The following is a 288,358-nucleotide window of genomic DNA, read 5'->3' as shown; positions in this document are numbered from 1 at the left end:
TTTTTCATTAAAATCTTATTAAGCACCATTGTAAAACATAACATGGCTGGAATGTCACAGTGACCAATCACCATTCAAGACCAGAACAGTCTGTTTTATAATTTCTGTCTAATTTCTGCAAATTTAGTCTATAATCTATGCTTACCTGAAACATTAACACCATTTTTCCTGCAAGCACTAGTAAATCATTCTGTATGTGCAAATTGTAAATGACCTACTTGACAATGAATGACATTCAACTAAAAGACTGTTCAAAAACTCAGAAGAAGAGCGCTATAGGCAACGGCACCTAAAGCCAGAGTTTATAAACTTCTGAGTGTAATATCACCAGAGACAGAATATTTATAGCAGAGTCTAAATCCTTTTGGACCAGAGAAGTAATTTTGTAATGTCACAACATATCAGATGATGAATGACTAGCCATTATGAGAGGTTATGATGTTTCTGAAGATGTCCTAGAGGTACAATAAAACCAGTATGACACACCGGTCCTAACACACATACATCAGCATGCACACATACATGCTCATATGGTAACAGATCAAAGTTATATGTTTAAAGCACATGTCTATTTGCTTTTGACTAATTACTGTAGATTGAATTACACAGCATGTCTGCATGAGAAACATACATCAAATAAATGTAACCTTTGTCAGTCTCTGTGCACTAAAATTAAATCATGTACAGTGAACAGGAATGAATAACTATGGAAACAGCATGGATTACATTAGTGACTAAGTGCTTTATGCTATTTCTATAACAGCAGTAACCAACTGGCTAATGAAAAAGGCATGTCATTGTCATTGATTCAGAATAAAAGTATTTCAATGGTTTTCATTAATGATTTCATGGCAACTTCATGACACCCTATAAAAAGAAACCTTAAGAGGTTAACCTAGGCTAAGTGTGTCAGCTAAACCATTTGAGTTTCAAGCATAAACAATGCACAGGGTTAAAATTATTGATCATATAATGCATGTCTGCATGTGAGACAGTCTAATTCCCTTTCTATTTAAATTGGGGTAGCGTTATAACTGGCAGCATTATTGTATTGACAGTTTTCCAATGATTAAAGCGCCTGTCGTCCATCAAACCCACCATCAACTAAAAGGAAGTGAGCTGTTCCCATTGAGCCATCACCACTTCGGGCCACAAGCTTGTAGACAACAGAGCCAGCACCAGTGTCAGGGCCCACAGCTGCCAGGTAGGGGTAGGGGAACATGGCCCACTGCAGATCTGACAGGTTGGATAGGGTCAGAGTCAGCCGGCACAGGTACCATTCGTCACCTAGAGAGAGAAACAGACAAATATGTTTTGAACGCATAAAGAAATGCATCACATATACATACGGATTTTGTGCATTCATTTTATGCATTACAATACAGAAAATATGATGTAATATGATAAATAAAATTCTTAAAGAAAATAAATAAAAATATTCTTAATTATTTGAAAATAATAAGAATAATAATAACAATTGAAGAGTTCAGATGCCAAAACCTCTAAGTCCGCCTGATATGTTTTCTTTTAAATGAGCATTTATATATATATATATATATATATATATATATATATATATATATATATATATATATATATATATATATATATATATATATATATATATATATATATATATATATATATATATATATATATATATATACACCAGGTTCCTATGTTTTGGTTCAGTAATTTCAATTTAATGGCAATGAAAAGGTTATTAGTCAGTTATTGAAATGCCTTATTTTCAAAAATGTCACTTTAGTCAATTTACTGGTATTTAACAAATTTCACTGACTTTTGCTGCAAAACCAGCATGTGCTTTTTTGCAAAAACCTCCAAAAAAAGTCCAGCTCTTCGGACAACAATACATAGTAAAACGTCAGATTCTGTCAGTTTTACAGCAGCAAAAGGAACTGTCATCCTGCCAAATTTGAAGCTCGGAAATTGAAAGCCAGCTCATACACACACCGTCATTCATCTTGAAATCATATGATATGACTCGCATCTTTTGATTGGTTTCTCTGGACTTTGTTGACAAAGGGAAGTGGCGTTTGAATTTCTGAATGGGCTGACGCTTGGATTTAGCGGATTTGAAGCTGAAGTATTTAATGAACGTATACTATTTGCAGAAAGCATTCGCTCAATATCATTCCCATTTTTGACAGAGGTGGCGTTTAGCGACTTTTGCATCTGAACTCTTCAATTATTACTATTTTTATTATGTAATTGTAAATCTTTTAGATTTTTCTGAAATGTAGTTCTGATACAGGTGAAAAACCGCCACAAAAACACAGCATTTATTCAACTGATGAGCAAGAACATGAGCAACCGATCCATCCAACAATAGGCCCTAATGAGAGAAATTCAAGGCCTGTCATCTTCTCTCTCATGATACTCTTCTTGTTTTATCCCTTTCATTGTTTTCTTTTTGAAGGATACTCATAATTCTGTTCATAATCTCTGTAATCTCAGCAAAAATCCAAAACACATCTACCAGGCCACAGTGTCGTGTTTATAGACATTTAAAGCACATCTTCTAATCACAATACTAGCAAAAAGAGCAGGAGGGATAGAGAGAGCCTTCAACCACCCTGAGTTCAGTGACGCCTCTCGGCTTCAGACTGTCATTCAGCCCGAGGATGCTCAGCTACAAGAGAGAAATGACATTTCTGTAGTACACGTCATCTCTGACTTCCCCTGTATGTCCTGAGGAAGTTTGCTGTCAGAGACATGAGCCGGCTCCCTCAGATGGCCTCGGAAGATCAGACGGAGAAAGAAGGGACTTAACAGAACAGAAATATCTTTTTTGGGATGTTTTTGTGTTCTCTTTTCTCTGTTGTTTGTTTGTTTCCAGACTTAAACCGTGTTGTTTTGGGCGTTTCATGCAAAAGTGAGACAGCAGTGAGAATGAGAAGAAACTTCACTTCTAAGCATCTTGTCAAGAGGGAACATACTACCGTTACACTCACTTCCTGTCTTTTCATAGCCACGCTTTGGAGTGTGTCAAAGCAAAAAAGATACAAGGGTCGGGGGTTTGGGTGTCTTGCCTCTATGTTTCCACGTTTCTATGTTGTGATCATCTACGGAGTCAGGATGTGAAGCGATTGTGGAAAGCTTGTGAAAATGGATGGACTGGAGGTCATGTTGAGCAGACAGTCAAATAGATAAAACCACATCAATGCCAGCAGAGCAAAAACACAAACCAACAAAACCCCACAGATCACTGCACATGTTAAAGTCAACAAAAAGTGGCATTCTCTATGCAAATACATGTAAATCCTGTCAATGTTGGTGCATTTCAAATAATCAAATTCTGTGTCTGTCCACTTGCCGCTGTGATTCACTGAAGTTGAGGATAATACAGATAAATTATCAGTGGTCTACATGACTGAACCTAGCAAGATGTATGCTAAATACATGCATAAATGTATCCAAATGAGGAGAGAATGGCTTTAGCAGCATGGCAAGAAACAGAATCATAATGTCTTACTGAATAATATTTTTATATTCCAGAAACTATATATTCTAAAGGATAATAATTAATGAATTGGCTAAATAAAAGAATAATATTATGTGTTAAATGTTTACATTTCTGACAAAAATGCCAACAAGACCAAAAAGATGAATCATGGATTGTCACGTTGTGTCACACTGCTCGCTTCCATTATAGACATAGTGTAAGAAATAAATAATTATTACTTTACGATCTATCTGTTTTCAAATCCACATCATTTGAATATCATGACATCGATGTCTGTCAAAAAATAACATGCACAATTCACGGTAGTATTTACAAGAAGCAGAGGTTTGGCGAGTCACACATTTGCAAACGTTTTGAATGTGTCATTGTTTCCCGAGAAGAGACTGAAAATGGCAGCCTGAATAGCTTCAACATGATGCCCGTCAGAGACAATAACATACCTAATACATAACGCACCTGAGTATAAATTTGTTCTTCACTCGCTGAAATTGAATCGGAATAATCAGGGAACAGAGTGAAAAACTTTACACTGCATGCTTAAAAAGAATAAAAGCCAATCCATTTGAAAAACTTTGTTCACCGTGTGTTGGTTTTGACAGACTGATTTTAATGTTTTCAATAATTTTCTATTCTTGAGTGATCTTTTTTTTTATTTTTTATTTTTATAATTTTGGCAATAGATGAACCATTAAATGAGTGATCCTGAGATGAGCCCTATAGTCATCCAATTTAATTTTCATGCTGATGTAATATATATTATAAACTTGACACGTGATTTTTAAAAATGTAGTTTGATCATCTTCTCAGTTGTTTAAAAGATTAAGGCTGTTATCAAAGTTTGATAAAATGTTTAATTTTCAAATAAAAGATACATTTTTACATAATTTGTTACATTTAATTACCCATTAGCAGATATGTGTGTATGTGTGTGTATATAAAATGTTGTATGTAATGTAAAATGAGAACACAAACAGATACTGTTTTTGTAGGAGTTCTCCGTCTCTAAAGATCCACATTCTTCATGTGGACACACAGACCTCAGAAGCGACCCTTCCTACCTCACACTGAGTTCTGTGTGCAGCCCACCACTGCAGTGGCCTAAAGGTCCAACAGATGTGGATCAAACCCCCAGCGGCCAACACCCACACCTGAGAGGCTAATGGGCCACAGGCTTAATCAACAAACCTCCAGCAGGGAGAGGGCAGTTCAAGGGACGCCTAAGGAACTCTGGCCAGGCTTTCTACAAAGGGATCTCTACCCTCTAACTCCTCCAAAACAGCTGTCACAGTATCACCACATCCTGAAGAAAGATAAACAACCCTTGGATGGGGAGAATGAGAGAAGGAGGAAAGTGAAGAGTAAAAAAAAGCCTTTTAGCTAGGATGGAAATAACGAGGCCAACTGGTAACGAAAGAAGGAGATTTTTCTATTTGTTTCATGACTGGGCATCTTGCTCTTTGTTTCATAAGAACACTATGGAATCCCATCTGGGATCTCTTTCTTGCTCCGTGCATAAAACACAATGAATCAATTGCTTGATCTTTTCGGCATCACAGTTTGCTAGTTCAGATAACGTGAGAAAAAAATCTGAGGAGAAAGAGCAAAGGCCTTTGTGCATTTTGTTTACGTCTCACTAATCCAAGCTAAGCCTGGATGGCAATGAAGCAAAGCACTGGATATAATATGCTCCGTGTATAAATAGCTGGTGAATTTCATCTAAGTCCACCCAAAGCTCTGTACTAATTTGAATATCAATACAGAAGATGTCACAAATTGTAATGTTAAAAAAAACAAGATGAAGAGTGGATAAAAAAGGGGGATTGAAATGGTGCGTGTGGTGTTTGTGTTGTGTTTTCGGTCTAATTTGGTGTACGGTAATTTGGCGAATGGATGTAACAGACTGAGCTGACTGAGGAAAATTAGATTCCATTCAAAAAGATTTAAACGGTCATCAGCCGCATCTAACATGTGCCGCTTTTCTTTTCTTAGCATGTTTGTCTGCATCTAAAAGAGCAACTCAAAGGCACTGGATGATTGGAAGAATGTGATGTGTTGCCTTTGAGAGGATATGGAGCGATGAATCAATGCTGATTCACCATAAGTGCAAGGCACAAACAACAGAGGAAAGTGCATTGCTTAGAGTTTGCTCTTCCATAATTTAAAAGATTAAATTCATGCTTTATTTATGTATATGCTTTAAGTTTCAAATTTTAGGATAATAAAGCTCAGATGATTTAGTTTTGGAAGAATTTAACTTTTATTGGGAGAAGAGGCAAAAATCTTAATTTGCTCTCAATTTAAAGAGATTAAGAGACCCAAAAATTAAAACTGTCATCGTTTACTCACCCTTATGTCATTCCAAACCTGTATGACCTTCTTTCTTCTTCAGAACAAATATAAATAAAATCATTAATAATTTGAAAGTCAATAAGGACTGGGGATGTCAAGTTAAAAAAATATGAAAAAAACACCATAAAATTCTTATCAAATTACCTGAAGATTGAAATTAAAGTAATTTATTAAATATTCATTGGAATTAATGAAAAAGTAGAGATGCATGAATTAAATGATTGAATGAATTGTTCTTCTGACTCATTTGAATCAGTTGATTCAGTCAGCAAAACCTATTTGATTCATTCACAAACTGGACTGATCCAGTTCTTGAGTTCAACTGACTGTTCAATGATCCAGTCGCAGTTAAAGTTGGCATAAAACAGAAATGGCAATAGTCTTTTCTTCTCTTTTTTGATATATGTCTGATTGAAGCTTCTCAACCATAAAAGGGCCGGGACTTGATTTTGTCCATGGGGAATTGACTGGATCGTTGGATCATTGTGGTTTGCTACTGCTACAATCTCATATGAATGACAAAGGGTGTGTCTCAATTAGCTCATTAGTTCAGTAGTCAGGGCACTGACCAGGGAGTCAGCCATTTTAAGGGCTGTCTCAATCGCAGAATCCTTCCAGGGCACTGAAACGTTCGCTCCATAAAAAGTTCCACAATGCACCATGAAAATCAGGGAGCATCGATGCTGACTATGCTCCCTTAACAGAAGTTCTGAAGCACGAAGTTTCACGTGAGCCAACTCACTACACATAACGAACGTTTATATTTCAGCATAAACATCGTAGACAGTAAATGAACATAATCTAGCTAACATTTGTAATTTATTTATGGCTGAAATGTTGCACGTATATGTAAGAAGCAAATAATTTTTATGTAATGTACTTTAAATAACATTACAAGTAATGTCAGAAAGATATCAGCTGTGCTGTTGTTCATAAATACCAGTAGTGATGTTGTACAATGAGGATGTTGTCACGTCGCCGGAAATAGAGTCATAAGTGTCCCAATGTGTGGTGAACCAGCATCCTTTACTGTCCTCACCACTGCCCGAATTCCTGTACATGATATACTGATTCACGAGCTCGGGAGCTAGATAGTCTAGCCCCTGAAACTGAGAAACATGTCATCAGAGAAGAGAAGACATGTCGTGAGATAAACAAGAATTGTCAACTTTGATTTCATGGTGATTTTAAAGGTGCCATCGAATTGAAAATTGAATTTACCTCAGCATAATTGAATAATAAGAGTTCAGTACGTGGAAATGACAGTGAGTCTCAAACACCATTGTTTCCTCCTTCTTATGTAAATCTAATTTGTTTAAAAGACCAAAGAAGAACATTCAAATCTCAGCATAACACCGACTGTTACGTTACAGTCAGGATTATTAATATGTACGCCCCCAATATTTGCATATGCCAGCTCATGTTCAATGCATTACACAAGGGCAAAACATCTGGATGAGCACAGCAGAATCAACAGACTAGGTAAGCAAGCAAGAACAATAGCAAAAAATGGCAGATGGAGCAATAATAACTGACATGATCCATGATATCATGATATTTTTAGTGATATTTGTAAATTGTCATTCTAAATATTTTGTTAGCATGTTGCAAATGTACTGTTAAATGTGCTTAAAGTTACCATCGTTTCTTACTGTATTCACGGAGACAAGAGCCGTCGCTATTTTCATTTTTTAAACACTTGCAGTCTGTATAATTCATAAACACAACTTCATTCTTTATAAATCTCTCCAACAGTGTAGCATTAGCCGTTAGCCACGGAGCATAGCCTCAAATTCATTCAGAATCAAATGTAAACATCAAAATAAATACCGTACTTACACGATTAGACATGCTGCATGACGAACACTTTGTAAAGATCCATTTTGAGGGTTATGTTAGCTGTGTGAACTGTGTTTATGCTGTTCAAGGCAAGCGCGAGCTCCGTGGGCGGAGAGCACGAGAATTTAAAGGGGCCACAGCATAAATCGGCTCATATTTAACAATGCCCCAAAATAGGCAGTTAAAAAAATTAATTAAAAAAAATCTATGGGGTATTTTGAGCTGAAACTTCACAGACACATTCAGGGGACACCTTAGACTTATATTACAGCTTAAAAAAAAAAAAACGGTCGATGGCACCTTTAAAATTTGTGCCATTACTGGTCTGTTTGGGATGGATTACATCAAGACCAAACCAACGACTCTGAGAAGGCAGAAAACACATCTCAGAAACCACCTAAACAGATGATCTGGAATTACACACAAACACACACACACACACACACAACATAAGGAAAGACTTGCAGGTGTCTTGGTGAATGACAGTGTAGGCCAAGTTGTCATGGTGACTGAGAAGGTGCAGGTGTCCCCCCTGAGTCAAGTCTCCGTTTTGCAGGGTTAAGTCTTTGTGACATCCAAACAGCACGCCGGTGAGCTCATGTAATTGCCTTGCCCTTGCTGGCCTGGCAGAAGCAGTTTTTGCGTTACGGTCTAAAAAGAGAGTTCTTTTCATGCTCAATTAAACAGTCAACGATGTATATCTCATTGTTGTTCTGATGACATGCTTTTCCAGGGATGTAATTAAGTTTTCAAATCAGGGCCTTTGTCTTTCTCTCTCTCTTTCTGTCACCCTCACTCATGAACCGCACACTGAAATTCCTCCGGGTGGGATGTCTCAAAGAGTGAGAGATATGCCAAAAAAAAACTGATTTTTAACCCTTACTTTGGGTTTCAATTGTAGCTATCTACACATATACATCAGCAGACACACACACAATATATATATTATATATATATATATATATATATATATATATATATATATATATATATATATATATATATATATATATATATATATATATATATATATATATATATAAAAAAATGAGAAAATGTTATTGTACAGAGGTTTCTTAAGAAAACTTGGTGCACTGTCTTATCAAACTGTCTCAAATTAGGTAATTGCTGCCATGGAATAAGAGTGTAGAGCTATAAAATGAATGGTGGCAGTTCAAAAGTTCAAAAGTAGATTTGGGAGGTTCCAAGGTTCATTCACTACTGTCAATCATCAATTTGAGCATATAAAAGCAACAGTTAATAAGCCATCCCACCGACAATTCTTCCAGCATCCCTCCACTTCCCTATCTCCTCCTCTCTTCCATTCTTTCTCTTTCTATGCAATGTTAGGAGGGTTTTCTCTGAGGTTGAGCCGAGTCTCCTTTGAGGACAGCAAGCCAAGTTTGTTTACTATTAACTACTTAGACTTGATGTTCAGGGAAAACACATTTATACCTCGTCTTAGAAGAGGTCTCAATGATATTAGTGAGGCATTTTGATCAGGGAAAAAACTCTAAGCACATAAATGTCTCATTTTGTCAAATCTCTAAGCTGTCTAAAACTCTTGAGATATTAAAGAGACCTCATTCATGATAAGCAAGAGAGTGATATCTCACACTGAGCAGGGTGAAAGGACTCTGATGAACCAAAACACACACACAAAGGGAAAGAGAGCATGATCGTTAGTGTAGGTGTGTAAGTGTGCATACTAATCTGTAGGCAGTGATAGAGGGCAGTGTGTGACACAGACAGGGCTTCATTATTGAAGTACTGTGTGTGTGTTTGTAGACTGTGGGGGCTGTTCTGACCCAGCCAAAGCACAAAAGCACAGCGCATACTAATTAATGATCTTGCATTGTGGCCCACATTTATTCATATCATACTACACACACACAGCAAAACAATTTCACCCTGACACTGTTGATAAAGCACATTACTGTATAATACACTTTAATTGATAGCAAACCGTAAATTTGTTCATTTTTTACACTACTGTTCAAAAGTTTGGGGTAAGTATGAATTTTCAATTCATTTTTTTGATTAATTGGTTTAACAAAGCAGAATTGAAATCTTTCCAAGCACTCTCGGGTACATATATATCTATATCTGTTTGGGAGTCACTGATTTATAATGTCAAAAGCATAGTAATACAAGTAATATTTTATCCACTTCTCTCTGAAACATGGGAGAAATCCACCACAAAGCCACTTTTAACATGCTGCTTCTCTCCTCCGCTCTCATTTAGACAAAATTGTTGAAAAAGAAACACACAATTCAGACACACGCTTCCACGCATCTTACACATTCACAAAGTTTCCTGCAGGTTAATTAAGCCCATTTTTCACCGCTGATGAGAGCATGCAGTGAGAGAGATGAGGGGAGGAACTAAACACATATAATTATGTTTCCTCTGTTCTGTTGATTTCAAACCGACATCTGTGTGGGATGTTCTTACACACACACACACACACACACACACACACACACACACACACACACACACACACACACACACACACACACACACGCGCACGCACACTCATTCACACTGTCCTTGTCTCTCACTGACAAATGCAACTGTTCTATTCTCTTCTATGTTATATCAAAGCTTGAGCATGTTGTATATTTCATACACTGTCATCTGAAATACAAGCAATACTGCACCAGGGGGGAAAAGGAAAACAGACTTTCAAAAAAAGAAGAGAGAGAGAGAGCAGTGGAACTCTTACAAAGAGGAGAAAAACCACTCAGATAAATGCAACACACAACTAAGAGATAGATCCTCCATCTTAGTGATGTATTTTCTCTTTCTCGATACCCTTTTTTCCTCTTGCTGTATATTTCCTTTTCATTTCAGTGGCTGAGATCTGATTGAAAGCCTCAAGGCTGTTTGTGGACACATCCTTACTCCACAGCAAAATACAACAGAAGCCGCCATGCAGGACAGCACAGCACTGACCTAAACCACAAATACATTCACAAACATATGTGCTGCCATAATCCAATCACAAACCCGGTCCTCCTTTTCTGTGGCAACTGAAACCATACTCTTAGAAATAAAGTCAGCACCTTTATGTATCTAGCCCTTTTTACAATACAGGTTGATTCAAAGCAGCTTTACATGGATACACAGAAAAATAATGATTCAATTATGCAAACAGAGTTAAATTCTGCTGAAGAAAAAGAAAAGAATGTTATTGTTCAGAGTTGATTCAGTTCCATTCAATAACTGTGTAAAGATCATCAAATATGAAATGAGTTCAATTCAGCTATAAAGCAGCGCTGTCATCGTCCAGCTCAGTTCAGTTCTCATCCAATAGTGTCAGTATAGTTAAATCAATAATATTGCTGAATATTACATGCCCCCAACTAAGTAAGCCAGAGGAGACAGTGGAACCCAAACAGAAATTGACTGAAATTGAGAAAAGAAAAAGCCTGGGAAGAAACCAGGCTCATTCGGGGCACCAGTTATCCTCTGGCCAAACGATCCAACATGGTGTGGTTATGATTCCAGGCTGCATCACAAGTCAGATTGTGGATTAGTATGATTCAGAATATTTCATCCAGTTTTTATCTGCTTGAAAATTGAGAAATTGTTCCGCAATGAGTAATTTTCATGAATTTTTGCATCAAGGTGATTCAGTTGGTTAAATGGCTCATTGGTGATAAATGGCTGACCAACTAAACTACACACTGGTGGAAACCTGACTGAGTTAGTAGACAATTTTAGTCAAGTCAACCCTTACAAAACATACTATATCACTGTATAGTTGGGGTTTGACATGTTGCCAGGTTTGCTGCTGGTGTAGCTAAACCCATTACTAGTCAATCAACTAAACCACATATCCATATCAGACCAGCTTGGACGAGCTAAGATGTTTGAAAACACAGCTGTAAGCTGGCATGACCTGGTTTTCCAACAGAGGGTCAAAGTGAAGTGATGTCTAATTTCATAATCTTGTTCTGTAAATGATTAAAGTGTGTCAGTAAGTCAGCTGGGATTAAGATGCTGTCTGACCACAGAGAAAAGGGAAATAAAGAGAGAGATATAGTAAAAGGCTTAAAAACATGGATAGAAAGAACCTCTCTCTGACCACTCGTGGGCGAATCAAAGCCCAGTCAGCACAACTCAATTAGAGGCTCTGCATGTGTGTGCAAGGGTTACGACTGCTGAGTCCTAAGGTGAGATAATGACCGCGATCAGCACCAACACACACCTCTCAAAGGAAGGCCTGCCAGTGCGGCACATGCTCTCTCACTCTCCTGGATGGAGTGGAGCCGTTATATCAAAGGACGTCTCATTACCTCTGATCTGCTCCAACTCAGACCTGGAGTCATTAAAGGGCGAGAGAACTCCTCTATGTCCTCTCACACATGCTCTATGGTAAGCCTGGGCAGAGTGAAACCAAAATGAGGAGAGGGCGAAAAGGCCCTGAGAGTAGGTGGCAAAGCAAGTTAACTTGTTGTGCTAACTGATCAGCACAGTCAAGTGTGCACTGTTCAACCTTGTCTGACATGTCCTTATGTGACACCTGCCATTCCACGTTTCACTGTAGGTTAAAGTAGTGGTTCTCAATTGTTTTTGGTGATACCTTCCTTTGATAAAAGAAAACATTAATGCCCACCACATCTTAAAAATTTTGAATAGTTTGTTGAATGTTGAAAAAAACATTTATATAATTTTGACCATATATGTATTCACAAATAATACAAATAATAAAAAAACTGGATCCTTTATTAGAAGTTAAAACAGTTATAACTGCTGTATAAACATTAGTTTTGGATTTTCTTGCTGTTTATATAACACAGTATATAATGTTCAACAAGACTGCATTTATTTGATCAAAAGTAAAGCAAAAACACTAATATTGTAAAATATTACTGCAATTTAAAATAACTAATTTCAATTTTAATATATTTGATAATGTAATTTTTTCCTGTGATGACATATTTGATATCAAAATATTTAGTAACACTTTAAAAGACAAGTATTATATATATATATATATATATATATATATATATATATATATATATATATATATATATATATTACATTTTTTAGTATTTCAAAAAACTATAAAAACTGCATGTTCTTCCAGTTTTCACTGTTTTGTTATACTTTGTCAGTAGGCTTACATTGCTCAATTATTTTCAGTGAACTTTTTTGTTGCCAAAATGCACAAAAATATTACACTGGGTAAACCCAGCCTGATCTGCCCGCGATTTGATTTCACCCGGCAACTCAGTCTGGAAACCTGTACATTCATTTCTACTGCTTCTGTTACACTTTTGTGGGAACCAATCACAGACTGGCTTATCCACCTTGCTCGCTATTGGCGGGTATAACACGATGACGATAGAGAAGCGACGGCAAGCACGACCGTCAATCCAATTCCTTTTAACCTCTCGACAATGCTGAATGACTTCTTTAGTTTAGCAAACAAATCGCTCGAGTGGGTGTAAATACCACTCACTTTCATGTTTTCGCTCAATGCCATTGCTGCTTCTGCAAACCGCTGATCAATGCTACAAACCAATACAAACTAAACCTGTCTGGAGTTTTCGCGTCGCTCTGCAAAGTACGTCACCCGGATCGTTGATCTGATTGGTTGAAGGACTATCCAATTGCGTGAATAATGCTGGTTGATCACGCCTCTTGTGCAGTAGAAAATACATACAGACTCCCCAGACCAATGTTCAATTTTAAATTCAATTTTAAATATAGCCATACAACAAAAATATTTAATTATATAAAAAAAGGTATACCATGGTTTACAATACACCAAAATAAATAAATAAGCAGTGACACTGCTTTAGGGGGTGCACTCCACACTCTGAAAACCACTGGGTTAAAGCGATACAGCAAGGGCATCTGTTTACCACAACGTACCATCAATATGTGATCAAAGGCCTGTGCCCTCCAACGAAAGGTTGTTTTCGTCTCAGGTTGTTCACACACATCATCTCACACATCAAGGTGGTTTGTTTCCCACATGGCATATAGAGGTGCTCTGCTGGATCTATGAGATACCTGATCCTGGATCCATCTTTCCACTCTCCCCTTTACTATGAGGAATAAAATCGATCGCTTGTGTTGTGAGGAGTGGACAAACCCCAAGCAGCGTCTTTCCCTTTGATGCTGCTGCTGAAACTTCGGTTTCATTTCGCCTCTGCAGAAACTCAATTACTTTGGTGGAGTCTGACAGGCTTTACTGAAGAGGGGACCATGGGAAACATTTTCAAATTGATGTCATAAGAACAGCAGGCACCCTTCCACCGTTGTGATCTGCTTGGTCTCTCCCACTCAATTCATCCAAAGTGACTTTACAGACTACGGCTTGCAAGTCTTCTGCTCCATTTGCTTTTTCTGCTCCTTCATCAGAATGGGCTGCACTGTGTTCAGTGGTGACCATGTGGGAAAAGTCATATTAAATGAGTCAATCTGTTCAGTACAAAGGCTGACTCTGCCCTGTCACTGCCGGGGTTTAGCAAGACACATCTCTTTCCATATGTTCTCAAAGCAAGCAAGATCCTCTTTACATGTTTCCTCTGAAAAGATATGGTCATATAATTATAATATCATAAAAAAGTTGATTTATTTCACTAATTCTATTCAAAAAGTGAAACTTGTATATTATATTCATTCATTACACACAGAATGATATATTTAAAATGTTTATTTCTTTTAATTTTGATGATTATAACTGAAAACTAAGGAAAATTCCAAATTCAGTATCTCAGAAAATTTTAATATTAATTAAGACCAATACAAAAAAAGGATTTTAAGAAATCTTGGCCAACTGAAAAGTATGAACATGAAAAGTATGAGCATGTACGGCACTCAATACTTAGTTGGGGCTCCTTTTGCCTGAATTACTGCAGCAATGCGGCGTGTCATGGAGTCGATCAGTCTGTGGCACTGCTCAGGTGTTGTGAGAGCCCAGGTTGCTCTGATAGTGGCCTTCAGCTCTTCTGCATTGTTGGGTCTGGCATATCGCATCTTCCTCTTCACAATACCCCATAGATTTTCTATAGGGTTAAGGTCAGGCGAGTTTGCTGGCCAATTAAGAACAGAGATACAATGGTCCTTAAACCAGGTACTGGTAGCTTTGGCACTGTGTGCAGGTGCCAAGTCCTGTTGGAAAATGAGATCTGCATCTCCATAAAGTTGGTCAGCAGCAGGAAGCTTCAAGTGCTCTAAAACTTCCTGGTATATGGCTGCGTTGACCTTGGACCTCAGAAAACACAGTGGACCAACACCGTCAGATGACATGGCACCCCAAACCATTACTGACTGTGGAAAATTTACACTGGACCTCAAGCAACGTGGATTGTGCGCCTCTCCTCTCTTCCTCCAGACTCTGGGACCCTGATTTCCAAAGGAAATGCAAAATTTACTTTCATCAGAGAACATAACTTTGGACCACTCAGCAGCAGTCCAGTCCAGTCCTTTTTGTCTTTAGACGCTTCTGACGCTGTCTGTTGTTCAAGAGTGGCTTGACACAAGGAATGCGACAGCTGAAACCCATGTCTTGCATATGTCTGTGCGTAGTGGTTCTTGAAGCACTGACTCCAGCTGCAGTCCACTCTTTGTGAATCTCCCCCACATTTTCGAATCGGTTTTGTTTCACAGTCCTCTCCAGGGTGCAGTTATCCCTATTGCTTGTACACTTTTTTCTACCACATCCATTCCCTTCACCTCTCTATTAATGTGCTTGGACACAGAGCTCTGTGAACAGCCAGCCTCTTTTGCAATGACCTTTTGTGTCTTTCCCTCCTTGTACAAGGTGTCAATGGTCGTCCTTTGGACAACTGTCAAGTCAGCAGTCTTCCCCATGATTGTGTAGCCTACAGAACTAGACTGAGAGACCATTTACAGGCCTTTGCAGGTGTTTTGAGTTAATTAGCTGATTAGAGTGTGGCACCAGGTGTCTTCAATATTGAACCTTTTCACAATATTCTAATTTTCTGACATACTGAATATGTGATTTTCCTTAGTTGTCAGTTATAATCATCAAAATTAAAATAAATAAATGTTTGAAATATATCAGTCTGTGTGTAATGAATGAATATAATATATATAATATATTATATATATTAATTATAATATAATATATTTTAATGGAATTAGTGAAATAAACTTTTTGATGATATTCTAATTATATGACCAGCACCTGTATTTGACTTGACTAATTGTATATATATATATATATATATATATATATATATATATATATATATATATATATATATATATATATATATATATGTATTTCATCAAAAAGCACCATACTAGCAATAAGAAATATGTCTCAGTAAGCTCCATGTGCAAGATGCTTTTAAATACTCCTGTGGGTACAACAGTCAGTACCAGCTTATTCAGACAAATAAATCAATCTGTTCTTCAGGGAGCTTAATTTCTTTTAATGTAAGACAGGTGTGATGGAAGGAAAGGCTCAGTCCATGCGGAGCACTTAAACGATAAATGGCAAAGAAAGATAAAACGAGCGGAAGAATGAGAAAAAAAACATGTTCTCGTCGAGCTTAATATTCCAAACCGCATGTAATAATACAGCTGTTTTTAAGCCTCATAAACCACCTCAAAGAAAGACATAAGAGAAATGGAGACAGAGAGAGTGTAGATTCAAGAAGTTAGCGTATAGTACTTCCCATTTTTCACATTACACCCTCAGGACACAATCTCAATAATTCACCAGTCCTCACATTTACAATAACGGGTCCCTGAATAAAGACTATTTTCAATGTGGTTTTCATCATCAAGCAAATGTCTCAGATCCACATTTCATAAGCTCTGTGGAAATCGACCAATCTAAAACATGGAAACTGTCACTTAAATTATGAATATCTGAGAACTTTTGTTCAGCATTAAAAAATAAAGCCCTGAAAAATTGATGTGAGGGCTCATATCATATTTATGATTTATGCCAGGAAATTTCTTTAAAAAAGCCACTGTGCTGCAGTGTGTGTGTGGTTTTATTATGTCGATATCATGAAGCTTGAAGAAGAAAGGGGAGCTTTTGTACAGGATGGGAACTGGATCTTCTTAGGTTTGGACTAAATGGACAATGAGGAACTCCCTGAACATCCCGTGGATTATGCAGGTCATTATCACTCAACAACTGATACATTTCTAAATGCAACAACAAAGTATGAATCAATATTAAAATTCTAGTTCAAAAACTAAAATCAATCGTTTTATATGCTACAAGTGACTTAAAATATTAGCCATCAAATATTATAATGTACAGTATGAAAAATGGATATTCATTTGGAAATTTGCTAATGATTACATTTAACAGTGCATGGAAACCAAGCTTCTGTAGTTAGAAGAGGTTGCATTTACATTACTTAGAGTCTGCAAGTCTTCAAGCAAACATCTCTGTCTGTCTCTCCATCTGTCTGTCCACCTCTCACTATGTTTGTGAGCAAAGACTCATAAAACTTCCAGCAGGGCTGTCGACCATTAGGCTCGGTCTCAGGATAAAGCTTGTTAACGGCTCCACGTTCTGCCGTGTTAAACACAGGCCACGCACAAAGCGTTCTGCGCAAGCACATGCAAATGCATGTTAAGTCATGCAAATGAGGAGCATAATTGCTGTTCTTTGTTGAAATGTGCATTTCAGGCCTCAACGTTTCCAAAGAGAACAACAGAAGAGAGAGAGAGAGAGACTGAAAAAGAGAGTGAGAAAGAGATTTGCTCTTCATTATTCATTAGCGAATCATATGTCTGGCTAGATTTATAATGCTCCAACATGAGAACAAACAAAGTGGATCCTTCCGTCATTCATGCATAGCGCACTACAAAAACAAAAAAACAAAACAAACAAAAAAAAAAATTAATGGAAAACATGTAAAGTGCAGGATTTGTGCCAAAACATCATTCCAATTTAACGATGGCAATTATAGACACACATAATGACCTAAAGCCCTCAGAAACCAAAGGAGGGCTTGTGTGCTCTTAAGAAAGCTAATTTCCTCAAGGCTGAATGTGCTTGTATTTGTCTTTAACCCCTGTTGATGCTACACTCTCTCCTTTGAATGGAGAAGTGCCATGCTGGAACGAGTCAGCGTACGCTGGTCTGGTTGAGCTTAGTGGCAAATCCTGAAAAACTTCCAGCCATTCATCCGGCCCCCAGAGTCCCCGCAGGGAAATCGTGGAGCTCCACCGCCAACATTCCCATGTCCCATTCAGGTGAAATACTCCCCTCCGTGTCTAGATTTTCCACTCAAGTGATTCTGTGAAGAAGTGGCACACAGAGCTGGACGGGACCTTGGCACACCCGCTGGCCTAGTCTACAAAAAGCAGACGCACACATGGGCACATGAATGCCAATGTTTTCAAACATTTGAAGATGAAGAGAAAGCAGATCTGTGCATATTAGGAGGAGATGAAAGGTACCTACAGCTGCGCCGCAAATTAGGCTCGGGGTTGCCCCTTCTGACCGTCTGATGGAGGATTTGCCCATGTACCAAAATACAAGTACACACAAGTACCCAACCAGTGTTGTTATTGTTAACTAAAACTATAAAAATAATTTTTTTGATAATTTAGAAGCTAAAATTAATTAAAATAAAATATGAATATTAGATTAAATACTTAAAAGATTTAGAAATGTTGCCTTGGCAGCTAACTGAAAAAAGTTTAAGTACTACAATTACTAAACCTGAAACTTAAATAAAAATAATAATTTTCGATATTTGAAATCTGAAAGCTGAAACAAATTAAGATTTATATTATAAAATATAAATATAAGATGAGAAACTAAAAGTTAAAAAAAACTTACATTACATTTCTAGTTTTTATGTTTAAAAATAGAAAATAAGCTAAACTTATAAATAAAAATAAATCAAAGATATACAGAAATATAAAAACTAATAAAAATAATAAAAGCAAATAACAAAATTAATAAAAATAAAAATAAAACTAAAAACATTTGATTCAAAATATTAATAAATACTATAATAGTTTATAAATAATACTAAAATAAGACTGTTCACATCCAACCCCCATGCCCACCCCAACTTAACTAAACATACAACGCGGCTCAATTTGCATCCCTGAAGAGCAAAGACATGGCTCGGTGATCAAAGCAGAAGATTTGTCTTTTTGTTTGCATAAATGGCTACGAAAATCAGCTAAATAAAGAACGCTAAGCCGGCTGTGGATTTGGGAATGGTGGCGATTTCAAAAAGTGAACAACTTGCGAAGAGAAGCCAAACAATGACTGTGAGAATCGATAAAACTGGCATTATCTCACTGAGCAGCCACAATGGCTTCTTTTCCTACAGAAGAACAGAATCATGGGAAAGTCGTCAAAGTCTACCTCAAATTTTGAGTTGGTTTCATTCTCTCTCCCTTGTTTCATTCTTTTATAAGTGCATGAAGTGTGACTTGAAGACTTCAGGGACTGTGGAGACTGGAGATTAGATGGTGGTGTTGAGTTTTCACTCTGGGATCTGAAGTATGATTATGGAAGCCTCCGTCTCTGCCTCCATCACCTCTTCTCTGTTCCCTATGCATCCCTGTCTTCTCTCACTCTGCCGTTTCTTTAGCACTCACTTCTTTTTAAATTCCTCTCACTTTGGCTCCAAGATATCTGACAAAAACTGCAGAGCTTTATGAAATTCAAGTCGTGGTGAGGCTCTAATCGAAAGCCCGAGTCTCCCTCCGCTTGTTTAAAGGATCTCACTGCTGGGAGGCAGCTAGATAAGAAGCAACCACTCAAACCAGCTCTCCAATCGGATTTCCAGTGATAAAGTTGTTTACTTCACTCCTCTGCTCTTTTCTCCTCTCACGCTCTGACTGAAGCTGTCTAGCTTCTGAGATGCTACAGGGAAACAGAGGGAGATGAAGTTTCGCTTAAAACAAAGACTTCAGAAAGTTGTCCACAGGCTAGACGATTGTCTGAAATGATAGATGGAGCAGAAAAGTTTCTCTCGAGAGGACAGATGGGTACTGGAGGTCCTGGTGTAGACATGGAGAAGGGGAGGAAAGGAAAGATGCGGCAAGCAAGACTCAAATTCACACGTCTTCACTTGTTGCCTTGACTTTTCATCAGCCTTCTTTCATTTCCAAATCTGTCCATCCCTACTCACCGACAAGATCAAAAGGACAACATGATATCAAATTTGACCCTATTTACTGTACTATCCTTATAAACATCTGCAGTGATAACTGTGCACGAAAAACTTTCTGTCTTTGCTGATGTAACCAAGCCTGTGGGGAAGGATTAAAAATGAAATTTACAAACAATACGATAACATATTTCAGGCCGATCAAATCGTACCCTTCACGCTTAGTATTCTGTTTTAACTTGAAGTATAAAACATAACAGAAGTTTAATGCATTGCAAATCCAGTTTCTCATCAGTAAAATGATTTTTCACATTTCCTCTGTTTATTTTTAAGCACCCAACTACGTAAAATATGCCAATACACACTCTGACTAATGTAAGTTGTAATTAAACCTTTATGTTCTATGCAATGTTCCAACACCTAGAGTCATTTGCAGTGTGCGGGTTACATAAACGTGGGTGATGAGCCAATTACAGTGTGTAATCTAACTAGAACCTGCTGCCATGTCGTGAGATCTCTCTCATCCAGCTCATAAGCTCATGACTGTGACTCAGCGTGCGCTAACACACACACACACACATACACACACTTTCATGCACACATACACATAAAAAACAGCAAGGAATACAATGTCACATCTTGAAATGAAACATAATCGTCTTCAACTGGGCATTTTTTGGTCCTCTCTTTAATACAATCTAATATAATATTAAATATAATTGAATAAATCTCTTTTGAAATGCACTTTTTAAACAAATTTGTCCAACATTAATGTTCAAAAGTCAACAAGTTACAGGAGAATGCTATAATTTTTGTTGAAACTCATGGAAATTTACATCATATCCAACATTATGCATTGTGTTTGATAGTGTTATGTTGTGGAAAAAAGATGACGATGATGGAAATTACAAACCCAATTCCAAAAAAGTTGGGACACTGTACAAATTGTGAATAAAAACAGAATGCAATGATGTGGAAGTTTCAAATTTCAATATTTCATTCAGAATACAACATAGATGACATATCAAATGTTTAAACTGAGAAAATGTATCATTTTAAGGGAAAAATAAGTTGATTTTAAATTTCATGGCATCAACACATCTCAAAAAAGTTGGGACAAGGCCATGTTTACCACTATGTGGCATCCCAACAATGTTCACAGACAATGTTTTCTGGAAGTATTCCTGAGCCCATGTTGTGATTTCCATTACAGTAGCATGTGATGCAGTGCCGTCTAAGGGCCTGAAGATCACAGGCATCCAGTATGGTTTTCCGGCCTTGACCCTTACGCACAGAGATTGTTCCAGGTTCTCTGAATGTTTGGATGATATTATGCACTGTGGATGATGATAACTTCAAACTCTTTGCAATTTTTCTCTGAGAAACTCCTTTGTGTTATTGCTCCACTATTTTTCGCCGCAGCATTGGGGGAATTGGTGATCCTCTGCCCATCTTGACTTCGGAGAGACACTGAGAGACACTGCCACGCTGAGAGGCTCTTTTTATACCCAATCATGTTGCCAATTGACATAATAAGTTGCAAATTGGTCCTCCGGCTGTTATTCATATGTACATTTAACTTTTCCGCCCTCTTATTGCTACCTGTCCCAACTTTTTTGGAATGTGTAGCTCTCATGAAATCCAAATTGAGCCAATATTTGGCATGACATTTCAAAATGTCTCACTTTCAACATTTGATATGTTATCTATATTCTACTGTGAATAAAATATAAGTTTATGAGATTTGTAAATTATTGCATTCCTTTTTTATTCACAATTTGTACAGTGTCCCAACTTTTTTGGAATCGGGTTTGTACATTTTGAACATTTTTGTAATAAATGGCCCGGCTCCTTTGTCTTCCTAGGGCTAATTTCATATGTATCCTTAATACATGCAATTAAATAATATTTTCACAGTTTTTGCATAACATAACAAAAATGCAGCTTGACTGGAAATGTCATAATAACATAATCTGCTTAGAAGTGATTTTGCCTTGCTTCCTTGCGTCTTTATTTTCTCATCTCAAGCAGGCTATGCACTGACATTGTCATCTATTTGGTAAACTCTTGGAAAAAAATATTAAAAAGTAAAAAAAATAAATATTTAATTATGTATATCTATGATGCAATACATGCAATTAGCCTTAACAATCAGTAGCAAGACAAAGCTTTATGTTATTCAAAATTTTATTCTATACAAAAGACATTTTATTCCAAAATGTTTAAAATCTAAACATAATATGCATCTGAAAAGCAGATGGCATGGTAAAAACTTTCCAAGACAGTTGCAATGTGACCTTCAAATAAAGTAAGAAGAAAAAAAGAATTTGATTAGCTTAAATAAATATCAACCCCTGGGACATAAATGTGCCTGAAGTTGAAGAAACACCCATTTAAAAAATATTTATGAATACTTCCAGAAGCAAGAATATAACGTTTATTTGAACAGGACATCAATGGGAGAAAGAAGATGAAGAAAGAGAGGAAGAGAAAGAGGAAGTGTGTTTGTGTCAATAATGAGAAGCAGAGAGACAGCAATTATGCTAATGAAGCTTCCTCCTGGAACTGACCACTTGCCGCATTAACGACAACATTACTAATGGGCGGCATTAATAAGATTCTATCCTACTGGGATCCAGGGTAAAAATCTCAATCCCCACGTGAATGGACATCGGTAGGGACAATGAAGTCACACATTTGTGTGGAGCTCAATGAATCATGTAGAGGAGTGCTATCACTCCACAGCATCTTTTTTTTAATGCACGTGTGCTTGCAGGCAAGTCGCCTTAAATAATGTGTCTACCTGTGTAGTCAACCTTATACCCATTTGTCTCTATTTGAATCTCATTTTCTCTTTTCCTCAAGGCCAGGGACTGCCATACAGTCCATTCAATGGTCTCAATTATAATATACAAAACTCATGTTTTCCAGAATGCAGAATGTATTGTCTAAACATTTGTAAAAATACATATTTTTTTAATCTTTCACTGACCTAATGGTCTGCATCTAAGTAGTACACTATAACACCATGTTGAGCGAACATCGATCTCTCACAGCCTTGTCTTCATTCACATCAAATCAAATATGGTGTCTACTCTGAAAAAGGCCTATTATAAGGTCTATTATCTCAAATATTGATGTCTAAATGTACTTGATTAAATTGGACTCCTAATGTATTCAACAGAAGCTGACTGCTTTCAAAAACATTCTACTGACAATGAAGGATTGGAGAGAAAGGGAATAAGAGAGAGAAACAAAGACTAATGCTCTAGAAGAGGTCTCCAGGTCCCTGCAACGAGACCATTAAAAGCTCTCTTAAGTTTTATAATTTGTCCTATTAATATTAAACACCTCCATCAAGGCCGTAAAAACTTAACAAAAAGCAACGTGATGATTAAGTGAACCTTCACTCACAACCTCTAAATTATCCCTGCAAAACTTTACCAGAAAAAAATCCTTTAAATTCAGGGCTGTCAAACATACGGCCCACAAACGTGTCCAATACGGCCTGGGGAATGAATTCAACAATAATAATAATAATAAAAAAATAGAGATGTATGGCACCAGCCATAAATCCCAACAGTTTTTAGTTTTATTTTTGCCAATCTCTATTCTGGACTTGAGGTTTATATAAATGTATCTCTGAAGAGAACTGACAGAAAAGTTAACCAACTAGCGGTAACCAAGGAAACGCTATATCGCTATATATTTTATTATTAAATAAAAGTATAATTAAATAAAAATGTAATAAAGTCTTTTCGTAAAAACAAATGCCGTTTTCAAAGAGCAGTGTCTTTTTCTAGTTTTCTTGCAAATTAATTTGTAGTTTGTTTGGTTAATATTAAATGTAACTATCAGCGCACTAAGGTTTAAAGAAGATAATTCGACCTGCACATGGTCACATTTTTTCTTGTCCGGCCTTCAACCTAAAATAAGTTTGACACCCCTGATATAGACAAAAATAATATCAGGGGAATGAATGAATGAATGAATTGATGAATGAATGGATGAATGGATGAATGAATGAATGAATTAACTCAATGTTGAACACCTGCAATACATACTCCTCCAGGAATGAGAATATATTTGCATAAATAAATAAATACATACACAGACAGCCTTGCAAAATCCTAATTAAAAGCATGCGAGTATTAGCATACTTCTGGTACTCCTTCATGGCTAAATTGTTTGCTCACAAATATTTTCGAAAGCTAATAGCAAATTGAACTGCTCAGTATTGCACACCTGCTCTGCATATTCCTCCAGAATGGGGAATATATTTGCCTATCGTTTTAAGAATAAATGTATTAGGCCTTTAACTTTTGCCAGAAAAAAACTCGCAGACGGCACACTTCATTTAACATGTATTAAAGGGGGGAGAGAGAGCAGCGTGTTATTTATCTTCATTCTACAGAGAGCGGGATTAGTCAGGATTGATGTGCGTTTGCCTTCGGGAGCACTGGCAGCACAACAAGCTTTGAATAATAGCAAAAACCAGCAGGAAGAGCGAGTGATTCACCAGCGAGTGGAGACCATGTGCTGGGGAGGGAGGGGAGACGGGATGTTTCTTTACGGAGCGAAATGCATCAAACTAAGGGGGAAGCTTTCACTTCAGCCCAGGGTCTGGGCCTGGGCCTGAGGAGGATTTCAGGAGGAGCCACTGGGCTTGCATCAGCCACTTCACCCCACGGACCAGCTCTGAAGAGCTAATTCTCCTCAACTCTGTCTCTTCCTTTCTCTGCTTATTCATCACACAGTATTGTGATTGGCAAGTGTGCTTTGCACCCCATCTGCCTTTGTTTCCTTTCATTAAACACACTCATCCTGCTTTTGCAGAGGCTGGTGGATTCAATAATGAATACGCCAAGTGTTTTTCTAGCATGATTGCAGGAGGGATCAATAGCGCTTCAGACATATAAAGTGGAGAGAGATTACAACCATTTTACCAGTCCCAAGTAACATCACCAATCAAGCTCCACGAATCTCACCATTTCCATCAAGGATATTTACTTGATTATGCTGTGCTAACGCTTATCATCATACTTTGAATCTGCCACTGTCAAACTCTTCTTATAAGTTCTCCAAAGCCATACTCACTCACTTTTTACACACTACATAATGTCCTCTGCAAAATACTTTGTAAATACCTTCTTTAAAATATATATATACTACCGTTCAAAAGTTTGGGTTCGGAATGTTTTTATAAAATTATGTTCATTATATATATATATATATATATATATATATATATATATATATATATATATATATATAAAAATCATTGTCATGAAAAGTAGGTTTAGCATGCCTATATCATTTCGCTGGCTCACCACAATCCTGTTATAGGCCTCTCTGATGACTTCAATTGGTTTTGCTTCCTTAATGCAGCTATCTGTCTCATTCTCTGTTCTACCAATTAAGCGAGGAGGCCCTTTGATCCGACCATTACCATGTGAAACAATTAGTCAGCACCTAGAAACAATTCAGGTGAGGATTGATCTGCCAGGCACAGCTACAACGTAGAAACAAGGTCTTTAATTCTTTTAATTAAACCGAGGGCAAAACCTTTTTTGTGTTCTCGTTATCGATATTGCAGAGTGTGGCGGTACTGGAACAAGGCTAAGTGAGGTTGACTCTAAACACCATCAGCATATTCCCTCACTGACACTGAGGTTACATACAGGTAATGACCCAAGGATGCACCAGAAATTAACAATTGGGGGGGGGAGATAGAGCTGGAGACAGAATACAGCTTACTACTCAGTGATAGCACTATGCCCTGCTACCCTGCATTAGTGCCTCTTTTAAAAAAAAAACAAGCTTAGCAGATTCAGCTGATAATGAGCTTAAATAACTTGTTAAACCATCTTATTATGATCAGTATAATGGAAGTTTTGGACACTTGTAATGTTTCTTTTGGCTGGTCAACTCACAGCTGACCTACCTGCAACATTAACAAGGTTAGGTAGCTTATGCCCAGGGTTGGGTATTTCTGATTCCAATTCCGATTCTTATTGATTACCAGTTTCGAATCCAATATGGTAAAAAAAAAAAAAAAAAAAAAATAGCAGCCTAAAGAACAACTAACTAATAAACTTGACTAACTAATATAAATTTCAGACATTAAAGACAAGTATACAGTCAGTAATACAGTAAGAAGAAATAAGCAAATTCAAAATTGAAATTAAATGTAAAATGTACATTTTCTTTTTATAAATAAAATACAAATTAGTCCTCAAAGTTACAAAAGTTTTCTTTTTCTTTTGTTCTTTGATTAACAGTAATGTCACAGACGGCAGCTGCTGTCACTTTAAGACCTAATGGATCTAATATAATGTTACACATGCATTTTCTTTCTCAACTGTTTACGCTCACTTAAGACATAACAGACTGTGTTTACAAGGATATTTTGACACAATTTTGTGTGTATTCTGTTCAAGCACAAAAAGATGTGAAACAGAACTTAATTCAGTATTAGTACACTATATGAGAGTCAGCTTTTTGTACACACACTCTGGATGTGCCCAGCACAGAAAACAGCGCACTAGTGCTGAACTGAGTTCTCTTTTTATGTATTCTTGCACTTGAATGGTTTAAAACCACATTAAATGTGGATGGATGGATGGATTTCTTTGAATTAAGTAACTTCCTCTTCCTGTTGATAGAATTCAAATTTCAATTCAGTATCCAGTCATTTCAATGGAAATCTATGTGAGAGCAAAAGATTTCCACATGGAGATTTCATGAAGCCTGCCACACAAACTTGCTGCATTGACCAACAGAAAGCTTTCTGGTTTGACAAAGGTGATATACTTTTCTACACTATACTGACAATGGACCTTTTTTGTCCATAAAATTTCGCCTTTTACAGTTTTCGTACCTTTACAGTTATCCACTGCAACTACAAATACCTTAGATGTCACAAACATTGACATGATGATACTGGCTTATTCTATACACCAACTGTGGGATTCCCATGGTACCTTCAAATGGGATTTGACACAATCATCCCCTCGTCTTGTCTTCAGCCTCACAGGGCATCATGGGGCAGCAATGGACACAGAGGACTGTCATGGTGCATTAGCATTCGTCTATGCCCTCCTGGCCTGGATTCGCCCCACTGCAGGAAGGTGAGGGGTTTTATGCTGCTCCTGTCAGTCTGTGGAGCCTCTCTGTCCTGTTCAGCCACAGCGGATCTCTCATCTCCTAGTCATGGATATTAACCTCTAGCTTCACGCCTGTTTCTCACCCTAAAGAGTGAGTGAAGTCCTGGGGCCAGAGGCTTTCAGTGCCTGGGCTCAGACAGTCAGAACAGTGATGCAGTGCAGAAAGAAGAAAAAAGAAAATAGGAAGCATAATGGAAGTGCCTGAGAACTCATGAGCAGTTATGAGGTGGACAGAAAGAGCTTAAGTCTGTTGCATCTGTAAACAGACATCATCTGCTTTATTTAATTTATCGAAAGCAGAACAGGAAAATGTGTTTTCAAATGACCCAATATGTTATAGGCATGTGAGTAATCCTGAATGAAAAACACTTTCGGTCCATCTGCTGTGATTCCAGACCAGCTGTGTGGCACACTGATGGGCAAGAGATTTTAAAGCAAATCCCAGAGGTGCCAGCCTCACCCTGGCAAACCGGATTACAGAGATTTGATTGGATTTGCCCTCATCCTGTTGAAACACCATTAATGCAACTCCAGATTTAATTCACCCCCTCTCAAATTAGACAAGGTTTTCATCTAAAGCCTTCCTGCTTCCTAAAAAGCCAAAACTGGATATCCAAAACAACAAACTGCTGCATTACTTGCAAGAATATATTAAAATGATTATCTCACTATGTGCTTTTCTCCTACTTTGACAGTTTGTTTACAGATATTCCACTGCTCGATATCATTCGGTTCCACGCGCATCAATGTCTGAAGCAGACAAGAATAGATTGGAATTGTCTGTCTCGAATACATTTTGCTGCCTATTTCAATAACAGCTCTCACTGATGGCTTTTTTTTCCTTCTCTCAGCTGAGTATTAGCTTAAAAAGATCAATTTAACAGTCACTTGAAAGAATATTTTATCTAATTTAAAGCAGATTGCAGGCCCATGCATAGCTGTGCTTATTGATCTGAGGAAAAAGAAAGTGGCGAGGTGGGAAGGGCAACAAAGACGCTCGTCTACACAGAACGTGACGTTGTGCTAATGCTTTTCCTCATAGTGTGTTCACACTACCTTGAAGGCGGTGCTGCGTTTATTCCTAGTGGCTATATATATTCAAGATTCTATAAAACACCAATTAAAAAAGTCATTTTAGCAGTTTTACAACACTGGTGCTATGAATGATAGTTATTTTAACATCCCAATTGGAAATGGTCATCAGCATTCACACATAATACAAACAACATCAAGTGTTTAAGGAGAGAGAGAAGGATGGAAGTAAAGAGGAACAATAGGAAAGCGAATACCAGGACCGAAGCCCATAATGAGACATGGCCGTTAACCTGATTACTGTTATCAGCAATAAGACTAATTATTTCCTCTACCTCTTAAACATACTGAGTTAATCCTGTTACAAGGCCTGGTATTTTGGGTCTCTGCTTAATTGGCACTAAAAGGGGGTTGTGGGGTGGGGGTGTTACCAAACAGCAGCTGTAATTATTTGGGACAGTATTTATTTATTTATTTTCCCCCTGGAGCAGATAGCGGAAGAGTGTAAGCTGCTTTCCTCCCTAATTTTCTGTATTAAATCAATTAAACATGCAATCATAAATCCTTGTGTTTCAATGACACATGCTGCTGTGGATAACAGGGGCTGCTGACTAGTGCTGGACATGTTTTCAGAGGAGAGAGAGAGACTAGATTCTGTTTGTTTGGGGGTTTTGGCTTTTTTTTTTTTTTTGGCAGTATGATTGAGTTCAAGCTTATAAATGGTTTACCAAATAGACTCTCTCTCTCTCTCTCTCTCAGTGGCAAGGTTTGCCAAAAAGAAGGAGTGAGGGGTGAATAAAAGAAAGACAAGAAGCTCTACATAGACAACATCCTATCTGAAACAGAACCTCAATCTAATTTGACACAGTCTTTATAAGCAGCCACCTCACGTGCAAGACATAAAGCAAGACTTGACTTATAATTGATTTTTCCTTTAGCATATTGCTAAAACAATGATGTGATACTATCATAAGCTTAAATATACATGACACTGATTAATATTAAATACAACAGTTAGAAATGTAAGTAGATTTAAAGGGTTAGTTCACCCAAAAATTTTATTTCTGTCATTAATTACTCACCCTCTTGTCATTCCAAATCCATCAGTAAGACCTTTGTTCCTCTTCGGAACACAAATTAAGATATTTTGATGAAATCTGAGAGGTTTTTTTTAATCCTCCATTGAAAGCAATGAAATTACCATATTCAATTTCCGAAAAAGTAGTAAAAACATTGTTAAAATAGTCAACGTGACTACAGTGGTTCAACCTTAATGTTATGAAGCGTCAAGAATATCTTTTTTTGCAGAAAAACAAAACAAAAATAACAACTTCATTCAACAAATTTGTCTCTCCTCAGTCATTCTGCTACACTATTTTCGTTGCAGCGTTTCTACGTCCAAACGACGACTCAGTATTGGCTGACGCCTGTTCACATGAGCAGCACGAGGCATGCATGTGATGCTGAAGCAGCAGCCGGCCAATAATGAGCCGGCTTTTGGACGTAAACACAGTAATGCAGCACTGCACCAACTGCGTAACAGACTGACAGAGAAGTAGCCTGACTTCGTCATACTCATATTCTAGGCAGAATGTGAGTCTGATACTGCTCCATTGCACTTGAATTATGGGGCGTGTCTTAACTGAACCAGTAAAAAAAAAAAAACTCTGCACTCAATTGGATAGACCTACAACCAATCAGAGCAATGCAGTAAGTGACGTATGTTGAACTTGTACTTAAACTTTTGCCGAATCCCGTTGGAAGGGCAGCAAACACATCTTTCCCATCAACAAATGCCTTGATTGCGGTTCTTTGTTCGTCTTTTAAAAATTAATGCGCTGTCGATTTCTTTTATTACAGACGTGATAGCGGAATCTAAACATCTTACTTCTCCAGCTGCAGTCATCAAAACCAATTCAACCCAAGCGCTCTTTGATGACGTGGGTGGTTACGTAACCACAGATAGCCTGTCCATCATCGATTAAAGCCCGCCCTGGCAATTTGATTGGTTTGGCCTTCTGGGAGCCGAGCATAATTCTTGGACGTAGAACATGGAAGCGCTGCAACGAAAAAAGCTTAGCAGAATGACTGGGGAGAGACAAATTTGTAGAATGAAGTCATTATTTTTGTTTTGTTTTTGCGCACAAAAAGTATTCTCGTCGCTTCATAACATTAGGATTGAACCACTGTAGTCACACTGACTATTTTAACGATGTCTTTACTACTTTTCTGGACATTGAATGTGGTAATTTCATTGCTTTCAACAAAGGATAAAAAAACCTCTCGGATTTCATCGAAATATCTTTATGTTCCGAATAAGGAACGAAGGTCTTACGGATATGGAACGACATGAGGGTGAGTACTTAATGATAAAAATTTCATTTTTGGGTGAACTAACCCTTCAAATGTTTTAAAAATATTTGAACTAATAGTTTTCAGTATTGAATAAAATGTAAGTATATATTTTTTATATTATAAATATATTTTTATATTATAAATTTCATGTCAAAGCATCTTGAATTTTTCATTAAGTTTGTCACAATGAGTTCTGGGATTGTGTGTGAAGAATACAGAGTGGATGACAATGACATGACCTCCAGTGACATGATATACAGAATCTAAAACTATTTTAGAAAGAATTTTTTTTTACACACCACTTCTATGAGATAATAAAATGGAATAATGAGTCACACTGCAGGACCATTTCAAATAAATTAAGGCTTAAAAATGCTGACCACTTACCCATATATACTTTCCCTAATACATTCAAATAAATTTTAACCTAAAATTTCAATGTTGATAAAAAATTTCAGTGCATTTGCAATACAATTATGCCAAATAATGTTTCTTAAAAGGCAGAATAACACGTGGAATAGCATACTTTATGATGCTTTAAAATGCTGTCTAGGTATGCAGCTTACCAGGTTTTGGAACAGACCCAGAGAGAGAGTGATTTGGAATGCTTGTTTGTTTTCCCAGCTCTCACTGGTGACAGCAGTGGCAGTCGCATCTCATTTTAATGAACCTCTCCGTTTTCTCAGAGGGTCAGTCCACTACACTACTGCACCTCACACTACAGCACACCTGGCTTTAACTTCTGGGCACACATACGCGCATATATTTTACCCAACTGACTGCCCTCTACCCTAAGGGCATGACTACGGCCTGATATCATACCCTTTCTTCTCAGGCTGGGCTTAAATAACAAACACAGATCTGAATGGCTTTTGATAATTAAAGCAAGGCTCTCTAATAAAGTTCACATGGCAGTTAATGTCCCCTCAGCGGGATGCAGGCGACGACCGTCTGTCCGCTCTACTGATGTGTGTGTTGGCGTGTGCATGTGTGTATGTGTAAGAGGATTGGATCAGACACTCTGTGGCCTTTGCTCACATTAGTTTGACTCTCAGATGTTAAAACAGAAGCCCAGCTGCATATCGGTAGACATGAGCTAGAGAGGAAGGTCAGCGAGACAGGTCAGAGCTGTGCAACTTCAGATGGATCAGTTTCAGGTTTTATTTCACTTATTTATTGCATGTTTTGGGGATTTTTGATTGACTAGTGTCCTAAATCTGTCTGGTGAAGATAGATGGCTGATCCTCCTGTATATTAGGATGCTAAACACATGTATGCATCTTCTTTCTCGCTCTGTCTCCTTGTCTTCTCCATGCTCTGGTTTAAGCAGAATGCTGCAGGGTTTTGTGTGTGTTCTGTGTTCAATCTGAGCTTAAGTAAACCTCTCTAACAGGCCAGATCATACTGAGGGAAATGGGTTAAATGCTGAAGTGTATAATCTTTTCGAAGTTAAAAATACTTTCTCCTAATCAAGATTAATTTGAAAAGACAACTATAAAGTATGTATCTGTAGGCGTTCACTGTGGCTTTGTATCAAAAAAATTCTCTGAGCAACCCAACCAGACTGACACAGTTACATTGGTCTGTTTGCCTGGCCAATTGCAGGTCAGGATGGTGTTTGGGAAACCTGTTTAAAAAAGATCATTATTTTTTTACCCTGAGGACCACTTATAATGTTAGCTATGTTTTTTCTAATTTTCTAAGCTAGCTCATTTTTTCCCCATTAATTTTCTCTGTAGGGATTTCTCAATGAAAAGATTGTTCAGTGAAGTGTTCTAAGCCATGAACTAAATAAACCAGCTCCAAGATAAATCACAACATTAGGGACCTTCATTTGAAGCAAAAAAAAAAAAAATGTATTTGAAAATCTGAGAAAAAGACATGCATGAAGCATTAAGACAAAGGTATGCAAAAAAATAGCTTATTATACACTTATTACAGACCTTGCTAGTACCAGGTTGATCAAACAAATACAGTCATGGTGAGCATAAAAGAACATTAAAAAAGACAAAAAATCCCATTCATTTTCTCCATAGAGCAATATATTAGCATTATGTATGTGAATGCTAATCTATGTCTACAACTTTGAAAGAATGTAAACTATTTATTAAAGCCATATTTGTTCATGTAGGGTAAATTTATAAAATGTATGGTATAACATAAAAATCTAAATTACAAAATAAATATAAATGTAAAGTTCTCTATGTTATATAAAAAAGATGTGTGGACCTGTGTGTGTGTGTGTGTGTGTGTGGTAATGTTCTCGTGTTTGCACTGTCACAACAGCACAAATATTCGATTCTGAGAATCTGATTGGGTGAGACAAGAGCAACATCATACCCAGAAGACATTTGACCTCTAACTCTCTCTGTCTCTTTCTTTCTTTTTCTCTTCACGCTCCAGCGTGTGTATAGGCCCTGCAGTGCATCATGGGAAGTGGCAGAAACAGCACAGAATCTGAAAGAGCCTGTTAGGCCTTTACATGTATGTGTGTAAAAAGGAGAGCTGCAAGTGTGTTCCTTCAAGGTCTGCATCAGTGTGTGCAAGTCTCTCTGGGCGGCACGACGGCCACGCCAGTTGGCCTCAAGTTCAGAGCGGATGGAAGGCTCTAGACGGCTCTACACTGAGAGATAAGCCACAGCTCAAAGAAAAGAGAGAACGGGGCCGCCATCTCCCCCTAAAACCACACACACCAACACATACTTCAAACATGCATTGTGCTTTCCTGCCTTCAGACATCAACCTAACACACACACTATAAACTTGGGCAAGAGTTGGGAGGAAGAGCCATGTGAGGGATAAATGGGATTATGATCAAAAACTGTTCCTGTGTCCACTGACATGGTCTTCATTTACCCTCACAGAGACTTCAGACATCTGCTACATACCTCCAACAACATGTTTACGTCACATATGTTTTCTTTAGTCAAGGCAGAATTGTCTACGATGGAAAAACAAACTTCAGTGGAAAATGTTCCTACCATTGTGAATTGAGGTTAATGTCACATGCTCAGAACATCCTGCTCACTTTGATCTTTCAGCATTCTGTCATGTGTCCCAGTTCACACACATTTTGACACCAACAGACACAATCACTCGCTCAGAACCACCCCACCTGGATGCTGAGAGATGCAAAGTAGCTATACACACCTGTACAAAACACCTGTTGATAATATCCAAAAGAATCTGGACTGTTAAGGCATGGACTGACCATCACTGACCCATTAAATCCTGCCACTGAACAGAACAAAACAGAAAATAGAATTGTGCATTTTCTGTAGAATAGTAATAGCATTTCTCTTCTCAACAAGTCACAGTACTTGCGGTGTCACACGTGCTAAATTTTACATTCTCTAGATTTAAAATCTAATCCCATTCACACATAAAAGCAGAGTAGAATTTAGATCACTATTCACAAACAATGCATTTCAACTCCCAGCTGGAACTGTTTCAGACCAGAGATGAGACACATCACGTTTTTTTTTTTTTTGTCTGAAAAAGGCGGCTTTGATTTCTCCACACTGTTCTGATGACAGCTCCAATCTCTGTTTGTTTAGCTCTCTGAACAAAGCCTGAGTGTCCTTCATCCTGGCTGCCAGCACCTGCGGTTTCTATGCTGCCTCTGTTTACTTATCCTGAGAAAATGGACCTCTCTGAATACCGCACACAAATTCCTATGATGCGTGTTCCCGATGACTGGCTTTTTTCAGATTGCCAAGATTGGTTGGGTTGTTGCAATACTCGGTTGAGAAGTTTAAGGTAGAGAGAAATAAAGATATAATTCATATTATATATCAAAAGAAACCGTGAAAGAAATTCATCTGTTTTATTGCGATCATAACAGACACTAACAATACCAGTAAAACAATGTATGGGGTCAGTGAGGTTTTTTTATTTATTTATTTTTTATTCAGCAAGGACACATTAAATTGATCAAAAGTGACAGTAAAGATTTATAAGTTTACAAAAGTTTTCTATTTCAAATAAACACTGTTCATTGAACTTTCTGAATAAAAAAATCCATTTTCCACAAATATTAAGCAGCAATGCTTTTAATATTTATATTAATAAGAAATGTTTTTGAGCACTAAATCAGCATAGAATGATTTCTGAAGGATCATGTGACACTGAAGACTGGAGTAATGGTGCTGAAAATTCAGCTTTGACATCACAGGAATAAATACTTTTTAAAATATATTAAAATTTCTTTTACTGTATTTTTGATTAAATAAATGCAGCCTTGGTGAGCATAAGAGACTTATTTTGAGAACATAAAAAAAAATCTCAAACAGTAGTGTATACTGAAGAATATAAAACAAATAAGAAATACATTAATTAAAATTGTATGATTATCACTGACAAAATGTAATCCTTCAGCTTTAAAGCAAAAGTAATGATTAAGAAAATTATTTTTGAGGCACTTGTTACAGCACTTATTATGACAATAAAACAGACCCATACACATAAGTGTCATGTCTGGCTGAGTTTGAAGAATTGTGCAAACATAGGCTGAGAAAGGGCTATTACTATCAACCATTGGCAAGGACAGAACAGACTGATTCTTTTTTCCTTTGTTCACCCTCTTTGTTCTCCTCATTTTAACAATGCATCCATATTTTAAGAGACAAGGTATGCAATGACATTAATAAATAAGCAGCTTGCCACTTTTGATGCCTGTTCACAGCCAACGTTTCTGTGTCCTTGCACCCTTGGAACAAATACCCACTTGTTCATAGCTTCTTTCCATTTCCGTTTTGATCTTGTCCCTGCTTCTCTTTCCATTTAAAAAAAAAAAAAAAAAGCTGACATGCTCAGTGGTTACATTCAGGTCGGCATAGCTGTCGCATCGCCTCAGTGTAACCCAGGTGATAACGCTACCACTGCTAGAGTCAGCAAGGCTAAAGCACATTAGCTCTTACGCTAGGTCACTGACTTGATGGGATGCCCCCCTGAGGGGTGACAGGTCAGGTGGAAGGAGAGCGACGCTGGGTACCGATCACCTGACAGCGGGGGCACAACGCTTCTCCCCAGTCTCACCCCTCCGGGGGTTTTCTTGTCTACCTGTCAGCGAAGATTTGGGCCTGTCACCTGCCATCTCACACCCAGTTTTATACACAGCCACTGTTGCACCCCGGGGGACATCGGCGCTTGTCGGTGCACCATGTAGTACCAGATAAAGGCCAAAACTTAATCAAAAAGGGCAGAGATTTTCAGACGTAAAGGGAAATCACCTATATCTATATTATTGGGGGAAAAACAGGAGGTGAATTTGCTTGTAAAGCACAGCCCTGCAGGAAATAGCTGACAGAGGGGAAAATACACAATTTAAATCTTTGAGAGAAAAGGAACGATAGGACGAAAGGATGCAACCGAATGTCAGTGTGAAATATGACATCAATTAGCACAGCGTGGCGCGTAATAGGAGTTGAAATGGCAAACTCTAAGAACAAGAGCGGCTTCAAAGAAGGACGATTATGATAAATGCTGTGGTCTTTAAAGTGCTGACGACATCAACAGTCAGGAAGAGAGGCTTTGGAAAGTTTGGTCCCAAAACCAGGGTTGCGTCCTAAATTGCATACTCTCTGAGAAGGTACTTCTTTTGAATAAGTAATTATTTCATGACAGTTAAAAAAGTATGTTCTATAGAGTATAAATGTGGATGAACATAATCCGGACGTACTACATTCATCATGTTGTCATTGTCCTGTGACCTACCAGTTTCAGTTGCATCGTTTCATTGCCTATCACAAATCCTCTCCTGTGGCCTCATGGGATAGCACTTCGGAATCGTATTGGAAATAATTTTGCCTACTGTTTTACATAATATAATATAGTAGTGAAGTATATGCGATTTCAGATGCAGCCCAAGCCTTTAAAACAACTTGTTTGGGATGTGCTGAAAGCAGACTCGCATCACTCAGCGCCACAGAGAATAGAGCTCATTCACACATACTCAGCCTGCCTCTAAAGTGCTTTGCTTTACAAGCAGGCGGGTGACCCTGTTGACCCTTGGCTCGGGTGCTGATATGGGGCCCTCTTTGAAGAACAAGCGCATGTCCCATCCCTCCTTTTTTCATTATCCTCCCGGTTTTAGCTCAGTCAAGTGCGGTACAACATGTAAAAAAAAAAAAAAAAAAAAAAAACACAACAAGAGTATGAGAAGCGGGGTGGAATGAGAGCGGCTGGCAACTCGGTGTAATTTAATGAAGCTGAGAGAGAATGTTTACTCCACTCGCTTGGAATGTCCTTTCACTGCTCTTTATAATTACAGATGAAATAAGCTGCCTCAAATAAGGAATTTCTTTTACTTCAGGGGTATTTTGCTATGCATTAAAAAAGGCGTTCTGCTGTATTATCTTGCAGAACGAAGAACGGAGAGAGAAAGATAATTGAGGAGGGCTCAGGGTTAGAGTGACAAGAGGCGAAAGCACATGAAAAATAGTGATTGAATGAAGAAGTAAATGAATGAGATGCTACTTTATGCCAATACATGCATGTGCTTTTCTTTGCATGAACAGTATATGTGTATTTATGACACTGTGGGCACATGAAGTCGCTGTAATGTGATCACTGTGTTCAGCAGTGAGAGAGACTCTGTATTTGGTCAGAGTGTCTCTCGCTCTCTCATCAAAGCAACGCAACCACCCAACACACATACTCAGACAAGCCACCGTGACCAATGCTTCCTTTAGGACAGGGCTATACCTTACACTCATACAACCCTACCAAATTCCCAAAACTTAAGACATACACAATCACATTCTCTTTTAGTATGCTGCTCATATTTCTATAAAAAATGCTGAAAAGACCAACATAATATTGTCATGCTCACATCCAGTGAAATGTCTGATGACAGATGAGGTCACCAAGTAGTCATTCTATGTTCATTAAATCTCATTGGCGTAACTTTGTTTTAAAAAGTGGGTGTGTTGGGGGAGGGGGTGGTGTTGCTAATACAAGGCTATATCAGAAATGTACAAATGCAATAAAAAAATAAATAACATTACAATGTCCAGAAATCAATTTCAATAGTATGTTGAGTTTAATGTATCGACCTAAAACTCATGTTTAAAGTGATAGTTTCATCCTTACATCTACATACAATATATTGTATACATACAATATAAATACAGTATATTATTAGTTGTGAGATTCTAAGAATAAATACATAGATCCGCAATTAATGCTTTTGTATCTTAATGGTTTGCTGGCAAAAACTTTACAAAATAATTGAGTTAATTGAGCTTTGCGTTGTGTATGTTTGCACATGACGTCACGGGGTGGTGCGAGATGCAGATGGAGGGCAGGAAGTCATATTCTATAAAATGCCTATGTTTTGCATTGTTTATGGTTGCTCTAATCAATCAAACCAAGAAATCACAAGGAGCCTTAATTGTGTACCAAAAGTTGTTCAACAGGGCGAGAAATGCAAGAAAAAATGCAAGAAATTGTCTGAAAAATGCAGGAAAATGTGGCTTGTAATCCTGTGTCTGCAGTCGGGAGGAGCCGAGTTGGATAATGCTTGTGTGTGCAGTGACCACTTTGTCAAAAGTTAATACAACTTACATATGCAACCACTAACAAAAAAGTAGTATGTCTCCATAGTTTTATATATGCTTTCATTTGTTTTCTGGAGTAGAAGGATGTCTGTGCTCGGTTGCATAAAGCACCTTATGTGTAATTTTCCTGACTATAACAAAGGTTTTGGAAAACTTCACCTTAAGTGTTACACAGAGCGAGCAGGTTCAATCCAAGTCTTCTTACGAGACATGATCGGCCACTTTATATGATAAACATTTTAATTTAAGCATTTTTTTCACATAAACATTGATCAAATTACATACTTAGCATACCCTGTATTAACAAATGACATGTCCATGGCAACAATAGAACTTTATAACGGCAAAACCTGGGTCGCTGTCATTAAACACTTAGCGGTTTCCCCTAAAGAAATGTTTAAGGGATTATATCAAAGACTTTATATATCATATAGGAAGTAAGCAATCCAAAACTCAACATATGCTGGTCTTTTCAGTCAGATTCTTACTCATTCTGAAGTAAAACTTTAGAATAAAACTCTCCATTTAAGTGCATGTCTCAATGTTTAACACCAAACCCAAAGGTAACAAGACAGGAAGCTGGCATGAAGTCTTCCATGAGGCCTGACACTACACTGAATGGAAGCATTAGGAGACACAGTGAGATGACGGAGCCTCCCAGGCCTGAACCTGTCTGAGTTGACTCGCTCGCTGAAGAGCAGATGAGAGATGGGAGCTGTCACAAGCTGACATGGGCAGCGTGTTGTTCGACGTGTTTTTAGGGAGGGGGGCGCTCCAGGGCTTTCGCTCTCTCTGCTGTGATGGGAATATTGGAGCGCTTTTTAGAAATATGGAGAAGGTTTTGATCTGCCAGCTCTTTGGGCCCTACACAAGTACTGTCTGACGAATCGTCCTGTGAAACGGAGACGTGTGAGCGAGTGCCCCTCAGTCTGTCATTGCTGGGGTTTAAAAGTACGCTCTGTCAGAACAAGAGAAAAGCCTATAAAAGTCTCTATAGCATGGAATATTGAGATGAGTGAAAGCAACACACACCCAACTTTCAACAATATGCATAATGCACAATACGCCACATGGGTCATGAACACAAAACCTGAAAAGTGTTGCTCACTCAGGGACATTAAAACAGGCTGAGTCCCATGTTCACTAAAATAACCAGTTGGTAACCGCTCTGACCAATTAATTCAGTGAAGGATCTGTTAAGACTAATTATCTTCTGAGTTTGTGAATCTTTTTGAATAATTCTGTTCATAAGGCTCATGTGGAAAGACAATCAAATTCAGTTTCTACTCAAGCAAATCTACAAAGTCACAATGTGAAAACAGCTTACAATAAGAACTAAAGTCATGGTGCAGTGGAAAGATAGCAGTCTGAAGGGTTTAAGAAGGTGAGCACAGTGGGAGTACTGGACTTCCTGGCCTGGCAGACTCTGGACGAACTCCATATAGCCCAGATGAAGGCAGCTGGATGCCCGGGCTGAGGCCCAGGGAGAGCTCGCTCCAGCTTCATCCTCTACCCATCACAGGGCTAGAGAATCCAGATGGACTCCGGCAAGGGAAATCAGTGCTTCATCTGCTTTGGACGCAACTAGAAAAACCTCTGTCGTAAACGGCGTCCCATGGGAAGACGACCATTGCAAAATCAAACAGTCGGTCCAAACTCTGGTTGCATTTCACTAGGACATTGAGGACATGCATTCTCTATAAAGTTTCACATAAAATGCTCTACATTTATGGAAAAAGCAAGGGCATGTTCACTTTTTTCTACCGAAGTGACATATTTACCAGAGTTTATGAGCAAGACAAAGTGAGGAGAGTGATGACTTCAATCAGAGTTAAAGTCTCTAGACTGCTAGACAAAGAGAGTGAGAACACGCAAGTGAACATCATGAGATTGTAAGGACTTATCAATACAGAAGATATGCTTTACAAAACAAACCTGAAGTAGTATTACTGACATTTTTTACGCAGGTGGAGCACCAGTAATAAGACAAACCACATTCTGTGCTGAGGGACCCAAGCTCTTTGGGAAATAAACAAACCGAGACATACAAAACACAAGTGGAGTGCACATCACAAAACGAGAGCCTGCAAGGTCCTTTACAACTCATGATGGCCCACATTCTTACACTTTCTGTTTAGCCTGCTGTGACAGATAGCTGGTTGATGAACTTATTTTTTTCCAGAATGCTATGTTTAATGAGCAAATAACTGACTGGTAATGACTTATTGTAAACTCAGGGTCTAAAATTAAATTCTGCCAGCCATAGATTTTTCAATATTTCATTAAGAGATATAGCTTTACGTATGACAAATAAATTATTTGGCTTTTTTTTATTTATTTTTTTTTCAAAGAGAGCATCATACAAGTCAGAGAATTATATAGACACATGCCCTCCCCAAAGAAAAAAAAAAGTACAATATAAAAATTCTAGCCAATATAAAAAGGCCAATAATTATTTTAATGGTATGGCGAATCTTATAAATCTATAAAACTTGCCCCTATTAGAGGGACAAACCGTGACAATCATTTGGAGTCATTGGAAAAACAGAGAATGGAAAATTGTCTTTTTGTCTACTTTGTTAAAATAGGATGATTAAAACACAAAACAAAAAAGCACAAAGTGCTCTCAAAGTAGGGCTGGACGATTATAACCTAAAATCAAAACCTTGATTAATTGAAAAATTTACTCGATTATGATTAATGAACAAATATTTTGTTTCTGTTTTTTTTTTTCATAGTTCGATTGCGTGTGTGAATTAGTCATACAATTAATTAGTCTATTAATGGTGAAGCTGTGGGTTGTAAATAGTTACTTCAAAAGTAGAAAAATATATCCTATATAGGGTTGGGCGATGTCCCCTAAATTGGCAGTTGACGATGTTTACAGTAAAACAACGTGATGGACGATGATATCGGATTTAAATTTTTCGTTATTATATAATTATTATTCATTATTTTACTTTATTACTTTATTTATCCCTTTGACGCGTACGATCACACCGGTGTGATTAGAACGTTCAGTGCAGTGCATCACATGATCAATTGCCAAATTGCACTTTTCATATATCACTAATATGCAGTGTTTTCAACCACATAATGTTTATTTTAGGTTTCGGATGTTTAAATACATATAAGATGTTGTGAATGCAACAGAACCTGCGGCACAAACTAACATGGTGACGCCCATAACGTGTATAGCTCAACTAATGCAATCATTATAAAGTTGTTTAAACAGCAAAACACATCCACTTTCACATATTTGACAATAGGAATATCAGATATTTCATGTTATAGTTAACAAATTAGTGAATACTTTGAATAAAAAAGGAAAACTGAAGCATACAGCACTGCAGTGTGTGACATGACAAGCAATGACGCGTCACCATGGAAACAATTAAGTGATACGTTCTAAATAACGGTCGCCTTGAAAAACTCACGCTGGGGGGTCAGCCAGAACATTTTAAACTTACGTGCGAAAGGGTTATTTTATTTCCCAACTAATGACTCACCCGGTCTTTCCAATAGGTTGCACGTGAGGGGAAAAAAAGGGGCGGAGCGGGGCGGGGGCGTGGCATCACGATGGTGTCTCTCCATCGTCCATCGGCACAACCCTAATCCTATAATAACTTTTGAGTTTCTAAGCTACTTTAGTGCTAAATCACAGGATACCGCTGACAACTAGTTTTAGTGTTCCTCTCAGTGCGCGCAATTTTTGAGCAGCTACTGTTTGTATGAGTGTTTGTGCCACAAAGTAGCTGCGCGAGCACAGTAGCTCGAAATAATGACACACATTCGATCGTCTACAATCGCTTGAATGTCCAATCTGGCAAACCTTAAAACATACAACTGACAAGTGAAGACTGTGTGTTGACTCAGCGTTCACCTCTGTGTTGCTTCCATGCCTGACTGGACGGGGCGGAGTCACGTGACTACACACACGCGCTAGTATGTTTTTAAGGGGGAAGTATTAACAGGACTAAAAAACCTAAATAACCGACATGGGAAAATTATGTCGGTTAGAGGTTCTGAACTTTGGTTCCGATTACTTTCCGATTAATCGTCCAGCCCTATCTTAAAGGGTTAAATCTTTGACATAATCTATCCCTTCATATTTGTACTAGATTATCTAAATCTTAAAATTAGCAACTTTAAACCATGCATTATGATGTAATTCCTACTGGACAGTGTAATCCTGTCTACAATGCTTTTACAGTTGTTTATTAAAGCATAATGGCTGAACAAATATCTTGCTAACTGTAATATAGCTGCACCTTAGCACCCCTCTGATCTGAAGAGATCTAGTTATTATCAAAGCAGTCTGGAAATAAAGAGAGAGAATAAACATGTGAGGTGATCTTTAGAGCTTTCTCACCCAACAAAGTGAAGAGTTGGACACGGTGGCTGTAGCATTCCTTGGTTCAAGAGTTCAACTGTGTAAAATTCAGTCCTGGGAACCTCCATCTCATGCTACAGTGGGCACAGTTGCAAAGTTCCCTAGCAATTTAATCCTGTCTTGCTGAACAGGAGGGTTTCGAAGATCAGCCAAGGTTGGAGGAACATGTCAAACATCATTCAACTTAAAGTTATGACTAAGAGGGACAAACCGTGACATAATCACTTGGTTCATGGGAGTCATGGGAAAAATCAGAGAATGGAAAATTGTCTTTTTGCCACTCTACTTGCTCACTGTGCTACCAATTTCTATAGTCCTTAACTAAGTGAGGCATTTGCTAACTGTGTAAGATGACACAGTCTTTTATGTGAGCCCTCGGAGGCCAGGTAGTATCTGCAGATTCTCCGTCTCTCTTGCTCTCTTTCTCTGTCAGGACTCTCCCAGCAGAAACACACCAGGCAGAAAACATCAAAGGAGTCCCTCACACTCGCTAGGAGCACAACTTCAAAGCTTGGACTTGTTACTCACTGCAAATATGTGTGTTCAGCTAAAGCTCACCCAAGATAACAGCCCCAAATACACTGTGGCAATTTCATACTGGATTCAGGCACCACTGCAACCTGAGAATTGACTTCTGTGGCATAATTAAAAGCGAGTGTTTGGGACGGGGGAGGAAATAGTTTCAAATATACAGTCTCCTTTGAGTTGTATCCTCATTGAAATGCACCTGGAGAACTTTGCATAACTGCTGAATGCTCCTGGAAATCTTTTTTGATTCAAGGGAGTCTTTGGCTCTGTGTGCAAAAAGGAATTGGACAGCTCTAAATTACATCTGTATATCAAGTGAGACAGACCACCTGAAACGCATTCCTCCAAAGTTTAATTAATACAATTAATTTGATTAAAATGACCATTCTGCTCAAAACATCATGTTTGCATTGATATTAAAATTTGGTTATATTATTTAACTATTTTTCCATCATATTCAGTATCATATACAGTCTCCCAGTGAATCATAACATGACAAAAAAATCTAAGGATGAATGATATTTAAATTTTAATTGGTTGATAACGATAAGCCTATAATTATTTTCACATAATGTCTGATATTATAAATCTATTCTACTTTGTTTAAAAAATAGAAAGAAAATAAGAAATTTTGAAAACTATAAAGAAAAAAATGTTTCAGCTACCTAAAATGCTCTTAAAGAATTTGTTTGCTTTAAAATGAAAATTACCCCAAAATTTACTCACCCTCAAGCCATCCTAGGTGTATATGACTTTCTTCTTTTTGATGAACACAATCTGGGTTATATTAATAAACATCACGTCAGTTACTATTTTTTGTAAGTTTAATAGAGAAGGCGTAGGAGAGGCGAGAGGCGTTGCACTTTCTTCATAATATGGAATGAATATGGAAGGCAGTCTGGCGGAAGCTAGATATTTTACTTTATAACTTGTTAAATATGGATATTCTTCTTACACAAATGCATCACTTAGCTTCAGAATGTCACAGACACGTCAGGTTCCACCTCACTCCCTTACCCGCGCACTCAATCACCGGAATTCTAATCACCGCCACCTGCAGCTCATCACCACAGTCATCAGCCTCACTATAAGAACCCCACACTCACACACACACATTGTCCGGTCTCGTTCGTGATACACCTCGTTGTTCACCTACCTCAAGGACTCTCAAAACGATACTTACCTGTCTACATCATCTCCTTCGTCTCCATTGTCTCCAGTACTCCTCGTGTCCCTACCTGCTTGTGTGTGTGAGTGTTCCAGTCACCCATCTCCAGCGTCTCCTTCCACCATCACCTGCAATACAAAGAATAAGGACAGTATTACCTCTCTTTCACCTCCAAGACCCTCATATTCACCAGTCACTTACCTGTTTGCTCTGCTGATTGTCTCAATAAACAACCCAACTGCTTTTATCTCTGCTTCCGGTGTCTCTGTTGTAACAGAAGACCGGACCATAACAGCCATACATCAGCATGAGCTACCCTGACCCATTTCAAGAGCTCGTGGACGCTTTGCGACGAGCACTCACCCCTCAACCACAGTCACCGTCGCCAGGACCCCTCACCGCTGCCACTTCCGCATCCACTGTCACTGCTGCTTCACCTGTTTACACCGCCAGTCCCATGGCCAAACCAGCGCCCTACTCAGGATCGGCGGAGGATTGCAGCGGATTCCTTCTTCAGTGCGAGTTGGTCCTGGAGATGCAGCCGCACCTCTATCCCACCGAAACGGCGAAGATAGCGTTCATAATCTCCCAACTGCAAGGTAAGGCCCTTCAATGGGCGGATTCCCTCTGGACTCAAAAAGGCTCAGTCGTTAAATCCTATCCAGCGTTCGTCTCCCACTTCAGAGAAGTCTTCGGAAGACCTTTGGCTGACTCTTCTACTGGTGAGAAACTGTACAATTTAAAACAAGGAAACCAGACTGTTAACGATTATGCCTTGCAGTTCAGAACGCTCGCCGCAACCAGCGGCTGGAATGAACAAGCCCTCATCACCACCTTTCGACAAGGTTTGGAGCCTAATGTGCGGTTGCATCTCGCTGCATACGAGGACTCCATGGGACTCGAACAATTCATCCAACTCGCCATCCGTGTGGGTTCTCGTATGCAGTCGTGTCTCCTTGAGCACCAGGGCCAACCACTGACCACCACCCTCCTCCGTCGGTCCGAACCCGTCAGCTCTCCAGAACCAGCCACCGAACCTATGCAAGTGGATAACTCACGTTTGTCTCCAGCAGAAAGGCGGAGAAGGCTGACCCTGAATCTTTGCTTGTACTGTGGATCCCCTGGGCATGTCATCTCCACATGCCCAACCCGTCCTCCTCGACCTGTGGTGAGTGCTATCATTCCTTCAATCCAAAAGATGAAACCACTCACTACTATCGTAAACCTTACTGCTGCTAATGCTTCCGTTCCAGTGGTGGCGCTCCTCGATTCAGGGTCAGCAGGAAACTTCATCTCCGGCGCCCTCTGTCGACACCTCGGGCTCAAGACCTCGCCTTCTCCGGTTAACTACCAGGTCCACTCCATCACGGGCAAACCCCTAAGCCGAAAGATGGTTCGTCGCGTCACTGGTCCTCTTCTACTGCAAGTGGGTATCTTCCACTCTGAGACCATCCATCTGCTGGTTCTGGAGGAATCCACCGCTGACGTGGTTCTAGGGCGCCCGTGGTTGGAACTCCACAATCCCACCATCTCCTGGCGCACGGGCGAAGTCCTGAAGTGGGGCGACCACTGCTTCTCCAGCTGTTTCCCAGAACTTCCTGTTCCAAGATCTCCTCTCTCCAAGAATATCTCCGTGAACGCTACCTCCATCGAAAGTCCTGTGGAAAAACGCTCCGTCGATGTTCCACCCGACTACGCCCCCTTCAGTGACGTCTTCTGCCCGCAACGCGCCTCCAAGCTTCCTCCACACCGGCCATGGGACTGCGCCATCGATCTGTTACCGGGTGAGCCAGTGCCTAGGGGACGCATTTACCCCCCTATCAGTACCGGAGGAGAAGGCCATGGAGGAATATATTAAAGAGGCCCTTAACCAAGGATACATCCGCCCGTCTACTTCCCCTGCTGCTTCAAGCTTCTTCTTCGTGGCCAAGAAGGACGGAGGCTTGCGGCCCTGTATCGATTATCGCTCATTAAACAAGATTACCGTGAAGTTCAGGTATCCACTTCCCCTCGTCCCAGCGGCCCTGGAACATCTCCGCGGTGCCACTGTGTTCACCAAGCTGGACCTCCGCAGCGCGTATAACCTCATCCGGATACGCGAGGGGGACGAGTGGAAGACCGCCTTCGTCACGCCCACCGGCCACTATGAATATCTTGTGATGCCGTATGGCCTGGTCAACGCCCCCTCCGTATTCCAGGATTTCATCCATGAGGTGCTCCGGGAGTTCCTCCACAAGTTCGTTCTGGTGTATATTGATGACATCCTCATCTACTCCCGGAGCTTGGCCGAACATCGCCACCACGTTGCGGAGGTCCTCAAGCGCTTACGGCAGTTCCAACTCTTTCTAAAAGCAGAGAAGTGTTCCTTCCATCAGTCCTCTGTCCACTTCCTGGGATATGTGATTGACCACAGTGGCATCAGGATGGACGAGGGGAAGGTGTCCGCCATCCAGAACTGGCCAACTCCCACTACCATTAAAGAACTCCAACGTTTCCTCGGCTTCTCCAATTTCTACCATCGCTTCATAAAGAACTACAGCACCATCGTCAGCCCACTCACCAACCTGCTCCGTAAACAGCCCAAGTCTCTGTCCTGGTCCCAACTTGCCACAGAAGCTTTTGAGACCCTCAAGAAGGCCTTCACCACCGCTCCTCTCGTCCACCCCAATCCAGAATTACCATTCGTCGTGGAGGTGGACGCCTCCACCACCGGAGTGGGAGCGGTCCTCTCACAGCAGCAGGGGAATCCAAGTAGGCTCCATCCATGCGCCTTCTTCTCCCGCAAGCTCAACCCGGCGGAGGTAAACTACGACATTGGGGACCGTGAACTCCTGGCTGTCAAGCTCGCCCTTGAGGAGTGGAGGCATTGGTTGGAGGGAGCTAACCACCCTTTCCAAGTTCTTACTGACCATAAAAACCTTGAGTATCTGAAAGCTGCCAAACGACTCAACCCACGTCAAGCCAGATGGGCAATGTTCTTCTCAAGATTTAATTTCACCATCTCATACCGCCCTGGATCAAAGAACCTCAAGGCCGATGCTCTCTCACGTCTCCACGCCCCCGAGGAGAAGAACGATGACCCTGAAACTATCCTGCCCGAGTCTCTCTTCATGAGCCCCATCGAATGGTCGGAAGAGACCTTACCCTCCACCAATGCCTCCTCACGCACTCCGCCGGGTTGTCCCCCAGGCTTGCGTTACATCACCAGGACACGACGCACTCCACTCCTGCACTCCGTACACTCTTCACTTGGCACTGGTCACCCGGGGGTCAATGAGACCCTCTCGCTGCTCAAACAGCGCTTCTGGTGGCCAAACATGGCCAGCGACGTCAGAAGGTACGTGCAGGGCTGCAGGGAGTGCGCCATCTCCAAGAGCCCACGCCATCTTCCAACCGGCAAGCTCAATCCTCTGCCCGTTCCTGAGAGACCCTGGTCACACCTGGGAGTAGACTTCATTACCGACCTCCCAGAATCTGATGGTCACACCTGTATTCTAGTAGTCGTAGACCGTTTCTCCAAAGCCTGCCGTCTGATCCCCCTGGAAGGTCTACCCACTGCCATGGCCACAGCGGAATTAATGTTCAACCATGTCTTCCGTCATTATAGAATCCCCGAAGACATAGTCTCTGATAGAGGACCCCAATTCATCTCTCGAGTCTGGAAGGCGTTCTTCTCCCTCCTGGGTGTGACCGTCAGCCTATCGTCTGGATACCATCCTCAGTCGAACGGGCAGACGGAACGGAAGATCCAGGAGATTGGGCGCTTCCTGCGTACCTTCTGTCATGGCCACCAGGACTCCTGGAACCAGTACCTGGGCTGGGCCGAGTACGCCCAGAACTCCCTCCGTCAAGCTACAACAGGATTAACACCTTTTCAATGCGTGCTCGGCTTCCAGCCCCCACTGTTCCCCTGGGACGGGGAACCCTCCAACGTGCCAGCGGTCGACTACTGGTTCCGGGAGAGCGAGAGGGTATGGGACTCAGCTCATCACCAGCTGCAGAGAGCCCTGCGCAGGCGCAGGATGACAGCCGACCTTCGGCGCTCCCACGCTCCTAACTACCAACCGGGGCAGAAGGTCTGGCTGTCCACCAGAGACATCAGGATGCGCCTGCCCTGCAAGAAGCTGAGTCCCCGCTTCATTGGCCCATTCACCATCCTCCGACAGATCAACCCCGTCACCTACCGGTTACAACTTCCTGCACAATATAAAAGAATTCATCCAACCTTCCATGTGTCACTCCTAAGACCTCACCACCCTTCTGTTCTTCCTTCCACAGAACCTGACGTGGCAGCCGTCGAGCCCCCCCTTCCACTCATCCTGGACGATGGAACTGCCTACGAGGTTCGAGAGATCCTGGACTCCCGGCGCCGTGGTGGTCTGTTAGAATATCTGGTGGATTGGGAAGGCTACGGTCCCGAAGAACGCTCATGGGTCCCTAAGAATGATATCCTTGATCCTACTCTGTTACAGACTTTCCACACCAACCACCCGGACAGACCTGCCCCACGACCTCGAGGACGACCACCACGACGTCGGGGTCCTCGGCCCTCAGGAGCGGGCCGTGGGAGGGGGGGTACTGTCACAGACACGTCAGGTTCCACCTCACTCCTTACCCGCGCACTCAATCACCGGAATTCTAATCACCGCCACCTGCAGCTCATCACCACAGTCATCAGCCTCACTATAAGAACCCCACACTCACACACACACATTGTCCGGTCTCGTTCGTGATACACCTCGTTGTTCACCTACCTCAAGGACTCTCAAAACGATACTTACCTGTCTACATCATCTCCTTCGTCTCCATTGTCTCCAGTACTCCTCGTGTCCCTACCTGCTTGTGTGTGTGAGTGTTCCAGTCACCCATCTCCAGCGTCTCCTTCCACCATCACCTGCAATACAAAGAATAAGGACAGTATTACCTCTCTTTCACCTCCAAGACCCTCATATTCACCAGTCACTTACCTGTTTGCTCTGCTGATTGTCTCAATAAACAACCCAACTGCTTTTATCTCTGCTTCCGGTGTCTCTGTTGTAACACAGAAAGCCTTTATTAACCCCCCGGAGCTGTGTGGAGTACATGTTTATGATGGATGCACTTTCTTCAGCTTCATACTTATTGATCCCGTTCACTGCCATTATAAAGATCGGATGTGTCAGGATATTTATTAATATAACTCAGATTGTGTTTATCAGAAAGAAGAAAGTCATACACACCTAGGATGGCTTGAGAGTGAGTAAATCTTGGGGTAATTTTCAATTTAAAGTGAACTAATCCTTTAAAGGGTCAAATCTTTGCTTCTAGTTTATCACTATCCTATAGTTTGTTCTAGATGATCTAAATCTTAACATTTGTGGAAACAATTAAATATTCATTATTGGACATTATATATTCAGTGACTGACACCGATAAAAAGGAAAAAAATTGCTGATTTTAAGCTGAATTATATAGAACAACAGAGTGGCGATTTTATCAACATTCAGTAAAACACTGACCTAGTAAGCAAAGTGTGGAGTCACAAAACTCTCCCCTCTATTAAATTTCATCATATGTGGTCACAGGAGACGTATTTAAAATGCATGTTAAAATAAACATGGAAGAACTTTCATAGCATATTTTTCTAAGTAAAACAGAATATTCAATGAGAAAAAAATATAGGGTGGGTCTTGATTTTATCCAGGCGGGAATTGACTGGATTGTGAAGCATGACAATGGAGCCGAAAAAGGAAGGTCGCAGAAACATAAATCATTCACAACATGACCAGGAATATGCATCAAAATAAATACAGTAGGGTCAATTTTGATTTCATGTTGGCATATACCAGATGTAAAAAGTGCAAAAAGGACACAAAAAGAAATACACTGAAATCAGTGCCATTCATCAGGCATCTGTATGCCGACTTTTCTCCTTGTCATGTCTTGGTAACACAGTAGTGTGAAAAGGTGTTTTGGCCTGAAAATAAGCATAGCAGATATTTCTGACTCCAGCACGCCAGCACTTCTTTGTTCCCTTTCTCTCGCTGATCCCAGAAAAAACAACAACACAGACATGTGACACACAGCACAATTTACACATCCACATCAGTGCACACAGCAGGGGCAAACACAGGCACACTGCTTAAACAGGGCAGCGCTTTTAACCCCTCTGGGTTCGTGTGTGTTTGTGGGTTGGAGAGGTGTGTGGTAGAAGACATATACATATGATTACACAGATGCTCCTCACATCACATACAAACATTACATACAGTGTGTGTGTGTGTGTGTGTGTGTGCTAATTGGGGAAAGGTTTCTCAAGTAGAGAGCTTTAACACCTTGCTGTGCTGGTTTTACAGTCTACCACCTCATTATAAAAACAATCGCAGCCTCGACGACCCACACTACGCACCACGATCGACACACTGTGAAATTTTTAGCTCTTTCCTCACCTTCTTAAAATACTCAAAACATTTAACTCTTAAACCATCCACACCTTTTAATGGCAGCTGACGTACTACACCCCAGAGAACAGAGGCGAGACATCCAAAAAAATCTCAGCTTCCGAGGATCCATTTTCTTTACTTTTTCTGTCGTCACAGATAAATAGATTACTGAAGTTAAGCATTTTCTCAAGTAAATGTGAGGGGTCCTTGCCCAGCATTACTATGAAGGTTGCTAAGGTGATCTGACTTTTTCATTCTCTGGGTGGTTGCTAGTTGTGATGAAAAAAAGTGATGAAAACAATATAATTTTGTTTGTTTTTGCAATTTTACTTCTACGAATCATGTATAATGGAAAAAAAGACCATGTAGTTAAAATCTTTCATTTTGCATAAAAGATAAGCCTGCTCATCATGCTCTTATAAATGATATATTAATCTACAGAATCTTTAATAATTCATTATTGTTTATAAGAGTAATGAAAGATCATTCTGCAAAGAGCACTTAATGTCTTGGCTTGCTACTGTCACAATCTTTTGGCAGTAAACTACACTGACTATGTTTCCTTGCAAAGTTAGTCAGTGGATGAGAGGAAATACAGAGAAATAAATGAGAAAAGAAAGATACCTGTAGTACATCTTGAAAATATGATTGACTCACCCAGAATTCAAAGCTAATGCACAATCGTAAACTATGCAAGTATGTAAAATTAATGTAAAAAGTGAAATAAAAATGCTAACTATATTTATTGGTGGAAGAATTTCTTATCAAGATTATTATTAATTATTATAAAAGCAATAAACCATTCAAAGCCATGCATTATCACAGCCTGAAGTGGCTTGTTGCTTTAATCTAACACTACTGTCTCACTGCCTAAAAAATAAAAGACTGCAGATAGTCACATCGCAGGATGTGCAATGTCAAGTAGGGATTGTGGTTGATCCATAAAGACCAGGCACCACCGTTCGAAATGCACATGATTCTCGGATGAATTGCAAAGTTTAACCATTGTAGAGTGAAAGTTTATCATTTGCACATATTTTAGGTCCTATCAGTTTAAACATTCATGGATTTTAATCCGTATAAAGCGCAAGAATGAAGGAAAACATGAAGGAAAACTTTAGAACTCTCACGGTTTCTGTGCACACACAGAGCCGCGCAAACAGCAAGCAAACATGGAATTCCACTCTCTTCCACATATAATTGTACTTGAACGGACACAAATACTCAAGATTTTGTCGAAATGCCCACTTTGATGGTTAACCTCATAAACAGAGCGGCATCAGCAATGGTAAGATCATTTAGTCTCACTACTTTTAATCAAGATTAGAGTGTCTTGAGCATCTGAGACTTTCAGTTTCATTTGTAGAAGTTTGCACGTTAGCTTGCTGAAGAGATATTCTATTCATCTGTGGCAATGAGCTATTTTATTTCAACCGTTACTCCTGATCGAAGGCTTCCATAAATATTTAGTTTATACGCTTCAACTAAGATTATTGGTGCAACGCAAAAATGTTTAGTAGTGCGTTAATTGTAACTTAGTGGTCATTTATGTCAAAACTAGGCTATGTTGTAACTGTGCAACCGGCACCAGGTTTAAAAATGCCCTGTAATTTATACAGAGACAACTATGCTGTGTTATTTTTCCTTTTATTATTCAATTTCTGTACCTGAATACTGTTAGACTTGCCTGAAAAACATAAATCACTTTTTATTTCATTTGTATCTTTGTTCTATTTTATTTCTCTATGCTTTTAAATGATTTATTATTTGCCCTCCAGATGCAGTCCCCTACAAAATCATCTCAATCATTCTAGAATGATTAATTCTTTCCAAATAGAGCTCAAGTCATCTGGTTAAATTGTTTTTATATAATAATATATATTGCAGAAAAACAAAATATCGCAATGTCAGGTTTTTTTTTCAAATATTACTGCAGAACTACTAAAAGAACTACAGATAAGGAAATGACCCCACAGCTTCTAAAGAGACATGTGTTTCAGATTTCCCCTGCAGGAAGGGTGACCCACTGCATCTCTGACACCCACAGTCCCCTTCCCTCCAGACGCTCGGAGCCAGAGGTCAGTAATGGGCAGCCTCCAAACAGACAGTGGACATGTGGAGAGCATCCAGCCAGTGTTTACAGATACTGCACTCTCTGCCCTTCATAGGATGCACAGACCTACTTCTATAAGTCTTGCATTTAATGCACTCCTCGAACTCAACAAATTATACAAAAATAAAATAAAATAAAATAAGCCAGTGAAAATATTGCAAGAACAAGTAAAAACTTCATAACTACTGTCTTGCTAAAAAAAGTTCTCTGTATGGCAAAGATTACAACAAAATGAATGCATAATAATTAAAAGATAAAAGTGAAATGCCAAAAATTCACATGCTCAACGTCTTCACTGACCGGCTATGAGTTCTATCTCCTGTGATTGCTTTCCTTCTCTCTCCCTCTCACTTTATCATGTCTACAAAAGAAAGCCTGCTGGTCTGGTCACAGAGTTAGAGAGTTTAGAGAAGCTGTGCTACGCTATTTAGCCTCTAGCTTGGACAGCACAAAAGGTAGATAGGTCACGGGAAACTCCTGTGAAGCTCAAGCGAGGACAGAACCTTTCCTGATATTCTAAGTAAGGGAGGAAGACGATTAAAACTTCACACAGTCTGCTCATTAAGGGGACCTTCTGTTTAACTGAGTTTCCTCTGCCTGTTCATAAATCAACAAACACTTCACAAGCTGCAGCTGAAGCCTTAATACCCTGTGTGGTGAACAGGCATCTTAAATAGCCTATAAGTCGCACACAAAACAGACCCCTGTAGTCACCTCCATTAATCTTTGAAATCGCATCTGCTCAGTGCAAAATATGTGCTTATGTTTCCAACGACAGGGTGGTGGTGCCCGACCTGAAACCAAGTTTTCAAAGCAACAAATCAGTCTAGTAAGATTGGTCCAATTTTATTTGCTATAATTTCTGACCAGGATGTTATATCATAAAGATTGCAATTAATTACTTTGGATGTTAAATACGTCTTTAGATCTTCTAAAAGAACCAGCACCTTTTTATTGGAAAAAAAGTGCCACAGAATCTGCTTACATAAAGCCACTTAAACTGAGACTGAATGCCGTTGGTCTTCAGTGCTTTTTTTTAACCAGTAAGCTGGAGTGTGTTGCGGTTATAAAAAATACATGAGATCAAACATTTAATAATTCATTCATTCTGCTAAGGTGCTGGACTGTAAAATGATGTAACAACAGCATCTAATAGAGAAATTAGGAAGCCAAAAGTAGCAAGACGGCATGATATAGTTAGGAAGAGCCTTTGGTTATGATTCTGTTGCACGATATTTGCCTGTGGATGCGGAAATGCCTTGTGGACGTGTTGCCCTCATTTCTGGAGGAGCTTTTGGTTCTGACTGTCGTTTGGACTCAGCATTGAATCTGACATGGCTCAGGGAAACACAATGCAGCTTTCATGTTTCCAATCACATCCTGGTTATGCAATCTGGCTCCGCGGGATGTGCCGGAGAACGAGTGCACATAAAATGTAAGCATGCTGACCGGACTGGCATAATGTTCTGGTTAGGGCAGCTCTTCCTGTCTGTGCTGGGCAGATTTTATGAGCTGATGGTAGCGGGATACTGTTGTTACCACTCCATTATGGAGAGATGATTGGAGAAACATCTGTTTTGTGAGGGAAACAGAGACTTCTTCCAAAGTGGCTTTAAAGTTTTAAGCTGTGTGGTTTGGTAAAAGTGCATAAAAGCACACAACCCCACGAGTAAAAGAAGTAAAAATATGATCAGCCAAATCACATCAAGAATCAGGCATATGGAGAGAAAACAAGGAAAAATAAAGTCTAGGAAAAAAAAAAGGTATTATAAACTGTCATTGTCAACAACCTAAAAAGAAATGAATATATGAAGCCAAAAGACAAGATGTTCTTTAAAACGGGGCCCTGGGGTTAACTGCCCTCCATTAAGTTTTCACCTGACGGGAATGTCAGTGGTAAATTACCCAAACCTGTCTTCCCACGCAATGAAGATGGTTTCAGTTTCCAAAAGCACTGACCTACTGAGCCTCAGAGCATGAAGTGTGGTGAAAAAGAGTAAGGTAGTCTCCCAGCTTTACCATGAGGACCAGAAACCTTCCCTCCACTTAGAGGTACGTATGTCCTTCATGACAGGGAAAAATAGACAACAACTGATGTCAATAGTAGTGTCTATAAGGTAAGTATTATTACTGCTATTGCTAGGGTTATGGTTTTAAATAAACTAAGTATTAAACCCTCAAAGAATAACTTGCACCGTGCAATTTGCATGTTTTTGTTTGCTTAGACTAACAGTTTTGAACTTGTGGACAATATATTAAAAATCTAGTTCCTTTTACTTTTCTTTCCTTGCCATTTTCCTTTCCACTAAGACCAGTTTGTAATAAAAAGAAAAGAAAACATTAACTGTTCAAGAACATTCATTGTTTTAATTGAAGCTTGAAATAAAATGCTTTGCTTTCTAAAATCACTCATTTGGGTGCTACTTTTGATGTTTTATGCTAAGATATTAAACCAGATATTAAACCTGTTCATTTATCTTCTTCTCAATCTGAAAAAAACAAAACAAAAAAACAAATCCCAGGAATAAATTCACTGCATCCAATCAATAAGTCAGCCCTTAAATCCTGCATGGGCCTTTATTTTTCCTCACAAAGTCATTTTAACTAAGATGTAGTCAACTCAATATCCATTAAACAAACCTGTCATGTGAAATTGAATAAATGATGCCTTTGAGAGTCACACCTCACCAAGTGAGCAATAGTTCTATACCCATGGGGCCGAGCGTCAGTGCTGTAGGGTATGTGTTTATTTCACAGACATCTCCGGGACAGACTCCAGTTAAACGCAATATCTTAAACTGTGTTTGTTTGTTGATTTTCTGCCGTGTACAGACCTAATAAATCATTGCGTATTTGCTTAATTGATTTCTGCATCTTTTAAATCTTTAAACGAGTCCCTCTTTCTGTCAGTTTATTTTCCCTCTTTGAAGCTGGCATTTCAAAAGAGGGAGCTGCAAAGCAATATCCAAATGATGATCCAGGACTGCGCCACGGTCCCGTATGAAATCAACAGTAACACGAGAGATTTTCGACTGCGTGCTTACATAATATTGATTTCCCATCATAGTTCATTGACTCATGAATGTTCCAACACATGTTGATGAGTTCGCCTCATCAAAATGATCCGTCTCCTCTGACAACCGGCAGGGCACCTACAGCTACACGCTCCCACTAGCTTTGCTCCAATGAGGTTCAACACAGGCCAGGAACAGCTGGTGTCGGACTCCTGGAGACTATGGAGTGTGCAAGCGTGTGGCGCAGGTGTTCCTCCAGTTGTGGGCTAAAAGCCTCGCAGGCCCAGGTGTTCATTCACAACATGCTGCATATTTGGGTCACAGTACTGGGACAGAAAGAAAGAGAGGAATACAGATCGGGATAATTCTTTGCCACCAGGTCTCAAGACCAAATGCAAGCCAAGCTTGAACATATTTAATGATCTAATTAAGTCTCAATGTACTTAAAGTGACAGTTCACCCAAAATTTTACATTCTGTCATCATTTATCCATCCATCTAATCTCCAAACCGCTTGTACTCTGTGAGGCTGTGGGTCTAATTAGTAACTCACCCTAATTTTATCCCAATTTTATTTTTGAGTGAGCTATACCTTTAACAATGTATGCAATGGGTCCTTTTTCCTTGGGTTGCATTCAGCTTGTGTTCTAGCGGTGACATCAGACAGTTGCCAAGATTCAGCAGACGCAGGCAAACCGTAGAAAGAAGAAAGAGAGGGAGAGAGAGAGAGACAGATGCTCGCCGCAAACAGAGTTCACATAATTACTGTGTGTCAGGGCTTTGGAGAGCTCTCATTTTCCACCGTACAAAGGAAGAGAATACAGGAAGAAAACATGCTGATCCCACAAACTGTATCGAAATGCTTGGCACACAAACCGGTCGGCGGATACAATTTTCATGTTAATGGCTCTAACTGTCAAATGACTTTAACAAAGTATCTGCGCTCCTTTCAAATCAACTTTATGCCAAGGAATAACGAAGATTGTTTCTAGACAGAGTGCAGGACTCATTGAGTCTCCAACATTTTTCTCAGCTGAACCCCTCTGAGTTGTTGTAAATGTTATAAATACCACCTAAAGCTCTAAATAAACTATATAAAGTTAACATTTCAATGAACATAATGAATGTCACAAGACCTTCACATTGTTATTGCAAATAATTTAAGCTAATTTAATCATTTTACTAAGATCAAAATAAATGCTCTATTAAAAATGTTAATTTTATACACGTTTATTAAGGTTTTATTTTTTATTTACTTTGGAATTTTATTTCACTTAATTCTTTAAAAAAAAAATATATATATATATATATATATCATTTTATATTACGATCTTACAAACCACCAGTTGAGAAACCATGGTTTAAATAAAAGTTTTTAAAAAACAAACAAAAAAACAAGCTGCACTATTCTCAGGTGGACAATCACAGTGGCAAACATCTCACCTTATTTTTTCAAAGGCTATTACACAAAGATAAGCACTGTGCAATTCTTTCCAGTGACTGCACTTTCCACACAAAAGGGAACAGTTCGTCCTCATTGATCTCTTAATGCAAGAGTGTTCAGCTAGATTGAAAGACGAATCAAAACCTCTCATTGGCAGAATGGGATTTTTTTTTATCTCTTTATTACTGATATCAGTTTAATCAGCCGAAACTCTGATCATCAACTTTGATACATACATTTACGACTGAAATCCCACAGCGGAAGGTTTCAATTGAATGCACTTGAAGAGCAATTTCTTTTGCCGTGAAAGTTAGGGATTTCTGAAAGGGAGGGAGGAAAGAGGAGTGACAGCATTCTTCTCCAGGAATTAAAATAAATCCAAGTCAGCATGACCAATTTAACAATTAAGATCAAAAACTGAGGCTGAAACGGAAGCCCCGTGTGGCTGAGGCTTGGTGCAGTTTACCACGGGGCGAGAGGACGGGGTTTCTGACGACCTTGCCCTAATTCTTCGTTAAAAAACACCATGGCTCTGGGCCACTCTACATATCCTGTCAATAAACTATTATGGCACAATGGACAGGCGGCCTGCCATTCTGGCATGAAGTTCAATTAACTGTGAGGACAGGGTACAGACACAGAGATCAAAACAGAAACAAACAACAAGCAGAGAAACTGAGCAATAGAGATAGACAGAGAAAGAAGTAGTTTGAAAGTATATCTATCATTCAGGATACCTAAAACTGGATATTTGCATGTATTTATCATATAATATACTATATAATATACTGTATATTATGATTAATACTATTATGATTCATTATAATATACTATATTTTTTTTTAAAACTAACATAAAATGATGTATATGTACAGTATATATATATATATATATATATATTTTTTTTTTTTTTTCTTTCAAATTCACAGAACTGATATATTTTAAGTAAACTGAACTATTTCATTGTTTTGAGTTTGATGAACTCATTTTTTTTAGTTTAGACAAACTTAAAGCTGCTGTCCGTAAGTTTTGCCTCTTTGTCGCCATCTCTGTTTGCAACCTGCAATTGCAGTCATATGCGGAATTATCATCTTTACGGGCATTGTGCATCAGCACGGCTCCTCGGCGCAGATGACCGCTGTCAGTCATCGCACCGCATACTGTACTTCGGAATCACAGATTGTAGTCTTGAAGTATGACCAATGTAGGAATTTTCATCAGAAAATGTCATCTGAACAAGTAAGTAACAAATCTGCCACTTTTGTTCTGACCAAATGAGGGGAAAAGCATTAGCCTACAATAAAATCGCACTGCCAATGGTGATTAAATTTTAATGATTGTTTAGCTCATATCGCATCAAACCATGCAAATTATTATTGTTACACTTTGTTCTCAAATTGTTAATGTTAACAACATAAGCACTGTGTGACTATGTTTTAAGAGTGTATTAGTGTTACCTGTAGATTTCAATTTCTGCAGCCACTCCCCAGTCCAAAGTCTTTTGCTTTTGACTATGGGTGAATCTCAAGTTGTCACTGATGATTGTCATTTGAATCTTTCTGTATTATAATTTCCCATCAAAATGATAAGTTCAATTATTTCAGCTGCTGTGGGAAAAGGCTATAAATAATCCACTTCCAGCAGCATCCTATATGCATAGTCTAGCTGGGACTCCTTCCTTTCTGTTTACAGATGTGATGCAAAGACAAATTGCTGCATGCTCAAATTTCCAGCAGAAATCCACCAGTATAATTTTATTTTAAAACATTATTACAAGCTTACTGTTGTGAATCGGCTAAGGTAAGGAGATAGTTTTGAAAACTGGCTTTTTTTTTTTTTTTTTTTTTTTAAGGTGGGAGATTCAGTAGCGAGATTTGGCAATTGTTTTGTTATGCTAATTTAAGAAGGTTTTATGTGTTTTTTTTTGGAGAGTTACCATCATGGTGACAAGTGGTGTATGCGGTTTGAGAACATGTATGTTAAATGTTTTATATTGCTGTACTCATTCAGCAAGTGTTATAACATGCTATTGTTAACATGCAAGCAAATTAGCAAGTTAGCATTTTTTTAAATAGCTTGTTATAGCTAGCTAAGTTTCCCCTAATTAAACTGTTTATGTTGAGATTACGAGATAATTTTAAAGGGGTGGTTCAATGGGATTTCACTTTTTTAACTTTAGTTAGTGTGTAATGTTGCTGCTTGAGCATAAACAGTATCTGCAAAGTTACAGCGCTGAAAGTTCAATGCAAATGGAGATATTGTCTTTTAAAGTTAAGGCAGTTTAATGCCTACAAAAATGACCGGTTTGGACTACAACGAGCTTCTTCCCAGGTAGGTGACATCATAAACTCTGCAAAACACTGCCCCGGGAATGCGCAACAAAGTGGGCGAGGCCATGTGGCGCAGCATGTGGAAGAGAAAGAGTTGTGTACACCGGACGCGAGGGTTCTATTATCAAAAGATAATAGAACCCATTATAATCTGTGATGTTTTCTACACTGGATGCGACGCTGAAGACAGCTTCCAGAATCTACACGAGTTCAATGCTGGATTTGAACAAAGGCTTTTACTGAAAGAAGCAGTTCCCACTTTAAAAGCTGAAGCTGCTGTTTATTGGCTTCAAACTGCAAGTACGTTTTATTGTTTGTACATGTCTTTTAAGCTTATACTTCTGTTGCTATTTTTGGTTGCATCAAGGATGTAAACAAAGAGCAACTGGTTTTTGCTTCGCTAGCCAGTTAGCTAAATTCTAGTGCATAACTGTTACTTCTCCAAAAAACGTCGACAAACAGTTGTTCATGCTATTTACCTTTACAAAAATGCTACTACTCAGTCATGTATTTGGCTACAGTAAAGCTTTAATCTGGATAAAACTGTATATTGAAAGCTAACAAACAGCAGTGACAGCATATCTAAACACTTGGACACAAATACAAAATGAAATACCATTCATAAACGTCCTTTAAAAGCCGCGGTTGCAGCTTGACCCTCTTCATATGGGTTTAATTCAGGCTCAATTTGATACAGCAATATAGACGCCATTATTTACATTTCCACTGAAGCGCTAACTACGAATGGTTAGGGGCATGGCGTTTCCGGATGCTTCAGCGAATCACGATACACTGAGCCAGCTACCAACCTGCTAACCAATCTGAGCACATTGCGTATTTCGGAGGGAGTGGTATCTTAGAAGCAGGAAGTTAAATGAGCCGTTCGAATGACAGTGGAAACAGAGGTGTAGAATAAAGGTAAAATATATGAAAAATACAGCGTTTTCAAAAAAACGAAGCATTAAGACATGTTAAACTATGCCCCCAAAACACAATCAAGCCTAGGCATGTGACGCTATCAAATTTTCATGTTGCGATTAATTGATGAAGCTTTATCACGGTATACGGTATTATCACAATATAATCACGATATTAAAATAAGTTGCAAAATAATTTTTGTCAGTTTAACAGGTTTAAGAACTCTTTTTGTAATAAAACAAAAACAACTGGCTGAAATTTTCAAACAGATTAAAATGCATAAGAATTAGGCTATAAAGAACAACAGATAACACTTTACTCTATTTAATGCATTAACTAAGATTTGAGCAATAGCTACATTTGTTACAGAAAGTATTATTTTTTGTTAATGTTAGTTTAGAAACACAACTGATCATTGTTAGTTTTATCTCAGGTCCATTAAATAAGTTATTTTGATTTTAGTAATGTTATTAAACAGTAACTAAGAAATTAACATTAATTAATAATAATTAATACTTCATAAGTATTTTTATTGTCATTTTAGTGATAATGAATTAACATGTTAACTAATGAAGCTGTATGTTTTCAAAGTTTTACTGAACAATAACAAATAATCAGAACATTTCTAATCATTAGGGCATGTTGTAGTCCAGATTAAAATATAAAAATGTTTAGGTTTGAAAATAAATATCCTTTTAAGTCTTTTTAAGTATTCAGTATTTGGTGCTGTGATGAACAACACTGAGATTACAAAAACACGAATGGCTGTTTGAAGCATTTTAAAAACGTCACTAGCGCAGTTACTTTGTTTGCACGGTTTCCGTGGTAACCGCTGCACTCCGCTGTTCCATCAGCGCCCTCTGCTGTCAGAGAGTAAACACGCACTTTCATTCAGCTCGTCTCCGCCATGTGCTTCTCGTGCACGATGGGATTGTTTACATATGAGCGTGTGTCCTTTTGATGCAGAATACAGCGGTGTTGTGCATTTTATACGACTGATGGGTAAAGTATTCTTAATTGCCTTATAAAAAATTAATAATTGGTAATAAATTATTATTTACGGTATTCTGAAGTGCCCACGATTACAATAATGTGCATATTCATTATCACGATTTATCGCATTACCGAATATCGGCACAAGTCTAATTAAGCCTAGAAAAAAACACTAAACCACCCCTTTAAGTTAAATGTATGAATTAGTTTATTCAAATATTTCAATTTAGTAACAATTCAAATTTATACAAAATAAAATTTGTACAAAATAAAATATGCCAGTTCTGCTTACCTAAACATTGAATTTCCTAACTTAAACATTTTGATGTAACCAATTTTTGAGTTTTGCCAACTTATTCGGGTTTACACTTGTAGCATGAATACCACCCATCCTTAACAAAAATACTCTTCTGTCCTCCAGCAGCAGACTTGACAATAACTGACGGTTTTGACTTTACTAACGGTGATCTCACATGTCAAAAATCCTATAAACATATGCATGCAACAGCAGCACACACTCAAAATACACATAAATCCTCCTTTCTCACCAGCCCTGTCTGCCCCTCAGTAACACTGATTCAAACGGACACAGACAGCTCTCCAGGGCTTCATTTACAACCAAAAAAGATCATTCTGTAAAGCTTTGGCTTCCACGCAATAGTATATCCTGCAGCGCTCTCTGAACTTCTCAGATTGAGCACATAAACGCGCTCACTCGCAACAGCATGAATTTAAAGGCACAATTAAAATCACTTCATCTCAAACAACCGCCCATCACCCCACGCACAATGTGTGATCTTCAAAATAACTCCACGCAGGGTGAAATCTCCTATGCACATTGCTATAATAGTCCTCTCTCTAGAGCAGGGGATCATGGTCAGGTCCTTAGGCTAACCACAGCAGATGGGGAAAGGACTAATTGTACAAACCCAAAGAAACGGGTGGTCTGAGATGCCTCTGAGCATTTGAATTCCTTCTGCCGGTTGAATGTGTCACTGAAGGGCACAGGGGACAAGAAGATGCGAGAAAGCAAACTTCTCCAGAAAGCAGAATTATGAGGTGATTGCTGAAATATTTAAAGAGTTACATTTAGTTAAAAGGTGTCTGGCAGAGAAGAAGAGTCATTGTTCTCTTGTGGATTTACTGTCAGTGCATAAGTGATGTAGAAGTAATTAATGGACCACTACAGATAAACAAACCTCCTCAAACTGACAGCATGCCTAAGTGAGCATCTCTCAGATGACTAATGAGTGACATCTCTAATCACCTGCCCGGGGCGGCCATCACAACCGTCTACAACGTTCCTATTTCCCATTCTAAATATCACATGTAATAACAGCAACACTCCATTTCCTCTTGTTTATTGTTCCAATACTTTGTCATGGGCTTATTACAGGAACAATCCCGCTGGAGTAACCTGGGGTTAAGTGCTTTGCAATGGTGATGGTTCATGGCTCAATTCTTGTGAGAAACAAATTAATTACCTGCCAGTTACTATATTATCAATTTTACTATATATTTTACATACACAAGTACCATTCAAAAATACATTCATTCATAGAGTGTTTTTTTTTTTCTTTCTTTTTTTCAGACTTTCCACCTGACCATAGAGCTTGAGCTAGGCTAGTGTGTGACAGAAGAGGCAATCCTCAGAACAAATCAAGTGCATGTAGGAGACAAAAGGGCAAGCTGCCCCTAATTACAACTAAAGTACACTCAACATTTCTGAGCTTGGAGGGAGAAGGACGGTTGGAATATAATGGATCTTGAGCCAAAGGGAAGCCACAAAACTCCACTGCCTCAGAGCTGTGAATATCACTGTGAAGCATGCAAGGTCACCGATCTATGCCCTTGCACTTTGCTGGCCCCTTTTACATTTGATTTATTGACATGCATGAGGTGACTGAGGGTGAAAATGTCCAATGGAAGCCGGATGGAAACTCCATGTACTGATGGTTGAGGTTCATTAATAATGCACAGTCATTAGTTACCAGCGTTCACACTGACTTGAAGTGGCAAAGTGGCCGAACAAGAGTTGCAGATTTCTGGCAGCATGAGAGAAACAATGAAGTGACTGGTGTAAAGGCTGACAGTAACCCGACATAGTTTGCTTGCAATAACGTATTTGATATTTTGGATACTATGGCACTTTGGATACTATGGCACAATGTCAGATGGATCAATCCATCTAAAGTCATCCAAAGGAGCTTGCTTGATCAGTTTTATTTTTTTTAAGTGATTAAAAAAGATAAACTTGAACCCTTCCCATTATAAATATACCCTAAAGTGGAAGTTAAGAGGAACTTTGGACTTCACAGTAAGTTCTAAAGAACAAAAATGTGCAAAATGTTAATATGTATCTTGTAGTGGTCCATGACACAAAGATGGCCACTGTGGTTAAACCAAGTAAAATGATAACAAAAAAAAAATTTGCAATAACTTGCTTGAAAAAAGTTATCTAATTATGTACATGCATTACAAAGTGTATCCGCAGGGCACTCAAAACACATCAGATGACTTCCGACTGCCACTTGTTGTCCTTTTTGAACATGCACCCAATTGTTCACCCTTGCTTCCTCTTTTAGACCCACCACTGCTCCAGACGAGCTCCTCAAGCAGACAATACAGTGTTCAAAGACAGATAAAGTTAGTCTTTGTAAGGATTTTTTAAACTTTCATGAGTGTATGGATTCTTTAAAGACTGGAAAAGAGAAAAATACATACAGCACGCAAACCATTATCAGTGTTTACCAAGCCAATGAAGGCACCACAGGGATGGTCTTTATGAAGATTAGAAAGCTGCCCCGCGGTCCCCACTGTGTGCGCTGCATAGTAATGCTAATGCTAATTGTGCGGGACAAACTGTTAAGCCTCTTTGCTCTATGACTGACTTCTTGATGAAATGGCAAGTGACATTGGGGTGAATCAACCATACTGGTGTCCCTCATCCAGTACTGCAGTTATACAAATGTGACAGTCCTATATTATAACAGATATGCTGAAGGAATATAACGTTCCTGTAGCCAAAGTCATGGGTTCGATCCCAAGTAGGGCTGGGCGATATGGCCAAAAAATATTATTACAATATTTTTTTTTCCATATCATATGTTATCGATATTTATCATGATATTCATTTAGGCTACCATTAATGGGCACATTTGTTAGACCTTGAGAATGAATGTAAACATGTAAACTAGTTTGTTCATATTTAAACTCCACAGAGTACCTATTAATTTAGGGCCCCATGAATATTAAAATGCAATCAAATGAAAATATAACATTTAATTTACAACAAAATCTTGCATTTTTATTTTTTCAAGTAAGATGCTGCACAATTTAACTGTATAAATGTAAAACATGGATGAAAAAAAATATCTTTGCTGTATATATTCCACAGAAATAATAATATTATTATTATTACTTTTGAGAAGTAGTATAGTGATATATTGCTGTCATAATTTCTTGAAGTTAAACCGAACTTCAGTTTTAATTTCAGTTTCAGTGTATTTGACGGTATTACATATAAGAAAACTGGACAGACAGATAAAAAGTTTAATGCAAACATACAAAAAAAAATCAAAAGAATCAAGATTCAGGAAAAATAGAATCACAGTATATCGATACAGGACAGCCTTCATTTTTACGTGCATGCTAATATCTTGAGAACAAATCTCAAATGAAAAAAAAAATGTCTGGCATAAATTGGGTCTGCATCTATCCAACTGTGCAGTTGTTACCTGGAGAAGCAACATTGTGAGTCAGATATCAAAGGCTACAGGGACTATGAGGGAGTATGTCTTCACTCTGTTAACAGATGGGACTTTCTCATCCAAACTTTGCACTTAAACGGGACAAAACAAACAGCCCCGTTCCAAAAGCACTCAAACGGACTGTGTTAGCATGAGGCTTCACAATGGATTCAAAAATAATTGTCTCCCAGAAGACCCTGCATTGGCTTGACTTCACCATACAAGCGTTTGGAGAGAGAAAGTCCTTCAAACTGCCTCCGAAAATGAGATACAAAGCTCTTCTACTGCCAACAGGACTGTGTTCCCATTGTGCTGAATTCTCACAGAAGATTGGAGAGGACACTCCACTGTGTTGTAGTGTTTTAAAGAGAGGGCTGTGTTGGAATGACAGAGAGGCTAAAACACAACATGTTCTGATGTTTGTAGACCAGACTAGGAGAGAAAATGCAGACCAGACAGTATTTTTGTCTGTGAAATGACAAAAAGGGACAGCTTGCCAAAACAAACATACAGCGCAACCAGTGTAGTACCAACCACGAACAAATGACTCTTATGAAATGTTTTTAGTGAATCAAAAACATGCAAATAGCTCAAAAAGATAAAATATCACTTTAATTCATTCTGAAACACTGCAAAATGGGCCGTATAACTAAAATATACCTAAATAAATCCTGTAAGAATTACAGGACATGACTTCCTTTGGAACCTTTGTTTTTAAGTGTGTAGTTTTTTTGTTTGTTTTTTTCTTCAGCAAAAATAACTATATTGTCATGCATATATATATGTAATCTTATAAATAAGACTATGGTCACACTGCCCACCCATAGTCTAGACATGTGCTAGGCAGACGATACACAGATTCTTAAGTGTAGGAAAAACCTCTTGTTTAATTTTAAAAAGCCACATCTGTTCTGTTCACTGTTGATGATAGAGATTTCTTCCAAGTTCTCATCCCAACTTAAATTATCCTGTAATTCTCCAATCAGGAGATGCAAGATCATTACAACAGACAGGACATTCCTTAAAGGACTACCATGGGATACTTTACAGAAATGTACATAATACATCTTATTTCTCTTTTCAAGGGAACACATTTTTTTCAGAGGAGCACTTACAGTAAACATGTCAAGAGGTATATTCATCTGATCTCTGAATTCACTTTGTCAAACAATCACTGAGATGACCTCAATCAGATTCACAAACAGCCCCAATGGCATATTCGGGTGATGGACTGGGACCTTTGCTTGCAAAAACAAACATTTATATCCCCCAACGTCAACTACCCATCTGCCCCAGCGAAGGTATTTGAGACCACATGTGCTGTGTGGTGACTTCCAGGTGAATAAATATCACTAATTACCCCAAACAAACAGTTGAATAAAGGTTTGCTTTTAGAGCTCTGATTAGCGAAATCAGACCTGCATGACCTCAACCACTTAAGCTAAACTCTCAGTCATAATTAGAAGACTTTCTCCATAACATTTATGTTCACTTGAACCCAGTTACTTGATGATCCCAAATGATCTCATTTGAGTTTAGCCAACATGTCGTTATGTATCAGTTTCACAATAATTCAAGCCGAGTTATCCGGCAAAGTGCATTACAAACCAATCACAAATTGCTCCTCTGCTCCAGTTTCTCAATTTCTTTCATGATTTCAGTACAATTTTTTCAAGAAAACATCTTAATGGGATCTGAACATACATCTGATGCTTGTGCTTCTCATTTAAACCTTGCCACATATTCTATTATTTGTTTACCTGAATACTAAATTGCAGTGGACAAACTGCTGTAGTCAAACTTAACCCCAAAATATACGCTCTGATTGAATTTATATCGTTTATGTGGCTTCAACATGTTGCTAGCAACACCATGTCATGGGTTTGATTCTCAATGCATGAACTGATAAAAAGTGCACCTTGAGTGCATTGTAAATTGCTTTAGATAAAAGCATCTTCCAAATGCATAAATGTATTTGAATATCAACAGCAGACATAACATTACAATAATATGCTGCATCTAATTAACTCATAAAAACTCATTGTTACTGGCACTGCATGCGCATTTCTCTGAATGTTGTACCCTATTATGTTTTGAATGTGTTTTTTTTTCTCACACATTAATGAAGCATACGTTTACAATTATCAGTACATGTCCCAAATGTCATAAAACTATAACATATCGATAACGTGCGGCATTGTGCGCTATGATTTTCGTTAAGATCTGTGAAGCGCAGTGAAAAAGGAAATAACCCCCTTAACGACAGAAAATATCCATGGTTCAGGACGATGCCCTCTACTTCATGCTTGTGCTCAGTTTACAGATCTATGCAAACTTAAAGGAACAGTTCACCTAAAATGCAAATTCTGTCATTAGGCTACTAATACAAAAGGATACGTTAGGTAGAAAGACAATCTCACTCAGTCACTATTCACTTTCAGTGTAAGAAATAGATGCAATGAAAGTGAATGGTGACTGAAGTCTCGAGTCATTTTGTGTGAAGAGAACGTCAGGTTTTGAACACCATTGTTGTGAGTGAATGATGACAGGATTTGCATATTTGGGTGCGGTATCCCTTTAAATAATACAAATTAATGCATAAAGTGTTTATTAAAAAAGGCTACATAAACATACCTCTCATGTTGTGGATTTTAACCATGACCTCGGCTGTTGACATCAAACGATGCGCTAAGTACACGCGCCCCGAGTCTCTTTCCATCTGGACCGCTGAGTGCCCGTCCGAAACCACCTCGAACCACTTCTTCTCGAACTTCTGGTCCGGTACCGTAAAGATCAAATCTCCGACTTTCACATCTTCAGAAACTGTAACGATGTAGGACACTGCTTCAGAAACGGCTCTTGGCTTCCTAACCCGACTTTTAACATCGGTAAGAATCTCTATCCTGTCAAATGTTACGTTAAATTGTCGTGTACTGTCGTTTTTATCAAGTATCTCGATTTTAACCGCCACTTCTTCTGCTGTTTTATTGCAGCGCGGCAAGCGCGCGATCAAACTATAGCTCGATTTGGATTTCCCGTCAAAAGTTTTGGTGGTTTTCAAAACGAATCCTGTGTTGTCCAGATATTCAAGTGAAAAATCCGACGAGTCCTCCCCTGTCAAAACTGTTTTAAGTCCAGCCAAGTTTAATTCTTTGCATTTGTCTTCCAGAGGAAAAAGAAACCCAGCGACAACAGTTCCAGGCGGTGCGTTTTCCTCAGTTTGTCCATAAAAGACAGTCGAATGCACAAAAGAAACGGCAATCAAAATAATTAAAAAACTTGCCATAGGAAATCTGAAAAAAGTGGGATTCCGTAAAAGCGCCCTCATTATTCCATCAATTCTGTCACTCTGTCCTTAAAATCTGAGTTTTATCCCTTATACATCAATAAAATGCTACAAATGTAGCCCAAGCCACCATTGAATAATATAAATTAGCTTTTTGCACACTATCTGCACTTTAAGTTTTCAATACGAGATGTCAATGTTTTGTGTGCGGCTCCTCGACCGGCATCATTCAACCATGCTCTCACTCATTCCCGCATCCACCGATACACAGCATCTCCATGTGGTACCCAAAGCCCCGCCTTCAAAATGTGAGCCAATCACAGTGACGGAGGGGTCGGGCTGGAAGTATAGACCCTCCCACTAAATTTTAATAGGTATGCAGCTTTCAACTGTCAAGTAACGATGCAGTTTAAATTGTTGAATAGACAATGGGTCTTCCTTTAAAATCATTTCAAACGGTTTTTACAGCGACATTACCTCTCAAAAGTTTGGGGTCTGTACAATTTTTTAAAAAAGAAATTAATACTTTTATTCAGCAACACTTTTAATAGATGAAAAGTGACAGTAAAGACCTTTGTTATAGACCTTTGATATAGTCGTTTCAAATAGGACTATTAGCCTGAATATGGTTCTTTTGAACTTTCTATTCATCAAAGAATCCTAAAAAAAAAAAGTCACGATTTCCACAAAAATACAACCGATTTTAACATTGATAATAAGAAATGTTTCTTGAGCACCAAATCAGCAGAAGGATCATGTGACTCTGAAGACTGGAGTAATGATGCTGAAAAATCAGCTTTATTTCACAGCAATGAATTACATCAATAAATATATTCAAATAGAAAATTTATTTTCAATTGAAATAATATTTCACAATATTACAGTTTTACTATATTTTTGGTCAAATTAAAGCAGTCTGTTTAGCATAAGAGACATCCTTCAAAAACATCTTACCAAAAAATCTTACTAACCCAACTAGGTATTTATATAAGATGTTACAGATAAAACGTACTGCCCTACAGGTGGGCAAAACATTGTAACCACACATTTTAATTGAATCATGATGAAATCACAGCAGTTGCATAAACACAGCCACTTAAAGGGTTAGTTCACCCAAAAATAAAAAAAATGACTGAGCCGGCATTCGGATGTAGAACCTGGAAGCGCTGAACATAAACAGCATATGAGAATGACACAGAAGAGAAGATATTGTTGAAAAAAAGTTATTTTTGTTACATTTTTGTGCACAAAAAGTATTCTCGTCGCTTCATAAAATTAATGTTGAACCACTGCAGTCACGTCGACTATTTTAACAATGTCTTTAGTTACTTTCTGGACCTTCAAAAGTGGTGGTCAAATTGCTGTCTGAAGAGCCAGAGAGCTGTTGGATTTCATCAAAAAATACCTTAATTTGTGTTCTGAAGATGAACAAAGGTCTTACGGGTGTGGAACGACACGAGGGTGAGTAATTAATGACAGAAATTTCATCTTTGGTTGAACTAACCCTTTAAGAACTAGTCTGACCAACTAGCAGTTAGCCAAGGCTTATTTTTTACTATCGGTTACTTTTCAGATTCAAATTAGACTGGCTTACAAAAAATTTAAAAATGCTATGACTAGCCTTAAAGGGTTAGTACACCCAAAAATGGAAATTCTGTCATTTAAAACTAAACGTTTTAAATATAACTTTAGTAGCTTTTTGGGTATTTGAAAGTTTAAATTAACTTGCATCAATGCAGGCCTTACTGAGTCATAGGATTTTATCAAATATATCTTAATTTGTGTTCCAAAGATGAACAAAGGTCTTACAGGTGTGGAAACGACATGAGGGAGAGTAAAAAAAAAAAAAAGACAGAATTTTTATTTTTGTGTGAACTAACCCTTTCAGAAAAAAATGTGATGACTTGCTTGTTAAACTAATCTAAGCAGTTTATGCACCTGGTCACTGCATGTCTCTCAGACTATCTGTTCTGATAGACGGGTTTAGCTCAACTATGCTCAGATTCAAAGACAATGGAGTGTGAAATTTGATATCAAATCAATCAAAATGTAATCAAAAAACTTGAAGCCATTTTTCTCAGTTTCACCGTTGGCATATTTACTGCGTTATGCCTTTGTTGGGTGGCATATTTCCTATGGCTGCTAAAACACTATTAGACAGAGGGTCAAGGTTTGGCTGGTTAGCTTCAGCCGCCTTGCTGGTAGATTCCATAACAACACCTCTCACTCAATGTCATCTGGCTGATGGATTCTGTTTGAGGCACAATGGACATGCACAGACAGGTAAGATCAAAACAAATCAGCCTGTGACATCAAACATCCTGGGACTGTTGGTGCTACAATGCCGAGCTAGAGAATATTTTATTCCGTATTAATCCGTATGTTAATAAATGAAGCTGCTTTGTATTGCAAACAAAACCTTTTTTTTTTGCCATGAGGTCAATTCACAAATGCACAGTCCTGATCATAATTATTTTCTTATTAAACCACATTTCATTTTTCCCTTTCATTCCTTTTCAGTTTGGTAATTAGCCCTAGTCTATAAGTGTTGGATATTCAGTGATGTTCCATCATAGAAACGAATAATGGGCACATACTGCACGTATTGTCTATATTGTCAAGGCAAGGAGATGAATAGGTTGGGCCCCATTCCAGTCTCTTTCTTTTGATGTGTAACAATGTTTTTCAAATCAAACCGCTTTTCAAATGGAAATGAAATTAACAGATATGAGTGCTATTATGGATTCTGTAGTGGGGGATTCATTACGGAGTATTTTTTTCCCCTCAGCTCTATGTGGTTCTACAACCATACTTTGGGCATCTGTAAAGGAGCACAAAGAAAATGATTCTCAGTTTTTCAGGGTTTTAAAATCATTCTCAGTTCATTGTCACTCTGCAGAAATAATAAAAAAAAAAAAACGTCATGGCTTTTCATTACTGAAAGGAATGCATTCAAAATTCTGTCATTATTTACTTATTATCTGTTGTTCCAAACTCGTATTATTCTGTGGAATACAAAAAGACAAGCTTTGGAGAATGTTTGTTCATCTAGGCTATGTAAAAGACTCTTATTGGCCGGTTCTTTTAGTGAATAGAAATCAGTGCAACCAGTGTAATCTGACTGATGAAGAAACCACTCTTTAAAAATGAATATTTCACCCCAAAATTAAAATTATCTCATAATTAATTCAGCCTCAAACCATATATATGACTTTCTTCTTTCAGCTGAAAACAATCTGAGTTATATTAAATAATATCCTGACTCTTCCCAGCTTTGTAATGACATTGAATAGTGCCAGAGTTTTTGAAGGTTCAAAAAGCGCATCCATCCATCATAAAAGCAATCCATACGACTCCAATGGGTTGACAAATGCCTTCTGAAGTGAAGCGATAGGTTTTTGTAAGAAAAATATATACCATATTTAAAACTTTATAAACTATCCACAAGTTTCCTATGCCCCATGAGGCCTTGCGTCAAACGTGGGAGCGTCTTCCGGTTCGAAGTAAACAAGCTGGACGTGACACTCATTCATTCAACAGTTGACAGTCATTCAAGATTTAACGATCCAAACTTGTGAACGTTTGTTTTTTACTTAAATATTTAAGATTCCGCCATCAATATTTGAACAATGTTTTACAATAAAAAAATGTTACAGTAATAGTAATGTATTAATTTATGTCAGGAGTGCACATCGATCATGCTAAATCTAACTGATATTTATACTGACATAAAAAGAAAACACAGACCTATTCAGTTGCGCCTGCTTCCATTTATTTGTGATCACAAGAAGGCAAAAAACAACTCCACTAAGGCTTTTAAATCCAAAGGCTTACACATTTAGAAATATATTGATAACGTACCCTATGTTTACGTCACTTTTCTGAGCATTTTAATTTATTTTCCTCTAAATTATGCGATGATTGCTATCTGAGGATGTTTGCGTGATCTCTCCGTCTATCTATCCTGATCCTTTCAGCCAGAGCAACAGAGGGAGCTCATGAGAAGACAACAGGAGTTATGAGTGAGTTAACCGTGAATCTGTGAGAGATATGCATTTGTCAGCAATCAACAGGCACAGGGAAGAGACAGATACAACATTAAACCAAATAAATACACGATAATAATCACATAAGAATTGTCTTCATTCCTCAAGCAGTCTATTATATTTTCCATAAACGTGTGTATTTATTATCGCAGTGGTTAACATAAGTAGCCTTTAGCATCGCATAGATGTCTGTGTAAACGCAACTGGCTCTGGCACGCACAACACGTCAGGAGTAAAATATCACATTTGGTGCTAGCATCAGTGACGGGAAGTACAGACAGCGGGTTGCTCAAGTATTGCAGGGTCAGGATGCTCTAGTCATGCAGCAGTACTTTTGTGGAGGGTCAGTAAAGTAAAGAGCAATTAAGGGCACAAAAACTGTAACTAATAATGAAGTAAACGGGGATGTTGTCCCTGAGCGCCGTAACGACATCTCTCATAAAGATTTCCAACTTTTTCAAAGTAAACAATGATCCAAAAAACACTTAGCCTCTTCACTAATTAGCACACAAAATACCATTGGTATGCTACTTCCGCCACCTCACCGGAAGTTGTACCCACGTTCTCTTTTACAGTAGCGCCCCGCGGAAACAGGTGGATAATCACTAGGCGTTTCTCAATGTCAAGGAAGGATCCTCGGAAGCCAGAATTTCGAGGATGCTACGTCATCGACATCTGTTGAAGGACTGTTCCAATGTCGAGGATCCTCAGAATTTCAAACAAGGACTGAGTCCTTCGTTCGAAAAAATATTGCATATACAGGAACGGATGCATATGTGTAGCCTTCGCGCTCTCAAATCACCCACAATCCTATGCGCACAGCTGATCTTGCTCAAAAAAATTTTAAAAAATGCTTTCAAATGTAAGTACATTTACATTACCAAACATTTGTAAATATGTCAGATAAATAAAGTTTAACGTTTAAATGCCAGTACAAATTACTACCGTATTGATTTTTATAAATTATACAAATACAAATTAGTTATTAATGGCTAACTGAACCGGACCGTCATTTAACAATTGTTAGCTTGGTTGCCGTCACCGGCATTTTTCAGCACTGAAACCGGACCTTTTCACTGACGTAATGACGTGCACTTGCTTGTCTGTTCCATTTACGAGTTCTCCGAATGCTAAAGAGGAGCCTCGCCTAGCCTCTGAAGGAAGTGACTTGGAAGGACTAGTCCTGCCAAGGAAGTATCCTTGACATTGAGAAATGCCTACTGGCTTCCAGCACCGGCATTCGAGCGTTCACGAGAAAGTTCCGGTGGAAGGGTGACCTCTGACCCAACGTAAAGTTCCTCTTATATCAAAATCCTCAGACATTTTTCTTCAATACTTCTCATTTTAGACTTCTAATTTGTGACTGCTGTTTTGGTTTGCTCTACCCTCTGCGCTACTGAGTTTGTCAATACTCACCTGATCTTGCGCTATGCCTACGTCATTCATTCATCAGGTCAGAGGTCACCCTTCTGCCAGAACTCGACTCTCTTGTGAACACGCGTACGGCCGTTGCCAGAGTTCTTCAAATGAATCATTAACAATACTCATTGGTTAAATAAATACTGAACTCCATAATTTGGGCCCTGTTGTTAATTTTTTAACAATGTACCACTTTAATAAAGTGCAAAAATGGTAAGCAAAATGGACAATATAACTGAAACAAATCCAAATGAATCAAACCGAAACAATATCTGAACTGAATCTGTGAAGAGCCTGTGAACCTTAATAGAGTCGAATCGGGAAATATGTATTGATTCCCAGCCCTACTCCTCTTCCAAACAATAACAGTGCTTTCATTTGGGTTTGAAATGATATGAAAAAGTGTAAACAATGACCAAACGTTGACCGCTGGGCAAAACATTTATTTAACATCTCTTGAGAGACTGGCCTTGTATGATAGTACAGTTCTGTGCAAGTGTCCATATTGTGTTCAGATGTGTGCTGAACCTTTGTCAACTGTGATGAATGAGCGCAGCGCCAAAGATGAGGCAAGGTGGAAAAACAAAAGATCCACACATGGGAATATTTATCCTCATTCCCATCAGCTCAACATGTGCTTCACCTTGTCATACCTCAACCAGAATCATTCCCACAATACCGAATATATACAAGATATGACATGACATAACCTCTCAGAAATATGTTAATATCACCTTGATTTCTCTCTTTGAAATTTCTTTGCACAATTTCAGGAGTAAGAACCATCTGAACGCTGCTGTGCGCTCGGAACGTTAGCTGAAAGATGTGTGCATGCTTTAAATGGATTAAAGCAATCACCTGCACATTTCTCTAAAGTCAAATAGACTTGTTTAAGCATGAAAGCCCCCGCAGCAGCCCGCCTCCTCCTCCTCACCTCTCTTTGAGAAGCATAACACAAATTACAGCAATTTACCCCAAGAGGCAGTGTGTGCGTGTGACAGCAGAATGGGTTTCGAGTTGACGGTGTCGAATGTCATGTCACAGCCACTCACGCCAGTCTTTCATCATATTTTGGCATGCCTCTCTGTGGAAAAAGTGACAGGAATGGAGAGGGAAAGACGGCAATCTCGCAAACCTTGAGTTTCTCCGTCAAAGGTCACCAGAACTGACAGGAATTCTCTCTCTTGCCATCACTGGCTCATTTCTTCCTCATTTCCATCTGTACTCTCTCTTTTTTCTCTTTCCATCCTTCGTGCACTCTCTCTTTAATCTGAGAACTTGACAGTCAAATGAATGCCAGGTGGATTTCTTTTGCCTCCGCCCCTGTTGTATCACAGACAGAGAAAGAATTATTCAACAGCTAGAGTAGCCCTGCTCGTCCATCTCCTCTCTGTGTGCACAGAATCGGTCTCTGTTCTCCTGTCTGGTGTATCAGATTGCTGACTGGTTCCTCATATGCTCACTGACAGAAAGGCAGGCGTGTGGGACGGTCCCCGTGCCCGTCCCCGCAACTCTAGTGATAACATCTTAAATCAGAGTCTGCAGAGCTGCTTCTCTCTGTCACATCGTCCTCCTACCAGCGCTTCTCTGTCATTTCCAAATCCATCTCCTGTCTTCTTTTCTTCCTCTGGCTTCATCCCATCATTATTGCATCTGTATTGTTCTCTCTTGTGCAAACGTGTGCTCATTACAACTTTCTACAGTTTTAGCCTAGTTGGCTCATATTGAGAAGCGTTCTTGAGCATTGTGTTCAAATTACACACAATATCCATATTAAAGGGTTAGTTTACCCAAAAATGAAATTTCTGTCATTAATTACTCACCCTCATGTCGTTCCACACCCGTAAGACCTTCGTTCATCTTCGGGAAACAAATTAAAATGTTCTGATGAAATCCGAGAGGTTTTCTTTTTTAAATTACCGTCATTCAAGGTCCAGAAAAGTAGTACAAACATGGTTAAAATAGTCCACGTGACTACAGTGGTTCAACCTCAGTATTGCGTGTGATGCTGATGCGGAAGCCGGCCAATACTGAGCTGGCATTCAGATGTAGAACCTGGAAGCGCTGCAACGGAAATAGCGTATGAGAATGACAGGGGTGAGACGAATTTGTTGAATAAAGTCGTTATTTTTGTTCTGTTTTTGCGCACAAAAAGTATTCTCATTGCTTCATAACATTAGGGTTGAACCGCTGTAGGCACGTTGACTATTTTAACAATGTCTTTATTACTTTTCTGGACCTTGAATAATGGTAATTTCATAGCTTTCAATGGAGGATAAAAAAAACCTCTCGGATTTCATCAAAATATCTTAATTTGTGTTCCAAAGATGAACGAATGCCTTATGGGTTTGGAATGACATGAGGGTGATTTATGACAGTAATTAATGACAGAAATTTCATTTTTGGGTGAACTAACCCTTTAGGAATGCACTAATATTAAAATTAAGGCCAGTAGGATAATCCAATGATTAGCATATATTTTATTTTAATAGCATAATACAATTTGGTCTAAATAAATTAAAATGAAACACTAAAAAGAATATTTTTAAAAGCTACAAGTGAATTTATGCATTACAACATTATAAAGTACAGTAAGAAAAAAGGATATTCATTTAAGATTTGTAATAAAGATTACATTTGACAGCGTTAATAAATTATTAGCACTAATAAATGGAGAAAAAAAAAAAGAATATTGGCTGAAAACACATATATTGTGCTTCCCTTCCAAAAAAAAATACCCTAATGTTTTCCCAGAGGAAAACTGGCAATCATTGATTCCCAGCTTAATATGCAGAGACATCAATAAGTAAGCACTCTGTAGGTCAATTCCCCAAAATATGTAAATGCAATGGCTTTGCAGAACTTTTAAATCATGGCTCTGTTTGGAGGCCTAGACTATTCATTGGGGGTGAAATTGCAATACAGTATATGCTATATATAAGCTATATGTTGCCTGCAAAAGAATTATATCAGGACACACTAATTTTGAATGGCTATTAGAGGAGAAAGATTTGGTTGGCCTCAATTTGTGTAGTTACAGCATGTATCAGCATGAGCTAACCAGCCAAATCTTGACCCCTTGGTTTGAGTATCTGAACTAGCCCAACTCAGCAACATTGGCTCCAAAAATGGTACAAGTTTGGGTCAAGACGATCAATGAAAGATGGGGAAAAGTTCAGAAACCTATTTGAAAATCATTATTTTGCTATCCAGAAATTATACAAAAGACCATATTTGCTCTACATTAACTGATTCTGTGATCTAATTTCTGATGTTCTTTCCTATGGCCCATTCAAGTCTTTCAGAGAGAAAATCTTACCTCAGAGATATGCTCTTTGACGTCTGGGACTCATATGTTTGTGTGAAAGATGATGCGTAGTTGAACATAAAGAGAGAAGCACGATAAAGAAAGAGCGACAGAAACAGAGGGAGAGAGAATGACACCGTTCTTCTCCTGTGACCTATGCAATTGCTAGAGTAGAGACAGCTCATCAATCTCCCATGGTTGAACATCACTCTCTGTCTCCCCCCCCAGCCCCCAATGGAGGGACAGCCTGTCTTGTCCTAATGCATGTGTCCTTACCTCTCAGCTTCTCTCAACAGATTTACACTCCAGCCCTCTGCCTGTGACAGCAGCTTTCCTTTCACTCCAATCACCATCACTTTGGACCAAACCAGGGGCGTTACTAGAATTCAACCTTAGAGGAGCAGAGTGCCTTATCTCTATACCCTCATCTGAGCTGTTGAGGTTGAGTGGAATATTTCTTGGTTTAATAGAGGTTATGCATTTAAATCTTGCTTGACTGGACTTTTTTTAAAAAAAATATATATATAAACCAATCACAAGTGCATCTATTTGTCAATAGTAAGCCCAAAAGGTATTCTTATTCTTATTCCTGAACAAAATATGTACTGTTTTACAAACTGACTTTGAATTAAGAGTGAAATAACTTCAGATATCTTACCAAACATGAAGAGAAGCAGTTTAAGCTGGTTCAATGTGGTCTTCAAGCCTGGCCAAGCTGGTGTTTATCTGCAAAGTGTACAAAGCACTCTTAAACCAGTCAACAAACCAATTTGATCAGGCTGAGAGACCAGCAAAAACAGCCTAGGCTGGGTTAAGCTATTGTTTTAAGCAGGGTAAGTTCTATTGATGGCCAGCAGATGTCGCTGTGCCGAGTCATGCGCAGGCTAATCGTGCCACCTGTACCCAGCATGTACCTCCATCTCTCTGGCTGCCAGCCACGTAAATCACTCAATCAGGCCTCCGGCAGCTCTGCCATCAGCGCCCTGCCTCACGTCTTATGGATAATCAGTGTTGTTTTTCTCTCTGTGCCACACGCACGCTGTTCTCAGTACAGCGCTTTACCCTCCCTGAACCGCCAAACCATTTCTCCACAGTGTCTCCTCCACTTAGAGAGCCAGCAATCTCCCCCCAAGTTCCTCTGATTGCAATCAATGAAAGCCCCTTCTAATTCTGTCCGCTCCATTTAGAAGCCCCCTTGAAACCAGTTAATGCTTAACCATTTGTGACAGAGTGTATCATCTGAGACAAATGATCATCTGTTGTACCTGTGGCGAATCCCAGGCAATTCCCCTCATCATGATTTTTACAGACTCTCAGCTAAAAGCGTCACTTAAAAAAACTGAGAATTTTCTCTATTGTTGGAACGAATGTGACAATTAGAATTGGGTGTATAAAAATACATTCATGTCTTATTCAAGTTTACAGAGATTTGAACACAAATTGCATAAATCTTTGTTCTTTGTTTTATATAATGCTATTAGTTACTTTTCTTTAGTGTGCTAGCATGATAAAAAATTAACTTTTATTCAGAGTATGTATTAAATTGATCAAAAGTGACAGTAAAGACATTTATAATGCTACAAAAGCTTTCTATTTCAAATGAATGTTGTTGTTTTTTTGTCTTTTGAATTTTCTACTAATCAAAAAATCTTTTAAAAAATGTATGACGGTTTCCACAAAAAAATGTTTTTAACACTGATAATAATAAGAAACCCTTAGAAAAATAAGTATACTTCAAGTTCATTGTATTCAGTATACTTAAAGTTCAAGTATATTTTTAAGCATACTTTATGTAGTAAGTATTCTAGTAGTATCCTTGTAAGTGTACTATTTCAATACTACTTGGGACTAAATTGACCCACTTTTTAAGTATATAACATTATACTTTTAAGTATATTTTTAGTGTGACATTAGTAATCTTTGAGTTATTTGAGTAAACTTTGACAATTAGTTTACAACTGCGTTTTTCATTGTTAGCCTACTGCCGCTATATTACAAGTGAACTTATAGGTATAATGACTTTTAGCACATTTTGAAGTATACTCTCAGTAAACTATAGTTTAGTAGTTTTATACTGCAAGTATATATGTAAGTTTTCTTCAAGTGAACTTAACCTATTTACACTGCAGTGGACTACACAAAATTTCACATAATTAGAATTAGGAACAAATCTGTTTTCTGAGACAATATGTAAAACTATGTGGGAAAAATAGTATTTAATAGTAGAGTTGCACAATTCTTGTTAAAATAATAATCACAATTTTTTGGTTTCAAATAGAGATGCGATTCTCCCGCGATTCTAAAAAGACAACTAAACAAAATAACAAAAAAAGTTCTGACAAAATATTAATTGGTGGAAAAAATATTTAACTTGAATCAATTAAAAAAAAAAAAAGAGTTTGAATGAATTCAATGACTCATTTATAAATACTTGTTTCATTACTGGATGAATTAGTGTTTTTGAACACATCTTTTGAATGAATGATTCAATGACAAATACATTTTTTAACAGTCACTTTTTTGCCACCCAGTGACAATGTAAGTATACTTTCTTGTTTAAAAAGTATACTAATTTCACACTTGAATAAGGCCTTCTCGCTTTCCAAAGTTGATTTTGTATAATTTTCAGGCCTTCCCACTCTATCCAGGCTCTCTCCAGCACTGCAAAGCTTTTCTAATATTAACGCAGATCCTAAAGATCTTCCCCAGTCATAACCCCTTCATTCCACTGATATTCTTCTGAACTTTTATCTTTTATATTGTGTCTCATCTCTCTTTCTGCAGTCTCTCTTCAAATCTCCTTCTTGCTCATTCTCTCTCCTCAACCGTCATACACATCCTAATGCTGATTGGCTACATGTTTGTTGTTGTTTGCTGGGGTGTTGGTCTGACTAACTTCCAAACAGTGTTTTTGAAATATCGCTTACACCACCTTTAACAACATTCACCATCTTTAATGATTTTTCTTCTTTTGCAATGTATTTTAGAATTGCCAAAATAGGGTAAATTAGCACACCTTCATGTCTGGAGGATGGCTATGATGTCTTAAAGATGCTAAGTCATTAAAAAAAACTACATCTAAAGAAAAGAATAGTACTTATGAAAAATCTGTTTAACATTCTTATCATCAGATAATAACTTTATCATATTGATAGCCAAACAAAAGCTGGTTTATTTTCCGAGTGGAACACCTTGTGGTGACGATATGTTGAGATCATGTGACCATCTTGGTATCCACCTTGTTTACTGAAAATATCACATTTAAAAATAATCAAAAAATGTGTGCACTTTTAAAATGCTAACTAGGTAGGCAGCCCACAAGGTTTTGAAACAGATTAATGAACCTAACACTCGTTTTTATGATATGAAGTAGAACTGATGTTATGGTGGGCATGTTCTTGCATGTAACCTAGATAATAGAAAAGGAAGAGTTGTGAAAAGAGCTACATTAGACAGTATTTGGGCACAATCTGATGTCCTATATTTCTTTTTATATCAGTCTGAAATACAACAGCAAAGAAAAAACTCCTGACAAATGCTATGACAACAGCAACCTGGAAAAAAAAAAAAGACACCTCAAAGGTCGGGGGCAAAAACAAAAACAGCTTGCTTTTTGTCTTGGAGGAATGGGCTAATTATAAGACCTCATCACTATGTGGGTTTAACAAAGCGCCACAGAGAGCCTGGAGTTGTGTACGCGGTTTGGTGTTCGCAGAATGTGGGTAGTCTCATTTTCCGTTCACAAACAAGCTGTCTCTGTGCATCCCTGTATGCCTGAATACACTCAGCGCGGCCGCATTGTTGCTGCGACATCCACAAACAAGCTTTTGTGTGACTCACTCGCTCCTCTCACACTTCTCAAGCAGACACGTGCTCTCTGCCCCTTTTTCAGGGCACCATTGTCTCCTCTTTGCATCTGCGACAAAAATGGAGCACCTGACTATTTTCAAACACGATTAAAGAGGGTTTTGTGTGCACTGTGGGTTTTGTACCCTGTATTTCTGTGTTACTTATGAGTCCACATCTTCCCATGATTCTAATATTGTTTGAAAAGACAACAAAAACTGAGTTCACAGTAGAGATGGCTGCAGAAAACACAGCAGGCACAAATAAAGGAGGCCACTGCAATAGAAGCACACTTATGCAGGAACATCAATAACAAGGTGTAATCTTGTAAGATACGAACACAAAGCAGCAAATACAAACATCCAACATGAGTGTTAATATTGCTGTGAAGAACTATTAAAGTGGTGATGCCTGTAGAGATACATGGACTATCCTGCAGAACACTGTGAATGGAATCTGATTAGTTGATCTCATCTCACAATGACCATCAATTAAAAGCTATGGTTGAGACATGGTTCTATAATCATTTTGAGTTAGATTTTGGGTTGATATTGGTGTTAGGATTTTATGGGTTCATTTTAAGGTTAAAAGAAGGGACAGGGTCAGAGATGAAGATAAAACATTTGAACATCTGAACAAATGACTGGTTGGACAGCCAGTTTACTTCATCAGTAAGGAATCGATCACTCAAAACTTAAAGCTGCTGTCTGCCCTCAGTTTTGCCTCATTGTCGCCATCTCTGTTTGAAACCTGCAATTGCAGTTATTTGCGGAATTATCATCTTTACATGGGTTGTGCCTCGGCACGGCTCCTCAGCGCGTGTGAATTTAATGTTTGCTGCCAGTCACCACATCGGTGTGGATACTGTACTTCGGAATCACGTCATGGAAGTATGACCAAAGTAAGAATTTTTACAGGAAAATGTTATCTGAACAAGTAAGTTACAAATCTGCCACTTTTGTTCTGACCAACTGAGAAAAAAAGCCTTACAATAAATTGCGCTGCCAATGGTGATTAAATCTAAAGATCGCTTAGCTCAGATCACGTCAAACCGTGCCATATAGCCAACTTGCTGGGACTCCTTCTTTCTCTTTACAGACATGACATGCTCTAATTTCCCGCGGGAACCCACAAGTACCAATTTCATTATAAAACATTATTACAAGCTTACCGTTTGGAATTGGGCTAAGGTAGGGAGATAGTTTTGAACAATGGCTGGTTATGTACTTGATCAAAAATTTATTTTGGATAAATTTGGATAGATGTAATTTTTAACCAAAAAAAAAAAAAAAAAGTTACAGACAGCAGCTTTAAGAAAATTACATTGTTTGCTCATTCTCATGTTGGTCCAAACCTGTATACTATTTTTTTTTTTTTTTTTTTACATAAAAGTAAAATTTTACTTAAAATGAAAGTTTGTATAAGCCACCATAAAATTACCACAAACGACATACATACAATGATATTCCAAGTCTCGTGCAGTCATACAATACACCAATTTGCATGAGGAACAAACCCAAATTTAGGATCAGATTTTTTAAAAATAAATTAATACTTTCATTCAGCAAGGACACATTAAAATGATCAAAAATGACAGTAAAGACATTTATAATGCTACAAACATTTAAAATAAATGTTGTTCTCTCAAACTTTCAATTGATCAAACAATACTGAAAAAAATGATTTTCATCATTGCTAATAATAAGAAATGTTTCTTGCGCACCAAATCAGCATATTAAGGCAGGAACACACCAAGCTGACGGTCGGCCGTCGGGCAGTTTTTCGTCGTCGGCCGACTACGTTTTTTCAGTGTGTTCCGCACCGTCGGCTGAAGTTGGTCCTCGTCTGCATTTTTTCAGCCGATTCGAAGGCTGCGTCCGAAAACCTAGGTAGCTGTCTTGCTGCCTCGCTATCTTATAAGAGAATGACTTGTATGGCAGCGTTTGTGCATGAAGGTACCTCACGAAATTGATTTCGGACAGACTTCTGAGGCAGTGTAACAGTTTAATTATCTACAGCAATAGAGCGCGAGCTTTGGTGAGAACTAAACAAATATTTAATTACTACAGTAGTAATTTCTCGATAGAAATGATATCAAAATTGAAATATGTTGATCAAAATCGTACATTTATACATAAACTGAGCAGCAAACGCAACCTTCGTATGCCATCTTTATTTTTCTAGCTCAACTGTCACAGAATGGAAAGCACAGGATTGTGGGATATCAAAGGCAGCTAAGGATACATCTGTGCTTCCTTCAAAAATCGATCTGAGGAAGGTATCTCATGAGAGAGGAAGTGAAGCTAACATTGGATTTGGACGTGCCTTGATGCCTTCTTACCTTGAAATGTGTCCTCGGAAGGCAGCATTTTTCAGTTTTCGGACGCAGCCGAAATGTTGAATTGGCGTTGGAGCTTGTTGGTCCGTCGGGCCATCTGATCATTCTGATTGGCTGTTCAGCTACTGCCGCCAGCTGGTTTGGTTCATCTCATGCAGGCGCAGAACTGACGTGCTGCTTGGCCATCGGCTGTTTAGCGTCGGTTTGGTGTGTCAGGGCAACTTTGGACACAGACGCTGCCGACGTGAGCAAACCCCGCAGTCTGCTTTCGTCGCCACTAGTTTGCCGGCATCAGCTTGGTGTGTTCTGGCCTTTAGAATGATTTCTGAAGGATCATGTGACACTGAATACTGGAGCAAATAAAAAAATAAATTACATTTTAAAATATATTAAAAACAGAAGTTATTTTAAACTGTAATACTATTTAACAATATTACTTTTTTTTACTGTATTTTTGATCAAATAAATAAAGCCTTACAGACATCGGTCAAAACAGTAAAAATAGCAATAAAAGATCTTATAAACCCAAACTTTTGAACTGTATGTATCAATCAAATCAAAATCAATCAATCAAAAACACTTTTTACAAAAATCTGTTGTTGTATGAAAAACAGCTACATTAAGACTCTTCTTTTGACAACAGGGTGAGTAAATGAGGGTGAATAACAACTATTTTCATTTTGGAGTGAACTATCCCTTCTAGAGAGAGTTGTCAGAACCCATGACAACCACATGTGACACTGACCTTTCTGGGAAAAAAGGGCCAACATCTGTAAACCTGCGAACCCTGGACAAACAAAGAACCCTCAGAGAGAGATTTCCAGAAAGCAAGGTTGACTTAGTTTTGTGGATAGGTTTTCGAGTTCTTTCTGCTGCACACTCACTGGTACTATATAAAGCCAGAAAAGACGGAGGAGGAAAAAAAAGGTTCCGATTCATAAGACAACCTGGCTTAACTAGTATTAAAGTTGACTTTGCTCCCTGTTTGTCAGTCAGAGTCCCGATGAGGGAGTCTGTGAGTAATCCAAGTAAATCACCTCTAGCCTGTGGTCAGCTCACTGAATAAATCCATCCAAATGCATGCCATTGGAAAGTAAACAAACAATAACAATTCTCCCTCTTTTCTATGTCTGCAAAGCCATCTTCAACTGACTCCTGGCACCCGGCAACTCCCTTGACTGACGTTTCTGTGGAGTTCCATTAAGGCCAATGAGATTAAATGGCTGAGGACCTGCGAGAGTGTTAGTGGAAAAACATGGTAGTGAAGGACAGAGATATTAAAGCTCCGTGCTGGCGCCTCGCTCATTGTGAGCAATTATTTCCAAGGCCTGCCATTATTTGGCCCTGAGGAAAAGAAAAACCTGGAGGAAGCAGGCTAATCAGGCTGCATTTGTGGCTGTCAGCGTGTACCTGCAACAGGAAGACAAGCGCAGCACTGGTGCTCAAAGAGAACATGTGGCCTTCTCCGGGTCTGATTGCTCTCAGATTGCCATGTGACAGTTTGGACAGAGGGCTGAGGGGGGCTTGTGTCTCTGTGCGGCCTAATGTGAAACATCAGCTGACACTCAAACTCAACCCACACACACACAAATGCTGCTTGGCTTACTGCAGTTCACTTCAGGTGGGGGTGTCTGTGACAAGCCTTCAGCTTGTTAGTCCAAAGTTGCATGACACGTCTGTTGGTCTACTGGCCTCTAGCGTGAACCTCCAGCCTTCTCATTAGGAAGAGAAGAGAAGAGAAGAGAAGAGAAGAGAAGAGAAGAGAAGAGAAGAGAAGAGAAGAGAAGAGAAGAGAAGAGAAGAGAAGAGAAGAGAAGAGAAGAGAAGAGAAGAGAAGAGGAGAGGAGAGGAGAGGAGAGGAGAGGAGAGGAGAGGAGAGGAGAGGAGATCTTTACATTAATAAGCAAAAAGTTTTGTTAATGTTTTTTGTTTCCACTGGGTCTTGGACTAATCCCTGTAAAATAATGCAGTAATGTGCTTCACTCAATAGCCCTTTTGTGCCCACTTAGGATTTATAAGGGCGAAAATAGTGCTAAAGTTAGAAAACGTAAAATTAGAGGCACTGAGTTGTCTGGCAGCGATAGTAGACTTGGGTCAGACGCCTGGGGAAACACAGCTGGCAGTGTTTAAATGTGGATGAATGAGAACGCTTTGACTTAAGTCACCCATCTTTCAGCACTTTGCATGAAGATGGTGTGATAGATGTCGAATATACCTATAGATGCCAGGTGAGCAATTGCAAATATCTCACGGCTGACTTTATGTACTCCAGGAAATTATGGAGAACACCAAAACAGCTCTGAATCTTTCTAGCACAGTTAACCTTCCACATACAAACCCTAAAACCCCAAGACTCATACATTCTCATAATGATTTTGCTATCTTCTCTTGTTCGCTCCTCCTGTCAACCTCAATAACCTCATCCCTGTATTCATCTTTATCTGCTATTACTTTAGACATCCTACCGAAATGGGATGAATCTAAAGGCAGGGGCGAGGAACGGCATCAGGGCCCACACCAGTTGCTAGGAAATCAGAACGCAATTGTGCTTCATAAGTGAAAGGTACATGTGGTGAAGAGTGACAATAGTGGCTGTGTAATCCCTTTATGAAAAGCAAATTGAAGTTCATGCTTGAATACAGCTTGCAAAATGGCCCGAATTCAAGACATCAAGTGCTGCAGGCGAACGTGGGGAGGGGTAATTTATGACAAGCAATTTTAAGGCACAATGCCGCGATGACCGCTCATCTGTAGAGACGTACGCGGTAGGCATATCTTTTTTAAGCTAGTCATTAAGGCTGACACCTAGAGACACAGAGTGAAGGGAAAAGGATTTCGGAATTATTAATTTATAACAGAGAGCCATCCAAGCCTTTTCATGTTTAATCGCTCGTTCCCTTAATAGGAATGTTTTATATTCCGTTTTACATGACAGCGTGTCATTGGGTAACAAAAGAAAACAACCAACCCCGGTGCTCTCAAGCAACACGATAAACGGAAAAACCAGGGAAAATTTATCACATCTGGTGCATGACTGATCTCTTCCATCACTGCCAGGATGAAGTCTCTCAGAGGGTCTCTAAATCCCAGGTTAAAAGACGGCCATTACACAGACATTAACTGCAATGTTTGACATTGTCAAAGTGTGTTTATGCAGGGCATATAACTGAAAGACACATAATGTGTCATGAGAAGCTGGCTTATTTCCAAGTCAAACATGCCATTGTATGTTAAGCACCCAAGATCTCCTCATCGAAACACAAAAGAGTCTCCATTCACTGAGAGTGGGGCACAAATTGGACAAAAACAGGCTATGAATTTTTAAAATGACAGCTTTGAGAAGAGTATGACTGGAATGGGGTGGGGTGGGGTGTAGATGTTAACGGTCACTATCTTGGTGAATAGAAATGACAGTTGAAGACAAAAGGCTCCTATACCTCCACCTCCCTGACTTAAACCCGCAGAATGATATGAGACACCACTGTTAACCTTTACTGGTTGTGGCAGAAAGCATGTGTGATCTTTGTACTGATGGGTAATTACTCACAGAATGGTCTCTGAGGGATTTCACATGTCCTGTGTGCGGAAGTACAGACATTCACCCAACGGTTCCTGATAATTGGACAACATATGGAGCCTTTTTATACCTTCGGTGAGATCAATGCAGTCACAGATTGCACCCTAATCACATGAAAACAGCACTGACCGCTTCACCTAAAGGGATAGTTCACCCAAATTTACTTAATATACTAAAAATTCTTAATCTTAAGAACATCTAAGTGTACTCAACTGTGCTATTTTGAGACACCATGAAATAAGAACTAAAATGTGCTTTTAATATACTATCTCTGTATTTAAAAAATATATTTAGTTACCTTTAATGTCAGTTTTGAACACACACACACACACATATATATATATATATGCGCTATCAAGGGGTGGGATGATGAATGTACTGTAAATGTTAAAACTTTAAAAAAAAAAAAAAAGCTCCCCCTAAGGTTTCCTTCAGTGAATCACACAGTCGTAAATACTCCAGGTGCAGCTCTGGACTACAACGACTACAACGCTCACCAGCGCAGTAGTTTTGCAAATACAGTACAAGAAAGAGGAGGTGGGTAATTTGCAAATACAGTACACTCGATGGAGGTGGGTAATTTTCGAAATTGTCTTATAAAGTCATAATATATACATTGTTTTTGAATTACCATAAAGCATTTTGTCACTCTCGCGTGAACGTGAACATGAGGCGAGATTGTGTCGGGTCGATGCAGCTCAACTTGCAAGTGCTGTATTCTGGCGTAGACGTGCCAGATGAGGTTAGTGCACGCCTCAAACACACCACTACAAGTCAATTAACCATCGTAAGGACTTAGAAAACTATTTATGAAGGTAAAAAAATTTACTTAGTTCTGCTTTAAGCCGCGGTCACACTAGACTTTGAACGTGCAACATTTTTTCGGATGCTGTAACGGTCGTGATATGACGTCACGGTCTACAGCGTCTTTTTTATAAACATGAATTCAACACATAACTTAAATACATTTAAAATGTAAAAATATAGAACCTACTCGACTTTACTGCAAAAATATAATTATTTTAATTCAGCCAAGAGGTCATGCCATGACAAATCAATCTTCTACTGGTCGCACGTGTTCACATGATGTAAATTCGCAGGTCAGAGTTCACCAAACTTGAACTTTGGAACACAGCGAAATGCGGAATTTTTGCACGAGCTTGGATTTCTGGTCTGATGCATTTTCATGCATTTGAATGGAAGTCAATGGAACGAAAAGGGCAGTGTGACCACACCTTTAAATGATTGTAAGATTATTTTAAGAAGTACTAAAGAAGAATTTTTAGTACAGGTGCTGGTCATATAATTAGAATATCGTGAAAAAGTTCATTTTTTTATTGTAAATTATTTTTAAAAAATGAAACTTTCATTTATACTAGATTCCCTACATGTAAAGTAAAACATTTCAAAAGGTTTTTTTTTTTTTTTTTTTTTTTAAATTTGTTGATTAGAGCGTACAGCTCATGAAAGTCCAAAATATATATATTAGAATATTTACATTTGAGTTTCATTAAATGACCATCCCTACAGTATAAATTCCGGGTATCTCTTGTTCTTTGAAACCACACTAATGGGGAAGACTGCTGACTTGGCAATGGTCCAGGAGACAATCATTGACAGCCTCCACAAAGAGAGTAAGTCACAGAAGGTCATTACTGAATGTTTGGCTGTTTACAGAGTGATGTATCAAAGCATATTAAATGCAAAGTTGACTAGAAGAAAGAAATTGGGTAGGCAAAGGTGCACAAGCAACAGGAATGACCACGATCTTGAGAATACTGTCAAGTAAAGCCGATTCAAACACTTGGGAGAGCTTCACAATGAGTCGAATGAAGCTGGAGTCAGCGCATCAAGAGTCACCACACTCAGACATCTTCAGGAAAAAGACTACCAAGCCACTTCTGAAACAGAAACAACATCAGAAGCATCTTACCTGGGCTAAGGAGAAAAAGAACTGGACAGTGAACAGTGGTCGAAAGTCCTCTTTTCAGATAAAAGTAAATTTTGCATTTCATGTTGAAATCATGGTCCCAGAGTCTGAAGGAAGACTGTAGAGGCACAGAATCCAAGCTGCTTGAAGTCTAGTGGGAAGTTTCTGAAGTTGTAATGATTTGGGGGGAGGGCCGTGACGTCTGCTGGTGTTGGTCCATTGTGTTTTATCAAGTGCAAAGTCAATGCAGCCATCTTCCAGGAGATTTTGGATCACTTTATGCTTCCATCTGCTGACAAGCTTTATGGAGATGCTGATTTCCTTTTCCAGCAGGACTTTAGCACCTGCCCACAGTGCAAAAACAACTTCCAAGTGGTTTGCTGACCATGATATTACTGTGCTTTATTGGCACCTGTATATTCAGTACAAAATTAGTGCACGAAAATAGAGCACTTTAAGTACATCATAGATTAAGTAAATTTTTTCACCTGGGACCTTCATGTTGTTCAAGCTTCCATGGAATACAAAAGAAGATATTTTCCACAATATCCAAGTTTCTCTCATCTGCACTATGCAAGGGAATGAAGCTTTTAAGTTGCAAAAATTATGAAAAGAACCATAAAAGTATTAGACTTTTTACTTCTGTTTGTCTCTTCGTCCTGCAGAATCTGCTTCACAATATCTACCCATCTCATTAGTAGGAGTCATGGACGCCAAAACAGAGCGCACCTTCATTGCCATTAAATCCAATGGTGTACAGTGATGCCTCATGGGAGAAATCATCAAGAGCTTTGAGCAGAAGGGCTTCCAGGAAGTTCCTTCAGGCATCTGAGGAGCTGTTGAATCAGCATTACATCAACCTGAAGGACTGGCGGTTCTACCCTGGACTCTTCAAGTACATGAACTCCTGGGCCAGTTCTTGTGATGGTATAGGAGGGTATGAATGTTGTGAAGACTGGAAATGTGATGCTCAGAGAGATTAATCCTGTAAACTCCAAAAACCAGGAAACATCAGGGGCGTTTTCTGCATTGAAGTGGGCAGGAACATCATCCATGGCAGAGACTCTGTGGCCAGCTCAAATAAAGAGATAAGCCTGTGGTTCAAGCCTGAGGAGCCAGTGGCCTACAAGAGCTGTTTGCAAGACTGGATCTATGAATAAGCCATCAGAACCATCAATCCCTGCCTTTCTCGCTGGACCAGTTATCCGTTAAGGACTTGAGGTTGGTTGTTTGGTCTCGTCTTTTCTGAAGCACTTGTTTGAACAAAACATGGAATCTCAAAAAAAAAAAAACAAAAAAAAAAAACTAGACTTTATACATAAGTATATTTTAAAAATGTAGATCAAGACCAAACTGGGTTTTGCACACCTTTGGGGTTTATGAGCTGATGAAAAGCATACAGTATAGAAATCCACATCTTTTGAAACCATGCAATGGATTTGTCTGAGGAAGAGAAAACGTTTTGAAGTCATGGAGTAGCTGTGAAAATTATTTTTGCCTTCAATTCAGACATGGCTACAGGAACGGACCATAGCTCTAAAATTAAATTGTGTTTCCCTAAAGACGCATCACACCAAGTTTGTCATCAATGACAACATGCGAGAAACAATTATGTTTGGTGCCACTGATTTGTCAAACCTGCCACATTGCATCAAGAAATACCATATTTAATAAATATAATTAGATTTCAGAGCTCTACTCATTTGTTGTGCAAAGCTATTGTATGGCATCAGAAGACTTAAAGGGATAGTTCACCCAAAAATGAAAATTCTGTCCTCATTTACTCACCCTCTCAAGTACTTCCAAACCTCTATAAATTTTTTTGTTCTGCTGAACACAAAAGAAGATATTTGGAAGAATGTTTGTAACCAAGCAGACTGTCTTTATAGAGCAGCTTTACAGCAGAATTGAACAATGTTTACAACATTGATCATTATTTTCCTGTTCATCACTATAAAGCTGCTTTGAAACAATCTATACTGTATAAAGTGCTATATAAATAAATGTACTTGATTAAAAGGGTTTTTGCACTGGACTACCTTGTTGTTTGTCTTTGTGACCTATTTCTTTGGTGACCTTTCTCTGATCCAGTGCATTTTCTGTCTCTCTTTCTTGTCTATCAGTCTCCTGCTTTCCACAGTCACCATACCAGTTCATGACCTGTGTCCTAAAGTAGACGGCGATACAACAATTAAAAAAAATTAAAATCAATTGACGGAGACAAACAGAACTTTTGCGGGACTTGTGTTTGCAAGTGTGAGGCATTACCTCAGCTCCACACAGTCCTAAATCCTCCATGCAAAGTGGCAGGTCATTGATATCAAGGTGACACCAGCCTTCACGAACACTCTCCTGATGTGATGGGAGGGACAGACAGGAAAGAAGCTCAGGGCCACTTTCTTTAAGCTCCATTAAGCTCAGCGGCAAATCATACCCTAATACCTGTTGTCACGACGGATTCACTGGAGTGAAAATGCTTTTCCAGGCCACCGGGTGAGACAGACACACACAGCACCCTCGATCACGTGCTGTTATTCACTTACTTAAATTTATAAGCAGGCGATACTACGTGACAGGCGTACAATCTCCCTGAGAAACCACAACACCTCTGATGCCTGAAGACATGATACTGACAGCAGTGGCATGTACTGGACTTCTGAAACAAGGAGGCGAATTTGGAACACAATTTCCCATTCTTATAGATAATCAACAATTAACCAGCATTATAATATTTATTAAGCAATTTCACACAAGCAAGAGTGCTGATGTTCTGAATGGACCCTTTTCACATTTCCAGGTTTGAAATGTAAAATTACAGAATAGCAAGTACATTTGCTCCACATAAAAAGTAAAAAAAGGGTTTTGGTTTGTCTAGGACTTTACCAAAGAGAAAGAAAATATAGAGAGATGGATTATAGAAGTGAGGGAGAGAAAGATGACAACTTTACAGTCATTCCCTAAGCAGCTAGAAACTCCATCGCATCAATGACTTTTTTTTTTTTGTAAATTAATGCCAGGGTAATACAAGGTATAGTGTTATAAATGTACATCACATAAAAAAAAAAGATTTATGATGTTAATTATTGTGAAAGTGCGACAATACATATCCTCCAATCATCATGCTTGCATGCGATATTGCTTTTATACAACAATTCAATAAACAAAAAGTTAGTTTGTTTATTTCTGCTCAGCCAACCAAAAAATATACCCAAAATCCAAAGTAGAATTTCAAGCAACAAAGAGTAGCGTCATTTCTGAATGAATCCCCATCTTTAAATGAATCGGTTGGGTCAAATGACTCACTCAATTAATGAAAACGTAGGTGAAATACAGCATGTGAAAAGAGCAGTATGTCCGAATTCACAAAAAGTATTCACAAAACAGTAGATAAAAGTATCCAGATGGCCTTCTACTTCCAGCAAGATTCTGAACTGCACATCTGATGATGATGAATAGTTTACTATCTCATGAATCCACAGGAGTGAAGGTGTGGATAGCAGTGAAGTAATGCAAATGATGCAGGTAGGTCAAATGGCAATGGCAACAAGACAAATGTACCATGTCTGGATTTATACTGTAAAGAACATATTTTTTAACAGTCACAAAAAAGTCACAAAAGTACCTATTAATAATAGGGTACACAATTTCAGTGCAGCTAATGAATTGTTTCATTCATGAATGAATCAGTGGTTTTAAACGAATCGGTTGAGTAAATAATCCAAAGAATCACTCATTAAGACTTGGTCTGTCTCCGAAAACTTGTTGCCTCGCTGCAGTTTTCACACGAAGGTACCTCACGAAACTGATTTCAGACAGACTTCTGAGGCAGCGTAACAGTTTAATGATCTACAGCAAAATACAGTGAGTTTTGGTGAGAACTAAACAAATATTTAATTACAACAGTAGTAATTTCTCGCTAGCAATGACATCAGAAGTGGAAAATGTTAGTCAAAAACATTTTTTTACTGACCAGAACATTTACAAACTGACCAGAAACCACAACTTTCAGACACCATCTTTCTTTTTCTAGCACAACTGTCACCAAATGGAATACATAGGATTGTGGGATATCAAAGGCAGTGAAGGATACATCTATGCTGCCTTTAAAGCTAATATTGGATTCGAATGTGCCTTGATGCCTTCCTTTCTTGGAATGCGTCTTTTGAAAGGCAGAATTTTTAAGTTGAATTGCTGCTGAATGAATCTTCAGCTGAGTAAATGGTTCAATGTTCATTAATGAAATTAATCAGTAAATGATTTAATGAGTCACTATTGTTCATACATAGTCACTTGTTGACATTTAACATTACTCAGGTCTTTTTTTTTTCTCCTTTGTTTCTTGCCAACATTATTATGTTATATGCCATCCAGTACAGTACAGATTGAATTATATTTTATGAAATTATATTTGTGGAGAGTCACCTCTGTTTCCTCTGTGTGTGTTCTATAGAGGCACAAAGCCACAAACTCTAAAGCACAAAAGCAGAAAGGCAGCTAAATAATGTCATTCTCATAGTGGCAATCTCATTGAATGGCTCAATGCGTTCAGCGGTCTTGCCAATCTTTTCAGTCTCAATGTTACAATGGCAACTCATTCTCCCAGCCCACTGTTTCTAAGCAACCGGACACAAAACCACCTCCCTCTTGATTTGAGAGATGCCACGGGCACTGGGACATGATTATCACTGCCTCTTATCTCACATCAAACCAATACCCAATTTCTGGGTGATTTCCACCAACCGGCCCAAATGTGAACGCTTACCATACCAAAAAAGTTGAGATAGTGTGAACTAAAAACTAAACAATGAATATCAAAATGTGCTTGGCTTAGTATTTGAAGTGGGGACTTGCTTGGCTGGTGTGCCCAGGGAGAGAAAGCAGAGGGAGAGCAAATGCATCTGCCACCAAAGTCAGAGAGTTTAGCATGATGCTACAGAGAGTCCATCACACTGCCAGTCTCTTTATCTGCCAATCGATCTTTCATCTCAGAGCAGGAGATGAAGGCTAGACCTGCTTTGAGAGAAGGGCACGCATTGCTCTCAATTAAATGTATGTGCAGGTAAGCATAAAGCTCACTAATAGAACTTCTTATATAGCTCACGCAGCATTGTCATATACTCTACAAGCCTCCAGCCTTTGAAAGTCCTCCAGCCCAGTGTTGTTATTGTCAAAGGGGTCCTTGATTATGATTTCACATTTTTAACTTTAGTTAGTGTGTAATGTTTCTGTTTGAGCATAAACAATGTCTGCAAAGTTAAGACGCTCAAAGTTCAAAGCAAAGGGACAAGGGAGATTTTCTTTTGCAGAAATCGCTTTTTAAGGACTACAACAAACAGCTGGTAGGGACTACAACAAGCTTTAAATAAATTTATCCACTAACCATTCAGAAACATCCAGATGCCTTATAAAACTTCTTTCCAAGTCTCTCCATCAGTGTCCGACTCCGGTTTGAACAATGTAAGGCTGAACACCGTTACTGACAATCGTCATTTTGGCTGCGTGAGATTCTCCTGCTTTGTTGTTGTTGAGCAACCAAAGCGCAAGCTGTATTAGCTCTGCCCTCTTCTGGAAAGCGGGCAGGAGCAGCAGCTCATTTGCATTTAAATGGACACACGCAAAAATGTGTTTTTGCTCAAAGCCAAATAGAGGCAAATTTGACAAGCTATAATAAACGATCTGTGCTGTATTTTGAGCTGAAGACACATTCTGGGGACACCAGAGACATATATTACATCTTATGAAAAGGAGCATAATAGGTCCCCTTTAACTAAAACTAACACTATTAAAAATCATTTTTGGTCATTTCAAATAATAATTTAAAATATGTTTTAACATTTTGAATTCTTAAAAACAAAAATTATAAATAACTGAAATGAAGTTAAAGTACTAAAATTACTAAAACTGAAATACAAAATAAATGAAAGCTATGACAAAAGCACATGACACTACTAAAACCTTAAATTAAAATGAAAACTGAAAATACAAAATAAAAGCTCATTTAAAATATTAATAAATACTATAATCATATATAAATAATTGTAAAATAAACCTCGGGCACTGAAACTTCAGATTTTACAACAGACAAACTCTCTGGATACCCTACTCAGAATTCAGCAGTGTGTCTGGGCCCCTGAATATGCTCTACAGCTAGTCTACAGAAGTGGTTCCTCTGTGGAAATGAAAAATTACCAAGATACTTCCAAAGAGTGAAACACACAAGCCCCATCATTATTCTAAAAGCAATTTAATTCTCGCTGAAGAATTATGAGGAATGAATTGGCAATTTAATCTGGTGCATTTCCATAAAACATGTATTCAATACAGTAGAACAAGATAAACAAAAAAATGAATGGTGGCTGATAATGGGGGAGCAGAGTAATAACCATTAGCTTGTTTTTAATGGGCCTTACTGAGACATACTCAATTCTAGAGAGAAAGAGAGGCAAAAAATAGCACTAATGAACATGTGCTTGAGACACTTTGTCCTCTGCAGATGAAACATTTTTGTGTGTTTTTCGCTCTCTCTTCACGCCATCTGTGTGTGTGTGCCAGGTTGCTCTACTATGGCCTCAGAGGTGGTTTTTAATGGCTTACGAAGTGTTACAATCTAAGATCAGAGCAATTTAACTTACTTGATGTTGAACCTGGAGACTACAACTCATCAGAGAATCTCCAAACATCTCCCAGTCCCAAAGGAACATTTTATTCTTCAGAAGTTGATCTTTCTTAGCACAGGAGAGTTAATGCTAATAATCAACTTCATCTCAGATGTTTAATATTACTTAAACATAGAAACAATGAGAAAACTGTTAACTACATATTGCAGTTGGCATATAAGATCCATTTCAAGTGATCTGATGACTTAGACCGTACTAAACAGAAGTGTAAACCTGGTCCAAAATATTCTTTGATCCAATTACTCAAACCACATTTGGAGAAGTGTTGTTATTATTAGGGCTTTTCACACTTGAAATAGTTAACCCTGGGTCATTCTAAACCCCTGGTAAATGAAATCCTGGGTTATCTTCATTCATGTTTCACACTGCTCATATTATACCCGGGGTTATCAGTTAATCCTGGGTATTCATAAGCTACCTTTTCACACTGTACATTCCTAAACCCCGGGATAAAGTCCTTATCTGTATATTTGAGGTGTCAGTGACTGGACAAATGCAGCACGTGACCTGTTTACATTAAACGTTTCCTAGAACCAGCTTTTACAAGATGTAATATAAGTCTAAGGTGTCCCCTGAATGTGTGTTTAGTATTTTGGTGAAGTTCCATCTCAAAATACCCCATAGATTTTTCTTATAAAGAATGACGTTGTGTTTATGAATTATACAGACTGCAAGTGTTTAAAAATGAAAATAGTGACAACTCTTGTCTCCGTGAATACAGTAAGAAATTATACTAACTTTAACCACATTTAACAGTACATTAGCAACATGCTAATGAAACATTTAGAAAGACAATTCACAAATATCACTAAAAATATCATGTAATCATGGATCATGTCAGTTATTATTGCTCCATCTGCCATTTTTCACTATTGTTCTTGCTTGCTTATCTAGTCTGTTGATTCAGCTGCGCACAGATCCAGACATTAATACTGGCTGCCCTTGTCTAATGCCTTGAACATGGGCTGGCATATGCAAATATTGGGGGCATACATATTAATGATCCCGACTGTTACGTAACAGTCGGTGTTATGTTGAGATTCACCTGTTTTTCGGAGGTCTTTTAAACAAATGAGATTTACATAAGGAGGAGGAAACAATGGAGTTTGAAACTCAATGTATGTCTTTTCCATGTACTGAACTCTTGTTCAACTATGCCAAGGTAAATTCAATTTTTGATTCTAGGACACCTTTAAGGCTCTAGCATTGCATGTCCTCATATTACACATTGCAGACTGCAATATCAGGTTTTTTTCTGAGTGAACTTTTCGAATTATAAAAGGTAAGAATGACGGTCTCTTCTTCACTCCAATTGTCGCATTTTCCATCACCGTTTGACATATGCTGAAATAACTGATTATACATCACGCTGTGTTTAGAACGACGATAACCCAGGGTTAAGGGCAGTGTGAAAACAAAGCCCATGTTAACTAAAACTAAAAATATTACAAATAATTTTAATTAATTTGAAATTAAGCTGAAATAAATAAAATATATAAATATTAAAGGGGCTCTAAGTGATGTCACACGTTTTTAGGCCAAAACATTTTTTGTCACATACAGCAAACATCTCCTCACTATCCGCTAGCTGCCTGTCCCCTGAACATACTGTAAAAAAACGCGGTCTCTGTAGTCGCCACAAGCTCGGAAAACGGCAACAAAAACTACCTGGTGCAGCCTGGACCACAAAACATAATAAACATGCTCCAGCCAATAACCGACAAGAATGATTTTAAATGCACGTTCATGACTGTTTCAGGAAGCACGGAGGGGAGAGGGAGGAGGAGGAGGAGGAGGAGGGAGGGTCTAGCTAGCCTCTGTTTTGTTTGACAACACTTTGAATGTCAACAGGAAGTTACTCCACCCAGGATCACTTAGAGCACCTTTAAGTAAAAATCTTAAACTTAAAAAAAAAGAAGAAAAAAAAAAAAGAGAGAGAATGCCACACTTGCCAGATTACTAAACTGAAAAAAATTAAAGCTATAGAAATATTTATGAATAGGACAATTTAAAAAAAAAAAAAAAAAAGGTCATTCAAAATACTAATAAATACTAAAATACTATAGAAATAATACTAAGGTAACACTGATTAGGAGTCGGTTTAAATGTATTTTAATGTCTTTTATAAATCTGAATATACAGGTTGAGCTAAGAAGCAGATTTCCTCCCCATTTCATCTCATTTATATAGTAAAAACAATGTTCATTGCAAGATTGAGAGAAAAAAAGGTCAAACAAAAAAGAGAGGAATAGAGTATAAGGCTCAAATGAAAAATCTAAAGCTTACTTTATGCTTACTGATGTCTTCTCATATTTTATTTGAGAAGAGCATTTTGATCTTCTGAATTTACTTTTCATGGTCTCATTTTATGTTTTCTTTATTTATTTTTGGTGGGTCTGATGTGGGCCTGAGAGGAAAGCATGTGTGTTTTTGTTTGTTTGTTTGCATGCATCTGTTTGGGCCACTAATGAGCGCCTTGTATGAATAATTATTTTTAATCAATACTTTCCCTCCATTTATATTGTATGATTGTTTAATTTTTGACTCTCTTTAGAATTTCTAATGGAAAAAAAAAAACTAAAACATAACAACAAAGCAATCCTCAGCCGGCAAGATCCTGATGTTAAGTTACGCAGTTTAAGTCAGCGGATAGTCGCGACTATCTCAGAATGCAATGCGACAAGCTTTAGCTTGGTAAAGAAATTTATGTTGTTCTCCTTTCTGTTGTTTTACTTTTGGACCTCACACTTGTTGAAGTGTATGTCTTATAATGTTGGGATGGGGATGGGGGGATGGGAGTGTAATTTAAGTTTTGGCATATGGTTGTTTTGTTCGTTTGTTTTCTGGCATATGGGTCATGTCCGTTCATCCACTGACTACAAACACAGGACAGGAATGTCAGTGTCAATCACTGTCTGACTAAATCTAAAGGTAAATACACACACCACAACTACACACGGCTCATCTGCCAGGTCATGAGAACCTGGTGTGATGTTGATATCCTCCAGAAAAGCAAAAAGGACAGATGTAATAAGAAACGACCTAGTCTGGCAATGACCTCCGCAATGGGCTGTTATCATCAGAGGGACGCCTGGCCTCACCACTAACCTTTAAACAAAGCACATCTCACATGCTCTTTCTTCAGCACAAATCTCCACTGACAGCTCAGCATGAGAGCTTCCCGTGAACACCAGCCCTGCTCTTCACACACTCGCTAACTTTGCCTGTCTGTGTACAGAGAACAAAAACTGAAAACATCTGTCAAGGAACGGCATCAAGGCCCACGTAGCGGAGATCCTCTTTCAGTGAGACAGATCCCTAAGTCTCAAACACACACACACACACACACACACACACACACACACACACACACAGTAATCTCATTATTACTGCAACTATCATCCTCTAGTTTGGGCAGTTTTTTAACTCTCCTCATTTCTCTTCTAACTCTTAAATCGAAGGAAATCCCAGACTGCTTTGCTGGGCCCGCCCCACATGGCAAGACTGGACTGGAGGAGCTTAGAGAGGCAGAGAGGATTTCAATACATGCACACACACACTGTATTCCCTCCAGCCGTTAAGTGGCGTCTCCACACTCTGGGGATAATCTGCGGGAGAGATGCTAAATCAGCTTCCCTTACACTGCCTCAGGACCTCAGATCCTCTTTGGTGTCTATGCCTTAAACTGTGTTCATAAAGCGCAATCTTACACACACTCAAGGGCCAGCAATGGAAGTCATACGAGATACGGGCATTAGGATAGTAGGCCATTTCTTAGAGTTTTCCAGTTCTAAAGGATAGTCATGTGACGCTAATACCACTCAGTAGTCATGCTTCTGAACTTATGAATAACTTGTGAGGAACTTCTAAGCATAATTTCTGCATGTTTCTGAAGCACAGTTGTCACTCACAACTACTTGATCAAATTTTATCACTTTTCACCAACCAGTTAAGTTGTGCAGTAAATGATGCAAAGCCACATAAAAGGTAACCTCATCTCGTATTAGACTAAAATCAAATCATTATACCATTAAAAGAATATAAATCTTTAGCAGTGCCCATTTACACTAAGTGCAAACAGTCAAATTGTTAGCAAAGTCCCTTTTCAATAGCTCCGCCCACCATTGCTTAGATATTTTACCATTATGGCATTTTTATTTACACTTTAAGTGAATAGCATCTATCCCTCTTTGTATTATGTGCAAACAAGATATTATTTGTTGTTGTTCAGCTGGATCCGGGAACACTTCCCATAACACCTGATGTACTCGCTACATCGTAAGAAGAATGACGTCTACTCTAATATTAGTCTCTCTCTGTTTATCCCAAGTTTTACCATAGTCTGCCAGATCCAGGCCGTATCCAGATGAGATAAAGGGGCAGTTCACCCAAAAATGAAAATTCTGTCATCATTTACTCATCCTTATGTTGTTCCAAACCTGTATGAGTTTCTTTCTTCTGTTGAACACAAAAGAATTTTCATTTTTGGGTGAACTTATCCCTTTAAATATAATATTATGCTGTAGAACAGTGGGGTTCAAATTCGGTCCTGGAGGGCTAATGTCCTGCAGAGTTTAGCTCCAACTTACCTCAACACACCTGTCTGGAAGTTTCTAGTTTACCTAGTAACATTAAGTATCTGGTTCATGTGTGTTTAATTGGGTTTGGAGCCAAACTCTGCAGGACAGCGGCCCTCCAGGACCGAGTTTGGTAACCCCTGCTGTAGAATAATGATTGTGTATGGGGATTCTTTAGTGTTTAAATGTTTTTTATTACTGAAAAGTCAAGGGACACACTTGTCACCATATTTTGAGAATAATTTATTTCTTTATTTAGTATTTTGGTAACACTTTATTTTAGGGTCTTTTAAATAGTGCTTATTAGCATACATATTAATACAATATTGGCTATTTATTAGTACTTATTAAGCACATATTAATGCATGACCTTATTCTACATTCTTAATCCTACCAATACCTAAACTTAACAACTACCTTACTAACTATTAATAGGCAGTAAATTAGGCATTTATTGAGGGAAAGTCGTAGTTAATAGTTTATATGTGTTCCCTATACTAAAGTGATACCAGTATTTTTTTTTTTTTTTAGTATTTTCATTTGGTCTGCTACATGTCCTGATCTTTAGGTTTTGTGTTGGGGATAAGTCAGCCATGCTTTGCAGTTACCCAGCATGCTTTGCAGTTAGGGTGAAATCCGTTTGATATGATTTCTCACTGTAGACTGTAAAAGTATGTGAAACGGATTTAGGGAGAATTCATTCTTCAGTGCAGGTTTACATTTCACTGTAATATTGCATGTTGTGTATGTGTGTTAACATCGTTGTGCTGTATAGAGTCGAGTGCTGCAGTAATGACATATTTTAGCCAGCTAATTAGCAAGTTAGCATCATTCTGGTTTCCTTGATTAAAACCAAATTGGATTTTTCCATTGGCTATGGGATTATTGTGAAAAAGCTCTGTAAACAACAAAGAACTATGCATTCTATATGCTTTGTTCATGATAACATTCACAAATGAATCCCTAAATACAATTGACAGAAGTAAAAGTCTAAATGTAGCCTACAACGTGCTATGCTAACTTGCTTCCGGGTTTTGGCTTCAAAAATAAGTAATTCCTGAAGCGCTCTATAGCCGAGATTAATTTATTTTGCAATAATGGCTGAGCGGCTGATTTCTTAATGATCTAATTATGGTTTTATCAAAGAATGACAATAAGAGAAAATTGCGCACTTGTCCGCTGTTCTCATATATATGCAGTCCTGTGTATGTGTGTGTGTGTCAGCAGGGAGCTGTACTGGTGCACATGAACTGTTGATGTGTCCAACTCAGGACTTTTAAAAATACTTAAGTGACTGGGAGCTAGCCAGCCTGCAGCTGTTCGCCCCATTTAGACACCACAGCCGTCCCACCTTAGCGATTAAATATAGCACATCTGCAGTGCCACTGAAAACTGCAGCCTCACTCAGTGATGGAGCAGATCCTCAGCACCAGTCATCTGGGGTGAGGAGTGATATTCTCCTCTATAGACACTAACGACAGTGGCAGGTGCCGCGAACATTGCCCATTTGGAGCTCCAAGCTTTGGAGGCCGATTCTGATGCGGGAGATAATGGGTAAATCTAACTTTAGCCTGGGAGTGAAAGCTGTGATGGTGTGTTTCACCTTGGTGCATGGACATAATGAGAGGAGTGGGGACAGAAGCAGGGGAGGGGGAAACTCTAATTCTCTAATGGCATCTTCTGCTCAGGAGAGAGAGATAGAGGCAGATGTGTTTTCAGCAATGCTATAAAAAAAATGCATTTTTATATGTTTCCAAAAGCAGCTGAGGTGCATAATAAGGAGCCGCGGTCTTAGATTGCTATGGCTGCCAGTATAAGCCCAGCTTTTAAAATGTGACCTTGCCTTCTAAGATGACAAAGGAAACTGAGGGTCCACACACACATTCATTATTCATGTGACCTCTTTTATTTTGGGCATTCTCTCCACATTTTAAACACCTCTGGATCTCATTTGGATGTTGGCAGCCGGTGAGGTTTCATCTCTCTGAGCTGCATCTTTAATATTATTCGCTGTTTTGTTTAGTTATCCATCTCTCGGCGGCACCCTCTTCTTCCTCATGCCTCCGTTCCGTTTAGTTTGAGGGGCTGAAGGCTGACGAGGCCTCTGGCGATGCATGGTGGATCTCCGTGCAAGCTGCTGATCATGGCTTCTCTTCACTGATCTCAATGATATTGCATAGGGTGCCCCCTCATGACATTATGAGCCTAGTAGTATGTTCTTTGTATAAAACTATTTTACTCTGTATAAGCTGCATCTAAGATATAAATCACTAACGTTACCGTTTAAATGTTTGGGGTAAATTGTTTTAAATGTTTTTGAAAGAAGTCTCAGCTCACCAAGGCTGCATTTATTTAATCAAAGATACAGTTAAAACAAAAAAAGTGAGATTTTGAAATATTGTGAAATATTTTAATAGGTTAATTGTAATTTACTCTTGTGATGGCAAATCTGAATTTTCAGCTGCCACGTTCACACAGCAGCAGAATACAGTTGTCAGTCCTGTATTTGAGTCCTTAATATGGTTACGTTCACACATAGTATGATTATTTACGGGAGTGACAACCGCATTTTATAACCGAACTCACACCCGTAAATTATCAGGACACACAACCACATTCTCTGAATATTCGCGCTGTGTGAACGAAACCGCACTGGACAACTGGTTGTCTGTCACCTCTTTTGTGTGTGGTTTTGCTTTTTGTAACTTACTGCGACAGAGATGTGAGCTGTGCGTCATCTGAAGGTGTTAGTCTCCACCGAAGCAGCTCCCGTTTTGGGTTTCTTTTCCAAATTCAAAAGCCGTGTCAAGGACGTGACGCGCATGTGCAACGGTTAAAGACTCCGGCTAGCGCGTGTTTACGTGCTGTTGGTTAATGAAGTTTTGATGGATGAACTCGTGGTTCAGTTGGTTTCTTGTCATGTGAAAAGTGATAATACTTTTCAGTTTATGGACGTTGCCATCTTTAATATTACGTTGATCACTGTCGTCATGCTTACTAGTAAGAGAATATGGCTTGACTCTCGTTGCACATTCATACAGACAGTGTTCCAGACGAACGAGATTATACGAGACATTTCATTTCAAGAGTCACACCTGTAAGTAAACGCAGTTGTCAATCCCAAAAATTGACAGTGTGAATGTGGCCAGCATCATTACTCCCGTCTCCAGTGTCAAACATTTCTTATTATCAATGCTGAACACGGTTGTGCTGCTTAATATTTTTGTGGAAACTGATACATTTTTGTCAGGATTCTTTGATGAATATAAAGTTCAAAAGAACAGCATTATTTTTAAATGGAAATCTTTTTTTCTAATTGGTTTTTTTTATTAGTATTATTTTTGTTACTGATTTTTTCCCCCACCATGGTTATACATAATTTATATTCTCTACATCTATTTTAGATTTAGATCTCATGTCTTCATTCTTTCTTCTTCATTCTCATGTCTTTCTTCATTTTATTCTATTTCTCTATATTGTGGTTTTGGAGATGTTGTTCCGACCGATTGTCTTCAGAAAATCTGGTCTAAACCACTCAATTTATATGGATTATTCTTCCGATCTCTTTATGAAGTTTTTGAAGCATCAAAGTGGTAGTTGCAAAGGCAGTCTATGGAAGGAAATCTGACAGCATGTCATCAAAAAGATCTTCATTTGTCTTCCAAAGATGAACGAAAGTCTTACGGGTGTGGAACGACATGAGGGTGAGTAATTAATGACAGAATTTTCATTTTGGGGTGAACTAACCCTTTAAATCAATCACCTTCATTGTATTAACTCAATTTTTTAATTTCAATGAACTCAAAATCTTAAGGCAACCAGGTAACTTACTTTTTTAAGTTAAACCAACAGTTCTTTTTTACAGTTTATATTTTTTTGTATTGTGACTACTTCATTACAGTTATGGTTTCGACAAACTGCTTTGTGAACCTTTGCAAAACTTGTTTCAAACCAGTGACTCATCAAACTGCCAAAGTAACTTGATTTCAGTAATCGAGGATTCATTATGTAGTAACGGTTTCGAAATTTCAATGTTTCGATGCTAGAGGCCGATTTCCGTGAACCCATGAATCAGTGTCTATATGGTTTTAACTGATCTCGGATTAGTTTTATAATGTGGAAATTTTAATGATACATTTGTATGATGCATACTTTAAAAAGTACAATAGTAGTTAATTGTTTCTTATTGGCCTGATAAGCCAGTGTCCGCCATTAAATACATATTATACAGAAACTTCATATTTAAAGCTACTTGATGATTTGTAGATTGCATTGATAGATTACACTTTCAAGAAAACATTTGCAATTTGTTTGTAGAAGGTGTTTTTATGCATATTTGGCTGTGTTTTCATTGCATTCATAAAGTTTGACCAGCAGGTGTCATGTTTCAAGCACTTCAAAACAGTCAGTCATTTTGAAAGAAAACTGTTTAAATGAACAAATATAACAGTTTTAGGACTATGCTGCTCAACAATGGTGTCACACATACACAACATGCAATATTACAGTGAACGTAATATTGTAAACGTACAATCAAATATACCCAACTAAATCAGTTTCATGCACTTTTGTAGTCTGAACAATCAGCTACAACAAGTAATCAGATCAAACTTGGTCTGATTTGACCCCAGCCACAAAGCATGTTGGGTAACCAGCAGTGCTATGTCATATTTAGACTTAAACCCCAAATCCTCGACTAGAGGAAGAAATTTTAGGATATGTACAATTTCTAAAAAGTCACTTTTTAACAAGCTTCATTAATATGTTCTAAGTAGGCCTGCTTCTTGGTTTAATCATCTAAATGACTAAAATATAATAAAATGTTATGAAATTCACAACATCTGTGTGCTTCATTTATGCATTATGAAGCAGGTGTCCTTTCAAGTGTAGTAAACATTGTTAATAGTAAGTGTAACTACTGGGATATAGACAGATAAACTGTATGCATTGCTCTCTACTAATAACTTCAGATATTTCAACCATTGGTCGAGAGCTGGCTCTGTCTAGATGAGCACAGAAAAGCAAGTTGAGATGTGAAACTTGCGGTCTGAACTCAAAAAAAAAAAAAAAAAAAATGATGAAATGATGAAACGGAGCAGTAATGATTTCACTATAATTCCTCTGCCCTTCACATTTTGCTACCAGTCTGACAAATCTGAGTGCAGAAATGAGGTGGGCCGCATTGACTATGCAGAGCTGATCAAAGACAATGTGTTGTTTTGAAAAAGCGAGAACAGAAGGAGTCGCAGCACAAAGGAGGATGAGAGAGTGTGGCAGAAGAGATGGGAAAAAGATAGGGTAGAGGCAAAGTTTTAATAATGCAGCCTCAATTCTGGTGTCCAATTAAGTATAAAATATTCAGTCGTGTGCAAGCTTCTTTGTGGCGTGGCGCAAATGACAGCGGACCGCAGCTGATGTGTAAGCCAGCGCGTGTGATGGGGGCGTGTGGAATGGCGGTCTCAATCAGCAGCAGTTAGACCATGGCAGTGATCACAGAACCGGGAGATGGATAAATCCTCTGGTGATGTCAACTCAACAATTTAGGCCTGTGACAGTCGCAGTCTGGGAAATTACCCAAAAATCTGAAGTCTCGTTGAAATGAAACGACAGATGATTTTATTCTGTCACGGTATATAAGGAGACAGATTTTCCATGGCAGTTCCTAGTTATTTGGCCTAGGAAAGTAACTTTAATTCAGTGGTTACTCTTCTGTCAGTTCAGTTCTGTCTAGTGATTCTACCAGCCTGAGGAAACTGCATGATTTTGAAAGAATGGTAAAGTTCAGACTGCTTTGAAACATACCATAAAACCCAGTGTGGAATAAAAAAATGCATAAAGGAATCTTAGGGCTTATTTAGTTTAATTCAAATTGGTTTGATTAATTTAAATGGCTCAAACTGGTTCAAAATTATTAATTTATAGTTTTCACACACTTATAGGAACGCCCACCTGGAGGGCAAAACCAGGCTTTCCTCCATTGCCCACCAGTGATTTTTACCAGGTTTGTACAAAGTACTAATTAAGTAAGACATAATAGTAAAAGACCAAATTCAAGATACACCTTATTGATGATGAAAACTATGTACACACAAATCAGAATGTAAATGGAATACAGTTTCTTGTTAATCTATGAATCAATAAAACGAAAACACAACCATTTAAAGGGTTAGTTCACCCAAAAATGAAAATAATGTAATTAATTACTCACCCTCACGCCGTTCTTCACCCATAAGACCTTCGTTAATCTTCGGAACACAAATTAAGATATTTTGGATATGACGAGATTTAGCACAGGCAAGTGACGTACACCATTTCACACAAAAACAATCAAGTCAGGTCTAAAATATAAACACTTAACATTGTGAATCAGGGTAAAACAAAAGCACATTTTGAAAGAAGGATTGATGTATTGACTCATTATTTAAATGTTAATTCTGAACAAAAAAGTTTCATAGTGCATGTGCTTTTGTAATTTTTTTATATTACTATTTAATTTTAATTCATTTTTATTTCCAGTTAGTAATTTTAGTGCTTCAACCTAAATGTATCTTAGTTAGTTGCCAAAGCAACATTTATAGTTTTCGTTTAATTCTTTTAATAATTTTCTTCCAATATTTATGCATTATTTTATTTATGCTTTATTTAAAGGGGTGGTTGATTATGATTTCACTTTTTAAACTTTAGTTAGTGTGTAATGTTGCTGATAGAGCATAAACAATGTCTGCAAAATTACAACGCTCATCGCTCAATGTTCAAAGCAAAGGGAGATATTTTCTTTTAAAGAATTCAGTTTAAAGGTGCAGTGTGTAAATTTTAGCGACATCTAGCGGTGAGGTTGTGAACTGCTTCATAAATGAGGGTCAATTCAACGCTGGATTTGCACAAAAGATTAACATGACGGCATATGACAGTTGATGAGTTGAATCAAAGCCACAGCAACTACATAAATTTATCCACTAAACCTCCAGTTGCATTCTATAAGTTGTAACTTCTTCCTGAGTCTCTCCATCAGTGTTCGACTTCGGTCTGAACAATGTAAGGCTTAACACAGTTACTGACAATCATCTTTTTGGCTGCGTGAGATTCTCCAGCTTTGTTGTTGAGCAACCAAAGCATGAGCTATTAAAGCTCCGCCCCTTTTCTGGAAAGTTGCTGGGAGCAGCATTTAAAGGGATGCACACAAAAACGTTGTGTTTTTGCTCACACCCAAATAGGGGTAAATTTGACAAACTATAATAAATGATCTGTGGGGTATTTTGAGCTGAAACTTCAGACACATTCTGGGGACACCAGAGACTTATATTACATCTTGTAAAAGGGGCATTATAGGTCCTCTTTAAATTAACAAAATGTTTTTAATAGTTTAAATTTTAGTTTACAATAATAACCTTGATCCAATGTTCAGTTCATGTTTAGCTTCATTTATTTATGATATGAACAAAGGAAACTACACGCAATCATCACTAAACACAATCCCCTTATGAAAAGATTCATAATCATTTGAAGGAAAACATTGTCTTTATGCTTCAGCTCCTTGTTAGCATTAAAGTCAAATAAAGGTGAGTTCAGTCACTCTCTCAGCAGCACCCATCAATGACATCATTCTTCACCGGGCACATTTTAGGGCCCCACCGCGGCACTGTGCCATTTTCTAAACATCATGAGCAGAGAGCAGAAGAGTGAGTTAGAGAGAGAGCGTGCAGTTTGCGGTGGATCAGCATTCTGCTCAAGCCGTCCGATTCACTGCGCCGGCCCCGTCTGCTGGCAGTGACAGATATTCTGCTTCTCGAGAGGGCCCGGTTCAATTTGCCCCGCTTGTTTTCAGTGTGCTCCTGCCTCATTGTTTCTGAACCCAGACAGAAGTGAGCAGTACAGAGTATACATTTTCACAGTCTGTTGGCCTGCTGCAAACACAGGTGGGACTCTCTCTGCTGAGGGGAGAAATGAGGATGGACAGAAGGAGAAAGGCTACATTCACACAGCAGCAGAATACGGTTGTCAGTCCCGTATTTCAGTCCTTAATATGGTTATGTTCACATTCAGTTATTTATGTGAGTGACAACCGCATTCTATAACCAAACTCACGTTGTGTGAACGGAACCAGGCTAGACTAGCTGTCCGTCACGTCATACAGCGCAAGAGAGCTGCTCTGCGGGTTTTCATGTGTGGTTTCTGTGACTTACAGTGAACTGTGTCATCTAAAGGTTTTAGATCCAGTCATTATTCTCCACTGGATCTGCTCCCGTCAGTTTTGTGCATACATACGACTCAAATATTACTTTGGTCACTGTTGCTATGGCTACTGGTAAGAGAATACGGGTTGACTCCCGTTGCACGTTCATACAGACTGTATTCGACCTGAGATGCTACTGTAAGTTGCAGTGTGAACGAGACATTTCGAGACTCACACATGTAAGTAAAAGTGGTTGTCAATCCCAAAAACTGATAGTGTGAATGTAGCCAAAAATGTTGAAAACAGATCAGGAAAGAATAGACAAGGACAAAATTTTAACAATAGTGACAATCAACAACTCCCAGCAGCATGCATTAAGGCATGAATAAATTATGCAGCTGAATTCTTCTATTATTTTGCTTTAATTCTTACTTTTTTGCTTTTATTTTTCTTGTGACTTTTTAGCCCAGGTGAAAAAAAGTACACTTCTGTAATGTACTTAGAGTGCTCTATTTTCATAAACTAATTTTGTATTCAAGAAGTACTAAAATCATTTTTAGTATATTAAGTGTACTCAACTGTGCTATTTTGAGACACCATGAAATATGAACTAAAATGTGATTTAATTTACTATCTCTGTATTAAAAAACTATGGGTTCAAGTGTACTATAAGTGGTAACTAATTTTTTTTTTAATACAGATTATATTAAAAGCACATTTTAGTTCATATTCATGGTATTTCAAAATAGCACAGTTGAGTACACTTAGATGTTCTTAAGATTATCTTAAGAAGTACTAAAGAAGAATTTTTAGTATATTAAGAACAAAATTTGTGTGTGAAAATAGAGAACTTTAAGAACATTTTAGAAATGTACTTTTTTTCACCTGGGAGTAGCTTGTTTTGTGATGTTCAGAGTTGAACCATTCATCTGAATATTTTGTTGATTGTCACCATTGTTGAGGTGTGTATCATGATTAGTTTTGATGTCTAAATGTGTCTTAATACCAATATTTTTTTTTTTAATTCTTTCACAAATATGTTGTAGCATCATTAAAATATGATTTTTTCCCCCTAACATTTGTTTCTTCTTCAGTCTATTCCTGTAACAAGTGCCTTAAGGTGCTAAAGAGGATGTTTTGTTTTATACATTTTTGCAATATTACTTGAAACGGTCTTTACTAACTGATAAAAGACTATTTATTAGGTGCACTGAAAGGAATAATATTAATATACATCATCTGTGCACGAGGTAGGGCCTTAAAAACATCAGCCAATCGTTTACACGATCATCTTGTAAACGATTGGCCCTCTGGCTTGTCAATCACTGCCATGAAGTTCCTTGTGAGAGACGTGTGCGGCTGTGCGCTCCAGTAACTTTCCACACTCCACAGGCGCCGCATACAATGTTTTTGTCAGGAGACAGGAGTAACAACTGCAGATTATGAGTTACATGCGGTGAGTCCGACATAATGAATCCACTAACACGACACAACGAATTCCGGTGGTAAACACTCGTGTTCCAATACTCGTGCACGAGTTTTGGGAGGCGTTCCCTCGAAAGGAGGTTCTTACGCATGCGCTCATTTCAAAAACTCAGTAACAGTCTTTGGTTTCTCAGTCGAAGAAAAAATCCTCTTTATCACCTTTAATAAAACACTATTGGAAATGTTGAAAGAAAATTAACTTCAAGAGCCCAACTAAAGCAAACAATAATCTGGTGACTTCAAATGAAACTCAATAACATTATCTGGAGCTTAACCCCTGTTCGTTCTCCATTGTAAACAACAATGGAGGACATACAGCAGCTTTGTTTAAGCAAAGGCTGAAGGTTGCAAGGATAAACACCAGAAAAAAAACACAGGGGCTGCATCCGAAAACCTAGGCAGCTGACTTGTTGCCTCGCTCCCTTATCAGGCAATGACTTGCGTTTGTGCATGAAGGCACCTCACGAAACTGATTTCGGACAGACTTCTGAGGCAGCGTAACAGTTTAATGATCTACAGCAAAATAATTAAACTGTAAGCGTTACAGCTTTGGTGAGAACTAAACAAATATTTAATTACTACAGTAGTAATTTCTCGATCAGATGAATGTGTCCTTCGAAGGCATCAATTTCCAGTTTTCGGACACAGCCATTAGCTGTCTTGCTGCCTCGCACAAATGCTGCCATACAAGTCATTCTTTTATAAGATAGCATGAAGGTACCTCACGAAATTGATTTCGGACAGACTTCTGAGGCAGTGTAACAGTTTAATGATCTACAGCAATATAGCGTGAGCTTTGGTGAGAACTAAACAAATATTTAATTACTACAGTAGTAATTTCTCGATAGAAATGATATCAAAATTGAAATATGTTGGTCAAAATCGTACATTTATACACAAACTGAGCAGCAAACGCAACCTTCGGACGCCATCTTTATTTTTCTAGTTCAACTGTCACAGAATGGAAAGCACAGGATTGTGGGATATCAAAGGCAGCTAAGGACATCTATGCTTCCTTCAAAAATCGATCTGAGGAAGGTATCTCATGAGAGAGGAAGTGAAGCTAACATTGGATTCGGACGTGCCTTGATGCCTTCTTACCTTGAAATGTGTCCTCGGAAGGCAGCATTTTTCAGTTTTCGGACGCAGCCATTGTGTTGCAATGGTAGTGTGATGTCATTGCCCTTGTAACACACGCAAGTGACGATTCTCTGTCGACCAATCAACATTCTGCGGTGAGTGTAGCTCCACCCTTTTGGTACAGGTACTATTAGTACTATTGTGCTAGGTACCCCAACAGAAGGGTCCCAAAAATGTGGTACAGTACGTAATTAGGGTACCATTCACAACTTCCGACAATGAAAATAGCAAAAAATGCATACCGTACTGTACTGTACTGAACCGTTCTGCTCGGTGGAAACACGCCATTAATGTGTTCTTTTATTTGCAGTTGGCTGTGGCTGAAAGTCAGTTGTATTTGTTGTGTTTCTACTCATCTGTTTTTTCTGTTCTCCTCTTTCCTTCAGTGATTCTGCTTGTTAGGCTTGTTGACGCAGATATTACTCTATAATATATACAGCTTTTGTGGCTCAGATAAGGTCCAGTTCTGGTTTATTTGTTTTACTCTTGGCTGACATGATTTAGCTTTAAGACATGGCAGGCGTTAGAGCAGTTGATCGGGCTCTTCTCATTTCTTATTTGAGCATCCTCATTTCCTTTCCTCGCATCTTAGCTCCACACCTTAGGATGCGAGGGAAGGATACACCTGTGTATCCTCGCTCATGACTCCTCAAGAAGCTTCCTCGCTACTCGTTCCTCGCCTCCTCGTAGTGCAATTGGAGAATTGAGATGCCCTTCAAGATGGCTGAGTTTGATCGGTTTCCAGGTCACGGGCTGGAGGACGGAGGAGGGAGGAAACGAGGAAGCATCAATTTGAGTATTGAGAAGTACCCGGTGAACTTTCTTCTTTCTAGCTCTGCTCAGCTGTGTCATCACTTCCACTAACCCAAATGTGCTCCAGGACAGTCCTGAAACCCTCCTCAGCTGCAACTCACAGCTCCACCACCTTCTCTCTCTTTCTCTTTCTCTCTCTCTCTCTCCGCTGCAGTGCCTCTGTCCCAGCAGCAGCTCTGCAAAGTCAAAAGAGCCTGTGAGTGTGTGGAAGTATTTAGAGAGTACCAGCATGTTTACATTAGTGTGATATGTAGGATTAATGTGCAGATTAAAGAAGTGAGGGAGGAATGCTGATACTGTGAGTTTTAGAGGGAAAACATAGTAAAGCAATACTACATGCATTGAGTTGATGATGGATGTAAGATTTTCATATTCAACATCATATTTATTTTACAATTAGAAAATTTCTCAAAAACAGCACAACTCATGATGTGCATAATCTGATAATAATGCAAAATCACCAGTGAAACGATATAGTTTAAGATATATATATATATATATATATATATATCAATTTGATGGTTAAAAATGAATTGGGTGCAGGAAAAAATCTTAAACAAATACATAACTCATTTTTGATTGGCAGATTATAAAACTTAATTTAAATTTTAATACAGATATTAAATTATATATAATCTTATATAAAAATAAATCGTTTGGAGCAAGTTTTTACACTGAGGCAAAATATCCTATTTTTAATCCCGAGTGTGCTAATGAAAAAGATAAAGACGACTGAAAGATAAAGACTTTTACAAGGATAAAGAGTTGGCTAGTGGTGTGATGACTGATCAGACTGCATCTCTGTCGCCCCCCTGTGGCTAAAACAGTACTGCTCTTACAAAAAAAGAAAAGAAAAGAAGTACCTTAGTACTGTAATGTTATAAGAAGATAATACCAATGCTACTTTAATAAATACAATCTTGAACAATACCCTAAAACCAAGTGTCCAAGAATTGACAAAGTCCATGGTACAATTATCAAAGAGGTCTATGTTTGCAACCAAATGAGAAACACTGCAATGTACCACTTATAGTTATATCTGCACATTACACTTAAAAAATGACATTGCACCTTTAACAGTTGCCATATTTATTCAGCCCATTTAAATTTGTCCCGCTAGCCATTAGAGTGATTTGTACACTGTGTTTTAAGTTGCTAAAAATATAGAAGTGTGTACTCTGAACGGTCTGTGTCATTGTCTCTGATGCTTGAGTCATTCATCTCATCCGCATTTGACCGTCTCCTCGCCTGACCTTCGCCTGCTGTAATCAGAAGCCAATGGCAGCTCGCAGTTAGTTCGCCTTGGCAAACACTGTGAATCCTGACCTCTGCTGGATGGATTGCCTCCTATTCTGTTATACAAGCATAACTCACAGGGCATGTTTGGTTACTAGCCTGTCAAGGGCCACTGGAAATAAGGTCAGATGTTGCCACACTGATATCTCTTCTAGAAGGACTGAATAGTCATTTATTAATAAATGTACTGTAGAACAGTGTTTCTCAACCGGTGGGTCTTAAGCCAAAAATGTGTTGCCGGTTTGTTGATGGGATCGTGGACAACATGCAGGGAACAAAGCTACATGCAAATGCAAAAATGCAACTAAAAGGTTATGCATCCAGTCAAACTCTACAGTATTTTGGCACATATTTATCCTTCACTTGGAGAAAAACTCATATTCAAAGTTCATATTTATTTAGAATTACAAATGTATCGATTCACATGATGTGATGTGTGCAAAGTCTGATTATTCCCAGATGTAAAGTAAATATTTTAATTTATATATATATATATATATATATATATATATATATATATATATATATATATATATATATATATATATATATATATATATATATATATATACACACTTTTGAACGGTAGTGTATAAATGTTACAAAAGCTTTCTAATTCAGATAAATGCTGTTTGTTTGAACTTTCCATTTATCAAAGAATCCTGAAAAAAAAAAAAATTTACAAAACTGTTTTCAACATCGATAATATTAATAAATGTTTCTTGAGCAGCAGATCAGCATATTAGAATGATTTCTGAAGGATCATGTGACACTGAAAACTGGAGTAATGATTCTGAAAATTCAGCTTTGCATCAAAGGAATAAATTACATTTTAAAATATATTAAAATAGAAAACAGTTATATTAAATTGTAATAATATTTAACAATATTACTGTTTTTTTGTTGTTTTTTTAATCAAATAAATCCAGCCTTGGTGAGCATAAGAGACTTCTTTTAAAAACATTACAAATCTTACCGATCCCAAACTTTTGTGTATATATTTGTGTGTGTGATATATATATATATATATATATATATATATATATATATATATATATATAGAGAGAGAGAGAGAGAGAGAGAGAGAGAGAGAGAGAGAGAGAGAGAGAGAGAGAGAGAGAGAGAGAGTGTATATATGAAAGATTATCCTATTTTTAATCCTGTATGCTTGTGAAAAACAGCATAAAGTGCAAAAAAAAAAAAAAAAAACCCATCCCAATTATGGTTTCTAAACCCCCAAGTCCATTTAGAATTATCCATTACAGTATTTCTCCTGCCAAGAATGATAATATTGACATCTTATTGTCTCATGCTGTCTGTAAGCCATCCTCTGTTATAGGCTTGGAAGGCAGACAAAAGAATCACATCAAGTAATTTTAGTGAAGGTGGGAGGGGGAAAGTATTCGTGAAGCATAATAAGTGTTCTGGCTCCCATTGTGTGAAGCATCTGCACCACCTAAAAATAGCATGCATTTTCACGGGCGTATTTGTGCCAGAGTCGCAGCACCTCCAGGTCATGGCTATCTGTCTGAGACATACGGGATAACAGAGAAACACTAATTACCGCTCCCTGTGATGTCTTCCAAGCACTTGACTATAGGGAAAGAAGGACAGATGCAAGAAAAGTCACTGCACATGAATAAAGATGCTCTCATAATGACAGAATGAAATTAAAGTAAATAGGGCCTGAAACTCTTAACCTCCAGAAAATGTTGATATCACTTTGTTTCTATGACTGAGGGCCAAACATCTGAAGTCACACTGCTTTGTAATGAACTTACAGCTACCTGATCTGTTCAGATTACTGATAGTGCTGATTGAAGCTGCTTGTTTTCGCCGGTGGTAGAGGCGAGACGGGTTATTTATGTTTATATGAGGCAGCTTCTGAGAAATTCACTCGTCAGGGACAGCACTGTAAACAACACCAGTCAAATACAAGGCCGTGCAATATCACACACACACTTACAGACAGTCAAGCAAAACTTCAAACAACACATAAATCACTGGAAAATTAAGAAACTTCTAAATGAGACAAATGTTCAGAAAAAGTGTGCACATTCCTGAAAAGTTAGCTGAGGTCAAGTAAGGCCTGTTTTGGAAATATAAGCATATTTGTTTCTGCAGAAATATTAACTGGATACAGTCTTAAATGATTAGTTCACTTTCAAATGAAAATGACCCCAAGCTTTACTCACCCTCAAGCCATCCTAGATGTATATGACTTTCTTCTTTCTGATAAACACAATCTGAGAAATATTAATATCCTGACGCATCCGAGCTCTATTATAGCAGTGAGCGGGATCAATGAGTATGAGCTGAAGAAAGTGCATCCATCCACATCCATCCATCATAAACATATCCCACATGGCCGAGGGGGGTAAATAACGGCCTTCTGTAGCAAAGCGATGCGTTTATATAAAATAAAAATCAGTATTTAACAATTTATGAAGGTATGCTCATTCTTTTGCAATAAATGCTTTTATGAAGCAACATGGGGGGAAACTATTGTTTGAAAAAAGATGTCAGTTTAAGGTTTGTTATGATTAAGCCAAAAACAAACTACTCATTACTTGAAAGCTATCCTTCTGAGAATATAGTTATTCTCACCAAATTTTAACTACTTCATATTTTTTTGTTTCTTTTATGGGCAATTCCACGCAAAGGTCATCTTTACCATGAAAAAAAAAAGTTTTAACCAAAAGAACAAAACCCTTTTTAAATTGTCCATTTAGGTCTGTAATATACTGTATTAATGTGCTCTAACAGAAATTTTAAGAAAATTGCCTTGTTTATCCACAATATATGTGGTAAGCAACAATGCTTAAATTAAATTTTCAACCAACCATATTTCATGCTTTCAAAAAAGGGATCAAAGACCCCATTTTTTAAACTTTATTTTAGCAGTAAGCATTGTGTAGAAAGATGGAGGCATGCCTGAGAAATAAATACACTCATTTAGTCATAACAGCACTGCCTGATGAATTTATAAGAGCTAGAATAAAGAGGTCAGGACGCTTCAGAACTCTGTCACGTCCGTAACGTTTTAAAGATTAAGTTTATGTCATATAACAATTATAAATGCAAATAACTTGAAACTTTATATGCAAAGCTAAATTATGTTTATGCTTATTAGGATCAACAATTCATTTCACTACGTTGCTCTGAACAACCATAATAAGCGTTACGGACGTGACCGTTACGGACGCTTCATATTAAATCCTATGAGTTTGCTTCTTTATATTGCTATCATCTGTTTCAGGCTTACCATATCAGAACATATCCAATAATCGCAATACTCTTTGTGCTTTGTTAGTTTTAATATGAAAAAGGTTTAACTTTCAAATTCAGTCGATTTTATAACAAAATTTAAACAATAGATGTCGCTCTTTAATAGCCTACGGCGCGTGACAGATTAGCTACTGCAGCGCCTGTAAGCGGCGGATCAGGTGCACATGAACCGATCTTCTCTTCCTCTTGCCAGAGAACGAAATATGAACATCAAAAGGTAGGCCTATATGATACAGTACAACTTATAGAAGAGCATTGTGTCTCATAGGACACTTCCCTCGAGAATTGGGATGTCGCGTTACCGGTTGGTTAAAAATGAATAGCCTAGCCTATATTGATCACAATCCGCGCGATCAAGCTGACAAAATGAAAATAATAAGATTGCAATAATTTTGACTTGAAATAAAGTTTGATCATTTTGACTCAAGACTCCGCTTTAAACTCTGAAAACTAGACGAAAAACCGTGTGGTCATTTAGACACAAAACATAAAACTGACATGATTGCGATTGGCAATAGTGTCAATCGGTTCACCTGACTGTGGGGAAAACATGCGATTTTAAACTGCTTTATGATAAACATAAATATTTGTCAATGTATTTTAGCAAGCAGTTCTGTAAGAAGGAAAATCATGGTCTCTAAATTGATTCTTGAACAACGCACATGCTGGTCAACATGAGAAATAGGTCTAATCCATAACCTTTTGCACTACAGAGTATAACGTTACATTTGTATAAAGTTTAGTAAAAACTTGATAAATTGTGGAGTCTTACCATACTGGTATCCCAGATTTCAGTATTTGGTGGTTTAAATGCTTGCTTGAGGTCTCTGTGAAAGTTTTAAAGCAGTTTTAAACCAAGTCTTTTGTGCCGCTTTCAGACCGGTCACATCCGTAACGGAAAACTGTCACATCCGTAACATTGTTTTTTCCTCATTAATGCGAACATGAAAAATTAAATAAAATTATTATTTTATGCTCTGTGGAGAGCCAACCCTTCTTCATTCAGTGGGCAGTATTACTTTTGGTTTGCTCAATGTAATTCACAGAATTCTTAAAAAATATGTTGTCACCCAAATCTTAGTGACTTTTTTTGTCACGTCCGTAACGCTGTATATTTCCCTCATCTAAAATATAAAACAGTTGAATAGACTGACATTTTTCTAATGTCTGGACTCCTTTAGTAAGGGATTATGAATATATAAATAGACGGTTCAATATGTTACTATTAAATGCATTCTTTGAGCGTTTATATTTCAAGTTTTGACTCCAAATGTCACGTCCATAACGCTGGAATTGCCCTTATAATTTAAAATATATATATATATATATATATAAATATAAAAAGATATTACTACAAACCAGTGTTATTTTAGTGTATACTATACTATTATAGTATTTATTAATATTTTTTATTTTAAGTATTAAGTGATTCTATTGTGCATTTGTCATTTTTTTTATTTTAATATTTCTATTTTGCATTAATTTATATTAAATTCAATTTTAGTTATTTTAGTAGTTATTTTACTACCAAGGAAACATTTTTCTAATTTTCATTTAAGTTTTACATTTTATTTGAGCTTTATTTCAATTAACGAAAACAATTTTTAATAGTTTCAGTTTTAGTTAACAGTTTTAGTTTTTTCTCTGTTCTAAAGCATCACTGATTTTCAAAGTGAGAAACCACTCCAAATGATTCAGAGTGAATCCTGAACTGATTCAGACCATTTTGCTAACCTGACTGAACGATTCATTCAAAGGAACCGACAAAAAGAAATCAATAGTTCGGATTCAAACCGACTGACAGAAAATACTGAACTCATTACAAGTGTGAAACAGGCCCTAAGCAGAAAACATACATTCAGTGCCTTATGGGTCTGACAGGCAAAGCTAGCGTGCTCTAGTAAGCCTGTAGTGCCCTACCCTGACAACATGTTATGAAACGCGTCCTGCCTCACTGCCCTGGGCTACTGGCAATATTCATCTAGAAAAGCATACAGAAGCTATCCACCCTAATTGGTCCGGTCCCACAGTAAAACACATCCAATTCCAAGACATATCGCCAGACAAGAAAAGAAAAGAAAAGAAAAGAAAAGAAAAGAAAAGGCAATCAAAAGGAGAGAAAAGTGTCACGTAGGGCCTACTTGAGTAGCCGAGCTAATCTCAGTAAAGTGCATATACTGGTATAGAGCTCAGAAAACATAAATAACCTTCTGCAGGATATTTATGTACAGTGTCAGAGATGCTGTTAAGCTTACATGGCTCTGGTCTTGCATCTTTCATCTGAACCCAGTGGTGGATGGTTGAATTTGGATTACACGGGCAAGCGGCCAGGGCAGCATGCGGGATCGGGTTGTTACCGCTCACAGGGTTTCTACATGTTTCATCAAATCTAATTGAATGCTTTTTAATGCCTTTTTAATGCCAATTTTTAAAGGGTTAGTTCACCCAAAAATGAAAATTCTGTCATTAATTACTTACCCTCATGTCGTTCGACACCCGTGAGACCTTCGTTAATTTTCAGAACACAAATTAAGATATTTCTGTTGAAATCCGATGGCTCAGAAAGGCCTCCATAGCTAGCAATGTCATTTTCTCTCTCAAGACCCATAAAAGGTACTAAAGACGTCGTTAAAAAGTCCATCTCACTACAGTGGTTCTACAATATTTTTATGAAGCGACGAGAATAGTTTTTGTGTGCAAAAAAAAACTAAATAACGACTTATATAGTGATGGGCCGATTTCAAAACACTGCTTCCTGAAGCCTGAAGCGTTATGAATCAGTGTATCGATTCATGATTCAGATCGCTAAAGTCACGTGATTTCAGCAGTTTGGCGGTTTGACACGCGATCCGAATCATGAATCGATACAATAATTCATAACGCTTCGAAGCTTCAGGAAGCAGGGTTTTGAAATCGGCCCATCATATAAGTCGTTATTTAGGTTTTTTTTTGCACACAAAAACTATTCTCGTCGCTTCATAAAATGATTGTAGAACCATTGTAGTGAGATGGACTTTGTAACGACGTCTTTAGTACCTTTTATGGGTCTTGAGAGAGAAAATGACATTGCTAGCTATGGAGGCCTTTCTGAGCCATCGGATTTCAACAGAAATATCTTAATTTGTGTTCCGAAGATGAAAGAAGGTCTTACGTGTCGAACGACATGAGGGTGAGTAATTAATGACAGAATTTTCATTTTTGGGTGAACTAACCCTTTAACATTTTTAATGTTATTAAATATATATAATGTCAAAGTTTAGCATTTTTTGTACTGAAGTATCATTTTTCACAATATTACAGTCAAAGCTGAATGTACACACAAACCTATTGTGTGTGTGTGTGTGTGTGTTTTCATTTCATTTCACATGTATGTTCTGCATTGTAGCTGTGTTTTGTTGTTGTTTTTGACAAAGAATGTAAGAGAACTTGGGTAGTCTCACCATTCATCTCTGTGTGTGATTCGTGGGGTTTGGGGTGGGAGTGGGGAAGGTTCGACCAGGGCACCGTAAGCTAGAACTGCCACTGTCTTAACCTACATAAAAAGAGCATGGCCAGATGTGATTGTGCAATTCCTTTCTTGTCGTTTTGCACAATGAGACTAAGGCATGGCATTGATTTGCAAACAGAGATCACGTTTTCATTTAGTCTGTTATTGTTGTGAAAAGAACAGATCAATGGATGTTCGAACATAAAAAGGATCAGAAAAATCAGAACTGCAAAATATTATGGTTTAGTGGAGAAATATTGTCATCTAGTAGCCACACGCTACTTTTGAGAGGCTTTTGTTGAATATTTTACAACAGTATTTAGCGGCCCCTAGTGTCATCTATGGGACTCATTAAACATTTAAAGACTGGTTTAACAATATAATTTTATTTTATAGAACCTCTGTACGAGTCTATCTTTTTCCATTGGACAAGCAACGTTCCAAGAATGCTGGTAGACAACTGGATCATTCCTACAGTTTGGTGGATTTTATATCCTCATGAAACAATACTGCATAATTGGCTTAAAATGTTTAGCAACTTTCATGCCACATAGATGAATCCCATTAACACAGAGGTGCTAGAAGTGACAATTTGCTTAGAGGGAAAGAACAAAGTATTAGTCATAAACTTTTATCTCTTTTCCTCATTCTTATCTAATAGCGTTAATAATAACATGTCCACCCTGTTGTGTCAATTTATACTGGACATGAAAATGTTATACATTTTTAAATGGATTTTTACAAATCTAATAAAATTCCTCCTAAGTGTTAATCTTCTGCTAGTATGTTGTTCTATTATTAAAATGACCACCCTGTTAAGTTCCACCCTGTTACACTTTGCATTCTAAATATGTCATGTAACAGACTAAGACTAAAAAATAAGTGAATTTTTAACATTGATTTCAACAAACCTGCTCAGTCCAAAATCCACCAAACTGAAGGAATGACCCAATTTGAACTCAAAAAACATCCATTTTAAATTTATCTTAGATTGGTTTTTATTTACAACATTATTTTCTGCTTTGGAAATTACATAGCATGAATATGATGAATAATATTCTTCTTAAAATGCAACAAAGACAAATCAGCAGTAGTCTTCTGGTTTTAAGATTACATCTCAGTGTCGTCATACCTATTGAGAGATTTTGCTGTTTTGATTTGTTGCTATAAATCATCCATCACAGGCATGGAAAATGACACATGAAAGTGCTACACCCTGTTAAAGATGAAGTGTATGAAACAGTACTTTTGTTGAGACAATAAGTTATGCACTTTTCTAAGTGCTTTTCTTAGAATTTGTTAATCATATATAATGTATAATTTCACTTATTGCTGTATTTTTAGATGTTTTAGCTATTCTGTGTGTGTGTGTGTGTGTGTGTGTGTGTGTGTGTGTGTGTGTGTGTGTGTGTGTGTGTGTGACTGTATATATATATATATATATATATTATATATATATATAATATATATTACAGTGCACAGCATAAATGAGTACACCCCCTCTGAACAAATACAAAAGATGTATTTTCTTTATGATCACTAATACAATTCATGGAAAGATGGCAAAACTAAAATGTATTAAACATATACATAATAAAAACTGAGAAATATATGTCATTAATAGCCATAAAATAAGTAAATTAGCCAATTTTGTTTAAATTAAGGATTGCAGAAATGAGTACACACTAGATTTAATTCAACAAATGTATAATATTCTAGCACTTAGTATGCCCTCCATAATTTTGAATATACTGCTCTGACCCTTCTTGGCACAGAGTGTACAAGTTCATGACAAATTGTCACATCTGTCCTGTTTAACTCCTGGATGATGAGCTCCTTAAATGCCCTGGTCTTTAATGGGGAGTGTTGCTCAACTCATCTCTACAGAATCCCCCACAGGCGCTCAAGAGTGTTAAGATTGAGTGCAATACATGTCCACAGAAGGTTTTGGGAGAATGCACATCCTCATTGTCATGTCGAAAAAATGCCCAACAATGCAGGGAATGCGGAAAGGGAAACATATTCTGTTTCAAGTTTGTGCATTAAATTGCACAGTGGTGTGTGAATTCATGACAGATTTGATAAAGCACAACTCCCTCACAGCTTCAGCACTCATACATCCCTATATAAGAGCTTTACCACTGAACTTTATGGGAACCAGGCACTTCTCACTGTACTCCTCCTCTAGCAACACCATAACATTTTGGATGCTGTTAGATCCAAAATGATTGATTTGGTCTCATGAGATCAGAGCATTGATTCCCAGAATCTATATTTTGTAAATATGGGCTTTGGAAATGGCTAACTGACTTTATTGTGCTTTGGCTACAGGAGGTAGTTCCAGTGAGAACAACAACCATGCATGTCATTTCTGCAAGCTGCATCTTACTCTGTGAGATAAACAGTCACTTTTTTTCATAGCTTTTGCTGGCTCTGAGACACTCGCTAGGTATTTCTCCTGCTTTTTGTCTAGCAAAAAAATCCCTCATCACTAAATGAAAGCTTAAAATGAAGGCCTGATTCTTTCAGGGGCCTTGTCACAAGTCCATTGTTTTTAAATTTCTGTGTTACTTTTGCTATATTTCCAACTTAAAACAATGATTTGGTGCTCTTAGCTCTTTTGTGCTAAGAAATAAGTCTCCTGACAGTTCTCTCCCAAGTGGTTCCATTGTTGTCAGCATTAAGATTCAGTGGGCTATATAACACTTTTAATTGTCAAGAAATTACTTCTCTTTAAATATTTTGGTTCAACCTGTTGATCAAACATTTAAACTTACACGAGAAAATGTTTATTTTGTTTTATTTAGTAACTTTTAGAAGGGTGTACTCATTTTTGCTACTCAACATTTTATCACCTTGATAAGAAAACCTTATTTTCCTGAATAATTTTGGCATGATTCTTTAGTAATTGATTAAACAGACTTGCTGAAAGATTATATCTCTAAAGAACCCTAACATGTCTTGTAAGTAATTGAGTAATTGCTGACTTTCAGAAGTTTCAGAGGGGGTGTACTCATTTATATATATATATATATATATATATATATATATATATATATAACATTCAATTATATAATAATTCATATAAATAAATAATGAGTATATGAATAATATATAAATATATAAATAACCTAATAAATAAAAATGTGTTAATTATTTATAAGTATTTTGACTTTTAAATAAGTTTTTTGCTATTCATGTGTGTATAACTTATTTTTGCTTTACAAAATAGTTACAAAAGGTATTTATTTTATTTAATTATATAATAAATTTATATTTTTGTTTGTGTATTTTAAGGTTTTTTTTTGTTGTTGTTTGCCCTAAACAGAATTACCCCTTTGGAGATCAATGAAGTTGTGTTTTATGACATACGATCAACACAAGATGGCACTAGAGAGAGCAGATCATTGCTAGTCCAAAAAGACAAAACAAAACACATCCAAACACCAAACATTCTTTGCTGGGAGTGGCTGAAACATCCAGTATGTTTCCAAGCCACATGTTACTACATGACCCATTTAATTTCGCAGAGAATAAACTTAAACATTCTTTATTAAGCATTCATTTTGAGATATTTAATGAACAACCCCTATTGTTCGCATGCCATTGAATTTCAATAAACCACGAGCAACTTCTTTGAAATATAACTTTATTTTAATAATAGGCCTATATCTTTGAGATTAATCTGAGAACAAACTGTCAGTTTTAATTTACCAAACAACAAAACGAAAGTGTCAGAAGTTGCTCTTCTGCATTACAACCCACAACTTAAGGAAACACACACATGCTTACACATGTCAAAAGAGGAACAGGTGTGTTGTACGTGACACATGTGCATGTCTCAAGGCAGGAAGAAGACCCCTCTCATTCATTAGTGTACATGTTTTTCTAACTCTGTACTCGTGTCAGTGAGAGAGTAACAGAGAACACCATCATCCGATGACTTAGCACGTTACTGTCCTGCCTTTTTAGGCCCTCTTTATGACAACATGAGGGATATACTATCCTCTGTGGTTGAATTTTAACTCACCATGTGTTTAATTTACCTTTCATTTCAAATCAGGCTACTTGATGTAATAAACATGTAATTAAAATCTTGAACTGACATGCAAAAAGCCATATGTTAGCTTTTTCCAATAAGTCCCGCCTTCGAAATAAAACAATTGGTATTTAAAGTTATCATGTCTCTGCGGCTGCCAAAATGGCCACCGAGTGAACAGTGCTGTATTATGCGTGCCAGGCCAGTTGGTGATGTAAAGAAAAACTACATGCCTATAGACTGAACATGTAATATGCGCGCTCATGACATCACCGTTTTCGCAAATTCACGTTTTTATAGTTTACGCGGAGATAATAACGGTATTGTTTTCAAAAGTTTGCGTTTTCAGGCCCCCAAAGCGCTGTTGTTGTGTAAATGAATGTCCAAAACACATAAAACTTCTCCATTTTTAGCTGAAAATGATGTCGTTTTCACCTAAAACTTTGTTGCCTTACAGGCTAGTTACACTGTTCTCAACTAAAACCGGAAAACTTTTTATGCATTTTGGCCATTCATGTAGGCTACACGACAATGGTGTTTTGGTGGCCTGAAAATGCAAACTTTTGAAAATGGGTTTCAAAGTGTAAGTTGAAATGAAATGATACAGTTATCATTGAATCTGTGAAAATGTTGACGGCATGTACATGCGTATATGATTAGTCTATCCACCTTATTTTTCAACGCGGAAATAAGTTTTCTGTGAATGTGCGAGACTTCTGATTTATTAGCCGCTATAGGGAAATGAAAAGAATATCAAATTGCAGTAAACTGTAAAAATAAGGTGGATAGGCATGCACGAGGCGAGTGTTCTGTAATGCGTAAATGCGCATACGTGTAGTCTTTTCAAAGTTACATCGCCAACTTGTCTGGCATGCGTAATAGCCTACAACGTTTTTAGTCGTTTGTGTGGATCTGTGTGAACTGGGATAGTTTTGATAACGTTGTCAACTGTACAAAGAAAAAACTTTACCGTTTTTAGTACATTGTTGCCGTGTAGCCTAAATGCATCCTAAGTCACTGAAAAAAAATCATACAATTTCAAAACAACTTTTTTTTTTTTTTTTACACAAATTGATGTAACTTGGTGCCAAGTCTGAAAGTGCAGAACCGAATTAGCTTTGAGGCTCAAATCTCAATTTGATATGGAAAACAGATGCGGAGATATTCTATTTTGTGTTCTTAAGATGAAACAAAACAATGTGGTTCCCTTTCGATACTTCACTCGTACTGCGTATGGGGAAAGGTCTCCCTTTTTCCCCGCTGCTGAAGCCTTTTTCAATAACGCAGTGTAACTGCACCGTCATTGGTTCACTCATAGACAAGTTGTTGAACCAATGGCGGCGCGGCATAGCTGCGCGGCCTATGGCGACAAAGCGCGCGAATATTCCCGCCGAAATGGGCGGGGTATAGGGCTATATAAGCAGGCGTTTCGCCATAGGATTTCAGTGTTTTCTCCTTCAGCGACGACATCTACTTCTCTTCGCTGATCTCCGCCTGAAGCCGAAGAAGCTCGCCGCCTTCTGCTCTCGCCGCCGTCTGAAGAGGCTCCCGCAGCGGACTCGCCTGGACTCGCCGGTGGAAGAAAGCGCCGGCGCCCTCGCGGACTGCAGCTTCTAGCGCCGTCGCCGAGCCGCCGCCTCCCGCTTCCCGCTTCCGGCCGCTTCCTGTGCGTCCCCTGCCGCCATCCGGCGCGCCGCCTGAGAGCTTCATCCGCTGCTTAAACGCCGCTCTAAAGAGCGATTTCCAGCGGTTTTCACCGCTTTAAGAGCTTCCGCGGCCCTCGCCGCTCTAAAAGAGCCACCCAATTGCCGTTTTCACGGCAGCGGCGTCTCACGATGCCCCGCCACTCATGTGGTACTTGCAGGGCCCCCCTGCACGACGACGATGGACACAGCGAGTGTGTCGCTTGCCTGGGCAAGCCCCACGCAGACGGCGCGCTCGCTGGAGACTCATGCCCGCACTGCGAGTGTATGAGTCTCGCTTCCCTGCGCTCGCGGGTCGCCTTCTTCACTGAGGGCGATCTCGCCGCTCGCGCCCTCCCGTCTCCTTCCTCCCGCGGTCCGGCGAGGAAAAGACAGCGGGGTAGAGCGACTCAGCGCCAGGAGTTGAGCGAGCTCACGCCGGCCCAGCCCCCGCGTGCCTCGCCCTCTCCTCCCAGGGAACTCTCTCCAGTTCTGTTCTCTCGCCCTGAGCAGCGTCCCTCCGCAGAAGCGAGTGACCTCGTCTCATTCGGGGGAACAGACGACGAACAAGACGACTCCATGTCTCTGCGGCTTCCGAAGCGGAAGGATGGGCTGGCGAGCCGGAAGACCCCGCTCCACCACCTCCCTTGGAACCCATCGAGCATGGCCAGGGCATGGATGCCGAGCTCTTCCGCATCCTGTCTAGAGCCGTTGAAGAGCTGGACCTCGAGTGGGCCCCTCCAGAGGAGCCGTCTCCGCAGCCGCCTGGACGAATGGTTTCTGCCAGGCCGCCGCCAAGCACCTCGCCAGCGTTCAGCGCCCTTCTTTCCTGAGGTCCACGAAGAGCTGACGAAGTCGTGGCGCGCTCCTTACTCTGCCCGCCTCCACACTACGCACCGCTCCGCCCTCACCGCCGTCGACGGCGCCGAGGAGAAGGGATACGAGCGCTTGCCACCCCTAGATGAAGCGGTGGCTGCTCACCTCTGTCCTCCCGCGGCTGTGGGTTGGAAGACGAAGAGGGCCCTTCCTTCCAAGCCCTGTCGGACCACCTCTACTCTGGCTGGACGGGCTTACACCTCGGCGGGCCAAGCTGCCTCTGCGCTCCACACCATGGCCATATTTCAAGCATTCCAGGCCAAACTCCTCCGCTCTCTGGATGAGTCTGGAATCGACGCGCCAGCCTTCAAAGATCTCCGCAGCGCCACGGATCTTGCCCTGCGAGCTACGAAGGCTACGGCCCAGGCCATCGGTCGTTCCATGGCCAGCCTGGTCGTGTTGGAGCGCCACCTGTGGCTCAACCTAACGGAGATCAAAGACCTAGACAAGACGGCCTTCTTAGACGCCCCGGTCTCGCCTTCTGGTCTCTTCGGGCCTGCAGTGGATGGCTTCACTGGAGCGCTTTACTGCCGCGCAGAAATCGTCTCAGGCTATGAGGCATTTCTTGCCTAAGCGCTCCAGCTCCGCTTCTGCGTCTAGCCGCCCCAGGACTGCGCCGGCTCAGCAGAACAAACCAGCCCCACCTGCAACACAGGCAGCGCCGCCCCAGGAGCATCGCCAGCGCTCGCGCCCTGCGAAGCGCCCTCCCTTCCCGAGGCGCCAGGGACCCCGGCCCAGGATTGTGCTGGACCCGGTGCCTCCGAAGTCGTCCTGATTCGTCGGACAGGAAGAGGATGGGGGACCGTCCCGTTACGACCGGACCACCCCAAAAGCTCCCACGGGTAATTTCCCCTCCGCCTCGTTTATTTCCGGGCGTGGGAAACATACTCCAAGTGACAGCTGGGCCCACACCTGTTGCGCCCACTCCAAACGCCGTTTTCACGGCGGACAAATTTTTACCTCATCACAAAAAGAGCAAATTTCCTCTTCCACCCCTCGCGGTGTACGACCCTCTCAACGGCGGTCTGTCACCCAACATTATTCAACCCCTAGCCACTCGGGCCGAGGCCTGGCAGGCCATCCCCGATGTGTCAGAATGGGTCATGGGGATCGTAAACCAGGGCTACTCGCTCCAGTTTGCACGACGGCCCCCCCGCTTCGCCGGGGTGCTCCAAACATCGGTCAATCCGGACGACGCTCATGTCCTCCGGGCCGAAGTCATGTCGTTGCTGGAAAAAGGAGCTGTGGAAATGGTTCCTCCGTCAGAGAGCGAGACAGGCTTTTACAGCCGCTACTTTCTGGTCCCCAAAAAGGATGGCGGTCTCAGACCCATCCTAGACCTCAGGCTTTTGAATCACTCTCATGAGACGGAAGTTCAAAATGCTGACGCTGAAGCAGATCCTCGCGCACATTTGCCCCGAGGACTGGTTCTGCTCGCTGGACCTGAAGGATGCGTATTTTCACATCCAGATAGCCCCCGTCACAGACGATTCTTGAGATTCGCATACGAAGGGGTGGCATACCAATATACGGTCCTGCCCTTCGGGCTGTCTCTGGCTCCCCGCACTTTCACCAAGTGCATGGACGCGGCGCTTTCCCCTCTGAGACAGATGGGAATCCGGGTTCTGAATTACCTCGACGACTGGCTCATCTTAGCCCGTTCGCGAGACGAGCTGGAACACCACAGATCCGTGCTCCTCAGCCATCTACAATGCCTGGGTCTCAGGGTCAACTTAGCCAAGAGCTCGCTATGCCCCACTCAACGAATTTCGTTTCTGGGAGCAGTTTTCGACTCGGTCCGTATGACGGCAGTAGTCTCGCCAGAGCGCGCCCTGGCAATTCAGCAGCTCACGGCATCTGTCACGAACAAAGCCTATCTCCCTCTGAAGTTTTTCCAGAGGCTGCTAGGGCTGATGGCTTCCGCCTCCCCGGTGCTGCAGCTAGGCCTTCTTCGGATGCGGCCTCTTCAGTACTGGTTGAAGTTCCGGGTTCCTCCCAGCGCATGGCGGCACGGCCGCCTATGTCTCAAGGTCAATCGGGCCTGTCTTCTAGCCCTGAAACCTTGGATGGATCCAGTATGGTTCCAACGCGGAGTCCCCTTACAGGCGGTCTCACGGAGGACGGTGCTCTCAACAGACGCCTCCAACTTGGGCTGGGGCGCTGTGTGCGAGGGCAGACCGGCCTCTCGGCTCGTGGAGCCACGAGGAAAGCCATCTACACATCAACTGTCTAGAGATGCTAGCAGTGATGAAAGCCCTTCAGTTCTTTCAGGCTTACTTGACGGGACGTCATGTTCTAGTTCGGTCAGACAGTATGACGGTGGTGTCATACCTGAACCACCAAGGCGGTCTTTCGTCCAGCCGCTTATGCGCTCTGGCGAAACGACTGCTGGAATGGGCTCTTCCGAGGCTTCAGTCGCTCAGAGCGACTCATGTTCCTGGCAGGAACAATCTGGGTGCGGACATGTTGTCACGGAGCAACATCCCCTCCGACGAGTGGATGCTCCACCCCCAAGTGGTCCTCACGATCTGGGAGTTCTTCGGGAAGGCAGAGGTAGACCTCTTCGCCTCAGAAGACAACTCTCATTGCCCAACATTTTTCTCGAAGGAAGTAGATGCTCTGGCCCACACATGGCCCAGCACGCTCCTTTATGCTTTCCCTCCGATCGCACTGATCCCCCAGGTCATCAGGCGTGTCAGAGAAGACCAGCACAGAGTCCTTCTGGTGGCCCCGCTCTGGAGGAACCAGGTTTGGTCCTCAGAGCTATTCAGGCTCTCTCTAAGAGCCCCGTGGCCGATTCCCCTGAGACGGGACCTCCTCTCTCAGGCAAACAGAACAATCTGGCACCCACAGCCGCAGCTCTGGGCTCTGCACCTCTGGTCCCTCGATGGGAGCCGACTAGCCTCCCCGAGGACGTCCTAAATACCATTTCTCAGGCTAGAGCCCCATCTACGAGGCGCCTCTACGACCAGAAGTGGTCAGTCTTTGTTGATTGGTGTTCAACACGCAACATAGACCCTGTGGAGAGTGACGTATCTTCCATACTGTCTTTCCTCCAAGAACGCTTGGAAATGGGGCGCTCCCCTTCCACGCTTAAGGTTTACGTAGCAGCCATTGCAGCGTTCCACGCTCCTATTGCTGGCCAATCGGTGGGACGAAACGGGCTCGTGATCCGTTTTTGAGAGGTGCTAGGCGTTTGAATCCTCCTCGCCCTCTCACTATTCCCTCCTGGGACCTCTCGTTGGTCCTCAGGGCCTTGAAAGGAGCCCCATTTGAACCAATGGGTTCAGCCGACCTCAGGCCCCTAACACTAAAAACCGCTCTGCTACTAGCACTAGCATCGGTAAAGCGTGTTGGCGATTTGCAGGCCCTCTCTGTGAACCCTGCATGCCTCGAATTCGGGCCTGGTGACTCTAAGGTCGTTCTGAAACCTAGGCATGGCTACGTCCCTAAAGTGCTCTCAACTCCGTTTAGAGCTCAGGTCATCTCGCTCTCTGCTCTTCCTCCCTCGGCGGACGAACCAGAGCTGCAGCTACTCTGCCCAGTCAGGGCATTGAGGACCTACATAGACCGATCACAGTCTTTCAGACTGTCGGATCAGCTCTTTGTTTGTTTTGGCGGCCGCACCAAAGGGTCTCCGGTCTCGAAACAACGCATTTCCCGTTGGATAGTGGATGCTATTAACCTGTGCTACTCCTCACTGGGCACTAATTGCCCCATAGGAGTCAGGGCCCACTCCACTAGAGGAATGGCTTCCTCGTGGGCTTGGTCCAACGGAGTTTCCATCCAAGACATCTGTGAGGCGGCCGGCTGGTCTTCGCCGTCCACCTTTGTCAGGTTCTATCACTCGATGTCCCGACCTTACAAGCTCGGGTCCTGTCGGTGTGATTAGCGGCTTCCAACAGGTCCCGCTTCACGCCACCATAGGAAGTATCTTCCTTCAGTGTAACCATGGGTTCGGTTAGGCTTTGCCTCCGCTTGTCCTTTTTGCCCCCCTCTGGGTGGCCAAATGCAAGCTATATCGTTCCCCAGCCGTGGCACGGCGTGGTTGAATTCGTTCCCCATACGCAGTACGAGTGAAGTATCGAAAGGGAACGTACTCGGTTACTAACGTAACCTCGGTTCCCTGAGATACGGAACGAGTACTGCGTCACTTGCCGTGCCACGAGGCTGCGGCTCAGGGTCGTCGCTTCAGTCGATTGACACTGAAATCCTATGGCGAAACGCCTGCTTATATAGCCCTATACCCCGCCCATTTCGGCGGGAATATTCGCGCGCTTTGTCGCCATAGGCCGCGCAGCTATGCCGCGCCGCCATTGGTTCAACAACTTGTCTATGAGTGAACCAATGACGGTGCAGTTACACTGCGTTATTGAAAAAGGCTTCAGCAGCGGGGAAAAAGGGAGACCTTTCCCCATACGCAGTACTCGTTCCGTATCTCAGGGAACCGAGGTTACGTTAGTAACCGAGTACGTTTTCAAACACTAATTTTAACATTATGGTGACCTGTTCCAAACTGCTGGTAGAGTTAGAGAGTTAATAAAGTGGTAGAGTGAGAGTTAATAAAGAATATAACAGATCCTCAAATGATGTTCTCTGATTTTACCCTGCATTATGGTGTTTACATTCATAAAGGAGACTCTATCTCTGACGGTTGTTTACTTGTCTTAGACGAAGCCGTTCTAAGAATAGTCCCCTTATTTCCACACTGACCACTCTATCAATAATTGTGCCACACCACAGTAGCCTACATGTTTTGCTATTTGCTTCACGTTGCGATTATTCTGGCATGAGCTCAGCTGTGTGAGGGGATGAAAGACGGAAGACGTACGTGCGTGAGGCACGAGCTGTAAAACCGCACCGACGAGATCGTAACGAACGTACTGTGTGCTTATCGAAGCGCTTCCTAAAACAGGACAGCTTCGTTTTCAGCCGCCAGACCCACTGGGCATTCGGGATGGAGAGAGCCATACAGTGAAAGTCAAATAATAGAGGGAGGGGGAGGAGTACGCTGTTGTAAACAGTCAAGCTCGCGCGTGTTGGCTGAAGCTCAAGAGCCGAGGGCAGTCAGTGCAGTGCATGGACACGTGCTCGTGCTGTTCACAACACAAACACAGCCTTATATCACGGGGGAGGGGCGCTGATTCTAGGAAATCATAACTGACTGAGACAAATGCAGCCTGACGAAAAATTACATGTGGCTCGCAGAATTTCTCCCCCACTCCGTTATGAATGACATGTTTTAGTTTATTTGTAATGTTTAGTATTTTAGGCAGGCTTAAATTATCAACCACTTCTGCTCTTTTGAGTATTTATTTTGAGCAATACAAGCTCATATATCACACGCACACCCTCTACACCAGGCAGTCATCTATTTCTAGTCTATGATGATGTCAGGAAGGACATAAACACTTGTTTGTTAAGAGGTATCTTCATGCTCATAACGTCATTACATTTAAGGGTTAGTTGACCCAAAAACAAAAATGTATTTTTTCTGTGGTACATAAAAGAAGATTAATTTATATGTGTGATATTGCAGGTTTTTTTTTTTTTTGTCAAGTCAAGCTATTGTAGCAAGGAAAAGATTCTTTTTAATAACATTTTACAAGCATTAAAAGAAACGTCATGCCCTAGGCCTACATTTTGCAATTTGTCACTATTGTATCTGAATGGGCATGAATGAGAAGTGAGCTGTTTCATAAATGGCAACAGCAAGTATATCCAGTATTTCCAGAAGAGATTAGCAGGAAAAGAATCTGCATGTCCATGCGGATTATATGCATACGTATATTCCATTAGGTGTGGAGTTGTAAACATCTTCAGAATAAAGGTTTCACCTTAATCTGAATATGCATGAAAAAGTTTGGGGTCACGCGTGAAGTAGGCAAAAGTACCAATCCAGTGTCTACAAAGCAGACGTGCAAAGATTAAGTCAAATGCCCTTTACAAAAAAAGGTAAAACAACGATGTTGGATGATTTTGAAGTTGGAGGAGAAAATGAGATTAGTTTTTCATCCACAGTACTTCCGCCTATTTCACGTGTGACCTTTCCAAATGTTTGGCGCAACACGGAGCAGTGCAAGATAAGCATTTGTGGTTAAAAAGTTTTTTTTTTTTGCTTGACAATTCCTCTGCTGGGATCATGTAGAGCTCATTGAAGCTGCTCTGAAACTGCAATTTGGACCTTCAACCCCTTGTACCCCAGTGAAGTCCATTATATGGAGAAAAATCCTGGAATGTTTACCTCAAAAACCTTAATTTCTTTCTGACTGAAGAAAGAAAGACAAACATTTTGGATGACATGGGGGTGAGTAAATTATAAGGAAATTTTAATTCTGAAGTGAACTAATCCTTTAATGTGTCCTTGCCAAGTAAAAGTATTTATTTTCATTAAAAATATATCTTACTGACCACAAACTTTTTGAAAGATATAGTGTAAACATGGTCATTGTCTCATTATTTCTGCCCTCACACTTTTGTGTTGCAATTAATAAATTAATATAATCACTGTATTACAAGTAATAAATTAATACATTCAAAAAGAGTACAGTATAAAAGCTTGCAGTTGGCGACAGTTAGCCTTCCAGTGCTTTTCCCACTGTAATCTCACACTCTGATCAGGATGAGCCTCTCTAAAGTTAGACTGTATGAGATTTACTATTGTCCCTTGAGCAAGAAAAGTCTGTGTGCTTTAGGCTAATCCAGTACAGCCCAAGTTGCCCAACCCCCATCTCTGAGTCCAGTCAGCGGCTGTAACTGAGAGCTGAGTACACTCGTCTGAGGAGGCTGACACCAGGCAGCTACAGTAACACTCCTTTGATAGTACAGGAGGAGCTTTCTGGAACAAATCTAATTGAGTGTTTTGTCTGAAGTCAGAATTGCTTTGAGCGTTTATTCAACTACCATTCATCCACCCCCACAATTCACACAGGTATACGATGAGTCAGGCAAATGCAACCTGACAGAGGCACTGCATATGTGGAGGCCTTTAATTTTTAAAGAGCTAGCCTCTCTAGCTAACTATTCATCTTTAAAGCAGCTGTTTACTTGGTCCAGGATCCCATGGAAGTATGTCAATTGAAATATACCAACTTTGTTCAACCAACTTTTTGGCCACTAAATGATGTACGCTCTTAAGCCCCGGGTATACTTCGGCCGTCCGCGTTCGTGCACCGTCTTCATGACTTAATTTTCGTCATGCGGAGGGCTTGTGACCGGCCGCACACCCTGGCCGCATGCAGGCCAAATTTTGCGCGAGGACAGTCCGCATGCAACAGCGCATGCGCAAGCAGTATAGAAGAGTCCACTAGGTGGCAATACGCACAGTATTGAGCACAGTGTTCAGCCATCAAAGAAGAGTGTGAAAAGACCAGTTTAACAACATGCTTGAAAAAAGAGAAAAACACAGCGAACTTGACCAGCGTTTGAGATTAGAAAGTAACCACATTTGTACATTCATGTTTGAAAGGGTACAAAGACGTGTTTTGGGTGGCAAATTCATGGAGGGGGATAAGTAAAATATGGGAAAGGATGCAGAGAGTCTGGTAGACCATAGAAAAAACTGTACTGCGCATGTGACGAACGTGGCCATCCGCACGCATACGTGATGTAGTATACTTTGAAAGACGCGCGGACGTGACTGCGCGCGTGACACGTCTGGGCGCGGAAAGTGAAGTATACCTGGGGCTTTAGAAAAAAGGTAGCTAGAACCCTATAGTTCCCAAGTTTGGTTTGACGATGAAAAATTTACCAAGCACAATGTTCTCTCACCATTCGTGATTTCTAACATGCACTCACAGCATTCGGTATGGTCTTGTAGCTGTCAGAGCAGATACAAAAGCTGCTGCTCTTCGTATGTGTTTCTGTTATTTCCCGGCACATTCATATGTAAATTGCGCAAACTTATTTTGTCCATTAGATCAAAAGATCTGAAAAAAACTGTTATCCACACATAGACCATCCCCTCAAATAAATCAGGACAGAAGTGGTTAGTTACAAGTGTAAATGGGAATGCGCGTCCCTCGTCTACTTGTGATCCGACTCAACCTCATCAGACAATTATTTGTCAGGAAAATTTTTCTAGGGCACAGCAAAACTTTACTGGGGCTCATGCCACAGCAAAAAAAAGTATCTAGTGACACCCCTGGTGGTAGAGTATAAAATTTAATTTAAATTAAAAATGAATTAAAACAAAATTAATTTATTAAAACTAAATTCATAAAATGATTCCATGATGGGAACCCCTAAAACGTTCTATATATGAAGTGCCTGACAGAACCCTATTATGGCATGTGGAACAAGGTTCTTTATTGGCATACAGTATATGGTTCCATGAAGAAATTTTAACATTCAGGGAACTTTTCCAATGCACAAAAGGTTCTTTAAAATGTAAAAAGGTCAATTAGATTATTAAAATATTCTTCACACATAGTTATTTTCACTGAAAGATCCTTTGGGGATCCCAAAATGGTTCTTCTATGGCATTGCTATTGCTATTTTTTTTTTTTTTTTTTTTTTTTTTTTAAGTATAAAGAACAATATTTTAAGCTCTGCATTAAACTTATCACAAATTGCTAAAAGTTTGTCATGCACTCAAATGCAATATCTGATATAAGCATGTTGCCACTTTAAAAATAAATCTTAAAAATAACAAACTATTAATGTTCATACACTTATTTCTGTATTAGGTGTATATGCAGCTGACATTTAAACAGGAAGAAATAAGCAATAAAGCTTCTCCCTTACAGCTATATAAAGGATAGAGCAGTAAATCAGCAGGGAGAGGCTCTCTGTCTCTCACTGCCGTGTTTACGCATTCACTTGCTTATGGATTATCTCCTTGGTTACTTGGCCCTGATTTGTTGTATGCTTCCATTTAAAAACAAAGCTAGCACAGAACACTTAGAAATACCCAGAATCCCTCGACCATTCATATGAAACCAGACCTCTCAAATCCTTGAAACAGAGAGAGTTCTTCCTTCCTCACATCATCTGTGTTAAGTTTTTCTATTTATTGGCTTCTCCCACAACACATAACCCATGCTCCCCACCCATATAAACTTCAAGGACTAACTTGTCCAAAAAGAGACAGCCCTGTTCTTCCTTTCTGAGAAACTAATCTAGCTAGGACAGTCCAAAAGAGACAGAACAAGTTTTACAACTTTTATGATAACGTTGCATGGTGGAGATTACAGACCATTACCTCTCCATTCATATCACATCTCTTATTTAGATGAAGACTAGGGGTTTACAAACTTTTTAAAGGAACACTCCACTTTTTTTGAAAATAGGCTCATTTTCCAACTCCCCTAGAGTTAAACAGTTGAGTTTTACCGAAAATCGCAACTTTTCATTTTCTGTCGGTCTTAGTACACGATTTAACTACAGAAGAGTCAAGTTTTAAAGTTCTTTGGTCATTTTTAAGTGCGATGCTAACGGTCTAATCAGATTCAATGAACTATGCTAAGCTATGCTAAAAGTGGTACCGCCAGAACCGGAGATCGGCTGAATGGATTTGAAAACGGTAAAACTCAACTGTTTAACTCTAGGGGAGATGGAAAATGAGCCTATTTTCAAAAAAAGTGGAGTGTTCCTTTAATACTAAGGTCCAGCAAACATAATGATTCACTTCCGAGGGACCCCGTCTTAAAATCAAAAGCATATTTTTAGAACGCCTACCATATGCAACTTACATAAAAAAGCGTAACTGATGTTGCGTCAGTTATGCTTTTTTCATAAAAGTATGGTGTAGGACATTGCATAAGCGTTTTGAACTGCGAGAGTTTTAAACTTCCTTTGTAAGTTGAATACGGAATGTGGTCTGGCGAAAGCTAGATATTTTACTTATCTTATCTCGTACACAAATGCATCGCTTCCCTTCAGAAGGCCTTTATTAACCCCCCAACTGCTTCATACTCATTGGTCCTGTTCACTGCCACTATAAAGATTGGATGCATCAGGATATTTATTAATATAACTCCAATTGTGTTCATCAGAAAGAAGAAAGTCAAATACACCTAGGATGGCTTGAGGGCGAGTAAAACTTGGGGTAATTTTCATTTTAAAGTGAACTAATTCTTTAATGTCTGTAGCACCAGCAGCGATCCATATTTAAGGTTTAGGGTTAGCATATAGTGAGCAATAATCACCAGCATCAATCGATCTGTGACTGAATTTTAGGCACATGATCAGACAACTACTTAAATATTTACTCATACCAAGGTAAACAAAATGTTTGAATAAAAAAGAATGACCTCGACCTCTTTTATCACAAAGGCCGCATGGCACAGTGGGTTCTTGGTAAGGTGAATTCTGAGAAACGAAGTCCCTGTGGGCACACTGATGACTGAAACAGTAAGCAACGGCACACCAGTAGTCTGTGTTTGATACTTCCACAAAGGCAGTGTGTGCTTAAGACTGTTCTCCCACTGTGAGGTAAACAAGGAAAGCTGCTGTGGATGTTCGGCCACAATCTGTGCACATACAAAATCAAATGGTGAAACCAGGTGCAGAATCATTTGCTCAAACATCTAAATAATAGTTTAAATTGCCAGTTCAACCCCTTGATTCACTGAAATTAAACAAATCAGATCAAACAGCTCTGGTCATAAAAATCATACTAATCTCACACATAATATGGCTTTAAAGGGGACGTTGTATTTTATAGGCCTACCGTGATCAATAAAACTCTCCTCCTGCTCTATCCACTCCCTTAAAGTGTTATGTAATACAGATGGTAAACAATGATTGACCATCATATAGTGATCATATAGGTTGAGTAATGTGATATGCAAGTATGCTCTTTCATTTTCTGCAAACTGTCAGCATAAATTATCAGATTAATACTTGATTTAAAAATTGTCAAATCATGAATGTAACCCTTCTCATTAATAGATGCTTGTGCAACCACTAGTAAGAAATTTAAGCTGCCTTGAGCTGTATATTCAGTGCAATGACCAAACAAAATGGTGCAAAAGTTTGGCTTTAATGAAGAAGGTTCATTAAGAAGAAGGTCCTAAGAAGGTTCTGATTGCTTATTATTAACCACTTGAAATATTAAAAAAATATTTGTTTGGTTTAGTGCCAAATGCAACCAAACTTCTAAAAGTAGTTGTCGTGTTAAAATAGTTCACACCTGTTTCTAAGAACTCAGAAGCCTCTTCCTCTGAAAGAGGACGTGGTCAGACTGACACAGAACAGAAAGTGCCAGAGCAGATTATAAAGAAATTAAACAATTTACATTTGGAACGGTTATGGACATTAGAGGAATGATTTCCTATTTTTTTTTTTTATGGGTACAGATGCTTTCAAAGACACAAAAACATAAGTATCAAAAAAGTAGTCCATACGACTATAATTGATATTGTCTAGTCTAGATAGATTTGTGTAAGAAACAGAATTAACATCATCATTCACTGATAATCTTCTCACTGCTGTGACAGAATTGAGACAGAGAACCGAATCCATCAGATTTGTAAACAAATCATTCAGACCAGTTGTGGGAACTAAATCATTGAAGATCTGACTCAAAAAATGTTTTGTTTGCAGAGTGCTAGGGTGGATGTCAAGAATGATGTAAATTTTGGCCTGTTTCTCAGTTAATTAAATTATGAAGAATTTTCATTTTAGGGTGAAGTATTCATCTAATCTGGATTATTCAACAAACACTGCTCCAGCTGACTGCTGTAATGAATCACTGTTGCAAGTTTGTATAAAAACCCAGTTATTTAGTGAGATTTTTGACCAGTATGAGAGAGTGAGAGCGATAACACCAAATTTAACACACCTGCTCCCCATTCACACCTGAGACCTTGTAACACTAACGAGTCACATGACACCGGGGAGAGAAAGTGGCTAATTGGGCCCAATTTGGACATTTTCACTTAGGGGTGTACTCACTTTTGTGGCCAGCGGTTTAGACATTAATGGCTGTGTTGAGTTATTTTGAGGGGACAGCAAATGTACACTGTTATACAAGCTGTACACTCACTACTTTACATTGTAGAAAAGTGTCATTTCTTCAGTGTTGTCACATGAAAAGATATAATAAAACATTTACAAAAATGTGAGGGGTGTACTCACTTCTGTGAGATACTATATATAATACACGTTTTTCCATGTTTTATAGCGGTTGTACCGAATGACCTGATGTTTCGGGACATGCATATGAACAAGTGAAAACACAATTTTATCAAATAGTTAAGAGAGAGTTAGTTACATTGCTTCACAACCATGTGGTCCTTTGCATGTGTCTGAATGAAATCACATCCTGTCACATGATATTGACTTCATGACCTGATAAAAAATGGTCCCTTTATATTGCTTACTCCAAATGACATCAACTTTTATCGGGACATTCTTTCTCATAACAAAGCAACAACGTCTACACCTAATTTTAATACCATTTTGAAATATGTTAATATTTGATGTTTTCAAATCATGCCAGAATTTGGCTTTTGGATGGTTAAACCAAATGACCTTTTGACACTTCAGAATCTTTAACATACCTTTATATGTAGCAAAATATAATTAAACCCTTTTGAATTCAATAAAAGTGAGTTGTACTACCTTACATACTTTGGACACTTTGCACTGACCATGTTCTGCTTAAGTGTTATCTGACATAATTAAGGTTATTTTTTTTATTTTTTTTTTTACACAGTTTAACTCTGAGATCATGTCATATTTTATTACCATTTTTTTTAACTATAGTGAAAACTGTAATAATTAATTAATGTTCATGGTGTCTGAATACATTTTGGTTTGACTGTATATTCAAGTGTAAAGACCTAATTCCTAATTTATACTCTGAAAATGAACATTATAAATATATGAAAATATTTAGTTCCCCAGACCCAAGTATGAAAACCCCTGGTCTGAAATGTCTGATGCAACTGTTAATTACTAACCGTCTGGCACGTGCCACACGAGATGAACAGGTCCTCAGCTCCAAATATGGAAATGAAGTTATCAAGACCGACATCCTATACTAGCATTGTTGCTATAATTTATAACTTTCTTAGAAATCAAGTACATCTAGTACAGTGTCACATTCAGTTGCACCAGCGTTTGAGTGCATAGAGTTCACACATGTGGCTGTCTAGTGCATCGTTTTTGTACACTCGGGGACTGTTATGTAATGCTATGATTGATGATACAGAGATCTGCGGAGACATATGGCGGTGCCAAAATAAATACAACCACTAAGAATGCTAAACCAAGCAGTCAATATAATTTACTGTAGCTGAAACGAAACGTATAAAATAGCTCTCCAACTTTTTAACTACAATATAATGCGTTAACATTTTTAAACGACTGAGCATGCGCCCCTATGCTTTCGAAATGGTACGTGCCGGATTCTGCGTCATCCATTGTTTACAAATCAACCCTTGAGCTGTTTCTGTTGGGCAGCGTGTGAGCGTGGCGGACGCCGGGTAAACGATCCCATCTATTTGAATAAAAACAACTATCACGGCTGGATATTATTGTACACACAGATATATTCAAAATGCCTTGTCGAAAGGAGAATTATATCTTTTTGGAACAGTCGGTAACGGTGGATTCTAAGGAAGTAGACGCTCTCGTGTCGAAAATCGGCGAGGCACTGCAGCTTCACAACAATAGCTCGAGCCAGAAGGCGATGTCACGTCTACACGGTCTCACCAGCAGCAAACCGAACGGCGGCAGCAGCACGGCGGGCGGTCAGCGGTGCATCCGTCTCCGCAGCCGGAGTTTACGTACCAGCCGGGCCAGTCCGTACAACCCGCCCGGATCCAGCGATCAGGAATGGGACCATTTCAAATCCTCGTGGAACCGAAAGAAAATCGACGAGGACGATCCACACCAGCTCCTCCAGGAACTCATATTGTCGGGGAATCTGATCAAAGAAGCGGTCAGACGACTCCAGTTTTCTTCAGAACCACCGGAGAACGACATCTCCAAAGCTGTGGACTGAGATCTCTAGCCCGCAGATGCATGAACGTCTTGACATTTTCAAATTTTGGGGCCCCCAGCTCGTTGTCATACGTTGGTTTTACAAACTTTGATATCACAACCTTATAATTTTTCTATTGTATATTGCTGAGATTGAAATGTTATGTATTTTGGACTGTTTTGCAACGTGACCCTTCTTATCGAGTAATTTTTAAGTTGTTTATCTCAGTGTTTGGATTGAAATGCAAATGTGATGCAAAAATCTAGTGGTTTATAGCAATGCATTTTATAATAGTATTTACTGGCCTCTGGTTGGTTTGTCCTAGAATGGTGCATCTTGTTTTGTTTTGCTGGAGTTCAGCACTGTGTCAGTAGCAACCAAGAACTGCCTAACTGCTTTGTTTACAGTGTAGATGTGGTCGGGCTGCTGATTCGCAGTCCTCGCCTAGATCAGGCAACGGGTCACACTTTTTGTTTACTCATCAAACTATATTTGGATACCGAGATATCACTATTTTGATTTCAAACTGGCCCTGTGTGCACTTCATGAGGGCCCATGTCCTCTGTCCGTTTCCATGTGAGGAGCAAGGCCAACACTCCTTCTCAAAGAGACACTGAGATCAAACTCACATGCGTGCGGGGATGTGTGTTATACATGGAGGATGTGATCACAACACAGACACTGTGGTGCTTTTCAATTCCAATGTGGAGTTCTCATGCTTTTTTCTTTTCTTTATTTTTCGTTTTCACTCTGTGTAAACTGAGCGTATGCTTCGCAACGAAGTGTTTTTATTAACTCTGATTGTTCAGAGAATTTTGGTGTCTAATAAACATGGTGTTTTTTTGCATTAGATAATTTGACGTAATCATTTCTGTTTTGTATGCACTTTTTGTTGATTATCTTGTTTCTAATGCAGTAAAAAATATATTTAAACAAGGTACTTAAAATACATATTTATATAGCACTAATGACTCAATAGATACAAATAAGTGCATTTTCTGTTGTGGTGTTAGACGTTTGGATCCCATATTTATAGGTGTGTGTAACTCAAGTACAATATGTTTCATACTTGCCTCTAGTGGATTTTACAGTTTAACTACACTCATAAGGGAAAAAAAACGTCCACGTGTGATAATGAGCGAAAACACAAGCTGACTCACCATAGTTATGATTATCTGAAGTGATAAACGTAGCTATGGTCTTTGAACACGGTTTGCGATTTAAAGTTAATTAATGACAAGTAATTTATAAACTCTCAGCGTTATAGCGTCTATCCAAACCATATGTTTAGAAACTTGACTACTCGCTTCCTTTTTGAAGTGTTTTGTCTAATCGCCCAGCAGATGGCAGCAAAAAGCAAGTCACTCACAACACCGGTTTAGCTGGAAACGTCTGAAAATCTGACGGACATTAACATACACACTGCTTTGCTGCTTATATATATATATATATATATATATATATATATATATATATATATATATATATATATATATATATATATATATATATATATATATATATATATATATATATATATAGGCTATATATATATAAATACTACCGCTCAGAATTTTGGGATCGGTAAGATTTTTAATGTTTTTAAAAGAAGTTTCGTCTGCTCATCAAGGGTGCATTTACTTAATTAAAAATACAGTAAAAACAGTAATGTTGTGAAATATTATTACAATTTAAAATAACTGTTTTCTATTTGAATATATTTGACAAAGTAATTTATTCCTGTGATGCAAAGCTGATTTTTCAGCATCGTTACTCCAGTCTTCAGTGTCACATGATCCTTCAGAAATCATTCTAATATGTAAATTTATTGAAACATTTATTGTTTACAATTGTACAAAATATTTGTGTACAATATTTTTTTTTTCAGGATTCTTTGATGAATAGAAAGTTCAAAAGAAGAAATCTAATATTTTGTAACATTATAAATGTATTTACTGTCACTTTTGATTGATTTAATGCATCCTTGCTGAATAAAAAGTATTAATTTCTTTAATTTATTTAAAAAAAAAAAAAAAAAAAACTCTTACTGACCCCAAACATTTGAATGGTAGTGTAAAATGTTACAAAAGCTTTGTATTTTAGATAAATGCTGTTCTTTTGAACTTTCTATTCATCAAGGAATACTGAAAAAAAGTACACAACTGTTTTCAACATTGATAATAATAACAAATATTTCTGAAATGATTTCTGAAGGATCATGTGACACTGAAGACTGGAGTAATGATACTGAAAATTCAGCTTTGCCAACACGAGAATAAATTACTTTGTAAAATATATTCAAATAGAAAACAGTCATTTTAAATTGTAATAATTTTTGTATTTATTTATTTATTAATTTTTAATTCTTGTATTTTTAATTAAATAAATTAAACCTTGGTGAGCAGAGAAAACTTATTTTAAAAACATTAAAAAATCTTACCAATCCCAAACTTTTGAGCGGTAGTGTAAATATATATAACCCTCAAGACTGCATTACATTGATTTGAATTGATTTGACATGGCTTTTTACTTGATTCTGATTGGTCAATCATGACACTGAGCAGTAATGTTTTAGGATTATGCTATTATAGTATTTATTAATATTTTAAATGAGCTTTTATTTTTATATTTTCAGTTTTTAATTAAAACGTTAGCAGTTTTGTTTTTATTTTGTTTTGCCATTTTTATTAGAGTAAATAAATAATGATATTAAATCATTTTTAAATTAAATAATGAGAAATACATTATCAATCCTTCTTTCAAAACGTGTTTTTGTTTTACCCTGATTCACTATAAGCCTGTTACAAGAGTTTTTAGACCCGGGATGGTTTTCGCAGGAAATAGCGTACATAGGTTATCCCTGCGTCTCAATCAGCTCCCTAGGTCATGAATCAGTATAAAATGTAAATGAATGGCTGATTCCCTGATCAGTGCCCTGACTGATCACGGAGCTGATTGAGACGCACCCTATGTCACTTGGCTGTGCAAGTGTTCTTCTGCAAAATGCATGCAATTTTGAAAAAAAAAATAATAATAAACAAATATTTCTATAGCTGTATATGTTAATTTCACCTTTTGTTTTTAGTAATTTAAGGCCTATTTCAACTTTAATAATTTTCCATCAGCTTTATGTCAATTATGAAAACCTATTTTTAATGTAGCAATAACACTTGCAGTAAAGGGTCAAATGTTTTTTTTTTTTAATAATAACTGCTTAACTGTAGGCTATAACTGGATTGAAAATACTTTCACAGAATCAGAGTACTGATCTTATTTGTAGACCATTGTGCATGAATACATTAGCGGACATACTCCTACATTGCTACTATTATTTTTTTTTGACCTGATGTACTACCACCAATTGCAAAAACAAGGTTGCTGTTAAACATGTTCAATGTAACAACAAAGAACAACTTTCTTGGTACCAAATCACTTTAAAACTTAAAAAGAGCACACAGATTGCCAGTATTCTTTCATTTTTAGCACTGAGATAGCGAAGTGTCCAATGGTGGCAGAGTTCAGAATCTCAGTGAATACATTTATCCAAATATTTTTCACTTGTTTGTTGAATACTGCACATTTGGACATTTAATTCATTTGACGTACTGCTTTTGCATGTACTTTATAGTAGAAAAGTATACACATTCAAGATGTATATTTCACTGTTGTCTTTAATGCTGTGCTATAGGTCACTGGATTAACATATTTTGTTGATCCTGGAACAACATTACTGTCCGAAAATGTAGTCCTAACCCTATCCCTACCCCTAAACATAACCCTACCCATAACTTATCTCTAAAATCTGAGGGAAATGACAAGTGAATAACACTAAGGTTGAAGCAGCTAACCCTGGTTGTAAGCCTAAATTTGTCCATCAAATATTATTGGTTGATTGTTGATTCTGGAACAACATTCCAAAGCTGTTGATCTTGGAACATGTTGTACTTGAATTCACATTCACCCTGTGGGTCTGTCTCAATCTTTTTATACTAACACAAGTCATTGGCGCCATCTTGCAATTAAAAAAGGTATTGTAGAAAACTAGTAAAATGTGCTTGTGGGACAGTGTAAAGTTTATAGTGAATATAGACCTTTTGAATAGATGGCTAGAAGCTCAGGAGTCTCCAGTTCAGGCAAGAAAATGAAAACATTACTCAGAGGTATCAGTAACAAAAACAAAAAAACAAAAAAAAAAAAAACAATGAGCTAGATAACAGAGAATGTACACTCTTTAAAATAAAGCTTAGTGATGTAGTGATGTCTTAGAAGAACCATTTTGGGTTCCCAAAAAACCTTTCTGTGAACAATTTTTGAGCACATTTTTCTTCAAGAACATTTTGTGCATTGGAAACCTTTTGTGCATTTGATCAAACGGATCAAGTCATAATGCTTTTGATTAAGCAGCAGCATTTTTTTTTTGAAAAACACCATGCATATTTTACTCAGCTTCAGATAATTTAGAGAAGCTGCTTTTTAACTTTGCACAACACACCAGCTGTCATTGTCTGCTGAATTAGTCCGCTCATCCTCAAAGTCACACGGGAACGGCACAGTTCTCACCTATCTCACATCCCCAATCACCAGAGGCTTCTGCTGTTCCTTCAAATGTCACAAATACCCAAGGCTCAAAAATTATACATAAGCCTTACATAAGAATTTTTTTTTCTCCATATTCTGTCCTACATTCTGACCTACATCACAAAGTGATGATGATGAAATAGGGGATCCGAGATCCAAACCAAAAGAGTGTTGCTAATTTTCTTGCTTTGAAGGCAAGAATGAGTCACACCGGCAGTTATTTTGCTTTTGAGATCATGTGGTGTGTCTTCTCATTCCTCGTGATGTGTTGTGCAGCTGGACATTTTACTTACAGTATCTCACAAAAGTGAGTTCACCCCTCATATTTCAGCAACCATTTTAGTATATCTTCTCAAGGGACAATATATAGAAATGAAACTTGGATATATTTTAGAGTAGTCAATGTGCTGCTTGTATAGCAGTATAGATTTACTGTCCTCTGAAAATAACTCAACAGACAGCCATTATTGTCAAAATAGCTGGCAACAAAAGTAGTACACCCTAAGTGATAACTGATGTACGTTGTTTAACCATACAAAGCCACGTGTCCTATTCAGCAAGTTCATGTTTTTGTCTGCTTGAAAGGACCATACAAATTTGTGTATCTTGTATTAGAGCAGTTAAAATGTGATGCTTTGAGTACAATTCTCTCATACTGACCACTAGATGTTCAACATGGCACCTCATGGCAAAGAACTCTTTAAGGATTTGAGTAGTAGAATTGTTGCTTGCCACAAAGATGGCCTAGCCTATAAAAAGATCAGTAACATCCTGAAACTGAGCTACATTACAGTGGCCAGGGTCCTACAGAGGTTTACCAAGACGGTTTCCACTCTGAACAGGCCTTGCAAGGGTCGATTAAAGAAGTTGAGTCCTCGTGCTGTGCATCAGGTGCAGAGGCTTGCTTCAAAAAACAGACTCATGAGTGCTGCCAGCATTGCTTTAAAGGTTGCAGAAGCAGTAAGTCAGCTTGTCAGTGCTCAGACTATACATCGCACACTGCAACAATTCAGTTTGCATTGCCATCGTCCCACAAGGAAGCCTCTTCTGAAGCTAGCTCACAAGAAAGCCCGCAAACAGTTTGCTGAAGACAACTTGTCCAAGAGCATGAATTACTGGAACCATGTCCTGTGGTCTGATGAGACCAAGATAAACTTGTTTGGCTCAGATGGTCTCCAGCATGTGTGGTGACACCCTGGTGAGGAGTACCAAGAAAACTGTGTCTTGCCTACAGTCAAGCATGGTGGTGGTAGCATCATAGTCTGAGGCTGCATGATTGCTGCTGGTACTGGGGAGCTGCGCTTCATTGAAGGAAATATGGATTCCAACATGTACTGTGATTTTCTGAAGCAGAACATGATGCCCTCCCATCAGAAACTGGGCCGAACGGCATGATAATGACCCCAAACACACCGTCAAGATAACAACTGCCTTGCTGAGGAACCTGAAGGTGATGGAGTGGCCAAGTATGTCTCCAGACCTGAACCCTATTGATCACCTGTGGGGCATCCTCAAGCGGAAGGTGGAGAAGTGTCATGTGTCTAACATCCAGCAGCTCCGTGATGTCATTATGGAGAAGTAGAAGAGCAGCAACAACCTGTGCAGCTCTGGTGAACTCCATGCCCAGGAGGATTAAAGGATTAGTTCACTTTCAAATAAAATTTTCCTGATAATTTACTCACCCCCATGTCATCCAAGATGTCCATGTCTTTCTTTCTTCAGTTGAAAAGAAATGAAGGTTTTTGATGAAAACATTCCAGGATTATTCTCCTTATAATGGACTTCAATGGCCTCCAAACGGTCAAAATTACAGTTTCAGTGCAGCTTTAAAGGGCTTTAAACGATACCAGACGAGGAATAAGGGTCTTATCTAGCGAAACAATTGGTCATTTTCAAAAAAAATAATGTAAATGTATACCCACACAGCAAAAGGACTCCGCAGCGGATCGGCCGTGGAGGTATTGCGGCTTCTGAAGGTGGATCGCGGACCTTCCGTGGCTCCGCGCTGCATCTGCGATTAAAACCTTACCTCCGTCGTGGGTCCGTTTGGGACCCATGAATTGATAAAACTGTTACAGTAAAGGCGCGTGTGTGTCCGCGGATCCGACATGGGTCCACTCAGAATCCGCTGATTGACAGTAGAATTTACGACGCCTCCCGGAGGCTCCAAAACGAATGTGACAGTCACGCGGGTTTGCCGACTTGTATGCGGATCCGCCTAGGAGTCTCCTGCTGTGTGGGTATGCTTTATATAAACAAATGATCGCCTTCCAAGTGCTTCCGCCCAAACCACACTTTCGTATTCTTCAAAAAGCTTATACTGTATGTCCTACGCCTTCCCTATTCTACTTACGGAAAAAATTACAGAAAGTGCGGTTGGAAGGAAATCATTTATTTATATAAAGCATATACATTTACTTTTTTTTTTTTGAAAATGACCGATCGTTTTGCTAGATAAGACGTTTGGTAACGTTTAAAGCCCTTTGAAGCTGCACTGAAACTGTAATTTTGACCTTCAACCATCTGGAGGCCATTGAAGTCCATTATAAGGAGAATAATCCTGGAATGTTTTCATCAAAAACCTTAATTTCTTTTCGACTGAAGAAAGAAGGACATGGACATCTTGGATGACATGGGGGTGAGTAAATTATCAGGAACATTTTATTTGAAAGTGAACTAATCCTTTAAGGCAGTGCTAGATAACAGTGGTGCTCACACAAAATATTGACACTTTGGACATAGTTTTGACGTTCACTTAGGGTGTACTCACTTTTGTTGCCAGTTATTTAGACAATAATGGCTGTATGTTGAGTTTTTTAGAGGACAGTAAATCTGTTCTGCTATACAAGCAGCACATTGACTACTCTAAAATATATCCAATTTTTATTTCTATAGTATTGTCCCTTGAAAACATATAATAAAAGGGTTGCTGAAATGTGAGTGGTGTACTCACTTTTGTGAGATACTGTAAATTGGCCAAATGCACCATGCAATGTGCTATGTGGTTGCTAGGGGGTGCTGGATGGTTGCTGGAATGTTCTGTGTGGTTGCTAGGCCTGCCCAAGTGAAAATACAAGCATGCACTGCCAAGTTAGAAATGACTTGGGTCCCTCCTTCATTGTTAATCTTTATTTTGTCGTTCTTGTTTTGTAAATTGTAGGCTATTAGCATATGGCTAATCGCTTAAAAAGGTAATGGGACATCTTTTTTCATCAAGACTCTTTTATGTCCATTCCATAACGGCGCAGAACAACTTAGCGAAATTGAGTGATTTGAAAAAACCCTACCCCTAATTAAACAGCAGTTTAACTATAGTTCCTATCCTCGAATCTGAATAGTCTAGCTGATACAGACTTTCAGTTTGCGCATTAGAAGTGTTTTCAATCTGCAGTTACATCGATCGCCAGTAGGTGCCAGCAAGTCTTTATGCGCGAATCAGGAAATCATTGATTTAAAGGGGCTATATGTAAGATTTTCACTTTAATAAAGCATAAAAATTCCCCAATATGTTTGCAGATATTTAGGAAACATGCTAAGTTCACCTACTTGTTTCTCAGAAAAGCAATGCTACAGCCAGATATTCTACTTTGAAATGTGCGTTCCGTGTCGGAATGTCTGTCTTTGTTTTGGTCTGTGCGAAACCGTGTGCAGCCAGTTTATCCAATAGTATTTCGACATCACAGGTTGCCAGTTGGCGGAAAACACTGTGTATTGTAGCCATGGAAACCAGCAAACAAATTTTGCAGTAAAATATCCAAAAACCACTAAGCCAATGTTATATTTTGTTCATTTGAGTACTTTCAATACCCCAAATGTTTCCAACTATTTGTAAATCATGAGAAAATTGTAATTTTAACCAAGGCTCCGGGACGCGTGAGGAGTCGCCTGTCAATTGCGTCATACCCGCATTAACCCTCGCTTTCTTGTTTTATTTTGTAGAAATCATGGAAACACCTAGACGCTTTAATATATTACACGTTTTAATAGACAAGGGAACAACTGTTTGGTTACATTTATAGACAGAAAACGAATTGTTATATAGCTCAACACGTTTAGTTTTATTGTTTTCTAATTTTCTTGATTTCATGCTTTGCCATGCCTCAGAGAAAAACGCTATTTTGTGAAATAGCTAACATAGCATAATCAGATGCACCTTTATTTTTAGTAACGTTTTAAAATTAATTGCATGCCATTTATCAACACAAGCCATCCAGCATTTAATATGATATTCTAAAATCGAGTAACGTTATAACATCATTTTCAACACTCTCAAATGTATCTAATATGATAAACAGATCTGCGTTACCTCATACTCATGACCGGAAAAGCGGAAGCGGCACCGGCGACTGTGGCATAATAAAAGTTCTGCTGCTTGTGAGGCGTGTGTTGTGCAATCGCTCCATTGGCCTCGTTCAGCTCCCACAACACTCGGCTCTGCTCTGCTTCATACTACAGTAACGTTAATAATCGTATCCATGAACATGATTTCTTCCCGAGTCCTATCCCGATTATTTCCACCGGCTGTGATATGAAGACCACATGTCCCAAGATTCCACGCTCAAACTTGGCGTCATCAAGCTACGTCTTTGTTTTGAATAGGCCTCTAGCGACCTCTAGCGGACATGAAAGCAACGTCACACACGAATTTGCTGTTTTCCAAAGTAGGCTATTTGTTTGTGTGATATTGTTTTGATATTAATAATGTTTCCCTTAAACAACAATAGGGCCAGTTCATACAGAATGCGTTTTTGCTTTCCACTGCTGATTTTTAATCACTTTTATGTAAACATGCGCACTGTGTCTTGCCCATGAGTGTCGCATTTTAAAGTTACAATGTCAAATGAGACAAGACAAGAATACAAGATGTTTATGTAGAATATTTATCAATTTAAAACTAGCCACCGGACTATTTTCAATAATCGATTTTCAATTCCACTGTGCTGCTTCTCGCACTTTGAAACCCAAGAAAGCTGTACGAATGACCACTAAGATGAAAAAAAAAAATGTCTAAATTACATCTGCTCCCACCAGAAAACAAATATATTTTGAATGCTAAGTGGAAGACAATGATTTCAAAGCAAACCGCACACAGACCCAGTCACACACACAGTCTGCTGTTCTCTAATTAGTGCCCATTGTGTGGCACCATTTTCTCTGATCAGATACCCACTGGTTTACAGGGCCACTTCAGGGCACACCTGTGAGCAGTTGAAACATGAACAAACAACTCGAAAGACTAATGTGTAACTAAAAGCTGAGATAATTAACCTCATCATCAGGGTACACCTGGGAAAAGAACCATGAGAGTGGGCAGTGACCAAAAAAAGCAGCTGTGAATGAATACAGCTGAAGGGGTACATTAATATTTGATTGAAATGGTAGTCGTCTCTAGGCCCTGATTCAAACACACAGGCAGCACTTCAGATTTAGATAACACTTTAGAGAATTTTTTTCTTTTGCCTGTTCTTTCACAGTGTCCTATTAACCAGGGCCCTCTAATGACAGCACCGTGAGTGAGCAGAAGAAAAGCAAATGGCATATCTTGAATTAGTTTAAAAGTACACTGATACACTCCTACTATGCATTTTTAAAACAACACTTACAAAAAAGGACCATTGTGTTATCAATGTATTTTAAACATGGGTATTTTGGATATATACCATCCTTATTGGCATCAATGGTTCCATAAAGGACCTTTAAAATTAACTTTCAAATGCAGTAAAGGTTCTTTATAGTGGAAAAAGATTATTTAGATTATTAAAATGTTCTTTACACTCAAAAAAAAAAAAAAAAAAAAGGTTCTTTTAAGAACGGTTCACTGAATGTTTCTTCAATGGCGCAAAAAAGTTTAATATAGCATCGCTTCAAAAGACCCTTTTTGGAACTTTATTTTTTAAAAGTCTAGTATAATTCAAATGCATCTCTGTCATTTGATTTGTCTCAATTCAGATATTTAACTACATTGTCAAAATGCATAAATTTACAAAGAATATTTGATTTAGTATTTTGCATTGATGACACATTTTCAAAAAATTCATCATTACAAATGATATTCAATGTAATTTACATATTCTTCACATCTTCACAGCTGGGATGGGGTGAACTTATCCTAGCTGTGAAGTGATGAAACACTTTCCAGTATAATGTCAACCCCAAGGGCCGGTTCGCACAGAACGTTTTTGCTGGTCAGTAGAACGGGAAAAAAATCACAATCACTTTTTTAAAGTTGGCTGTCTTTTAATTTGAGCACAGCGATTTTGAATGAATATCGTGTCATACACAAGACGATGCAAAAGACGAGTGATGCAAGCGCACCGGTCAAATATGTCCGTAAACAATGGAAAAGTAGAGCAGTTGAATGGAAAAACATATTCATGTGAACTTATTTTTTGTGAAATGATTTGCTTGAAAAAAGTGTTTGTGCTATATTTATTTAAAATAAATGTTTCTTTGTTTGATATTTTGTTATATAATACAATGGCATTCATACATTTTGTAAGTGTGACTTATGTGTCCAAATGCTTTTTTGTTCCCCTGTATATTGAAGTATTACCATCTTATACCATCCATTCTGCCACACTTTTTGTAAGGGAAGCTCTTGAGAAACAATGCATTTGGTTTTGAAAGAAGGTTTCTCACAGTCTTTGTGAATTACTGTTTTTGTCATCCTAAAAAATTGCAGTCTTAGAGAAAAGTGCGCAGTACAATGGGCTTCCACAGCTTTCCATCTCTTTTTGATTCTTTCTCCCATTCCATTCTGTCTTCGTCTTTTCTGGCTGGCACGATGATCCATGAATGGTCAGCCCCCTAAAATCCTGTCTTCAAACATAGGCGAGCTTGTGACTCACTGCTGCATTTTTGGCAGGTATTTAAAAGCTGTCTGAAATCCCTCACACCATGTGTTACAGCAGATTAGCAATTACATGACATTTGTGCTAGAATTTAAATATTTGTGTCTGACAAGATAATACAGTTTGAGATTACTCTTCACCTTTCCAAGCGTGAGAATAGATAGTGTTTTGAAATGATTTGTTGAATGCAGTTTGGATGTTTTGGGAGAAAAAAAACATTCTACCTCTCAAACATGCCATTACATTTTGTTTTGTTTTCCCAGAGAACAGCCTTTTCTGCATTTTTAAAGCAATATATCTGTTCCAAAACCTAGTGAGCTGCATTTTAAGGCATCAGAAACACACAGATAGATAATCTGTTAAAAAATTCTCCATCTACAAAGAGAATTGTTTTGCACCGAATGCATATTATTATATTTATTAATATTTTTGTGCTGTAAATTTATGCTTATTTTACCATTATAATTATTTTACCCTTGCTATTTTGGGAGCTAATGTGTATACATTATCTGTCTAAGAACACACTTCTACTAAACTTACTCTGTTTACTGTGCCATTTTCAAAATGTTGAATATTTGATCAACTCTATGTACATTGCCTTTGCTATCCAGATATGACAGCAAACTGTCAGTCCGCTTCACCAGAAACCAAACAAACCCTCCATCTTTCACTTTTTGTATGTGGAGAGTATCAAGAAAAATCTTTGGCATACAAGCAAATGTTTTCTGACACAGTTCTGCTTCAAATATGGGATAACATATTCCTCCCACTGACACAGAAAAGAGAAAAATATCAGCCGATCTTCTCTTGAGCTACATAAGTAGCCCTAATGTTTGAACCAGTGCTGTAGATAGTAGTTTAATCCACCATCACAGCTCTGCAAAAAAACCAAAGAGTTGTCAAAGACATACTCTCACTCTGAGGTCCTGCTGAAGGGCTTCACTTAAACACTGCATCTTTCTGTGTTAAAGTACAGGATATTAATGCAATGCTGGAGATAGGCTTGTGCAGATAGCAGACGCATAGATGATCGTCCCAGTTACCCATTTCTCTCTGGCCTTGTGAAAGTCATTTTGTGGAACTGGATGGGCCACGGTTAAGGCCAAGGATAGTCCTTGGGCAAACTAGTTGATACACTAAACTCAGTTTATCAGTCCTGTCATAAAACAGGGGCAACCATTAGCACCAACAGGTTGACTTCAGATGCATAAAGCTTCCTCCCACTCACCCTATACAGGCAGGAGTCCAATTTTAGCTGTCTGTGGAACACTGACTGTTTAAAATATGAATATATTTTTACCAATTTCATGCACTGGAAACTGTCCCTGAGCAAGCGTGCTTCTGTAAAGGCTTAGACTATCTATGTCCAAAAGTGAGTTTTCCTTAAAGACCGTCTGTTTAAAAACCAAATGTTTGAAGTCTGAGATCAAAGACTGGTGCACAGGCAAATCATTATTTAATCAAAGGAATCTTTTTTTTTTTCTTTTAACTGTACAGCTGAAAAAGATAAGTTATACAACTGAAATTATCTGAAGGCCAAAAGACTTGCACTTTGGGTGAAACATCAGCAGTTCTCCAACATGAATTTTTCGTTTGCATATTTTAAGGTCATTGCACAATGACGTGATCTCGGCAGATTCAAATACTTAGATATTCAAGATTTTTCATACAGCTATAATAAGCACATCCTTGGTTTCCAGTGGCCTTGTCCTACTCGTGTGTCCCAGCTGTGATTTGTTTGCCTTAGGCTTTCTTGCACATTCTTCACTTGTATTTACTTTAAGGCCTTCGCCTGGCCTCCATTTTGACTTTGCTGCTGTCCTGCCGCAGTTTCTAATATTTCACTCAGGTGTTGGAAAGGTAGATGCATAGATTGCAGGGTTGGAAAAAATTCTGAATTTAAGCATGAGCTTACTTTCAAGTTGTTAGTTGGATTTAAAAAAAAAAAAATGTATATTTCATTTAGGTTGTAGCTGGAATTTTAACTGAATTGGAACACACACAACATGATTTTGAATTGAAATTACAGGAATAGAAATGTCTTCTTTTTTAAATTTATACACATATTTCATTTATTTGATTTTATATAAAAATGTATAAAATCAATGAAATATTTTTAAATTAAATCTATCTATCTATCTATCTATCTATCTATCTATCTATCTATCTATCTATCTATCTATCTATCTATCTATCTATCTATCTATCTATCTATCTATCTATCTATCTATCTATCTATCTATCTATCTATCTTTAATGTCTGTAAAACCAATCTACCATCTACAAAAGGGGACAACTTGTTGTTAGTGAAAAAGTGGTCTTGTTCAGTGACCTTTGTTATGGAAGAATGACTTCATTTGTATGAGTTTTTTTTAATGCATTTTGAAATGAACTGCTGCACCAAGCTAAAAGTTTTTAAGGAGATTAGATAGATAGATAGATAGATAGATAGATAGATAGATAGATAGATAGATAGATAGATAGATAGATAGATAGATAGATAGATAGATAGATAGATAGATAGATAGATAGATAGATAGATAGATAGATAGATAGACAGATAGACAGACAGACAGACAGACAGACAGACAGACAGATAGATAGATAGATAGATAGATAGATAGATAGATAGATAGATAGATAGATAGATAGATAGATAGATAGATAGATAGATAGATAGATAGATACCATCCTCTCACCACCATCCTTGAAACACAGTCCTACATCCTCACAAAATGTTGCCTGTCCATTCTTGTGCTCCAAAAGACCATGGGGGCGTCCAACTGCATTGCCCTGGGCTTGTTCATATCAGAGAAGGAGGTTGGTGTTAAAAGTCAAAGAGCAAAATACTGTGGTTGTAACTAGGAAAACTGCTTTACATACAAAACCAGATCATTTATCCTTGATGGTCCAGCTTGTGTGTTCTTCTACATGGATGATGTGAAATCCATTTTAGTGCAACTGGTTAAGGATGATCATTGGGGCCATTGCTCAAACACGGCGGATCGATCGATGACAACAAGATCATCAGCCATTAAGATAAGTGAACCAAAGGGCAATTTGTTTAGTGAGTGCAATATGCAAAGAGACAGGAGAGCTATATTTTACATTCTATTAGATTGTCGAATGTCATGATGTAGTGGTTAAATGGACAAAAATAGGACTTTCAGATGAGAGGCTGGAGAAGTCTTTCATGTCATGCCTCAAGAGTTCTGCTCAAATTATATGGGAATCCAAGGGGGTCAGACTTCACCATACTATTTTGATATGAATGAGGTCCTTTTGTATTGATGATATTGATCTAAATTAAATATACACCACCAACAGTGAAATACTGAGGAATTGAACATCTTCACAAACAGTCTTTTCTAGTCTTTGTTCTAAGCTTACACTCGTCAGTCTCTCAGGAACGGCCCTTACCCCTCCCCAGGTGCCCTGACCTAGTTGTGAAAAACCTCCTGGAATCACGAGGCAGTTTAGCACTCATTTTTCATCACCAGTCTCAGGTCTCATCGGGAAAGAGAAAAGGTTGACCAGTGTCCTTGGCTTCAAAGGAAGGATTTCCCATTAACCAGGTGAACGGATGATTTTCTAACACTTACCTGAGTGCCTGTTGTAGCCATATCTAGAGATCAGAATATTGTAGAGACTGGGATGGGTTCTTTTTAAATTCACCCTGTTTTCTGATTGTGTGTTATATCTCTTATTATTAACAATTAAATAATAATAATAATAATAATAATAATAATAATAAACATTTTGACCTCATAATGTTAAATCAAAGTATCATAACTGGATCTTCTGGTGAAAACGACAGATTTTCTCTGGTGAAATTAAGCACTTGTCCAATCATTTAGTCTGCTTAAATGCCACCCCCACAAGCTCATGTTCATCAGCCTCCATTTTTGATTTCAATGACCACATTTCAAAATCCAGTCAAAAACCAATGCATAGAACCAAGTCCCGCACCCTACATTTTCCCCATATCCTGTTACAATCAGATATAAACCACAATACAGAAGAAAAGATCTGTAGCTACTTCTGTCTCATCATGACTTTAACCAAAGACTATAGAATAACACAAGACGCGTCACTCGTATTGTTTTGAATGGGAAAAAGTGTAACGCACAATATGGCGGAATAAGTCTCGCCTTCTAAATAAGAACCAATCGCCGACTGGTAAAGTCATCGCGTCACTGCAGCGGCGGTTAGAAGAACTGTTTCTATAGAAACAGTCAGACTCGCGCCTCGGAAATGAGGCGCAAGAGACGCGCATTTAGGTTTGCGCATGCGCATTAGCTTGATCCAGCCTGAAAAATAGATTTTTTTGTCATGATTCGAGATTTTGGAAAAACATTTATGAGACAGTTGTTGTCAGATTTCATTGGTGATTGCAAATATTAAATTTAATCGTAAGGTTGGCGAACTGTTTTGGAGAATTTGATGTTTCCCCATTAAAAGAGGCAGGATGCCCGAGAGGCGTTTCAAAGATGGCCGCCGAGTGAAATGACTTGTCTTAAAGGGACTTTGCTTTAACGTGCCAGTAAGAAAATATCTAGCAACCATCCAGAATACCCTAGAAACTATATAGCAACCTTGTAAATAGCAACACCCTGGCAACCACCCACAAAACCCTACCATTGAGGTGATTAATTTTGTACAGCTAATGATTCATACTTTTTTTTTTTTTTTTTTAATGTAAAACTCCAGTAGTATAGTAACTGTTTTTCTTACTAAAATATTTGGGGTGATTGTTCAGACACACTTTTTACAGGTTGGTTACTATGGGGATTTGGTTAGTGTTTTCTATAGATGTGATTTTAAAATTGCTAGACTCCTGCTGACAGTTGTTCCAGACATTATTCTGTGCTCAGTCAAAATATTGTCTCAGGAAGTGCTTTTCTTATTAAAAGATGCCTGCTTCTGTGCTTTCCATGGTGAGTTGTAGGCACATCGAAAGCCTTTAAGGAGCTTGTGTGACTGGAAGAGCAGCATTTGGAAAACACAGTTAATGCTTCCTTCGTGAACACTGATGTTTTCCCCATGAGTCAAAATTGTTTTTCTGTAAAGTGATAAGTAGTTTACGAAGAGCTGGTCTGTGTGATGTAGCACAAGGAACACAAAGCTGTAGATACTGCATGCTGTTTGATTAATTCTTATATTATTTGCAGGTCATGCGTGACCTGTTTTTAGTAAAGAATTAGCAACCAATAAAATTGTCTTAATTATACACTACTGTTGAAATGTTTGGAGTCAGTAAGATTTTTTAATGCTTTTGAAAGGAGTCTCTTAAGACATGTTTCTTGAGCAGCAAATCAGCATTTTAGAATGATTTCTGAAGGATCATGTGGCACTGAAGACTGGAGTAATGATGCTGAAAATTCAGCTTTGCCATCACTAAAAGCTGTAAATTATATTTTTAAATGTATTAAAATAGAAAAAAATATTTTAAATTGTAATGATATTTCACAATATTACTGTTTTTACAATATTTTTAATTAAATAAAGCATGGTGAGCATAAGAGACTTCTTTCAAAAACATAAAAAATTTAATGGTTCCAAACTTTTGACAGGTACTGTAAATTGTATTACTCTTATACTTCATTTAAAAAAAGAAAAAACATAATTCAACCATAATACACATTTATTGGAAAATATTTTGGCTGATAATGTTATGAATCAGAGTAAGTAACTGTAAACCCCTTTAACCGCTGACTTCCCCTTAGGTCTTATTTGTGTCTCCTATCTTTTGCCTTGTCCCTTTTCTTTCAGCATGCATGCATGCACAAAGAACTATACACACGCTCACAAATGCAACTGGACAGACAGTGCACTATAATTACACATGGGCCCCTTGGACTAGCATCTGAATTTCTGGTGCCATGAAGACAGGTTGGGGAGGCGTCAGTCACCTAGGGAATAGACACAGCCCTCATCTGTAGATCAAACACATTCAAATGCACACTATATATAGCTCAGCCAGGGCATACAGAGTGCTGTTTTCCTCTGAATCAAATCAATTTGAATTTTATGAATATAGTTATACCTTGAAGAATGAAGAATGAAACTCTCATGCTCATATAGAGCACTTAAAAAAAAAATGCAGATCTTTTTGTATATACAAAAACTGCAGGTCTAAGCAAAACCAATATATTTTTCTCTCACTTCACTTGCAAAGTCGAAGAAATTTTGTATCTGCTGTACATTTCATTGAAAACTAGGACAACCTCTAAAAGAAGTAAGTGACGTTATTTAAAAAAAAATTGTAGGTCTTGCAGATTTCCAGTTGAAAACGATCCACTAATGACAGAAACAGGACAACAGGATGCAGGCTTTGCACTCAGTGAGTTTGTTTTATTATTAAATCTTTAACTAACCACAATGGTTGTCATTATTTTTAGCATTTAGATCAGGGGTGTCCAAACTCAGTCTTGGAGGGCGAGTGTCCTGCAGAGTTTAGCTCCAACTTACCAAAACACATCTGTCTGGAAGTTTCCTGTATGCCTAAAAACCTGGATTAGCTGGTTCAGGTGTGTTTAAATGCGCTGGAGCTAAACTCTGTAAGACACTGGCCCTCCAGGAGCAGGATTGGACACCCCTGATTTAGATGGTTACAGCAGTTTAAACTTCCGTAAAGTATCTAAATATCTTCATCGCTCAGGAGTTTGAGCCAGTATCCCTTAAATGTCCTGGGAACAGGATGAGCAATGTTGTTAGAGGAACCAAAAGCACCATTTAAGGATTTAACTTTCATAGTCTGATATTTGGTAAGAGATTGAGAGGAGGTATTCTTGTTCAGTTGGAAAGTTTACAGAAGGCACAAGAGATAGAAATAGCACAAATCCGAAATATCTCCAGGCTGTGGATTTAGCATTCAGCTTGGATTCAGTGGATTTATTAGGAAAGCAAACCTGGTAATGTCTTTTTTTTTCACAGACATGGAGGCTTTTCGTTGATTGATTAATTTCAGCCTAAATTTTTACATATTTTCCCCTAAGCGAAAATCTTTTTTACCCATTCCTCAATAAAAAAAGTAATAGCACAGCCACAAAAATTAGTATATCATTAATTTCTCTTGCAAAATCAAAGCAGGATTAGTTACTCAGAAATAAATAAGCTGGGGATCTGAATGAAAGCTTATTCCTTCTATTTTCTTATGATAAATTTCACTGAATCTAAGGCTTGTTATCCATGTACATGTCCTATCTTGTCATATAATAACATATTCCTGTAGTGGAAATCATTGTTACTGTCTAGCTGTGCCCAGTGGAGTGACTGATTCTCTCTAAGCTTTTAAGCTCTGAATGTCTAGCTGCAACTGTTACAGAGCAATGTGTCAAATAAGCCATGCATCTTTGAGCAGACCTGTTTGTCTTACAATGTAATTTTATTCTTCAGGCCATTTGTGATATTTTAAAAGGTTCAACAAGTCTTAGGGAATATGCACAGGAAAAAGTGTTGTTCTGATGTAAATGTAACCCAAAAAGTCAACAAACGGGAAAATTGAGACAAAGATTTTATTACATATCTTCAAATGGAACAGTAAAAACTACTTGCATTACAAACAAGCAATGAGTTGCACAAATATAAACAGAACAGACATGTAGCAATTTTGAAAAATCATTTTGATGAGTGTAATTTCATGTTAAAGTATGTCTAGAATACTTCTCAATGTGCATTAATGTGCTTAAAGTAATTTGTAGGTTGATTCAGTCAAAACGTGTAAACACTTTGGCTCTGTGCTGCTTTCAGAATGGCTATGGTTGATTTGAGCAGCATAACAACACTGATTCAACGAGTGATGTGAGTTTAGGGTGGGGCTAACTGTTGTCCAACCAATGACACTGTTTGGGAAACCTGTTTGAGTAAATTCTTTCAGTTTTTTGCCAGTAGTGGTGCAGAAATCACATGCATCACCATTAAAGAAGTCTTATTATACGTATATTTTTTCCCCGCCTGAGGTTCATTGTCAAGTTTTTTGAAAAAAAAAAAAGTTATTAAAATTATAAGTTAACAAATTATAAGTCATTGTTAATTTTTTACAATTTATAATAACAGTATGACCTTTTTTGACCCTTTGTTAAATAGTCTGTTTTTACTGTTGCTGCCTTTAAAGTCTGCATCAAAAATGTTATTAATATATAATGTTATAAATGTTGCTAATCCATGTCCCACATCTCTCAATCGACTGCAAGCTCACATTCAGATCAGCCTTTATCCAATCAACAACTGATGGATATAATCAAGTCCCTGCCATACATTGTTTTTTTTGTCCTAATAATCTGTTTCACATGGATGTATGTCACAGTATGGAAGAAAATGGCTGTGTCCAAAATCTTAAAAATGCTGCCTTCGGAGAATGCATTCCAAGGAAGGAAGGCATCAAAGCATGTTTGAATCCAATGTTAGCTTTACTTCCTCTCTCCTGAGAGACCTTCATCTGATTTTTGAAGGCAGCATAGATGTATCATTCGCAGACTTTGATATCCCACAAAAGTAAATCATAAAAATACCATATACTGTAAGAAACATTAAGTTCACATTCTTGTTTCTCCAAAAAACAATTCTACAGCCAGTTATTCTACTTTGAAATGTGAGTTCCATGTCAGAATGTCTGTTTTTGTTTTGGTAAGTGATCCCACCCACTGCCAATTTAACCAATAGTATTTAGACACCCCGGGTTGCCAGTTGGCAGAAAACACAGCGTATTGCAGCCATGAAAGCCAATAAATGAACTGGGTCAGAGATCACAGATTCTACCTGACCCAAAAAGCCTCGGCATCCAAAAAGCTAAAAAGCTCCATTATCCAGAGGCATATTAAAACACAGAAAAATCAGCTCATTAACTTACAATGTCATGCTTGTCACCTTCCATTGTCAACTGTGCTCGTTTCTGTTGCATGTGCTCAATCTGGCAACCCATGTGACTGTCAAGTCTGATGGTGTGTTCACACCAGACGCGAATGAAGCGGTAAGCGCGAGTGATTTACATGTTAAGTCAATGCAAAGACGCAAATAGACATTCTGCGGCGCGAATCGCGGGAATGAGGCGGCGTGAATGACGCGGCGCGAATTGAGCGATTCTGGCGTTTGACACGCGTAATGTTGAAAAGTTGAAAAATCTGAACTTTGCCGTAAATTCGCGCCGCGTTAACCAATCAGGAGCTTGCTCTAGTAGTGACGTGACGTAGCGAGCTGAGGCAGAAATTCGAAACAACAATGGAGGACAAAATCATCGTCGCTGTACATCTTCATACATTTATAGAAACAGAAATAAAAAGGATCGTGTTTGAAAGAAAGTGAGTGAGGTCGGACAATCTGATAAGTTGTAAAAAACGGTCTTTACTCAATTTGAGCTATATATAGGCTATATATACATATTGAGACTACAAGCTAAAGACGACCAATTGAGCTTATTTGCTGTAATTTACAATTATTTCCCCACTGACAAGTTGTGTTTATTCAGGGGAAGTGTGCAAGAAAGAAGTGTGAGAGTCTGGGACACATAAAGGAGCAGGAGAGCCCCTCTCATGACGCGAATTTGCGTCTGTTGTTAAGGGATTTTCACGCGCGAATGAAGCGAGTAAACTCAATATGTCCACGCGTCCATCTACGCGCTAATAGCATGTTTTATTTGCGCAAGTCGCATCTGGTGTGTACGCAGCATGAGGAGGGATCGAGGCAAACAGCTCTCTCCAGTGTTTTGAATTTAGACTGCAGTACTCATTTCAACCACTAGCTGTCAATATTACATACTGCACCTTTAAGGTAAAAAAATAAAGATGCCATCTGAAAGTTGCGGAAAGTGGTCAGTTTGTTTGTAAATGTACATTTTTAACAAATGTTTTCCACTTCTGATGTCATTTCTAGCAAGAAATGACTATTGTAGTAATTAAATATTCGCTTAGCTATCCCCAAAGCTCACTCTATTTTGCTGTAGATCATTAAACTGTTACGCTGCCTCAGAAGTCTTTCCAAAATCAGTTTTGTGAGGTAACTTTGTGCGCAAACGCTGCCTACAAAGTCAATGCCTAATAAAACAGTGAGGCCTAAGTTTTCGGACACAGCCAGTATCTGTCGCTACTTCTGTTACATTGTGACTTTAAGAAATGCCCCATTTGTGTGTAAAAAGCAATAGCTTCATTAGATTGTCACAGGATTGCAAAGTTAGGAATTAATTGCAGGTTCGTGACATCAGAAACATGAGGATTTCAGAAAGTTGAGTTGTTTTTTTTGGAGTGATTTTAGTAAATTATATTTTGAGGCAAATTGAAGATCAAGAAAATTTTAATTCCTTATGATATGACCCCTTTAAAGGTTTTCTGGTCCTTAAAATAAAACAAAACCTCTCTCTCCCTCTCTCTCTCTCTCCTGCAGCTTGCAAGCCTCCTGTTACCACCAGAGATCTCCTGCACTGCTGCGTGTGCTGGCTCGCTCTCGCCCCTGCAACCGTAGCATCTCCAGCACACTTCTGGCGTATGCGTCCCGCAGGTTCACCCCTATCGCCGACATATCCGAGGCAGAGCTGCGCGTCAGTCGCTTCAGTGCCTCCCCGTGCCGCAACGCCGCTTCCTTCATTTTAAGCGTGAAGTAGCAGGCAGAGAAACGATCGTTGATGATGGCAATAGGCAGCGCAAGGATGAGAATGCCAGAGAGGATGCAGATGAAGGCCATCACCTTTCCTAGAGCCGTATCTGGACGGATGTCTCCGTACCCCACTGTGGTCATGGACGTGGTGGCCCACCACCAGGCACTGGGCACGTTGGTGAAAGTGGTCTCTGGCATATCATGTTCGATGGCGTATTCTACTGTGGCGAAGATGGAGATGCCCACAGAAAGGAACAGCATCAGGAGGCCAACTTCCTCGTAGCACTGGGCGATAGTCATGCCCAAAGACTTGAGACCTGATGAGGAACACAAAAAGAAGATAAAGTTCCTTAATCTTAAGGCCCGTTAACACAAATTTTTGTCATGCTTGTCATGGGAAAGAAAGACATCAAACATTATTTGCATGTCTTCAAATAGCCGTTTAGAAAAGCCGTTTGGGTTGGATAGTCAACCCAAAAATGAAATCATTTACTCACCCTAATGTCGTTCCAAACCTGTATGCATTTCTTTCTTCTGCTGAACACAAAAGAAGATATTTTGAAGAATATTATTAATGGAACAGTTTTGGTTCCGCTATATTTTTTGTCCATACAATGGAAGTCAATGGGAACCGAAACTGTTCTGTTACCGATATTCTTCAAAATATCCTCTTTTGTGTTCTACAGAAGAAAGTCAGTCAAACAGATGTGCACAGGCCTTCAGACTAATATAAATGAAAAGATTTATAAATTAATATAAATTGTATTTTAGGGCTCAATTGATTGTGTAATATTCTAATTTAATAATCAAATGAATAGCAAATAATTCAAAGTAAAAAGTAACTTCAGAAGTTATTTTTTAATATTTGTCATAATTTAATGCACTACATAAATGTGTTAAATTAACAGAGTTAATTTTAAATCATCACTGCATACCAAGAGAATACTACAAGTATTTAACCTAATTACTTAATTACTTTTAACCTTAGAACAATAGCATGAACAAGGAGAGGCCTCTCAAATAATTAGGGAATGAAAATCATTATGGCACAGTCAGGTAATTTGTGTAATTTATGTCAACATTCCCTAATGCACTGAACTCTATGTAACAAAGAATCAAGCTACAGCATGTGTTATATTGCGTCACTCTTTTTTAACATGAAGACAGTTTCATCTTTTTTCACCCCATTTGCCAGTGACCAATTGAAGTGTAGTCACTGATTAATGAAGAATTTGCATGCCAAATCATTACTTCTGTACCTACTAACATATAAGATGCTGTTGATAGAATTTGAATCAGTGACCGCATGATTTTATTTCTGGTGTAACATGTTCTACAGAGATCATGAACTTCTCTTAGTGATGGATGAAAATGTGTCCAACAGATTTTCATATGCAAACAAGTTAAAACTTTAAAGGATGTCTATAGTTATCCTCTCTAGAAGTATTATTTTAATGTAGATTCAAAAGTCAGTGCCTGCATTTCATGTAGTAACATTGCTCTAGTGTTGTTCTAGCTTTCAGAGAGCCTTTTGAATTCACTCTGTACATTTTGCCAGTTTATATGGGTTAGATCCCATAGAACCAAAACTTCTTTTTTAGTATATATATATATATATATATATATATATATATATATATATATATATATATATATATAATAAACCTCTGAATTTGCATCTGCCAGTGTGTGAATCTTACTGCAAAGGATCAGTCAAGAAGTAATATAACAGAAATTAAATCATCCAAGAGATTCTAGCCTTTAAATATAGACACCTAAGAACAGCTGCTGCACTTTCTCACTCCAAAATGGCACGGCATCCAGAGAAATGCTTTATTTATTCTTTTTTTAGCTGCCTCGCTGAATACATTTACAGAAAGAACATCAAGCATCTAAAGTCGACACCTAGCCTACTTATTGTGCGTATGTCTTTTTATTTTTAGAAGTTGAAACCATATTTTGTCATTAACACGCTGGCTTTCATGGGCCCTTGACCCACGTCTGAGGTGTTGGAGTCAACAAGAGTGCCAGCGAAGAATTAGGCTTCTATTTTGAGAAAATGGAAATGCACTTTGGAACTCTCTTGATATTGAATTATTTTTCTAGTCATTTCCATTCTCATCTTGACTAATGTATCAAAGTTTTGTATGAACGCAGTTTTTGATGTTTACAGCTATTGGGACCGTCTGTCTGACTTCATTTCATTTGTTTTGTGTCTTCTGATCAGATTAGCTACTACTGAGATTAAACACCTTCAGAGGGGCAGAGAATGCCGAAGATGAGAGAGACCCCATTATTAAAATGCGACGGATATGAAAATAGGCTCTGCTGTTGCCTTGGTGGATTTATCTGTCTGTGTTTACCTCAGATATTTATCCTGAAAACAGAGCAGACATTATCTGAATAGAAATGTGTTGAATCTAAACAGAATTAGAGACCCTGTGAAAAAAAGTGCAGTCTGCTAGTTAGCCACAAAATAAAATATAATATTGCTTTAACTCCTTTTAAAAATAACTTTTAGAATTAATTCTCAACCAAATTATTATACAATTATTGTATAATAATTATTATTAATTCTCAACCAAATGATTATACATTTTTCCTTTTACATTTCCATATGAAAGTTAGCAATGATAAGCCCTGGTCCCACCAAATTCCCCAACTGTACCCTCTTTTATTAGCTCTTGCATATCATTTTGTTTAATTATTCATGCTTTTGTGGCTGCATCTTAGAAAGAGATTCTTTCCTTCAAAAAAAAAAAAAAAAAAAAAAATACAAGATCTAAGCCACAAGTCTGTGCTCAGTAACTGTTTGTGTGTCTGTGGATCTTCCTCTAAGTCTCTCTGGGATACTGTCAAAATATGAATGGATGAATAAATTTACTCACTCTCCCCAAAATAGACTGACATCTCCATGAATTATTTTATTCCCCATGATAGAAGTCCACCAGGACAGAGTGTTAAAATGCCCAAATGTTCAGGTGGACTGCTGAATAGTATGCTGTAAAAATATCTCTTTGACTGACAGTAATTCTCAAAAATATGCTCCCATTTCTACATGATTTTATATGTTTTCAGAGCTTCAGCTCAATTATCTTCATTAAAGGAACACTCCACTTTTTTTGAAAATAGGCTCATTTTCCAACTCCCCTAGAGTTAAACAGTTGAGTTTTACCGTTTTCAAATCCATTCAGCCGATCTCCGGTTCTGGCGGTACCACTTTTAGCATAGCTTAGCATAGTTAATTGAATCTGATTAGACCATTAGCATCTCGCTCAAAAATAACCAAAGAGTTTCGATATTCTGTAGTAACATCATGTACTAAGACCGACGGAAAATGAAAAGTTGTGATTTTCTAGATCGATATGGCTAGGAACTACACAGGGAGCGTGCCTTGCAACCATGGAGACATTTGTGAGAGACGCTGCGTAATATCATTGCGCCTGCTGCACCCATGGTACGGCAGCAAAGTTCCTTGATTATTACGCCGGAATGAGAGTTTAGTTCCTAATCATATCGGCCTAGAAAATTGCAACTTTTCATTTTCCATTGGTCTTAGTACACGATATAACTACAAAGAGTTGAAACTCTTTGGTCATTTTCGAGCGAGATGCTAACGGTCTAATCAGATTCAATTAACTATGCTAAGCTATGCTAAAAGTGGTACCGCCAGACCTGGAGATCGGCTGAATGGATTTGAAAACGTGTTCCTTTAATAAATAAATTCAAAATGTTCAGGACAGGTTTCAACTTCGGCACCATTTCTATTTTACTTTCATTTCAGGCAGCAGTTAAACCTGTTTTTAAATGTAATGGGCTGAATTTCTTTTTATTTTACCAACATTTTCTTTGTTGATTGTGTAATTTTTGCTTGCTTTTTGCTAACATTCTAGCTTAAGTTATGTAACCTACTCTGACAGCATATGACCCACGTAGAAGGGGACGTTCTTGTGAGTTTGTGCAACGTTGCCTTAAATTTCTCTAAAGATGATGAAAATTCTGAACTTTTACAGAACATTCGGGATGTTCCTAAAACATCCTCTTTTGGTAGTGAAAGTGCTGCAGTTCAAGGTTACTTATATGACTTTAGAGGGATGTTCCATTTCGGTTTATTTTATGGTCACATAAGAACGTTACAAAGAGGATATTTGGGACATTAACAGAACGTTCCCACATGGTCCTCTGATGGTCATTTAATAACGTTCCCGATATGAGTTTAGGGGGACGTTCTATTTTGGTTATTTTATGGTCGCGTGAGAACGTTACAAAGAGGATATTTGGGAAGTTAACAGAACATCCTATAGTAATAGTCCCCTAAACATTCCCAGAACGTCCTGAATGTTCCCAATCGTTCCTGAATGAAGGTCCACCAAATAACATCCCCCAACCCTTAAAAGCACTCCACATTGTGACCGTCTCTGAACGTTCTGGGAACGTTACTAGACAATGTCCTTAACGCAGTGGGGACGTTCTAAGAATGTTCTGGGAATGTAAAATTTCTAGCGGAGGATGCTTCATGTGAGAAACGCATTTATTGGATGAAAATCTCGCCTTATACTGTGTCAATAAATTAGTTATTTAAGAGTACCAATGCCAAACCTGGTGTGGTGCCTGATGCACTATGTTTAAATATTTTCAACAATTGAGATCAATTTCAGCCTGTTCCTCATGCAAAGAGTGTGTTTGTATTTCTTTTTTAATTAATTACAAAAAGGTGCAAAACTTTTCAAAGGTTTGGGGTCAGTAAGATTTGTTTCTTGAATAAATCAATACTTTTTATTCAGCAAAGATACATTAAATTGATCAGATGTTACAGTAAAGACATTTATAATGTTACAAAAAATTATATTTCAAATAAATGCTATTCTTTCAAAATTTCTATTCATCAAAGAATCTTGGTTGGGTCAAAATTATTAATCTGTTTTCAACATTAATAATAAGAAATGGTTCTTGGGCACCAAATCAGCATATTAGAATGATTTCTGAAGGATCATGTGACACTGAAGACTGGAGTAATGATGCTGAAAAATCAGCTTTGACATCACAGGAATAAATTACATTTTAAAATATATTAAAATAGAAAACAGTTATTCTAAATTGTAATAATATTTCACATTATTACTGTTTTTACTGTATTTTTAATCAAATAAATGCAGCCATGATGAGAATAAGAGACTTCTTTCAAAACATTAAAAAATCTTACCAACCTCAAACCTTTGAAGGGGTATTGTATAATTATTATATATGTTTCAATAGACATGTCACCTGTGGAGTGTCGGCCAAGTTTAAGCATCCTGAGTGACCTCATTAGCCGCAGCACCTGAACTACTCGTCCAACGTTCTCCAGCTCCGTAGATTCTCCATGAAGGCTTTCCACAGCCAGAGTCACATAGAAGGGCAGAATAGCCAGCAGGTCAATGATATTTACCACACTCCTGCTGAACTTACACTTATCTCTGACACACATGAACCTGAGGACCAGCTCACCGGTGAACCAAATAATACAAATGTACTCAAGAACATCCAAAATGATAGGTGCACCAAGTATAGTGAAGTCCAGTGAAATCAAAGCCATGTTCACGATGGACACCACCAAAAAGAACATGGACAGCGTCCCAAAAGTCTTGGCCGCCTTGGAGGACTCCGGCTTCTCCATGAGGTCCCAGAGGCGTTGGCGTAAGTCCTGACACAAAGCTCCGGTGAAGTCCTCCTCCTCATTGTCCATTATCTCAGCATCATTACTAATATCCAACGTCTCTTTCATCTCCTTCCGCCGGTAGTACTTATCCCTGCAACAGCTGTCTATGCGGAGCTCATCAATGCCCCAGTACTCGATCTCCTGAAGGAACGAGATCACGCATAGCTCCTCTCGCACATGTAAGTGACCTGTCTTGTAGAAGTTCATGATGTACTGGAAGGTCTGTGAGTTGCGGTCAAAGAAGAACTCGTTCTCCAAGAAATCTGCATCATCGCACAGGTCTAAAGCAGAGTCTCGATTGGAGAGGGCCAGCTTTCCCAGGCGAGTTTCTGGATGAGAAGCCAACAGTTCCTGAGAGAGGATATAGCGACTGCCTCCAACATTTATAATGAAGAAATCCAGTGGATCGTCACTCGGCAGTGCAGGCTCGCTGAAGAATACGCTGGAGTCCAAGGACAGCAGTGAAGCGTTGTCCTCGAAGAACTCTGCCGGACTTGATGAATCCGTGATCATGGTGTTCTTGGTAATGTTGAGCCCTGAGAGATCCAAAGGAGGACATTTAAAGTGCATTAATATGACAGACTGAAAAGAGCAGTATCAGTAATAATTGGGATTTGGCTGCTGGTCTAAAGTTAGAATGAAAATGAGACATATTTGAACTTTTCACACAATTAACACTGTTCTTACTTTATCATGTTTTAGTAAATATTCTTGAGTAGCCAGGTTTTAAGATTGCACACTGTAGCTACATTTGTCTATCACTAAATAATGTTCTCTTTTTTCACATTTATTATAATACCACACACAATGAGAAATATAATCTGACTATTAAGCGCACTCAAAAATGAAAATTCTGCCATCATGTACTCACCCTCATGTCTTTCCAAACCTGTATGTTTATTTTGTGGAAAGCAAAAGAAGATATTTTTAAATATTAAAATATAAATGAATATTTAAAATGGTAATATTTTAAATGTAAAATATTTAAAACAATATATTTTTTGAACATCTCAATGAAAGTCAGTGTTTTGGACCCCACTGACTTTCATTGTACATACATTTTTCAAAATATCTTCTTTATGTTCTGCAGAAGAAAGAAAGTTTAATACAGGTTTGGAACAACATGAGGGTGAGTAAATGATGACTGAATTTTCATTTTGGGTGAACTATCTCTTTAAATCTTTGGAAACAGGCAGTCTCTGCATCGCTCCAGTTAATGCTTTTGCCATATCAGTTCATCTCAAACTGTTTTTTTCAGATGCTTCAGTTTTGAAAGTTTCAGCAATTGTTCAAAACGTGAATATTTAATAAGGAAAGAACTGAGTTTAAAAAAACAACAACTTACCATTACATTCAAGCAGCATGTTGTTTCACTTTGATGCCTCGAAAGGAAAGTTTCATAACCCACGGTTAAAAGTGCTCTTTGTGTTTAAACTGTAGAGTTAGCTGTAGTGTGAAGCGCTAGGTTTGTGTTTTATATAACACATTACAATGCTTCATCTGCTTTACTATTCCTATACACTTTAATATAAATACATAAGACAGTTTGGATATTCTGTGTACAGTAGGATATGTGTAATACCAACTTATTGAAAGCTCTGTGTATTGAATGAGCAAATTCCCTTAATGTTTTTTTTTTTCCTCTCTTTTACGCCATCATTGGCAGACATCAGACACGGTGGGAGAGAGAAGAAGCCTTTGGCAATGTCCTACTTCTTCAAAGCTGCGTTGCGATTTAAATATTTTAGCTGGCCCGTCTAATTAATTGAACTAATGGTACTATTCTTGTAATCATTAATTCTCTTTGGTAAGCTCTTCTGTAATATTGTCATGATGGTCATTTTAAAGCCTACATTTTTAACAAGATCCCATGGGATGACACTAAAGAGGACTGAGCACAACGTGGAGACTGAGAATACCTTTCAAAAGGGAACAATCCATTTAATTTAATTATATATTTAAATATTTTTATTTATTACATTTAAAGAAACCCACTGTCAATACAAAATCCCTGCTACACTGTAAAAAGTGAAGGCAAGCACTGCTGTTTATGCTTAATCTGATCCTTAAAAATACTTGGTGTAACCAAATATATTCAGGTTATATTACATTTCTGAGTCAATAGAGATGTTACTTTATGAAGTACATTTTTAGATAACTGATTTTAGGTTAATATTTTTTACAGTGTAAACTTAGAAATAGTGTTTGTCCTGTTTACATCCTTAACAACAAATTAATTTATGATGAAAAGAAAAGAAAAGAAAACACTGTCTTCTCTGCATGCAAATATGTCCTATTGCTGCCATACGAGAGACTGTTAAACATTTTCAGTGGGTAATAAGGAAGAGGTTTTGTGGATCCAAGTAGCTAGTAACAACAACAAATTAATATCTTATCAAATTCAACTAATATCAGTCTCTCAATCTTTAAAATATTTGACTATTTACGTTTATCTTCTTATTTAGTGTCGGATAGACAGTAAATGCGCTCTCTGAAGACTAAATAAAATTAGTTTGAAATAAATGAATACTTAAATAGGCTTTATTTAAATAAGTCATAAACTAATGCAACATAAAATACCAATTAAATATCTAAAAATCCAAAACAAAGGACATTATACTGGAATACCAGTAACTCTGGACACCCACCTTCAGCCTATAAGCCTACACTGAAAGCTCGCGCGCCTGTGTGAGGTGAGCTGGATCCATCTGTCTCTTTACTCTGTTCCCACTTCAAAAGATGTTGATCCACTGTCGATAAACTGAAGAACATAATGCAAGCGCCTTGTCATGTTCAAATCCGAAATGGTCACAGTGTAGAACTGATGCAGCTCAAGGTTTCACAGGTTCATGAGAGTTCGGAACAGTACTGAAGCGCTCTCGTGCACCTTTTTTTTAACGCGCTAGAGAGGAGAGAGTGCGAGCTATCAACCAATCAGGAGACACTTTCAGGCTGCTAGGCAACAAACTCCAGACACTTAATACAACCAGTAAAAAAAAAAAATAATAATAATAGACGCTTTGTAATCGTCTGAAAATATCAAAGCATTTGCTGTCACGAGATCTACACCTGCGTGCTCGCGGCACGTAAAAAGCAAACCATGCTTGTTCGTCGTGGGTGGGTCAACTTTGCCCTTAAACCTACGCTTGATTCAAATAACTTTTCCCACACATTTCAAAACAAAGTCCATGGTTGGGTAGTATGAAGAGTGGACATGCATCTGCAAGTTGATTTATCAAACTCAGATTTTATAGCCTAAAACCTGATAAACAGTATTCTGTGAAGGGTTGTGGGATGTGGGAAGGTTATTAAAGTTTGTCAGGCTCTGCTTTTAGCAAATCTGAAATGTAAAGGCACGTGACATAACACAGAAAGCTTCTTCAACAACTCTGGTGTTGATTTTACTGGTTTTCGATTAATACACTCTTAAAATCAAGGTTCTTTATTAACATTGACTGTTCCATGAAGAACCTTTAAACATCCATGGAACATTTTCAGTGCACAAAAGGTTCTTTATTTTGGAAAAAGGTTATTTATATTATTTAAAAAAAAAAAAAAAACATTCTTCACACTAAGAAAAAAAAAAAGAAAGAATTTTTTTAGAACTGTTCACTGAAAGGTTATTTTTCGGGGAACCAAAAATTGTTCTTCTATGTTATCACTGTGAAAACACCCTTTTTGAACCTGTATAACAACTGCAATATGGGATAAAATGTGCACTCTACTCTAGTAAGGACTCAGTTGCAGGAATTAAGGGCTGTTATTAAAAATAAATAAAAATAAAAGTAAATCAGTTAAAATAAAACAAAACCCAAACAAAAACTTCCGAGGGGGAAAAGACAGATTTGACTGGAACCACAAAACAGGAAACCTTAAGGCAGGAACACACCAAGCCGACACAGACAAACTAATGGTGATGAAAGCAGACTGTGGGGTTGGCTCACGTTGGCAGCGTCTGGGTCCAAAGTTGCCCTGACACACCAAACCGACACTCGAAGCCCAAGTAGCACGTACGTCCTGCGCCTGTGTAAGATGGAATGCTTTTCCATACCAGCAGGTGGCAGCAGCTGAACAGACAATCAGAATGATCAGATGGCCCGACGAGCTCCAACGCCGATTCAACATGTCGAATTGGCTGGAAAAAAGCTGACGAGGACCAACTTCAGCCGACAGTGTGGAACACACTGAGAAAACGTAGTCGGCCGGCGAACAAAAACAGCCTGATGCCCAACCGTCGGCTTGGTGTGTTCCTGCCTTTAGAAAACAAACTGGCACAGGACTGGAGTCCAGGCAGGCTCTGGCAGATCTGGAGTCCTGGCAGAGGGCCAGGGTGGAGCCGGGAGTTTGCGCAACGCCGGCTTGACAGGCAGCAAGGGTGGAGCCAGGATGAGGATGGCCTCCGTGGCCATATCAGAAAAAGCAGGGAGCTCTGGTACCACCAGACTTTGTGAGGTGAAGGAAGCCTTCTTTCTCTTCCTCTGTTTGTGTCGAGGAGGCAGTGGGGACTGCTGCCTCTGGGGGAGCTGCAGAATTCACGACCACCTCTGGAGGAGCTGCAGCATTCTTTCCCTGGCATGTGAGATACTAAATGGAGAAGGGTCTGGCTGCAGACCATGGGCGAGTGGAGCTCCACTCTCGAACAGGACATACGTCACCTCCACTTGTGTTTTACTAACGTCTACACCTACCCTACCCTACACCTACCCTAACCCAAAAAACCTAAACCTACCCTTACTGTACGCAAATACAGTAATTAAATGACGCAATATTGATTTGTGTTTTATTAACGTCTACTCCTACCCCAACCCTAAACCTACCCTTAGAATAAGCTCCACTAGTGGAGGTGACGTATTTCCGCCCTTGAGTGGAGCTCCACTCGCCCCCTCATGCTGCAGCCAGCCCCTATTGCACAAATGCCCCAAAGGTCAGGTGATCCAGCCTTTTCATTCTCTACTAGTTGAGGGACTCATCAAGGCCATAATTAAATAGGTCCTTGGGAGTTGCATCATTGAACCCCAGTCCCTCTGCAGTACTGCTGAATTTCAGGGCAAACTCCCTCAGGTCAGTCCCCTGTTGACGAATGGAGCTCAAGGCCTTGATTTGGAGAATGCGTTTGTAGAGGGGGCTGGAGTGAGTGGAGACTGGTGGATGGCGCAAGCCCATTTTCCACTGAGTCCTCATTATGACCAGTTTGTTCTGTCAGGGTTTATGTTGATGAAAGGAGCGAGGACTCAATCACAGTAATGAAGGGCTTTTATTAGAAATAAAAATAAAACACAAACAAAAACTACCTCAAGGGGGAAAAGGTTGGACAAATTAACCAATAATCAGGTAACAAGATGAACAAGACAACTTGCTGAATGAAACATGCAATGTGATTGTGTGACAAATGATGAATGTACCAGATGTAGTGAATACTGTTGAAGTGCTGTTTCACTAGTTCACAGTATACAGTAGCTTTTAGCATGTCGCCCCCTGCTGTTACTAAAAGTATAGGTACCGCCAACTGAAGAACTTGAAATATTAATCAGCTAATATTATGTAAAGCAAAATTGCCTTTCTTTACAGTGAGAGAACATAATGTAAATATATTATATAAAATATATCTGAATTAAAATTTCCGGGCATTGTATTATTGTTTTTTTCTGAGGTTCTAAATGAAATATAGGCTAAATTTATAATGTGGCCCCAAAAATATTTGGACATTTAAGTCACACTTGTAAATGCCACATTTATGTATATCATTGCATTAAAACAGACAAACAAAAATACAGAATATGGAATAAACATGGAATAAAATTCACTACAGTGATTTTTTTTTTTAAAACAAACATGGCACTATCACACTTTAAGCAAGACATTTCACAAAAACAATTTTGTTACATTTCAAAATATACATATAAAAAACAGGCTTCTGTTCAAAATTAATACAAAAAGTATTTGAATCACTTTATTGCTGGTAAGTGGAACATGTTATAGGCTAGTTCATGTGCTGAACTCCCTGGTTACTCTGTTAGAACACCTGTGTGAATCTGAGGGAACTGACTTAATACATCTACTAATATCACCTTTGGACCAGCTGGATAAAAATATAAACATGGGTAATAAAAGTGAAATGAATTTACTTTGAAAAGGAAAAAAGGATATACATAGCCTAATTTAAATTAGGTCTACACTTTTTAATGCCATACACATAGGGTTGCCAAATTTAGAAAAGGACAATCATGATTCTTTATAGGAAAATAAGGTACAGAATAAGGGACACTCAAAATATTTGTAGCCTACTGCATGACACAGTGCAGGCCTATGTCATTTCTGCAGTTAAGTATGTGTATAAAAGATGTATAAAAGCTTTTCAGATATAATCACATTTGTTTTGCTTAACCCATTATGCACAATTTAATTCTAAAAAGAATTATAATTTCATACAAGAAAATCTCACACGTTACACAAATACGGGCCCAGATCTCAGCAGAGAAGCAACCACAACACCCTCCATAGTTTCAATGTTATGTGTACAAACAAAAGCCTTACATGTTTGTGTTTAATTTGTCTATTAAAACAAATTAATTTACCCATGAAAATGTGACAATAAAATATGGGCTTACATGATTCAATAAGATGTAATACACTCTCTCTCTCCACAAACACACATAGTGAATAAGGACATTGTGAGATAGGATCATCAGTTATTAAATGTGCTTATGATACTTGGCAGTAATAGTGCTTGGGTAACTGTAGGAATGGCAGAAAGGTGATAAAGTTTTTAATTATATTTATTGAGAAATAAAAGCTGTTTCACAGTGTTGGGGCTGAGTCTATTTCTCCTTTAAGACAGTACTTCACCAGCCTTAGAGAACGCTCTTTCACATGGTACAGAGGAAGCCGGGGTACAAAGAAACTATAATGCCAATGTAGACGGGGGTCTCGTAAGGAACAAAAGCAGCCATCTTTTGAAAACTCATGAGAGGACAAATCTTGTAACCAAACAAAACCGACAGCATTTCTCTTTGAAATTTCATAAGAGAGTGAAGGAACAACAGCCCACCACCACTGAGATCGCGTAACCTAACATCAGTGAAATCTTGTAACTGAACAAAACCGACTGCCTTCAAAATCTTGTATGAGAGTGAAGGAACAAAACCTCATGACTGAACACAGCTCACCACCACTGAGATTGCGTGACCTAACAAAACTGGCCATCAGTGAAATCTTGTGATGGAACAAAACCGACCGCCTTTGTCTCTGAAGTCTCGTAAGAGAGCGAAGGAACAAAACCGGCTGACTTTTGAAAGCTCATGACAGAACAAAGCCGACTGCAAGTGAGATCTCTTAACCAAACAAAAACGAAGATGTTTGTCTTCGAAATCTCGTAAGAGAGCGAAGGAACAAAACCAGCCATACTTTGGAAAGCTCATGACTGAACACAGCCCACTACCACTTAGATTGTGTAACCTAACAAAACCGGTCATCAGTGAAATCTCATAAACAAACAAAAACGGCAGCCTTTGTCTTCAAAATCTCATAAGAGAGCGAAGGAACAAAACTGGCCATCTTTTGAAAGCTCATGACTGATCAAAGCCCACCGCCACTGAGATCGCATGACCTACCAAAACCGGCAATCAGTAAAATCTTGTGACGGAACAAAACCGTCCGCCTTTGTCTTCGAAATCTCGTAAGAAAGTCAAAGAACAAAAGCACCCATACTTTTGAAAGCTCATGACTGAACACAGCTCACCACCACTGAGATTGCATGACCTAAGAAAACCGGCCATCAGTGAAATCTCGTGACCTAACAAAACCGACCACCTTTGTCTCTGAAATCTCATAAGAGAGTGAAGGAACAAAGTCTTTTGAAAGCTTATGACAGAACAAACCCGACCGCCGCTGAGATCTGGTAACCGAACAAAACTGACGGCCTTGTCTTCAAAATCTCGTAAGAGAGCGAAGGAACAAAAGCGGCCATCTTTTGAAAGCTCATGACTGATCAAACTCCACCACCGCTGAGATCGCATAACCAAACAAAAACCGGCCATCATTAAAATCTTGTGATGGAGCAAAACTGACTGCCTTTATCTTCGAAATCTCGTAAGACAGCAAAGGAACAAAACCGGCCATCATTTGAAAGCTCATGACAGAACAAAGCTGAGCGCCACTGAGATATTGTAACCGAACAAAACCGGCAGGAAGCAAAATTGGTGAGAGAAGGCAGATGGGATCCAGGAAATTCCACAAGCCTTGGATTCTTTGTACGCAACTGCACTAGAGGTCATCGCACTGTCCACAAAGCCATTGGGAAGTGTAAGACTGAGCCAATTTGATAAATGTTAGTAAGTTTTGGGGACGGGGAATAGAATTTGACGGCAAATATAGAGCTGTTGGAATCTGTCATCCGCCATTGCAAAGTGCGAGAGTGAGCTGATTTGATAAATACACCCCCCCCCCCCCTCTTTTTCAGGAAAGTAGCAATTCTTTTTGGAAGAAGTAATTAATTGAGAGTAATTGATTATAAAAATATATACAGCTGTCAAAACCCACAATCTTGGATTCGAACCTTGCGTATATTGTACGCAACTGAATTCAACGGCAAATATCACAATTACTTATTATTACACTTGCCTTAATACAAGGTTTTCTCTTACCTCCTGGTTTTGCACAGCCTCATCAACAGAGCAGAAATCTGAAATTGTATATTTTCTTGATGTTTGACAAACTGAATACAGGTTGTCCTCCAAGGCTTTCAGTGTCTGATTGTACAGATGTGAATATTTTTAGTAGAAATGTATTTCACTGCCACCTGAAATGATTTTTTCTTTCCATTGTCACCTTTGACTTTTGTAGTTTTAATATGCATTTTAAAAAGCAATGTACAGAAATTATACATGATTGTATGCCATTTTCACATTGGAGACTGTCTCCCTGGAGTAGACATGTGGTTAGTGATATGCACAATGAAGAAAAGGATTTTTCTTATTACATGGCTCACCGCTAATCCATAAGTCCACAACTTCTCCCAACAAGTGATTTCCAACTTTCCAACTTTTTGCTTTATTACAGGGCAAACACTTATTTACATTTAAAGGATTATTCCAAATTCAGCAAGTTAAACTACATGTGGCATAATGTTGATTACCACAAAAAAAATTATTTTCTTAATTTTTTTTTTTTTTTACAGTGAATCACTAATAAGTGAATGGGGCAAACCTGTTAATGTTAAAATCAACACTGTATCATTAGCATTATCATAAGTAAGGCATTTAGCAGACACTCTTATTCAGAGTGACTTATAAAAAGTGCTTTAGCTTCACATGTGAGACTGCCCAACAGATGGTAGGCATTTTGTAGAGTTGCTTTTAAAATACTTATTTACAAATAGTTTTGAAAGGAGTCAAAAACATCTATTCATGTCTGTGCCTCCCACCCTCAGTCCCTGGAGACAGGAAATAATCCATGTTATGCAGATAAATGCCCTCCTGCTCAAAAGGAAGGAAGTGTTGCAGGCTGTGCTTGGGAGGTGACATCAGTAACTTTCCCTCCTCTGGAAGCTGTTCAGAGGCAGCAGGAGCAGGAAGAGGGTGAGTGGAATGAAGGAGGAACGTAAAGGGCAGAGTCTGTTTTCCTATTCTAGACATAAAATGCAGCCTATTCCTGAGAAGACACAAGAACAGAATGAAAACCGGGTAAAGATGAGAGATTTGAATGGAGAAAGAAACAGACTTTAATGGAACAACTTTGACTTTTTAAGAGACATTTTCCGAGCTAAGAAATTGCTAAATTGATATTAAATGATGGATGAGAGAAGAAAGAGTTTTACCTGAAGAAAAAGACTATGAGCATGGTGAGGGCTACAAGAAAACACAGCCCAAAAACACACGACACATTCAGCAACACAGTAGCATATCCAATATCATCAGCTCTAACTATTACTACTGATCCTGAGAGATAGAAAGAGAGAGGTGAAATGTCACATAAGGCTGAAACATTTGGAAATTACAGCACATTGTTAAACTTCAAGCATGTTATGGTGAACATTTCCTGTTTTGACTTTCCAGTAAGGTACCGCATTCATTTCCTTTCCCGTTTCATTATAGAATTAACAGATGTGTGAGTTACAGTACCTTAAAGAGAACAATGTTACCCTTGTTTTCTTGCTCAGACTCACCTACACCAGGGTCTTCTCCAGATCCTCCAGATCCTCCAGAACCTTCAGAACCTTCAGGAAACATCTCAAATGGATCCTTAAAGGCGGAAGATAACGGAAGATATAATAAAGACAAGGTTTAAATATGGTAATGTGAATGTATGAGTGTATGTGGATACATGCAAGTGAATGTACTGCACAAATGTAACCCCTCAGGTCCTACTCGGGCCTTCACTTTCAGAGACCAACAACTGTTTGAAATAACTTCTGCATGAGGCAGAAATATATTTATACGTGATGCTTAAGGCTACTTATACTAATCATTGCAATAATCAGGCCCGGATTGGCTAATCGGGACCACCGGGAGAATTCCCGGTGGGCCGGTCTGTTTATTTGGCCACGAGGGCCGGTGTTGTCATGGCACTGGGTTGAAATATGGATGCTCTAGAAACTGTGGACGCGGTCAAATGTACTAAGCTGAGTAGCCTAACTTTTTCCTTAAAACCAATCAGTGACGGATTTAGCCCTGGACGACATGGGCAACGGCAAACAAACAATCAAACAAACGAATGCGCGATCGGGTTTTTACCGCTCACTTGCACGTAACGTCAATGATATCATGTCACACGGTGGGTAAATTAACCTGGTCGGGAGGGACCAGAGTGTGCGCTCGGAGAAGACAACTCACTCAAAAGTATACGAGAAGAAGGGATGAGGTGGCGTCTGTAGGGACAGCGGGACAAGTTCGAAATCAGTGCTTAATTATGGTAAGGCAAAAGGTGTAAGCCACTGGAGGCCGAATTAAGTAACATAAGTGAATAAAAAGGAAGAGGGGAAAACATGCAAAAGATAAAGGCATGTATGCAGCTTACTCATATCGTAATAATAGTAGGCAAATAATAAAATATAGGGCCTATCACTTATGTTATGCTGCTTGCTATGCTATTACACATTGGCCAACAATATTCATTTTTCTGTCCAACTAGCTTACCTAACCAGACAGTAAAATGTGATTTTGTAACATGTAACTTTTTTTTTAAAACAAATGTAATAGCCTACTTTAAAATTTTACTGTAAAGTTGTGCAATTTTGTAGGATTGATGGTATTTTGTGTTATTTATTTGCCTCAATTTGTAATAATTTAAGTATATACATTTATATAAAATAGCTAAATTTTATGTTAAATCCACTCTACATTTCTAAATTTCATTCATAGTGATAAGCCCTATTCGGACGGGATTAGTTTTACATGGGGAGGTGGGGGTAAAGTAATCATTACCAGAGCTTCTCAATGATTTTAGTTCCGTCCGAATGTGCCATCTCAGTAATCATTACAGACAATGTCAGTAAAGATTACGGCAACTTTAACCTTCTGTAAAAAGGTCCGGAAAAATTACCTCAGGTAATACTAATCTCGTTCGAATAGACTTGCTGTAAATATGTATGCTAAAATTCCGTCATTTCCTGTTTCAAAGTAGTATTCTGCACATTTTTCAAGCATGGAAGCACTTGAAGAAACATTCATTTGTGTTGTACGTGGTGGGACAAGTCTGTGGCAATCCTCAAGTATTTTCTACATACCATTCAGAGCAAAAAGAAGATTGAAGCAGTTGTCAGAGGCACAAAACTAATGTGCATATTACATCATAATACAATCAGAATTTAATTAATAAATCATTTGACCGGACCTAACTGTTATATATATACTGTTCATATATTTAGATTATATGTGTTTGCGCACATGGTATCAGGAAGCAAGGTAGCTATACCCACATGACGACAGGGAGGTGATGCCGGTGCGTAAATAGAGTTACCCGTCACACTTCTGCTAGTTTTACTGAGATGTCTTGTCCTGTGCGAATTGGCCAATTAATATTACAGACGTCCTGAGGTAAAATGACTTTACTCCACATCCCCATGTAAAACTAATCCCGTCCAAATAGGGCTATAGACATGAAAAATGTGCCTGGGTTTAGTGGACGATTACTGCCATCTACTGGAAAGCAAACACTTAATTAAATTAAAATTAAAATAACATGAATTTTTAACTACAGCCACTAGATGGCTAGAGAATTAGTCAATGGTTAACATTTTAAAATCATTATTATAACTATAAAAATAACTCTATATCAAATTTTAGCAATTTTTTTGTACTACCATTTGTACTATCATGGGTATTTGAAGATATTTTCGAAAAATACAATTAATTACAAGGCTGTAGAGAACTGTTGCACTATTGCAGACTTGTATACTGTGGTTTTAATTACATTATTTTAATATAGTCAGTTGTGAATTAAAGTGGGCCGGTCTAAGGCATGAAACTCCAGGGCTGAAAATGAGTCCCAATCCGGCCCTGGTAATAATAAATACACACATTTATGGAAAATACCAGAAACTGCATTAGGAATGTAGACTATTCATATATGATTATAATCGTGTATTTATTTGGTTTACTGTTTTATCTGTCTCTTCCCTTTGCCTTTGTTGATACCGGACTAATGCATCCGCATATCTGTCACACACTCTGGTTAACTCGTATAACTCATAACTCCTGTTTTCTTCTCATGAGCTCCCTCTGTTGCTCTGGCTGAAAGGATAACAGTATAGAGAGACGGAGAGATCGCTTAAACCTCCTCTGATTGTAATCATCGTATAAATTAATAGAAATGCTCCGAAATGTAACATAAACATATGATATTTTAAATGTTTAAATTATTAATTTATCATTATAAATCCGTTGGATTTAAAAGCCATAGTGGAGTTGTTTTGTGCATTCTTGTGATTGTAAATAAATAGAAGCAGCAGGTGTAACCGAATAAGTATGTGTTCTCTTTTTATGTGAAATTTATGAAAATTATGTTTTATTCAACATGATTGATGTGCACTCCTGACACAAATTAATAAATTACTGTTACAGTAAAAAACTTTTATTGTAAAATATTGGTCAACTATTGATATTGGAATTTTAAGTGTTTAAATAAAGACCAAACGTTTGCTTCTGTCATGCTCATTTTACGGTCTAGCTAGTTTTCAGTCAGCTGGTGAAATGGTGAGATTGTGTGACGTTGTTCTGTGGAAGCGTGTTAAAGGCGGGTTTTAGGGAAGTGCTGCGGGGCTACTGGCCCGACAGTGGAAATGCAACGTGATTTTGGCCTCGGTGCTTGAAGTCGGAGGCTATTGGCCCAGCACGGCACGTTATTAGCCCCAGGCTCGCACTGGCCCGACAGTGGAAAAGCGGCTACTGTGTTTGTGTGTGATACTGTGTTGAATCAACTCACCAAGGTAATGTTCTCAGAGGAAGCAGTCGTCTCAGGAGCTACAAAGAAACACAATCAAACATTCAAATGTGTTTTTAAGGGTAAAAATAAATAGTTGTTGTAACCGTAAATCTGTTGTTTTTCTCCTCCTACACCAAAACATTATAAAATATTAAGACTTACTTTTAGAAAATTATTGATTAAAATATTGAAAATAAAATACAGTCTAATCAATTAATCAATTTCACTGTATTTTCCTTGCATATTTTACACTAGAAAATATAACAATGATAATGCGTACATATATGGATTATGGTATAGAGACTATTTTTGTGCTTAATGTGATGTGAAAGACTTCAACGAAATGGGTCTTCAACTTAATGGGTGGATTTCAATTTTGAATGCTGTCAGTTAAAGCTGTCATTTGCAATTTAGAACATTTGTTGCAAAGTCCTTTTTGAGAGCTTGCCCAATTGATTGAAAGCTCAATGTCCAATAGACAACCAGATGCTTTTTCCAATGCAAACAGTTTAAATGATAAACTCCTAGTCTGCCAGTGAAGCACACCATCTGGATGGGACCCAAAACAACGTGTTTAGAGCCTTTTGTCTGATGAACACTGATCTTTGCTCTATTAAAATCAATAGTACAGGTTTTTGCCAAAGACATGGATTTAATAAGACTTGATTAAAGTGGATCACTTGAACAGTTTTGTATGCTATTTTTATACACACGTATAACAAAACTGATATAATTTGTATATAATTGTATGTATATAGATGTATATTATATACACATACCAAAATTGATAGAATTTGTATATAGTTGCATACATATCTTACATTCACAGTTCACACACACACACACACACACACACACACACACACACACACACACACACACACACACACACACATTATTTGGGACATTTTTGATTAAATGTTACTGATAACAGTGTTTTCTTTGCAGTATTAAAAATTACTATGCATTTTGTTACCTGACCAAGTGACTGCCAAGAAAGTATCAGTCCAGTCACTCCAGTCGCCATCAAACTCATCCTTGGCCCGAAGCTGCACTTCATACTGAGTGTGAGGCAGAGCATCAGAAATTGTACAGGTCTGATGTTTGTCTACCTTGTCATCTATCTCCAATGTCTGGTACTAAATACAAATAGAAGCACTCATAAATATAGACACAGACTCTACACAATGTAAGCCATTGTGTTGTTTCATCAAAAAGATCTATGCATATGTATATAAAAGCCCTCCAACTTTACATTCTTGGCGAGTTGTGGTCGGTATCTCAGCTCGAAATGCAGGACATAGTAGCCATGCTTCCAGGAACTGGGATAAGACCAGGATACTTTAAGGATATGCTCCTGGCCCTCAACTGGTCTCACCGACACATTGCATGGGGGGTCTGGCTTAACTACAGAGGGAAAAAAGAGATTTTCATTTCGTAGTATGCTTTTAAAAGTAACTAATCGACATCCTACAGGACAAAAAAACAAAACATGCAAGTGCTCACTGATGTCGTGTGGCCTGAAGCTGAGTTTAGAGCTTGTGGCACTGCCTGCTGTGTTAGACACACACAGTTTTGCCTCATGGAGAGCTTTGTCACTCTCCTCCACAGGGAAAGCACACCAACAGCGGGACCGGGAGAATGAACAAGGCACACGAGTGATGTTACCAAACAATCTTTGGAGGTGCAGAGAGAGGAAGGAAAAGAAGATCAGATTATGCTGTTTAATGTGGTTTAATAATTGAAATTATGTACATCCGTATGCTGAAGTTTCAAATGTTTATTATAAACAATTGTATTATATATAAATATTTAATATATCACACATAACAGTTATGTTTAGTTTCATTGTGTTTTGGTCTTTTGTTCAGGTTTCATTTGTATGTTGACCTAGGTTGTGTTTGAAATCACCCCCTATACCCTCATTCACTATTCCTTATATTACTCCACTAATATAGTCCACTTGAGGGAGTGAATGAAAACAAGTGAGCGAATTTGGACACTGAGTGCGCCGAAAGGGCTGCCACTTTCGCATAGTTTGTTCTCGCTGTTTAATAATCATTTGAAACTTAGTAACTAGCAAACTAGCATGTATAAACCTTAATTAAACAATTTAATAATCAATTAAAAATTAATTTATACCTGAATGATATTACGCTGTAGCTACATTGAACCAGCAGTTCGGAAAATGGATGGATAGATGATTCAGCCGCGGGTGTCATCTTCAGGTCAGATGCGGGAATTCAATCAGTGCAGGACTGTCACAGTGCATTATGGGTACTCTCTAGCCATTGAGTGTACATCAGTTGTACACTCATTGTTGCAGGGCATTATGGGACTGAATGAGTGCGTCCGATAAAATCCACTGGTTTCGGACACCACTACAAATGGCCGTCCCCTCAAATAGTGCCCTATTTAAGGGTATAAGGGGCGATTTCATAGCCCTAGTTTCCTAGTGTGTGCCAGTTAGTTACTAATTTAGTTCACCTGTTTTTCATTTAGCTTCCTTGTTTACTCCTGTGTATTTAAACCCTGAGTTCTGTCTGTTCTTTGTTCCGCGTTATCTGTACGTAGAGTGTGTTCGTGGTTATTTGCTAATTTTATTAAAGGGTTAGTTCACCCAAAAATGAAAATTCTGTCATTTATTACTGAAGGGGTGGATTCTGGAATCCACTGCCGCTTCAATATATATCTTTTAAGTTATTAATCAACATTTATCTTTCTGTTAAATTATTTGAATGACTTCTTTAACGTATGTTAAAGCATTTCTTTTCCTTTTCAAACACTAGAAAATAATTTTGAATATTGTCTGTACTCTGCTTGAGACCAGCAGACGCCATGCCATGACCACAAAAGGACATCCAGTACCTAATCCCCTCGTCAGCATCGTGACGAATGGAGATATCCTTCTGACTATCTGTCAACGTGTGGAAGATTACCAAATTTGTCTATTTTTCTTAGCCAATCAGAATCATTCAACCTGATGTAATGACGTAGTGAGTAGACTCTTGTTAGAGTATAATTATTGTGTAAATGTGAATATATGCAGAGGCTGGCTTCTGCTGAACTGCAAACTATTTTAGTGCAAACTAAAATTTTCTTCAATTTATTATTTTTTTTAAACTCTGACTTTGGGTCTTTATTCAACATATCTGGTCTTTTGGGTCTTTAACTGTAAAATTCCCCTACATTACTCACCCTCATGCCGTTCGACCTTCATTAATCTTCGGAACACAAATTAAGATATTTTAGTTGAAATCCGATGGCTCAGTGAGGCCTGCATAGGGAGCAATGACATTTCCTCTCTCAAGATCCATTAATGTACTAAAAACATATTTAAGTCAGTTCATGTGAGTACAGTGGCTCAATATTAATATTATAAAGCGACAAGAATATTTTTGGTGCACCAAAAAAAAACAAAATAATGACTTATAAAGTGATGGGCGATTTCAAAACACTGCTTCAGGAAGCATTGGAGCATAATGAATCAGCGTGTCGAATCAGCGGTTCAGAGCGCCAAAGTCACGTGATTTCAGCAGTTTGACACGCGATCCGAATCATGATTCATAACGCTCTGAATCTTCCTGAAGCAGTGTTTTGAAATCAGCCATCACTATATAAGTTGTTTTTTTGTTTTTTTTGGCGCACCAAAAATATTCTCGTCACTTTATAATATTAATATTGAGCCACTGTACTCACATGAACTGACTTAAATATGTTTTTAGTACATTAATGGATCTTGAGAGAGGAAATGTCATTGCTGGCTATGGAGGCCTCACTGAGTCATCGGATTTCAACTGAAATATCTAAATTTGTGTTCTGAAGATTAACAAAGGTATTAAGGGTGTGGAACAATATGAGGGTGAGTAATAAATGACAGAATTTTTGGGTGAACTAACCCTTTAAAGACTTTGAATCAATACTTCCTTGTGTGTTTTGACTAAAGTTTGACTGGAGTGGCATGATAGTTCACTTATTCCTAAAGTGCTGATTACGCTAAATAAATTCAATCTGTCTTTGTAGATTTACCAAGCACGTGCTCACCCTCTATTAAGAAGTAGGTAACACAGCGGCCGTGGGGTTACCGGATGTTTTGACGTCCAATCACAGCGGACCTTACTAGTGTGAAACTTCCTGTAGCAACGGACAGTGGAGCTCTCTGGAGGCACTGTGAAAATAACACAAGAATGTCAATTTCTTCTGCGTACTCTATATTTGTAAATCATTTATCAATATGCTTGCGAAAGAAAATCCTCACCCCCGACTTTGATTTTGAATGTGGACATGAGTCTCTCTCCTCTGTAGCAGCTGTAATTCCCAGCATCTGCCCAGCTGAGATGTGGACGTCTTAAAATCCCACCCCTTTCCACACCAACATGCACCTGTCGTCCATTGAGAGTCCAGCGTGTTCGCTTTTTGATGCCTCGTGTCACCCTGGAGCCTTCCTCTTCATAATCATAGTCCTCATAATCATCTTGATCAGGATCTGTCCCCATGGTGATACCGAAGGCCTCTTCTTCATCTCCAGCAGTTTGACTGACAGCACGCAAAACTCGTCTAGAAGTGCTTTGCTCCTTTCTTACGGTTACAGGGGGTTTCATAGTGACCGTCGTGTCCCCTTTAGTTTTGGTATACATACCAGTCTTTTGGTATGTTCCACTTGTAGCATCTCCCTTCATACTGGTTATTTGTGTAGCATTAGCATAATCTCTTTTGGATGCCCAGCTGACAGTGATGTCTTCTTTCTGCTTGTTTCTGTGTTTTTTATTCATGACACTGGCCGAAGCCAACGGCACATCGTCCACAGTGACATGGCCTCTGCAGCCAAGCACAACATTGCTTCCTAATTTCAAGACCAAAACTTCAGGAAGGGTCTCTAAAGAAGATTTAAAACACGAATATACAGCAGTTAATCACATTAATAATCCTTTCCAGATTATTCTGAGCACAGCTGGGCTTTGTCATATACAATATTCATACATAGTTGAGCATATACAGTACATTATACCCACAGTTCATTGCGTTGGTTAAATATGGAACACAATTATGCAACAAAGAGGTGCTTTTGCTTTCATTTCCTTTAAAATCCCCCAGATACTTCTTAACAATCACTCTTTCGTTGCACCAGTGGACAAGATGCAAAGGAAATACAACACCTGAATGCTTATAAAAGGACTGAAGGTGATCACTACATGTAATGTAAAAGAAATTTAGAAAGAAAATAAATGATAAATCTTTTTTTTTTTTTTTGTGGCACTTTTAAATAATTAATAATTGCTGAAAGCCTATAAAATCTATACTATGTCCATACTATCCCTCATTTTTACGTGTCATACACAAACACTTGCTAATACATTACCAGAGAAATACACTTATTATTAATTAATTAATTAACTAACAATGGGCAATTGTGGCTCTCACTGTAGAAAATAAACTCTCACTTGTTTTTAACAATGTCCAATAGTGGACACACACTCATTTTTTATTTTTTTTTTTTCCTGAAAGTCATGGTCATTTCCACCACATCTTTGTTTAAAATTATATATTATATATTGCATTTAAGATCATTTTGTGGTGGAAATTAAAAAGCAGACACTTTTGTTTTGCCAAGTCTAAAATCATACGAGTATGATGTATCTGAAATGCAGTTAAATAATATTTTCAAAATTTTTGCATGATCTGACATTATAACTTGATTGTAATTGATGCACAATAATAAAAATTATCTCCAGAAGTGAAATGTCCGTTATGAAAATCATTTCAGATACAGATATAATTTATAAAAAAATAAAATATAGATATAAATCATTTGCACAAAATAAATACGTAAACATAAAAAATAAATACAAAAACATAGTTCTATTTTTTTATGATGGTTTTTCAAATTTTAAGATTGAAAATAGAAAACAAAAAATGATGAAGGCATGGTAAGAAGTTTCAAAGACAGCTTGAATGTGACTTTAAGAAAAAAATAAAATAAAATGTGAATCTACCCGTTTTAATTAAAATAATGCAGCTAATAAAACTAACCCGTCTGGAACATAAAAGTGCTTGTAGCTGAAGAAACAAATTCTTGCTTTGCTCCGATTCTCCAGTGGGCTTAATGGATTTGTTTATTTACAGCTCCCAATAAACTGTTTAAAAGTGCCGTGATGAAATCAATATTTAGACTATTAAAATTCTCAGTGAATGTCTATTAATTTTAGCTTCTTCACCACAAACGCTCATCATTAATCATTAACCACTAAGTCAGAAGTGAATCACTCTCACTACAACCTAACAAGACCATGAGAGTTAATTCAGGTTTTTACTGTACTGTAATACACGTAAAGTATAACTGATTTGGGTCAATTACAGCTCTTGAGTTTAAACCAAAAGAAATTAAATGATTAACTTAATTACCTTGTCGAGGACACAGCTCATCTTCTGGGGCAGATTGAACTTTAATCGCAGAGAATGCACCGAAGAGAAACATGAGTGTAGATCGGGTCCACATTTTTATTTCACTAGCCTACCAAAAAATAATCAGCCACCAAAATAAGCAATATGGGTAAACGGGTCATAATGTCAACCCGTTCAGCAAGTTTAACGAAATGATCTTACATTTTCCTCACATCAATATTTTAAAAGGGAAAAACGCATAGCGATTAACCCTAAAACTGTTACGTTCTTATTGTACAGATCTGAGATAAGCATTAACCCTTCGTTTGACAAAAAATATTTTCAGTTGCTTCAGGATAGGATTGCGACCTGGAGCAACCTCGTTTGTTTTGTGAGAGAACCAAAAGACCGCTGCCCCTTCCTCTCCTCCAGCACATTAGCACACTATATCTACAACTAACAAATCCGCTATTGCGACACTGCGAACCACAAAGACAAACAAGTTCCTATTTGACAAGGCAAATAACGAGAAAATAAGTATTTCTGTTTGCGGTCAGGTCTATAGGCTACTACAGAGAAGTAAATAACACAAGAAATACTGTCGCTGAGGGTCACCAGAATATCAAGTCGAAATACATCTGAGGTGCTGCTGGAAACGTAAATTATTTTGAAGTTAGCAATTACATCAGCCTATTAGTTCCCACAAAAAAAAACAAAAAAAAAACGGATATAAAATCGTCATAAAAAGTCTATATTCGTGCTCGCTATTCAATGATGATTTAATAATTATCCCTTTGGTGAAATATTAATCATTGAGAGACGAACTCTAGACCGAGTCAGCCCAATTCGTGACTGAATCATTCAAACACGTCGTGAACCGTATGAATTGATTCACCGATAAGATCCGACTCATAAGAACAAATCGTTCACAAAACGGGCATCACTATGGTGTTTTTGTATCCTTTTTAAAAGCTTGACATGTTTATTTCCCATTCAGTGCATGGAAAAAGTGAGCAGTCCAATTCTGCAAAATTTCACCTTTTGTTTTTCACAAATAAAAGTCATGTTTGGAATGACATGATGGTGAGCAAATTATCACAATTTTTTTTTTTTTTTTTTTCTTGGTGAATTAAACAGACAGTTTTTTTTTTTTAACTTAAAATAATTTAATCATATCTATTTTCCATTTTTCACTAGGCTCATTCACAACAGCAGAGTTGTTTACTGTTTACTTCACAAGTCACATGGACCATACCACTACTAGATTCTGAGTTGACCTGTAACCTATAATTGCGATATTATTTAAACACCTTAATGTGTGGATAGAAAGAGATGAACATTGAAAAAAACACACACTCACACATTTAGCTTTTAAGGCATATAATTGTTACCTATTTAACAGCATGAGAGCTAGGTCTAACTTATACAGGGAACAGGACAAGTATGGAGCTCATTAACTTTTCAAACATCTTTATCAACTTTCTTGGTCTATCTCACAATAAAACACACACACTATTGTGTTTATATTCTTATTAGCCCGTTTACCTAAATTCAAACACTGGAAAAGGCCACATTTAGACCATAACGGTCAAGGTGGAATCCATTTGGTAACTCTTGTGTGAATTATTTTAATCCAACTTCAAAAAAGGTCCAAAAACATTTGTTATCACAGTCCACTGGATCAATGCACCCGTTGGGCAAATGGCTAGACCCTCAAGGGTCCAGCAGAGCAGGGTTTGGGGTTGAATTGGACTTCTAGTCAAGTAGTCAGGGTTGGAGCACCAATATGGTGCAAAGAAATGGATGAGGAAGAGCGGGTTCATCCAGCAGAGTCACGTTCTCACTGAGAACTGTAGTGTTTTATCACACAGAACTGCACACATCTTAGTGCTATTTTCAGCAGTGGGGAAAAACAGAGAATCTGCAGATTTTTCTATTAGCACATGGGAAATTCACTTGCCCAATCTGAAGTAGATTTACTAACCTCTGAGAAACAAACAGACAAAAAGCTGAAGTATTTGACTCAGCAAAACAATTTGCTGACAAATTGTCCTAACAGTATGAAACCAAGTCACTGTGAGATTAAAAAAAAACTGAAGAAAAGAGAAACCACCCTTATAGAGATAAAGACAATCCTTGACCTGACTGAGATTTCAAATGAAAAAAAAAAAAAAAAAAACTTAAAACCTGATATAGGCCATTTAGTTATCAGTAATACTTGTATAACCATTACTTGAAACGGTTATATGTGAAATGTATTAATATACTGTGATATGTATTGACATTTTTAAGGTAAAATATGAGATAAAAGGTTTAATGTAAAAAAAAAAAAAAAAAAAAGGTTTCCAAATTAAAAAGAATGAATTTATGTGTAATGTAAAATGTAATTTAGTACACAACAACAATTAATGTCACCTACTTGGATAGTCAGGTGTGTTATTGATATCAGCCTTGGCAATGTTATTTTGGTCTGTAGTCTAATAACTTGGCTAGAATGAAAAACTCAGTCATAAACAAAATTTGTCCTTCTCTCTGACAGGAAATCTGAGAATGGGAACAATACAGGAAATGTGAGTAGTGAAACTCTTTTTGCTGTCTGTATACACAGTTTATCTACTGAATCTGCATCCATTTCCATGTGTGTTTTAAGTGTTTACTCCCAAACTGTCTGGGGCGCTGTCTTCTCTGGCCATGTCCTCAGACAGAAACATGAGCATTCACATGAAGTATTCCAGTTGGTCTTGTATATCTATCAATCGCCACTGGAAGTTTCTTCTGCAATGGGAGGAGGTCCAGGGCTGCTGGCACCACAGATACGAGCTCCAGATCCCTTCCACACAAACGGTGCTTCCTAGAAGAAATAATCAAAAAAATATGGTCATATTACCTACATAAAATGAACTAGAGTAAATGTGCCTCTTAAGGCCCTGATATACTTCAAGCAAAATCGAAAAACGAACTGGCATGAGATCATTTTGAACAAAATCAGGCCAAAACAAAGTTCATTTGGAGTTTGTTTCAGGAATTTCTGGAAAAGTTTTCTCAGACTAGTAAACACCTTTAAACTTTCAACAGTTGAATGGAGTGCCGAATTGCAGAGCTGATGCAAACATCCATATCACTATGATCACATGCTTTCTTAACTGCTGTTTTCTCAATGCTGCCATTTTGTTGTGTGTTTATTTTGTTATTGAAAGGAAAGTGTGTCTGTTTCATATGGAAATCACATTACTACTAATTAACTGAAGCTATAACTGTATACCTTCATACATAAAAAAATGGACTGCGGAGACCACAACTACTTACTACTAATTAAATAGTGTTGGTTAATATTTCAGAAATCATTCAGCACATTTAGTTTGCTCTTAAATCCCCCCTTTGCAACCACAACTATGAACATGATCAGCATTTATTATATTTTATTATTATATTATATTTATTATTTGTTTTTTGTCCAGTGGTGTGTCAACAATAGCTTTTTGGCTTGTTCCCATCTCATAGTCAAGCTAAATATTTTAAGATTACAATTTAAAGAAACTCTTCCACTGTGTGAGACATATTTCTAAAGAACAAGCACTGAAAAAGTGAAGAGAGGAAAAAAAGAAGTGAAAAATCCAAAACAGCTAGGCTTTCAGATTTTAAACATTTACATAGTCTACACCATAGCTCTAATAAAGTTAATAATTTGTATATTGTGTATTAATAATTATTTGTAACACGCACACACACACGTGCGCACACACACACGCACACACACACACACACACTTTGATAAATGTTCACTTTTGATCAATGTAATGCATCCTTGCTGAATAAAAGTATTAATTTTTTTTAAACAAAAAATCTGTAAAGACTGCAAACTTTTAAACAATAATGTATATATTACAAAAAAAAAAAGAGCCACATACACAATAAGCATTGTCCTAATTAATGAGGAACTAATGACAACTATAGCTGAGACCACTACTATGTGCAAAAAGTGAGAAATGAAAGTGTTTTTAATAGTTCTGCTTCCTGCCGTTTTCTCCTTGGGGGAAATTTTCTTTTTTTGTCCATCCACAAAATGTCAGGCGAGCATGCAGAATCAACCCTCTGTCCTGTGTTGTATAATGTATAACGTCAAGTCAAGTCATCTTCATTTATATAGTGCTTTTCACAATTCAGATTGTTTCAAAGCAGCTTCACAGTGATAATAGGAAAATTAAATTGACAGAGAATGTTTTGGCTTTACATAAGCTCTAAAAAAAAATATTATTATCGAGCTAAAGTAGGTTTTTGATTGAATCACTTTCGTTGTTTACTTAGGGGCCACTTAAATGAAACCTTTCCTACTGAAAACCGAAGACCTTTAATGAATTTTTGCCATTCATTTATGTGTTTAGTCTAGACGCTTGGTCTTTTTTATAAAGTGATATTGCCAAATTACTTGTCTGGTCCGCATAATACAGAAAAAATAGTCGTGTCTGTGGATCTAGGCGAACTGGAATAATTTTAATAACGTTTTATCTGTACATAGGGAAAGGAAAGGAGGCCTTCGCGGGGGATAGTGTCAAATATTTGTGTATGTTGGCCTGCATGTGATGTATCTGTATACAATTTGTGCTTGAACTTGTTTTCAAATGTTTATTTACCTGCACGGTTCCAGTACTACATCCTCCAGTCTCTCTGTCTGCACACCTGAGCATGCTGAGAGCGATATCATCAGGGCTGTGAGTGAGGATGTGTTCATTGCATTGCTGCCCTGCCTCGCCTGACGCTGTGTCCTGACGACTATTTACTGAAGAAGATGTGGAAAGGGGCGGGGCTTGAGAGGAGGCGGCGCTGTCATCTCCGGTGGGCGGGGTGTTCTGCATACCTGGGCTGTTAGCGTGTTTTTTCCTACGAAGGGTATCGATCCAACTACTGCTGTGGCGGGAAGCGAAATTAGCGAGAGCTAGCGAACTCAGACGCATATTTTTTCCTGAAGTGATCAGCTCGCCAAAGCCTTCCTGATGCGCAAATGCATAACCGGAGCGCCGAGATCCACCTCTCCCCAAGCGGCCAAGAGCACTGCCACTAGCTACACCAGAACCGCCCACTCCACGACCCACACGCCCACCAGGCTTCCGCTTTTTCTGCAGCACAAGTTGAGTGTAGCGCACCTGCAGAAAGACAGTGAGAATGTAATAAAGGATGAGGATGAGTGTGAGGGGAAACCAGAAACTACAAAATGTGTCAAACCTACTGATGTGAAACAAATACAGATCATATTTGTTTCACATCAGTAGGTTTGAGACTTTGTGTAGCTTCTGGTAGATATGAATCAGAATATGCAATAAACAACCAAACATAATTTTCCAACAACCAGAAATATAATTTCAACGATTAATACTGGGGAACATTTTTTTTGCTTTTTTATACTTTGTATTTAACCTTTATATTTGTGTTTAAGCAAATAGATTCAAATATATATAAAGAAATATTACAACATTAATTAACAAGATTATGTCCACATTAAATATTAACATTAAAAAACTTAGTTTAACAGAAAATTAAGAACATTTATTAAATATAATTCAGACATAATAAGACAGACCTTTACTGTGATATACTAATAATGTTTGGTTGAATATAAACATAAAATGTGTAATAATTACTAATTCAAAGATGGCCTAAGATTTAGGCCAGGCAAACTAGGGTCACACGCATACTTACGGTATCTGAGAGCTGAGGTTTAAGATCCAGTTTGAGAAAGCGGAAAGCAAGGACTGGAGCAATGCAGATGACGGTAGCCAGAGCAATAGTTAACCACACCACTGGCTGTCCGAGAGTGTTGTGGGCACTTCCTGTGGTTAATTAACACATCGTATGCACACAAAAACAAAATAAGCAACAAATTTACACCAAACGTACACACACATTTGGATCAAGATAAAATACAAACAACGTATAATTTCAAAATCATACAATTAAAAATCCATGCGTGTTTTAAAAGACTTTCCATTGTATTTATTTATTTGTGTGTGTGTGTGAAATGTATATTTACATGTTAATTTTTTAGAACTATTCCTTTAACATGGTTTTACTGAGCAGCCTACTTGACTGATGAAGTAAATTTATATGTATACAACCGTTCAAAAATTTGGGGTTGGTAAGATTTTTAAAATGTATTTGAAAGAAGTCTCTTATGCTCACCAAGGCAAAAAAAATGGTAAAAATAGTGCTCATTTTAATACAATTCTTCTATTTTAGTATATTTTAAAATGTAATTTATTCCTGTGATGTCAAAGCTGAATTTACAGCATCATTACTCCAGTCTTCAGTCACATGATCCTTCAGAAATCATTCTAATATGCTGATTTGCTGCTCAAGAAACATTTCTTATTATTAACAATGTTGAAAACAGTTGTGCTGCTTAATATTTTCGTGGAAACCATTCTAAATTTCCAAGATTCTTTGATAAAGTTCAAAAGAACAGCATTTATTTTAAATTTATTTTTTTGTTTTGTAACAAATACTATCAATTATTTTAATTATGACTAATGTGTCCTTTCAGAACATCAAAATCTTAATGACCACAAACATTTTGAATGGTAGTGTATCCATAAACAGTTATTTTGAAATTTAAAAACCTGAATAGAGAGTAATGCTGCATTTCCAGATGCATTGGCTGATAAGTTATCCTTGTGACATACTGTATAAATGTTATCAAATGTGGTTTTCTGTTCAAGATTTCTGTTGGCCCAAAGAGTGCTGACTCACCAAGGAAATGGAACTGCTTGGGGAAGATGCTGAACAGGATACTAGAGTGCATAGCGAAGAGGATAGTGAAGTAGAGACCCAAAGAGCCCCATATAAAGAAGTGATTTATAGCTGTCCAATAACCCGTGTCCAGAGCAATCTATAAAGTAGTAACAAAAGGCTTGAGCCATTCAAAATAGTTGTGATATTTCTTGTCACATAAACAACAAAATGAGTAGCACTAAACCATATATACATTCAGAAGCCCTACTTAAGTGATAATGTTTAATCTTGAACAGCTTTCGACATGGACTCACTTGGACGCTGACAACGATGACAAGGGCCGTTGCTGTTGTTACTGCAAAAGTTTGGTAGTCTGCCAATGGGACTCCATTGCTCTGTGTGGCGTAAGAGAGAACACCGTACGGAATGAAGAACAGAACAACGGAAGTGTAGATTCCTTGTGCGATACAGATAAAGAACTCTCGCTTGTTAAACAGCAAGTTCAGCTGGCCTGGCTCATACAGCTTTGGATACTCTAGACTCCTCTGTTCAGGAACATCCTGAAATAGACAAAGTTTGAGGTGGTAGTGAGTTTCTTATAAAATGTAAACTAAAATGAGTATTTAATGTATGTTTTCTTTTTCTTACCTGATCGAAGATGCCCATGGCTAACACAGGCAGGGATGTGTATACGATATTGTAGAGAGTGATGAAGTATTGGTCATAGACAGTCTAAATCAAAGAAATCACAGTAAACAAAGGTTATGACGTCACCTCATAAATAACCTTTTTTTTTTTTTGAGCCTCAGAATGAATCTCCCACCTGTGCCGAGAACCCGCAGAAGAACCCGAACCAGAAGTGCACCATAGTGAAGGCAAAGTTCTTGTAGAAGAAGTAACAGAGAAAACGGCACATGCGCAGATAGGACCAGCGTCCGTGTACCAGCAAAAGTCGCTGCAGGAAACGGAACTGGGAAAATGAGTAATCCGAGGACAGCACGGCCTGGATCCCCTCCTGACCACTGATGCCCACGCCAATGTGAGCCGCTACAGAAGGAGGAAAAACACAAGCTTAGATAATGCAGTTCAATTTTATATTTGATCTTACTTGAGGGGTTTTCAGTTGGATTTAGTGGGTTCAATATAAAGCTGATTTTGTTAGTTTGCCCACTTAAAAAGAAATGTCTATAATTTTTATGGTAGGTTTCTTTTAATGGATATCCAGAAAAAACACATTATATAAAGGTTAAGTTGATTTTCATTTCAGTGAGTGAAATAAGTATTTGATCCCCAAGCAAAACATGACTTAGTACTTGGTGGAGAGCCCTTGTTGGCAAGCATAGAGGTAAGAAGTTTCTTGTAGTTGGTCACCAGGTTTGCACACATCTCAGGAGGGAGTTCCACACCCGTAAGAGCTTAGTTCATCTTCTGAACGCAAATTGAGGTATTTTTGTTGAAATCCGATGGCTCCATGAGGCCTGCATAGGGAGCAATGACATTTCCTCTCACAAGATCCATAAAGGTACTAAAAATATATTTAAGTCGGTTCATGTGAGTACAGTGGTTCAATATTAATGTTATAAAGTGACGAGAATATTTTTGGTGTGCCAAAAAAACAAAATAACGAATTATTTAGTGATGGCCGATTTCAAAACTGCTTCAGGAAGCATCGGAGCGTTATGATTCAGTCTAATCAGCGGTTCGGAGCGCCAAAGTCACATCATCCGAATCATGATTCGATACGCTGATTCATTTATGCTCCGAATCTTCATGAAGCAATGTTTTGAAATCGGCCATTACTAAATAAGTCGTTATTTTGTTTTTTTTTGGTGCACCAAAAATATTCTCGTTGCTTTATAATATTAATATTGAACCACTGTACTCACATGAACCGATTTAAATATGTTTTTAGTACATTTATGGATCTTGAGAGAGGAAATGTCATCGCTGGCTATACAGGCCTCACAGAGCCATTTCGGATTTCAACCAAAATATCTTAATTTGTGTTCCGAAGATTAACGAAGGTCTTACTGGTGTAGAACGACAGTAATAAATGACAGAATTTTCCTTTTAACGTGCTTTTTCTTGAGCCACTCCTTTGTTGCCTTGGCAGAATGTTTTGGGTCATTGTCATGTTGGAAGACCCATCCATGACCCATCTTCAGTGTTTTGGCTGAAGGAAGGAGGTTCTCATCCAAGATTTTACGGTACATAGCCCCGTTCATCAGCCCCTCAATCCTGTGAAGTCATCCTGTACCCTTAGCAGAGAAACAGAGAAACTCTCCCTCCAGGCACGGCAAGTTGAGTTGATGCTCAAAGAGCTAAATTTTGCATCTTTACCCCAATGAGGCGAGATCTTGCATGGAGCTCCAGACCGAGTGCGATTGATGGTTATTTTGTATTTCTTCCATTTCCAAATAATCACACCAACAGTTGTCTCCTTATCACCAAGCTTATTGTTGATGATCTTGTAGCCCATTCAAGCCTTGTGCAGGTCTACAATCTTGTGCCTGATGTCCTTTGACAGCTCTTTGGTCTTGCCCATGGTGGTGGAGAGGTTTGAATGGAAGATACAGACTCTTTGGACAGGTTTCTTTTATACACATAATGAGCTGACATACTTTCTTAAAGCGACAGGACTTTGTTCGACATGGGCACATAAACAATCTGTAGGAGGCAGAATTCTTGCTGGTTGGTAGGGGATCAAATGCTTAGTTCACTTGATCAAATGCTAATTAATTTAAAACCTTTAAATAATGTGTTTTTTCTGGATTTTTTGGTTTCTATCCATTAAAATAAACCTACCATAAAAATTATTGACTTCTCGTTTCTTTGTAAGTGGGCAAACTTAACACTGTAACCCTGATTTCAACATAAACCTCTTACTGCAGTCCCTCTTCCTAAAGTAGAATGTACAATGTACAATATTTGGATACCAATTGCCTTATTTTAAAACTGGACTTAAGTAATTAGCTATAATAATGTCAAGTTAGTTTCAATTAATATACTCTACATTATTTTCTAATTTCTTAACGTTACTATAGTATGAAGCAGAGCAGGACTGAGTGTTGTGGGAGCTGAACGAGGCCACTGGAGCGACTGCACAACACACGCCACGAGCAGCGGAACTTTTATTATGCCACAGTCGCCGCCACCGTTTCCACTTTTCCGGTCATGAGTATGAGGTAACATAGCTCTGCTTATAATATTAGATACAATTGAGAGTGTTGAAAATGTTATAACGTTACTCTGTGTCTCACAGCAGCCTCTGAGGCATGGTAAAGCGTGGTAAAAAAAAAAAAAAAAAAAAAAAAAAAAAAAAAGAAAATTTGATTTAAACAATAAGAATAAACGTGTTGAGCTATATAACAACAATTCGTTTTCTGTCAATAAACATAACCAAACAGTTGTTCCTTTGCCTATTAAAACATGTAATATATTAAAGCGTCTTTGATGTTTCCATGGTTTTTACAAAATAAAACCGGGTATGACGCAATTGACAGGAGACTCCTCGCACGTCCCGGAGCCTTGGTTAAAAGTGCAGTTTTTTCACGATTTACAAATAGTTGGAAACATTTGGGATATTGTAAGTACTCAAGCGAACAAAATATATAACACTGGCCTAGTGGTTTTTGGATATTTTACTGCAAAATTATTTTTACATGCAAAAAATATGACTGGTGTGCATTTTGAGACAAAACAATGGCATTGACATATTTTAAGATATGTCAGCAAGTTGCTTTCAGTTAAAACAGCTCAAATTTGCATTTCAGTCTAGGACACAGTCTTGTCTGTGAAACTGGGCACTAATCTTCTATTTTAAGATATGGAGACTTAAATGTATAAATATCCATATATACTGTGTGAGAAAAATATTAAACATCATATTTAAAATAAATAAATAAACAAATAAATAATTGCCTTTTATTTTGTCATTGAACTATACCCAAAACAATATATTGAATTATATATAATTATATTTATATTTGAAAATATATATATTATATGTATAAATATAAATAAATATATATATATATATATATATATATATATATATATATATATATATATATATATATATATATATATATATATATTTGAATATAGATTAAATACACAGAGTACTGTAAAATATACACACCTGAAGAAAACAATTTTCAGTTCAGCTTTTTGTATATGCATGTCATTGTAATTAACAAATCACAATTCAATCACATTATGAACGATTCTAGTATTTCGAATCAGTAAGAGGCTATTATATAATTCATTAAATGAGTAAATTGATTGTGCAAATTTACACATTGATTGCGTAAAACATACTGAATATCTCAAGTTATCATGGTAATTTTGACACCCCCACAAAGCATATCTTTTTTCCCCTCATGTCTCCACCCACTTGAGGTCTCCTGAGGGTCCCTGGAGACCAGTTTGAAAACCCCTGCTCTTGGGTGTCAGCTCTCAGATGGTCAGGTTCAAGTAACACTCCAGATGTTGGGTTAAGGCAGATTAACTAATACCTGAATCTCCCTTTTACTAAAACCATAGATTTGGGACAGTCCAAAGTGATGTGTATCAGTCTAAATAACATTAAAACTTCAGGAAACAGTCATCAAAAGACTGATTGCCAATGGTACTAGTGTGAAGAACAATTTTTTTTTATTATTGACACTTGACTGCTACACCCGAACAGAAGATGGAACATTGCAAAAACGTGTGTTCGTGTAAATATCGAGTTGGGACAGAACAGGATGGTGTAAAGAGATTTAGACATAAACCACATCCTCCACATCTCGTTATCCATGTTCACAGCAGCCTTTTGAAATATAGTTGTGACACCGTGAGAGCCCAAAGACAGAGTTCGGAGATGTTTTTGCTCAGTTGAGGGAAGTGACAACCACACATAACAACAACAAACGAAACGAAGGAACGAACATCACTAATTTGGTTTCTCTGGGGCACCTTTGCATAATCTAAAAAAAGGAACTCAAACACTAAAAAAAAAATGTTTTTCTTGACAAGTTTGTACTTACTAAAAAAAAAGTGGTTACAAGAATTACCACAAAATGAGATTGTGCAGATTAAAACATACGCTGTACTTTACCTGTAATCATTACCTGTGCATCATATATGAGTCTAAATGAATGCAATTAAAAAGGAAATTAATTCTTTAAACCTTGCTAATTATCTTCAAAATAAACTGAGTAAACTCAAGCTAAAAAATGTACTAATAATAATTATATTACAATAATATATACACTACAGTTCAAAAGTTTGAGGTCAGTAAGATAAAAAAAAAAACAAGGATGCAATAAATTGATCAAAATGACACTATATTTTGACACTGCTACAAACAATTTCTGTTTCAAATAAATATTGTTCTTTCTATTCATCAAATAATCCTAAAAAGAATGTACCAGAAAAATATGCAGTACAACTGTTTTCAGTATTGATAATAATATGAAATTTCTTGAGCAGAAAATCAGCATATAAGAATGATTTCTGAAGGATCATGTGACACTGAAGACTGGAGTAATAATGCTGAAAATTTAGCTTTGCCATTACAGGAATAAATTACATTTTAAATGGTATAAAAAAAATAAATAAATAAAAATATATAATATATATATCATAATATATATAATATAGCTTTGCCATTACAGGAATAAATTACATTTTAAATGGTATAAAAAAAAATAAAAAATAAATAATAATAATAATAATAATATAATTTATTTATTTATTTATTTTAAAATATACTTTTGTCATAATATTACTGTTTTCACTGTGTTTTTGATTTTAAAAAAGGGACTTCTTTCAAAAACGTTAAAAAATCTTACCAACCCCAAACTTTTGAATGGTAGTGTATTTATAATAATTACACAATAATAATTACATTACATTATACTATAGAGACTCTGATTGTGACAGTTAAAGTAACAATATCGGCAATGATTTGTAATGTATACAGAACATTATTCATAGCCTTTCAATCCTAGTAATTTGACAAAGAGAACCCTAATATTTGCACATCAAAAACAAATAAGCTGTCAAAAAGAAGGTGTCAATGTCCTGACGAAGACTACAAGTGCTGAACATGTCTGTTTGCATCTCTTTTTCTCTTACTCTTTATCATGCTGACATCATTGGCTCCATCTCCGATGGCGAGTGTGACAGCCTTCTTATGCCGTTTAACCAGTTCCACCACCAGGGCTTTCTGAAGAGGAGTCACTCTGCAGCAGATCACTGCTCGACAAGCACACGCCGTCTCCAAAAACTCGCGCTCCATATCTGCTTCCAATGCATGAGCCTGACCCAGAAAGACAGGAAAATAAAAAAATGACTTAAAACAGACTAAGCTGGTTTGCTGGTCTGTGAGCTGGATTTAGAGGGGTGCCCAGCTAAACCAGTAAAACACCAGCTTGGTCAGCTTAAACCAGCTAAAATATATCTTCTGACTTGAAGTGAATACCATTTATTTGATTTTTAAAAATGGGATCTGAATTAAACCAGTTTTGCTTTAATAACTAAAACTATTAAAATTTGCTTTTGCTTATAAAAATAAAGCTGAAATTAAATAAAAATATATATTAGATATTGTTAGAATATCTAGATGAAACAAAAACTAGAAATGTTGCCTTGGCAACTAACTGAAATAAGATGAAGCACTAAAATGACTAAAACTGAATATAAATTATACTGAAATAATTAACTATAAATATGAAAAAGAAAACAAATAAAAGTGACAAAAGCACATAAAATTACTAAAATGTAAAAAATTTAAATGTAAAATATAAAAATAAAAGCTACATCAAAATAATAAATACTATAATAATATAAAAAACACTGAACTAAACCTAACTAAACTCATTACCTTTTTAAGTAAACTGAAGAACATGAATGAATCTCCTGTTTAAGGGTCTGTTTACACTACAAAAAACTTGAAAACTTTGGACGTGTTTTGGCTGTTCATTTACAGGACAATGGCGTTTGGGGGCCTGAAAAGTTTCAAAGTGCAACTCTCCATGCAAACTACAAAAAAGCAAATTTGTGAAAATGGTGATGTCATGCACATGCATATTACATGCTCTTGTGCTGCTTATCTTTGCTTATTATTTTTATGGAAACCGTGATACATGGTTTTTCATCATTATTGGATGAAATATATAATAAGTTCAAAATAATATTAGGGTGATCTGTTGAACTGATATTCAATTTATTGTAGTAAAAGCGTTATAAATTATATAATTAAAACAATATTATATAGGAATTGTGTGCATGATTTTACCACATTATTTTCTTTCTATTACAAAAATAGAAACTTATCAACACTGTTACTGTTACTTTTATCTAAATTAGGCTGAATTTTCAACCCTGTTACTTGCAACCTCATTTTATTTATATATACTTTTTATTTATATTTTGATATTCCAAATGTTGTTCGTTTGCCAGATGAAAAACTAAATCACAACAAAAGCTCATTTAATGTTAGTAACAGCGCAACTAATAGACTTTCAATATTAAAACATCCACAAGAGGGCTCTGTTGTTTAACTTATAAAGACAGCAGCAGACAGATTGATTTTAGGACTTGATATTGGATACAAACAGTCAAGGTAAGTTAACAAGAAAACACGAATTAAAAAAATATACGAAAATGCAAACACGTTGAAATGATCTGAAGTGATATTCATTACTTCACGGCTGCAAGAATGAAGTCTCTCGAAAAGCACAGTGTCTATATAATACAGTGTTCAGTCTATAGGCGTGTATTGTTATAATACAGCGTTTTTAGTTGTTTTTGCTTCGCGGATCTGTGTAAACAAGGATTGTTTTGACAATGGTGTCATCTGCAAATAAGAATTGCAAAGGATAAACTTTTCCGTCTTTAATACATCGTTGTCGTGTAAACGTAACCTAAAACACTTCCTTCAAATTACATTCCTGAATGCTGCTCCCACCTACCAAGCTGTGTCCACTGATGATGAGGGCGAACTCTCCACTGATTGACTCCAATAATGAGGGGGGCGGAGCCTGAGGAGGGGGACATTTACTCTCATCAGGCATCCTGTTAGCAGCACCACCACCTCCACATCCATTTCCAAAGGCACACGCCCCACCCAATCCCTGAGCTTCAACTTCCTTCCCTCCATCTCTGGTGCGTGATGACTCTAGCATTCTCTCTCTTGCTTTCCTAAAAAATAAAGACACACAGAACAAAACAGGACGACAAAATGAAAAAGCCTTCTGTGAAAAATATGCATCTCTCATATTTCATGAGTTGAAATATTGTACCTCAGTTCTTCGCGTACGCTTTGGACAGTGTGTCCATTTACAATGAAGATCTCCGTCATGTCATCCCTCAGCATCTTACAGGAATAACCAATATTCACTGCAGTCTCTATCACAAAAGGGATGAAAAGACTCATTAAAGTTGTAATTATGTCAAGTAAATAACATTTATTGAGGCCAATCTGCAAGACATTAGAATCCAATGCAGTTCTTACCCTGTTTGTCTCCAGTGAGCACCCAGACCTTGATGTTTGCCAGTGAGAGAATAGCAATGGTTTCAGGAACGCCCTCTTGCAGTTTATCTTCTATAGCCGTGGCCCCCAACAACTATAACAAGTATTAAATAATTGATATTATTAAAAAAAAAATTGTATGGGGAAAAAAAAACTGAATTGGACACACAAACATACCATCATGTCCTGTTCGATCACCTCATAGGCAGCAGCCAGCCGGTCATCCCTGCAGTCTGTGGCTTTATCAGCACCACGGAAATGCTCTGACCACTCCTCCCACTGCTCCTCAGACAGATCCCGATAGGCCACTGCAAGCGTCCGTAACCCGTCACTTGCATACTCCTACATAAACACAACACACATACACAAATCAGTGCAAGATGAATGTCACTTTATAATTATGTTGAATGTATGTTTTGTTGTGAGAACCATTAGATATATTAGATAAACTATTATCAAAAATTAAAAACTTTTTTTTAAAAGATTTGTTGATCTTGTTGTCTTGATAGAAGTCTCATGCCCACCAAGGCTGCATTTATTTGATTAAAAATACAGTTAAAACATGAATATTGTTAATATTATTAAAATATAAAATAATTAATTTCTATTTTATTATATTTTAAAATGTAATTTATTCCTGTGATAGTAAAGCTATATTTTCAGCATCAATACTCTTCGTCTTCAGTGTCACATGATCCTTCAGAAATCATTCTAATATGCTGATTTGCTGCTCAAGAAACATTTCTTATTATTAACAAGGTTTGAAAAAAGTTGTGCTGCTTAATATTTTTATGGAAATCGTGAAACGTTTTTTTTTTGATGGATAGAAAGTTCAAAAAGAATATTACTCTAATCTGTTGAATTCATATTTAATTTATTGTAGTAAAAATATTATAAATTATATAATTAAAATAATATTATACAGGATTTGTGTGATCTTTATTTTCTTTCTATTGCAAAAAATAGAAACTTTTCAACCCTCTTACCTGAAAAAAATTCTATAATTAATATTATGAGAAACAAACAAAACAAACCTCATTTTATTAACACATACTATTTTTATTTATATTTTGATATTCCAAATGTTGTTCGTTTGCTAGACAAATAAATAAATCACAACAAAAGCTCATATAATGTTAGCAACAGTGCAACTAACAAACTTTCAATATTAAAACATCCACAAGAGGGCTCTGTTGTTTAACAGCAACAGACGGTTGGCTTCTCCTTGAGAATAATTTTAGGACTTGATATTGGATACAAACAGTCAAAGTAAGCCAACAAGAAAGCATGAAACAAACAAATACGAAAATGCAAACACTCACATTGAGATGATCTGAAGTGATATTCATTACTTCATGGCTGCAAGGATGAAGTCTCTCGAAAAGCACAGTGTCTGCCCCCTTACAGTACAGACGAATACGACCCTCTGGATTCCTCACTGAGACACACACACACACATTACTAAATTACATATTGTGATTGTGCCTCTGCAGTGATGGCAGAAGCTCTGCTCTTATTATAGCTTCCATTATCTCATAGTCATCTTGTTTTTTTGTTATTTTTTTTTTACCCATATGGCAAATTGTTTTTTCTTTTTCTTTTTTTTAGCAAAATCTAACAAATTGTTTTTGTGGACATTTTTATGTGGAAAAAAATGATTAACAAAACTGATTAGAAAAAATTCTGCAGTGTATTCAATAAATCTCTCACTTCTCCATGTAAACAAACCAAATGGACAGAAATGAAAATATATAAACAAAAATAAAATGCCTGCTGCAATGTAAGCACCACTTACCCAAACATAAGGGCCATAATTCAGCATTATAATAGTGTATGTGACACACACAACACTTTCTGTATTGAATTTAGCGCTAATGCTCCACTTATTTATGATGCCGGACAGGGCAGTATTTATGCTGTATCCAGATTTCTTAGTCCCAAGGGAATTTTACTGGCTCTTTCATTCTTGCACAGTACTAAACCATCTGGCATTACAGCCTAAACAATGTTTAAAAACTGTACACTATGGAGTTTGCCACAGTTAACTGCACAATAAAGTGTTTATTTACATACTTAGATATAGTTTGGGCACAAAAGTTAGTTAAAATCATTTTAAAAGGGAAGTTTTTTCAGATTTATGTGGCAGCTCTTTCATTTTTGTGATATACTGTGCATTTTACAACCATATTCAAATTATTTTTGTTATGTAAGATGCAGGAGAGTGAGTGTGTGCTTGTGTTACCTATAACAGACATTCTTTTGCGGATGTTATTGAAGTCCAGGATGGCGAGGAGCGTGTATGTGACCGCTTTGCCAAGCTCTTGCGTGGTGACTGTGCCGGGTGTGCGAGAGTGGAACACAAAGCCGAAGTTACGTGCAGCTGTTACTAACGCCCCCTCATCTGGAGATTGAGCCTTATACACCAGCTCTCCTTTAGGAAGTGAATGACAGAGAGAATAAGCAAGGGCAGATAATGAGATATAATAATCATATTACAATCCAGAATTGCTCCATCCTAACGACATTAAAGTCAACAGCTTCCTTATTTAACCTTATTTAAACATTTCCATTGGATGAAATAACTGAGTAAGGCAGATAATCGGCTCTTAAAGACTGTTCCAGATCCTTACCCTCGCTCTTCTCCTCACTCATGACAGTGTGGCAGAGAGACAAGACCCGGAAGAATTCATGCACCGCTGGTTCTCCCACCATCACTGCCTCTAGCAGAGACTGATCGTAGAAACAGAAGCCCCGGTCTGCTAAGGGGTTCCAAGCACTGAAGTCCAGGGGCTGGACCCTCTGAGAAATACAGACTATGTTAGCTCTTTGTGTGCAGCAATATTTTAACAATGACAGCATCTTCTTTAATTCCACTAAGTGAATCTGGATTGCACTGACCTTTTGCTGAGTACCCAGAATATCAATCACGTCTCCTTGAAACAAGAGACAGACTGAAATGAGATTTGTAACTCAAATCTAATACAATACAACATATCTGTGTTTGTGACTCTTGTAAGGGATATCGGAGTTCTAGTTTGTTTGTCACGTGTAATTTTGCCTGTGTTTGTATTGGTTTTTCTATGGTTTGAGGTAGTTTCTATGATGGTTAAGTTTCTGTTTCATTCTATGCACCTGTACCTCATTTTCATCGATTAGTTAGCTTGTGTATATTAAGCCCTGTGTTTCTTCAGTTCTTTGTCTGATCTCGCTCATATTTGAGGTTGATTCTGATTGTATTTTGCCAAAGTCTATGCATTCTGATGGTGTTTCTTTGTTTTGATTTAATAAACTTAACTGCTGCAATTAGATCCTTCTCACCTCATCTTTTAATTCAATCTCAGCATGACAACTATACTGTATGTTTTAAATCTGCAACCTTTTTTTCATTATTATGATTATTATATTTGATTGTTTTTTTTTTCTATTTTTATAATACAACTTCAGTTATTTCAATACCACAAAAATCTGATTTTAAAATAGATACAATTTTTGCAAATTGTTGCAAATCTGCAACTCTGCTAAACTATATTAGCATAGCTTTTTATTTGATTAATTATTATTATTTGTTTTATTTTTAATTATATTTTAATTTTAAATATCAAATTATTGTTATTATTACTGTTGTTGCTGATTTACTTTTTAATAATTATTTAAATCTTTATCACTTAGGGCTGCACGATTATTCGTATTTTAATCGCGATAACGATTTCTGCTTCTCTCGATAAATAGAAAATAATCATCATGATATTTGCCCCGCTGATTATCTGTCCTCAAAACATATTTTTATTTTGACTTTCCATTATCTTGCATTGGTAACAAACCTCCACTATCTTTCCTGCTTGGGGTTGCCAGATGTCAAAAAAATAAATCCTCTAAACAGGTTTTTTTTCTTAATCTTCTCAACCTGGCAACCATGCGTATGCGCCAAAGACTATAGAATAACACAAGACATGTCACTCGTATTTAGGGCTGGGCGATATATCGCATGTGATTGTCACGTGCAATACACGCAATATCGCGTTCATTATCGAAGGTGATTCATCTGCGATATGAATGCGATATTGCGTAGCTTGTCAGTGAACTACAGCTCTGTCTATTAAATGCCGCTCCATTTGAAAGCAGGTGATGGCGATTTCGCGGTAATCAGGGAACCGGATTTACTGACGAAATGCGCGTGACAATCGCATGCGATATATTTTTTTTGAAGAATATATCGCATGCAATTGTTTTGAATGGGAGAAATTGTAACACGCAATATGGCGGAATAAGTCCCGCCTTCAAAATAAGACCCAATCGCTGACTGGTAAAGTCATCGCGTTACTGCAGCATCCGTTAGAAGCACTGGTTTCTATAGAAACAGTCAGACGCACGCCTCAGAAATGAAGCACAAGAGAGGCACATGCATTTAGGTCTGCGCATGCGCATTACCTTGATCCAGCCTAAAAAATACATTTTTTTTGTCATGATTCGAGCGTTTGGAAAAAAAATTATGAGACAGTTGTTGTCAGAATTCCTTGGTGATTTCAAATATGAAATTTAATCGAAAGCTTGGCAAACAGCTTTGGAGAATTTGATGTTTCCCCATTCAAAGAGATAGGAGCTGCATGGATGCCCAGGATGCCCGAGAGGCGTTTCAAAGATGGCCGCCGAGTGAAATGACTTGTCTTAAAGGGACTGGTATGCGCTCTCAAAAAAGCGCTGATGATCTGACAACACCGACACGTATAGTTAAGAGATGTTCATTGTGAAATTCTGCTCCAATGCAAGTGTCATATAGCCAGTTTTACTTCAACTAAAATCAGCAAGCGAACCTTCTTTTGACAAACTTTAATAAATACAAACAAGAATCTTGACCTCATTATTTGCGATCATGGTTGGTAAATAAATGCAGTCCATGCAACCTCTGTGCTTTAATACAGAGTAAACAGTATTTACTATGTGAACAGAGTAGGAGAATGAAGAGAAGAAATTGTTGAATAAAGTCAGTTTTTTTTTTTTTTGTGCACAAAAAGTATTTTCTCGTTTCATAACATTCAGGTTGAAGCACTTGAGTCACGTGGACTATTTTAACGATGTCTTTACTATTAGAAAGGGCCTTGAAAGTGGTAATAACATTGCAGTTTATCGCAGGTCAGAAAGCTCTCGGATTTAATCAAAAATATCTTAATATGTGTTCCAAAAAAGATGAACGAAGGTCTTACGGGTGTAGAACGACATGAGAAGTTTTCAGAATTTTCATTTTTGGGTGAATTAACCATTTAACCTCACTGATCGTTTTATCTGTTCATATCATGCCCATTTAGTTGTGTAAAAGCAAGGTAACAGCCATTATCACAATATAAACCCCTTCAAGATGATACAAGACTGATACTGATAATGACTAGCTATTTGCACATTATACCTCTGATATAAGGGCAAGTATTGTGTGTTCCTCACCATATGCATGACCATTGATGGAGCACTTGTTGAAGGTCATGATGTTCTGGGTGAGGGTTCCTGTCTTGTCACTGAAGATGTACTCCACCTGTCCCAGCTCTTCATTTAGTGTGGTGGTCCGGGCCTCTGCTGCTGTGTTACTACGGCTGCAGAACATCCGCCGGTCCCAATTAATGAAGTAACTGTGACCCAGACGAATCACCTCCACACTAAAAGATTCAGACAAATGGAAATAGAAACAAACAAAGGGTTATCACAATGCAAATGTGACATACTTTCCTGTAGAAACACTCAAAATGACTGCAAACTTCTGTAACATGTCAAACTCACAACAAAACATAACAGACACACAAAAATTTACATAGATTTCCTGTTCTACAGACATAGGCTATTTAGCGCGCAGCTGAGACAGACAATAGCACAACAGTCTGTCTGACCATTAAAAGCAAGATTTAATCATATTAATTTATCACAAATCTCATTGAAAATGCACAAACAGACTATGAGTATGTGTGTGCTGTGCCATGGTGCTGCTCAGTGCCACGCTGCAGTTCTTCCTATATGAGTCTGCACCAGTCAGAGGTGGGTTACATTTACTGGACCACACAGCAGAGTTAGTGCTCATTCAGAGAGCTGGTTCACAAGGGTTCGGATCAGGACTTTAGTGGTGTTATGTGGACTATGTTATACGGGAGGCTGCTATGTCAAAGAGAGAAAAAAGGGGGAGTCTATGGGCTCTATCTCTTACCTGTTAGGGAAAGTCTGAGGAAACATGAAAACAACAAAAAAAAAATCAAAATAAAATAAACAGAACAATACATAAAGGATGTATTATGAATAAATTGAACCAAAAAAAAAAAAATCTAGAGAAATAGACTTGTTGGCCATTTTCATAAATATGATATACTTTGGTGACTCAAGACTTTTTAATGAGCAAGAGCAAAATATCAAGTATTATCTTATATAAAATTAACCGAGTATGAAAACTAGTCCTAAACCCCCTTAAAATTCTGATTTTGGCCTGTCACAGAGGTCTTGACCTTGTAGACAGTCTCCAATGACTAAAATCATAAAACTCAAGTGTTGTTTTAGTATTTATATACTATTACAGTTTATATTTTTTAATTTTAGTAAAATTTTTAGTCATTTTGTTATGATGTTTATTTATTTTAAATATTATTTTATAATATTTTTTTTTTTTAGTTAGCAATTTTAATGCTTCATTTTAAACGCATTTATACGGAATAGGATTAGGGCTAAGCAATAATAAAAAAATAAAACCATCTCGAGATTAAAGTTGTTAAATTTCGAGAAAAAAGTTGAGATAAAATGTTGAGAATAAACTTGTTAAATTATGAGAAAAAACTTGTTAAATTTCAAGAAAAAAGTCGAGATGAAATGTTGAGAATAAACTCATTAAATTACGAGAAAAAAATCGTTAAATTTCGAGAAAAAAGTCTAAATAAAATGTTGAGAATAAACTCGTTAAATTTCGAGAAAAAAAAATCGTTAAATTTCGAGGAAAAAGTCGAGATAAAATGTTGAGAATAAACTCGTTAAATTACGAGAAAAAATTCGTTAATTTCAAGAAAAAAGTCGAGATAAAATGTTGAGAATAAACTCGTTAAATTACGAGAAAAAAATCGTTAAATTTCAAGAAAAAAGTCGAGATAAAATGTTGAGAATAAACTCATTAAATTACGAGAAAAAAATCGTTAAATTTCAAGAAAAAAGTCGAGATAAAATGTTGAGAATAAACTCGTTAAATTTCGAGAAAAAATTTGTTAATTTCGAGAAAAAAGTCGAAATAAAATGTTGAGAATAAACTTGTTAAATTACGAGAATTATATTTCAGTTATATGAAATTATATTATTTATATTAATTATATGAAATTATATTTCAGTTAGTTGCCGAGGTAAAATTCATATAGTTTTATTTTTTTCATCTAATATTTATATTTTATTTAAGCTTTATTACAGTTAACAAAATTGTTTTTAATATCTTTAGTTATCGGTAATAACCCTGATAAAACAAATAAATATAAAAAATTTTTCAAAATGTAATAACTAATTTGAATGAAGAAAAAATGTAATGCTTTGCTCTGTTTATCTCTAGAAAATTGCAAAATCACACAAACGTCACAATCATAGTTGACAAACCTCATATAAAATAAAAACAGAATAAAACAGCTTAAATAAATTTAAGGTTTAAGCACCACCTTTCACTGACCATTTGTTTAAAACATTTTCTTTTGTGCGTTTCAGGCCATTTCCATATTTTCATTTCCAGATTATTCATAACTTTCTCCCTTCATTACATCCTTCATCTCTCCACATCTTGCTCTCTCTCACCTGACATAGAGAGAGATGGGCACGACTGTGTTGAGGATGATGACATAGGACCAGAAGGACAGGAAGGCAGAGAACAGGAAGTTGTCCACTGGAGGGTCCCAGGGTAGGAAACTTTGGAACAGAGCACCCACTTCTTTTTCCCAAACTGCATTTCCTATGGCCAAGATCACTCCCATACACACCAGAAACCCAAAAATCTGAGGAGGGGAAAATGATCTAATTATTGAGTTGTGTGCCTGTTTATTTACATTCAAAACATTAATTGGCAGAGTATGTGCCGTATACAAATTTTGGTACTCAAATCTTTACACATTCAGCAAAGGTTTGTAGGAGAGCGTGTGTTTGTCAACAGTTTCTCACCCAGAGCACCAGTGTATTCATCAATCTGTCTATACTGGTCCGCTTGAACTTAGTCCGTCCGCTGTTCTGCATCAGCTTGGTGTCAGGACCTGAGATGTACCATTATGACAGGTTAAAATGAAAACTAATCTCACACACACGCACACACACACACACACACACACACACACACACACACACACACACACACACACACACACACACACACACACACCAACCTGCGAAAATAACAAGGCCATAGCAGCTTTCCGTGTTGCGCAGTACGCAGCCTCGGAGCAGCATGTTCTGGTTGCTGAGGGGGTATTTACAGTCTTTCCAGTACAGAGTCCCACAGAAACGGTCAAGCTTGTTGTTCGGAGGCTCACACACCACTTCTCCTGCAGATACACACAGTGCAAGAGAGAGAGAGAAGAAAATATGAGGTCACACATAATGAAAATATTGAAACAGTACCACATTATGTAATATGTGTCATGACCAACTGTTCAGCATCCTGGGCCTTGGTACAACTGTGAGCTTTGGAATTTTTTATTGTTCTTTAAAAACAGGAAGCGTGGGTGGTCTGTGCTGACACAGGTTTGATGGCTTGAGTGTGTGTGCGTGGCAGAAAGCTGTGCTGGGTGTTAAAGAAATGTTGCTGAGAAACTGTCCACCACATACACTGCTTTCCTCACACTTTGACTCAGTATATTTTTCCTCTCTCTCTTTTTCTAGTACACTACCTCACAGTGGGGCAAAACAGTTGAGGCACTTTTGCATTTTTAGTGCATTTATAATTTATTTTATTTAATAATACAAGTTTTGTTTTATTATTTTATGTTATTAATTATGCAATTCATCAAATGATGGTGCAGTGGTGCTAGTAAAGTTTGCTCAATCACTGCAGTCTGCTGAATTTGTCACAATCAAGCTTCAACCACACATGAGTTCGTGCTGTTACCTGATTTGCATAATTATTTTAGTAAATCTGTGCTAACACAACACAGACAGTACATGCAAATATACAGAGCTATCAGTGAGTGCGATTCATACTGGAATGCCCCTCTGAAAATATGCAATTCCTTTTATTGCCTTTCTATTCTTATTCCATGCACTTCTACAAATCTGAAACATACTGTACACAAACATATTCTCTCATTTATCAGTTCACAAGATTGCTCATCTCTCTCTTTCTCTTACTAATTCTTTTCTATTTCCACTCTCACTCTCTATCTCCACTATTTTCACATCTAACTGGAGTGCATTCAATACCAAATAACATACCATCAAACTGGGCCAGGTTATTAGGATCTCCTAGGTCTGAGGTAACAGACAAAGACTGACGCACCTTCATGTTTGTCTCGCTGTGACAGAAAAACAAAGATATTTTTTTTGTATTGAGTCGCAATGTAAACATGAAATCATGACATCAACAGGACAAATTCAAGAAATAAACACAAGTCTTACCCATCCAGTTCTGCAGTTTCAATGTAACAGAGGCCATGTGGTTCACTGCTGGACAACAGGAGCAGGTCAGCCTGCAACAGATATACGGTATTACAACATTCTATTAAAACTATTAAAACATTTTTTTAATTGAAATAAAGCTGAAATAAAATAAAATATTAGATAAAAAACTAACCCTAACTGTAAAAATGAAATAAGCCTAAATAACAACTAATAAAAATAACAAAATTACTAAATATGTAAGTAAAATTAAAACTTTGTACAAGTATAAAACAAAAGCCAATTCAAAATATTAATAAAAACTACAACAGTATATAAATAATACTAAAATAACACTGGCATACAGTGAGATCAAAAGTGCAATTAGCATATTAACATATCTAGATATAACACATCTAAGCTGCTGTGTATCCTCGGGAGACAGAGTTACATAACCAGCGGCATTATCAGCGAATCAGACCTTGGCTACTGGATCAATATCACAGTGCGGTATTCAAGAGCAAATGCATCAGACACTTTAAGTGCGCACATGACCATGAATTACTGAAAGCAAGGTCTGGGACTGCTGAGCTAGTAAAGTGTCTTTTTATTTTAATAAACCATGTTTAATTAATTAAGGAAGGACTATAGAGGAAAACTCACTGCCACAAACTGATTGTTCTCCAGTTTGATGATGTCACCCACTCTGACATTCAACCATTTCTCCTTCTGGAGACTGAGAAAGTGAAAAAAGTGCTTTGTGATTGTTGGAAAAATGCTATATAATTGTTGTAATGTTATTTTATATATATACACACAAAAATACTATGTATGTATGCATGTATATATGTATGTATATATATAAATATATATATATACATATATATATATATATATATATATATATATATATATATATATATATATATATATATATATATATATATATATATATATATATATAGTATTTTTGTGAATAAACCTAATATTAATTTACAATTTACTTGTATTATGTATACTAAAATACATAATACATACTTTTATGTTCACTACCTTTTGTGCAACAGCTCAGTCACATTTATATTTTCTTAGCAGATTTTCTTGTAAACACAATGTAAAAGGAAGTGTGTATATTAATATAAGACTCACATGCCACCGATGAGGACCTGAGACTGACGGTTATTCACCTGGTTGTCACTCTTGTGACGAAACTGTGGGAGAAACAGAGATGTGTGTGAAATGTGTGTGTCTGACTGTTTTTCGTGTGGTAGTTGTGGTGTGTTAGGTGATTTTATCAATGTTACAATATTTCTGTGTGGAGGGGAGTTTGGCAGTTACAGTAAGTTACTGTATTTGTGTGTGTGTGTGTGTGTGTGTGTGTGTGTGTGTGTGTGTGTGTGTGTGTGTGTGTGTGTGTGTGTGTGTGTGTGTGTGTGTGTGTGTGTGTGTGTGTGTGTGTGTGTGTGTGTGTGTGTGTGTGTGTGTGTGTGTGTGTGAAAGACTCACATAGTCATCGGTGGCATCTTTGACTGCAGTGATGCTCAGTACCAGCACTAAAGGCACAATGGTGGTGAACCAAGACAATGAGGAAATCTGGGGAATCAACTGAGACAAAAACATACACACAATTATTTTTAGGCATTTGTAACACACTTGGTAACACATCACCTAGCAACAGTAATTAGTGAGAACATTAGTGTTAATGGGTGTCCATGTGCTGCTAACTACAGCCTTTAGGCCTAGATTAATATATCGCCATGAATGGACCTTACTGTTTTATCTGCACATAATCAGCATTCATAATAAACATTTACTTGGAGCACATACCTGCAGTATGAGAAGAAACAGAAAGTAAGTATTGGCAACTTCCTGGAACTGCTCAAACAGGTTGACTGGTAGGAAGGTGACGATGTTGTACTTTGAGGTCATGATGCAGTTGTTCTGCGGACAGGGAAAGAGATGAAGGGAGTTGGATAGGCAGAAGATAAATGTACGTTTGAGTCATATTTAAGCTGTACAGGTTGAATGTGTGACTTACAGCATACTGGAACTTCTCATTGTACTCTCTATCGTTGGCTCGGACTCTCCTTTCCTCCTCTGTGAAGAAAAGAAAACATTCGATGTAAAAACAGGCTGAAATATCTAAAATAAAAAATAAAGGCTGATGAAAGATACATTTAAAGTGGACATTACAAAAGTGTCTTGAATCTTTTTCCTTTTAAATATGTCTGACATATTTCCTCAGTTTCAACAAAGTGATTTGCTTTAATACTAACCCTCATGTCGTTCCACACCTGTAAGACCTTCATTCATCTTTGGAACACAAATTAAGATATTTTTGATGAAATCCAAGGGTATCTGAACGGCACATAGGCAGCAACGTCATTGCATCTTCTGAGGTCCAGAAAGGTAGTAAAAACATTGTTAAAAAAGTCAACGTGACTACAGTGGTTCAACCTTAATAAATATGATATGAAGCGTTGTTTACATCTGAACGCCAGCTCATTATTGGCCGGCTCCTGCGTCAGCATCACACGGATGCGTCGTGGTGCTCAAATGTTCCGCTTTGGCCAATACTGAGTTGGTGTTCGGACGTAAACAAGGAAGCCTGCACTGAGGTCACAACGCCAACTATGTATGACAATGGTTCAAATTGTTGAATAAAGTCGTTATTTTTGTTTTGTCTCTGTGCACGAAAAGCATTCTTGTCACTTCATGACATTAAAGGATTAGTTCACTTTCAAATAAACTTTTCCTGATAATTTCTCACCCCCATGTCATCCAAGATGTTCATGTCTTTCTTTCTTCAGTCTTTCTTTCTTTAAAGAAATTAAGGTTTTTGATGAAAACATTCCAGAATTTTTCTCCATATAGTGGACTTCAATGGAGCCCAAACGATTGAAGGTCAAAATTACAGTTTACAGCGATCCCAGACGAGAAGGTTTCTCTTATCTAGAGAAACCAATCGCTCATTTTCTAAAAAAAAAAAAATGCGTTTTAACCATAAAGGCTCATCTTGAACTAGCTCTCTTTTTCTTCTTCTCTGTTTGAATTCCAGCAGTGTAGACACTGCTAAGTGTATTACTGCCCTCCACAGGTCAAAGTTTGAACTAAATTGTCATATACAATATGCTAGTGCAAGTATATAACAGTTCAAACTTTGGCAGTAATACACTTAGAAATGTCTACACTGCCGGAATTCAAATAGAGAAGAAGAAAAAGAGAGCTAGTTCAAGATGAGAATTTCTGGTTAAAACTAAAATAAACTAAAACTAAAATAAATTTTTTGAACTTTTTTTTAGAAAATGAGCGATGGTTTCTCCAGATAAGACCCTTATTCCTCTTCTGGGATTGTGTAGAACGTTTTGAAGCTGCATCGAAGCTGTAATTTTGACCTTCAACTGTTTGGGCTCCATTGAAGTCCACTATATGGAGAAAAATCCTAGAATGTTTTCATCAAAAACCTTAATTTCTTTTCGACTGAAGAAAGAAAGACATGAACATCTTGGATGATGTTAAATTATCAGGAAATTTTAATTTAAAAGTGAACTAATCCTTTAAGGTTATACCACTGCAGTCACAATGACTATTTTTATGATGTCTATACTACCTTTCTGGACTTCAAAAGGTGCAATGACAATACTGCCTATGTGTGGATCAGATACCCTCGGATTTCATCAAAAATATCTTAATTTGTGTTCCAAAGATGAATGAAGGTTTTACAGTTGTGGAAAGACAAGAAAAATTTTATTTTTTTGGGTGAACTAACCCTTTAAGGCGCCATTCCACGTACTATATTGCACATATTACAAATCAATGTACCTGGAATGTTGAGTTGTTACGCTATATTAACATTAAGAAACCTGGCCATATTTACTTTGTTGCAAAGTTACAAATAAACACTCATAGGATGTTGATAAAAACAGGTTAAAATAATGTTGAAGGAACATTACGCTAACCTTAAAATAATGTTCCACTATCATTTTCATGTTTTTACAACATTTTAAATCACTGTTCCCACAACCAAAAATAAGATGTTTGGAAAACGATCCTAAATTATAAATTTGTTAACAGGGTTGAAATTTTGCTAATGTCCCTCATCTGAATCTTCTGAAATGCTTAAAAAGAATTGAAACAGAAACAGAACATTTAAAAAGGTTGTGAATGTGTGAGATTCCATGGATAACAATCAACACATGAAAAATGCACTTTAGGTTTGCTGAGGAAAAATTCAGTTATTCAGTGTGAAAAGAAGCACGTTGGTCACTACTACAGCCATAAAAGTCAGACTCTCAAAGACATCATCCAGTGAGAGTGGCATACAGTGACTTTCAGTTCCTCACGAGACAAAGTATACGGTCAAAGGGTTGTGTCAATGCTAAACACCAACTTTCATCAAGTGAGACCAAGCTGTGGTTGCTAAGTCGAGCATAAAACAAAAGGAAGAAGGAACCAATGGCTAATTGTAGTGTGACAGAATAATTTCTGCATGATGAGGCTGAAAACAGGTCTAACTGTGACAGAATAGACTGTGGTTAGCATTTAGTCATAAACCTTAGTTTTCACTTCTGTTGAAAGCGTGACTCACAGTTTCAGAAGCTCACATTAAGCCCTTAACACCTGTTTACAGCCAGACTGACATACACGATACAAAAACACACAGTAGTGTGTAGTAAACAGCTTGTTTCTGAGAAAAGCTCTTTTTCTTTTGGTTCTCTCCTATTTTGACAGAAATTGTAGAAAATGTCTTTGTCAGATTCACTTCACTATGCATCTATCACATCCTGTGCTCACAGCTGCACAGTTATTTTTGTGTTAGGTAATGGCCACTCCATGTGACAGACTGTCTGTATGCGAGTGTGTGTGTGTCTATGTCATCACATCATATTATCCATGGGTGACTTGCTGCATCTTAGTGGAGGAGGACGTTCCATTGCTCTAGTCTGCTGAAAAGATCATAGACCAGCTCCTCTCAAGACAAAAAAACACCGAAACTCACTCTTATCTCTCATCTCTTCTTAACCCTCAACAAAACCTTTCACTCTGATAGTTTTCAAGTAGCTTGCAGATAAAGATACACTGAAGCATTTGGTTGATCTGATTTCACTCTGTGCTGCTGTAATATTGATGGGAATCATCTTCTTCTTCTTCAAAAAAGAAGACTGACCTCATTTAATTGCTGCATGAGAGAAAGAGGTGTGCTGAATGGCCAAGAGCTGCATCTGCACCATTTACTGTATGTTTGCATCAAAAGGTCAAACCCATAAACCCATGCACGCAAACAGATATAGCCAGTCTGTAGTCTGTTTCCTCCTGCACTGAGCCCCTCACACCTGCTCTGGTCCTCAGCTCAGTCACTAAGACTCTCACGGCCTGTGGTTTCCTGTGTTAAGATAGCTTGGCGCTCTCATATGTAACCCCTATAATGTCCGGTTTATATGCACTGCCCACATAGCAAACACACAGCGATTACACACACGTTAAAACAACCTTATCCTGCCAAAAAAAATAAAAAAATAAAAATAAATCTCTACACATCAGAAAAAAAACGAACATTTAGCTTGTCACGGGGGCAGTACCCTTAAAGGTGCCCTAGAATTAAATATTGAATTTATCTAGGCATAGTTGAATAACAAGAGTTCAGTACATGGAAAAGATATACACTGAGTTTCAAACTCCATTGTTTCCTCCTTCTTATATAAATCTCATTTGTTTAAAATACCTCCAAAGAACAGGCGAATCTCAACATAACACCGACTGTTACGTAACAGTCGGATTCATTAATATGCACGCCCCCAATATTTGCATATGCCAGCCCATTTTCAAGCTATTAGACAGGGGCAAAACGTCTGGATGTGCACAGCTGAATCATCAGACTAGGTAAGCAAGCAAGGACAATAGCGAAAAATGGCAGATGGAGCAATAATAACTGACATGATCCATGATATTATGATATTTTTAGTGATATTTGTGAATTGTCTTTCTAAATGTTTCGTTAGCATGTTGCTAATGTACTGTTAAATGTGGTTAAAGTTACCATTGTTTATTACTGTATTCACGGAGACAAGAGCCATTGCTATTTTCATTTTTAAACACTTGCAGTCTGTATAATTCATACGCACAAAGTCATATTTATAAAGAAAATATGACTAGAAACACACTGCTAGATTATGAATACTTTTTTTCAAAAAATAAACATTTAAAAGGAATAACTGCATGAGGTGAAGCCTCATGATTTGGGCATCTAAGACAGATTTGGAGAAAAATATGTCATCTTTCACTGTTAGTTAGACATGTTTGTGACAGCTGATTAAATGACCATTGCAATCAAATTTCACCTCCAATGTAATTCTGGCAGTGTCAGAAGTTGTGACTTCTACAACAACCATCAAATCAAAAACCAATCGGAGCGCAGATCCTGATGACGCAATTAGTGAGACAACAACAAACCACAACTTGTTCCATATACATGTCTTTGTTTATTTTTTTCCAGTTTTCTTTTTTAAGAAAAGCCATGATGCAACCCTTGTGATACTTGCTTACCAATCGAGTAAAAAAAAACAAAAAAACAAAAAACAAGAAAATCTCTATCTGTCCTTTCAGCTGTTCGTACACCATCTCCTTCCTGTCTCATCACTCCCTCATTATGTACTCATCCCCTATCATTTTGCTTTCTTCTTCTTCTTCCTCAAGGTCACATCTTTCTTTTCCCTTGCTCGTGGCTATCTGTTGTACCCTCTGCCTCTCTGTTATCAATTCTGATGGAAAGCAACACTGCTGTTGCCAGAGTCTGAGAGTGCATTGCCTGCCTATTGGCTGCCGATGACATAATGGCTTTAGCCATCGGAGAGTCTGGTTCCATCCGGACAGCACCTCAGCAAACTGGGCCATTAAGCACTTTTAACACAGCGCCCTTACTAATACAGCCAAGGACAAGCAAGAGACGCAGTGAAACGTTGCTTGTGTGATGTTTCTCAAAAAACAGTCATTGACAGAGAAGGAGCAGTTATCGCTGTGATTCAGCATTACTGCCAAGGACATCCGTTACGCTAACTCACAAATCTCTGCAAATTCAAACAGACCAGCAAGTTATGGATGTGCAATGTTGCAGTATAACAGTATGTCTTGTGTTAGCCAGTGGTGCATAGATTGACTGTTTTCTTAAAGTCACTGTGATTGACATTATGCTCATTTTTAACAGTATCTATTATTAATTTATTCAAAACAACAACAACAACATTAAATACATGTTGAATACACTTTTTTTTTCTATGATAAGCACCGTTTCTGTTATAAGCATACATAATTAAAATTAAATATTTTTTTGGCATAAACATTTATTCTGATTATTTTCACAAAACTGCTTAATCTCTTATGCTCACCAAGGCTGAATTTATTTGATGGAAGATACAGTAAAACAGTAATATTGTGAAATATTATTACAAATTAAAAGTAATTGTAAATTATTACAATTGTTTTCTATTTCAATATATTTAAAAATGTAATTTATTCCTGCCATTACTCCATGCCTGATATAAAAGAACACAATTCCTATCAAAGGGAAACTTTCAGTCAGGTCTCAAAAACAACACACTTTTAATCAACGTGTCAAAGCAGCACTAAAGCACAATTGAAGTGCCTGTTGTCTGCACCGTTTCAAAGCATTCGTCTCATTTAACGTCTTAAAGAGACAAGCCACGGGCTCAAATTAGCCTCAAAGTGGGTGAGCTAATTGCTACTGTACTCCAACCTTTCTGCACACACAGCAGAGGAATGAGCCAAATATATAACTCCATCCTTAACAGAGGCAAAATACTCGCTAATGCATTCACGTAAATTGGTTGCATTTGCCTAAAGAGGTGTTTGTTATTGTCTTTATTTACTTCTAAACATTCTTCAGTCTTCCTTAAAGTAAGGTTCTTCTGGTGTGTATGGTGAGGGAAAGTTTCCTATGCTGCACACTAATGCCAAAACATATGCTGAGCCATCATAAGGCATTTTTTCATCTGATAAAATATGCACATGACCTTCACATGAACCTTCATTTCATCTCAGTCTCTGCATCATTTGCTTGCTTTTGCCCTCTCTCCTCTTGCAGTCTGCTCCCATTTCCCCATTGCTTCTTTGCCATGTGCCTTCATATGCCCAGCTGGCTGACTCATCTATCCCTCCATCTCATGCCAACCTATTTCTTCTTTCCTTAGCTGCACTGACCAAAACCGTCCAGCCAAACCACCAATATAAAGTGAAAAACAAAACAAAAAAGACGTGATGTGTAGCAAAGTATGGTGTCCCTGTCCCATACTCGGAATTTGAGCTCTGAAATTTCATACTCTGAAATTTCACCCATCCAAGTGCAGACACACAGCAGTGAGTACTGAACACTCACACCGTGAACACACGCCTGGAGAAGCAGGCAGCCATTTTTGCTGCGTCGCCCAGGGAGCGATTGGAGGTTAGGTGCCTTGCTCAGTTGTGGGTAATGAGAGTGAAAGAGAGCGCTGTTTATTCACTCCCTCCACCCTTTCCTGCCTGTACTGAGACCTGAAACCGAGACTTTCGGTTTACAAGTCCGACTCTCAAACCATTAGGCTACAACTGCCCCACAATATGACCGTCTATGAGTAAGTTAGCAGACTCTCAGAGTCAAGGAATTACTGGGGTTCACATGAGGACAGGCTTAACACCCACTGACTGCAACTATGAACATTTCACTCCAGATAAAAAAACAAATGCATTCAGTATAGCAAAAGGCAAATACATGTTCCTTGAGGCTGTTTTAGATGTGTGTGTGCATATGAAAATATATGAAGCACTTGGACAACTGCACTTACAACAAACAAGTTTGCACTCAAACACACTGGAGAAGACACAGAATGTATAATTAAAATATAAAAATAATTAAGGCATAACATTTTTTTTTTTCAGTATATCATAAAAGTGTGATTTATAGTATGTGCTGCATGCAAGTTCTTCTAGCTGACTGAAAGTATTTTACAGCACTTATTCTTTCACAAGGATAAGTTCGACGATTTTCAACCAGCTTTGCACATTCACAATGTAGGTAGCATATGGAAATAAACAATATACTCTTTCGTCATGCTTCCTGCACCCAGATATCCCCATTTACAGTATTTCTCAGTGAATGTCTGCCGGATGATGAAAACTGCATCATTTTGCATCATCTGGTGGACTTTCCACAGTTCCAGGGCGAAATTCTCCATTTCTGAGAACAGAGAGTGCCACCATCAACAGAGAACGCCACAGCCTTTATTCTCTGCTTTCTCTAGTCAGTTTTTCACATTTATAATGCATAGAAAGCCACATTTTATTAAAAGCCAATCTTGCTAGTAGTGAATTCCCCCTTTAAGCCCTTGTCGTTATAATAATTATGCAATACATTCATATACATATACCTAACACTGCCATATAAAATACAGCTACATCCATTTTGATGGCATAAATTATCTACAGAGATGACAAAAAGACATATCTCCCTTAAAACTTTAAATTATAACTCTAATTGGAAGTAACGATGATAATGGCAATGTTAAATGCACTACAGAGAAAAGATAGTCATGCAGGAGATGATCACTGCTGTGTCAGATTAGACTGCTGGGAGACATTCAAACCTAGTGTTCAGAAATCAACCCCTGAAAAGGCCAGGAACAGTGTTACTGTAATTACTAAGACAACAACTACTCTTACCCAAGGTGGAAAAGTCCACTACATGACATTTTTTATGTGTCTTCGGCTTGTCTACTGGATATTTCTTGGCCTTAAAGGTCAACTTAAGGATAGTTCCTTTAAATAACTGAAAAAGGAACATCACATTTGGATTATTTGATGGTTGACAACAAGTAACAAATAAGACAGCAAAAGGCCTCTTCTTGATTTGAAATGAAACTGCTGGTTGTATACCTGTTGTCTGCATGAGTCATTCTGGCATTTTCAAATTGTGCTATCCGTCTAGTGACTGATAATGAGAGAGACTATGGTGCGATAAACACTGTGATATGATGTGACAGAAATCTTAACATAACTTGACAAGAGAAAAGTGAGACATAAATAAACCAGAAACACAAAGAAAAGAAAAAAATCTCAATCATTTTCAGCCTTTTGAACAGGTTCAAAAAAAAAATTTACAAAAAAAGAAAGAAAATGTACCACAAATGACTCCATATAGTAAACTGAAATAGCTACACATACATTAAGGCCACTATGTGTAAAAATCCCCCAGACCTAAAACAGAACACAAAGTTGAACTTAAAATCCCCAAACAAACAGCCATGCTTGTTCAGTTGCAGTCTGCGTCACAGAATCTGAGAGGTCAAGCTCAACTCTAAGCCACAACAGCTATATACATTTCACCATCCAGACACTTTAATTTCACTAATAAAAAGGTTTACAAAAACATTTACTATTATTACATTTACTATTAAGGTAATAATAACTATTATTACCTTTAGTGAAAAATATAAGCTGTGTTGCATCAACAAAGCATGATAGAGAAAATACTGCTGGCTGTGTTCATTACATTTAAATGGAATTTGACCGCATGTTGATAAGTAGTTTACACAGTTCACTCATTAAACATACTGTGAAATAAACTGCTGTGATGAGGCATGGAAAACGCGCAGATGAGAAAGATTCTAAGTCAGTCAATCAAATATTGTGAGATATATCATGTGACCTATCTTAAAAAGACTTACTTTCAATGTACTGTAGAAATTAGGTTATGCAATCATCTCAAAAACATTCAATAACAAGCCCTTCTAAAGCCTGAGACTATACAGACTGTTTTACATTTAAAATGAATTGAGAAGCAGTGAATAGACTGGGAGTGTTGACTGGGGAAAGCATGATGGATATGATCACAAGGTCATGGGACATACAAGCACACAAACATACACACACGCACTCAGTGTTCACTGGATACTGGTGTGATTTTGTGAGACAATCATTAGAGTGAAATAATGAATGAATACACTTATGGGAGAACACAGATGCTTTTTATTTACATGGCAGGGAAGTGTTCAATGAGGATGAAACACTGATAAAAATAAGAATCAAAATAAATGTTACATTATTGATTTAAAGTTTAAATGACCTCTAGCCTATTCCACTATGAATATCATGTTATATACTTTAGAATAATAAAAATCACCAGCTAGACTTAATTCATAGCCTATGTGGTAAACAATTGACAACGCAACGCAAAGCAAAGGTACCTGCTCCGTTTCTTATTTTTGTCGAGTTGGTTAATCCCTCTTTCTTCCTTTTTAGAGGGAGAATGATTGGAAACCACTTCTCTGGGATGTCTTTTGGGATAGTCATGTTGTCCCACCGTTGTTTCATTTATTTCGCTCTGCGTACACAGCAACCGGACTTCACGCCAGCGGAGCGACGGAGAATCGTGCGCGCGGCAGCTGCAGACCGGCGCCGAATGACTAGCGGTGAGTGGAAGACATCAAATTACAGTCGCGGCGGTAAATTAGCTCACTCCCTCTCCCTTTTGATTTGCCGCAGAGTCGTTCAGGTCATTCGGTGTGAATCAGAATCGATTACACTTTCACAGAACTGAATTATAGCCTCCACAACTGTTATTTACATGCAGTTCAATTTGAGTAACTTTCTGCGTTTCAGATATGCATGTATACTGTTTTTACTTAATAAATAAATATGGCTTTAAATTCCCAAATAAGCAAAAATTTATTGACATTCAGCTAAAAAACTATAGATTTTTGACTGGGCTGACGCTGACGACGACATCTCAAACACTCTCACCGGACACTGTCAAAACACTGAGCGGCGCCACTAGAAGAACTACGACGTTGTTTTTATATGACATAATCAGAAAGCCGTTCTATTGGCCAAGGATGTGGCCAATAGGAACTCGCTGATGAGGTTGCCGAGGCAACTTACACTGCAGAGCTGTGAAAGATGTAAGACACGAGGAGACAGCGACCATACTGGCTCCTTTAGCAATAAAATATCCACACAGTAATACGTTTCAGAGCCAAAATGGCTTCTGATAAATGGGCAGTGACATACCAGGGCAAAGAGGGTGGTAAGAAGGGGTGGCACTGCGGAAGACATCTGGACTAGTCAGGTGTCTGTGCACGTGCTAGGTCTGTATGTATCTCAGAGTGTGTGGAGAGAGGGGGAATCTCGTGCAAAGGAAGGAACCCTCCCAACTCACGTGTTCGTGTTTAACTTTTGATGTTGCACCACAGTGAAAACAAGATCCAAGCCTTGGAACAATATCATACCCATGGCTAACCGTTCACACAAAAAAATTATAAAAAATGATCATGCTAATGTTCTTCATGGAACTATCAATGCTAATAAACAACCTTTATTTTTTTAAAGTGTAATGCATGAAGAAGATATTTCATATCTTACTACTGGGAAATCAAACTTTTATTAAAGGGTTAGTTCACCCAAAAATGAAAATTCTGTAATTTATTACTCACCCTCATGCCGTTCCACACCCGTGAGACCTTTGTTAATCTTCGGAACACAAATTAAGATATTTTAGTTGAAATCCGATGGCTCAGTGTGGCCTCCATAGGGATCAATCACATTTCCTTTCTCAAGATCCATAAAGGTACTAAAAACACATCTAAATCAGTTCATGTGAGTACAGTGGTTCAATATTAATATTATAAAGCGACTAGAATATTTTTGGCGCGCCAAAAAAAACAACTTATTTAGTGATGGCTGATTTCAAAACATTGCTTAAGGAAGCATCGGAGCGTTATGAATCAGCGTGCCGAATAAGCTGTTCAGAGCGCCAAATTCACGTGATTTCAGCAGTTTGGCTGTTTGACACGCGATCCGAATCATGATCCGATACGCTGATTCATAACGCTCCGAAGCTTCCTGAAGCAGTGTTTTGAAATCGGCCATCACTAAATAAGTCGTTCTTTTGTTTTGTTTTTTGGCGCACCAAAAATATTCTCATCGCTTTATAATATTAATATTAGTGGTGGGCATAGATACATTTTTTAAATCTAGATTAATCTCACTGAAATCTTGGAATTAATCTAGATTAAAATGGCTCATTTGAATTCTGCCAAAGACATTCAGAATATGTGTGCTGCTACCCATAGACTGTAAAAAAATACATATTATTTGGTGCTACCCAAATAATGATGAAAAGTAATCTGCCATTTTGTCCGACAAAGCAGTCAGGAGTTAGAAAATTAACCTCGGCGGAGTTAAACTTTAAAAAATTGTGTATATTGATATCTTTCCGCGTTTGAAACAACATTGATTTTCATGTTCATTCATGTTTATTTGATGCTATAAATGGACTCGTAGTAAGAGATGATCGGTTTACGAGCCTCTTGAGCTGAGGTGCTACAGCGATCTGTCACGACATATTAAAGAGCCACAAAACTGTTTTTATTGTTTGAATTTCTTAAAAAACTAGTTTTAAAGCTGGGACTTTGTTTAATATCATAAGTAACCTGCTCTGTCTTGTCTGTCGATGTGTTGTTAGTGTCCTCTTTGCTCCGTGATGCATTTATCACTGTGTGTGGCGTGACAGCACCACGGCTTGTCGGACAAAGCAACAGTAACTAAGGGGGGCGGGTCTTTGCGAAGGGTCAGTTCGGCTAGGTATACATCCGCGCTAAAATATCAAGGTGAAAGTCATCATAGCTTGCGTAGTAGTGGTTCCCAAACTTTTTAGCGTGGAGTACCCCCTGAAGGGATTACCATCCCTCTAAATTGATTTTCCAGTGTATTTTTTTACCTTTATGAATAACTTTATAAAATAAATAATGTTTTAAATTAAAAAAAAATGTTCAATAGAGAAATATGCAATGATGGTAAAACAAAGTAAAACTTTTAAATATTAAACTAAAACCGCCAGTAGATGGCAGCAAGTCACTGTTTTTATGAGTGAGTCATCGAGTCATTCATTCATTAACAAAGCAAGTGGCTGTGAATGAATCACTGAATCATTGACTCTCACGATTCGTTCAAAGCCGCAGAATTGTTCGCGAAACACAGACGTGTGTTGTAGTTCTGCTGTGGTTTTCGTTAGAACTATTATTTCATTGCAAAACAGAGTAAATACTGACAGTGCTGTGTTTAAAATGTACATTTTATTTTTTGGCCTGTTGTATAATAATGTCACGTTTGCAGTCATGTGGATATTTGGGAACAATTGCGTTCTTGCTCGTTATCATCAATAAATACAAGAACTCACACAAGGTATGTTTTTGTATCGGAGGAAATTTGAGTCTTAAATCGAAATTAATCCATTATTTGTGTCTATATTTGTTCTTCATGCGAGTAAGTGCTGAAATCCCCACTTTTACAAAGGTGCATTGTCGAGAACGACAGTAATTTAGCGTGATTTAAGGCAGCAAAATCTGCACACAATCTATCATATGCATGCTGCTTGTGTGGATACAGTCATTTTTGACTGTAAATGATGAGGTAATTTTATGTACTGGATTTACGACAATTTGGCAGTTCGAAATAGATGCTCGATTTTAATATTATTTTAAGGTAGAATTAAATGAACTACTCAGCATTTTGCGTACCCCCTTTTGTCACCTCACGTACCCCCAGGGGTACACGTACCCCAGTTTGAGAACCATAGACCCAGCTCCCAACCCAACTTTGAGAATAGATTAACGGCGAAATTTATTTTTATAATCGTCCGATAAGAGTCTCACGTTAACGCAGCACGTTAACACCGATAACGGCCCACCACTAATTAATATTGAACCACTGTACTCACATGACCTGATTTAAATATGTTTTTAGTAACTTTGTGGATCTTGAGAGAGGAAATGTCATGGCTCCCTATGCAGGCCTCACTGAGTCATCGGATTTCAACTAAAATATCTTAATTTGTGTTCTGAAGATTAACAAAGGTCTCATGGGTGTGGATTAATTAATGACAGAATTTTCATTTTTGTGTGAACAAACCTTTTAACACCATTGCTCGAGCTGAACAATCAACTGTTATGAGAAAACATACCTATTTTACTATTTTGTATCAATTTTTATGATTTGTAAGTTAGCAGGCAATTTTTAGAAAAAAGTAAGCATGAAGGTCTGCTCCTAACATAACCATTAGTGGGGAATAAGTAGATTGTCCAAAAACAAATGAGGTCGTATGAATTCATGTGAATTAGTCACCAATTCACCAAAACTTTAAATAGTAACAAAGTGCCATGAGAGTGAAGACTGAGTTGATTTGAAGATTGAGAGCCCTTTTAAATGAGTATGTGTGTATTTTAAATTCAGAGCACAACATGATATTTAAATTTAAAAGTGTGTGTTTAGGGAGAGTAGCTAATTGTTTACCTGGGGGAGGTCTCTTTCTGAACATTTCCACACCTCTGAAATTTTGCCGCTCCGTCCCATGGGAAAATCTACACCGACATGCAAACACACACACAACGAGAGACAGAGAGAAAGAGAGAGAGAGAGAGAGAACCACAATGTCAACAGGATTTCAAGGGTAAAACAGGGGACGTACCAACAGTTTACGCTCACTCAGGAAATTCAACGATATTTAATCCTTGACAACGACAGTATGCAGATCAGTCAGCTAAAACTAAGCCACTGCTAATGAACCTGTCGCCGTAATCTCAATGCTTAACTTTTGTGAAACCTAGAATTTTTTCTAATCATGATAATAGTAAGATAATTGATAAGACAACTGTTTGAGGTGGTTACATGTACACGTTAGTTATAGAACAAGATGGAAACATCACTGTTATTAAGACTAAATGCTAATGCTAAGTGATAGAAGTGGTCTGGTTAGGTTTGTTCCAGAAACACATTGATGTCTGTGGGTCTGGTTACCAATAAATTTCTCTCTGAAGACGCCACATGCTGTCTGTCTCCTATGCCTGAAGCACAGGGAATATAGGAGGCAGACAGCACCTCGCTCAATGGTTTAGAAATTTTATACAACAGGAGGTTGAAAAGCTCTTTTCTATATATATAGTGTGGTTCTGCTATGGATACAATAAAACTGATGATGTAAAAACAGGTTCCATGAATGCAGATGGTACAAATTAAACGTCAATTTTAATTCAGTTTTAAAAAATTCTCTTAGTGTTTTTAAAGTTTCTCTTAAAACTTATTTTTTTAGACTTGCTTATATGTAATTTGTATTTTTACTATTTTGTATCTATTCATCTATCTATTTACTATTTTTACTACTTATCTATCTTCTTTATTGTGTATTGACTGTTTATTTCTTTGTACTATGTGTAAAGCGCTTTGAGAATACCCTTTTAAAGGCGCTATATAAAATAAAGTTTATTATTATTATTATTGTCAACAGACAACAGAAAGTAAAGCTATACTCTGCAGTGTTATATCACATAATTAGACACAGTTATTAAAAAAAAAATCAGTATAAATCAGTTTATCATACTTTTCCATACAGGAACCTGGTTTATTATGAATGTTCAATATATCAATATCATGTAATTTATCAGCTGATATCTGTTTTTCTTACTTACTGTATCCGGGTTATTGACGAATAAGGTTTTTAAAGGGATAGTTCACCAAAAATGAAAATTTGATGTTTATCTGCTTACCCCCAGGGCATCCAAGATGACTTTAGGTGACTTTGTTTCTTCAGTAGAACACAGATGATGAATGCGCTCGGACAATGGAAGTGATCTCTCGCACTCATCGAAGCAAAGCGCGAGAGATCACTTCCATCATCAGAACCTCACTAACCGCATTCTCAGGGCAGTTGGACATGGTGTTGTTTTAGAGGTAAAAAATTATATAAAAACTGTTTGGTTTCTCGCACAAACCGATCGTTTTGTGTCTTAGGACATCAATGTGTCGTCACGAGCCGCAGGGTTTCATTTGGATTTGTCTATGCATGTTTTTTTTTACTCTTATAGACGAAGTTCCCATTTACATGCAACGGTTGGAGTTAAAAATCATCATTTGTGTTCTACTGAAGAAACAAAGTCACCTAAAGTCATCTTGGATGCCCTGGGGGTAAGCAGATAAATATCAAATTTTCATTTTTGGGTGAACTATCCCTTTAACAGTGTAAAAAAAATATATGGATATACATTTCATTTTGATAACTTATTAAGTGATCCTGGGTGAACTTCCTGTTGACGTTCGAAGTGTTGTCAAACAAAACAGAGGCTTGCTAGACCCTCCCTCCTCCTCCTCCTCCTCCTCCCCTCCGTGCTTCCTGAAACAGTCATGAACGCGCATTTAAAATCATTCTTGTCGGTTATTGGCTGGAGCATGTTTATTATGATTCGTGGTCCAGGCTGCACCAGTTTGTTTTTATTGCCGTTTTCGGAGCTTGTGGCGACTACAGAGACTGCGTTTTTTACAGTGTGTTCAGGGGACAGGCAGCTAGCGGATAGCGAGGAGATGTTTGCTGTATGTGACAAAAAATGTTTTTGCCTAAAAACGCGTGACATCACTTAGAGCACCTTTAAGTGTTAACAATGAGATTATGTGGTTTTTATAATCAATAAACACTGCTTTTTTTAAATTTTTATAAGATGGACAAAATTTGTCACCAAACAAGTCATTCGGTTTAACCAAATTTCGGGTTTATCGAATGACACTTTTGGTTATACCAAATGATGATATTTTCAAACAATGCTAACAGGCTGATATCTAGCCAGCTAGCAAAAGGACAATCAAACATTTTATATTTAGTACAAGTTTTTAAAATATTACAATATTTTCCATGTTATAGCAGTTGTACCAAATGACCTGATGTTTTTGGGACATGCATATGAGCAAGTGAAAACATGAATTTTTCAAATAGTTAAGAGAGAGTTAGTTACTTTGCTTCATGACTATGTGGTCCTTTGCAGGTGTCTGAATGATGTCACATCCTGTCACATGATATTGACCACATGACTTGATCCAAAATGGTCCCTTTATATTATATAACTTATATGCCTGATTTTTTTTCCCAAACCAGTTCAGCAGAAATCCCGCCCTGGAGCCGATTCAAAACATTTTATTGGCCATGTCAATGACAATAATGATTACCTACACCGAACCCTGATCCCTAAACCTACCTGTCACTCAGCCAATGAAATTGGTTGCAGGGCGGAGATTTCCGCTGAACCATTTGGGGGAAAAAAAAAAATCAACTTACATCAATGAAATACATTTTTCCGGACATTCTTTGTCATAACAAAGCAATGACTTCTACACATAATTTTAATACCATTTTGCACTATGTTGATTTATGATGTTATAAAATCATGCCAGAATAAAATATATATACATTTATTACATTTTAAGATACTTTAAACACAAATTAAATGGCTGTATTGGCCTTTGGATGGTTAAACCAAATGACCTTTTGACACTTCAAAATCTTTAAAATACCTTTATATGTAGCAAAATATAATTAAAACCTTTTGAATTCAATAAAATAGAGCTAGTTGTACTACCTTACATACTTTGGATGTTTCTATTATTATTAAGGCCTTTGGACAAAAAAAATGACCCGTCACATCATTAACCCATCTGCCAATACTGGATTTTGAAATTGTTCTCCCAAGTTTATGATTTAGAGACACTAGCACCATTTTAAAGGGGTAGCAATTAATTTTGGCAAAGATTTAACCCTTTAAGAACACTAAATCTGCATTGCAGTTATCCTTCCTTTATTATGAAAAGTTAGGTTCTCAAATTCAAACAATCTATAGAAGGTCCTAAAAGGAATATTTATCTTTCATACTATATTAAAATGTTTTACCTTCCCCTTTTTTTTACGAAGCAGAATAGATTTATAATATCGTCCATAACTTGAAAATAGTGGCTTATCTGTATTGGCCAGAATTTCAATATCATGGCTATGGTTCAGTAACAACACAGCAATGCGCTGGTTTCATTGCTTTTGTCTATGGTCATCATATGCACATTAAGGCATTCTGACTTTCCCTGAGGAAATTTCAGTCATCATAACTGACTTGCAAATATTGACTTTTATATTTCCTTAACCAACAGGGGTCATAATGCAGAGTCATCGGAGAGATATTTTTCTGTCTCTGAGCTGCCCTCAGAACATTACTGACAATGATCTGTTGCTTTGAATACCCACAATAAAGATGTGATTTCATTTTATGTAGACAATCAAAGCAGACTATTCAAGAGCGTGGGAAGGGCTGGGTAGGAGGAGGCCACCTCTGGGTTGAGAACAGAAAAAAAAAAAAATACTATATGCTGCTGCAGGTAAAAATATTCTCACAAAAATAACAAATCCAGAGACGATAGTAACCAAAGATGCAAAGCACAGTATAAAGTTAACTACTAAAGGTTAACTCGGGTGAGATGGAATATTTCATTCTAAGCACACACACTCACACAGACAGACAAGCTGGTACACATGTGTGTCAGCTATGATTAGAGTCTATTACCATGTATCTGACTGGAGGCTTACACACCAGCAGGTCAAAACCAATGACCCACAACACAGACAGACACACACACACAAGCAAGGACACGCACTGATACGCATAAAGCTACTTAAGGACAGACCCAGTAAACAGGCTGCTTTTGACACTAAATATCCCAGATCTGGAAGCCATTTCGTATATAAACAGTCAGAGAAGTACACATCTTCAGACTGACAACAGACTGCAGTGGTGTAAAGGAGGTCATTTGACTCAGCATCATGCAGCATGGATTCTCTCACATATGTTACATGCATGCATAAAGAATACACAGTCAGTCACACAACGCAAACCAGACTAAATAATTAGAGCGGCTCTTGCATTTTAATCGAGATGAAAAGGCACTCTTATTTATTTGTGGTCATGTATGGATGAACAAGTCAGCGTTTGAGTTTTATGATCTATAATTTACAATTAGCATATTTTACGTCCTTTGTATTTTGATGTTAATCTAGTTTATTTTTCAATAATTCTTCAGCCCTCTTGGCTTCTCATCTCTTTAACCTCAATTTTTCATGCTTGCTGTCTCAAAAGGTCAAACAGGAAATCACCATTAAACCAGAACCACAATAATGATATTGACTACAAAAAATGATGGGTCTGCTCTCTCACTCTCTACTCATATATACACATACAGATGTGGCCAAATGCATATACATTTATGTTAACAATCATTACAGTTATATATATAATTGGTCATGCCCCTGCGGTTAATATGCTTTCCTTCTCTAGGGAATTATTACATTGTTGGTTCTCCAAGCACAACAAAACAAATTTCTTGGCAGTCAGTCAGAATTTTACCCTCAAAGGAATTTCAAGAACTAGCTTAAATCCTTGGTTCAATTAAGTTACTTGCAAATACATAACCTGAAACTTCTGAACCCGCGTTTTTAAGTCTGAAACAGTCTGATATTCTAAATCATTTAGGGTTTTAATTCAGGGTTTTCAACCGAGTTAACCCTTGAAGGGGGCTGTGGAGACATAAACATACAACTTAAATTTGCATGGTAGGCCTATTTCTTACTCAACTATTTTTTTTTTAACTATGCTTTTAACCATTAGTTATATAATGTAATGTTGGGGCAATGTTCTTATCAAAAGTTATATATAAAGTAGGCCTATAAACCCGTGATTTAGACCACGTCAATCAATGGCTAATATGTTCCCATGCCGTTTCAAGGTATTACCAAGATGTACATCTACAATTTATCATTTTATATCAACATTATATTTGTCAAAGTAACATTTGGAGTTTGAGACATCCGCAGCTCAAAAATATTTCACAGTTGAGATGCGATGCGACCACAAGTGAACTGACATTCATAATTTACTGCTTAACGCTCTTCAAAATGCATGGCGTAACTTGGCATACGTTCATCTGTGAGAATAATTAGTTCATCGCATTCATTAGGTGGCCATATTGTTTACTATAATACATGGCTGTATGGTATAGATGCGAAAAAGACAACAAAATACAGAGCAAATGTTAAAGCAGGACGTTACAATGCGCAGAACGCCGCTGTGATGGAGTTTCAAAAAGCTAATTTAAAAAAACAAATTAAGTTTATGTAAGTATTTTCTAACTGTTTTCTGTTAGCCTGTATGTAGAGCCTTATACTGAACTAAAGTAAAGCTTTTATTGGCGGATAAGCGAGGACCACATTACCTTTATCAGCTCCTCCTGTAAGCAATGCTGATTTCAGACATCTCTGTTGTCTGTGGCTTCTTCCTTCTCTACAGGTATCCCGTCGGGTTAAGGCAACATAGGTTATTTATCGGATGCACGAGATCCTTGACGATCAAAACATCCTTGAAAGGTGAAAGTGTATCGGACTCGATAGGCCAGCAGCTGCTCATAGTAATAGGATGAGGGAGGCGGGGGTGGAGGGGCGGTGTTTGCATCTGCATCTGCTCTTTCCCACTTTCAGTCTTGCACTGCTCAAGAGTAGCCTAATGTTGTCTGTAAAAGCGAAAAAAAAAAACTGAATATAATTTTGATAAATGTCCGATTTATTCCAGGATGTGTGGATAAACATTGCTGATGACTGCACGCATCCTAATGCTGTTATTTAGTGTGGTTTTGAATAATGTTTATCATTCAGTTTTAGCAGTTCATGCAGCAGATGTAGTCTGTAACTTTGTTCACAGTGCAGCATGGGGGCAGTACCGACTTTTACCATGTGCTCATTGTTTTGGTTTGTCGTGTGCGCCCTCTGCTGGGCACACTAATGATTCTTCATTCAGTGCATATTTAAAAAAAAAAAAAAAAAGATATAGGCGTTGATGACTAATAACCAGTTGTGTATTTATTTTTTTTAGGAACCAGCAAAGTATTAAAAAAATTAGTGATTTATAAACATTTTACAAATTTCTATGTACAGTAACTATAAAACTATACTGTCAGTACACCAGTTATACAAATGAACTAAATCAATGCATTTATTTTCCTTCAAAGGGATGGAAACCAATAGAAAAAAGATTAGGCTTAAAAGATTTCTTATCCTGTGGTTCCTTCTGGGCAACATTAATATCACAGCTTTCATCTTTCAGCCTCTCAGACATCATAAATTCACTAAGCATGTTTGCTCAGAATGACTTGTTCTCCATATGTACGCAATTTTGAGAAGGAAAAGCAAAATCAGTACAAACACAATAATTTTAACATAATCCTTAATGGGTCTGGTAAAACATTTACAGAACAAAAAAAAAAAAAGTACAACTACAGTATAGTATAAATTGTATGAAATATAAGTGTAATATAAAGTCAAATTGTAATTGTACAATATACAGCATTTAGAAACTTTATATAGCATATTATTATTAATAATTGCATATATTATTATTTATATCCTAAAAATACAATTGAGTATGACTATGAGTATAGTAGTAATATAATAACTAGTAATAATAGCAAATAGTATATATAGTATAAATTGTAGAATAATAGTCAATAAAATAAAAATAGTAAATAAAATAGTGAATATAAGGATAATAAAATAATATTAGTATAAGTAGTAATATAATAGGCAGAAGAGGTACAGTCTCTTGGAAATGCAGAAAACAGTCCGCTGACAGGCTTTCTTCAGCCTTCCTTGAGGTTTGTGTTGTCCTGCTTGCCACTGGCTAAAATGGGGGGAAAATATGTAGGCTTAAAAAAATATATGAGCCACGATTTGATGACAAGTAATCAAGTTGGTTTAGCTCTATCTTTTACAGCCAGACCTGTCTTCAGTCCACTTATGAGAGTTATGGCAAGTTGCCCGGACCAGTATGGTGGTGACGTTGACATACGATCTAGTGGCCAATGAGGTATCTGCATCTGAAAGCTTAAAAATGCTGCCTTCATTCCAAGATAGGAAGGCATTAAGGTGCTGATAGATTGATTTTTATTCGCTGCCTTTAATATCCCACAATACTTTGTGTTCCATTCAGTTAAGCTAAAAAATAAAAAGCCTATGTATTTATTATGGGTGCGTCTCAATGTGCTCCCTAGTTCACTAGACAGGGCACTGATCAGTCGGCCATTTTAAGGGCTGTTTATATGACACCATTTTCAACTAAAAACAGAAAACTTTTTATGCATTTTGGCCATTCATTTACATGACAACACCGTTTTGGGGGTTACATGTTCAGTCTATAGGTGCGTAGTGTTTCTTTACAGAGTGACATCGCCAACTACTGGCCTGGCATGCATAATACAGCTTTTTACGAACGGGGATCATTGTGACAATGGTGTCGTCTGTATGCAGAAAATGCTAAATTTATTTTTTTTATTTTTTTAGTACATTGTAGTGTAAACATACCTTCAATAGCAAAATCCTTCCTGTGCACTGGAACATTCGCTCCCTAAAAAATCCCACAATGCACCACAAAAACAAGGGAACATTGATGCTCACTGTGGCAAGCAGGGCGGGGCAGTGAGCCGTGGGAGCGGAGAGAGACCGGTGGTGAGATTGCTAATGAGTGTCACCTAAGTATATCAAAATGAAAGTACAGTGGCAGCCCCTTACAGATGACTGTCATTTTATTTTTATTTTATTTGTTTATTTTGTCATTAAACTTTGTTGAAGGTTCACCAGTTCTTGCCTCCTACTTCAATGAACCTTTAAACTTTGTTATATTCACTGTGCTCCCTTACCAGAATTACATCACATTTCTGATCAAGAAACATAAACGCATGAGCCAACTCAATGAATATAATGACACATGATAGAAGATTTGAAAAGACAAACTGTTTTTTTTATATATATGTCAGCATAAACACACATCGCTAGACAGGTAGTGAACACATCTAGTTAACATTTATAATTATTATTCGGCTTAAATGCAGACCTGGCAACCCTGATACTGATCATTAAAAATTATTTGGCTTTTAATGTGGCCGGGCAAGATGGGTTAGGACATTAATTTTCAAGGATCTCTGAAAATTGTCCATAATAGTGTTTGAATACTACTAAATACAAGTACTACAGTTCAGAAGTTGTTATCCAACATAAATTTGGGAATGATGGGTATATGACTGCGTATATGATTTGTAACTGATTTTATATGGTTGTTGTGGATATTTTGACCACACATCTGGGCTGATTTGAGCTCACAGAGTTTAACTTGGTAGTGAATTAGGTAGTTTTGAAAGTCTTTCTGTCTAGCAACCTGTAATCTGCAAATCTGTTACATCTTGTGAGCTGATGCCCGAGTAGTTTTCCAAGAATTATTAGCCAGTTACTTCAATGTGTTGAAAGAGTGAACCCAAACACTAAGGACAAGTTCATGGATGTACAACTTTAAATAGTGTCTCTCAGATCAAACCAAATAGGATATAAAAAGCTCTATACTGATCAGTAATATTATGACAGAAGATATAACTTCTTGCTATATTTGCAATCTATTCATGTGTCATGGTTGCAGTTATTATTGACACTATTTTTGAATAGCTAGGTCTTTAATTTCAAGGTTTAGTTCACCCAAAAATGAAAATTCTGTCATTTATTACTCACCCTCATGCCGTTCTACACCCATAAGACCTTCGTTAATCTTCGATGCAAATTAAGATATTTTTGTGGAAATCCAATGGCTCAGTATGGCCTGCATAGCCAGCAATGACATTTCCTCCCTCAAGATCCAGTACTAAAAACATATTTAAATCAGTTCATAACGCTCCGAAGCTTCCCGAAGCATCATTTTGAAATCGGCCATCACTATATAAGTCGTTATTTTAATTCTTTTTTTTTTGAAGCACCAAAAAAATTATCATCACTTTATAATATTAATATTTAATTATTATATTAATTAATATTAATATAATATTAATATAAATAAATGACATTATTTTGGGGTGAACTAACCCTTTAATGTATGGTGAAATCATTTCTCTCAATAGGGGATATTCCATGCCAGTAAAGTGGCCTTCTGAGAACGTATAATCAATATACTTATTCCCAAAAGTTTAAAAGCCAGATAAATATTTGCTCAATAAGGGCTTCGAACAGGTCCACTCACTTTTTTACTTTTTGTTTGTGAACTTGTTAACATCAGTATGACATCAGTAAATATGCACACAATCATCCCAGTGTATTCCTGTGATGTAATAGACACAACATTTACATGCAGCATAATGCTTCACTTACATGTGAGAGAGCACAAGACAACAAACAAATCTATCTTCCAACAATAGGTACATCTAGAATAACTAATACACTGTACATACTATATACAAATCTTTTAATTCATGTCTACTGTTTGAAATTGTGAACAGTGAAGGTGATAGTAATTTTCTAATTAGTCCCAGTTTAAAATTTCAGGAGAAAAGGGGGTTAGGGAGTTGGAAATAATAAATAATAAGTGGTGTATCAAGGCTTCATCTCTGCTGTGAAAGATTTTAGAGTCCACCTTGAGTACATTTTCCCTCAGTTTTTATGTGGTGTCATTTCCACATTTTTATTTACAGTATAAAACAGTCCGGAAATAATAGGGAGAAGAGGGGAAACAGAAATGCTGTGAGGTAGATTATTTTAAAGAGAAGACATTTTAAGGTTTAGCTCGTCTTTTTTGTTGTTGTGCTCTATGACCTTTGTTTGCTCTTTAATCTCCTCAGACTCCTCAGATTCATCCTCAGGCTCAGGCAGATGCCACTGAATGAAGACCACATAAATGATGGACCCCACCACACCCCCCACCATAGGAGCCACTAAAGGAATCCAGAAGAAGTAGTCATAGGACCTGTTTGGGTCACAAAAAAAGAGGGTTTGATAATGACCATATAGAGAAGTGAAACACTGGTTACACACTTCAGTGCAAATGTTAATGAGTTAAGCAAAGTGAAATACCCAGTCATTTGTTTTATCAGAGGAGAAATAAGATGAAAGGTTGGAGGTGTAAGGGCAGAGATAACAAAACCCTTAATCTGACGTTAATAGATCTAGCTCATCTGAGTACGCACGTAAAGACTTCTGGGCCCCAGCCTGCTGTGAACGTGAAGAGTCGTGGACCAAGGTCACGGGCAGGGTTAATAGCTGCTCCACAGTTAGCTGACATCGACATGGAAATCCCTAGGACAACAGTTGCTACAATGGGTGGGAGCAACGCTTCGGGAGCTGGAGCATTTCTCTTATCATTAAGAGGTAGAATGCACAACATCAGCATGGCTGTGCCAACCACCTACACACAGGCAAACAAGAAACAGATGATGGTCTAGTCAGACGACCCAGCATGCTGGCAAGATCTAGTGATAATTGATTTATGTTTGAAATTCGCTTTGATACATCTTTTTTTTTTTTTACAGTATGTTGTAAAACGTTATATTGCCTCAGAGCAAAATATATTAGATTAGATTGGATTTAACTTCTCTGATTTATTATATCATTAGTATGTGTAGTGTCTTTGTATTAACTACAGAGCTCTTGTCTAATCTGCCATGGCTTTTTGCTGACCTGATCAAGAAAGTTGGTCTGCACTGATACCACATCTGTTGGGTAAGTGGCAAAGATACTGGCGGTTTCATTAGGACCAAATATGGTCAGAATTCCACCACTGTATTCCATAATCGCATCTGGAGGAGTGGAGGGTTGAGAAATATTATTTATCCTCTCTTTTTCAAATAACACAACACTGCCAAAAATATAATGGTGATACTATACAGGGTGTATCTTAAAGGGTTAGTTCACTCAAAAATTGTCATTGATGGGAGAAGGGAGCGGTAATGCACCAATAATCTGGATGCCAACTGCTGTAAAACAGGAAAGAAGAAGAAGCAGCGTCAGTGAAAGCGGATATACAACAGAACCGGAAGAGAAGACAATGCTGAATAAAGTCGTAGTTTTTGTTATTTTTGGACCAAAATGTATTTTTGATGCTTCAAAAACTTCTAACCAACCCACTGATGTCACATGGACTACTTTGATGATGTTTTTATTACCTTTCTGGACATGGACATTGCACCGTACATACACTTTCAATGGAGGGACAGAAATCTCTCGGACTAAATCTAAAATATCTTAAACTGTGTTCCGAAGATGATCGGAGGTCTTACTGGTTTAGAACGACATGAGGGTGAGTCAATAATGACAATTTTTTCATTTTTGGGTGAACTAACCCTTTAAAGAAAAGATGTCTTTATTTCTCTCTTTCTTCTTACCATAGTAGATGAGATAGACAAGCCCAGAGGCCAGGTAAGCCCCTAATATTTGAGCGAGAGAATAGGGTAGCAGCTTTATCCAGGCTAGGTCTCCCAGCACACAGAAACTCAGAGACACAGCTGGGTTTAGATGAGCTCCTTAGGGAGGAATAGAGAGAGAAAAAATATATATGTGAAAACAGAAGTCAGTGTACAGTATGTTGATCCAAAAAAAAAGAGTAACATTACAAAGGATTTCTCCTTAACTGCCCCAAAAACAGCCCATTCTATAAGCATTTTACCTGATACCGCCCTGCAGAGGTACATGGCAGACATGACGCCTACAGAGAAAGCCATGTTAACAGACAGAAACTGGCCCTTAGTTTCTCTGCTGGTTTTCACCTGAGCTGCTGCAGCACAACCAAACAGCTACAGCAGAGAAAAACAAATGACATATCATTGTCTATTTTAGTTGTGTATACAACAGTAGTATTATGGTCCTCTGATTGAATGATTGATATTTAGCATAAAGCACAAGAATGTTTTCCTGTGTTGCTTGGTGACATGCAAAGCCTGATGCTTTGGCTTTTCGGAACAATTTTTGTTGGTTGAGAAAAAATAAATAAATTGGCCACATTTTGCCAGAAACAAGTTTCTTCATATTAACATCTTGTTTATCAAACTTTTGAATAAAGAATATCATTCTCACAATCATGCTGTTGGTCTGATTGTCAGCATGTCTGTGATTACCTGCAGCTGAATTGCAGCTAGTATTATTCAGTAATGTTGCGACATTCTTGTGTAACATAGTACTCATAAATCGACCCTTCACTGGAATATTATATTATGGACTGCACATTACTTGAGATAAAAAGCTCCTGCTAAATTGGCAAACACATTATCAGCATATCTAACCAAAAGCACATGAACACAGAACCTCAGGACTGGCATTTGAACCTTGCATTTGTCCATTGTAAAACTTATGCTTATCTTATTGTGTAAAATATATAATAGCACAATAATTTTACATTAGCCCTCCTAAATAGCACATTGTGCATCTTCTTATTCGTGTAAATAACTGATAACACTGTTATAATCCTAGTATTTAGATTAATAAATTATTAATTTAATTCTTAAATTATATATTAATATTAACAGAGAATCAAAGATGTTGCAAAAAAAGTAGATATAAAACCACTAAATATATAAAGAAGTCAATTTTGTGTAATGTTTATATGGTATTTTAGTTACGCTTTGTTAACATTAGTTAACAAATGCATGTATCATTAACTTACATGCAATATTTTTACAGCATTTATTAATCTAATGTTAATTTTTACATGTAGTATTATATCTTTACATTTTTATAAATTAACATTAGTTAACATAATGTGCACAAACATGTATTAACAATGAGCAATAGTATTTTTATTTTAATTAACATTAACCTTGACTATTAAATGCTGTTATTCATTATTATATCATGATACTTAATGCATTAACAAATTTTACCATATTGTAAAAATTGTTTTCACAGTGATGAGTTTTAATTTAAAATAAAATTTAAAAAAACATCTTAAATATATTTCAATAAGGAAACATGTGCGAATAATATAAGCAATATCTATAAATCAATAACTATGCTCAGTTTGTTTAATAGTGAAAACTATGCAAAAACTTACCAGAAGTACAAAAGTGCCTAAGATCTCTCCCATAATCTGCCGTGCCAGTTCATTTTTCACCTTCATCCTCCTAACTATCTTTTTTACCCGACTCATTTTTAGTATTGGCTTGCAGATTTTGTGCAAAACTTGCTGCTGCCCTGCTGTTCACAGATGATCTTCTGAACTCAGTCTGTGTCTATTAGCTCAGCTAACCTTTAAACCTTGTTTTAAATATACTCGCAGAGTACAAACATCCCACATCAGGAAGGCAACATCCACATCATAACTTGTCTGACCATGACCCCTTTATAAATCATTAATAATCATGCAGGAGAGCAAAAGAAAGATTTAGTGATCTGTGATTTGCTGCTGTAAAACACTTATCGTGCTTTTCTGTACATCCAGATAACCTAATCATTTTGACATTGTAAGATTAGATGACATGAAAATTGAAAAATTATGCAATTATCTAGTTCAAATATCTGTATACTCGAATTTCTTCCCCAAAGCCAGCATCATTGTCTAAACTCACATGTAATGTTATATTGGTAATAATATTGCTGTTTCAAACAAGCAATGATTGAAATGATTGAAATTAAGTATATATGATTGAATGTATTAAGTATATTCTTACAGGATGGGTCAATATACCATAACTACCTGCTTGTTTTGAATTAAAGATTGAACAAGGCAGTTAACTTATGGATCTTTCAGGAGAACTGCAATTAGTCTCTACAGTTAGTTTTCATAATGGTTGTAAAAGATGCAGTCTCTTAATATATATTCTAATTAACAAATTATTATATTAAATTATTATAATTAACAAAATTAATTAAAAATGGCCTAAAATTAATGAAAAAGAGTAATGCATTGAAATGTTATGTATCATAAATTAAATATGACTTATGAAAGAAATGTAGTTTCTGCTTTTGTCTTTAATATTACAAAAGTTTAATTGGGACGGATCTGTGCTGTACAGACAACATATACATGTAGCATAAAAAACTAAAAAATATATATAATGGCTTCTGATGAAGACTGATTGTACAATATAATAGTTGCATAATGTGAGTGCATAAACATTTAAAATAAGTAATATTTAAGAATGACCTCCAGGCCTCCAGTGCTTTTATGCCCTTATTTCATATTTATCTTAAAAAATATATATATACTTGAAAACACTATGATAAAAGATACTTCATAATTGCAGAACTGAACATTTGCAAAAATACAACTTCACAGAACCTGTAACAGCTAATTCTTAGAGGAAAAAACTATACCAGTGTGTTTAAATTATGACTGAATTGCAAAGCGCTTTGAGAAGTAAGGTGTACGAAGGAAATAAAGGTCTTCAGCGTGGCTGGTGAGGACGGTGTAGTAAGACCTCCACTGGACCAGAGGGCAGTTTCTTTATGAGGTTCCAAGCCTCGAGCCGCATCATACCCGCCAAACTCTGACCTTGAACCTCCAACAGCTCATCCCCAGGAAACACTTCACTGACTGGTCCACCTAGAAACAAGAAATTGACTTAATTGCTTGTTGTCATGAAAGAGCTTGGAATGAGACTAAGCACAAGCTCAAAATTGCCCTCTTGTGCTGAAGTGCAGGAGGGATACCAGTAGCAAGAAGGTGTTAGGTAAGCGGCAGTTCGTCCTTACTTTTGTAATTGGTAGAATCATATTAACATTTTTCTTTCCCCAGACTTTCTCACATAATCCACATTAGTGAATAGTTGTGTTGAATATGATTGAATATGAATATGAGAAAAAGAGGTCTTACCACGGAATATTTTTTGTACAGTGAGGGGTTTGTCTCCTGAGCTGGAGCCCACCCCTCCTTCCAGACTAAAGCCAAGATCAGAGCTGGATTTTTTCAGAGTCACACGGACTCTCCTGCCTGTAGGGGGCACACACACACACAAAGTATGAATATGGGATTGCACAAGAGACTGCTTGCTTTTGTCACACTTTTCTATCTCACCTGTATACAAGGTAAGGCAACTTTATCAGTATTATCATCAAAAAACTTAATACAGAACCTTCCCAAAATGTTGGTTTATTTCCAGATGATTTCACATTCATAGTGAAAACCACATACATGTGTATAATAACATGCTTTCTTCCATATCTCTCCACCCACCTGTGATTCCTGGTCTTTCAGTGGCCTCTTTTCTGCTGTTAACGCTCTGAAGAACAACCACTGCCATGCCCTGCCCTCTTGCTTTTCTCAGTGTACGCAGAGCCTCCCAGTGGGCAGAGTTTTGCAAGGCGGTGCCATTGATGGACAGCACCCGAGCACCCTCGAAGATAGAGCCTTCTTGCTCTGCTACTCCACCTGGAATTACTCTGTGGACCTAAGAGATGAGATGGGGGTGAAACACCCCATTCCAGTTAAAGTCAAATTGCATCAACTTCAAAAAAAGTCAAAAATTGTATTGTATTGTATTGTTCAACTGAACTGTGTTGAAGTATAAAATGAAATATGGTGTACTTAAAAGTTACATAATCATTTTAGGATTTAATCCTAAAAACAAGGACATTTACCAGTTCTGTCATGACAACTCTCGGAGTGTTTGGCATGGTAATGGGTATTACAAACTTGATATGTTTGGTCTTGGCGAAACAGATCTGCTATGCTGTTGCAGAGCAAGTTCGGGACTTGCCACAGCCAATACATACCCAACACGCTGCTGTGAGCAAGTAAGACATGCTTCTGCTGTACAATATAGCGTATATTAATTACCTGTAGCAGATCTATACAGGTGGAGCTGGGGAAGGTGGAGGGTTTCTGAAGTGCGCTGCACTGCTAAGGCAAATACTTCTCATTTATTTGAAGATTGAGCACGCAAGCTCATTGGCTACTAATACAGCAGGAACCAATCATCTGTGTCCTATAGACTATGATGTGATTATGAGCAGGTTAAGTTAAAGGACCTATTTGCCTGCCCGTTAGAGTTTCATGCCAGAACTTTGTATTTATTAAAGAAAGAGAAATTTGGTATTTCAGTAAAATGCAGAGTTGAAGTAATTTCTGTTGCCAATTTTTTTTTAGATGCACAATAGATTACTTTAGTATTAAACTAATTTTAAGTTTTTTGTATTTGCTGACTTTTGTTTGACCATTAGTATTGGTATGTTCACATTACAGCATTTGCTGATACTCACTGTGACTGGTTTATTCTGATCCACTCCACCTGCCAAGGTAAATCCTAAGCCACTCCCCACCTCCTTGTGTAACACAACCACTTGCACGTCTTCATACTTCTGTTATAAGTCAGAGGTACAAGTTATGATAGCAAAAGGTTTCTTTATTTCTAAAAATGTACATGACATGATAGTTTAAATCTATTTCATTGTCAAATTGTATGTTTCAAGACAAACTTATATCACTTGTTTTACCTGCAGGGTGTCATCTCCCAAGCCCCTGACATCGTCCAGTAAGCGATCCAATTCATCAGTGCTCAACAGAGTCACAGAAGAGAAGGCTGAGATGTCGGAGCTCAAGGACGCAGAGCGTGTGGATGGCAAATCTTCGCAATCCTCTAAAAAACTGCCATCTGATGGTTTATAGTCCACCCCACCATAATTACATAGGTCCACAAGACTGTAAGTGGTAAATATATAAAAAAGAGAATAGGGGTTATGTGAAGTGGAGATATAAAAATAGTTTAAAGGAAAGGAGCTACAGTAGCATATGGTGGCAGGAGCATGAAGAAATGCAACGTAAGGGTAACCTGCTGATTTGTGCTTGTGAAATAAGCTGACACTCCACTTTAGTCTTATTTCTTGTATTTCTTTTTTTACATCCTGAATCATTTGTATCACTTTTTTATTTTTCATATCAATTACCTTAGAGAAAAACTTCTGCGTTCTGATTGGCTCATGTTGCTTGTGATGGTCACAGATGACTCTCCTGAGTCAGAGTCTTCATCAGTTTCAGTTTCCTCCTCATCATCGTCTTCTTCATCAGAGCTCCACCTAGCCTTGCTAGTAGTCAATATGGTGCAATCATTCCTTGTTTCATAGTTGTTATTGTTCGAATTGTTGAGTAAGGAATAGGTTGTTTGGACAGGAGTAAAGCTTTGAGAAAAATTGGGCAGCACTTTGGGATGGGTACCATTGACTGGTGTGGCTTCAGGGCTAATCTGATTCTGAATGCTAACTGTAAAAGGGGCTCTATCAGGACAGTTAGTCGGTGTGTTTTCTACATCATCATCATCATCATCATCATCAACTATTTTTAGATCAATTGTCTGTTGCTTTAATACATTTTTGACATCTGACTGTTGGGAGATTGATGGGACTCCTGCTTTTTCTTCCATTGCCCCTTTGTTTCTGAGCCCTGAGGTTGAAGTGATGGCAGAATCTGGTTCATCTGTTTGTTTTTTGCTCAATGTTTTCAATTTATCTTCATCCCTCATGTTGATAACTTGGTCAGTTCTTGAGTCATTCATTTGTTTGAATGCTGGAGCAAGCTCAACGCTCTTTCTGTAAATCTCCTGATGTTCTAATGTTGGTCTTACTTTGACTATGGAATTTGAATGAGGAGTTCTACTTGTATCTAGAGTCCCTTCAGTCTCCTCATTAGAATAACTTTTGTTAAAAAAATTTGTTCTTAGGCTTTCTGTATTCCCCACAAACCTTCGAAAATGTAGATTTTTATCTGAATCACTCTTCCTTATAAGAACCACAGGTTTGGGATGCTCTGGTACAGATAAGGTCCTCCTGGTAAGAAGAATCTCTGGTGTGCTTTTGCTTTGTTGAGCCAAAGATTCAAACATGCTGATTGTATTCTTCACTGAATCAAAGGATGGTACACAATTTTTTTCTAGCACACCTTCTACTCTCCTTCCTTCAGTTTTACCTTTGAAAACTTCCTCTTTCTCTTCCTCTTTATGGATTTCACTGTGTGCTGCACCTTTTGAGGCTAGTGGGTACTTGGGTTGGGTGATCCCATCTTGCAAACCACTAAGATACTTGTATTGATTTATGTCCAGTCTTTTTGCACTCTCTTTATCTGATTGTTTGACTTTCCCAATTTCCTCCTTGATTCCTCCGGAAGTGTTTAACAAATTTTTGACACCCTGGCTGGAAATGCTTGAACTACTATCCGAACATGTAGACTGGTTCCTACGAGCATTGTATTGAGCAGTTTCTGACATATTCCTGGTCCTTTCTAAGGACTGACTACAGAACTTTGGAGACCCTGTAAACCCCCTTCTGCTTGTCTCTTCATTGTCTTCAGGCAGAAGTGACTCAACTTTTTTAATAGAGGACATTTCTGCACTCCATTTAGGCTTTGGTGACATTGAAAAACTTAATCCAGAGGAATTGTCCCCTTGGTCAGTTTTATTATCCCTGTTGGTAGAGGGTTCTTGCTTCGGAACAATGTATGTTTTTGGAAATCCTCTTGGCAATGATCTAGCTTTTTCTACATTGAAAGAAGGTTTCCCCTGTTGGCTGTCAGAAGAATTTGAAGTTCCAAACAAAGAGTCAGTATTGTATTTTCTATGACTTGGAGTAGAGTCCACAGTGTCAATTAATTTAGGAAATGATTTATCAGAAGTTAGAGTATTGTTGCGTTTTAATCCGATTGAATTTTTTGAGTGTGCATCAGATTTGGCATCTGCCCCAAACAGTTTCTTAATTCTTTCTGTTATTGTTTGGTTTCCAGTTACTTCCTCAGTATTGGAAGGTCCTTGCTCTCTGGCCCAGGATTCCAGTCTGTTGTCTGTCTGATCAAGACTTGATTCACCTTGTTGCTGTGCCCAGAGACTGCTAGCTTCTCCGATACTACCTTGACTAAGTCTTGGCTTCAATCTGACCGGAAGTGACTGGCCACTGCTTGCCTGATCCAGAGCAAAATTTACACGGTTCATTCTCACAGATGTAGATCCAGAGATTGGGTAAACCTTTCTGTCAGTGTTCTGATTGGCTCCACTGTAAGCCTGAATCCTCCAAGAAACACTACTGGGTTGATTATCTTGTGTGTATGAAGTTGTCTTGTTGTTTGCCTCTGTTCTCTCAAAACTATTGGATCGCGTCATAAAATTATTAAAATCTCTGGTCCCACTAGTTATCCCAGTTCTGTTCCCATTTCCTGCTCTACTACTCATTTCTCTCCAGTCTAAGCTTTTGCTTTTATTTGACTGGTAAAATCTCCTCAGATCATCTCCTCTGCTCCTGTCACTTGCTTTCTGACTCTCTTCTTCTTGAGTGTTTGACTGCTTAGCACTCACATCACCCTTTTCAGAACTGATGGAAAGAGCTGAGTCCTTAAGAGTGCAATTACCTAAATTTGTACCTGTCTTTTTGTCATCAGTGTCAATATGGATACCACTAGCAGAAGAAGTAGAGACTTTGTTGAGGTCCTTACAAGGATCACATTTCTGGCTTGAGTCTTCAACTTTTCCCTTAGAAATGTTACTTATCATCCCGAGGTCCTTTGGCTGAAGTGATTTAGCTGAGCGGATTTTGAATTTAGCAGCTGCAGAGCCAAAAGTCTTTACAGATGACTGATTATGATTTTGTGCTGCTGTTCCGCTGGATGATTCTGCACCTTCAGTTCTGTCGCCAGTTGTGTCTGATTCAGGAAACTGATATACAGAAGTTCCAGTATGCAAACTCATGTTTTTAAATGTCTCTGAATGTCACACAGTATATTCATTACAGTATAAACGGAAGGCTGGTTGCTAACATATTTCAGCAACTTGATCAAAAATGTTTATTCCTTTTTTTCTCGGATTGGCAGCATTTGTGAAGTAATTAAGAAGGGCTGTATTTTCCTACCATTTTTTTAAAAGCTGGAAAAATGTGTTTGTAATCCAGGGTGGTGGAGGAGACCTGCTAACTTTAGCTTCAGTTTGTTGCTCTTCTGACAGATGTTTCACTCTCTCTGGATCCAAAAATAGCTAGTAATTGGTGCTCAGTGCTCTCTGCTCCTTATCTTGTTCTGTGATGTAAAAGCAACAACCACATGTGAAGGTTAGATTTAATCAAATTAAGTTTTATACATTTTTTGTACTTCATTAGATTCAAATTCATCCCGCTTGCTGCATTAATTAAAATTCAAGAATATAACTGGAATGTAAAAGGCATTCTCAATTTAGTTCTGAATGGATCACAACCCTGTACTATGGTCTGAACATACAACCTGGCCAAGACCTTTAACCACTAAGATATACCACCTCCCACTCAACAGTGTACACGCTTAAAGTGCATTTTCAAATCACCTGCCAAGGTTTGTTCTAGTACCTCAGGATTTCAACATACTGAAACTCTGTATTTATTACAATGAGAGTCCATAAATGTCTTCCAGGCATACAGCATCTATACCCTCATATGTAAACATCTTGAAACTCTGGATAAACACCTTACTTGTATTCCTCACTCTGTAAAATCAAACATTCCTAAAAGGTTTAAAGATCACTGAACCAGTTTGTATATGTATGCATTTTGTTGCATGTTTACTCTTACAACATTCTTGATGTTACTTGTCACACTCTTCAGTTTTGGTCAGATAACAGGTCAAACACACCAAACTACAATCCTGTCTAACACCACATATGTTACACAGTCAGAGTGCACACATTTAAAGTTACATAATTCATACTGAGGATGCATTACAATGTGTGAATAAACAGGGATAGGCAGTACGTCAGATACATGTATTTAATATACATTTTTGAAATACAACATACGTTATACAACATAACGTATTTTTTGTATTTTATGCCAGTCAATCTCTATATTAGGCTGCTGATTTTCTGTATCAGCTTCCAAGCATGTGAGCTCCTGCTATAGGACATGCATTAGGTGAGCAAATTTGCTGCATTAATAAGGAATGAGATAAGATAAGGATGTCATGGCAGATTCTACTTGTTTTTTTAAGGTTAAAACAGAACAGACTGTATTTCAAATCTGTGAATTATGTCAATTAGTCTAGCAGGAACTCTGCCTCTCATGCACACCCACGTTCATTCAAAGCAGCAGATTGAAATTCATTCAAACACTTCAGTAACATCTGATAGTAGTCACATGCAATCAAGCAGACACTGATAGAAATTTGTATACAAATCAATTTAAATGCCTTTCAGGACAATATTGAATCAACAACTAAAACTCAAGGTTTTGTAATGCTCCATTCCAGATTTGTTTGCCCCACCTTATTCTGTTGTAAAGACTGCTTTTGTTATCTTAAACTAAACATATATATATATAGGTCAAGAGCTCTGTAGTTGAGTTTAAAATAAAAGACATGAGCAAACAGAAAGCAGAGATAGAGTGGGAGGAGGAAGAGGTGTGAGGTACACCTTCCAGAAGCGCAAATACAGACCTGATGAAAATAAACTTGAACTGATTGAAAACAAATAAAGGAAACATTGACACAGTAAATATAGTTTGTTATTACGTTGCTCATAACCACAAATGGCCATGTACTAGTGCCTTGTATTTTGCAAAATAAGGTTAGTGCCATATGACTGCAACATTACAGACTTTCCAAGGAAAACAGGTCAGTGTCAGTTTACAGAAACACCTGTTCTCCCATGGCACACATGCTTAAACAACAATGGAAATACACTTTACCTGACACGTAATCTAATCATACATGTACAGTTTTAGCTCTTAAAACAGAATTAACGTACCTTAGAGGACCTCTGTGTCCCTTAGAAGTTTGAGAGAGCAGGTTCTCCCCATCTTCCCTTGTGCATTTAAGCTCTCACTCCTTGTAGTCTGTCATTTTTCTATGATGCATTTCTACTGTAATAAGAACTCGCTTGACTGGTTCGACATGCTTACCCTTTTCCACCCCCTTTGATTATTGTGCCTTCCTCTCTCATTTCCCTACCTCTCTCTCCTCCCCTGTCTCTTTCAGTCTGCCTCTCTATTTTACTCCTTCCATCTATTTGTGTCTCAGTTTCTTTGTCTCTTGTACACCTGTCAACATGTACACCCTTCACGTCTAATGAGAACATTCCTGCTCCGTGGTTTCTTGGTGAATCAGTAGGTGTTAAAAAGTAAATGTTTGTGACAATCATCTGGACTTGGAGCAATAGCACTCTGAACATGGTTCAAATATTGGATAAATGAAGGACTGACTTTTTAAATTTCAGTCTGACTAAAAGTGTTTTCTTTTAAATGCAAATGGATTCTTCCAACTGAATTCACACCTGTCTGGTTTTTGTAAAGTTGAACCAATATGATTGTAGCGCAGCTTCATCCAACATACATGTTAATTGGACAACATTTGACCTCGGTGTTGTGCATTTAATCAAATATTCAATTTTTCATTGTGTCATGTCACTACTTAAAATTACTACAAATCACTACAAATTTGAACCAGTCAGCTTCCCAACACCATAAAAATACACTAATCCCAATGCCACTACACTAAAACTGAAACAATAGTAAATGGAAAACAAATAAAACATCTTTTATGTTATCTGGGAAATATTCACCCCCTCGACAAACTCCTCAGTTGTGTTTAATATATTCAAATGAGGTTACTGCTCCAATTTTGACAATTAACCAGTATGATGATACAACTAACATCACTTTGAAACGTATGCATCTTACAATAGCACACTTTTCAATCTTGACATTAGGGGTTTTGTTATGCTAATGCGAAGATATATGTTTATCTGAGCAGCTTTTATTCTATCTGCTCCATCTTCCATCTACCCTCCACCTTTGTTCATTAATTTCATCTCTGTACATATTTACTTGCTCACAGCTCTTTATGGCAAAGTAACAGTATTAAATTAAAAGCCGCAAACAGCGATGAAAGGACCCGCGCACCCATGCCATTGCCACCCGGTGGCTTTAGGAAAACAGAGCACGGTGAGCAATATGCATTTAAGTATATAAATATAAGATGGCAATGCTAGTCATTTGTATTTGCCACACTTCCTGCTACCAGCTGGTGGTGATATGACTGTAACTACATTTTAGCATGTAGATGTCTTCAGGCCAGGGCACTTTAGATTAGACATTGTATGCTTGAGTTACAACAACTTCCTCTTTAATAAATATAATAGCATGCTTTAACACTCAGCTAAGTGTTGCTAGCAAGTTTAGAACTTAATAGCATATTTTAGCATGTTGCTAGTAGCGCATCACAGTGTTAAACACGTCACTTCTTGTTGCCAGTGGATGGCGCTATTACTATAACTGAATATTGTCATGTGTAGATGTGTTCAAGGCAGGACTCTTCTCAAACATGTGAAGTTTGGGGCAGATTGGACATTGTATGCCTGAGTTACAGCAATTTCCTGTTACGTGGCGTTAATCGCATGCATTAGCACTTAACAAAGTGTTGCATGATTTAACATGTTCCTAGCATGCTTGGTACTTCATGGCATATTAATGTGTTTCAGGAAGTGAATTACAGCATAAAGCATCACATTTCCTGTTTCCACCAGATGGCGCTATGACTAACTGAATATTGAAATGTAGATGTCTTCAGGTTTGGACTCTTATCAAACATTTGAAGTTTGGGGCAGGTTGGACATTGTATCCCTGACTTAACTTGATGAAACATCAGACTTTGTCAGGCCGCCACGGACATGCCACTTAACGAAAACTCAAGATCTTCACAATTTAACATCGCTAAGGCCTTAGGATTAGACTGACCAAATATGATGTTGTATTGGTTAAATGTCAATAAGGAGTTAATCACAGTGTAAAACATGTCATTTCCTGTTGCCCGCAGGTGGCGCTATGACTGTTACTGATGCCGGACATTGGATGCCCAACTTCCTGTTTCATGGCGAAGCATCGAATTTTGTCAGGCCGCCACAAACACGCCCTTCAGCAAAAGATCTTTGCAATTTAATGTCGCAAAGGCCTTTAGATTAGACTGACCAAATATGATGTTGATCTGATTAAAGCTCTACGTTCAAGTACAATGTCTGGAAATGGCAAAAACTGCAAAAATTTTGCTGAGAAAATTCAAAATATCTGACTTCCTGTTGGGTTTTCAGATTTTGCACCCCAGTGGCTTTTTTGTAGGTATTGGGCTGTTATATCTGTCTACCGAATTTCATACTTAATTGAAATTTTGTAGGTGCCGCTATCAAGCCATTTTGCCATCTGAAACCCATATCAGACATACATTTTCACCACTTCTGATGCGTGTGCAAAATTTAAAAATCAAAAATTTTGGAGAAGAAGAATAATTGACTGAGCAATTACAATAGGCGCTAATAAGCGATCTGTTATACTGTGGTTGTGGCTTTTTCATAAGGCTTATGTTAATAACAGATCATTGGAGAATAAGAAATACTTGCAGCACTACATATGACTAAATCTGAGATTATAAACATTTATATAGATGGTTGCCCAATGTTGGCAAACATTGACGACCTAAAGACTGTCAAAACATTAAGGAATGATAGACAGTAGAACAAAGACAGTCTTATTATGAGTAAAAGAATAAAGAGCATGCAAGATAATGCAAGAGTTTGAAAAGGAAGTTTGATTTTTTTAATAGACAGTGCTTCAACTGAAACCAAAAGCACCAGCAGAATAATAGCCTGCATAATTTTAGAATCTTGCAAACCATGACCCAGAAACGCAAACAGCTACTGCATGAGCATTTTAACCTGTTGGTCGTCATCAAGCATCATTTACATGAATTCAAGATACAATGGCCTGTAGATGAAGGCCACAATACAAAGCAAAACTGTTCATACACAACCTTAAAAGATGTAGGAAAAGTTGCAACTCACATTAAAACTCATCTAAATTAAACATTATTCTAACAATATAGAATATACAGTTCTAAAAGAATACAAAACATTTTGACAATTAATTACCTGCAATTCTGTGGCACAGTTGTGGGCTGAGTTGCTCAACTTCCTGCAGCTGCAAGAGCAAATGAAGAGTGCAGCAAAAGGAGCTGCTCAGAGGCTGAGAAAGAGCAGAAGGGCGGGAGTTTTGCTTTAAATGTTTGTGAAACTTGACATCCAGACCTTTTACATGCTCTAAAACATGTGAATGAAAAGATAATGTGCTGTTTTATACGAATACATCGTTATATTTTATGTATAACCTATATCTTGCATAAGCATGTACATTATATTAAAAACAACCTATATGATTACATGTAAAAATGTGATATAAATTTGCCAAAATAACCAAAGAAATACATTCAATAACTGTTAAACATTACCTATTAATAAAAATAAAAATAAATGAATGTGTTTACCTTAACGGCAGTTGTGCATGTACTGTAACCATCATCCTTCAACGGTCTGTCTTGCATCACAGGCACATGCAGACTGCTGATGGCAACAGCAAAGGAAGCTGGTTAAGTTTGCGGTTTCAGAGAGACAAAAATGTAACTGCAACTGTTTCTTTCTACCAGTTTTTGAATGCAAGTAGCACACTAAAATGACAGACGGTGTGGAATGATAAACTAAACGAAATAAGCCACATTGTTGAGCTGCTTGTGGACACACAGTATAATTAGATGTTTCACCATCTTCTGTCGTCTGATGTCCTGTTTAGCCAAAACAGCTTCTCTTTTCTCAAGAAATCGGTCACAGTGAAGGAATTTAACTTCTTCGTGGCTAAACTGCGTTGCATTCTTCCGACAGCTATGAAAAACTACTACCTTATCTGATACCAGAAAGTATCTCGGCACTGATTTTCATATAAATCTGACAAATGCAGAGTGCACGGCGTGTGGTTTATTTTTAACAGGACAGAGTGAGTCACTTGTCTATACCCGCCCCCCCTCCCCTCTCTTTTTTTTTTCTTCATTTTTCTACCACAGTCTGTACAATATAGAGATTTTAGTTTACCAGAGCATGAGATAAAGTCATGATTGTTTCGATATCTGTTCTCACTGGGGAAACAATTTCAATCCCTTGTTGTCTTTTCATGCATCTGCCACCCACCTCTGTTCCTTCTGAGAGAACTGGTGTCATTGTTCACGTTCAGTGTGTTGATCTGATAAAGGTCAGCTGTCCACTAAGTCAGCTGTTCTGACACCGCTCACTTCATTTCAACAGAAACAAGTCGAACACTGAAAAACCATGTGCATAATGTTTGGATGCATTGACAGTACATGTGCGTGTGGCTTGTGAGCTCCTAGAGAGCTATAATCTCACACAGAGGAAAAGATGACAGGAAAGCACTGTGGTTTGGAACAATGACAGACACAGTGGTATTGGTGTAAATTTATATACCCTATATGCCACTTCTGTGTGAGTAACTCTCTGAAAATAGTATTATGGAATGTGAAAGGCATCGTCATGTGGTTATAAGAAGGGAGAAAAAACAACTGGGAACTTTTTAATACAGCAAACATGTATTTTGTTTGCTGTTAGCCTGATGTATTGCTGCAATGGTGGCATATTTTAATTGCAGTTTATTTTGAAGTATGCAATAATTTATGCAAGGATAGTTTTATGAACACATATTTGTTTTGCTGACCTGATCATGACCTGAGGACATTTTTTGAGAAACCCTGAACTGATGTTGCGTTATTTATGCCAAACCACAAGGAGGCGTCAACGAAGAGTAGGCGGAAGAGTTTTTCCATGAAAATCACGCGACGAAGAGATCGCAGGACATGTCAACAAAAACTCTCCTCAAAATGTCAACCTGAATAATAATAACGAGCTGAATTTTACAACCGACTGCCAGTATCGATCAATTATATCTACCTTTCATAACTAAATTCTCACAATGGCAGAAGGAACTCTTTCCGGTGTAAATGTTGTACTTGTTATGGCCTACGGAAGCCTGGTAAGTACCAAACTGCATTGTATTTGTATAATAATTGTATTGAGCATGCAAATAACAACAACAACAGTAAAGCTGGAGCAATGTGTATCCGTCTGTTTTTCGTCTATTCTGCATTTCCAGCCCAGATGTGTGAATAGTTTTTAATAGGGATTATAATGGAAATTTCCACTTTGGATAGTAACTGTATCACTGCTGCGTCCGAAATCGCATACTACATGAGTAGGTACTACATTTGAATTTGAACGTACTTCTCGACCGTTAAAACAGTACGTTCTATATAGTATGAATATGGGTAGTATGAATGGAATTCGGACGTACTACATCCGCCATGTTAATGTTGTCACTTGTCATGCGTCGTCACAACAGCGCGAAAATTTAAAGGGCCTGCTCTACTCCGCTTTCATCAGCAATGTTTTTTTATTAATGCTTACCGCTTTCATCGTTGTTTTAACGTCGATTCAATCAACAGCTTAAAGGAGGCGTCGGTCAGCTGCTCGCAGATCACGCTTTCTTCAACAGCTTGTTAAATATGCCAAAGTATAATCACCTATTTAGCTAGGAAATTTTACCTCAGAATAAAAATACATCTGTGAATATAACGACAGAGGCTGATTTGAAGCAACGAAATTAAGTAATTTATTGTTAAAAATTAATGCATAGAAAAATACGAGAAACAAAAGACATGAATCAATTGACAAACTAATATATACAAATAAATACAATGATAATAATATACATATTCTAAAAAAACTACAAACTTGCTGTCCGTTAAGTTTTCTAATCTCATTAAACTGCTTAACAACGAACGTCTCCGTTAAATAAAACAGTGTTAGCAAGCGGATGTAACTTATCTCGACCTGTTCGTTAGATGTTTAATCATTATTACTGACAGCACATCAAGCTTTTTACAGCCAACTCTTTAGCGTTTCTGCTTTAAACGCCCGTCTTTGAGCGCTTGAGAGCGCTTCTGCAGCGTAGCGTTTTTTTCCGTTGAGACGCTTTGTTGCCATGATACGGAATAAGGTCGTCTTTTTCACGCTCAAGCGCTGAGAGCTGGGCGTTTTTTTACCGGTCGCCTCGAGTTGAAGAATGTTCAACTCATCACTGTCACTTTTTAGCCAGCCGTCCAATCAGAGTGGAGGAGGGGCGGGACAAATACAACTCCGACCAACTGTCACATTCCTGCTGCACAGCGACATCAACAAACAGAAACAAAATGGATGTGAAATTAATATTGCTGGTCTCCGAACATACATAGCAAGTTATTCCACATTGTGTGAACATTTTTAGCCTGAAACAAATTACCTGCAAAATCAGTTATAAGTAACAGTGACGCGGATATTCCGTATCATAGCAACAAGGCGTCTCAACGGAAAAAAACGCTAGGCGCTCTGCTTAAAACGCCCGTCTGTGAGCGCTTGAGAGCGCTTCTGCAGCGCAGCGTTTTTTTCTGTTGAGACTCTTTGTTGGTTTGATTTTCGAATACTATGAATTCGGACATACTACTCGCCTCGCATACTGTTTTTCGCATACTATATAGTAGGGAAGTATGCGATTTCGGACGCAGAGTTGCCAATCAAGAAACTTGGGTAAAGATGGTTTTATATTCGCACATTCGGACATCCGTATTTAATAGCCTTGTTCATCACACTACATTGGACATTCAGTGGGCATTCACAATTAAATATGCCATTAAATGATCGACTGTGAAAAATGTTGTAAGTTGACAATCGTTGGTTGTCAATATCATGTCGCTGCTTAAAATTCGCAAACATTAATTTATTGCACATTTATTGGAAAGTCTGAATTTATCAGAAGTCCGAATATAAAACCAACTTTACCCAAGTCATCAACAAAGCGTCATATTATTTGGCACCTATAATGCCTAAAAATACTGTCTATATAGGCAGCTCAATAACTTTGAAGCCTGTATTGCCCGTGTCAGAATTGTATTTGAGTGTGTAATATGTTGATTGAACCCTTCTGTTATCCTGCAGGTGTTTGTGTTGCTGTTCATCTTTGTGAAAAGGCAGATAATGCGCTTTGCTATGAAGTCTCGTAGAGGACCGCACGTCCCGCTGGGTCATAATGCACCGAAGGTAGAGCTCCTCCTGACACCCAAAACATAATTTATGTCTCTGTAGAGGTCATTTGATTTTATGTTCATTCTGTATATTCTTATGAGAGCATAAGTAGTGTAGTAACAGCAGCTAAATATTTTGGTCACTGCTGTAAAACAAAGTGGTCAAAATATTTGTGCAATAAATATGTTCATTGTACCACATGTATTATCATGGATCTTATTTGTATTGATATATAACAAAATAAGTAGCTACCCTTGTGCAAAACAATAAAACCTTGATTTTAAAGTCTTGTCTTTTGTTTATATGATGTTGTTTTTCTCTTTATACCTCCTATGATGATTTTTGTTGTATATACTAGTTTGTAATGCACTGAAGCAAAGCTGCATCTTTCACAGGACCTTAAAGAAGAGATTGACTCCCGTTTGTCCAAAGTGAATGACATTCGCTATGAGCCACATCTGCTCTCTAAAGATGACGATCGACTGAAGCATCAAGGCCAAATTGGTGAGAGAAACAAAGAAGCCCCTAGCAGTTCTCTTCATAACACTGTTGCAGATATGAAAACTCATATCTAAACTTGTGCCCATGTTTGTGTTTGTGTAGGTTGTTATAATTATCTCTTCAGAATGCAAGCATTAGATGCCATTAGAGACTCTGGTAAGACCCTCTTTTGCCTGTGTGTTTAATGTTTATGCCGGGTCAAGACCACTGGTTACTGGAAGATGTTTTAAATTAATTCCCATGAATTTCACATGAATACAAAGATATTGCTGTGTGCAGTTTAATTCTGTTTAATGATGTCATATTTCAGAAATCAGTCTTATTATGCAGTAGTTTAGATGTTTTTATTTCTAATTTATTTATTGTAATTTATTTTTCACCCTGTTTTAGTTTTTTGTTAGTGTTTTAGTTTGTTTACTTAGTTTTATTTAATATTGCTTTAATATTGTAGGACTATTAGGTGGAATTTTTTTTACAATTTTTGTAATGCTGTTAAGTTTCACTGTGCAGTCAAGGTTTCTTTGGAGATTTTCATATTAAATGCAGAACAGTTCTGAGAATTTCAGGATTTATATAATATGCCATTTATAATATGCAAAATTAATTTGTGGCCATTTTTATTTTTATTTAATTTATTTTTAGAGTCATGAATTTTATTTTCTTATATTTCAACAAAAATATGTTTGTTTTAGTTTTTGTTAGCATTTATAATACTACCATGAATTTCCAAACCAAAATTTTGTAACACTTTATACAATTACCACTATAAGGTTTAGGGTTAATACATATATTTATATACAGTACAGTCCAAAAGTTTGGAGCCATTAAGATTTTTAATGTTTTTAATATGCTGATATGCAGCATATTTTCTAATATTATGATGATTTGAGCAGCAAATAGAATGATTTCTGAAGGATCATGTGACACTAAAGACTGGAGTAACAATGCTAAAAATTCAGCTTTGTATCACAGGAATAAATTACTTTGTCAAATATATTTAAATAGTACACAGTTATTTTAAATTGTAATAATATTTCACAATATTACTGTTTTTTACTGTATTTTTAATTAAATAAATGTAGCCTTGGTGAGCAGACGAAACTTCTTTTAAAAACATAAAAAATCTTAGTGGTTCCAAACTTTTGGACTGTACTGTATATATATTAGAAAGAAAGCTTTTATGCTTATCAAGGCTGTATTTGTTTGATCAACAATACAGTAAAAACAATAATATTGTGAACTATTATTACAGTTTAAAATAACTGATTTCTATTTGAATATATTTTAAAGTGAAATTTATTTCTGTGATGGCAAAGCTGAATTTCTAGCATTATTACTTGTCTTTACTGTCACATGATCCTTCAGAAATCATTCTAATATGATCATTTGGTGCTTAAGAAACATTTAGTATTATTATCAGTGTTGAAAACAGTTGTGTTGCTTAGTACTTTGGTGGAAACGGTACCATTTTTGAACTCATTTTGCCATCATTTTTCTTTTGTCCCACCCATAGATCTCCCATTTCACGAGTTGTGTCGCAGTGCCAGTGCTTTGACCGGGCGGCGCTACAGGAAGTGGCTGCTGGACCTGCGAAACTCTCATTCTCTGTTCAAGACGAGTCACGGTGCGCTCCTAGAGCGCTTAGTGGAGGGCTATGACAGCGCTCGCCATGGGACCGGGGTCAGTCCCAGTGTGCCTGTGTGTGTTAATTGGTTTTGTACAGCAGGGGGCACTGCAGAACATATTTAAGAGGCTTGTGTTCTCTTTCCCCATAGATGTTTGGTGAGGCAGAGTTTGTGAAGTATAAGGAAGATCTGGCTGAACTGGCTGCTGTGTAAGTTTTGTTGTCTATTTTTTGCAGTTCATCTCTCATAAATCACTTTTCTCACTCTGTTATTCTCTTTTTTTCCCCAAAGTGTCAAGACGTACTCCAGCAGTACCAGTCTAAACCAGCAGCACCAGTCAGCAGCTAAAGATCTGACCAGCTCTCCCGGCCCCTCGTCTGCCTCCACCATTCAGGTTACTTACCTGCCCTCCACCGGACAGCGCAGCAAGAGGCCCAAACACTTTCTGGAGCTCAAAAATTTTAAAGACAACTATAATACGCTAGAGAGCACACTTTAGAGAACGAAACCCTTTTAAGGAACGGTGTAGATTTAACTCAGACTGTGAAACAGAAGTGTTGCTTACTGGAAAGCCTACAGAGGAGAAACTTTCACGTAGAAATTACCACAGTGGGAGATGCAGTAAAATGACCTCAAATCACATTGAGAATGTGAGAATGACAAGATAGAACAAAATCTGTGGGATAAAGGTCATTGTAACTGCTTTGAGAGCAATGCAAGAATGTTTTGTTTCTTATTTAATTGTTGTCCTGCCTGAATTCACACTGTTTTCTTACTTTAAAGGTCATAGCCACTGTTTACCCTTTTCTTTGTGAGAATACCATTTTAATATGAAGAGCACCAACAATGCGTCACTTTAGCTAGGATGAGAACCTTATTAACTGGAATAACTGTTCTGGCACAAACGTGGATTAAAAACAGCTGTACGGACATTCATTCTTACACCTGTTTTATATTAAAACAACCTTAACTTGAGGTTTCCGAAAAAGATCCTGTGTCAGAGAAGACAAGGCTGGACATCATTCTAACAGAAACTGAGAGACACAAATATTCTTTTCTGTGCTACTGATCAGCTTATTGTCCTTATTTTTTAAGTGCAATTGTAATTTTTAATTAGTTCATGTGTGTATAAGGAGGAACAAAGTGCTTTGAGACATGACTTGATATGGTTGTTGTCATGGTAATGTAGCTTAAAGAGCTATGAGAAGCTGTCTGTGTTGACTTTCACTGTATTATAAAGTCTTATCAGATCTAATAATGTGTCTGTGTTTTCTGTACCTGCACTGCTGTGCCTTTAGGGGTCTTCACTAACAAGACATCACTGGTTAAGGATGTAACCTATGCGTTATTTTTTAGCTATTTTGAGTCCTTTTTTATGATTTCAGGAACACAACAATTAAGAATGGGCTTCTGTGTCACTAAAGAGAGCTGTTTCAGAACTGTAATGTTATTTAAATAATTACTATACCGTTCAGTTTGGGCTTTGTAAGCTTTTTTGTTTTTGTTAAAGGTGCCCTCTAATGAAAAATTGAATTTATCTTGGCATAGTTAAATAACAAGAGTTCAGTACATGGAAATGACATACAGTGAGTCTCAAACTCCATTGTTTCCTCCTTATATAAATCTAATTTGTTTAAAAGACCTCCGAAAAACAGGCGAATGTCAGCATAACACCGACTGTTACATAACAGTCGGGGTGTAAGCCCCCAATATTTGCAAATGCCAGCCCATGTTCCCAACATTATGAAAGGCATTAGACAAGGGCAGCCAGTATTAACATCTGGATCTGCACAGGGGAATCATCAGACTAGGTAAGCAAGAACAATAGTGAAAAATGGCAGATGAAGCAATAATAACTGACATGATCCATGATATCATGATATTTTTAGTGATATTTGTAAATTGTCTTTATAAATGTTTCGTTAGCATGTTGCTAATGTACTGTTATATGTGGTTAAAGTTACCATCGTTTATTACTGTATTCACGGAGACAAGAGCCGTCACTATTTTCATTTTTAAACACTTGGTCTGTATAATTCAAAAACACAACTTCATTCTTTATAAATCTCTCCAACAGTGTAGCATTAGCCGTTAGCCACGGAGCACAGCCTCAAACTCATTCAGAATCAAATGTAAACAATATAACAATATACAATACTCACATAATCCGACACATGCATGACGAACACTTTGTAAAGATCCATTTGAGGGTTATATTAGCTGTGTAAACTTTGTTTAGGCACTGTTTAAGGCAAACGTGAGCTCCGTGGGCAGGGAGCGTCAGCATTTAAAGGGGCCGCACAGCTTAAATCGGCCCATATTTAATGACGCCCCAAAATAGACAATTAAAAAAATTAATTAACAAAAATCTATGGGGTATTTTGAGCTGAAACTTCAGACACATTCAGGGGACACCTTAGACTTATATTACATCATTATATTACAACAAAAAACGTTTGATGGCAGCTTTAAGTCTCTTATGCTCACCAGTACTGTATTTATTTGATTAAAAAACACAATAAAACAGTAATATTATTGCAATTTATAACAAATGTTTTCTTTTTTAATATATTTTATATCCTGTGATGACAAAGCTGAATTTTGAGCATCATTACTCCAGTCTTCAGTGTCACATGATCCTTCAGAAATCATTCAATATTACCTTGTGAAACTCGTGTGTATTTCCATATAAAATAAAAACATTGCTGTGTTTGTAACAGTAGTCAGATTCCCTGGTACCATATTATAAAATGTTGATATTACATTGTTTTTAAGATGCCATAAAACCAACCATATAACCATTAACCACATTCCTTTGTTGACACGAGAAAAAGCAAGAAAACAACATTCATGAAACTAGTTTATTTAAATATAATACACAAGATGCCATTAATTCAAGCATTACACTCGTTTTTACTAAAAAAATATTATTAAAAAAAATAAAGGATGTTGCATGCTAATATGAAGCCTTTCTAATGAATTCACATTAAGGTTAAAGTTCACACAAACAGAAAATATACACAAAACTATCTACAGCTGTGAAGGTGTGAAAGTGAAGATAAACATGGGAATGAAATGCATATTTCAACACACCCTTGTCCAGAATTAAATTAATGAAGAATAAATAAATCTCTTTTGTGATATTATTAACTGTTCACGTGGGCATTACTTTAAGGTAGCCAGGTGCTCCAGCCAATCACATCCGTTTTCTAACCAGGTGCTATAAAATGTGTTTACTCAATGTTGTAAATGGCTAACTGAGTAACTGCAGCGGTTGGCTGGACTGGATAACAGGGGTCACACTGTGTTCTACTGGCCTGAACTAGTCTGGCTCAGTGGAGGACAAGTGTTACATTCTTTCAAACTTATGAAACACTTACAAGGCGTCTTTGTTTTTCATAGAAGGCGAGTCATTGGATTCTCCCGCTGTTTCTCTTTGTAGATGAAGAATAAATATTTGTTGCAGTTTTTTTGTTTCAGGATAAGCATGCCATAACTCACTGTCTCCCCTTTAGTTCTTTCAGCACAATCAGTATTATTTGAGGAACTGCTGTTCCTGATCATTTTCCATGCTCTCCGAAATAATATATAAAAATCCTTCATCCTTCTTTACTTCATATCCCTTCAAGGGTTAAAATAAAATAAAAATGTTTTCCCCATCTGTTATCATCTCTATAATTTTTCTAACTCAGAAAAAGACCCCTTTATCCCACAAGCCTTTAGCCGAGTTAATACCGAGGGAGATTATGAGAGATAAAGAGAGCTCAATGAGGGTGTTGTCTGTCTGTCCATTAATGTTAGGTGAAAGACATCATCTTTAGAGGGCCAGCCTCAAATAAATACCAAAATATCCCCAGCATCCATCTAGAAGCCCTTCACACTTCTCACAATAATGCAAACGAGTTCTTCATTTTTGTTTTCTTCACTTGTCTTCATAAAAATGGATATGTTCACTTTAACAGTCCCTGTTGTGTCAAACCTACATTGATTATTCATAGTAAATAATTGTAGCAATAACAGTAACAGACCTCTGCATTGTTAGAAGCATTCTTGGAGAAAAGGCCTTTAGACATTAAAGCAATTGTATGTCCTTTGGTGAAAGTCTGTGGTCATTTGTGTTGCTAGTATTCTCCTGCACTGATACTGGAGGATGGTGCGGTGGTCATAGCAATGATGTGATGTTGCTGTGGTAATGTTCATGATTTAATTTCAATGACTTTGATGAAGGGCAGACTCTTGTTGGTCTGGGTGGAAGGTCTCAGAGGCTTGCTGCGGAGGAGACACATAAATAGACTTTGAATGTGTGTGCTTGTATGTCCGTTATCAAGCATATGTGACAGTTTGCATAAAATAATTTGAATGTAGCTATCGGGATAATTTGCATGTCCTACCTGTAGACAATCTGCGCATTGCCGTCTGATGGCAGGTATGAATTTGACCTTTGACTCCCCAGGTAGTAATCCATCTGATCGCGCATTTGTTTGTTCTGTAAGCGAAGCGCATTCACAAAGGTCAGACTTCAAGAAACACTCGTGAGATCTCAGATGAAAGAGTGAATTCACTAATCACTTTTGTATGCTGTAAAAGGAATATTATTTGATTTATGAAAGAAACATTTGGGGGGCGTTTTCAGCAGTAATTCATAAAATTATGATCAGATGATTGACAGAAGAATTATACTATGGTTGAAAAACGAGAGCTGATTTTTTTCAAAACCATGTTTTTAAAATATAAAAACTGAATGACTCTCATTGATTCTTTTTAGTGAATCAAAAACATACAGCATAACCAGTGTAGTCCAATTCCTGAACAAATGACTCTAAAGAATCGATTCTTTTAGTGAATCAATCAGCACAACCATTGTGGCCCAAATGATTCCTGAATGAATGACTCCAATGAGTCAGTTCTTTAGAGAATCAAACACAAGTACAAATGCGTACTGCTGTATGTGTTACAAGAAAATACTACCACTGTTTCTACTTCAAAATTTCGTGTTTATTTCAATGTGTTACTTCTTTGTAATTATTTGTGAAATAGAAAATTGTTGCAAATTGTTTTTTCAGTGTAGTTACAGCCAAATATTGGATTGGACTCTGTGAAAAGTCACAAGTCAATGTAAACACACCTTTTTAAAGAATTGTTTATTTGTTTATTTTTAAAGGATTGAAAAATGCTACAGTAAAATAATCATTTATGGAACCATTAAGGAACTAGAATCAGTTATAGGAATTGGAATCAGAACCAAAATTGTTGACAATTGTGAATTCCACCTAGATGTGTTTATATCTTATAAACTGACCTCTGCCTCCAACATGGCCACCTTCTCCTCCAGCTCTCTGATCACTCTGTCTCTCTCCTGAATCACCATGCGCGAGTTCTGAAGCTAAACGACACAACGATGGAAAGCTTGTGTTAGTACGTGAGCCTAACATGACAAAAGTTCATATGAGAGTGTGTGTGTGTTTGTGTGTTCACACGTACCTGTTCAATCATTTGCCGTAATTTTCTCTGTTGACTCTTGAGCATGTCATCCAAGTGATGAATCTTTTCTTTCAAAATCGCATTTTCCTTTTCCAGCTCTTCTAACCTGTTACATGAATAGGCAATTGTTTACAGCAACACTCAATAGATGTTTAAAGTTAAAAAAGGCAACATTACGTGACAAAACCAGTAAGATATGTCATAGCCCCCACCTCTCCCTCCCTGCATGGCCCTCCTCCCTCAGTTCGTGCAGCTGCAGGAGTTCGGCTTCTTTGGTCATCAGCTGGTCTCTGAGGGTGGAGCTTTCCTGCTCCATGCCGCCCATGAGGCGTTGGAGGTCTTCGATCTGTTTATCCTGCTGCTCCTTGCTTTGCTGAACTTTCTTCAGATACTCACTCTGCTCAGATAACTTCTGCTTATACTGATGCGCCTCCGCCTACAAGAACATGAACACAGACAAAAAATAATTAATTCACAAATCACAAAAGACACATTTATGTTTTTTACACAGCTTTCTGGAATACTCAAATCTGATTTGTCAATCATAGGATTCTGTGGACAAATATTGTTTTGTACAATGAGCCCTAAACTGTATATTTACATTTGTAAACAACCTAAATTTGTAAACAATTTGTCACCTGATATTTCATTTACCTCAGGAAAGTTATCCAATGTCCATAAGTCCATAAGTCATAGAGAATATAATATCACTATAATTGTAAATGTATTATTATATACAGTATATGCTGTATATTTACTTATATTTGCTATTAATGATGGGTTAATGTATGTTAGAAAAAATCTCCAAATTCTGTCAAATAATGCATAAAAATGTAATATCTTTATAGGCCAACAAGTTTTTGATAAAAGCAACCTATGATGTTGCTTTTAGATTATTTATTTATTAAAGCAAGTTTTTGATGAAAGCACATTTAAATAATGGAAGATATATTTATTTATTTTGTAAGCAGTCATTATAAGCAAGATTATTAGGTCACACTTTAGTTTAGGGTCCAATTCTCACTATTAAATAACTATAAGTATTGGACAGGTCACACACATACACCGTGCTGCTCACGTGTAAACTAAACACTTAAACTAAACAACTAAACTTAAGTATTACTGATTATTGAAAATAAACAGGAAAAAGTATAATTAGTCCCTTCAGGATGATGCTTTGTGTCTGGGTCCTGATCACTCTATCAGGGTTTATTTTGCAATAATGAATGGCTGACTGTTCATGATTTTTACATGTATTTAAAGTTGCCATCGAACGTTTTTTTACAAGATGTAATATAAGTCTAAGGTGTCCCCTGAAAGTGTCTGTGAAGTTTCAGCTCAAAATACCCCATAGATTTTTTTTAATAAATTTTTTTACTGCCTATTTTGGGGCATCAGTAAATATGAGCCGATTTATGCTGTGCGGCCCCTTTAATTCTCGTGCTCGATGCCCACGGAGCTCGCGCTTGCCTTAAACAGTGCCTAAACAAAGTTTACACAGCTAATATAACCCTCAAATGGATCTTTACAAAGTGTTCGTCATGCATGCGGCATGCATGTGTCGGATTATGTGAGTATTGTATACTGTTATATTGTTTACATTTGATTCTGAATGAATTTGAGGCTGTGCTCCGTGGCTAACGGCTAATGCTACACTGTTGGAGAGATTTATAAAGAATGAAGTTGTGTTTATGAATTATACAGACTGCAAGTGTTTAATAATGAAAATAGCGACGGCTCTCGTCTCCGTGAATACAGTAAGAAACGATGGTAACCACATTAAATAGTACATTAGCAACATGCTTACGAAACATTTAGAAAGACAATTTACAAATATCACTAAAAATATCATGATATCATGGATCATGTCAGTTATTATTGCTCCATCTGCCATTTTTCCCTATTGTTCTTGCTATATAGCAGATGATTCCTTGTCAGAACAACAGTGACAGGAAGTTTCAGTTTAGATTTTTACAGTATCGGTTTGACATCAGCTACTTGCCTAACACTGAAATCCTTGACATATAAAATGCAAGCAGTAGCCGATTACGAAACAGAACATCATCATGAAAGAATGTGCGATCTCACCCCTGCACACACTGTTCTTTCCCAACCTGGATCTGAGCCAGTTGACTAGTGGAAATGTCTGCCACTGTATTAGTATAACTGAACTCACACCTTCTCTGAAGACAGTCTAACAAAAGTTCCTTTGAATGCTCTATGTGATCCATAACATTAGGATCCTTGGATGTCATAAAAGAACCGAATGCTAAAAAGTGAAAGAGACTAACCAGCAGTTTTTCTCTCTCCTCCTGGTGTTTCTTCTCTGTGTCTTGGAGTTGAGCATACAGACGCTTACTGGCCTCCCTCATCTTCTCTTTTTCCTGCTCATCCACACTATCCTGGAGAGACAGAATATAGCGACAAAATGTTAATGAAAACAATCTGGAATTTGTTTGGTGACAGATGAGTTTGTATGTGTGTTCATGTACTTGTTACATGTGTCTTGCATTAGTTACACAACATAGTGGTTTAAGCAATAGTAGCAAACGGTACTTAATATTCCACAAAATATTTCCATTGAAACACGCCCACACCTCTCCCAGCAGTTATTTATAGACGTGTGTGAGCGCGAGATGATGTGTAAGTTGGAGAGAAAGAGGGAGGGATCTTCTCTGTATATGCGTCAACAGGGTGTGTGTTTAAACACTGACGTATGCTGTCATAGCTCAGCTTTTCCATCCATATTCCTGCTCTAACTACCCAGGCACACACATCCCATTGGGAGGATAATCCACATTATTCATTCCTAAAAAGAATCTGCTGCCGCCACATTTAGTTTCATCAAGCAACAAAAAACAAGAATGTGAAGAATTTGAGAAACGTTAAAACCTGTTGAACAAATACCAGCGATTAGAACGAACTAAAGATAATTACTGCAGGTGGCTTAACATGTTTCCCGAGCTATGCGTTTTTGTATGGTTTCCTGGGTGATTAATTCCTCAATAGCTCCTGGATAACACATAAACTAATGGGTGTTTACTGCTGCGGGGTTTGTTGATATGCTTTTTGCTAACAGATTGCAGAGATAAGGGTGTGAATAAGCAATTACATGATCTAAATGATAGAAAAAAACAAAACAAAAAAACATTTATCACCCAAAGGATACAGATTTTCTAACACAGCGCATTATATAACATGACTGCTCTGAAGCATGCCGGTCACTGCAAACAGACAAATAGTTATTTGAATGGCTCAAAATAGAAAATATCTTTATTTTAGTATGATAATTAGGGGTTCACAGATATTAACATTCTTGGCGATATTGATAAGCCGATAATTATTTTCATGTTATGGCCGACAATCAATAAATAGCAGATATTAAGGTTGACAATATTTTATAAAAATAATTCAAGCGAATTTTGGCATCACAGTATTATAAAGCAACGTATGAAAAATGAATGTTAATTTAGATATTTGCTAAAGTTTACATTTATCAGTGTTAAAAATTATTCATTTTTAGGGTTCGATGAAGGCACAGGTAATCTCAATATAAACATATGGTAAAATGGGCATACTATTTTGTCAAAATATTTTAAAAATAAAACATTTAAAGCTAAAAACAAGAGAATTTAGGCATCACAACATTATAATGTACAGTATGAAAAAATGATATTCATTAAGATATTCGCAGTTTTTTTTTTTTTTTTAATGATTCCATTTTAGTGTTCAATGATGGCAAAGGTATTCTAAATATAAAAAGGGGAAATTAGCATGTGTGTGTGTGTGTGTGTGTAAAGCAACATGGCATATAATCTCTCACCTGTCTCTCAAAACCATTTAGGGTCTGTTTAAGTGCTGAATTAGTAACTTTTCTGGGACCAGGACCAGATAATACCAGCTGAGGGTGAGAAAAGGAGAGCCAGTTAACATTTATGCTTAATCTAGCTTAGAAGAGCACACATATATCTGCAGATTGCCTCACCTTATGTTCTGCTCTGTGACTTTTAGCTGCCATCTGCTCTCTGAGGTTCTTTAGACAGTATCTCACCTGCACACAGTACAACACAGTTAAAACACATGTTCTGAAAACAGCCAAACACAGAAAAGTGGGAAATGCGAGTATTTTTGCTCTGACCTCCTGTATTTGTGAAACTTCCTCTGAGAGCATCTTTAGACTCTGTTGGTGTCTGGCTTGTGCCTCTTTGCGGTCTTCCAGATATACCTGACAAGTAAATCCAAATATATTTAAAAAAAAAAAAAAAAAAAAAACATAACATAAGCATTGAAATCACTGATTTCAATCAACACATGCCTGAAATTAAATGTGTTGAAATTTTAGTCTAGTTCTGCCTAGTTTAGGGCAGAGCTACAAATTAAATTACTTAGTATCAGATCTAATTATCCTTTTACATTACAGGTCATACAGGTCATGTAATAATGATCAGTAATAATTAAAATCTAAAGACACCCACCTTGATGACCTCACCCTGGTCTTCAGATGGCTTGATCAGATCAGGCTTCAGTGGCTGTCTCTCAGAGGTTGGTTGTACCAAAGCAAAAGCTCTGCCAATTGGCTGGAATGACATGAAAAATACATTTTAAATGCCAATAGTATATGAATAGTATATGTCTATTAACAGCTCTTTTATGTTTTGTGACAACATATAGAAGCTTAATCAGCGGGACTTCCACTTATTTAAATAGTATGATGTCTTAATTATCTAGTGTTTTCATAAAGTAATTTTTAAAAAATATTTAATATATTTAAGATACAAACTGATATCTCCAATAAAAGCTGATAACCTATACCAGTCTATAAGTTTTTCAGAATCAACCTTTACATTTGCATGTCTTTGCAGAAAACAAGGGCCCTTTCTAAATGCAAAGTATAAATAACTCTGAAACACAATAAGTAGCAGGAAACCCCTAAAGAGCAGGAATGGACGCAGATGTGGGAAAAGGGACATGGAAAGTTATGCAGTTTCTGGAATCTGAAACAAAGGGCCTCTGGTTCTACAAGAATGTCCCCTGGAACAAAGCCACATGTTCCTTATGTTTATAGAGCTTTGGCAGACTGACAAAGAAAGAGAAATGGACCAAAGAGAATGTATGTGTGGGCATGTAATTCCACTGAAGTTAATCTGAACTGATTCCACAGAATCACTGTATATTCAGGCCGTAAACAACAGTAGAAATGATTAAGCTTAAGCATACAAAAAACAAAACAAACAATTATCACCCAAAGTATACAGATTTTCTAACACAGCACATTATATAACATGACTGCTCTGAAGCATGCTGGTCACTGCAAACAGACAAATTGTTATTTGAATGGCTATTTGAATGGCTCAAAATAGAAAATATCTTTATTTTAGTATGATAATTAGGGGTTCACAGATATTAACATTCTTGGCGATATTGATAAGCCGATAATTATTTTCATGTTATGGCCGACAATCAATAAATAGCAGATATTAAGGCTGACAATATTTTATAAAAATGTATATTAATTTAGATATTTAGTAAAGTTTACATTTATCAGTGTTAAAAATTATTCATTTTTTATGGTTCGATGAAGGCACAGGTAATCTAAATATAAAAATATGGTAAAATGGGCATACTATTTTGTCAAAATATTTTAAAAATAAAACATTTAAAGCTAAAAACAAGAGAATTTAGGCATCACAACATTATAATGTACAGTATGAAAAAATGATATTCATTTAGATATTTGCTAAATTTTAGATTTAACAGGTTTTTTTTTTTAAAAAATGATTCCATTTTAGTGTTCGGTGATGGCAAAGGTATTCTAAATATAAAAAGGGGAAATTAGCATGCACAATTAAATATCAAATATCGACTTGACATCAACTAATTTTGTTAGACAGACAAAGAATGAGAAATGGACCAAAGAGAATGTATGCGTGGGCATGTAATTCCACTGAAGTTAATCTGAACAGATTCCACAGAATCACTATCACAGCATAACCAGAAATAATCAGGATGTACACAACAGTAGAAATAATTAAGCTTAAGCATACAATACACAACTACAATCTATCAAAACTGTATCTGATGTGATCTAAATCTAAATGTACATAAATATGTATAAATATAAATATTGGACAGCAAGTTAAGTCAGGCTCAATAATACTAACTACTGTCCTGGTATTATACTGGAACATTCTGGTACAACTTCAGCTAAAGCATAAACATCAGAGATTCCATGCAGAAATGGTTTCAAACAGGCATGTATTCATTCTTATAAAACCTTCCCAGAGTCAGAAACACTGAACTCAGTCAAATATATTTTAAAATCTTATGTCACTACAAGATCATCTGCCGCTCATCTATTTTACTACGTATGAAACAGAAAGAAACAGACATTTACCTTCTCTGTGGTGGGCTGCTGCTGGTTCTGCTCGTGGAGAGTCAGTCTGAGCGTTCTGTGCCCGTTCTGAATAATGACATGAAGAGAAGCACAAATGTGAGTGAGGGATGCAACAAAGAGACCGTTATAGAAAGCGAAAGGGTGGGAGCTGCACGGATGAGGGGAACATGTGGGGAGGAGAAACTGAGTAATGCCCTCTGAGGGAGAGAGACTGACTGGAGGCCAATGGCCCATTAAAGTTTGGCATGAGGGTCTGTGGTTGCTCAATGTGAAAGAAAAAAAGCGAAAGCGAAAGGCATTTACAGTCCAGTCTCTAGGATATATACAAAGTTTGATTTGATTTGTTCCCCAGCTTCTGGAAAATTTTTGAGCCTTGTAGGCTTTGCCAAAACTTTGTATTTGAATGTAAATTTAAATCGTAACAAAAATGGAGGCGGGATGCCACAAATCTAAACGGAACAATGCACACCAGCGCAGAACGGAATATCACCATGACAACCCAGACACCCATCAACAACATAAACTATGTCTGTTGGACACAGGAAGAGACAAAGCAGAGACTATAAAGCTTTGGCAACACAAACAGATCAGAGGAAACACTCTAACGATAACATTCACATAACCAAATTAAGAGATATTGATGTTAACCTGTCAGAATAAATGTATATGGTTTTCAGGAATATAATCTGATTAAAAAATATTAAACAATGACAAGTGGACCTATTAAACCAACCACAAATCGATGGACAAATGCGTGTGTTTGTGTCCATGCATAAATCTAGAAGAGTCTGCTGACTCTAAAAGTTGTCTAGGTGAGTCACAGTGGGACGGGAAGTTCTAAAAAAGAGTGTGTTGCAGACAGCATGCACAAACTGTGACATATTTAACAAACATGTGGGAAACAGGCCTGAACTGACTGTGAAAATGTCCCTGGTAATTAATGGGGTAAAGATCAAGTGCCTAAAAATTCAGAACAAAGGTGACAAAGGACATTACACATTCACATGAGACACATTCCAGTCATACTCTACAAGATTAGCCGTAATTCTTATTTACTGTCATTAGGGCAGTTGTTATTTAAGTAATATAGAAGGCAATAGAACAGGGCTGAGTGCAAATGACAAAGAATATAAAAATAGGAGGAGACATGAGTGAATGGTGTATAATGGGAGATGACTGTTAAAGTGCAATTGACATCATGTATACTGTAAATAGAGAAACTGCAGTGAGTTCACTATAATAGAACAAAAGTACAAGGATGATATAGTAATAAGTAATAACGAGACAGAATATGAGATACAATATATGGCAAATGACATTATATGATATTAAGTATGTCATTAAGTAATCAAGTATTCTTTCATTCCTTTGTCAAACAATGAAAAGTATCTGTGGCATGTGCAAAAACATGATTTGTTTTCATACAGTCACCTTAAAGAGGTATACAGAAGACCTAAAAGGTCATGCATTATTTTTAGTATTTAACTATTTTATTATTGTATTATTTGTATTCATATAAATTATACAATTAATATTAATATTATTTTTCTATCTTGTTTTATTGAGATCTTGACTTGAAGGGATAGTTGATAGAATTAACATTCTGTCATTATTTACACTCCATCAAGTTGTTCCAAACCTGTATAAATTTCTTTGGAAGATATTTGGAATAATGTTTGTAACCAAGCAGATCTCGTCCCCCATTGACTACCATAGTAGGAAAAAAAATACTATGGTAGTCAATGGGGGACGAGATATGCTTGGTTACAAACATTCTTCCAAATATCTTCTTTGTGTTCAGCAGAAGAAAGAAATTTATACAGGTTTGGAACAACTTGAGGAGGAGTAAATGATGACAGAATTTTCATTTTTGTGTGAACTATCCCTTTAAAAGTGTTATTGGTTTGGAGGTAACAAAACACATTTTAAAGTGCATCACGGATGAGCAAATTCATTTTTACATTGATCAGGGATAGACTCAAGCTGAAATAGCTCTGTCTATCAAAGCTATTTTACTTCAAAATCAGTGTCTGACACTTAAGGAAGAGGCTACAACTTTATCAAACACTATATTGACTCTGAACATATGGTCTATTTTATGGCAACCATCTCTAGGGAACAGGACATCTGTGCGATTACAGAATGATGTTTGACAGATGCTCTTCAATTCTTTGCAGCTGACTGATTTTTTTCTATCGAGGGGAAATCATGAGAAAACATCTTTTGTTTTGTCGTGATCAGGAGGGCAGCAGAAGAAGCTTCTAGTGCACAGAAACAACAACAGCAAACATAATACAAAATTATATATATATATATAGTATGATATTATATATCATTTCATACCTTTTTTGGAAGCTAAAACCAAGATGCACAGACCTCCAAGTCTAGCTGTTACACAATTCAGGTACTATACAGTATGTATCATCATATCATATCAAACAATATCAACAAACTACCACAGCACACTCTGCAATTGACATTTTGGTCGATTTTAAAGGACATTATGGTCAAAAACATTACATGTAAGGCTGGAAGTTATACAGTGTATAACATGCCATCCAGAGGGATTTTAAAATTAGTCTAGTGATGCAACTTTGCAAAGGCAAGATGTCCAAGTAAAAAAAAAAAAGATCTATTATTATTGTTCCACTTAGTAAATCACTAGACAAAACACAGCCACACCTCGACCCACCTGGCCAAAACAACACATTTATCGCAATCCCATAAAACGAGACAAAACAACAATTACACCACCAGGATGAGGGGCAGACTAGACAGAAGGCAACCGGATAGTCAGTATCGACAAAAACATGACAAAAAAAATCAACAGAAGTTTAAGACTGTAAACAAACTTAAAATAATGAATTATGCATTAATATATTTACCTGAGGTACTAACGGAGGAACGTCCTGTGACTGTGTGCGAATCGGGTGTTTCCGTAGAAGGCAAAGCGGCATTTAGAGTCGAGCCAGCCAAGTTCAACACCACACCTCAACCCAAGAAAGCAACAAAGACAACACGCACACCTGCAAACTGACACGCACCTAACACAAAATTATCACGCCTGTAATGGGAGAGGATTAAAAAAATGTAAAGGAGTTTGTGAGGATTCTGCTTGAGGCATCAGAACAACAGGCTATTCATTACAACATAGCGTCACAAACAAAAACTCTCTGGCAGAGCAAACACTGTCACACAGGAATGATCATTATTCAAAGATTATACAATAGCTCTATGAGATTTGCATATTTTATGCACCAAGGAAATAGAGAAAAACAGAGAGGTGGTGGCACTGAGGTATTAGGAAAACAAACAGATGATTAATAAAAGATGGAGAGGGAGAGCAATGGCGTTTGTTCAATGAAAATCAAACCAGGTCAGAGTGAAACCTGAACACAGGTGTGAGGTACAAAGGGGAGAGAAACACACAGGACATAGAGAGAGGGATGGGTGATGAAAAGAGGGCGATCATTAGAGAACCGTGAGTGGAATGTGTCATTGGATACAGGCCTCTGGACCTCTCAAAGAGACAGACAAAAGACTTGGCTAATCACGCAAGCATTTTTCCTCGGTAAGATGTAAAGGTCACGCGAGAAATCTGAATAGCTCCTGAAACCTGAGACTGTAGATAGACAATGGTGACTTTACACAAACACTGAATCTGAGTGAACTGAAACATTAATAATGGCATTCTTTTTAAATAAAATATTAACTTTATGAACTTAAATATAAACTTAAAAAACTTTATAAAAAGTCCTTTAAATTACCTATAGTAAATAAAAAGTTTATGAAATGCCAAATGTCATTGATTAATAAAAAATAAAAAAAAATCTGCTAAAGGGATTGTTTTAAATGAAAGTATGCACTAAAATGTTGTTCAAAATGTCTTGCTTATAGCAAAAATATTTGTCTAAGTTGCCATCTTTCTCTCTCTCTTTCTCTCTCTCTCTCTCTCTCTCTCTATATATATATATATACACTAAAATGACGTTTATTTTAATTGTCAACTTCTGCAACCATAAAAAAAGCACATTTCCTTCCTTTTAATGCCATTGCACACTACTCTTCTAAAAAATAAATGCATAAATACCTAAAAAGTTTACACTGGTAATAAACAAATGAATTTATTCATTCTTTAATAATCATTATTGCTTCCAGTGTTGACAAGACAAAAAAGATAACTTTACCGCAATGTTCTGTGGAACTCTGTCAACTCAAGGTAAAACTACCAAGCCCACTTTTCACATGTGTACAGTACAATGTACATATTTGTTGTTACTTTACTGTATGCACTGTACTGTACTGTATATCACTCTAGGATAAGAACCATAGACACACAGAGGGCTAATGACTATCATGCAATCTGCTTCATAATGCGAACTTGATGAGAAAGGTACAATTTGTACTTTCACAGAAGCCACATAAAGAGTGAGTAAATACAGGTTTGAAGTTAAATATTTATTGTTTGACTCTTAACCCTCTATGTCAAAAGTGAAAGAGGTATTTATGGAGGGAGGGGTAAATGAGCAAAATGGAAAAAAAGGGAAACGCCTTACATAATCTAAGGTCATCCGGCTAAACTTGCAAAAACAATATAGCTTTTGTTTGCCTTTTCCTCTCCAAATCATTTTCAAAGAATAAAAGTGAAAAATGAAAGCAACTTTAAACATTTTAAAAGGTTTTCACCCTAATCCTCTGGAGAACTACATGAAATCATTTAAAGTCCTTTCAGAAGAGAATCTGTAAGCACGTGACTCTCTAAAGAATGTATCTCAAATGGTCTTTGACCTTGTAATGTTTGACGAGTCCATTAAAGAGCTTCATGTTGAGAAAGCAGAGAATGATGTTCTGTCTTCATATTTGCAACTGAAATACATGCAAAAGCTGTAGCTGCTGAAAAACATACAGTACGGTGCTTTAAGTCAGACTTGAATGGTCAAGTCAGAGTGAATGGCCATCATGTTTAAAAAAAAGGAAGGAAACAATCACAATGCCACAATCAAGCTAATACTTGAGCTCTATCTCTCTTCCTAACTTCTTGCCCAGCTTCCGTGTAGAAAGCAAAGACCTTCCCATTATATAGCCTATATTCTGTGGTACAAAAAGTGGCCATAAAAAGCAAGGGCTGCCCAGTCAACCTGGACGGAAAGATCAAGTTATTAATCACATAATTCGACATAGCACTCTTTATATAGGCCTACAGTAGCCTACTTTATATACTGATGAATGAACAGACGCAGACACAGCTGGCGTTTGGCTTAACTATCCCCAGAAATTCCTCTCACAGGTTATTAGCGAAACCAAATATAAAGTAAGTGACATTAAACCAGATTAAGCATCTGTTGTGCACACAGACAAGGGCAAGTGGAGGCAAAGGAGGTTTAGTGCAGCTAAATACTGTTTATCAATAAAGAGTCACACTTAGATAATTTGGTTCACAAACTTAATTTTGACGATATAAATGAATGAATGAAGCACTAAACCGTTGAAAAATGTGGTAAGAGAAGTTCCCAATCAGGAACAGGGAGCGCATTTAATATTTTACCAGGAAGAAATGCCTCCCGGGGGATCAAAGTTCTCTTTTATGAGTATGTTGAGAAAACGACCCAGAAACCTTTGTCAAGTTGTGTCATCATTTTCCCTTAAAACTTAATATGTATTTATTTCTTTTTGCTAAATTTAACTAGTAGCTACTTATTCATACATGTAGGCTATGTGTAGCCTTTGTTTCAATTAGCCAACCAACTTTATTCAGACCTGTGCAAAGATATGCATACATTTAAAAACAAACAATCAAACAAAGAAACATATCTGATGTTTTATAAAGATTAAACAATAAATAGTGAATAAATTCGTAGCCTACATACCATTCTGTCATCCCATCTGATTTCATCAAATGTGCACATACTCCCCATTCGATTCATTTTAGCTTTATGTTTCTACACTAAAAAGACAGTAGTACTTAAGTAACTAAAGTAAATAACAGCAGAAGTTGAATATCCCCCTTGCGCGCGCGAGCTCGTTGGTGTTGTGTTTTGTTTTGTTCTGATCTGGTCCGAAACGCTGAATAATAAATAGCCTCAGTGCAGACCTCACCGCGAGCTGAACGGTTTTGGCAGACACTCCCCTCGTCCTCCTCCTTCTTTTCACGGGTTTCTCGGGTCGTTATAACGCGTCAGAGTGAAATCTGTACTGTGACCTCATTACTTCGGCATCTCTCTGCGTTTGTTTCTCCTCAGCCCGCGGGAAAGGTGTCTTGTTGGCGTGTTCCACCGGAGCGACACGATCTCATTCCACTATCCCGAGGTTACGGAAAAAGGCAATATGATTCGACAGAATAATGTCTACAAAGTTGGTCATCTTCTTCAGAGTGATAGCTGGAAAAGGACCGGCCATAAGTTATACAAATCCTATTAAAAGCAAAAGAAAAAATGGAGGACGTCAAGAAGTGTGACTGCATAAACTACTCAAGGACGGTCACATCAATTTTACATTGAATTTTAAATTAGCTGTAGCCTAAGCTTATTAGGTTACCTGTAAAGCTTGTCTTATAATAATAATAATAATAATAATAATAATAAAAAGTAAGAATAAGAATAATAAAAAGTAAGAAAAATGTATGTATTTTTATTATCTCCAATTAAATCTCCATTGGAAAAAAAAAATAATTTAGCCTACATAACATACAGCAGCCTGCTCAATCAATTAGTCAACTAAATTAAATAAATATTAAATAAATATAATGAACAATTAAATACTCAAATAGTTAAAATATATAATATCGAGCAAGGAAGAGTCAAACTCAAGTGAGGTAATCAGACTCATGAGTAATAGGCCTTATAGTCAACATTCACCTCAATCCCATCTCAATGTCCTATATAATTTGATGTGTCACTCTGTAATTATTGGATGAACACTGAAAGTACATATTTAACAAGTTTGCATCATTGTGGTCCAGACCAGACACAGTATTAAACTGTAGTTTGATAAGCGGTTTTGAAGGACAGTCATAGCCCAGGCATGCAACACAAGAAATAGCTTCAGTCATATACTGGAACAACACATAATAATGAACAACTAGAAAATCCAAAAGTCTCCAAGTCATTCTACAAAATGTCTATATAAAATTGCACCACAACCCTGTTATCATGTTTTCTCCTAGCAGCAATTAATTAAAGGTGCCCTCGAATGAAAAATTGAATTTATCTTGGCATAATTAAATGACAAGAGTTCAGTACATGGAAATGACATACAGTGAGTCTCAAACTCCATTGTTTCCTCCATCTTATATAAATCTCATTTGTTTAAAAGACCTCCGAAAAACAGGCGAATGTCAACATAACACCGACTGTTACGTAACAGTCGGGGTGTACACCCCCAATATTTGCATATGCCAGCCCATGTTCCCAACATTATGAAAGGCATTAGACAAGGGCAGCCAGTAATGTCTGGATCTGCACAGGTGAATCAACAGACTAGGTAAGCAAGCAAGAACAATAGCAAAAAATGGCAGATGAAGCAATAATAACTGACATGATCCATGATATCATGATATTTTTAGTGATATTTGTAAATTGTCTTTATAAATGTTTCGTTAGCATGTTGCTAATGTACTGTTAAATGCGGTTAAAGTTACCATCGTTTCTTACTGTATTCATGAAGACAAGAGCTGTCGCTATTTTCATTTTTAAACACGTGCAGTCTATAATTCATAAATACAACTTCATTCTTTATAAATCTCTCCAACAGTGTAGCATTAGCCGTTAGCCACGGAGCAAAGCCTCAAATTCATTCAGAATTAATGTAAACAATATAACAGTATACAATACTCACATAATCCGACACTAGGGCACCTTTAAGGCAAGCGTGAGCTCTGGGCGGAGAGCACGAGATTTAAAGGGGCCGCACAGCATAAATCAGCTCATATTTAATGATGCCCCAAAATAGGCAGTTAAAAAAATGAATTAAAAAAAATCTATGGGGTATTTTTTTGAGCTGAAACTTCACAGACACATTCAGGGGACACCTTAGACTTATATTACATCTTGTAAAAAAAACATTCGATGGCACCTTTAAATCAATAAAACTTTGTCATTTCACATTGTCATTTGAAGTTTTCAAGGACACGCTTTATCACTTGTCATCACTGTTACCTTGATTTTGTATAGTAAACTGATATAAACAACTGATAACTAAAGTAGATATTATAGAAATATAATCAATAATATATAGCCTATAATAATCAATTATATAAAGTAATCATAATTAAATTATAGCAAGCTCCTTGTAGTTGCAAAATATTTATGAGCACAAAACTTGTAATAATGTCAATTTGAAATTTAAAAAAAACGTCAAACCTGTTACATCTCTTAAGGTAGCCTATAAATATGTCTAGAAAAGTCACCCATGGCTACCAAAGCTTTTTGTCCTTGATAGCTGCCTACGCAACTGACACTTTGACTCGTCAAGATTGTAAAATTAATTCATAAAGCAACAGCTGACACTTTGACACTCCGAGATCCTAAAACTAATCCATATGATTTGAGCAGCTTAGTCCAAATCTTCTGAAGAGACTTGACCGCTTTATATGATGAACAGATTTAATTCAGGTTTTTATTAACATATAAACATTCTTAAACTCACACATCAGTTGTGGTAAACAGAAGCTCAAGTATGTTTGCTTGACATGCGAGAACCAGTGAGGTTCATTCTCCTGTGTTACGCTGCATGTTTGAGCTTCCACAAGAGGTTTGATCTCACACGTCAAGCAGGTTCGTTGAGCTTCTGTTTATGTTTGCTGATCGATGTTTATATGTGAATTACAGCCTAAATTAAATGTGTTCATCACATAAAGCGTTCAAGTCTCTTCAGAAAATTTTGACTAAACCACTCATATGGATTAGTTTTATGATCTCTTTATGATCTCTCTATTTTGAAGCAGCAAAGTGTCAGTTGCGTAGCTGTCTATGAAGGGACAGAAATCTCTCAGATTTCATCAAAAAGTTTTTCATTTGTGTTCCGAAGATGAATGAAAATCTTATGAGTTTGGAACGAGGTAGAGTAATTAATGACCGAATTTCATTTTTGGGTGAACTAACTGTAAAGTCCATTTAGCAGTTCCAATTATGTGAATATTATGTCAAAATGTGGCAAGATCTTCTAGCTGTTTTTGAATATCTTCATGGTTTTAATTGTATTTAAATTCAAATAGCTTTATTTGTTAAATGAATACATAGAAAAAAGCATTTTCATAGTAATACTAAGTCATTCATGAAAATGTGCCAGAGGCATTACACACAAACCTGACCCTTCCTTAAAAATAGTTTCAGCAAGTGTGACAGTTGATATTATGTAATAATTTCCACGTACTGGGATGGATCAGTGATACTATACGCTGAGCATGTGTGTGCGTGCTTGTGTGTAGGGTGTGGATTTGACTCCTCTTTTTAAAATACAAAAAGGTTAATAATTTAATGGAAAGCTTTTGTATGGTGTATAAAATAAGTTATAATCTGTTTATTATTATTATTATTTCTGGCAGTGTACCAAACGATGGTTTTAGTTGGTTTCACTTGAATGCGATGATGAAATCTTAATGTAAAACCTGTCCAGATTTCTTAAGAAAAATAACTAATGCAATAACGTGACACTGATGCATAACATGGAAAACCACAATATTTTTTTCACAAGAAACAAACCCAACCCCTACTGTTAATTCTCAAATGTATTTAATGTATCTAATGAATTTACCACTCTTTTCCACTCTTCATATTTTCAAAGAAACCTTGATAAACAGAGACTGGAATCTGTAATGTCTATTTATGTCTTCAACTCTCTAATTCTTGCGTCAGATAAGTTATCAAATCATCAGTCTGTATCATGCTATGACTGTCCCTCACAAAACAAATCTCAGAGTCACAGACAGTGGTGCTATAATAAAAAGGCTGCTAGTTGTTTTGACAATCTTTAAGTTGAGTTTGAAAGAACTAAGGATTTCAAAACTCATGACAACATAATGGTTTCACATTAGAGTATTAAAAAACAATAAAATCAAAATAGCATTACAGGGAGCCTTGTGAGTGTCACACAGAATTATTTGTGTATTTTCTCCTTTATTATAATAAGTGACAAATGCCATATAATCACTCATTTAGGAATTACTCGACTTTTAGGTAAAAAAAAAAAAACAATTATTCATTTTACAATGTTCACTTTTCATATATGTCATTTGGTTTACATGCAGAAGCTTCTTCTGTTTGTTCAGCACAAACTGTTGGGAGATAAAGTTCAAAAATTAATTTTGACACCACCTGCCATTATTGAAGAAAAATTTGTTTGAATCATGTTTACATTTGCAAATTCTCTATAAATAGGGTTTAAAAAAACTGATGTTTAATTCCATCCATTCAAAAAGGTCATGTAGCATGAAATCTAATGTAGTCCAACCCAGTTTGATGTTATCTCAGCTGATGAGTTATCCCAGCTTAACTGTTAACTTTTTTCATTTGACACTTTTTTCATATACAGTTAATTAATTATATAAATAATACTTTGTGTTAACTTACAGGTGGTCATGGTTCCTGTGCTTTGTTCCACTAAAGAATACACTGGGACATCCAATCCTATCAGAAAAAGAAAACAAAGAGAAAAAAAAAGACTGTCATCAGATACAAAACCTTTTATACGTCTTTTAAACATTTTACAAAGAATGCCACTTACCATCTGCAATGTGGGAATAATATACAGAAAACCGGCAGTTTAATGTTGCTACAAGAGACAAAAAGAGGTACTTCTGATCAACTTCTACCATCATATAGCATAAAATGTACAGTATTTTAGAACATGCTCAGAAGAGCTAAAATCGCCTAAATCCTTACACATTTAGCATTTAACTTTCCCTAACTGACATGCTACAATCACATCTTACAAATGCAGAAAGAACATCTACCTTTAAAATCAATAATTTGAAGAAAAATGTTTGGGGGTTTGCTGATCCTGGTTTCTGTTTGAATAACTGGTGAGTCAGTCAAGGATAAATATATAACAGGAAGTATAATATCCACATACGAACTATGTTCTGATGACATTAACGGTCATCACTTTCTTTCTCCTTTTCAATAAGCCATTGCTATGACAGTGACATTTCAACAGAGTTAAACATTTCAGGACCTCAGTTGTAGACCTACATTGCCTGTTGATTTTGCTCCTTCGTTTTTTGAAATAAAGAATCACACAGATGATCAGTGATGTGAGGACACACAGAGACACTATTGGGGCAATCACTACTGTCAGATTAGTTGTCACTGCTGGACTCACGGCAATGTTGCCTTCAGTCTGGACAACAGGAATGTCAGCTGAGTTTAGCACACAAAAAAAGCATATTAAATATGATTCAATTGAAAATGGTTATTTCGATCAGATACATGTACATGCACACACACATAATATATTACGTCTTACCTGTGTGACAGGTAGGACAAGTGGTGGAAAATGTATCCATTTTGTTTGTCGAATGAGAAGTGCCATAATCTATAAATAAAATGTAAACATTTTACGTTAAGAAATGTATCTAAAAATTAGGGTTATATTTAGCATTTCTTTTATAAACGCAGCAGCTTAAAGGTGCTCTAAGTGATGTCACGAGTTTTTAGGCCAAAACATTTTTTGTCACATACAGCAAACATCTCCTCACTATCCGCTAGCTGCCTGTCCCCTGAACACATTGTAAAAAAACACGGTCTCTGTAGTCGCCCCAAGCTCTGAAAATGGCATAAAAACAAACTGGTGCAGCCTGGACCACTAAACATAATAAACATGCTCCAGCCAATAACCGACAAGAATGATTTTAAATGCGTGTTCATGACTGTTTCAGGAAGCACGGAGGGGAGGAGGAGGAGGAGGAGGAGGAGGGAGGGTCTAGTTACTCCACCCAGGATCACTTAGAGCACCTTTAATAGTAATTATTTTTGGCTTTTTGGAGACTCAAACTAATGCATGTGATGCAGGAAAAAATGTGTTTTATGTTACTAACATCTACTAACAACAAATATTTAAACAGTAATACAAATGTTAACCCATTTACAGGTCTTATACAAATTAGAGTGTCTGTCTGTGCATTAGTACTGGGGATTTTTCAGTGACTCTCCAGTAGGTGGCGACAAGTAATTCTTTGAATTATTCACCCGATCAATTCATTGCAAACTATGATTAATTCTGGAACCAAACATCACTGTTGTGCTGCTCAGAGATGCAAAAGTTCATTCTGCTTTGAACTTGCTGGGAACTATTTTCATTGTTGCAGCAAACTTATACCACCTGGCAATTTTGTGGTTACAATTTAAGTTAGTAAAATCTAAATTAACTTGTTTATTGATCTGTCATGTAAAAGCAATATCACAGTCATGCCATTTGTATATATTAGCGCGGCGGTAATATTCAGAACAGCAGCACTCATGCCCATGTGATATTGATTAATTAGATTATAAAATATTAGATTAAAAACACACCTTTCATCACCAGCTTCACATCATAGCAGGTTGTTTCATTCACTCTGCACTTATACCAGGATCCATCAGTATTTACTGCATCCCTTATTAGCAGAGATCCATTCCCTAGTATTCTCACTCTCTCATACAGAGGCCTCGGGACTCTCTCTGTGCTGTTTGAGGGCTTGTGTGGAGGACGATATTGGGTTATTTCTGTTGACTGGTGACCAGTAACTATTTTCCAAGTAACTCTATCAGTAACGTTTTGCAGTGAATGTTCAGAGCATGGCAGCAACACTGAAGCATTTGCTGTTGCCTGAACAGGGTTCAAAGGTTTACACTCTGAAACCAAAGAAACACAGTAGTATTTAAATTATATATGTATATGGCTTTCCAATGAGGATTATTAGCTTGAATAAAAACTTTGCATTCTTACTTATGACACTCAGGTTAAACTGAGTAGTTTTAAGGCAGTCCAAACCACTGTAGACCTGACAGTCATAACGGCCATCATCAGATAAATTGATGTCTTTCAAGTAAAGTGTAACATTTCCAGCATCATTTCTCACAGACCATCTCTGATGCTCTGACACTGGAGAGTCTGAACAGATTACGATGTCTTTAACTGGGTTGGTCCTGAGTAGTTTCACTGTTAGAGAGTCCAGTGCGTGGGTTGTGGAAAGGCAAGAAATAGACATATCGTCACCCTGAACATAGTTTATGTCAAAGTGATAAACTTGCTTGCAGGGTGTCTCCGTCTGAGCTAAAGGGGAATTAAAAAGAGAAACGAGACATCCTGAGAGAACCGATACATGGAAGACAGGAAACTACAACAGGGTTTATAATAAATGGTTATTTTAATTGCTAGTGTTTACAAATTCATAAATCGACTTAATAACACTTTACAATACGGTTCCATTTGTTAAAATTAGTTAACTATGTTAGTTAACATGAACCAACAATTAAAAATTTATAATTTATAAATATAAGTAAATGATCATTTAAACATTTACTAATACATTATAAAAATCAAAAGTTGTATCTATTAATATTACTAATTGGACCTGTGCTTACAATGAACAGATGTATTTTTATCAACTTAAAGTTGAGTAAATACTGTAACAAATGTAAAGCTCATTGTTAATGTTATAATGCATTAACTAATGTTGACTTATGGATCCTTATTGTAAAGTGTTACCACTGACTTTCATATCAATTTTATATACATTTATATACATTATATACGTGTATTGTCGGGGTAAGTCTTTGCACACCAAACAATGTTGTTAAAACAAAGACTGTCCTTAATAAAACACTTTCTTGCTTTAGCAGGAACAGAAGCCATTTGTTAGCACAACAAATAAGAATTGAATTATTTTCCAAATAAGTAACCATTATGTAGCCTATGAATGACACTGATCACATGCATGTTACACCCATTCTGCCTTTACACACCCAAAGCACATTGATATTATGCATATATCTTGTTTCTGTGTTGGTTAAAAGAATTTGACTTCATATAATAACACTTACCTTTGCAATCTAATAAAGCTGATATTAGAAGATAAAGAAGTTGAACATATGAAGGCTGAAAACTCCCCATTATATACAGATGCTCACTGCAGGACAGCTGAAATATATTTGAGCAAAGGCCACATCACTTCACTTTTGCACTTTCGCAAAGTTGTTTTCAGTAGCTCTAAATTTAATGAGGAAGTAAATATGAACTAATAATGTGCTCATATAGATGCAGTGAGATTCTATCTGTGATGGGGGGTTTTCAGCCATCATATTAGAAAGCTGCTATTAGAAGTTGGAAATATGAAGACTGAAAATAAAAAATCTTTCGCGTCGACAGTTAAGTGCAGCATGACTGAATAACAGCACAAGCCACAAGAGCTTTTACATTCACATGGTTAATTTTGAAGTACCAAAGTACGAAAGGTGATTTCAAGTCATTGAATCAATTTGCTACATTACATTTGTTATTATAAGAACAACAATACTTAAAGATATAAACTAGGGTAGAGAACTACAAAGGTACTGAATTAAAAGGTTTAGCTTACAGGAGAATACGATCTTTTTGGTCATTCATTTTTTTAATGTAGCCTAATATAGAAATCAGAAAATGAAACAACGGCACCTTTTTCGTTTTTCATGTTTTTCAAACAAAAAGAAAAACAAGAATTGACCCTTCGCCGGGAGTTTGATTGAAAAGCGATCTAACCAATCATAATACTAAATCCGCCATTTTGTCCAACAAAGCAGTCAGGAGTAATAAGATTAACCTCGGTGGACTTGAACTTGAAAAATGGTGTGTACTGATGTCTTTCCGCATTTGAAACATTTCTTCTCATGTTCATTCAAGTTTATTTGATGCAATAAATTAACTAGTAGGAAGAGATGATCGGTTCATGAGCCACTTGAGCTGAGGCGCTACAGTGATCTGTCACGACACATTAAAGAGCCACAAAACAATTTTTATTGTTCGAATTTCTTAAAAAACTACACAATTTGAAAGCTAGGACTTTTTTTAATATCATAAGTAACCTGGCTCTGTCTTGTCTGTCGACGTGTTGTCAGTGTCCTCTTTGCTCTGCAATGTATTTTTCACTCTGTGTGGCGTGACAGCGCCCTGGCTTGTCGGACAAAGCAACAGTAACTAAGGGGGGCGGGTCTTTGTGAAGGGTCAATTGGGCTTGATTTTTTCGTTTTTCATTCAGGGGTAGAAAATGAATAAACAACTTGAATATTTGATCTCTACATGTTGCCGGGAATGAAACACCCCTTTCAGCTGATTGGTCAACCAAACATTAAACCGTGCCATCATCAGTTCTTCCGCAGTTCAGAGCGCAGCAGAATAACAGTCCTCCTCTGCTATGGATTCTTAACGCATTTATTGCAACTACATTTAATGTCATTCTCATCAAACAGCCAGACTAAAGAATGGCTTGACATATACCATACCGAGGCAGAGCCTAGACAAAGCTTTCTTCTGTGTGTCCGTAAATGGAGCTGCCTGAAGTGTATATTGATTAGACTCACTCTTTCTGTCAAAAACAAGGGGCCGAGGGTCTGTCCAAGTAAACTTCCTTCTCCCACTTGATGAAGTTGAATGCACATCAAAATGGCCACTAGAGAAAGTACTTAGGGAAGTTCACGAGTGTAGAGTATGTCTAAAAGTGGAGTTAAATGCAGCTGTGGTGTGTACAGATAAAGTTGTAATGGATTTGGCTTTTCTGTCTGTTTGGGTGGGTTATGTGTTTAGATCTTCCTGTGTTAAGAAATGGTATGAAACTTGGCAAGTTGTTGCCACTTGCAGTGTGAACACACACTACACACAGAGGTGTGTAGTGTGCTATCAAAGTGAGGACATTCCATAGGTGTAATGGTTTTTATACTGTACAAACTGTACATTACCCTACCCCTAACATTCTGCATTAATAAAACATTATTTAGTATGTTTTTAAAGCTTTTTTAAATATGAGGAATAAATGTCCTCATATTTCATGTTTGTCATAATACCAGACCAGTGTAATACTCATGTCATTATACAAATTTGTGTCTTAATAAATCACAAAAACGCGCACACACACACAAATCATAGACATGAATCAAAAGGTTAAATGGTTCATTATTCATTATGTTATTCACTTGTAGATTGGTTTGTATGGTCTATTTAATCCCTATGTTTCTTTCAGTTCTTGGTCAGTTCTTTCAGTTTGGTCAGTTGCGTGTTACATGGTTGTTCTGCTCGTGCTTCTAGTTTCTGAGTTCTTTTGTCAATAAAACTTAAACTGCTGCATATATCTATTTTTATTTGCAACCTGGTGTGACATTTACCTTCTCTCATTTGTTTTCAAAGTCTGAAAGTAAGAAATATGCACGGAGCGTTCTTTAGTACTTCTGCATTAATATAAGCCAGCTGGAAAACTTCCAGTGAGATGTCACTTGCTGGTGTGTTGAGCATCAGTAGTGTAATACTTAAGTTTATAATCAGAATATAGACACTTAAATAGTCAGGCATAGCATTAATTTAGTTATTGAAACATATGACGACATAAAAAAATTAAATAATGACGTACCTCAGTGTTCCTCCATGGCTTTAAATTAAATTCGACCATCAGTTTTCACACTTTCGTGAAAAAAAGCGTTAAATATTTATTGTGCACTTTAGTTAGATTCAGTGAATAAAAGGTGTGTTTTCACAAGTGTGTGCTGAAATCAAGATCTTGTGCTGCACTGACTGACAGCTACTGTGATTACAAAGGGAACGCACAATGCTTGCTTTCTGTGTAATTCATTCACAAGAAAAGTTATTGTTTTTCATGAGATTTCGTGTGTACTTCATACTTCACATTGACAAAATGTATTTTTAAACCTAGTGATTTTATAATGTTTAATATTTAGTCCAAAACGTTGGTAATTCATGTCTTTCAGTGTTTTCTAATCAAATGTTGAGTTTCCAACATTTTGAAACGTTCGGTTTTACAAATGGAGACCATCTCAGAAGGATGAACAATATTTGTGGTCACCACATTAAAAATATCATTTGAAGTGATGGAAAAAATAATGCGTGTGGGTGTCTAATTACAGACATGGCATTTCTTAAATGGTCCCAATAGCTTCGTCTTTATTGCAATCAATAAAACTGGTCTATTGGCAAATTAGGGAAATGTGATAACTACATTAAAATATGAATACAACATTAAAAAGTCAACCACTGGTGGTTTTGTGTCGATGAACAGCGAGTACAGAATGAACAGCTAACAGTTCACTGGAAATGCCCAAGCTGGCTTAACGACAACCA

At 37.6% G+C, this 288,358-nt stretch overlaps 10 protein-coding genes and 1 pseudogene across 18 annotated transcripts in view; 3 read left to right on the top strand and 8 right to left on the bottom strand.

Moving 5' to 3' along the window:
* The window catches only part of si:dkey-22o22.2 (neural-cadherin), a 144,483-nt gene extending 76,198 nt beyond the window's left edge, over window positions 1-68,285 (bottom strand). The window contains exons 1-2 of the mRNA XM_067393595.1: window positions 67,592-68,285; window positions 1,099-1,287 (exon numbers count right to left, since the gene is read on the bottom strand). Coding sequence (XP_067249696.1) covers window positions 1,099-1,287; window positions 67,592-68,285 — 883 coding nt within the window. The remainder of the gene's footprint in view (window positions 1-1,098; window positions 1,288-67,591) is intronic.
* Window positions 68,286-89,412: 21,127 nt separating this feature from the next.
* Window positions 89,413-89,866, top strand: LOC137026287 (nucleoside diphosphate kinase B pseudogene; annotated as a pseudogene).
* A 49,484-nt stretch (window positions 89,867-139,350) lies between these two features.
* Window positions 139,351-141,029, top strand: gbp (glycogen synthase kinase binding protein). The gene has a single exon (XM_067393564.1). The coding sequence runs from the start codon at window positions 139,747-139,749 to the stop codon at window positions 140,191-140,193; it is 447 nt and encodes a 148-aa protein (XP_067249665.1). The 5' UTR covers window positions 139,351-139,746; the 3' UTR covers window positions 140,194-141,029.
* Window positions 141,030-161,993: 20,964 nt separating this feature from the next.
* Window positions 161,994-168,399, bottom strand: kcnv1 (potassium voltage-gated channel modifier subfamily V member 1). Its single transcript, XM_067393552.1, has 2 exons — window positions 167,454-168,399; window positions 161,994-162,505 (listed from the first exon to the last, which is right to left on the bottom strand). The coding sequence occupies exons 1-2, from the start codon at window positions 168,397-168,399 to the stop codon at window positions 161,994-161,996; spliced, it is 1,458 nt and encodes a 485-aa protein (XP_067249653.1).
* A 5,198-nt stretch (window positions 168,400-173,597) lies between these two features.
* Window positions 173,598-188,539, bottom strand: il6r (interleukin 6 receptor). The gene is made up of 10 exons (XM_067404583.1): window positions 187,708-188,539; window positions 185,564-186,181; window positions 185,350-185,473; window positions 182,812-182,981; window positions 182,561-182,712; window positions 182,282-182,444; window positions 181,306-181,343; window positions 178,049-178,124; window positions 177,701-177,821; window positions 173,598-177,534 (listed from the first exon to the last, which is right to left on the bottom strand). Exons 1-10 carry the CDS (start codon window positions 187,799-187,801, stop codon window positions 177,285-177,287), a joined length of 1,806 nt encoding a protein of 601 aa, XP_067260684.1. The 5' UTR covers window positions 187,802-188,539; the 3' UTR covers window positions 173,598-177,284.
* A 520-nt stretch (window positions 188,540-189,059) lies between these two features.
* On the bottom strand, window positions 189,060-233,821 carry atp8b2 (ATPase phospholipid transporting 8B2). Of its 5 annotated transcripts, XM_067404557.1 has the most exons (29): window positions 233,615-233,821; window positions 227,837-227,904; window positions 214,542-214,600; window positions 214,331-214,444; window positions 214,010-214,108; window positions 213,653-213,714; window positions 213,167-213,239; window positions 212,525-212,595; window positions 212,342-212,421; window positions 211,297-211,455; window positions 211,079-211,167; window positions 210,719-210,915; window positions 208,367-208,575; window positions 205,829-205,863; window positions 205,561-205,729; window positions 205,173-205,361; window positions 204,253-204,368; window positions 203,108-203,272; window positions 202,913-203,024; window positions 202,701-202,806; window positions 202,371-202,599; window positions 200,533-200,716; window positions 195,233-195,456; window positions 195,058-195,141; window positions 194,724-194,969; window positions 194,428-194,566; window positions 193,381-193,511; window positions 192,318-192,827; window positions 189,060-190,537 (listed from the first exon to the last, which is right to left on the bottom strand). In XM_067404557.1, the coding sequence occupies exons 2-29, from the start codon at window positions 227,859-227,861 to the stop codon at window positions 190,439-190,441; spliced, it is 3,975 nt and encodes a 1,324-aa protein (XP_067260658.1). In that variant the 5' UTR covers window positions 227,862-227,904; window positions 233,615-233,821; the 3' UTR covers window positions 189,060-190,438. The 5 variants fall into 5 exon arrangements, 4 of the variants coding, with proteins under 4 accessions (XP_067260658.1, XP_067260667.1, XP_067260675.1 ...); XM_067404566.1 differs by lacking the exon at window positions 227,837-227,904; XM_067404574.1 differs by lacking the exons at window positions 227,837-227,904; window positions 233,615-233,821 and adding an exon at window positions 224,980-225,004.
* A 2,447-nt stretch (window positions 233,822-236,268) lies between these two features.
* On the bottom strand, window positions 236,269-241,614 carry aqp10a (aquaporin 10a). The gene is made up of 6 exons (XM_067404538.1): window positions 241,243-241,614; window positions 239,863-239,989; window positions 239,582-239,719; window positions 238,878-238,996; window positions 238,388-238,605; window positions 236,269-238,167 (listed from the first exon to the last, which is right to left on the bottom strand). Exons 1-6 carry the CDS (start codon window positions 241,336-241,338, stop codon window positions 237,960-237,962), a joined length of 906 nt encoding a protein of 301 aa, XP_067260639.1. The 5' UTR covers window positions 241,339-241,614; the 3' UTR covers window positions 236,269-237,959.
* A 256-nt stretch (window positions 241,615-241,870) lies between these two features.
* si:dkey-92i15.4 (uro-adherence factor A) lies at window positions 241,871-253,634 on the bottom strand. Of its 2 annotated transcripts, XM_067404517.1 has the most exons (8): window positions 253,432-253,634; window positions 253,040-253,133; window positions 245,073-248,175; window positions 244,623-244,827; window positions 244,389-244,487; window positions 243,364-243,577; window positions 243,004-243,120; window positions 241,871-242,733 (listed from the first exon to the last, which is right to left on the bottom strand). In XM_067404517.1, exons 3-8 carry the CDS (start codon window positions 247,850-247,852, stop codon window positions 242,576-242,578), a joined length of 3,573 nt encoding a protein of 1,190 aa, XP_067260618.1. In that variant the 5' UTR covers window positions 247,853-248,175; window positions 253,040-253,133; window positions 253,432-253,634; the 3' UTR covers window positions 241,871-242,575. The 2 variants fall into 2 exon arrangements, with proteins under 2 accessions (XP_067260618.1, XP_067260625.1); XM_067404524.1 differs by lacking the exons at window positions 253,040-253,133; window positions 253,432-253,634 and adding an exon at window positions 249,869-250,114.
* Window positions 253,635-254,776: 1,142 nt separating this feature from the next.
* c2h1orf43 (chromosome 2 C1orf43 homolog) lies at window positions 254,777-260,435 on the top strand. Its single transcript, XM_067404506.1, has 7 exons — window positions 254,777-254,978; window positions 256,976-257,077; window positions 257,458-257,566; window positions 257,666-257,719; window positions 259,077-259,243; window positions 259,339-259,397; window positions 259,480-260,435. Exons 1-7 carry the CDS (start codon window positions 254,919-254,921, stop codon window positions 259,685-259,687), a joined length of 759 nt encoding a protein of 252 aa, XP_067260607.1. The 5' UTR covers window positions 254,777-254,918; the 3' UTR covers window positions 259,688-260,435.
* A 1,585-nt stretch (window positions 260,436-262,020) lies between these two features.
* Window positions 262,021-277,165, bottom strand: tuft1a (tuftelin 1a). Of its 3 annotated transcripts, none has more exons than XM_067404494.1 (12): window positions 276,931-277,165; window positions 271,064-271,129; window positions 269,145-269,246; window positions 268,808-268,894; window positions 268,655-268,720; window positions 268,493-268,570; window positions 266,961-267,071; window positions 264,882-265,105; window positions 264,670-264,775; window positions 264,488-264,571; window positions 263,580-263,674; window positions 262,022-263,457 (listed from the first exon to the last, which is right to left on the bottom strand). In XM_067404494.1, the coding sequence occupies exons 1-12, from the start codon at window positions 276,985-276,987 to the stop codon at window positions 263,385-263,387; spliced, it is 1,149 nt and encodes a 382-aa protein (XP_067260595.1). In that variant the 5' UTR covers window positions 276,988-277,165; the 3' UTR covers window positions 262,022-263,384. The 3 variants fall into 3 exon arrangements, with proteins under 3 accessions (XP_067260583.1, XP_067260595.1, XP_067260591.1); XM_067404490.1 differs by lacking the exon at window positions 276,931-277,165 and adding an exon at window positions 273,949-274,127; XM_067404482.1 differs by lacking the exon at window positions 276,931-277,165 and having other exon boundaries at window positions 262,021-263,457; window positions 271,064-271,312.
* Window positions 277,166-280,884: 3,719 nt separating this feature from the next.
* On the bottom strand, window positions 280,885-287,745 carry LOC137026257 (uncharacterized). Of its 2 annotated transcripts, none has more exons than XM_067393541.1 (8): window positions 287,634-287,745; window positions 283,985-284,311; window positions 283,570-283,890; window positions 282,524-282,592; window positions 282,250-282,417; window positions 281,783-281,830; window positions 281,629-281,685; window positions 280,885-281,333 (listed from the first exon to the last, which is right to left on the bottom strand). In XM_067393541.1, the coding sequence occupies exons 2-8, from the start codon at window positions 284,244-284,246 to the stop codon at window positions 281,272-281,274; spliced, it is 987 nt and encodes a 328-aa protein (XP_067249642.1). In that variant the 5' UTR covers window positions 284,247-284,311; window positions 287,634-287,745; the 3' UTR covers window positions 280,885-281,271. The 2 variants fall into 2 exon arrangements, with proteins under 2 accessions (XP_067249642.1, XP_067249633.1); XM_067393532.1 differs by lacking the exon at window positions 287,634-287,745 and adding an exon at window positions 285,082-285,198.
* Between the last annotated feature and the right edge of the window lie 613 nt (window positions 287,746-288,358).

This window comes from Chanodichthys erythropterus, chromosome 2 (genome assembly GCF_024489055.1).
Source record: "Chanodichthys erythropterus isolate Z2021 chromosome 2, ASM2448905v1, whole genome shotgun sequence".
In the NCBI taxonomy this organism is placed as follows: domain Eukaryota; kingdom Metazoa; phylum Chordata; class Actinopteri; order Cypriniformes; family Xenocyprididae; genus Chanodichthys; species Chanodichthys erythropterus.
This window is presented reverse-complemented; position numbering and strand designations above follow the sequence as displayed.

Excerpts from the sequence above, each read along its gene's own strand:
- gbp (XM_067393564.1), top strand. The coding sequence starts at position 139,747 with ATGCCTTGTCGAAAGGAGAATTATATCTTTTTGGAACAGTCGGTAACG.
- kcnv1 (XM_067393552.1), bottom strand. The coding sequence starts at position 168,399 with ATGATCACGGATTCATCAAGTCCGGCAGAGTTCTTCGAGGACAACGCT. Across the intron at positions 162,506-167,453 it reads ACTTGGCCGACACTCCACAG|GTCTCAAGTCTTTGGGCATG; the intron begins GTGACATGTCTA and ends GTTCCTCATCAG.
- il6r (XM_067404583.1), bottom strand. The coding sequence starts at position 187,801 with ATGTGGACCCGATCTACACTCATGTTTCTCTTCGGTGCATTCTCTGCG. Across the intron at positions 185,474-185,563 it reads ATTCAAAATCAAAGTCGGGG|TGCCTCCAGAGAGCTCCACT; the intron begins GTGAGGATTTTC and ends TTATTTTCACAG. Across the intron at positions 177,535-177,700 it reads CTCATAGTCTTTTTCTTCAG|GAATAGGCTGCATTTTATGT; the intron begins GTAAAACTCTTT and ends GTGTCTTCTCAG.
- atp8b2 (XM_067404548.1), bottom strand. The coding sequence starts at position 223,861 with ATGAAACAACGGTGGGACAACATGACTATCCCAAAAGACATCCCAGAG. Across the intron at positions 213,240-213,652 it reads CAGGTCCTCATCGGTGGCAT|TCTCCAGAAGGAGAAATGGT; the intron begins GTGAGTCTTATA and ends TCACTTTCTCAG. Across the intron at positions 195,457-200,532 it reads TGATGTCAGCATGATAAAGA|CGGCTCACATTGGCGTGGGC; the intron begins GTAAGAGAAAAA and ends CTCCTTCTGTAG.
- aqp10a (XM_067404538.1), bottom strand. The coding sequence starts at position 241,338 with ATGAGTCGGGTAAAAAAGATAGTTAGGAGGATGAAGGTGAAAAATGAA. Across the intron at positions 238,997-239,581 it reads TGTCTATCTCATCTACTATG|ATGCGATTATGGAATACAGT; the intron begins GTAAGAAGAAAG and ends CCACTCCTCCAG. Across the intron at positions 238,606-238,877 it reads AGACCAACTTTCTTGATCAG|GTGGTTGGCACAGCCATGCT; the intron begins GTCAGCAAAAAG and ends GCCTGTGTGTAG.
- si:dkey-92i15.4 (XM_067404517.1), bottom strand. The coding sequence starts at position 247,852 with ATGAGTTTGCATACTGGAACTTCTGTATATCAGTTTCCTGAATCAGAC. Across the intron at positions 243,578-244,388 it reads ATCAGAATAAACCAGTCACA|GTCCACAGAGTAATTCCAGG; the intron begins GTGAGTATCAGC and ends CTCATCTCTTAG. Across the intron at positions 243,121-243,363 it reads TGAAAGACCAGGAATCACAG|GCAGGAGAGTCCGTGTGACT; the intron begins GTGGGTGGAGAG and ends TGCCCCCTACAG.
- c2h1orf43 (XM_067404506.1), top strand. The coding sequence starts at position 254,919 with ATGGCAGAAGGAACTCTTTCCGGTGTAAATGTTGTACTTGTTATGGCC. Across the intron at positions 257,567-257,665 it reads GAAGCATCAAGGCCAAATTG|GTTGTTATAATTATCTCTTC; the intron begins GTGAGAGAAACA and ends GTGTTTGTGTAG. Across the intron at positions 259,244-259,338 it reads GCGCTCGCCATGGGACCGGG|ATGTTTGGTGAGGCAGAGTT; the intron begins GTCAGTCCCAGT and ends CTTTCCCCATAG.
- tuft1a (XM_067404482.1), bottom strand. The coding sequence starts at position 271,297 with ATGGGCCATTGGCCTCCAGTCAGTCTCTCTCCCTCAGAGGGCATTACT. Across the intron at positions 269,247-271,063 it reads AGCAGCCCACCACAGAGAAG|CCAATTGGCAGAGCTTTTGC; the intron begins GTAAATGTCTGT and ends ATGTCATTCCAG. Across the intron at positions 267,072-268,492 it reads TAAATGGTTTTGAGAGACAG|GATAGTGTGGATGAGCAGGA; the intron begins GTGAGAGATTAT and ends CTGTCTCTCCAG.
- LOC137026257 (XM_067393532.1), bottom strand. The coding sequence starts at position 285,151 with ATGGGGAGTTTTCAGCCTTCATATGTTCAACTTCTTTATCTTCTAATA. Across the intron at positions 284,312-285,081 it reads AGCTTTATTAGATTGCAAAG|CTCAGACGGAGACACCCTGC; the intron begins GTAAGTGTTATT and ends ATTCCCCTTTAG. Across the intron at positions 282,593-283,569 it reads TGTGAAGCTGGTGATGAAAG|ATTATGGCACTTCTCATTCG; the intron begins GTGTGTTTTTAA and ends TTTTATTTATAG.